The 229,986-nt window shown below is 48.2% G+C and overlaps 1 protein-coding gene across 1 annotated transcript; it reads right to left on the bottom strand.

Annotated features, from left to right (window-relative positions):
• Positions 1-10,376: 10,376 nt before the first annotated feature.
• Positions 10,377-219,927, bottom strand: GRIK4 (glutamate ionotropic receptor kainate type subunit 4). Its single transcript, XM_074848837.1, is given in 21 exon segments — positions 10,377-11,916; positions 11,919-12,147; positions 12,688-12,806; positions 15,587-15,715; positions 17,139-17,364; positions 19,722-19,887; positions 20,037-20,210; positions 22,221-22,330; positions 30,169-30,282; positions 38,911-39,114; positions 40,099-40,206; positions 48,461-48,565; positions 49,938-50,090; positions 57,080-57,241; positions 69,080-69,133; positions 72,368-72,546; positions 78,570-78,735; positions 82,108-82,205; positions 89,260-89,424; positions 147,615-147,746; positions 219,899-219,927. Coding segments are annotated over 20 exon segments (3,276 nt in total). The 5' UTR covers positions 147,697-147,746; positions 219,899-219,927; the 3' UTR covers positions 10,377-11,383.
• Positions 219,928-229,986: the final 10,059 nt, after the last annotated feature.

The raw sequence follows: 229,986 nt of genomic DNA, 5'->3' as shown, positions 1-229,986 counted from the left end.
ACGTCCTGCATCGAGGCGCCCGGCAGCTCTGCCCCTTCGCTGGCAGCGCGCGGCCGTGCTTCACCAGTTTGCCTGTTTTGATCCTGCTCAGTGGTGGCACCATCTTTTCTGCAGGGGCTGGTCGTGACCTCAGAAGGAAGGATGATAAATCATGCGGGAGAAAGGCCGTGGGCAGATGAATCTGCCTAGCGACAAGCCTGTCTCGTTCCCTATCTCCGTTCTTGCCGGGATTACATGATAAGAATCAGAAACTGCCTGAAACGTGGCCTCTCCTCCCTGCCGCAGGTAGGGAAGTTTGGAGCAGAGCTGCGTTAGTCATGGCTGAATTGCTGCAGCACATCCACACGCTCTCCCCAGCCTGTAACATCATCAGGACAACTTGATCGTGTTACTTACCCCGATTCATTCACACTCCACTGAGGCATCGGAGTACAATGGCAGCATTGTGGGTGCTACCCAGGTGGAAGGCAAGAAAATGTGTTCAGCATCAGCCCAGGGCGGGGAGAGACTGGTTTAACTCCTGCTCTGCCATGTATTTCCTGCCTCACTTTGGACTGAGGGCGTAGGCTTGCACCCACAGAATCACAGTCGAGAGACTAAAGTGGGACACAGACAACTCACACCAGCCAAGGAGGCAATTCTGGGACCTCCAGAGCTAAACCAGTTTGACTAAGGATCTCTCAGCAGAAAATATCCATCCCAAGAAGAAAAGCGAGCCATCAGCTGAGTGAGAGCCATCAGCACATTACCACATTAGCCCCAACTGCAAAGTTAAAAGCTGCATGAGGCTTAATCAAAGGTGCCTCAACCTATTACTGCTCCTAAAATTCAGCTGCTCTGTCTCCCATTCCCTGCTTCTCCCTGGTGCTGGGACTCAGTTCACACACAGTAGATTTTTAAATAAAGGGTTGGATATGTATCTTCAAGACACTGGTGGAGAAAGACTGACCGACTTCCCAACCTTAGCTGATGCAGGATTATGAAAGATTCACGTTACTGCTCTAGATTCTGGGGCAAATTCTACCATTGCCACTATGTGAAAGGGTTCAGGGTTTTCAGGTGGCACGATCCAAATCCCATGCACTATCTCCTTGTAATTCTGCTGTGTGTCACCCTGTCATCCCTGGACTCTCTACAGCAGAGCACTGGCAGCCCAAACTGTCAGCGCTGAAATATATGCCTGGCTTTCACGGGCCTGATTTCCCTTTAACAGGGAGAAAAACACTGTGATGTTCTTTCTTATTACCCTGTTGACACAACATTGGTTTTATTTTGTTCCTGTGCGGGCCAGCACAGATGAACATTACCTTGCTAACGTCCCATAAAAAAACATCTACCCGCATGCTCTGAATGGCTTATTTGGTTCTTTTAATACATTCCGGCGAGAGCTTTGTCTCCACTTGGTTTTCCTTCCCCCTCTACTCCTCGTATCTGTTTCAGTGAGATAAAGAACTCCATTGCATTCAGAGGCTACACTCTTTCACTAACAAGCCTCATGTTTTTTGCACAGCTTACCTGCGCTATTTAGTTGCTAGAAGGCAGACAGCATGCTTTAACTGGTAACTGGCACCAGCAGGCTACATTTTGATTTGAAATACATTTCAGTTGCTGCTTTCTATAGTTACAGATCAACTGGATATAGCAGATGTCCGTGTTAACCTCTGCTGGGTCAGTGCTGCAAGTGTGAGAAAGTGACCGTGTATCCCCTGGCCTACATTAAAGACCATTTCGATGGAGACGGACAAGTCAGGGAATTGTTAACACCCTATAGTCTTTCACCTCCAGGGGCCAGTTTGAATTCAGCCCAAGCTAGCGCTGATTGAATGTGCTTATCATCTGTTGGCCGTCTCATTGTTCAAGCGAAATAAGTTTGATGGGTCTCAATCTACTCCTCCCTGGCAGACAAGTATCCGCTTGCCAAAGGTTCTGCTACCATTGGCCGTCCAGGGTGACCCCTCCCTGGCAGGCTCCCCTCTTTCCCACCGCCGCTTTCCCCCGGGATTAAACAGGCCATGGGAACTGGAGTCACCTCTCGACTTGCTTCCTCCCTGTCTGGTCGCAGAGGGGCTACCAACAGTACCCATCCATGCTGGAGCTAGTTCCCACACACGGAACAAGTGCCACGTAAGAGGCATTCACCCCAGCAACGTGTCCATGACAGAGCAACCCAAATCCAAGTTCATTATTTTCATACTTTTAGAGCCAGACCAGATCAACCTCAGCAAGAAAAACACCCACAATACCTGAAAAAATTCCAGTCACAATCCTTCCCTCATTACTCACACTTCTAATGTGCCACAAATAAATGTCACCTACTGCCAAGGGGGGCACTTACCAGGGTCTGAGCAGGTTCAGGGGTTTGTACATTCTGAGGCCAGAAGGGAACCACTGTTAACATCCAGAATACAAGTCACAGACTCCCCTAATTTCACTCCCACCTGATCTGGAGCAGTTCTTTCAGGAAAAACAATGCATGTACGCTTGTAAAATTACCTGAGGTGGAGAATCAAACACAGAATGTGAAAAATCAATCAGTTAATTACTCACTATGTTAATCCAAAAAAAAAAAAAAAAAGCAGACCTCATTCTAGTCGGAGCCACCTAAACCCAAACAGATCTCGCTGCGCCCAGGGAAGTGGCGTCACTGTCACACTTGGGGACACAGACCCACTGAGATCACAGAATTTCTCTGGGTTGCACACAGAGATAATGGCAGCAGCGGAGGAAGGAGCATCTAAGTAGACTGATGCTTATGAGAATAATTTTCCCCATATTTATATCACCAGAGGTTTTAGGGGGAGGGTCGGGGAGAGGATTTGAAACATACGCAATTTTCTACTTCTTTTCTGTAGCTTTTTGATCCTTTTGCTTCTGGGTTTGGCAATCGCAACTTTCTTCATCCATGGAGATTATTCTTCAATTCCTCAAAGAGACTTCAATTTTCTCACAAATCTCTCTTCCTTTCACTTAATTTAAACATTTTTGGCCATTTTCATGATTTAATAATGAGAAATAAAATTGGAGATTTACTAAGTGTTGAGCGAAGACCTTTCCTTTCATCTGGGGATTAAGAAGGGAGTTAAAGGTGTGAATCCTGTTAGCCGTGCTGGCCTAACCTGAGCTCCAGAGTGCTAAAGAGCCCAATCCTGCGAGATGCTGAGTGCTCTCTGCTCCCATCGAAGCCAAGGAAGTCCTGTGGACTCAGAGTACATTGCAGATTTGGGCCCCTTAAGACACAACGCTAGCGTATAAATCCATAGCAGTGTTGTCTCATAGATATTTTGCTAATAACTTTAAAGCCTGACTTCATTTAGTACTACCGCCAGCTGATCAACTCCAAGCAGCTTCTCACTACACCATTAATTTAAGGTAACAATTCACTAAGATCTTTGGTTCCACATAAGCGCTTCCCAAATCACTTCTTCGGCCTCTGTCAATTATCTGAGACTAATGCACCTTGAAGTTACCTTTTAGAGCAAACATTACTCCACGGTCATAATTCTAAAATATTATCAGTAGCCAAAAGATAGGAACAATGCAGCTTTCAACTTCAGAAATTCAGACTGTGCACTCAAACGTAGAAATAAAAAATAAATCAGTACTGGTGCAGTCTGAAGATCTATTGGATTTTCATAATTTGGCAATTGCTAGGCATGTGCACAGGATGAAATGGACCTTGAGCCTTTTATTAATTTGATTTCATTTTCTGGATGGCTACTATTAGATAAAGGCAGCTTTGTCAGGTGCCACTGCAAATGGTACTGGCCATCCAGTTAGGACTGGTGAATCCAGTCTCACAGACTCGGGGCTGGACTCACTCAGCTGGCTGCTGTCTCACCCTCTCCATGATGCGGATTCTCTCCCAAACTTGGGCACACGATGCAGGATGCAGCTGACCAGGCTCGCTTTTCTTCAGCTGACCTGCCACACTCACAGAACTCTCCAAACCCACGTGTGAGCTGCTGTGACAGCCCCTGTCCTCTCCTCTGATCCCCCAGCGTGACATCTCACACGCTGGGAAGTGCTGCAGCATGGCCAGGTGCTCGCTGACTCAGCCTGGGCAGCAAGAAGGGCAAACCTGGGCACGGATTATGCCCAGTGCCCTTCTCCAGTCAACTCTGGATCTGTCCCTGCCACGCAGCACAACACGGCACCCATCTGCCGCCCCGTTCGGGACACATCTCATTTCGGACCGCGATTTCCATTCTGTTCACTCAGACAAAAAGGGCACCAGCAGACAGAAATGAGTCCAGACATGAAAATGGCTAGGTCTTCCTCTGCCAAATGCTCTGGATTCATAACTAGTTGTTACGATGAGACAGAAAAGTGCCTCTGCTGTCTGATTTTGGAATGGGACTTTGGCTGGGAGAACAGGACAAAACAGAGTGAGAAGCTGTCTTTTCCTGTCTTGTGTGTGCAACAACTCCATTACAGGTCTGAATCTCACTTGGAGAGCAATGCTGGCTGAGTATGTAGGCTGCCAGCATTCGTAATAATTAACCATTAATGTTAGCAAACACTTGGCAAATCTCCACCCGCTTTCATCCGGAGCTCGCAGAGTCCTTTGCAAACATGAACAGATTAAACCTTGCCAGACCCCCTCCAGTCCTACACGTTAATCCAAAGAATTTCCTCCACGTCTATTCTCTGACAGGCTATTTAGCAAACACGGTGAGGTTGTGAAATACTCAGGTGATCCCCATTTTACAAGGCAGAGTGGAGGCCCAGAGTGGTGAGAGTGACATTCCCAAAGCCCTGGCGAGCGCTGCCAGTGCAGCAATAGTGAGCAGTTGTGGTCTCCCACCCTGCAGTCAGCGCCTCGAGCCCTGCACCATCCTTCCTCTGCCTGGCAGGTCTTCATCCCTATCTCACTGTCAGGAAAGCCCAAACAGGAAAGGGATGCAGGCTTAGCCCAAAGTCAGACGTGATCAGCAAGCCGGTAGAGCAACAGCTTTGCTGCTGTTCTCGCTGCTGGGACACAACAGCCACCACAGACAGAAATAACCGTGAGCCAGCCACAGCACAGCATCCTCTAAGAGCATCTCCCATTGTGCCTGCCACGGCTTGGTGGCAGTTTTGCCATCCAGTTCTGCCATCCTTGCTGCTGCTTTCTAACAGCTCCTTGTGGACAGGATTTTGTCCACAAATAAACCAAAAAAAAAAAAAAAGAGGGGGCTTCATTCCAGAATAATGATGCCCCCTTGAAAAGTCCACCTGGAGCAATCATAAAGAAACAGCTTGGCCAGAGTACCTATTACGTCTGCTAAACCAGCAGACTCCCTCCACAAAGACACTCCCTTACGAAACTTCATTTTTACATTCAAGGTCTAGCTTCAAAAAGAAATATCTATCCATTTGACCCAGTCACATGGCCAGCAGCGTGTCAGGGCCATTTGAAACGGCCAGCAAACAACCCTTCCTTGCAGAAGAGAGCAATCTGGCTCACGGGACCTCAGAGCGCGGACACTTGGTAGCCTCCTGCTAACGTCTGGCTCCCTGCCATGTTGTGACCTCCATTTCAGCTGTCTGAGGGCTAAAGATGTTGTGGCTGATCAGTGGCTCGGGAATAAAACCAGAGGCTGTGTGTTCACCTTCTTGTCCCAGTTTAGTGCAGCAAGCAATAATCAGAGCATCCTCTACAGCTGTGCTCACTAACATGCAAGGGTATTTATTGTAGGCTCTGGAAGAACAATCAGTTTTAGGCAGGCAGATCAGACATCTTAGTGCTCACCTGGGAATAAGAGGTCTTTTTTCTTTTCCTCCCCTAGTTCTTTCCCCTCATTTGCATTCACTTTTGGCTTCAAAATAAATTGCTTTAAATCTCAGCTCAGCAAGAGCTAAGTCTGAAAAGCCAGAAGACTACATTCATGAACATTTCCTAGGAGTTCAGGCAAAAGCCAATCTGAGACCTTTTTTCTGAGACTGAGCAACACAAGGAGTAGTATTTGGGGGTTGAATAGGAAAGAGAAAGGTGCTTGGAAGGCAGAGATAGAGGAAGAGAAAAGACAGAAGATAACAAGTTTGAAAAAGCACGGGTCTCACCCATACTGCTCTAAATTGCCTTCTCACCAATGTCAGTGAAATTCCCCCTTACCTCAGTTAACATTTTGTCCCAAACAAAGCAGCAAGTCCTCTCTGCTCTCCATGCTGCACACCAATCGGGATTTTTAGCAGCCAGTTTGGACCAGCTCCCCAGCAGGCATAGGCCAGCACAGCTCCCGGTTGACTTAGAGGACCTGAGGATGCGACTCCACAGGAGTCCTGCCGGGCTGTGAGAAGAAACTCTTGTCTGCCAGGAACGGCCCTTCTCACTGCCTTTGCACTCCAACAGACATTTTCTCTCCCTTGCACCCTAAGCTCATACATGAGACACCGAAAACACAATCACCGCAGTAAAAACAACAGAAAGGATTAGTTGGTACAAATTGATCTAAGCACGAAAAATACTATTCCAAAACAGCCTAAGTCAAGAAACAAGAAATGTTAGGTCTTTCCATTGTAATAGACCCTTATTTATCACAATGGAAAGGGTACTTTTTAAAGGCAAATGGCCAGCTAGTCCCTTTGATACATGGAGATGCTTCAAGATAGGTATGATATAGAAAACCTAGGCAGAAGATATGTGCTGGCTAATCTGACAGTTATCTCTTTTACAGCCAACTACTGTCATTTCAGTCTTTGAGAACTGCCAGCTACACTGATAACTGCAGACCTAAACACAGCAGAGGAGAAAGCCTTTGTTAATTAAGCCAGCTTCCTTCATTTTCTTACTGATCTGGCCTCCGCAGAGCTTTCGGAGAGCCGCTGTTGTGTGGCCCTTTGTGCTGGTGATGGACTGCTGCATGTCCCCCCCCAGACAGCCGCATATTGGTGGCGAGGCAGGCAATCCTCATCTGCCGGCTGGATTGCTTTCTGCGATGAAATGTTGCAGTCCTGCCACAAATCAGACTATTAACTCCACTGGAGCACAGCAGATTCCCCCTTGGAGGGAAAAAAAATCTCCCTGAAGGATGCATAAACCTGCCCATTGTCCCATCCAGCTGATACAGGGCTGATTTTCCCAGTGTGGTATCAAGTTCCAGAGGAGCCTATTTATACTGAATTCATCAGTGCTACTTTGTACCCAGAAGAGTTCAGCTCTGTATTTTCAATCAGTTAGTGGCCATCAAACTCTAATGGGGTTTCTGGAACTGTGGGTGCTTTATCCTCTGTTCAGCAGGCGTTTCGGCACGCTGGGCCGTTGCTCCGCCAGCTCTGTTCAAGTTGCAGCTCCTCATTTCAGGCAGACGTGCTGTCCCCTCATGGTTAGACACTCAGCAAGGAGGGACAAAACTCAGCAGACTGGCAAGTGTCAAGTGTGAGCCCAGACTTACTTTTTACCACTTCTGATGGCAGTTTGCAGTTCTTTTTGCAGATCACTGCCCTGATTCTGCCTCCACTTATGCCTCTAGGTCACTGGGGCTATCTCCCCTGCTTTGGAGCAGTGCCTCACTGGCAGGCTCTCCTGATGGGCAGTGCTACTTTTTCCCCTCTAGTCAAAGCCATATAGTCAAAGCCACCACAAGAAATTTCATCACTTTCATTGGATACACAAGTGAAGTAGAAGAGAGAAACAGGTAGTTAATCTCAGAGCTAAATGAAACAAAAGTCAGTGGAGGGGACTTTGATCTCTCATGCCAGCCTTTTCATAGCCAAATCGCGACAGCTTCACTCCAAACCTAACACCAAAGCAGCCCATCTTTGTCTCTTTGCTCTTTCATAAGCTTAGAAACCAGTCACCATCCGGCCTCCACCGAGCAGACCTCGCCAACAGGTCCCTTCCTTTTCCCAAGGGATGTCTTCACCATTCAGTCATCACCCAAGAACCATCAAAACCAGTTACCCACGTTCCTGTGTCTAGCCCAGTTACCCTGTGCGCACAGCTGCAGTTACCAGTGCTGTAGGTATCTCCACCAGCTTACATATGACTGCTGGGACTCTCACCCCTTCCAGACCCTTTCTGTAACTCAGGATCTCTACAAAAAAAGCAAATCAAAACAATAACTCTTTCCTTTGCCTCTTCCTCCACCACCTTTTGGGTCACTTACCTGGTGAGGCACTTAGGGTTCAAGGAGAGAAGGCAGGGCAGAAGCAGGGAAGATTTCTGTGGATCTGAAATGGTTAAAGATTCCTGCCTCAGGACCACTAAGGTCCAAAGGGTTCAGTCTCTATTTTATAATTTATAGCTCTCTGTTTTTCTTCCCAAAGTCCTGTGGGCTCCTGTGGTTCACAGAGCAATCCTTTTCTATTTTACTTACGCCACTCAGTTCAGTAAATGCCCCCAGGCTAGTCCAAGCCTTGTTAATACCTTCACCCATGCAACCTCCGGGGAGAAAATAGCTTTTTATCATTAGGTGAAAATGGAACTGCCTGGAATAACAACACAAACATGGGCTTTAGCACACGAGGAAAGATCCCAGGCCTTTTAGTTAGGAACCTGCCAGACTGCTGTCGACCCAGCTGGGGTTGGAGAATTGGCTGTCACCGCAGGGAGAGATGTGAGCCCTTGGTCCCGCTGCTGGGCTCCCCAAACAAAGGGGGCAGCAGGAGGATCAAACAAAACAGTTAGAGGGGATAAAGCAAAGTATTACATTTTAATTGATCTAATCTTTGGCTCCCAGTGGAATTTGCAGAGATATCTTACTAGAATTACACAAGTTTTATCAGGAGACGGCAATACTGGGAAAGTGCCTTTTGGACGGCAAACCACTCCAGATCTTGAACTGCATTAGCATTGGGACTGGCTGAGCGAAAGAGCCTCCACAATAGTTTCAAAGATGAGAGCAAAAACTGGGGAGAGAGAGAACATACGAGATGTAAACCCATCTGGGCACACCAACGTGTATAAGAACAAACCCAGGCATATGCATAATGCTGTCTGCTGTGGGGTCCCTTCACTGTAAAACCTGTGGGTATTTACTGGTGAGCAGAAAATACAGGACCTACAGAGGCACTAGAAAAGGCATCCAAATGACATCAGCTTTTATCCATCCACTCCTCTTCGGAGGTCCATTTCTGCTCTGAGTGCAAACACTCTGAACATTTAAAAAAAAAAAACCAAAACCCCAAACAATTAAAAAAGAGAGACGTGAGAAAAATCTCCTTAAAATACAAACCTAGATGTAAAATACCATATGGGTGGAGCAAGCTAACGGGAGAGATAAAAAGCAAAGACAGTGATAAACCAGGTGGTTTATTCACAATTTTTTTCCTGACATTCTCTGTCTGAGCCGATGACTGCAAGATCTTTGGAGCAGCAGAGGAATAATGTCTGGGTCTGTCAAGATCCCTCTTTATTCACTGCGGTGAAGGGGTGAAAAAACATCAGGTCTAATAAATGATTCATGGCGCCTTTTCTTCTGCTAATCTGTAAATAAATTTTAAAAAGCAGCTTCTTTTTGATGAATATATTCTGCTGCTCGTAAAAACATGTCGGCCTTTAAACACAACACAGGCACACTCCGACGTCTCTAGTGTTGCTGTCAGTACTCTGAAAGCCCAAGCCCTGGTCCTTGCAGAGTGCAGGGATGGAGGTTTTGCTGACTTACCTCAGCTGAGGATCGGCCCCTCTGATCCCATGGCACTGGATTCCTGGGCTCCGGCAAAGCCTTACCTCATCTCATGCTTGCACCTTCACTGCTCTGTTCAGTCAGGGAGAGGGCAACATCCCGCAGATTTACAGATACGAAGGCCAGAAAGGACCTTTATGAACATCTCCTGTGACATCCTGCATAACAAGCTCTAAATGCTCTCCTCCTCGTTGCACAAGCACTCTCTGAGTGTGCACATTTTACTATCACTGTGTGGCAGACGCTGCTTTTCACACGCTGCTGGAAACAACAGAACAACCCTAACGTGCCCATCACCATGGCATCCATCCTGTTCCCTGCACATCCTCCTCAGAAACGTCTGCTGGCGACAGAACGTGATAACACGATGGACTTGACCCGCTGTACCTGACCTTCAGCCCCTGCTCAACCAGGCACCAACCAGCAGGTCTGGGAAGGCTGTAAGTGCTGTGGTCCACCTCGCATGGCAACCTGCCCCCCCTGGACAGACTGCACTGCTGCTAGTTATGGGCTCTTTCCCCCCTTACCACCACGTATCTTGGGCTTGCTTTTTTTGGCCTTTTCTTTTTTTCTCCCATTTCCATTCAGCTACAGATAATGGCAACACCATGGACACACTCAGGCAGCAGAGACCTGCAACAGGCAAAGCATCTCTTCCCGTTCAGCTGGGGAGCTGCTGGGTTTCTCCCTGAGCAGATGGGCCTTGAACTGACTCACAACTTTTGTGAGTGTGGACAGGGAAGGAAAGAGGAAAAAAAAAGCATGATTATACAAGGACATCTTTTATTTCAGTACATTCAAGACAAAAAGAAAAGAAAACAATTCAAGAACAGGATGTACCTTCACTCAAGGCTTTATCTCCCCTGCCCCTCTCCATTGTCGTCTCTTTCCTTTTACAATCAGAAATTGCATAGAATTTGTTTTTCAATCAGAAAATTAAACTCATCAGTGTAAAACCCATGTCTGTACCAAGCAGAGGGTGAGCTGCTGCTGTTGCTAGGGAAGTAAATATTTTCCTTACATCAGATCCCGGGCTAATGGTTTTCTCAAATGCTGTGCGGCATCGTCACTGCTAGACATGGGTTGTAAGTCACCCTCGAAGCTGAGGGTGCTCCGAGGGTCACGGACAAGGGGAGCTCACGAGCCTGGGGCAGAGCTCAGAGTCACTTGTTTGGGAGCGTGCAGAGCATGGGCTGCGGACGCTTTGAGGAGCCACAGTGGGCAGCAAATACCACCTCCCTCGGCTGGCAGGAAAGGGCAGCCTTCCCCAGGCCTCCCCGCTCACGCCTGCTCCCACCTCACCTTCCTCAAAAGGCTCCCTCACCTGCATCCCAAAAACAGCAAGGAAAAAAAGCAAAAGATAACCCCAGAAATAAACAAAAGACACAGAACCCCTGAAATTCCAGGCGTTTCAAGGCCTCTTTGAGTTCACTGTGTTTGTTGGTTGGTTTTTGGCATTTTTATATATATATATCTATGTATATATATATATTTTTATATATATCTATTTTAACAGCTCCTCAGATGGACTTTCAGCAAATGCTACGTCTCACGGGGAGCGTGTCCCATCCCATCCTTCCCTTCCTCCCTCAGTCCACCTGCCACACTCTGAAAAGGAAGAAGAGTTCAGCACCTGAAACCTGGTGCCTTGGAGACTAGGTCCTGACGTACCCAAAATAAACCAAAACAAAATAATGACTCCTCCCTTCCCATCCCTTATCCGCGTCAAATAAAAAGACCCTCCCCCCGCCCTCTGAGAACAGCCCCCGGTAAGTCTACACGATGGGGAGACGGTGCCAGCGTCCTTTCTCCTGGCCTGGGGTGGAGAAGTTCCAAGAACCGCTCTTGCCCCTGGGTGGGCGATATCTGCTACAACACCAGTTATCCCCCACGGCCCTCCTTCCTGCCTCGGAGCCGCACGGTGGCACGGAGACAGCAGCCGGAGGACCTCGCTCCTGCTGCGTCAGGCTTCGGCGAGACGCGCGTCCTCTCAGACACTGAAACCAAAGCCGTCCCTCCGGCCAGGCCTGTGCGTCAGCCCAAAGGTCCGCCTTGCTCTGGAGAAGCTGGGTAACTGCTTTTAATTTAAAAACAAGTTGACATTGTACAAGTCCATGTTCTGTAAAATGGAACAGGACCCTCTCGGCCCACCCCAATGCCCCCTGCCCCAGCGTTACTCGGGCTCGCTGCTGTTGGTCGTCTTCTCCCACTCCAAGCTCTCTTCGCTCTGCGCGGGCGAGCCCACAGATGGCCGTGCCCGGAGGCCCTGAAACCTGCGGCACTCGGGGCACACTCGGATGTGCGTGCACCCTCGGGCGACCAGGGCGGCTTCTTGTGCCAGTCTTTGTGCCAGGGGATCTGGCTCGCCCCCACTGCACAGCTTCCCGTTGCTGAGCGTGGTTGTGCTGCGGGCTCGGCGCTCCTCCGGGATAACGGGGCGAGTCCGTATCATTCCCCCTCGCCTCCGACGAGGGTGGAAACTGTCCTTGCAGAGAATGATGTTGCGCAGCTCCGTCACCATTTCTTGGCACACCGACACCTGGAAGGCAGACCCGAGACATACTGCTCACCTAAGCAAGCTGCGAGCCCAGCAGCTCTGCGTCTGCTCTGGATTCTGATGCCAAAGTGTTACGGACTCGGTCGTTAATCTGGCCACTGGCTTTCGACACCAATGCTCGGACATTTACGCTTGATTTAGCCCAACAGATTCCGCCTCTTGTCAGAGACCCTCCTGTGTTCTGGATCCCCAAATCAACACGAGACCCAAACCTATTGCAGGTAGAAATCCTCAGGTGAATCCCGTCTCCAGGAAAGGTACCTGGACGTCGTACACATCCTTGATCCCTTCAAAAGCCCTTGGAGCATCCCTACAGCCTCGATCTTAGTAGGAGTGCATGAGAAGCTCGAGCATTTTAGACCCTGCCCAATGCACCTAGCCTTCTCGTGCGTTTGAGGTCTCATTACTAGGAACGCTCATCTCAGCCTGGGTGCATTACTTGCTCCAGAGCACTGCACTGCTGAGCACCCCGCAGATAGCAATAATTACACACTATCCCCTCAGGACACTTTCAGGTCCTACCTCTGACTGTTCAGAGTGCCGAAGGCTCCACAAAAATTCCAGCATTGCCATAAAAATTGCTACGATTAAGCCACAGATGAGAACCACGAAGATTCCACCAATGTTCTCCATCCCCAGGCCTAAAATAAAGCAGAAGAGAACAATGCTGTGGAGAGGCAGACACAACACCAATTGCAAGCATCGCTGTACAGAAATCCCAGCTCTTTGCTGTTTAGCTGGCATTGCACACCTAGCCAGGGACCAAAAACACATAGCCAGCACTGTCCTATTAATAGCTAACCGCATGACTCAGATGGCAAACTGAATGACTTGCAATAACGGTGCGATCGAAGACACATTCTCAGAAATGATGATTTTGCAGATAAACAGCAAGTACATTGGAGGGAAGTACAAAGCAATTTGTGGACAAACTGAAAACAGGAGGAAAAAATGAGAGATCAATCGGGCACATTAATCCCTGCAAATTATTCACCCAGTTCTAGTTGCTTTGAACTTCGCAAAGGAAGATGAGCAATGTTGTTAAAGAAGCAGAGATGAAGAAGACAAGAAAGGGCTTTAAAGGAAGCTGGCATCAAGAAAAGCTCCTTTGATTGCATTACAAAGTGCTGGTGAAAAATGATTACAGCTGCTTGAATTGCAGTAGCAAGGAGAGGTTCCAAGCAAGACCAGCACCCAACACTGTTTCACACTACCTGGTGACCAAATGGGGTCCCCGCCACCCAGGGGTACCTGGTTACGGGTTGGGAACCCTCTGGCCCATGAGAAGGAAACAGCCCCTTCCATGGGGCGACTCCTCTCACCTCCCTTGGACGACTCGTTTACAACAGGATGACTACCATCTCTACAGATCGTAGGAGCCATTCAGCCACCTCGGGCCAAACGCCGCACGTGCAGACAGCTTTGCTTAGGGGAGGGACTAAATCACACACACGGCAGCTGCCAGCCCGGTCCTACAAAGCTTGCGCTCCAGAAAGCTCACCGGCTGGAAGGAAAATCCACCCCTCAAGAACCTGGCCTGAGCTTTCCATGTGCCGAGGCTGTCACCTCGCTTCCCACCGCGATCACTGTCCCCAAAACTGCAGCCTGTGCCTCTGGCCTTGCAGAATGGGACCCTGAGAGGAGCCAGGGAGCAGTGCTGGCCTCAGCACAGGCTGTCCGAGAAACAGACTTTCCTGTCTTTCCTCTTCTCCCCTGTGCTTGTTGGTTTTGGGTCTCAAGCAGACTGGGCCCTGATTGGATTGATTACTAAAAAGCATGCAGTGCTTTGCACTGAGGTGACTGTATGAGGCCATTACTCAACAAGAACATCTATAAAAATCTTCCTCTCCCCTCTGTAGCATTAAATCAAAGTGTAAGAATCAATGATTTATTGACTTAATCTCTGCATGGCTTTTAGACATAAAATCTCACCAAAATCCTTGTATATTGCTGACCTGTTTTGTTCTAAAACTTAGGAGGTCACGTTTTACCCTCCTCCTCCGTCATTCTTTTGGCATTGCCTCCAGAGCAATCTAGTGGCTCTCTAAATCAGTCCTTCGTAGAGATGTTTCCACTAAGACAGCAATTGCAGGACAGAAAACATAGCCCATAATCACAGCTTAGACCCGAGATAAAGGCCATCCTCTCCTCTCAGCACCTCTCAGATTGAATTTAGGGCCAATACCTCTCTCTATATCCTTCTGTCATTCTGCCTGGGTGCCACATCAGACACCCATTCCCAAGCTCACTCGAGAGGCATTTCCTTCCTCCATTTACACAGACCAGCAGGCTTCAGCCTTCCTCATTTTCCAAACTGAGAAAGTGAGCCACAACAGAGGGCACAAAACAGCAGAAAGACTTGTCCAGGGTCACAGAGCGCAGCAGGTAGTGCCAGGAACAGCCCAGGAGCCTGCTTGCCAGCCACCCCCATCCAAAGCCATCTCAAAACAGCCCACACACTAGATTCCACTTCAGAGCTGCTTTTTGCACAGTCCACGGAAGAAAAGACTCCCATGTGCCAGCTCGCTTTCAAAAGTAACTTCTTTAATAGTTTATCACCTTGCCCTGAGGCCTGATGTCTTACACTGGGCCAACACCTTCTGCCTCGAGATGATCAGCCCGGGCTGCCGGCGCAAGGTCCCCACGGGCTCTCATCCAGCCTAGCTCACGAACTGCACAGACACACACACCTACACCCGCTACAGTGGCAAGAAAACAAAAACAGCTACCATGGACCCGGCTTGGCTCTCCATCTCTGCACTCAGGAAGGTCAGAAGAGTGTCCTTTCAACTGGGAGACCTGCTGTCCTCCCAGAAAACACTCGCTGAGGAAAGGGTGACTGCCAAAACTAAAAGAAATGCAGAAACTGCGTTAAGCTGGCAACTGCTTTCACTCTGGGACATCAGCCTAATGTGGTAGCTTTTATGGCAATTTGCATAGCATTACCCAAAAGAATTTGCTCCTCAGTTTTCAGATGTACTAATAAAGTCCTCGTGTCCCTTCCCCTGGCTGTTTAAAAGGCACTTTCACTTGGAGCCATTAACCAGCGGGCCTGTGGTGGAGATCCATCTCCCTTGAAGGAACCCAGGATTTTGGTCCGATCCCTTTAGCCATCCATTTTCCCAGACATTCATTAGAAGCTAATTTACCCTCCATATGCCTCCAATATTTGTCATTTGGTTGTTCCCGCTATCTCTGCCCCAGGCAAAAACACACAGCATGAGGCACAGCAGAGCTGTTTGGATTTCTCCTTGAATTGTGAAGGAAGGAATCTCAGGTCAGAAGAAGGGGAAAAAGTAATTCTCAGGCAGAAAACCTGGCAGCGCTCATGTGCAGATGGACGTTCATCCTTGCGCTGTTGGCAAGGATGCTTTGACTGCCTGGTCCCTTCAGCACGCTACTGGAGAGCGGCGTGGCTTACCTTTGGCTCTGTGGTCCTCCTCTTTGGGACACTTGCCTCCTTCCCACCACTTCCGCTTCAGGATTTCCAGGCGGTTGTTCTCTTGCAACTGGAGAATGGCCAGGTCAAACTCGTCACGAAACACAGAGCCTGCAAAACCAAGAGGTACGTGGTAAGGCACCGCCTTGGCCAGCCTTCGTCCCCACCACGATGCCCTGCCAGTGTGCCCAGCTACAAAAGCTCATCTCTGAACCGTTTGGAAGGGACTTCAGGCCGTGTAAACCCTTGAAACCTGCAGCCTCCCTGCTGGGACTGTCAACTGGTTAATGTCGTCAGCAGGCGGTAATTTCGCCTGTCCACCAAGACCCATGTAGGCCATTTGAAGACATCCATTACAAGGAGGAGCTTTGGCTTCAGGGGCAGGGTCTGAACAGGCAGTTCAGTATCACATCACTGCTCCTCCAGACCACTGAGGTCCCTCTCCTGTCATTGTGCCTCCGACTTCAACCCTGCTCTAACACTCCTTCCCTCAAACTGGTGCACTGCAACAGCAGCAAGTTCAACCTCTACGCCAGCCCAAATGTTCACGGTAGAGGAGGCTCACTTCTGCGCTCGGGACCGAGCTCTACTGGAGTCCTGATGGTGTCTGCTACCAGAGATCCCAAAGAAGGGCCGTGGGAAAGACCACAGCTCTCCTGGTAACTCTGCACTATTGTCCCAGCGAGCAGCTTTCTGCTCTTCTTATCTGCTACAGTTTCACTGTTTAACAAGACAATGTCAGAACAAATTTAGTCCTGAAAGTACGGATTTGTACTCACGATCAGGTTACTGTGACTTTACAAGCTTATGCATGTTAGCTAAACTACAGTGACTGTTTGTGTGATGGTTCTTATGTAATTCACCTTAACTTTGTATTGCTAAGTGCAGGTGCTTAAAGGTCAGGAACAAGGCTTCCCGAGCCTGCAAGATGGGCTGAAAGATCAGATGGCTTGGAATAACAACTACTACATCCTTTTTCTGCGCTGCCCTGGGAGATGATGTTCTCTTGCTAGCTCTCATATTTGAAAGACAAAGACCCTGCATTTGTTAAACCCGATTATTAGCCGAGATAGTCACCGAATTGCCCAATTCTCTATCCTGGAGTTTTAAGGACCACCAGCTGTTAAGAAACTTGCACTAAAAACTAAAAGAGTTGCAACAGCATTACTTTTACAGCACTTCTGAGATAAAACAAGGAGCACAAAACGATTCAAAAACACTGGTTCAAAAGGGAAACAGCAAAGAGCATATATGCAGAAAATAAGCAGCAATTTTGAAACATCTTTCACATGAATTATTTAAAGAGCCGCAGTCGCGTGTCACATGGCTCTGGAGAAGAGCAGGGTCTCGTACATCTGGCTCTGAGCGTGCACCTTGGGCAATTGCAATGTATTTGATTTTCCTCCTGAGATAAAAAATGACCCTGGGCAGAGCCGTGAAACGTGACATTGGCTTCAGAGCCGGTTCAGCCTTTCAAACGCTCCGGTCCTCTGCCGACAGCTGAGAAGGACTAGAATTTTTCTTCACTGCCTACCGACGGGCATGCCAATCCCGTAGCCCTTGGTGTCCAGAAGGCCCCCGACCTGCGTGAGGTTGCAATTGCGCTGACGATAATACTCGTTCATGGTGGACTCCAGCAGGAAGGCGTAATTGGAGTTCAGCACGCGCGCAATCCCTTCCTCCGTGCTCTTCACAAAGACGCTTGGCTGCTTGGAGTACATGTAGTTCCACATCCGCTGGTACGTCTGGTAGCGGGAGTTCTGCAGGAGAAAGGAGGCAAGCCCAGCTAAGGGTAGGAGCAGCTGGATGTAACATAAACCCCAAATGAGACCCCGCTATGAAAAGGCCACAACGGGGAAAGGCGTCACAGCAGATTTGGTGCCAGATTCAAAAAGGATTTAGATCCTAACCTCCATTTATTTCAATGAGATTTAGAGACCCAAATCTCTTGGTGGATTTGAGACTTTGTTGGCAAAGCTGGGCATGAAATGCATCCCTAATTCCAATAGGTTCCAGCAAAGCTCTTTGCATAAATTCAATTTTAGAAAAATACGTAGTTTCCATAACAGTATATCAAAAACACACAAAAAAAGCCAGAAGAAATAGCTTGTGCTTGGCTGATTTAAACCACCTGGAGAGCTCCCTGGAGAGCTCACACCCCATTCTCTGTCACTGTAAACTTGTGCTTAACAGTTCACCAGCATCAGAGCCAGACACCATCACCCTGAGAAGGGCTGGGGGCAGCACTAAAGCTCTTGGGAGCTTGATGCTCCCTGAATCTGGATTTGGTTCACCCCCGTGTGAGGCAAATCAAAGTACCTCCTTAAGAGAACTGGAGTTTTCTCATTGACTGCAGTAACCTAAAGGTCAACCAGCCCCAGATCCTCACTTTGCTGGTGGTTGAATCCACCTTGGTTCGATCGAGAGGAAAAGCTGACTGTGGTTAATCTCTCTCCCAGGCTGAGCAAAGAGTGAAACCTGCTTGCACAAAGACTGAAGATAAACACACTCTGGCCTACAGGAGGGGTTTCTGAATTTGCCCCTTTCCCCTCAGCCTTGCATTTCTGCAGCACACAGAATCCCTTACACCACCTCCCCTCCCGGCCAAGGCAGCAGGTACGTGAGGTGCTGCCAGGCACCCCCTGCCATCACACTTTCAAGGGCTCATTTTCTGTGGCTGGTGAGCGATGCCGGAGAGCCTCAGGGAGTCTGCTGCTGACCTAGTTACTGCCCTTATCTGTCCAGCTCTGTCCTCTGGGTGCAGCCACTTGGGCAAGGGGCAGACAAACAGGGTGCGTGTTTGTTCCCAATTCACTGCACTTTTAAATCTTAATCCTGTGTGTTAGTGTCAGGGGAAACGGCTGCCAGGACAGGTTACAAGGCAAGGTGCTTCAGCGGTGGACACACACCTCACGCAGCCAGTAACGGGGCGGGTGGTGAAGAGCCTCAGCCATGCCTGCTTAATCCATCACCGCGGTTGACTCACCATCGTTACACCAGAGGCAAATGGATCCCAACACAGTTTAATGCGTTGCAAATGGTACAAGAACAGCTTTTGCTAATTTTTTCTCTGATACCAGCGACTCCAGCACCCACCAGGCAGCGCAGAGCCACAGTCAGGATTTTAAACTTGAAAGCCTTCCTGAAAAGAACTAAGCGAGTGCTTTGTATACAACCACCTTAGTCACTTGGGCTCTCTTCAGCTCATTTTAGATATAACGCTCTGCTTAAAAGTAGCTTTTTGCTAAACCCCTGAAGGGTGTAAAGTTGGGCTGAAAAGCTCAGGCTCACTCGAGAGATTTCTCAGGCTTCCCAATTCAGTTCAGACTCAGAGTGGGGAAAAAAAAGTGAGAAAAAGCTTCTTCTGCTCTCAGAATTTCAACGAGTAATAAATAAATAATCCTCAAGCAGTTCTTTGTGCATTCAGAGCACTGCAGAAGAGATTCACTCATTTATTTCCCTGCTGAATAGAGCAGGGAAGATAAAAATTAAATTGGGCTAAATGGCACGCATAAGTTTGCATACACTTGACTTACTTATTTTCAGTGCCACTGACCACATCCAGACTTTGACATATGCTAGCCTACCTGGGCTTTGCAAACGTTTTTTTGCTTACCCAACCTGAGACTCTCATATAAAAGCTAAGATCACATCAAAACTGCATAGAGACCCATGGAAATTTGACTGCAGATGCTCAGCTGCTGAAGACCACGTCATGTCATCACTGTGACACAGGGATGTGAACCACTTTCCCACCCACATGGTGACACTCCAAGCGTTAAGTTGCTTTCTAAGTCCAAGCAGGAAAATCTGCTGCTCCAGGGTCCAGCACAGATGTCCTGACCCTCGTCCTCCAGCATCCCAAGAGCATGCCAGCTGCTGTGTTACAAAATCCTGCCTTCCCTGTGCTCTGCCATGCCTCCCCCACCATTCACCCTGTCGTCACCCACTGTGGATCTACCCCAGTCCTGTGCCACCAAGCAGCCAGGGGGTCTCTCCAGAGGTCCCCTCTGTGCCAGAAACTGGAATGAAAGAGGCATGACAGGCTGGGGTGACACCCTGAGTAAAGGGTGCCCTCTGCACCCCCTGCCCTAGTTAGCAAAAGAATGGGGTTTACTTGGAAGAAGGTCATGCTGGAGCCGCCGTGAATGGTGCCGTACTCGATGGCTGTCTGGTCAGCCAGGTCATCTACAGATTCGATGGGGACGTCCATCCGCTGCACGGTGAGGAAGGCTGCCAGATTGGCCGTGTAGGAGGAGATGATGATCAAGGTGAATGCCCACCTAGGAAAAGGGGAAGCAAAGACTGTGACATGAGATTTCCCCCACGGACTGAATCTGATCTCCATCCCCACCCTCCGCCTCTCCAGCTGCTGCTGCCCAGAAGAGGCCCACAGAGAAGCCTTCCTTAAGAGGAGGGCTGACCTCCTTACCAGACTCCACTGACACAGCGCGTGGATAACGCCTGCGGGGCAATGGTGGAGCCTTGCTGCATGAATCCCCCGACTGGAAACCACAAGCTGTTGCCAAGAGAATACTGATTCACGAGAAGATTGCACCTGCCTTGCGAGCAGGGGTGGGGGCTGTACCACTCATACGGTGTCAATCTAAAATGACAAGAAACAGGTAGCTCAGGTAATTCACTGGGAAATGAGGCACTCTGGAGAAAAGAAACGAAAAAATAAAATCTGTGAAACCCTAACTCTCCTGGAGGCAGATTCTTCTGAGGAGGAAATTCTTTACCGTCAATTGATGCCCACGGCTCAGAGCTGTGTGAAATGCTTGCTCTAAGACTCAGAAGCCAGAGGCTTTCTTGTAAAGATTTGTAAAAGTTTTGAGAAGCTCTGCTGAAAATTTGGGCATGGGCTGTGGGGAGGCTGGAGTCCTGTGTGCAAATTCATACCACAGACAACCACAATAATTCCAGATGTGCACAGACTTGATATGAAATTGAAATAAGAAAAATAACTGTATTGGTCAAAATGGTTGCTCTGAGTCTGATTGCCCTGGCAAAGTCTAGGTCTCGGGTCTAGTTCGAAGCCAAGTGCTGGTGTTTCAAAGCATCACAACCTTTCAGTGCTCACGGGGACAGGGCAGAGGTGGGAATCTGAAATAAATGACAGCCTGTCACCGAAGTGACTGTAGCCTAGCTCTTTTTTGCCGTTTCCAATCCTCAATTCCCTGGTTGCTAAGAAAGTCTTCTAATTCCTATGCTGCAGTTCATTATATTGCTAATGGTTAACAAAGCTGGTGCCTGGGAGGGTTGTTTTGGGGATAGTGCCAATACAGCTGCAGGGCTCTGCCAGCTCACACAGCATTTGACCAAAATGAGGTGTGTATTTTCTTTTCTGCATCTCCTACCTCACTGTGATGCCAGGGAGGCGGAGGTTATTTCTTGAAGACTTTCTATGGTTGGATCAAGCACTGGCAGTATAAAACACTGCTCTGGGAGAGTCTTCTGCAATTCACAGGGTCAAAAGCTTCTTACTGCTGAGCAAGGCAGAGAGCAGCATCCAAACCTTCATCTCCAGTGGGAAGCCACGTAAAGGCACCTTTTTGGAGGATCATGTTTAAAACATGAGGAGGGGGCTAAAGAGGCACCAAATCTCAGTCTGCAGAGAGCATTGGACTGCATTATTCAATGGTTCCTTCAGAACTATGTTTCTGAGGCTGTAATGGCATTCGAAGAAACCATTAAAGCCCTGTCAGGATGACTTTAGCTATGCCAAGGGACTGAGTGACAGCACAGTTCCAATTTCCGTAATGAGAATTGAGTATTAACTGTGTCCCGAAAGAGCCATCAAGCCCAGAGCATGTTTTTGGTACACATTGCCAGGACACTGTTCAACTCCATCTGAAAAGGCCCATCTATGCCACCAACCATAAGCAGTTTGTTAGGAGGAGCACGGACCCTGGGCCTCGATGGGAGACATGCTGCAGGCAGGCACACGGTGATATATTTTAAGGCTGATTTCAATTAGTCATAGGGAAACGGAACTGAGAGCAGTCAAGTGAGGCTCTGCACATCAACCAAGAGGCTCTTGAAAGATATTAATGAACTTTCTTTTTCTGTACACACTGGGTTTTGCAGGGCCAGAGGAACCAAGCATCGCTGCTGGAATTTGCGTTAACAACTCTGAATGCATTTGCTGGTACCTGCAGCCTCCACCCTTCCTGTCCAAGACAAGTGGTTGGTTGCTCTGTTGCAGATCGAGCACCTACAGGGAGCAGCACCATTTCCACAGCACCAGCCCTACCCCCAAACCTCCTCCCATCCTTCCCACGCAGCTCTCGGCCCCGGCACCCACCGCTGCGGCCAAGCACGCTCCCGAATCGCGGCAAGCTGTCACAGCCATGCCAACGGCCACCCCGGGGCTGCCATATGCATCCGTGACGTGCCTGTGCGCAGACTCGACGGCAAAGCCCTGGTCCCCGGGTGGCGGAAGGCAGGGGGCTGGGACGCTTCTGCCCCCCTTACTGCCCTCTCCACGCTGGTGGCCGGGGGGGTATCCCTGTGTCCCCCTGCCCGGCCCCTCACCAGGCATCCCCCCATGGGTCTGGGAGCGTGACGCTAGATGGCATCGCGAGGACGGAAAAGGCACCGCCAGTCACATTACCGAGCCACCAAGAAGAGGACGCAGCTGACAGCCAGGTAGGCGAGCAGCATGAAGAGCCAGACACCAGGGGAAAAGGGATCCAGGAATGAGAAGTAGCCAGGTTTGCGGCCCTGGGAGGGAAACAAAAAGGAGTTTGACCTGCTTTTATTTCTACAAATTAAATAGGCCATTCTGAAAACAACCAAGAGACCCACCTGCCCCGATGCTGACAACGGCTGGGAGCACCAGAAGGGAAATAAAGGGGCCTTTGAGAAGCCTTGCAGGGGAAACAGGTGACAGCAAATGCAACAAATGACTGAATCCTGCAGCATCTCCCTGCAGGGATTCATCTCCTAAGAATATTTTTCTCCCCACCTCAACCCCTTTTGTTCCTCCAGGCAAAGAAAGAGGTGAATTGATAGAGAAAAAAAAAAGACAATCGCAGCGCTCTGTCCTCCCCATGGTAGGATGCGCTGCACCCCTTGCTGGCAGGGCCGCCGAGGGGGGGTCCCCATCTGACACCCTCGTCCACCCGAGCAGGCTCCACACCACGCTTGCTGGGCAGGAGAGCACCCCTGAGCTCGGAGGTGGGTGGGATCCTTTGCACGAAGCAGAGTGGGGAGAAAATATTTTTATGCAGAAAAAGAAGAAGAAAAAAAGAGACGTTTGCAATATTTCTAGTTTTCCTTCTTCAGCCTTGAAATGTTTCTGCTCTACAAAACTCAATAAAATTATTACTTTTATCTCAGGGAACATGATATTTTTATCTCCAGGATGCGTCAGAATTTCCTGTTTTTTCTCAGCAAACAACCTTTCCTTGAAAAGTAAGGCCTCACTGCTAGAAACAGCAGGTTGATCTTCTCTCAAAGCACCTTAAATTTTCACAAGGACGCTGCCACCACTGAAAATCTTCTCAGATGTAGCAAAATTTGTGCAAAGGGAGGATAGATTTCTAGGAGAAGTTTCTCAAAAGCTGAACACTTCCCATTTTGGCGAGTGTACTTCTCCTGCCACCACCAGCTCTGCGTACGCAGCTCCTGTGCAACACAGCCTCCTCCCAGGTGGAAAGAACAGCCACTAACCTCACAGAATCATCTAGGTTGGAAAAGACCTTGATCATCTAGTCCTACCGTTAACCTAGCACTGACCTTAACCTTACACTAACTTACCTCCGAGCACACTCAACGCCACCATGGGGGACAAGGGGAGAGGGGAGAATAGAGCACAAACCACAGGACTAAAGCAGTGGTCTTGCTCTCTGTGCAGTCTATAATATCCGTGTTTCGGCACTGAGCACCTCTGACACACCTCTCCCACGCTGAACGTTGCAAGCGTTCGGGCGATGCTCATCTACCTCAGGCATCTTCTTTCCTTACCGTCTCCTCCAAAGGACTCCCCAAAAAACCAATCAACTCCCAACGCAGGGCTAAAGGCTTGCATTAGCCCTTAGCTTCCAGGAGTCTGTATCTTCTGCCCCAAACCACAAAGTCAGTCCTGGCATCACAAAACCTCCAGCTCTACAGTTTCCCCAAACACCTGTAACTGGGAAGCTGCCTGCGAGCCAGAGCTCCTGCGAAGGCTTTTACTGTAAAGTCAGAGTGGAAACAGCCTTTTATCACATCTCGGCCAGGCTGTCAGCGTATTTCTTACTGGCACCTTGCTCTGTTGTGCGCTGAAAACATCTATCACTGTTTGCTCAATGCAGCTCGCTCCAGCAGCCGTTTCCCAGCACTTGCAGCACGGCAGCTGCTCCGCTGTAGGTTGCTCGCTTTACACAAAAGCTGCTGCCGGGGATCATCTTTGACACACAGAGGCCTCATTTTTCCCTAGTCCGCTGCCTTACCCTGCCCGTCTGTGACACCACATAAACTAATAATAGCTGGTAATAAATAACATGTAACCTCAATTGCCATAGCAAACCCAGAGCCAGCAAAGTCCAGAATCCTGATATTTTAGAGCTGTGCTTAATCCAAAGGCAGGGAATAATTTTCTGTTTTCACAAAAGTCCCCAGGAAATATAGCTGCTTTTTGCTTTTTTTTTTTTTTTTTTCCTTCCACAGACTCAGATCAGCACTTTAAATTCCATTTCCATTAAAAAAACACTGTTTTACTACTGAAGTATGCTTAATCTTATGCAAAACCTGAATTTCACAAGGTCTTGGCAGTTCTTCTGAAGACTAAGTTGTTGCTAGAAAAGGCAATAGTTGTTAGGCAATAGTTGTTGCACAAAAATCCTCCTTTACTAAAAATATCCAGGATGCTGTGATATTCTGAGTTCCAGTCACCAGCTAGGACCGAAACATCTCATAAACCTACGGCAAACTCTGCCCCGCATGAAGTAAAGAACCAAAAGTAAAGTATCCTTAAGGACAAGATGGGATCCACATTAGCATTTTTAGAGGATCTGGCTTATTAAGCCTTTTAACAAATAGATGAGTTAAGCATCAGTGGTTCAGACCATCCTGTGTCCATTTTCAGATTAATTTCAAGTCACATCCTAGGCAAAGGTTCAGGTTCTCCTGGGTATAATTCCAGAGTCTCTCTTTAAGACAAGGTCTCTCTTCCGTACTGGGTTATCTTACTGCGCTTGGTATAAGCAGGCGAGGTACGAACAGTGAAAGATATTACGTTCTTCTTTTGACCTTTCCCTTTTTTTATCAATTGCTGCTGTGTTCTGCTTTTCCTTATATTCTTCCCATAAGAGAGAGACAAATGACTTCTACAGCCAGCACCTGCACCCAAACCAAGGGCCTTCAGAGCCAAAGACACTACTGGAGACTACGCCCCCAGCATCTCGGAGGGACTCACATTTCCAGTCACATCCTTTGCTCACCTTGCTGGAGCTTCTCGCACTAGTTCAGAGAGGTGACACCATCTCACGAGTCTGCAGGCTCCAAGGTGCACTCCCTCTGCACCTCTCGCCGATCCCATCCAGAGGATCATGGGCTGCTCGAGGCCAAAGGTAGGCACCACCAAAGCTCTTCTCTCTAGTGACTACACGGCTTTCCTGGATGCCCCACAGGCCCCTGGTTCCCTTCTTCATCTTGAGCTAAACTGACTCAGCTGCCTCTTTTCTTCCACAGGTGTTTACACACTCAAGAATAAAATGAGGCAATGGGAACCTGCAAGGTGTGAAGGGCACTGCCTGCCCTCGGCTGAGCAAACTGGAGCTTCTCGAGCAGAAGATTGGGGTGGTTTATCCCTCCCCGGCATCCCAGAGCTGGCAAGAAACTCCCAGGCACTGGCTGCGCCTTGGCTGAGGCTCCATCGTGAGATGCTCCTGTAACAAAGTTCCTTTCTGTAATTAAGGCCTTGATGTCTTCTCTATGTTTCTGGGGCAGTTTGTCAATAAATTACGCTCATTAAGGAAATTGCGTTGGAAGCTTTAAGTCTCAGGCTTGGCAAAGACTCTCTCCTGTGACTTTACAGTAGTAGTAGTTCTGGTTCTTTTCCGCTACAGTCATTTTCAGGCTGCTGCTACATATTCTTTTCATTCACAGTTGTGGATAAGAATAAAGATATTCTGTTCCCACGGAGGGCACAAACTCTCTCTTATCTGTCTGTTTTGAAGATGGGAATGACAATATCTGGAGTCTGTCAGATATTTTTAGCCGGTCCCAATACAGCTTTGCTAATTGGAAGAGCTATTTTTCCTGGAATAGAAATGTTCAAAATGTCCAATAATTGATGAAGGCCTCCTGCAAATTCTCAGATGGAGGCAGGAGAGATTCATTTACCCTCCTCAGTCGTTCTTGGAAGTCTTTGTTTTCAGCTGATACTGTGACAGAAGAGCCTGAACGTGCAGGACGTCCGGGAAGAGGAGGAAGAGCAGAGCTATATGGCGTGGTCCTGGATTTCTCTGTGTTCAGGTCTGTAAGAGACCGTGTGACTCCCTGCCTGCCCTGCACACACACACACACGGAGTCTGAAGGGACCCCAGCGCTTGCCTGTTCTCTCTTGCAGAAACACTCAGCCCCTACCTGTGTCATTTCTCATAGACGTTTGTCCCTAAAAAAGGCAGGCAAGAGAACTCTCTTCTGTCTGTATGGCAGAAGGAAAGCAAGAAATCTCAGCCTGGAAAGGCAGAAACGCTGCTGCATGCTAGATATAACTGCAGCGCATTTGGTCTCACCAAAACAAAACGTGATTATTCTAGGATGACCACATCTAATCCAGATGCAGATCCAGATCCCTCCCTCTCCAGGGTCCTTTCTCTGGAGTCGATAAGCAAAAACCAAGCACAGGCTGCTGCAAATCCTGAGCCTAATGTGGCGTCACCAGATGGTCAACAACTGACAGACTGATGAGTACCATGGTCCTGGGCACGCCTGGGGCCAGCGGTTGCTCCCATTCCTGCTTCAGTGAAGCGGGAGGCTGGCTGGCAGAGCAGCACGGGTTGTCAGGAGGGGTGCTCAGCTCCTCAGCTCCGCTGCCTTGGCTGTCAAACCTCCTCTGGCTGGAATGAAGGAGCTATTCATTCGGTCCTTCTCATTTCGTGTCTTCTGCAGCAATCAAGTAGAAACACTTTAAGCCTCAGTTCACTTGGCCTAAACTCAGCTATTCCAGTGTACTCACCAAATCTACATTTTCTCAGCTTAAGGTAGAGCACAGCAAGGACTTTCAGGGCTGATGAGCCAAAATCATGTGCTAGCTAGTCCCTCATTCCCTGCTGTAGAGGCAGGTATGTGAGCAAAAGCATGTGTATGCTACAAATAAACCTGACTTTCAACATCCCTTTGTGCAGAAATGGCACTGGGCACCTGATTTCAGCCCTCTGCCAAGCAGAGCAACTGCTCAGGACTTGTCATCTATCTCCTGCCTTCCACAGGTCCCACCAGCTGGTCAGAATGGGAACATAATAAACAAAGCAAGCCTTTTCTCTTAGCAGCCTGCAAGTCAGGCAGCCTATTAGAGTCTCCATGTCAGAAATCCATACTTGATTATATCACAACAAGTGAAATTGAGAAAAATGACAACCCCATTTAAAGCTGCCATATTTGGTTATGTGCGATAAGAGACACACGCACCGTGGTGGATGGGTTGGCGGGGTGGGGAGAGATCACTTGCCACTGGAGGTACACGGAAATGAGAATAAAATGTCATCACGCTGGGAGGAGACCAGGGCGTGGAGGCAACTCCTCAGCAAGAGATTTATTTGTGATTATTTATTAGGCTACATCTGATCTGCACTGTGATTAACATACATCAGCTGTGATTTTTGACATTGCAGAGATGTTTGTTGGACTGAGGAAGAGAAGGGAGGGGAGGGGACAGGAGCAGATGGGGCTGTGGGGCTGCCTTCCACTGCTCTGCAAACCACATCCTTGAAGGAAAACCAGAGCAATTAGCTATCTTGCCTTTCCTTGTTGAATAAATATTTACCAGTTTAATAAGTTAATTGCCACACAGCGCTCAGACACCCTCCTCAAGCAAAGCAAGAAAGGTCTGGACAAAGAGGGGCCAAGTGCTGGAGAGGGAAGTGGGGGTCCAGGCTTCCCTGCTGGGGAGACCTCCCTGCTGGTGGGGAGGGCAGGAGCCCCGGCTGCCTCTGCCATCCTCCTCATCGCCTCCATGCAGCAAAGCCGGGCTTGCTGTGGGCGACCTGACCTGGGAGATGCCCTTGCAAGCCTGCCTGGGTCACTGGGCAGCTGCCCTACGCAAGGTCCTAATTGGTCCTTTGTTGGGCAGCGGAAGACCAAGTCCTGATGGACGGACTTTTTAAGACTGTGATTATGAATCCTGTTCAGTTTGGTAAATGCCTGAAGGGCAGGCTGGAACACGGCTGTGTTGCAGTACTCTGGTACCGGCACAAGCAGCAGATGGTCTCTGCCCTGAAGAACTTACACTCAAAGTAGATGTGTCAGACACATTTATAGCGAGCTCGCACAGAGGCAGCAGCAAATGCCTTGCACTTATTGAGCCGATCACATGCAAAGCCTGCACCGATATTCCTGTGTTTCCTCTGGAGGGAGCGACATCAGCCTCACGCTGTTCAGGGAACGATGCCTCGTTAAGGGACTTGCTGAAGGTTATGGCGTAAATCGGAGGCAGAGCACGCATGGCACTCAATCTCCAAACTTTAACGACGCATGCGAGAAAGCAAGAAACTCGATTATAATCCCAGCCAAGAGATGCTGGCAGAAACGCATCCTGGATCCACAGGGCAGCTGGTGGTGCGAAAAAGTGTAGTGGGGAAGGGACAAGTACATTTGATTTCTGAGAGCTTGAAGAGTCTGACCCTTTTTGATCAGTTAAGTCATTGATCCCAATCTCTGTACGTACCAGAGGAAACAGAATTTTAACTAGCTTTTAATTACTTGTTTGTTCTTGGCAGGAGCCACTCAGCACAGAGAGATGCATGCGCAGGTTTGTTTATGTTCGTACCAAACGCTGCATCCTTAACAGCCTTCCGAACGGAGAGGGGGGCTGCGAGAGGCAGCTTTCATTCTTTTATGCTTTTGGCTGTTATTCTTGAGCTGATGGGAAACCAAGACTGTAATTCGCATCACACTCGGCACTGTACAGAGCACATTTCCAAAATGCAGATTGGGAATAATGACATCCTGTCGCGAGGGACCTGGCTCACCCCGGGGAACTGGGGGCTTTGCCTGGCCCATATGAGTGTAGCTGGGGAAAATCTGCCCTCTCCTGAGCTTCAGGAAGAAGCTAGAACAACAGAAAATGAGAACGCAAGAGAACCTATGAGAATTTAAGACAACAAGTGTCGTCTGAGCAAAGACATGACACAACACCATGTACACGCTTGCACACGTGAATCCCCTGGGCAGATTCACAGCTGCTCTGCTCCGAGCGGTGCTGAACAGCCACCATGCAATGCCTGCCCTGCCTTTCGGGGCTGCTGCTGCCGCCGGAGTTGCAGAAGATTATTGAATGCAGTGGAGCGAGAACCAGAGCTAGTTGCTAAACAACGGCGTGCCTCCCTTCTTGCTCCTCCCTGGCCGATGCAGAATGAAAGGGGTCTGGGAGCACCCGTGCAAGGCAGGGAGCACCCTAGGAGCAAGGAGCCTTCCTGGGGCTGCAGGGCCCACTGATCTTTAGGGTGAACAACTGAGAGGAGGCAAATGAGAAGGGCTGAGAGCAGAGAAACTAAGCCCACGCAGGGCAAGGAGTTAATTGCCCACGGCAGAGCTCAGCCTGCCACACTGCCTGCTCGGGGGCAGCGCCCTGGGCCACTCGAGGAGTGCCATTTTGCCCTTTTCCTCCCTGTGATTAAGAAAGCAGAAGACTGATCTGTGTGTAGAGCATTTACAGGAGGTCACAGCAAAGAAAGTGATCCCAGATATCTTCCTGGCCTGACCTTATTCTCAGATGTGAGAATGCAGCAAGGCTGCACGCCGCAGAGGCTGGGAACACGGCTGAGATTAGGGCATTTGGGCCCCGACATCAACTTGGTGCAGCCGCAGGTGCCCTAGCTCAGCCTCCCAGGCGCTCTCCCCACTGTACGTGCAAAGAAACGGTGACTCCAAGCCAGATCTGCTGCAGTTGCAGAGCCACCCAGCCCTGCTGCTGAGCTGCTGCACCCGTCCAGCCCAGCCTGCCCTTAGCACACTTCACTGCAGTGGGCTCAAAGCCACGCTAAAGCCATCCCATGGCTTTCGCTGGGCCTGAGGGAGAACCAGAGAAGCTGAGATCTGCCCATGCTTCCCCTGGTAGCACCGATCCGGCAGGACTCTGCTCATGGCCCCTCACCATGCCAGGAAGCGTCGTGTGCCCAGGGAGGATGGGGAAGGGGAGTCAACAGGGCTGGGGGTTTGAACAAGAGGAACTGAATCCACCAAGCTGACACAAGGCAGAAAGACAGAGAAAAGAAGGAAATAAAGGTCGAGCATATTTGCGTTTAAATAAGAAACCAAAATATTTTTATGAGTCATTCAATTTTCTTCTATAACTAGGCACGTTTGCATGCAAATATGGAGGGACAAAACCAGTTATAAAATAAGTCTCTTACCATATGAACTCGGTAGAGAATGCTAATTCCCAAAGTCATGAACGGCTTAGAGAAATCAATCACCTTCTCCCGCTCCGCAGTAATTGTCAGCCCCGCCACGGCCAAATCGGCTTTCTGGAGAGAAAAGGACAGCAGAGAAGATCAGGACCCTGAGCCTGGGAAAGGTGCAGGGAAAGCAGCAGAGCCATGGGGCCACACACAGCACCCGCTCCTGGAGGAGGGATGTCCCATCTTTCTGTGACGGGGTGCATTTGCTGCAGGGCAAAGCCCAGGCTCTGTGGAAACCCCGGGAGTTTTGCTGGTGATGTGCAACTAGTTCAGACTGTGCTCCCGTTATCCTGCTCCCCGCTGGGTTTCACATAAGCCCTGCTCAAACACACACCAAAGTTTAACACACTCGTGTGCTCCAAACCATTCTTCCCATTGCAGATCAGTCTCCAAAAAAATTCAGAGGACTGGTATAAAAATTTCTAGATTGACTTGCAAAGCAAATGAGATTAGGGGGAAAAAATAAAAATAATTTCTTCCAATGGTAATACTCTTGTAATATAGATAAGGGATTTGAATTTTAAATATTATTTTTATTACTATAGCTCTTTTAATGCCTGTAATTGCTTTCTGTAAAAATGAAACCTCCTCCATTCCCTTACACATTTGTTCATCTGCGTTGCAAGATGATGATTATGCCAGTAGAAAAAGAGAAGGGGCAGAAAAGAAAAACTATTTGTACTTGTTGTCCCTAAGTTTTATAAGGTCTGTGCAGAAGCCAAGGCACCACCAGGCCCGAAGACCCAGTAAAATATGGAGTTTATCTTCCTGTATCCGTGCACTAGTTGAATGCACCACATCTGTGGGTGCATCACTCTTACCATGCTCTCTGACCCTGCTGCTCTTGCATCATTTGCCTTAAGAGAAAGGGGACTAATCACCTCCTGGCAGAGCTTTGCCGACGGGTCTTTCCCCCCGCTCTGCCCCCAGCAGACTTGCCCACTTAAAGGCAGGCAGGCAGGAAGGGCCAGTGGAAGGCTGGAGCTGCAAGAGGGAAGGGCAGCACTGCTGGAGCCCGCAGGACAGAGGAAAGGGAATAGCAAGGCAAGGGGATCTGCAAGACAGCCCAGGAAGGGGGGTCACGGAGAAGGTGATATTTCACAGTCCATGCAGGACTGCTTTATTGGACAAGCCCAGTACCAGATTTTTTAATTGTTTCCAAGCAGCTATTACAGATTTCTAGGACGTTCAGGCTGGAATGAATTATAAGCCAGAGAGAATTTCTGCCTAGCCAGACATTTACCCACAGGGTCTTTAAAAGGCACCAATAATCACAACATGGTGTGTGAGCAGTGGAACCCTGTGTAAACACCAGCAGATTACTAAGAGGGGATCAGTTCATCTGCGGAACATGGCATGGGAGGAATTTTTATCCACAAGAAAAGCCAAAAGCTTCCTAAACCTCTCTTGTCTATACTTAAAAGGGTTTGCAGGTACTATTGTCCTTGGGGAGAGCTCTCCCAGCAAAGCCCCTCTAACAACAGATTTCTTCTCCCAGTTCTCCAAACTGAATATAATTCTACCAGCAAAGTTGTAGACTAAATAGATGGTAAATATGCTTCATCAAAGGTGTTTCAGGGAAAAGCTCTAAGGACATTTCCATTCCCACCCAGGGGCCAATACAAAGGCACTGCTGAGAGGGGTGGTGCAGTCCCCAGGTTTACCCAGCCAAGTCACCACCCCTCGCCTGCCCCCACCTTCTCAGGGGTGGGACCTGGGTGCCATCAGGGAACTTTGTGCGCTCCGGTTATTCCCCCAACTATCGTCCTTTGGGACCCTTCCAGATCATGTAGGCTGCAACATCTTGAAAACTGCTCTTTCCTATGCAAAGTATAATGCAAATCCATCCCCCTCCCTTTACCTGAGGAGCAGAAACTTGGCACAGCAGAGCTGCCTTCCCCGGACACACAGGTTTTGTGCCCAAGGTCCCTCCTCTTGTCTCTGGAGGGTCCTACCATTCCGTCAGAGTTGATTTCCTTCCCCCCATTCCCTGCCTGGTCAACTTTTGGCCTTTCAGGAGTTTTGCCTGCATCAGAGCTGCCGTAGCTTGCATCCTGCTCCGGCCTGTGCCCATGCACATCTGCGTTCTCCTGTGTCAGAGCTCCCTGCAGCAGAGACTCGGCTCCTCGTGGCTTTAGCAGGGGCTGTGCTCTGCCAAAGACTCTCCCTCTCTCTCTCTGCAGGCTCCCAAGTCATGCAAGTGAAGAGCTAGTTTCTGACAGCAATAAACTTTGATCTGGGAATGGCATGCAATATATTCTCCGCCTGAATATCATCCATTTCATGCTTCCGACTTTGCTTCCTGATGTTCACAAAACTTCTTGTGATTCACTGAGGTCAGCGTATCTTAGTTACAGAGGAGCTCTGCAAACCTGAGCACTCTCCAGCCCTCCCCCCCCCGAACACGGGTAGGAGTTGGCATTTTATAGGCTAAACAACGCACTGGGGAAGAAATGGATTTTGGTTTGCGCTTCTGCACTCTGTCTGCAGCTGGGCCCTGAGGAAAGGGAAAACAGGAGGCAGAGGATGGGGGAAAGAGGGGGCAAACACTGCTTGATTTTCATCCTTCCAGCACAGTTGCAGCTATAAATGTCAGCGTGAAATAGGCTTAGAAAAAGACCGAGAGCATTTTGGGAGTAGAGACAGACACTTTTTTTAACAAAACACTGCTTAAACAAGGCCAAACTCTTGTTAGGCGAGAGGAAGCCCAGGTGGGCTGGTGTCTGAGATAAAAGCATGAGCTGCCACCACCATACCTGGCATTAACCGTAGGATCTGCCTGCATTAGCAGACAGGCTCATGCTGCCACTGGAAAGGATGTTAAACACGGGGGCTGAGCCGGGCTCCTGAAGAGGAACAACAATTAAGCAGCCTTAAGAAGCAAATTGCAGGGACTGCCAGTCCGGAGGAGGCGGCCGCCTCCTCGCTGTGGATGCTGACAAGGCTCATCTCGGCGCTAATGGTGATGAATGGGGCCTGACGTCAGCCCGGGCGAGAGGATCCCGCCAAAGCCTCCCACGGTGTGGGGTACCGGCCAGGACACCGGCCCTGCTCCGATCCACAACCTCCTGCAAAGCTACTGAAACAAAACACAGCGAGAAAGTCCAAGTGGTGTAAGGCTTTGGGCTGTCTCTGTGTCAAACACAGGGAAGATGAGCCTGAAGGACGGCTCTGGGAGCACAAGGCTGGGATTTCCTCCAGCAGCAGCAGTTCCTGACTCGAAGAACACCTTGGATGCTACATCCCCTGGGTGCACATGAGAGCACTGTCTCACCAGCACTGCCCACAGAGCAGTGACAGCATGGCCAAGGCCAGGGAAAGCTATTTCTCACCCTGCCCTCACACTTAGAGGGTCTTCTAGAAAGCTGAAATCAGTGTTCAACCTTCAGGACCCACCTGACCGCCAGCCCTTACCCCACTGCAGACCCGTCAGCATTAGCACTGCTGCTGCAGATGCCTGTCCCGCTGGAAACCTGTCCAGGTGTGGTACTGAGCACGCGGCTGGAGGCGACCCCACTTTGCCCAGGGCTTAGACTGGGTGATCTCCAGAGCTATTTGGTGCACCTCTGCAAACCAAGCAGCAGCCACTGCATGGCAGTTTGGGTGCAGCCTGCTCACTCGGGCTGTGGCTCCCACACCACCGCAGCAATGACAGAGCAGTCTCCCTGCATCTCCAGATCTGTCCTACGGCACCACAGGTACATCTCAGCCGCTGGATCAATGTACTGATTGCTTCTGCTCCAGCTGCCCATCTGATCTGACAGGAGCTATTTTGGGTTGTGCAGCTCCTCCTGATGGAGTGAGTGGCAGCCAGGTTGTGCGCTTGGATGCATATTCTTGCATTTAAAAGCAGGGCCAGATGAGGGTCACTCAAAACCAGTTTTGGGGTTTTTTTTAAGGACATGCATGAATTCTGCCATATGAAAAGTGACAGCCTGAAAACCCTGGAGGCTGCAGCCCTCCATTTAAGCCACAGTCAGGGATGGGATGACCAGCAATCAGTGCAGATGTTAGCCCCAAGTCTGCCTTCACCCATCTTCATCTGGACTACCTCTAGGGGTGGGAAGAAGAAGTCTGTGCCAGGTGTTCATCATGCCCATGGCAGAAGCCAGTTCAGGTGAAGCACCAGGAACAGGGACCCTAAGCCTGCAGGGAACAGCAGCAAGACCTAAGCAGCCCACACCACACCCACCATCTTGTGTGTGATTTTGGCAAAATCAGCAGCATGATGCAAACCCCTCTGCCCATACCTTTGCTGTGTTTGCTCAACAACTCACGCCTCCTCACTTCCCCACTCCCCCCTACTTCCCACCCTCTCGAGCCCCTCCATGTCACATTTGCCAGTGCAATCGCGTGCAAACAGACTCCCCCTCTATCCCTTCACCCACGCACAGCTTTTCTCACTGAACACCAACACCCACTGCTGAGTGGAGAGTGGGACTCTGCCAATTTTGAAATATCTTCCCCCTCCTTTCCTCTTCCTGCCATTCCCCATCTTTGGAGCAGTTGAAGGGAGAGGGCCTCTGATTGTAAAGCAGCACCTGGCCATCAGCAAGGAAGCTGTAAAAACCATCACCTCAAAGCTTTAAGGTTCTTTCGGTTCTTAGTGTTGCTGCTCTTGAGGCCAGACCCTTACATGAGACAGAGATCGTCATTGCCCTCACTTTAAAAAGAGCTTTGATCACCACTGATCACAGCCAGATTCAAACGACTGACACAGACGCCAAAGGTCTAGCGTTATTCCACAATATCTCACTCCCCAACCGATCCTGAGGAGAAGGAGAGAGCAGGAGCTTGCTGTCCCCAGTCACCCCCTCCTCACTCCATGCACCCTAAAGCACCTTCTACAGCAGCACCAGCCTCGCCCAAAGACGCCTGCCTTGGAAACACTCACAGATCTGCTGTGTTACCATCACCAAATGGGATATGTTATTTCAACAATGCTGAAGGAAGCCTGGGTAGCTGACACAGGCTGCACAAAACACACGGCCAATCTGCACGAAGTGTGCTCCTGCCGGGGCTGCTTTGTCCTCCCCGTCCCCTGCACCCTGCCGCAGGTGAGCGGGACATGTCCTCTGCGGAGGGGACCCTCCCCTAGCGCTGGTACCCAGCCAGATCCCAGCTGCATCAGAGGGAGGTTTCTGGGAAGTCTTTTAGCAAAACTGCAGCATCGGATTCCTGCCAAAGCAGCTTCCTGGCAAAACCAAACCACACCATCTCCTGTTAGCTCAGCTCTATTCTCCTGGGGCATTCCCGAGATGGGTAAATTCAGAAACTGTTGCTGAGGGATCTCTCAGGCACAAGCCCATCTCCTCAGGGAGGAGCAAGGGAGCTGAGCGCCAATGGCTTGCTGTGAGCCGATGTACAGGCACTGAGCACAGCCGCCACGGCACTACGCTACCAAGGCAGCAAATGCAGGCGTGGAGGAACAGGGAGAAGGCTGTCACGTTGCTGTGAAAATACATTCGTTGGCTTGTATAGACTAGCGAATTCCTTTCAGCTCAAGGATGTGCTGGGGAGAGAGAGAATGGGAAGACCAAACAACCATCAGGGACTCTGAGCCAGAGACTATACTGTAGCGGGAAGGAGCAAGACGTAATTCTTCCAGCCCTATTGTCCCCTAAGGCTCTGATGCCAAAAAATAAGAGATGGGAAGATTTGCTGTTCCCACTTGGTTGCTTGTTACGGATAGCACACGTGTACGGTGTCAGCTGAACTGCTGGAGACTGCAGTTGTTGGTGCCAGAGCCAGCCAGGCTAATAGGGGAAATCTGCCCCGGCTGGAGCGCGGCTTTACTCCCCTGCTCACTCAAGGAACGAGCAGGGTGTTCAGCCTCCCTGCCCTGTACGCACAGAGGGACCAATTAGCTCAGCGTTTTCTGAGTTTGTGACATCTTTGACTAAAGAATGGGCTCGAGTCCTTCCAAGCGATTTCTCCCAAGCCAAACCTCCATCGGCTGATCACAAAGTGTACGGGTTTCCTGCTCTGATGACGAGTCAGAACTGCTGACCTAGACACAAGCATCTCTGCAGCTCTCCCACTAATCTCCCAAGCCATCCTGGTCCCCCTCTTCCTTAGCTCTTGATTAGTTTTGTGAGCAGGTCCATAAATATGTACTGGTGAATTCGGGTCAACAAATTTATGTTTATATAGCATCCTTCTCAATCATATCATAGTGCACAATTAGCTGTAATAGAATTTTCAGCACTTAAGGATAAATCAATAGCTGTTTAATTTAGAAGCAATACAATGAAACACTTTTCCCACATAGCCTATAGTTGCTGAGGAGATGCAGTACCACAGGCGGATTACAGAGGGAAAAAAAAAAAAAAAACCTGGAAAGGTATTGCATGGAGCTGGATAATTTTCTGACCTTCTGGTCCTGCACACTAACTGCACATGAGTCCAACCTTGCTTTCTGACAGCTGATCAGGGTCAAGGAGGAATCACTTTCCTACAATAACACAGCACTGCACAAAGAGACAGGTGCAGAGCTTTTATTTCATGTAGGATTGGGGAAGTTTGTGTCCCAACTGATGCCCCTCTCTGTGCTAAAGGCTGTATGGAGAAAAGTGCCCAAGGGATAAATCCACTGAAAGAGGAATGTGTGCGTCCAACATAGGATCTGCTGGCTCTTCTGCTTCAAGAGGTCCTGAAGTGGGATAAGGGATGAACAAGGGGCCGGAACTGAGGACAAAGCCCCTTGGGGACTGTCTGTCAAGGAAGGAGAGGAACCCCTTGGGTGGTGAAATGACTCCAAAAGCAATGTCCCAAGCAGCCCTGAATAAACACAACAGCAGGCACACGGGCAGCTCTGCCCTGGCTGACCTGATCCAAAGTGCCAGTCCCTGGGACTGATCAAAAACTCGCTGAAACCATTATAAAGACTCTAAAGGGCCTGGGAAGAACAAAGCAGAGAAAGCTTTTTCTCTTCTCCATTTTTTGATTTAGCCTCATACAGGCTTTGCCAGCTCTGCCCTGCTGAAGCAGAAGTAAAAATCCTCCTAAATAAGGCTCGAGCTGCAGAAGAAACAAATGGTTTCTATGTGAAGATGAAGTTAAAACACTTACCACTAAAGAAAAACAACCCTCCAGAAGCTCCCATTTAATGGAGAGGAACTGCCAAGGTTAGTAGGCCAAAAATTTGATGGCTGTTGCCTTCCTTTGTTTGCACAGATCACATGCTGCTCTCTGCACCTTCCTTCTTGCCTCCCAAAAGAAATGTTGCAGAACTGTAATTGTGTGTGTGTGTGTGTGTATATATATACACAGAGAGAGACATGTATAAAAACTATGCCAATAGCCCAGAGCATTTGCAAACAACCCTACAGAAGGCTCTTTATAAGAAGCAGACGGAGGTGGGATCTCAGCTGGCATCAAGATCGATCGCTCCGCTGGTGAAGGGTGAGCCAGGAGCCAGGGCGTTGGTTCAGGAGGGATCTCCAGCCCATACCGCGCCCTGTCCCTGACCCTCAGCAAGTCTTTTAGACCTGGAGTTGTCCCTGACTTTAGACACTCAGTTGACACTCCTAAGGTAGGATGAGCATCAACCAGAGCCCCTCCGCCCTCTGGGGATGAAGCAGACAGACGCTGGTGGGCATCTTCTAGAGATGCTCGCTTGTCTCCCGCAGCCAGGAGGAAAGCTGCTGCAGGAGCCCCAGACCGCTGCCCGGAGCCACAGGGGACAGATTCGGGCCCTCGTTCCTCTGCTTTACAGAAGGATGCACCACTGCTGTGAGGATAATGATGGGGTGGCTCAGGGGCTCCACTCACACGGTAGTGTGGATTATCATAAATACACCTCACTGCAGATTTGCCACCAGCTGAGAAACTGTCACTGGGTTCTCGCAGACACTTCGGTAATAACAAGGCAGGGTAGAAATCGGTGAGCGAGGAAGTACTGGTTTAAATAACATCAATCTTAATGTTAGCTTTGGCTAAGCCTATTTTACTAAGGATCTCAGAGCATTTCATGAACTGTGTTTAAGCTTCATGATCCCTGGGGAAGGACTACCTTTAGCTGCGGAGGAAAACAAAGAGCAGAGAGGGAGGTACAGGCTGACTGAGCACACATGTGCGCGGAATTGTTGTCAAACCCAGCAAACGCATTCAGCTTTCAGTCTAGCTGCCGTGCAGCGATACCGCAAAGCAGAGCTGTGAAAAGATCTCAGTCCACACGCTTCAAGCTAACAAAAAATAGTCTTCTCCAAAAACAATACTCTAAGTTGAGGAGTTGAAATGAATCTGCCAAAACTTTTCTGGGTAGAAATGCGATTCGTACGCGCTTCCCTCCCAAACAGTGTGGTTTTGTAAGTTTTCTTCAGCTTCTACCAACCCCTGCATACTTTCCTGTTTCAAGTTTTCATTAATTTTTCCACTGGGAAAAAAGAATAATCCATTCTGTATCGAGCTCTTACAGAGGGACCCTGGAGTCCAGGCCTCCCTTCCAAAGCAAGCACCCCTGAGAGCACCCAGGGGCCCTGACTCCCGCTCCGACTACTTCGCACGCCATCACAAACAAATATATTTGCCACTGGGAGAACACATTAAACGGAGATCCTCTGGTCAAAGTCTCACAAATGGACTAAAAGCCCCATCCATCCTTATCATCCTGGAGCACTTAATAAAGCATCAGGGCTTTTCATTGTCAAGTCCCACTAGAGCACAGTTAAAAAGAGCAGCTAACTCACTTACCCGAGCAATCAGCTCCCCGACCATCCCTGTCCACGTGCCGTTTGCCTCGGGGACTCCATACACACCATCCCCAACGAGGTGGATCTTATAGTTGAACCGCAGGATCTCTGCCAGCTCCTTCAGCATGTCCACGCAGAAACCCTCGTACCGGTCGTTGCCTTCCAGTTCCTGATGGTTCCACTTCAGCATTAAGTAAGGGTTTTCCTGCATTGAAACTGGGCAGCTGTCATTCCCATCTTAGCCGAGGCGTCCCACCAGCACGGCGCACAGAGGGCAGGGGGCTCCCTGGCAGCGCCAGCACGGCAGAAGTTCATGTAAGGGGCTCCCAGGCCAACCTCCCATCCTGATATATCCCTCTCGACCAGGGTATAAGAGATACGGAAAGCTGGTCTGATCACTTGGGAAGCCAGGTGCCCAGCCCCTGCTGTGCCAGGGATGTGCTGGAGGTGCAGCAGATTCATGCCAGTTTAGGACATGACGCATGTCATCATATTTAGGGGTCTGTTTCCAACTGGCATATGCCAGAGCAGCCCAGTGACTGCTCTGAGTTATGGCAGGACATACAGATCCCAGCCTCCCTTGGCATATAACCGCTTCTCCAGTTTGTCCCCCTTTTCAGCAAACTTTGTGGGACATGAGGAAACAGTGCCCAGAGTTCTTCAGGATTTTAAGTGTCTTTAAGGAAGGAGTAGAGGCACTGGAAAAAAGATCATGGGACAGGCAACACCTGGAAGGGGAATTTGTTGAATAAGGACAGTGGTGCCTCTAGATGTGAAGTCTTGGTTCATAAAAGTTGTACCCATCTTGGCCAATTTCAGTAATTTTATGGGTAGAAGGGACAACTGTCCCTTCCAACTTACCAGCTGCACACAAAACAGGAACATCATTCAGAGATGAATGTAAAATGGCAACTTATCCCCATCCCAGCCCTCTCCCCAGCTGCTTCTGAACTCATCAAATATCATTTCCATACGAAACATCAACTTGAGTTTAATTACACTGTCATGAATTGTCCTCAGTGCTGTAATTAGAGATTTGATCGTCTGTTCTTTATGAAATCAGTGTGCAATGCTGCATGCTGGGGGCCAAGGGGGGTGGGAAAAGGGAATATTATTGTAGCTGATTGACACCCCTAAGCGTTGGGCTGGTGAAGAGCTAATGGGAACTGTAGGTGACCCCCTCACTTACCAGGATGGTGGTGACAATGAGTGTGGTGTTGAACAGACTGTCTGATATGTTGGAGGAGAAGATCCTGTTGTCCATGCTGAGTCCTTCAGAAACGTGCCAGTGGCCGATCTGCAGAGATAAACAGCACAATAAGGGAATTTACGGGGCAAATTACTGTATGCACCCACCATATGGCTCCAGTGACTGACAACCATCAAGCTGGCCCTGGAAGAGGTGTTTATGAATGCTCCATTACCTTTACAACGCACCCCCACAACAGGCCGGCAGAGAGATTAACCTGCTGGTGCACGGCTCCGGCACAGCCCTGCCTGCACGACAACGTCAAAAACCTGTCCTTGCTCACGGCGGGCGCTGCCTTCCCTCGCATCCTCCCTGCGGCCACAGCAAAGCCCCGCACCAGGAGAAAGCCGTGCGGTGGGCAGCTACCTGGGGCTTGCAGCAGCCAAGCAGCCCTTCTGCCTTGTCCCCAGATGCCACCAAGATGGGTCCATCTTACCCAGCATCCCCAACCAACAAGCTCGTGTGGCTGGGACCCTCTGCCATCCCTCACGCTGAGGCATGGCAGCTAGGTCATGGCCGCAGGATGAAGACTCGGTCATCGCTCTCAACCTGGTGCATTTTGGCTGACCACTTCACCTCCTCAGTTCTCTGGAGGTCAGCTCCTAAAGGGGACAGGGGACAGAGGCGCTTCACGGGAGGCTGCCAGGGTTTGGCTCGGCTGTGCCATCCCCCAGTGAGACCCAACCACCAGCATGCACTGTGGGGTCAGCGCTACGCCTAGGCTTGATGTCGCTGAGCACTTCACACGGGTGCCGTGTGTTACAGACACTGCTTGGAAGAACTTCAGGAAGTGCTGAAGTCTCATGGTTTCACAGTGAAAGCCTGGAAATGGGGAGGTGGGGTTCCTGCCTTCAACTCCTATCCTGCCTTATGCTGTCTCTGTAACTATGAGCAAAAGTTTCACCTGCCTGAAAGCAAGCAAAACCTCCTGCTGTCCTCCTGCGAGCGTCACTGTCATTACTTAAAGGCTGGTATAGGCACTGTGAGCTCCTCGAGGAAAATGCCACCTCACAGGGAGTATGACAGCATCACAACTTCCGTGGCAATCCTGGAGCAGCAGTGCTGACGTGGGGCAGATGCCTTCCAGCCCTGACCAGCAGCTCCACCTTGGTGCCAGGTGGTGAAACGAAGCCACGTTCTCAGCGGTGCCGCACCGTGACTCATCCCCTCTATCTGCTATAACGGATGCCAACTACTATGATTAAGTACCTCCAAACCCCTTTGATTCAGGCTCATCCCACCCAACAGCTCCATGGACAGCCTAATTCACCCATCCAAGCATCAGTGTCGCTGCAGCAAACCTAATTCCCACCACCGGTGGTGGGGAGGACAGTCTCCCAGCGCTTGGGAGGACGTCGTGACTCAGCTGTGACGCAACACAACCAGCCGCTGCCTTCAGCCAGGGGGAGGAATATTCAACAAAACCTAATTTTAACTTGAAGAGCCTAATCTCCCTCCCTCAGAGCTCTGGGCAGGGAGATCAGCACCTCCAGCAGCTCTTTCAGAGCATGCAAATTAGGCTATCTCTCTCTTATGCTCCCTAAAAGAGCTTCTGTTTTTTCTCATGGACAGATCGGGGGCTGAGGGAGGCCAGCTCCCTCTGAGACCCCTTCTCTCTCCTCTTTCTCCTGCAAAGCCTCTCTGCCCTGTCAGGTCCCAGCCCTCTGCATGCTGGATTGCTGGCCACAGCTTAAGTCCTCTGACACCACTGAAGTGAGCTGCTGCAGGTGACCCCAACATGCAGGGGTGTCTTCACGGCTCCTCCGTAGCCATGGTGCCAGCGCAAATCCATTCCCGGTTCCCTCTCGCTGGCACGAGCCGTCTCAGGCGCTGCCGGTCTGAGGCAGGTTATCCTTTTGCTGTGCCACGGTTGTCAGGGTGGTAGGAACAAATTGATTTCTCTTCCGTCAAAGAGTAATCTTATTATGTTCAAAGAGGTGGGTGGAAGGCGACACAGAGCTACGGGCCAGGCGGGTGCACCGCCATGGAAATGAATGGGAGGCACGCTGATTTACACCGCCCCAGGATTGACTCCATGCACTCAGTCACTTTTCTTGGCAGTGCTTTGCCACTGGCATGACTGATGGCTCGAGGACTTCAGAGTCACTTCCCAGCTCGTGCATCCGAGCCAAACGCAACCTGAAACTGCAGCCATGCTGCTACGCAGTCAGCAGACTGAATCGCTCCGAACGCCGAAGAAAGGGCCAAGTCCTTTCTCCTCCTGGCTGTCGGTGCAAATCTGGCCCAAGCGACTGACAAGGCATTACAAAAGTGGCTGTCTGTGAGGAGCCCCACATCCAGTCCCCTCATCTCTAGGCCCAAGGAGCAGGGGGAAGTGCAAACAGGACCGCTGACACTCAACGGCTCTGCAGAAGGAAGGCGGGCAGGGAAAGCAAACGTGCATGTCTGCTCTCCTCCCCGGCTGGAGTCGAGGCACCGGGATGCAGCAGCACAGGCAGAGCCAGCTGAGTCCCTGGGGGGGGCTTGTTTACTCTGCAGATAACACAACAGAGATTATTCCTCCGAGCTGTCAGCCCAGCCCCTTCGCCAACATTAATAACACTGCTAAAAGCACCTGTCATGGCAAGGACCTCTGAATGTGTTGGAAGCATTAACCCTCAGAGGCCCCCACCAACAGGAGAGGCACTGGGGGGTTATTGGCCTCACCTGACGGATGGGGAGATGGAGGCACAGTGACGGAGTCTCTGAGCAGGCTGGAAGCAGATCTTGGGCATCCTGTTCTCTTGACTGCTTGTTCCAGCTTAACTACCATCATGCTCGAAGCATCACGATGACACTCTAGTGCAGGACTCATCTCTGGGAGCAGCCCCAGATTGGGAGATTTACCATGTACTTCATGGACAGGGAGTCCTTGAAGCGCAGCTTTAACCGGCCTGCGCAGGGTCTGCATCGGTGCGGCGGGATGGATTTATCCCGGCTCTATTCCCCATCTCTGCACAAAGGTGCTTGCCTCTTGCTGTGATTGCTAAACAACAGACCCTCTGCAGCAATTGCCTCTCTGAGCGAGTGATCAGTCATAAACATTGCCTAATTTTTTTTCTCCCAGATTTCACAAGCAGAGATTAGTGACAGATTAACTTTAATTTTAACAGCCCTCACTGTTCTCAAATTTGTCCCTCCCCTGCTGGCATACTGAGACTAATTGACTGCCTCCTCCTCTGACAGCGCAGTGGGTTTGACCTTGCTTTTAACACAGCACCAAAGCCAAACACCTCCCATGTGCTGGGATACTTCCACCCCATCCCGGCTGGTTTCAGCTCACCACTGTCCCCCTTGCAGTATGATAAAGCCACTAATTGACTCCTCATGCTGTTCATTCTTTCTGAAGTGTAATGTGTCAGAAGCTGTCTGGGACTGTCAGATCTCTCCCTCTCTTGCAAGATGGATGTCAAGGTGATTTTAATCATCTCTATCTACATATAAAGAGCCTCTGAAAAACAGGAAACATTCATCTGCAAAATGTGGTAGAAAACAATCAAATGCTCTACACAGACATGGATAAGACAAACCTGTTGTTAAGGCTCTGGACTAGGACTTAAGAGTTTCTAGGACTCGGGATTTTTTAGTAACAGATATGATTGGTCTGTATAAATACACCAGGTGGAGGAGGTCTATAGCAAAGAGGTAGAACAGCTTTTGAAGCTAAAATGATAGCGTTGGCACAAAAATAAATAGATATAAACCAGCCAGAAATAAACAGGCTGAAAATTAGAAGAGGGTTTCTAAGATCAGCAGAGCCAAAGTGATGGCATACCTCTCCCAGAAGAGCAGTGAGGACAACACAACCACCTGGTTGCAGACTGGAGCTCGATACCTTTGCGAGAGGGATTATACGACCTGGTGACAGGTAACACCCCGTGGCCTGGATGAAGAAAGCTCCCTCTGTGTCCCCAGGCTGTGTGGTCGCACTGCAGACCCCCGCGGCGTCCTCGCTGCCCTTCCCGGTGCCTCCCCGTGCTCAGCCCTCTGCCTCCGCTCTATGGAGAGCCAACCCCGCTCTGCCCAACGCCTGCAAGCGCCTCGGGGCAGGAGGTCTGTGTGTTGTATGTCCGTGTTACATGCAGGGAGCAAACACACCGTTTCAGTGCAAACCAGCCCCAAGAGCCTCGAGCCTGCAATAAGCAAGGGAGTGCTGTTGCTTGTGACACTGCTCCATCCCCACAGGCACGCAAGGTCCCTCAAATTAGCTGCTCTGCAAAAGGCGTTATTTGGATCAGTGACACTTATAGATTTCTCATCTCCGTAGTAAATCCTGATGCAAGTGGGACATTCCCAGCTCGCTCCTCCAGTCCTTCAGCTCCTCTGTTCAGACACGTTAACGATGCCTGGGCTTTCAAGCTCTTTGTGGTGTGAGATGACAAAATACCGCTGAAGCTAATGATTTTAATGAAGTCTTCAACCCAGTGCCCCGCAGGCCTGAATGGCGGCTGGTGGCAGGGAGCGATGACATAGCAAGACCCCTCTATAAGCTTCAGAGGCACCACAGGTACTTACCACCCCCAGTCCCCAACTAAAAATTAAGTTTAAGTCAGCTCTGAATAGAGGTGTCTTAAAACAGGCAGGGGACCGCCACGGCAACGCTGGATACCTTCTGGGCTCTGATTAGCAAGCACTGTCCTACAGCTTGCATTCGTCACCTCCCCTTCCTCTGTGTCCCCAGGAAAAGGAGGGAGTGCAAAATGCTATTATCTCTCATCATGTGCGTGTTTGGAGAGCCTTGCTGGCCCTAATGGGAAAGACGCTGTGCCAGGAGGAGATACAATTAAGTAGGTACTTGATACATGGCGCCTTCATTGGCCCAGAGGGGAGGGAATTTGGGGGTGTCTGGGATGGGAAAAGGGAATAAAACAAACAAATGAAGGTAATCCCTCAGAGGACGCTGCACAGGTCGGCCACAGGGCTGGCACTCCTGAAGGACACTACTGCAGGACTGATGCCAGCAAGGCAAGTGGGCAAAAGCTTCCTCCACAGAAGTTAGCACGGGACAGAGAGAGCGCCAGCTATTAAAACCTGTACAACCACGAGACACGCACACAACCCACCCCTGAGGCCACGCAGCAACCCCTGCGATCCCCTTCCTCCGCAGACGTCCCTTCAGATGACATGACTGACACCTGGCACAGCTCAGGCAGGACCTGATGGTGGCACGCACCGAGTTCGCCAGGTCCTGGGGGGCAAAAGACATCCAGCTCTTGGCAGGATCTGTCCCTGAACTCTTGCTGAGGGTAACAGCTAAAGAGGAACAAGTCCCGTCGAGACTGATTAGCCACTTCTAAGTTAAAAAGGTTTGATGTGGCAGGGATTGCGGAGGGTCTCAGAGCTATCAGCTGGTAACTCATCTGTAGCTCATCAACGCACCAATTAGACACCCCCATCACTTCCACTGCTCTGTCTCAGGACATCAGCAGAGCCTTTAGCTAAACTGCAACTAATCGGCCACACCTAGGACTGGGCGAGAGCACAGGGTCACCGGCAGAGCTGGGAACAACGTGCCCGTGGCAGGGCTCCAGCCCCGACAGCAGCTTCCCCTGCCTCTCCTCTGCACGCCTGCCTTCCCCGGGGCCGTATAAATCACAGCCCCTCTTCATTCCCTTCTCCTGTTAAGCTGCCAAACTCCAGCTCTTGGTTTACTGCAAATCACTACGCTGAAACCAGAGGGGTGTGCTGCAATGTTTTTTAAAGGGGCAAAGAAAGGGGAAAAATAAAAAGATGACATTTACAAACTCAGTCCTTGTCAGATCTATGGATCACCAACACATTAATGAGTCTGTGCTTTATCGCACATCCTATGAACAGAGAGCAGCTCTCATATGGCTGGGGAAAAATTCCCACAAGTTAAGCTAAATCAGGAAAAGACACGTTTGGTGTGTTACATAAATGTATTAAAAATTGGATGTCAAAAAGCCCTGCCTCTCCTTGCCCAAAAGCAACAGCAAGTTAGAAACTCTAAGTGCCTCTAATTTGTTTGCTGACTGGATCAGCTTCAAAATTCGGTGGATTCTCTATGAAAGCTGATGAGCTGGAAGTCCCAACGGCTTTGATAGATGGAAGGAGAGCGAGGGTGAGAGAGAAAGAGAGAGAAGGAGAGAGAGAAATGGTCAGAGAGGGTGAGCTTGATTAAAACTAAGGAGGGAATAGAAGGGTTTCAAACAAGAGCCTGAGCAAATCAGTTAATATAACCCCTGGGAACAAGATTGTCTCCAGGATGTAGATGTCTGTTCCTTACCCCGTCCCCTCGCAGTGGGTTTAATTAAATGATTTCTAATGATTTATTTAGTAATTTTTACTACAAGAAGCTGGGCTGGCGAGAAGAAAATAACCATCTATTGAATAGCAGAGTGGCCTTTGGCTTCCCTTTGCAGTGACCAGAGGGGAGGGCAGGACCAGGCAGGACACTGCCCAGGTTTCACAGCTCTGTCCCGGGATGCCCCTCCCATCCCAGGAACATCACTACAAACTCTTGCAGCCTGTGAAGGGCCCTAACACCCCTCCAGGCATTGCTGTCGCTCAGGCAAGACCCCTGAGAGGGGGCTGCAGAAAGGCTGCCTCAGGCATACGGAGCAGTTTTATGAAGACTAAATCCTCCCTGGTGGGTCTCTGACAGGAGAGGGCTCGAAGCCACCACAGGCTCTCACACCGAGGGACTGCCCCGTCCTTCCAGCACCTTGTTACTGAGCCTGGAAGTGACTGGAAGTGATTTCTCACCACTGCGCTCTGATGGGAAACTTGAAAAGCTTAGTCCCAGTGCAGCTTTCTCGGGTACCTCTGAAACACGAAGCTGCTTATTTACCGAGCTGTTGCAATAGGTCAAAAAAAGGTTTTCTCCTGTCAAACTGGGTTTGTGGAGGAGAAGAGCTGAGACTTTTGTTTCAGGGCACATTAGGCTGCAGTCAGAGCTCTCTGTGGAGCTCTGGGAGAAGCACTGCTCCAAGAGGACCTGTGTGTTTAATGTGAACTCCTTGCCACATTTAAACACATCAAAAACATAGCTGTCACAGCGAGGTTTATAGCATTTGCTGCCTTTGCTCCAGCTGAATGCATGCTCTTATTAATGCAGATGGGCTTAGATCTGTCACTTTTGCTCAGAGTATGATGGGTTTGGGAAATGATTAAAAGGGCATTGGTGCTATGAGAGAGCTTACTGTGGGGAAAATGCCATCCTGATCCCCCGCTCGCTCAGCTAAAGGTAGCATCAAAGCTGAGCTGTCATATGACAGGTAAGAACTGGCAGGCAACATCCTTGCCAAGGCTAAAATTCACTGCTGCCAGACCAGGGGAGATTTCCTAATGCCAAAATGCTCTGTCGGTGTGGGGCAAGATACAACAGCTTTTGTTCCCTGCCAGTGCCTAGGAGAGGTGGCAATCTCTGAGAAAAGGGCAGGTGTGGAGCTGTCAGCAGGGAAATAAGACAGATGAAAACCCTTTTTCTGGGTCTTCCTTTTTGTTCCTGAATGAGGTCTGGATTCAGCAGTAAAACCCTAATTCCTTGGGCTCGTGTCACGTAATCTTACCAGTTTGACATCTGTGGCCCCACACGGTTATCCTTAACCTTAGCTGAAGCCAGAAAATATCCCTTGGACAGAAAGAGGGTAACAAGCAGAAAAAGGACAAACGCTGGGAGGAATCTACAAGCACTGAGACAAAAAGCAAATGAGAGTCTGAGCTAAACAAACCCATTACAGACGAACGTGCACCATAACCCGAGAGGTAAATTACCTTGTGCTCCCTCCTGCACACCACGCTGGGGGGCTCCTGACACAGGATTGCCCCCTTCGCTTTCCCTCCCAGAAGCAGCTGTTGGGAGAGGTTCATAGTACCCTTTTTTGCCCATTTCATGGGAAATTCTCCCATTTTTCCCCATCCAAATAATTTTGAGTACATGTGTCTCCACAAGCTTCGGAACAAAAGTGTCTCGAGCGTGAGCTTGTATCTGGCACACACTTTATGCCCTGAATTATCTCCTGCATAGGGGGGTTACTGTGACAGGACAGATATTGGCTCTAACATCACCACCTCAGGGGCCTGACACGTTAAGACAAATCTAAATTATCTCGAGACACGTTCTTGATGAAGTGAAACACGGTGTGTTTGCCAACCCAGGCCCGGCGAGAGCTGCTGTGACATCCGCGCCGTGCTGTTGCTTGTTGAACACCTAATCTTGCAAAGGGGGGTGTCTGCAGCCCCCCTCAGCCCCCGCAGCAGCAGCCTGAGCCAAGCCCTTGCCAGGCTACACACAGACCATCCCCGGGCACCGTCCCCAGGGCAGCGTGGCTGCTCGTACCTGCCGGAAGCCACTGCGCGTGTGCTGCAGGATCTTCAGGGCGTAGTTGGATCGCTGGCCTTTGCTGTTGAATTCGATGTGGCCGGTGAGACCTTCCAATTCTACCTGTCCAAGAGAGAATGAGTTACAGCGCCCACCGAGGTGGCTGACCCCACCACCCGCAGCAGAGCCGGGGGTGACGGCCGCTCGCCCCACACACCAGCCATCCACCCTCCCGGCAGGTACAGCGATGCAATCCTCGTGTCTCAATCCTAATTACAGAATCACAGAATCGTCTAGGTTGGAAAAGACCTTGAAGATCATCCAGTCCAACCATTAGCCTAACATTGACAGTTCCCAACTACACCATATCCCTCAGCGCTATGTCAACTCGACTCTTAAATACCTCCAGGGATGGGGACTCCACCACCTCCCTGGGAAAATTGCTTTTGGAGTCTGGCTAGGCTAGCAGAGAGATGTGGAGGGGAGCAGGAGAATCAACAACGTGAGGTGCAGGGCTCCCCAAATTTCTTTGCTCCAGCTGACATGAATTTCTTAGTTTCCCAAATTTCTTTGCTCTGTGGCAGGCACGAGCTCTTTGCTGTGTCACACCAAATCACTAGCTGGGGATTCCTCCACAAACCATTACGTGCTGTTTCAACAGCGTTAAGCCGGTGTTTTAACACAAGAGCATGTTGCAATGGAGCCAGGATGAGTGTCTAGCCTCACTGTGCAGATTAACCACTGCTCACTTGCTGCTGGAGCACCTCTTCAGTAATCAGGGAAAGCTACTAGGCCTCCTAGCAGCAGAGCCAAGGGAACCTGAAGGATTTTGTTGTCTCTGACTAAGGGTGAGGTTTAAAGCAGGGATCACATGCATGGACCAAAGTGGTACAAGGTTCAGGTTCAGCTGAGCCTTCCTTTGGGGGAGAAAAAAGTCTCCTGACACTTCAGTTGCACCCCAGGCTCAGAAAACACGCTCCTTCTGCGTGGTCAAGCTCAGCTCTGAGGAATCACATCAACAAACTCCAACCAGTTCACCACGCTGAAATTTCAGGGTCTGTTCTCGTGCCAGAACTAGGCTTGATCGGTTCCAGCAACCACTCTTTGGGGTTCAGTGGAGCCTAAACCCCTTCACAAGGAAACTCACATCTTGCTACTGAGCTCTAAACAACTGTAGTGCGTGAGCTTATATCAACTCAAGTTCACTCAAAACAGAGCTCAAATCACTTAGAAACATTCATACTTTAAAAAAACCCCACCGAATTCCAGTTTTTCTGCAGCAAAGCCTGAAAAACGGAGTTTCATGTCGTTCCAAGGCCAGTGACAAACCAGCCCTCAGATCTCCTCTCTTTTCATTCCCATTGCTACCTTCAAACAGATCCACACTCTGTGCTTGAGAACTGTGCCAGCACCAGCATGTACATACACATCGCTTGCTTCTGGCTGTGACGAGCACTAGCTCCTACCACTCCAGCAAACTTCAGTCCCTTCTCACCATTCTCAGGTAGTTCATCAGGCTGGTGCCGTGCTGCCAGATCTGGGCAGACCCACAGGACAGGGGCTTCACTCCGATCTCCTGGCTCCGGTTCAGCTCCTGCACGGCAGTCACCACAGCATACACAGCATCGAACAGCAGGGCGGAAGACAGCTGTGGGGATAAGGAAGAAAAACATTGAGAAGGGGAGATGAGAATCGAGCCTTCTGCTGCACCTTCAGGACCTTGCAGCAAGCAGGAGACAGCTCTATCCAGAACCTCAGCGGAAGACAGAAAGGCACCAAATCCTCGGCCTCCTCCGTGCAGACAGCAAGCACTGCTTGCCTACCATTCTGCTCCAGCAACACCCTGCACCCATCCGAGGACAGGGAGACAAAGCAATGGTGCCCCTGAACTGCTGTGACTGTGTAGGCATCACTGGGACAAGTGTAATCCCATTGCCAGCCCCAGTCCCACTCCCAGTCTGTTACATTTCTCCTTCTCTTCTTGCTTGCTTCCTTACCCTTTATGTCTGTGCTTGCTTGTTCCTCAGGGTTTCTTCCATCACTATCATCTTTCTATCTCTATTTGTCCCTTCCCATTTTTTTCTATCTCAGTTTCCTAAAGTAACTAACCCTTTCTAATCAAGGTGTGGGGTTTTTGGTGCTTTGGTGACCTCTGATCAATCTGTTGGCCAGGGGGAACACTCCTGAGAGCATCAGGTTTGTGAAGTTCTTAAAACAGGCAGCTGGGGAGAATAAAGATCCTGTTCCAGCGCCCACAGAAAGAAAGATGACTGTGCTGCTTCAGCCTTCATTAGTCACCGGAGAGTCCTCCTTTGACAACTGCTTTGAAAGGCAGATCCACAAGAAATGAGGTTTTGCTAGATCTGCTTCTCAAGCAAATGAGTCCTGGCTTTCAGACCCGTAGAGACCATCTAGTCCCTTGCTACAGCCTCCAGTTTCCTGCTGGCTGTTACCTGCTCTGTAATGGCATTGCTGAAGCAATGTCCAGAATCACAGAGCTCATCACCTCTCTTTTCATCTTTGCTTTGTTTGCCTTTAATCAGATTTCTTTGTCCATCAGGCCTCACAAACCGTGATTTTTGCCCAGGCTCAACCGTTTCAATGTTTTTGATCTAGTTAATAATCAGCCATTTGCTCTCTCATGTTCACTGTTGTGACTAAGATTTCACTTTTAATTATTGTCACCTCCTGACTCTGCTGGAATTGAGCTGTTGCAGCTCATTACTATCAAGGCTACATCCTCATATATACATATATCCTCATGACTATATCCTCATATAAATCCTCATGGCTACTTCCGAGAGCATCCTCTTACCATCCCAGCTCCTGGCAACGGGTTTGGTCTCTAGCCTGGGGCTCCTCTCCCCCCCTTACCCTGTTTGTGACTTACAGCACTTCAGGGGTATCTGCATCCTCTATTTCTCCCAAAGCCTGATTAGTTTTTTTCACTTCTGCCAGTGGCCCTACAGAGAGTCTCGCCCGGTTCAATCATCCCAACGAACCTTTGGCTTCAACTGCATTACTAATTTGAACAGAGTGAGCCAGATTTAACCCTGCTCGACCTTACTCGGATCAGTGGTAAGACCTCGTTGACCACAATGGCCCAGGATTAGGCAGTTAACAAGCAGCACAAAACCTTAAAATGTCCAAGCCCACCTAAATTAAAAGGTATGATTCCAGCCTAATGCTAGCAAAACCCCAAACAGTGGCTCTAATGGCACCAGTAACCACCTCTCCCTTTTCCAGCCCTGGTACAGACTCACATTTGCTCTGTCACATTCCTCCTGCATGTACCAGTTTAATCTGTTTTACACAAACAGCATCCGGGGGCTCTCCAGTGACCACTGAGCGGCTTGACTGGCATCTGTCAGTCTTGTATCTGACCTGTCTCCCATGCAACGGGCAGCACCTTTGGTCACACATGTTGAGAGCTTTCTGCTAATAATAAGGATTGCCTGGCTCCAGAGCTATAAAGTTTTAGTACAGCTATTTTGCAGGAGGTAAACTGTAACACCAGAGGAGCTGAGCAGCCTGAGGACACACAAGGAATTGATGGCAGACTGGGACCAAGAAATCGAACACCCTGTTTCCTATCCTGTCTCAGCTGTGAGATACCACAGGTCCCTGTGCAATGGCAGCAAGCCTCCCTCCTGCACTCCTTCCCTTCTGTTCGGGGGTAAGTCTGCTAAGGTTTTTTGCTCAGTATTCACATCTGACCTTAACAATCCCCTCCTGGGAAGCATTTTCCAGAGCTTCTTAAAGGAGCTGATATATCCTTCTCCCTACCTTTCTTTTTTACCTTCAATACAAGTTCTTCTCCTCGTAGGACCTCTCCAGCCTGCCCTGTCCTCAGCCCCTGTTCCGTGGGGCTCTTTGGCATATACTCAATTTTAACTGTGGACCGAATTCCATTCAGGTCACAGGATACCACACACAATTAGCAATTGCTTTCCTGAATCAGGAGCCATATTAATACCCATTAGCCTAACAAAACTGTTATGAGAGAAAGCGCAGCCCCTGTGACCCCAAAGTTTCACCATCTTGTACCAAAGCAGAATACTGGCCCAGTATTTTTAATTGTCTGCTGTTGGGTTTTCGTTTCCATTCTCCCCGAGCAGTTAATGATCTCTTATTAGCTGGTGAGCAAGAGACTTGTAGATCTTAGTGAAGCATTTGACATTATTGATTGGAATATTTTACTCCTTAGCCTCAAATAATTTGTTAGGATTTCTGGCAGCCCCCTTATGATTTCAAGCAATTTAGGGACTGGGGAGGGGGTTGTGATACACAGGATCAAGTCCTCTCGGTAGGAATGGGAATCCCTCCCATGCCCTCAACACACCTCTTTCCTTTTTTTGAAGAAAAATCACAGCTTTCCTCAGAAGCACCACATTTCCATTCCTGATGCTGCTTATCATTTATGCCAGCCATTCCCTGCCCCACTGGGCTCGAAATCAGGCTCCTTTGCCAGCCTCTCAATTTTGTGGGCCCTGGAGCATGGCACCTGGATGGCATGGGAGTCTGGCAACACAGCAAGGCGCAAGTAAACGGACCCGTGCACCTCCTTTGAACACCCACCTCGATTCCCTCTTCAGTATCTCTTGAACAGCCACCAGGACTCAGACCTAGGGAGGTTCACGGCCTTCACTCTTCCCTTCTCTCTTCTCTGGTATGAAAATCCTCTAAGACACTCCAGGTAAGATATGGAGCCCTGCTCCACCGCCACCCACAACCCTGCCAGCAGCGCTGCCGCTCTCCCGTTTGCCTCACCCAAGGCAACGTTTTCTCTGTTGCCCTGCACCCTCTGCCACTATTCACTTGGTAACTCACAGAAAATACATGATATTCAACACAGCAAGGTAATTTGGGATGCAGGCTGTGTGGAGGAAACCATTTACAATTACACCGCATTAGAGTGCGGCAGCTCTTCTGGGTTCTTTGGTCTCTCTGGCTTTTGTAGGTGGGCAAGAGTCTTCTCTCAAGGTTAACTGGGGTTAAACAAGGTTAACACAAGCTCGTTGCTTCCAGCTATCCCCTGCAGCCCAGAAAATTCAGATGAGGACTGGGTCATTTCAGCACATCCAATCCACTTCCCTGCAGGCTCACCTAAGTTAGCCGTGCGGTAAGTGAAGCTGCTTGACTTTGTGCTGGAAGAGATGCAGAGCAGCCACAGGGTCCCTTGTGCCTTGGGGCCATAACCTTCAGCAGAGGAGTGGAGAGAGCTGGAGGCAGCACCCTTTTAACTTCCTCTAGGAAGATGCAGTCCAGGGGATCTGTCACTGCTCTTGTGTACATCACCTCAACTTTCTTCACGTTGCCTATAAAATCTCTCACTACTTTTATGCTCTCATTTTAAACCACAGTTTTGTCACTCTGTCACAAAAAGCCAATTTGCCTGTTAACAAATTGATTCTCCTCCTTGCGTGCATCGTCTGATTTGTGCAGATCCCTGTTGTTTTTGTACTGCCTCTGTAATGTAAGAGCTCTGTGACAGGCTGCACGTGAAAGACTTGGTAAGCTCAGCGGTGGTCCTCTACTCGCAGGTTCATGGGTCTCAGGGGACTTCCCTCTATCCCTAAAGCTTAATTCTTGACAGTGAAAGTTGCTGATAAAAATTGCCACTTTGATGGATGCCTCGTCAGAACAAGGCTCCAGAAAAGGGAGTAGATGGTGGGCTGGGCAGAGAGGCTTGCTGCTCCATTCCCCTCAGCATGCTGCTCAGCTGCACGACGAGAGGCTGTACCCAGAACTAAGGGGGTGTTGCAGGGTACAGCTGCGACACAAAGCCCTGGGAACAACTCACCACCTAGAAAAGGTCAAGAAACAGATCTCCAGCCCTTGCACGCATCAGCTGGCAGGACCATTCCCACCAGTGGCTTTAAGACAGCCAACGCTATCGGATGCCCTGTGCCTCGGGAGCAGGGATGGTGCCTGAGCTCTACCCTGGCACGCTGCAGCTCCTTGCTGGGTGCAGCACACCTTCCTCCCAACACCACATCTGCCTCTCTAGAAACTAACAGCAGGTTAGCGGAATGGAAGATCCCGCTTTATTTTTCATTTATGGAAATCTCCCATGTAAAGGCCGTGTTTAAACATAAACTGATATCCAGGGAAATATGAACAGGTTTGGCTACTCTGGGTTATGCCATGTGGTTTTTTTTTCTTTTCTTCCTAAAACATTATCATCTGTATCTTTGCCCCCAAACATAACACAGAGAATTAAAACCATTAAAATCCTGTGAAATAGACTTTACAATCTGGATTTTATTCAATGACATAAACACTTAATTACAAACATCTGTTTTAGCCTAAATTCTAATTACCTAATCTAGCCATCTGTAATTTGAATGATTTTCTCTGATTTCCTTTCTTTGCAATGTGATTAATGAGAATGGCATTAGAGTAAGCAGCTCCCTCCTCCTTCCTCAGATGCTTTCTCAGCTCTAGCAAGAAAGCCCTGGGATTTTGCAGCTCACAGGAAACCTCCCTCCTGTCACTTCCAGCTGTTGAGCTGCTTTTTCTCTTTTTAGTATGAGCTATCCCACAAAATATCTGCTTCCCAGGACTAGAAGGGGAAGTTCTTACACAGAGAGATGCTCTCTGGGACAGAGATTTCCTGCCAGATTTCCCGTGGCAGAGACAATGCACAGCAAAATGGCACTGGATTTCCCTTACAGACACAGGAGAGGAAAAACATGCCCTCCCTGGGAATATTTCACTTCATCTCTGCTCTGTACCTCAACCACCCAGGGCAAGGCACTTTTCTCATCACCTGGGACATGGCGTATCGGTGATGGGAGCCCTGCTACAGAGTGAACCTGAGCATCATCAGAGAGAAATCATCTTTTTTGGTTTAAGACTCTACACTAGGGTTTGGGAGGACCAAACCCCTTTTACAATTGTGCTGTAGATTCCCCCATTCATACATCGAGAACAACCGTCTGTCCTGAGCAGCTGACCACCACCTAGCACAGGGGCAGCTACCAGCACACGGCGGGTGCTTGGGAAGCCACTGCAGCCCCCTGGAAGGTCCCCTAATGCTGGAGCAGTTTAGATCAGGGCGATGCAGCATGGCCAAGCCCCCTTCCTCCAGACGTGTCCTCCCTGGCCCAGGAGGAAGCCTGCTTATATGGCTGATTACGCTTTATGAATTAAGTCAGCATCCAGCTGATTACAGCTGAATATTACACTGATGGGTGATATAGACTCAGGCTTCCAAATCAAACAGCTCCGTTCAGCTCCGAACTCCTTCACTCTTTCCAAAAGAAGTGCTGCAATGGGGCGTAATCCTGCATCCTTCCACCTACAGATTTTGCTGGTTGTTCAAGGCAACACAGGGTAAGAAGGTGCAATGAGATCAGTTATTTCCCCATCACACCTGCTACGCTCCTGTTCCTACTGTCTTCTGTTTGTACTATTAGAAGGAAATTTATTTTTAATGCCTCCAAACAGTCCCTGCAACTGTCATCCAAATGGGAAGCTTCCTGGGAGCAATCCTATAGAGATTTATCAGAGCAGACAGCAAGCTCACTGCAGCCACCCCCACCCCAGAGGGCTGGGAGGAGGGAGAGCAGGATGGTCCCAGGCACATACTAACCATGGCCTGGGCTCCATGGCAAGCCAATAGCATGTGGAGACAAAGGGCAGAAAGCTCCTTATTTCGCCTGCTTAAAATCACTTTGTAGTGATAATAAGGAGGTTTTCAGCAGTACACAGCTGCCTCAGCTTGTCAAGGGGACTCTGAGTGCATTAAAAAAGATGCAAAGGGTTCCACTGATGGCATTTGCTCTCTCTCCCCTCCCCCAGCTCCAGCCACGGCCCCCTGCATCCCCAATTTGGCAGATTTGCTTTGCAAACCTTCCCAGTTATGAAAAGTCCCTAGGGAAGGTTTCGGTGCTGATCTGCACACTCATCAGGGAGATGTTAGATCATGCAATTAACACAGCCCCTTGGCATCTGCCTAAGCCCAGCCCTTTCTGTGCTATTTGCATCCAGACTCCCTCTTCCACAAGCCATTTTCCTAGAGGTAAAATACACAGGGACAAATTTCACCAGGGAAACACTGAATCAGGGCTGCATCATCCCCTGCACTCACATAGAAATATAATTCAAATTAAGATTAGGCTTGAATTTAAAGCTGTACAGCCATTCAAGCACAGACAAGCCCTCTAAAGCTCTACACCCACATGCCCCCCACCCAGGGTTCCTTTGGGTCACTGCAGGCTTTCAGGATTGCTTTAGTATTCTCCAGATCAGGAAGCTCCCCTGTAAGTCACAGCTTGACACCCCAAGTCCTCTCCTACCTACTTAACTCAACTAAGCTGCTCTGGCTGGTTCATCCTTCCCATTCCTGGACCATCATCTCCCCAAGACCAACAGCCATGAAAGCCAATCCAAGCAACAGCAGTACAACAGCAGCCTGGTGATGTGCTCAGGGGTTACCTGGATTAAATAATCAGTCAACACCACGTACCCATACATTTGAGACCAGAGTTTCTACCTCTGCATGATGTTCACACTGCATTGCCAGTGTCTACTCAGAACCAGCCTGCAGCTCTTTTCACAAGGTTTTTCTGGTGGTCTGTAGCACCTTCTGGCTCAGGGAGGCTGTGGGCATTGGGAATGGATTTTACTTACTGCTGGCCCAGTAAAAGGAGCGTGATCGCAGTTCTCCTGCCAGGACTGGTTGAGGCTCTGGACAAACTCTTGGAAGAAAGCATGAGACTGGTTGAAAATGGAAAATCCCAGGATGTTGACTCGGTCGTCCAGCAGGCTGTCCAAGCGCTGCAGGGAAAACTCCTGAAGCAGCACAGAACAGAAAACAGGATTAGGGAAGAAAACACGCACCAAAAGCTTCAAAACCACTCAATACCCTTGAAGGAAAGATGGGACCACACAGCTACGAGAACCTGCATGTGAAACCTACTACCTCCAAGCTGGGGCTGAAACCCACCCACCGGCTGGTAAGGAAGAGCCTGGGTGCTAACCATGGTTTGACTCAGTGTGCTGCCCATCTCATGCTGTTAATGAAGTTGTCAGCCAAGTCCAGTACTTTATTGGCCAACTTCCACAAAAAGACCAAAACCCCTCCAAAGCAGGTTCTGGGAACTATTAATTTCTGAGTCATGGTCCCTGCCCATCGTGCCTGAGTGTGGTGTTATTCTTCGCAGCTTATAAACCAACTCTTCTGACATGAGGTTCACTGTAACACAGAGGTTACAGCACAGGCAGGGAGCTGGATGATAGTTTTCAGATGAAGCCAGTAACCTGCTATAACTGGCCAGAGAAGGTCAGGTCTGTTGTGGGAGGTTCAGACCACAGAGCTCCTTAGCAGATTTATACTCCCCAAGCAACGCTCTCTCCAAGGCACTCCCGGAAAAGATCCCTGCTGTCTTCACCATGAAAACACTGCTGTGCCCGGGTATCGCTACGGCCAAGAGCCCTGACGGTGCGAGCACACGGGCAGTGGTTGTCCATCCAAACCCGGGGCAGGAGGGATGCCCAGGCCAGGACTGTGGAGACGCATGTCTGGAGAGAAACTAACGTCCTTTCTTTACTCTTCTTAATTTCCCCTGAAAGCACACTGAACTGGACCGCAGCCTGGGCCGCAAACATCATCTGCTGAGTGAAGCTGCTCTACCACCACCATATGCAATTCAGTGACACCGAGTTTAAACTGTTAAATTAAATCAGTTCCTCCCCACGGGGCAGTCCTGCACCGGTCCTTTCTGCCATCAGGTACCAGGAGACGCCACTCATGGGCTATCCTAATGCCCTGTGGAGGGTGCGAAGGTGTTTTGACTGTGGGCTTTGGAGTAGGGCCCATCCTCTTGCATTTCTGAAGAGCAAAGTGGTAAGATGTATTAAAAAAAAAAAAAAAAAAAAAAGAAAAAAAGGGAGAGCTCTATTTTGCTACTCAGGTCAATGGAAGCAGTTACACGACAAAGCCAGTTTCCTGGAGAAGAGTCCAGCCCTCCTTGTCCTATTAGCAGGAAATAATGGTGCCTTCCTCACTAATTTCTCTTTTGCTAATTGCTAAAATGGAGTGAGAAGGTGGGAGTAATAGTTTCAGAAACTGCTGGATACCCATTCTCTTCCATCACCAATATGAATGTCTTTTGGCTCCGTGGGCTATGAGATTTCAGCAAGTCAAGTCATTTTTTATCTTTCCTGCGTATGCGTGCACGTAGGAACAATGTCTGTAAATCTCCGAAACATGGAGTTACAAGACTATTCCAGCACAGCAAACTCCCACGAGAATGTGATCAGACACAGGATTAAATGCATTTTGGACACAACCGCATTAATGTTAGGTAACATGAAATTGCCTGTGAACTATTGATTCATCTGAATGATATTATCCTCCTGCCTTCCTGACAGGTTATCCATTTACCCACGGCATCTTGTCAACCTGTGCAACGAGGGCAGATGGCTAATGAGGACCTGGGCCCAAGGAGATCCTGGATGCAAGCAGAGCAGCAGGAGATATGTTGAGCCCCTGCAAAATACTACCTCCCCCCAGCCAGAGCTGGGAGGAAATTTGTGTGGGGCACAACATGAGCAGCTGCCCGACTGCCCTCTTGGCTTCGTTATACACAGAAGGAAAATGAGATGTGAGATACCAAAACACCCACACAGTCCCAGGCTTCGGTCTCAGGCCAGATCGCCCCAATCTCAAGGCAGCTGAAATTAGTGCCTTTATTTATTATGCCTTTTCTCCCCTGAAAACATTTCTAAGCTTTTGAGGTTGCTCAGGCCCTGGCAGGTTTGTTACTCTACTCCTTACACTCTACTCCTTAAATTAGCAATTACTGGGTGAGGGAATGAGCCCCACTGGTCTCACTTCACATGGGGGAAACTGAGGCAGAGGTGCGATTCGCCCTGGTCACGCAGCAGTCGCAAGGCTGAACCCGCAGGTCCAAGTCTGCTCAGGCTGGCTGAACGACGGGGCCAGTCCCAGCCCCCGGCTCGGCTCCCTGCGCAGCTTTCGGGAGGGACCTGAACGTTCAAATGTTAACAGCAGCTTTTTCCCAGCTCCCGTTAGTGGTGGCTGGTCATTGCAAGCTTTGGTCTTTTTCTAGGCAAGCCTCCGGCTGCAGAAAAGCCCATTTCTGTTGTCATGCTCATAAAGCAGCCGCCTCTGTAGCACACGGGGATCGCATGGGCTGTACGTGACCCTTTCCCTGCCCCTTCCCTCCACCCCAGCTCCAACCCTCTGCCTTTAAATGTTTTTTCCATCAGACATGCACAAGAGCATTCTGTGGACCCAGGTCAGAAACAAGCAAATGAGCCATGAGCTGCCTATGCAATGAGATGGAGATAAACCATCCTCGGGGAACACACTTCATTTGCAATGGGATAAGAGAGATTTGGTAAGGTCAGGCTTACTACGGAGGGCAAAGGGGTGAGAGCATCCGGACACTCCAGTAGCTGCCTCCTCAGCTTCGGTCCCTATTTGTTTTTTTCCTTTCCTACACGGTCATTCACCACGCTTGACATTTCCAAACGCACACTTTGCAAACACAAACTCATTTGCCATTCAAGGCCTGCACCACTCAGCTGATTTCCAGAGCATGACGCCCCATCCTTCAGTCCTGCTCCTACCTCCCGCCCTGCCCTCCCGCTGCAAGAGGCGAGCGCAGGCAGGAGAAGGGGTGGGAGCCCTGCTCTTGGAGATGATCTCAGATGGCTCCTCTCCCCGTGCATTTGCATGCAAGCGTTAACACATTTACCTTTCCAAAGATCGGATTGAGGTAGAGAAATACTGTTCACATCTGAGAAGCAAGGCTCAGACACGTGAATGGCTCTGTAGCGGGTGCACAGGGATTTGGTGTCAGATCCAAGGATTTCTCATTGAGACGCACTGAAGCTGACTTTTGCCTAAGCTAGGGAAAATTTTAACCAGTCCGAGCACAACTATGGTATACATACATACCTGACCTTGCCTCGACTGCTGGACAAAGCTGGTGGGCCTAGTGCTTACACAGAATAGTTTCACAGCTGCCTTTCCTCCCCTCCTGTGGTTACTCTTTGTTATCTGCAGTGCTGGCTCGTGCTTTCGCAGGTTTTCCAATGCAATAAGAGCAAGGAGCCATTAGGAAAATAACTCACACCTGTCAGCAGATTCTGTTTAAAGGGGGACTCCAAGCCCTGGTGCACCTTGTCCTAGCCTCCTCCGCCTGAGCAAATACAGCTTTGTAACCACATGCTTTCAGGCAAGATCAGGGTACCTGATGAACACAAAAGGGTGTGAATCAAAGAGATGGGTGCAAACAGCAGCTCCCTCATTACTCCCTATTCCACTGCCAATGATTTTTTTCCCCTCCTTACACTGGAACAATTGCAGTAGTTGAGCAGCACTTTGCCCTCTGCCTCAGTCCAGCTCCTTTATGCCAACCGGTGCAACCTGAGGCACAGAGAAGACCATCAAAAAAAATTCATGTCAAGGCTAATTTCAGGTACACCAACCCTGGCTGCCTGAATTCTTCCCCCTTTTTTGGTCTGGCTTTTAAAGCACTCACCAGAAGTCAATATTCTGTTTCATGAGGTCTCAGAAAAAAGTGGGCCCTGAGGGTCTGCAGCCAATATTAATGAACTTTTACAGAAGAAAAATCCCCAGGCTTTGCTCAAATCACAGCAAATTCTGCAGCAGCACCAGGCAATTACAGTGTAGATTTTCTGACTTCTACTACAGGGCTGCAACCACTAAATATGTGCTGTTAAATAACAACACTTAGCAATTCTATGGCACTCTATATTTTCAAAGTGCTAGGCACACATTAGCTAATTGAATACAAAGGGGTTCCCTGGGAGACAGCACTGGAGGAGTTATTAGAGGATGAAGTCACTCTTGGGTTTCTGTGCTTCCTGCGGCACTCGACCTGCATTCTCACTTTACAGCAGCAGACAAAACCTAAGGAGTGACCCGAACATTTAGATCATTGGAGGAACCTGGCTAATAAAAGCCACACAGCCAAGCTCTGTAATTCATGATTTTTAAAGCCATGAGCTTGGATTTTCTGGCGTCGCTAGCTCTGAGTTACGATCAGGAGATTTACAGGCTATAGTCTCCATTCCATTAGAAACATAAACCCATAAGGTACAAGCGTATTACTCAGTGCAAGTCTCTCGACTGGCACGTTTGGATTGTGTGTGCCAGATGATCCCAACCGGGACTCAGCACCCACAAGTCATCTCCCACCTCAGCCTGCACCGGTGACGGGGCTCCCATGACACGCCGGTGGGTTTCTGATGGAAATCCCCCTCCTGCCCTGCCCGTTTCACTCTGGCTCTGTAACCCATCACGCTGCTCCTCACATCGTCACAGCACAGTGCCGGGTGAAGGTACAAAACCACTGCTGCCTCACCCCGTGGGGACTCCTGCCAGGACGTTATTGTGCCCACAAGACAGAGAAGGAAACTGAGGCACAGCGCAAACAATTGCAAGTGATTAAAAACCTGATAGTGCGATTCAGCCCAGGAGAGACGTGGCTGAACAACATGCCTTACAATGCAAAACATCAACGCCAGCATTTGCATTTAAGCATATAATTAATGAAGTATCCTCCCAAATCTGCACTAAGTGATCCACTCCCAGACTAAAGTAGACTCCACAAATGATGACCAGGTCTTCCCTCGCTACTGGCCCCTCTGCCACCGATCACACCCTCCCTCCCCAGTCCGGGAAGAGGCTGGAGACTTCTGCGTGGAAAGGGCCAGACAAGCAGGGGACTATTAGTGTCATAGCAGTCTGCCTGATAAGCAAATGGTTTTTAAAGCGTGGAGCTGCGAACCCTCGAGACTCCCCGGCACTGCCACGCTGTGGTCTCACTTCAGCGAGTGGCTCCTGGTAATTGCTCACTCTGCAGCAGCGAGGCGGCCAGTTTGCTATTCAGTGCCCTGCATCAGCTATTGAGCTCCTTCCAGCTTTATCGATTTAGCTGGTGATATTGTTCTACATCCCATTTGTGTGCGCAGAACCTCGCTTCCTGGCTCGATTCTTATCACATTTTTAATAACCTAGATCACCCGGGAAGCGGGGAGACAGCAACTACTACCTGCACACTGAAGACAAGTATAAAGACGGCCCTGTTTCATTTTCAGTGACTCCAAGAACTTCCCACACACTCTGCTCAACCTCAGCCCATCCCAAGCCCCTGGAAGGAACAGGATTTGCTCTATTCAACCTACACCGACAGTAAGATGTCCCCCCCTCTGTGTCTTGCTCACACACACACGTGGTTATCTTCCTCTTAATTACTGCGGGAACTTTACTGGATTTTTGGATCTGCTGATGAGCAGCCTCCAAAACACCCTCTGACGCTGTCATTGCCCAGTGCTCAGCAGGAGAAACTCCTGGTGCTGTAAGCTCAGCAGGCTGCACTGACCTCATTCCCCTCGGTCCCAGCCAAGGATCCAGCCCTCTGAGGGCAGCGAAGGCTGATTTACACCAGGCACAGGCTGGCTGTGGGTCCAGAACACACTGTACTGCTCCTTCTCTATTTTCACGTGGAATGAGAAGGAGAATACTCAGCCAAGGCTTCCATTTCTCTATTAAGCCCTCACTTTGGCAAAACTTCCATTTTAAGAGTATCTGGTGCTTAGAAAAGCTGTCACCCTCCAAACACAGACTTTCAGTTCCCATACTGAGATTGCCTGGCAGCTTTTAATCAAGAGCCAAACCTTCAGCTAGTGCAAAGTCAGCACAGTTCTAGTGACTTCACTGCTGACATCACTGGTGCATCATTATTCACCATTTTAGGGTTAACTGGAGGAGATAAAGTATCTCAGCTCTTGGTTCTTATGGCAAACAAGACTCTTTTCAGGGAGTCTCTCCCCAGGCCATGGGTGGCAGGACTGCTAAGCTTAGTCCAAAGGGGCAGAAGATACCATCCTGGTCCTATTGACACTGAACAGATCTGGTGCAACTGCTCTGCAGTTACTCCAGGTTTTCACAGTTTGGGCACGAACCACATGCTGAGTCCAGAGCAAGACTTGCTGACAGAGAGGGGAGCAGAAGGACTACTCTTCCTCCAGGGACACCCAAACAAATGGCTAAAACATGGATTCCTCACAAGAAGCTTGAAAAGACTTTAGGCTCCTGTGTCACTGAGGTCCCCTACAGTGCTCTCGTATTGATGGTGGTTGTTAACAGCACCAAGAGTACAAGAAAGAAGAAAAATGTGCAAATCAACAAAGGACACAAAACACAGATTACAGTGAATGACTTTCCCAGGGTGGTACCTCCCATCCTCCTCCATAAGAGAGGCACGCCAGGGACCACGACCCGAGAATCACTACCGGCCTTGTGCATGGCTGCGTGCTGGTCACCCGACTGGGACATTTGGCCCCTGCAATGGTCAGTTCTTCACAGTCTGGCACCAGTGACTGATTTCTCCCCTGAGATCATCAGACCTCCTCTGTTAGATGTGGCAGTGGAGAAAATACTGGCCTTTGCCTCTCTGGATCCTGTTGCCCTCAGGGCTGAGTTGCCTAGTCTGTTAATCATTCCTAAGCTCCTCTAAGAACACATTTATTTATTTACTCAAGTGGACAATATTATGTTAAGTGCTTTATGGTTTTCTTGAAAGGCTCAGTTTATTTATAAACTATTGACAGAGTCAATAAGTTTATAATGGGCCACATGTAAAAATCAATTTCTCTGGAAGAAAAAAAAGTCATCACAGCAACAAATTGTGGCCTTTTGAGTAGGTAAGTGAATGTGGGAGATCTACCCAAGGCGCTGTTATTCAGTCGTTCAAGAGGAACTGTGATCTCCACCAACTCAGGGACAATTTAGGGTATCCATCCATATATACTCTGGTTGCTCTTACAAAGCTGATGTATCACAAAAGCATTGGTGTGTCCTATGCTGGTAAGGATGGGTCTTTTACCTCCTCATGCAAGGGGAGCTATTACATTTTGGAGGCTGTTCTTCAAACAAGAGCACTTTAGGAAAATACATTGCCCACAGCCTTAGTGAGAGGAATTTACTTCAACTTCTCTGCAGGGAGCCTAAGGTTTGAAGAGTGACAAATCCTCAAGGAGCAAACAGGTCAAGTGCTAATGTTGGGACCTGAAAAGCACAGCTCTTGGAAAACAGGGGGTAGAAAGTCTGAAAGACAAATAGGACAAGACAGCGTGAGGGCAGAGGAAAAGAGAGAGGTTTGCTCTCACATCAGAGGGCCTGGGCTGTATCTTAAGGAATGATTTACTCAACAGCTGGGAATCAAGCACAGGATGGACTCTGTACAACGCATAAAGAAGACCCAGACAGGTAAGTTAGCACAGGCAGCAAAATGCAGGGAGGTACAGTTATTGCTTCGTCTAAATCCTCCTTTTCTCATGCTAACTAGAATGAGGAGAAATTGCTTTGGCATCCTTGCAAAAACCTGATTTGTTTGTCCTGCTACCACATGCCACTGAAAATACAAACCATAAATCCAGGGAATGATCGGGGCTCTACAAAAAGGTTTGCATCAGCTACTGGGAATCTGGAAGGCTGACTGGACTGAAAGGTAAAATTTGTCAAAGCATAACAAGAGAGTCCGCCTTCTTCGCTTGCACAAGGGAGAGCGAGGGTGCCTGCGGCCAGCAGACCTGGTGCAGCGAGGCCAAACACCACGGCCCGTGCTGGAGCTCACGCCGCAGAACCAGCCACAAAAAGAGAAGGTCATTTCACCAAGAGGCAGTAATTTCACAAAGCAGGACTAAAAGCCTAAGCTCCACAGCCCTGGTCAAATATTAAGCTGTAGTTCACTTTCCCTCTGCTCTACTTTCAATCACTACTTCCCTCCTTCCAAAGGATGTTACCATAATGACAAGGCTCTGCTGAAATGTGCGATGTTGTCTGGGTGATTTGGACAGTAATTTCCCCTCCAGTTCCAACAGAGCATCCAGAACAACAATTCACCTTTGAAAACCTCATCCTATATGAAGACCAACCTCTTTAAAAATCACTAAACAAAGAAGAAAAAACAGAAAACAAAAAAAAAAAACCCAAACCAAAACTGATTTATCTGGTCTCTGGAAATTGAATACGGCAGCTGTTTTATCAGCAACAACACCTCCGCACAATATTGGAGAACAAAACTGCGTCCAACGAATAGACTGTCTGACTCAAGGCACTAGTAAAACTTCTTTACACCTTTCTTCTTACAGTAATAATTTTAATTGTTTCAATTATTTCCATCTAGTCTCCTTGATAAATGTTTTAAAATTTAAACCCAGCCTGAGGTCCGTATGTTATAGTAAAAAAAAAAAGACAACAAAAACAACAGGGGGAAAAAAAAAAAAAAAAGGCAAAACCAACAAGAAGCTACATGTAATTAACAAGATAAAAGAATTAATTGTAGCACAGGATTTTGGAGGTATCCAACACACCTCCTGCTCTGTGCTGCTGATTTCAAGGATTTCCAGCACTAGGATGGACATTTTTTTCAATGCACAACAGCCTGATTGCAATGATATTATTATTATTACTATTATTATGGAGCACACCGCCACCCCCTCACACGGTCACAAGCTGTGTGGATACACAGAAGCCCTGTGCTCTGCTGGGGCGTGGGGAAAGGCCGATGAGCAGCTCTGAGCTCATCTCAGCACCGCACAAACCGAGGCGCGGGGAGCAGCTGGCCACTGGGCCAGTGTTTGCCGTTCACCAGCAGGAACTTTCAGCCCTCCCAGAAGAGTAAATCCCAGACCAAGGGAGTTTGTCACTGCCTGGAGACGCCATGAAGAAACTTTGGTCAAATGGAGATTTTCTGCAAGGGGACTGAGGACAGAAGGGTGCTCAGTTGCCACGAGTACGCCGTACGCAGATGATGGACGTGGGGAAGAAAAATGCAACAGACCTGCTCTGTTCTGCGAGTTTCATTAGGACTCCTGGAAAATTTGTTGAGCGTCTGTTGCTGACAAAAAGGGTCCCCTGAGCTGGCTGAAGGAGGCTGATAATGAATTTGCACGCAGTAAATTAGCCTGTGGATATTTTTACATCAGACTGCTCGCCTCGGCTCCGATGGAAATGCACTGGGGGCCAAGGACTTCCTCCTCATTTGCTCCCGCCATCTCCTGCCAAAGGCTGGCATCTGCTTTCACGCGCCACTCTGCCTCCCCATTGAACGGCGAGGAGAGCAGCACTGACGCTATCTGCAGTCATCAGGCTGGCTACGGAGGAGCCGTCACCCCCAAACTGCTCTCCCGTGGACCGGCGCCGGCCGACTTGCAGCAACTTGCCTCCATCTAACGCTCCGCAGAGAGAGGAGCTGCGGCACACAACTAGCTGTCGGCTGGGATGTGCTTATTAAATAAAATTAATGCTAGAAGACAGAAACAGAATTCCCCTCTAGTGCCGCAGGGCAGGTGTTTAATTCAGCATTTTATCCCCTTTCCTCTTCTTTTTTTGCCTGAAATATTTTTCCATCTCCAAGCAGCTTAATGCTATACAGACTGTCTATTCCTCTTCTGATGGGTTCTCCCTCCATTTAAAGCCATCTTTTAGCTTGCTCCCCTTGACAGCAGTTCACTATGATTTTATCTTTTCTATTAGGCAGTGATTGCAAAACCTCAGAGGGTTCATTAGGAGCTTGATAATCCCTCCAGATTTATTAGTCTAAATTGCTCACTCCCATCTCTCATCCCCATTTAAATATTACTAATTTCCTTAAACATCTCTTCCATCTGCCCAGTTTTTGCCCGATGTCACCTTTCTTTAATGGTCCCTGCCAAAAATCCAGTCAGTTCTGCTGAGGGCTGGTCTTTTGGACAAAGTGGTAAAATAACCTGGGTAAACAGATTAATATCCTGTGAGAGTGAATGGCAACAAAATTCATTTCTTTCTCACCTGCCATAACTGCATTGCACTAGATGAATGGGTTTCAAAGGCAAATCTCACCTCTCTGACCTCCAGCAAACGCTTAATCACACCCACACTCAAAACCAGTCTGGTGGTGGTGGTGGCAGTGGGGAGCTTAATTTTTATAGTCATTTCTGTTGTCCAAGCACCATCCAGGAACACGGACTCCACCATGCTGGTGATGTGCAAACAGAAATCCCTTACTATGCGCATAGTCCCGGTCCATGGGGTGCATGTGACTGCCAGGACTGGGGAGGGCAAGTGGAACAAGAAACAGTTGTTGGGACTGGAGGGCAACAGGAAAACTACTTGCTGGGACTGGGAAATGACTGGAGTGGTTTGGTGCTGCGAGCAGGATCTGATGGGGACGGCCACTGACTCTTACCAGCTCCACCAGCAGCACCAGCACAGCTACGCTCTGACTCGGGGCTGGCACTGGGGGTGAGGAATCACAAAGCAGCAGCCACCACCTTAAAACAAGTGGCCTTCACCTCCTGAGGGGGCAGCTCTTCCCTCAGCTCCATCACTGGGTGATCCCTTCCGGGTACACCCCCTCCCTTCCCTTTCCTGCCCAGCAAGGTTAGGACCCATGGATCAAGTGCTAAGCAGGAAACAGAATCCTATTAATTCAGGTAGGAAGCTTGGGGCTTTTGCTTGTTTTTTGCATTTTTCTCTTTTCTGACATCTCCTTCCCCTATCCCTTTTTCATTCTCCATCCCAATTGCTCTCTTGGCTTTCAACCCCTCCACTTCACTCCTTCCCCCTCCTCCTCTCCGCTCCAGCTCTCCTGCCTACACATTTGGCTCCATCCGTTCCCGTCTGTCTCCCACCCAAACACAAAGCGTGATTCAGCTCTCGGCTTTCCTGGCACACACACACCCTGGCATAAATATTAATAGAAATTAGAGAATATGAGTATCATTTGGGGTTGGAAGGCACCTCCACTTAATCATCCAGCCCATCCTGCTGCACTCAGGTTTCCATCATCCCCGCACCAGCATTAATAGGTAGGTATCTGGTCTCCCTGGCAGCAGCATTTCCCCCACGCCACTTGGCAGCCTGTTGAAGAGCCTTGTAGCTGCTGCAGCAAGAGAAGTTTCTCTGATGTTTATTTTGGGTTTCCCCCTGCTGCTGCCTAAGCCCATTACTCCTTGTTTAGCACAGTACTCTGGGATTTAACCGCACGATCCCCCCATTAATGTTATTAGTAGCTATAAAGCCAAATCACCAGGGGCCGTGCTGAAGATATACCCCGCTCTGCCTCTCAACATTTATGGCATCATCCTTGCTTTGTCTTACACAGCTGCTCTCAGAGGCACAGCAGAAAAGCACAGGGCTGTGGTGCCCTCGGCACGCCCAGCCCAGCACAGCCACCCCTCCTCCCGACGTGGGAGCGGGCTCCGGGGCTGACCCCTCCAGTGTAACCCTCCTCAGCCCTCAGGTCAGGAACCACCCGGCTGCTGGTGCTTCCCAAAGACCCGCACATCTCATCGCACCGGCTCTGCCACGATGTCGACAAATCCTGCCTTTGGCAGCTGCACGGGATCGATCGGCGCCGCTGAGCGTCCGTCAGCTTTCACCTCCCGAAGGCTGGGGCAAGACTCTCCCGGACTGATGATCAGATTTGCAGGGGGACACCCCTCCTTGCCTCCCTCCCTCTCCACCGTGAATCCCCAGCTCCTCAAGCACATGGCTCTTCCCAATGCTCCCACGGGCTGGGGAGATCAGCTCCCATTAACATGACTCTACACGCACGCGGGAGAAAAGCCGAGAAAAAGTCTTACCAGATTAGTGAAGATATACGTGTAATAGGCAGACGCCATTCCCAGTTCAGCTGCCTGTGAAGGAGAGGAAAGGAGATTAGACCAGAACCTGACAATCTTCAATCTCCACTCCGGCAAGGCAGAGACTGGGCCACATTTGCTTTTTCATCCTTATCGCTCCGTGCAAGCGCGGCTGTCTTCCTGCAGGCAGGGAACGGCGGGACACAGCAACACAATTTGACCTGTGAAATTAAAGTCTGAGGAAGCAATTTTTCAGCAGGGTTGAGCCTACCTCTGAGGTCTCCTCTCCGCAACAGGACTGACAAAGCACCTGCACGGGGGCTGCCTGGCAGAGAGAAACCACCCAGCACTGCACGAGACGCTGCTCTGGACCCCTGTGACCGTCTCTGCTCCCTCTGTGGCACGGTGCAAGATGGCATTTGGGGATCTCTGCATGTGGCCCCATCCCGTGGGTGCATCCAGCCAAGGACCACCTGGAAGGAAGATGCCCACTGAAACCAAAAGCTGTTGCACCCCGCAACAGCAACGGCCCGTACAGACCCTGGCAAGGCGAGGTGGGGTCCTGCAGCCCCAGCCCCAGCCCCTTGGGATGAGGAGTTCCTCGGGTGTACTGTGTGTTTGGAGGTTGGCTGAGGTTTGCTGCTTTGGAAATGGATGCTGCTTTTCTCCTGTTCAACTACCAACATCTTTTTGAACATAATGAGGGAAAGTAGCAGTTGAGAGAGCTCAGGGCTTGTCCCTTTCACCACAAACACCGTGATGCAGACAGCAAGGCAGGAAAAGCTCTTCTGGAGTTACAGACAAAGGACAGCCATCCCAGGGGTGGTTTTCCCACATGTATCAGTCAGATTTGGGCTTCAGTCCCACAGATTAATTAGCATGAATGAAATGTGGTAACTCAGCCTGTTCTCCAGAATTTAGACAGGGTCCCGATGGCCACAGAAATAGAAAGAAGAGGGTGAAAGCATATGGAGATGCAGAAAAGAGGACACAGGTTTTTCCAGGGGATGATCTGTTCTAGAGATCACAAACCAGATCATTGAAGTCCTTTTCCAAAATTCAAAATTCTCAGTAAACAAGAAGTTGGTTGTGGGAACAGATGCTCAGAAAAGTGGTGGATTACTCTGCAGATCCTCCTGAAAGCCTGTGTTTCACTGCCAAGCACAGCTGGTCTCAAATCGTGCTTCTGGACCTTGGCAAAGAGGTTTTCCCATCACCCCAGACCACCCAGAGGAGCTGGAGGCTGGGAGGGAAGGATGAAGGGCAGCACCTCCTTACTTGGTTTTAGTCCCTTTCCATCTTCCCCAGAAGCTGGAGGATAGTGACAACAGAAAATGAGCAAAGGGAAGATACGAGGAGGCAGCTCAGATTGTACCTCTCCCTACTCCTGCCTGTTCTTTACCTATTTCTGCACAAAACCGAGTTTGTCACCGTTGCAGTGGAAGCAGACGCGGGCAGCAGGGAAAGCTTTGGGTGCCCACAGAGGACTGACGGTGGCTTAAGTCTGGCTGTGTCCAGCCCTTGGGTTGCACATCATCACCCTGTCCCCTGCACAGGTGGCAAAATGGACACAGCAATGTCATTTGACCGAAAGAGCACCACGGCTCCAGAGGAAGCTCCCGACCTGCCTTTCAGCCAGCTCTCCAGACAGCTGCCTTATTTTTAAGCCCCTACACAATAAAACCTGGCACCCATTTCCCTCCCTTTTCCCTTTCTGGGGACAGTGATAATGTCAGTTCTTCTTCTGACCCACTTTGAAGTCAGTGCATTTGATTTCAAGGGCAGAAAATCAAAGCAAGCAACAAAGTGCTTCCTGTGAGCATTGCTCCCATCCATTTAACGTGCCTGCCGGCAGGTGGGCACCCGGGACAGGCTGGTAATCAAGGAAGCAACCATGTGTCTCCAGACCATATGTGGAGGGTAAAGGATGAGAAATTGCAATTTCTCTCAATGTCCGAGGCCAGGACTGGTCTCCTGGGACAGGTCTGACACAAGGCACTTTCAAACCAAGTGCATTTTTCTTGCTTTTGGTGACTTGTGGGCAGGGGCCAAGGATGTACCTAGTTGCTCACCACAGCCTCACTCCCTACTCTGGTTGCACCTCTATAAAGAAAATACTTTCCAGCTTCCCAAGGTGCAAGGAGTTGCCAGATCAGAAGCCCGTTATTTATTACCTTCCATTCCTCTAGCTGGGAAGACTACATTAGGTTTTACTGAACTGCTGAAAAATCGTGGCAATCTCTGACATCTTTATCAGTCATGGCAGAAGGATGCTCGAGCCAGGAAGGGAGGCTGCGGGTGCCTAAAGAGTGCTGCTGTGTGCCTGTGGGAAGTCACTATAGCAACAGAGGGGGACAGCCCTCAGCAGCCAGGCAGCACACAACAGGGACCAGGAGAAAAAAAAGAAAAAAAAAAAGAAAAAAACCCCAAAAACCCCCACAACCGCCCTGCATAGAAGGGACCCAAAACCCCCACAAACCTCCCTATTTAGAAATGCAAAATTGCAAGCAGTGGAATAAAAATCTTTGGGGAGGGTGGGGAGGGAATAATAAAAACAATTCTAATGGTTTCTGCAGGCTGTCACCAGGGATAAATCTGATACAGTCAAGGCCTTTGAATAACTGACTCCCTGATACCACAGCCAGGACTCCGTGTGTAATGCCTGCACCAGCAGCCAAGGGGGGACCTCATTGCTTGGATCCTGCCTCCATTCAGGAAAGTACTTCTTGTTCCTTCCAGGATGTGGGAAACTCTATACAACTTTAGGCTCCATCTGGAGCCACTGCTCAATTTTGAAGTAGACTATCAAAACAAATGCTAAAAACTGCAGCAAGAGACCATTTAAAAATAAACATGATTAAAATAAAATCTCGGTTAATAAGACAATAAAAAAGGAAGCAAAAAGTTAGAAATGTACTTGGAGAAAAAAAGAAAAAACTATTGCAGTGATTGACTAATTTCAGAGCGCTCAGCAGCCCTCCATGGCTGTCTGATGGCAACAGAGCCACAAACACACACCACTTCTAGAAAGCAAACACATCAGCTCAGAGCAATTAAGCCACTGCTTCTACAGATACAGTCCTGGAAAGAGAGAACAAATTCTTTTCCCCATAAACTCCACCAGTGGCAATTCCCCCTCTCAGCAGAGACCATTTCCAGTGTTGCTGCAGGAATTTTTACACTCCATTATCATACAACACCTGCACGTGCGTGCTCATGCACTGCATGCGGTACCTCGTTCAATGGAAGCAGCAGCGTTTACAACTGTGACACTCAACAGACACTTACCTTCTGCAAAATGGTATGAGACATGGAAGCATTGGCATGTACAATGATGGTAGCTGTTTTGTCATCTCGGATCTCTTTTAGGAGAGGGGTAGGATCCCGGCTGTCATCTAGCATCCGGACTGAGAGAGTGTCCTTGGAAATGAGGAACTGCCGAAGCAACTTCTCTAGGTTTAAAAGGCCTTCAAAGAAAAGGGAGAAACAAACAACAGATGCCTTTAGATTTTATGCTTGGTTCAAAAAGCACTTCTCCCATGGCCCACAGTCATCCCCCGTAGGACGCAGTCCCACAGTTCCGTGTCTATACGCTGCAAAGGAAAGGGTCTGGGGCCGCAGCGGAGGCTCGCTGCTTGGGCCAGCAGGGAATGGGAAATGATGGAGCTACGCCAGCTGTTCTCCCAACAAAAAGTGGCCCCAAAGGCCTTTTGGGAAGAGATAAGACTGCTGATACAAATTCACTCGGGTCCCCAGAGCCCAGACAAGTTCTCCATTATCCTCCTGCGTGCAGCATTGTTCTGGTTATCACTGGTTGCTGGAGATGATTCCTCCTCGTAAGCCTTTGCATTAGAGGTTCCCAAACTAACTGCCCTGCAAGGCACAGCTTGATACACTCTGGAGATCTTGGAGCACTCTGATGGGGAGCTGCTGTCTTCCAAGAGCATGCGTCCCTGGGGATGGAAAGCTCTGCTGAGAGCTAGACAAAGCAGAGATCACTGCAAAAATACAACAGGGCATCTACATTAAAAAATTGTGAAAAAAATGGTGAGTATGGTCCTAGCGCAGTGCAGAATTACTTGTGGACTGGGGATACCTAGAGCAACACAGAAGCCAAACAAACAAACCAAACAGCATATTTGGTGCTTTATGGAGAAATTGGAGAGTAGAGTAGGATGGTGTTTGCAGTCCAGCAGCCCCATCACTAGGCAAGGTCTCTGGAGACCCACCTTCCACCTCCATGTCAAAGCTGCCCTCCCTCTTTCTTTCCATCCACCTTTCTGCCTCCCCGCCACTGAGCCCTCGAGTGCCCCAGCACAGCGCAGCCCTCCACCTCCTCGGGCAGCGTCTGCACGTGACCAGCCACGGGCAAGAGCCAGGACTCTGGCCACCCTGGCACTCCCCACAGAGTCCGCAGGACCGGGCTCTCCCTTCAGACAGGAGCTGAAGAAAAGAATTAGCGAGCACCCACATGGATGAGTCCCGACTTCCCTGGACTTGTGCCATATTGCCTCCGGCACTTCTGAGTGAAGTTTCTTCCTGCAGCTGGGTCATTGCAAGGGCTCATTGCAAGGGCTCCTTCCAGCGTGGCTTCCTTGATATCGAATAAGACATCAGAGCTCCTGCTGCAGCTTTTCTTAGTCAAGAAAGTATATTTGATAGAGTCTGTCTCTTCTATCCAGCTGCTGAGTTTCATTAGGAAATAACCTCCTGTCAAGTTTGATTGACCGGAGAGACCACCAGATGTAATCATTAGCAAGACACAGACAGCTAGCACGGTCACACATCCCGTCCCTACAGAAAGACAATCTGAAAAGAAGGGGGAAAAGCTGAACTGAAGGAAACTGAAAAGAGCAGAACTAGCAGAAGAATCACATCCCAGTTGGCAGAGGGGCAAAACCCATCCTCAAGTCAGAGCTCTACTCTTAACCTGACCGTACTTTTGACTGCATGAAACCGCTCATTCAGAAGGTCAGGGGCCAGGGGAGTGATATAATGCGATGTGATTAGCGTTGTGAGAGCGCTGCTTTCAGGGACTCCCAGCGCTTCACAAAGGTAACAAAGCAGTGCATTAAAAGGGATACATCCAAGATGAGGAGCCTCTCATTCACAGCGAGAATTTTTCAGCACGCTAAGTTTGCGCTGAGCTCTTTACAATGCATTTACCTCTTACTTTTTTTCCCCTGAGTACAGGCAGGGACTCAGCAATGGACTACAAAAACAGTCAGGGCCAGGACTCCTCTGGATCACACTAGCTTCTTTTTCTTTCTCGCTAGCCAGTGAATTCACTCTGTGTACAGGACACATGGACTAGACCTCACCTGAACACTTTTTTGTATGCTAGCTCAAGTGAACAGTAAATTTTACCTAAGCCCTCCATTTGATGCTTGCGAGGTTTATTTTCACCTTATTCCAATTTGGAAGGGACCAGACAAGTTGCTGTAAATAACAGCCCTGAGAATACCAAGTTTATTTGCTCATCCCAGCAAAATCTTCTGCTGCAAAACTGAGGAAGATTTTAAGAGCACTTCACTAACTTTATAAAAGCCTTGCAAAAAAAAAAAAAAAAAAAGACATGGGAACTTACCCTTTTTTTCCCTAATGATTTCCGTTTCATGGCTGAAAGAAGTGGATGCTGAGGAGAAAGGGAGGCAGCACTAGATGCAGCTCCCCAAGCATTCACTACCAAACCCACACCCAATTTAAGTCAGTGACAAGGACTGAGCACACTGGCACTACAGCCCACGGACCGAAGTCCCCAGGACCATCACTGAACATAAACCACTTCTGCCCTTGGAGAGCGTTCCCAGGCAAACATCACGGCAAAGCCAGGGCTGGCAGCAGGGAGTGCTTGCACCGCAGTCGGTACCGAGGGCTGCCAGAGATCGCAGCCCCATGGTGCTCGGCTTTGGATGGACGTGAAGAAAAAGGGAAAGCTGTGCTACTCTGCACGGTGCGAGAAGCCCAGATTTACACCATGACGTGACTTTCAAGGGGACAGAAATTCACGGAAAGGTGTGGGTGTCTGGAGGAAAATCTTCAGCCATTCCCTTTGGAAATGCATATTTTCTATTTAATTTCCTGCAGAAATAAAATTAGATCCTGCTCCTTAATGCCGAAGGTTGCCTATCTCAGCTGTAAGTTAATCTTGCGAACCAGAGAGCATCCCTCTGCCAACTGCTATGAGTTTGTGATTCACGTCGGACCCTCACCTTCCTCTTCATTTTTCTCTTTGCTGACTACATCTGCACCTCTGCCGCCTTCTCCTCCAGCCCACAGCTCCCCAGGGCACGAGCCCAGGTAACAGAGCCACCCTGGCCTCTGCCGTGAGGAAGGCAGAGCCCAGCTGCTGAGTTTCTAAAGCACATCAGCCACAGAGAGGAGGAAGTGGGACCAGGGAAAAAGGAAGCGTTTGATCTCCTCCTCTGGCTCAAGTAAATTATCATTTCCAGCACGTTAGATCCTACCTGCAGCCTCATCAGGCCTCCTGCTTGCGGCTCCTCTTGCCGTGTGGAGGGAAGTCTCTATTATCTGCAGAGATTCCCCTTTGTTTGATGACAAGAGGACGCGAGATGCTGCTGCTGACAGACTGGCACTTCAAAAGGGTGCTCCGCGAGCCGAATGGGAGCAAGGGCTTGTAGACACTTCCTGGCAACTTTTGAAGTACTAAAGCGAGGACCACCGCGCGCAGAGAGGTTGTTTGAACAGTCCTATGGGGACCACAGGCACGCACTGAGGCAGGTCAGTGGTTTGAGCCGGCCAGTGGGAAGTCCTGACTTTGCTTATTTTATTTTTCCTTTTCTTACGCAAACATTTGGAGCTGGCAGGAGTAGCCCACCCTGAAGCTCTCCACAGATCTGGCCTCCCCCACCAGGGGACCTGGCCCACCTTGCAGCCCACTGCCTGGGAACGCCCCTGAGAAGCAGGAAAGGCAGGATCTGGAGACTCCCGTGGAGTCCCACATCCCTGTTTATTGCTCTTGCCCGCGAGAGGCTGCTGGAGAGAAGGAGACAGGCTTCTCCTCTCCAAACTCTGCTGACCAAGGCCCGGAGGACCAGAAGTTCTGTTTCTGGTTGCACTGGGTTTGTGCTGGTACAATCCTTGACTCTGACTGTTGGCAAGAGGAATGGTGATTCCCATCATCCAGCCTCGCTCTTACACCCAACAGCATTGCTTCAGACATCTCCCTGTGGCCCTAAGGCATATGCATGCTTTTTGACCTCACTGCCTGGTCTCCCTTCGTAAGCACTCGGTGTTATCTCCTCCTCTCTGACAATCAGAGCTTAAATAGTAGCTCCTATGAAGCTGATGCATCCCTGTATTTGTCTGTGGTTGCCTTTTTGGGTCAAGGTTTCTGTGGAATCACACAAAGCCTTCCACATCAGGACTTCAGAGCTATTCACAAACTAGCTAATTATTCCACACTGCAGGGAAACTGAGTCACATAATCTTATTCTATTCACCATTGCATTACACTTAGGCTGGCCTAAGTTCATTGACTTTGAGGGTCATTTTCTGCTTCTGCCAGAAGAAACTACAATCAGTCCCCAGAGGAAGGATGTGGCTCCTTACAGTGCTAGTATGAGCGTGACGGGATAGGACCCAGGGGTCCCATCACACAGCCTTGTACTTAAACCAAAACAGCGATGACTTTCCCTCCTGGGATCTAAATAATAACATCCCTCAAAACAACATTTCCTCACTGATGAGCAGACAGCTCGTATGCTCTCCTTATTTGCCCCCAGGGAACCTTCCAAAAGCCCAAAGTGTCTCGAGATAGTTGTTTAAGGACTGTGCTTAGGAGCCCTGCTTGTCCTAAGGGAAAATGAGGGCTTGTGCTACTACATGAAGCTGGATTATGACTTTTCTGCACTCCATTATAGCCAGAGCGTGTTGTGCTTCAAGCCTAGCTCAGATAAGGTCCTTAGTGAGCACAAAGAGCAGGATGCATGAAAGACACCCATCCCCCTGCTTCCCTGGGTCTGGGAAGGACTCGGGTTGCACAGCACATCCCAAATAGTGAGTTACCCAGGAATACCAGAGTGAAATAAACTGGATCAATTCAATTAAAAGGGAGTTATTTTAATGTGAGCTATTTGGTTCCCAAGGTTTTCCCAGTTAAATGAAGAATCATATTAATACCAGGCTGCATTCAAGGGGAGGCACCCCCTGGCACGTAACTGGGGAGAAGGGCAGGGGGGTAGGGCGGTGTGCTGGTGTGTATGCATGCTCCGTGCCTGGCAGCAGCGTGAGGACAGGTCTGGGAGCATGCTGCCTGGCAGGTGAGAAAACCCAATTATGTTTTCTTCCTTTTTTTTTTTTTTGCGTAAGGCTAGACAATGAAAAATTCCAGCACTAGAAGTAATGTAGGAGACCATCTGCATTATTTTAATTGCATAATTTCGGGTCAAGTCCTCTGCTGGGGTAAATCTGAGCATGCTTATTGAAAGCAATTTACTGACTGACATCAGCTGAGGATGTGGTCTCCTCGGGGTACATAAAGCAAAAAGAAAGTGCAAAGACACTCTTATTCCTTCTGTCCTGGTGCAGGTGTCTGCCACAACACTGCTGGTGGTGTGAAGCTTGCCCAGGGCTAGCTGGAAAGGATGCTGCCTTTCCTTTGTACCTGGCCCCACAGAATCTGCTCAGCTCTTGCCAGTATCCCCAAAGCTCTCACTGGATCCATGTGCCTTTTCAAAGCCCCTCTTCTAGGCTTGTTTGTATGGTCAACTCTAATGCTAACGAGTCTGGCTACCGGATAATAAAAGCAAAATCAGTGTGGCTACTACACACCAGCTACCTACCTACATGCTGACCTTAAAAAGCACCGGACACACGTTACTCTAACCACTGTGATGCAGAGCCTGCTCCTGCCATGTCAGAAGACTTATGCAGAGATGAATATGGTCTTGCTGAGGTGAATGTTCCAGCATCCAGATGCACAATTACCAGCAGATGTATGGTTGCAGAGCCCAAGAGGGTGTGCAGTGTATAGACTATTAATCAAGTCCTGCTTTTAGGCCACAAACTGCACGTGGGTTTGGGAAAGACATATTTCAAAAAGCTTTACTTGCCTAAAATAATCTCCAGAAACAAGCCTAAGCCTTTTTTTTTTTTTCATTTCAAAAACCCATCTGTGCAAGCAAAACACTCTTCAGATTGTCAAACAGAAGGCAGGCAAGTCTCTCCCCATACCCTTTCCTCCTCTCACAAGCACCGCAAACACCTCCACGGGGCAACGAGGGTGGAAAAGCAGCCCCGCAGGTCTCCACTGTTTCGGGCTGCTCTGCCCGAGTGCCCGTCTGCTGCCAACAGAAGAGACCCTGCCACCACAACCAGCCGAGACAAACACCCTGGGACGCAACAGCGAGGCAGCTCTCGCGCGCTGCCTCGGGGACCTTCTCCAACAGGCACCAGACACGCAGAAGGAGATAGAACAGAAGGCACCGGCAGCAGAGGGGCCGCCAAACCCAGCCTGGCAATGACTTACATTCAGCTTTGGCACAGATGAGGCAGGCAGTGGTGCAGTTAAAGAAATTCAGGATTCCTGCCACGGCTACGCTGATATCGGTGTTGCTGGGATGGAGGTTGAGGGTGGTGAACCGCTGGAGCTGCAGCTTCAGGAACTCCTCTGGCGCCACTTTGAAGTGGGGAACCTAAGTGGGGAGGAGGGGAAAGAAAACATAATTAAAGAGGAAAAAAGAAATAAAAACAAGTAAATCTACCATAAAGGACCTTTGGTGTGAAATGCACAGCAGGCAGAAAGTGAAATATCCCAATAAAACTGCAGAAGCGTCACTGGAGTGAAGAGAGGGTGGGATTTGTGCAATAGCAGAGGAAAATAATTATCACAGCAACAAGAAGCCACGGGAAGGAGTGGATCAGGAAAAGTCTTGCTGAGCCACTCAGAGAAAGGCAACAGGGGCTGTGATTACAGCACAGGAAACCATTCCGGATGAGTTCAACCTAATTAGCTTGGGCACTAATTGTAACTGGGCCCACACTTCATCTGGGGCTGGCTGCCTGGGTAAAGACGGAGGATGCTTGGCAGGCAGGCAGGGAGTTACACAGCCCATGCTGGAGACCCCCAGACCTTTGCTGTGTGCTAGATGGATGAAGTGCTGCAAATCCACCTCTGCCTGCAGTGCCGATGTGTCGTCAGGTAATTAGGAGAGATGAAGGGAAGAACAAGATGACCCTGCGCTGGCAAGGCTCAGGAGAGAGAGAAACAGATGCAGCAGCCAGAAGCTTTGGGCTTTTTTTGATCAGCGGAGAGGTAACAGGTAGCCATACGGCGGGCAAGCTCCAACGGGACTGTAACCACGAGTCCTAATAATGCTGCGCTTGCCATTAATACAGCGGAGCAGGAGGCGGGGGTGGGATGCTGCTTCCTGGGGAATTCAGGGAAGCAGGAGCAGGGAAGCTACATGGGGGGACAGCCCGAGGGCTCCCTGCGAGGCAGCTCTGCTGCACACCTTGTGGCTTTGTGCAGAGGCAGACAGATCAAGCTCAGACACCGGGGGTTCAGCCAAATATTGTTTTCCTTTTGCTGAGTGAATTATTTGGAAGAAATAGAAGGCAGAGAAAGGGAAACATCTGCTTTGGCTTCATTAGAGGAGTGTCAAGTCCTCTTTTCCTCCATTATTAGTCCTTCTGGAAGCTATCATCCTATGCCTCCCATCTCCCTCCTCTTGGGAAAGGCTATTAGTAGGTTGTGATGGCTGCTTTATTGACAGCATAAGCTGTTTGGTTAGCAATAGGAAAGTTAAAGAGTAATAAGCTTTTATCTGCCTTGATTTCACTCTGCAGCCCTCATCGCAGGCTCTGCTAACAGGGAGAGAAGCAGATTGCAAGCGAAAGGCAAATTCCTTTAACCAGAGCAGACAGGGCAGCTCCAGTACAAGCATGCTGATCACTGTCAGGAGCCAGATGAAGGCTGAGACTTGCAGCAACAACAGCTACCAGAGAGGAGAGAGATGCCGAGGTGAAGGCAGCCACCACCACTGCAGCTCCTGCAAGCACCCAGAGCTGATCACAGCCCTGGTTCAGACCTCACCTTCAGTCCCGGAGCCCTCCTCTCCTTTCCAAGAGCTCTGCCCCAGTGCAACATCCCTTTCTAGGCAGGAGATGTTTGGGCCAAAGGCACTAGAGGGGTAACACAGAGGAGAAAGGTTCATCCCCCAGTTTTACTGCAGGCTCCTGATGAACATCAGGCCAGTCACTCCATCTGGTGCCTGCGTGGGAAAATGGGGACACCTTTTACCTGACGGATGGCTGTAAGTACAATGGCTCTGGCTGGGTTGCTGTATCATGTTTAACACAGCGGCACCAACTGATGTTACTGTGATATAAATCACAGGGAGTTACTGCAGGTTTACATCACTAGGAGGGCAGCTGAGATCAAGCTTCAGAATCAAATACCTTAGAAGTGCGCTAGCACTCACCTCTCATTTTTGGAAAAAAAAAAAAATGAAGAGACTTAGATCAGAGACTCAGACTGAATATGAATTTCAGGGGAAAACCACTTGCAATCTGTTACTGCAGAGCTGCCTTTGCCTGGGATGGAGCACATGTCTGGGACATTTAACTGGAGAAAGCACTACAAAATGCTCTCAAGAGACCCATCCTGCTGCAGCCCAAAGCACTAGGTCTAAAAAGATCTCTTCCATCTCTTCAACACTTCTGATTCTCAGGGAACAAAGAGCAGCAGTCATTTGTGAATGCAAGCTATTTACAGTGCTCAGTTCCAGGCACTCCCCTCCTTGGAGGCTGGGCTCCAGAGAGAGACCACTAAATGGCTGAGAGATGTTATCTGGCTTTAAAGGGATGAACTGTGAGAAGAGAACTCAATTTCTTTTCCCGTGAGCAGAGCCAGATCAGTGTAAGATGGTTCAAGACTTATAAAATATTAAATCAGGCACACAGTCTGAACACAGATAAAAGGGTTTGCATTGATGGAACAGCAGCTTTCCAAGTACGTGCACAAAGTCATGTCACACCCAGGAACTTTGGTCAGGAGGTGCACCTGCTAGGGCAAGCCGAGGTTTCTGCACCCCTCAATCAGTGGGGACATGGTTCACAACGGCGTTACACGTGAAGGGAGCTTAAGTAAAAGGTGATACAGATGAGAACAAGGACAAGGTAGGCAGAAAAGAGAGAGAAAATGGAAAAGGAGTAAGCTGGAGGAACATGTGCTTTAGGAGATGGGGTGACAAACCAAGCTGTCAACTCTGGTCGCTAGAAGCCATGGCAGAGCAGGGGAAGGACGATATAGCAGGTAAGATGACTACAGCACGTCATCTTTGCCAAGGATGGCCTGGAGTACCATGGGCAGGTACCTCACTGCCCCTGTCTTGCTCTGCCTTGCAGCTGGGACATGAGGACAGAACACACTGGGGATGAGGTGGCACGTGGACATCAGCTGGAGAGGGCCCGGGGAGCCGGGTGGAAAGGAGAGGTGTGCACACACAGAAATGATGACTGAAACAGAGCACCAGACTTGCAAAAGGAACTGCAAGAGGCAGACCCAGGCGAGGGAGAAGGCAGCGCAGGGCAGAGCTGGAAGCTGCAGCGAGCTGTGCGGCTGCAGCGGGGACCTGGCGTGGATGTGACAGTCTCAAACTAAACCCTTCAAGGCTGCAGAAAGCCCTTCTGCATGGGACCTGCACAGGAGGCATCGCTGCTCGGTATGGTGGTAAATTAAAAACCTAATCCACACTTACTAAATCACCACCAAAGTGCTGTGTTCCCAGGGAGCCCAGGCGCGGGGTAGCAGCCAGTGGGAAGCACTGCTGTGACCAGAGCCCACCGAGAGACCTTCGGTTTGAAGGACAGCATGCAGAAGGTGGGGGCTGGGGAATGGCTCAGGATCTCTGCCCCACGCCTGCCACAAAACACCAGGAGGAAGGAAGCCGGGGCTCCTGTGTTACCCTCCCAGCCCTGGGCAGCTGCCGGGCACGAGGGCACTGGAGCCAAGTCAGTCAGCACAAGGGCACAGACTTACTCCAACAAGGGACGTTTCCACTTACCTCTTTCTCCCCACAGATATTGCTGATAATGGAGCTCGAGGCTGGGCTTGAGGAAGGTCCCAGGACGCCTACGACTCCTTTTGGGAGAATCTGGCACACTGCGGGCACCAGAGAGAGGAAACATGCGTTAGACTTCATCCTCAATTTCCTGCTGAAGTCATGCTCACAACACCTGCTGCACCTTACTAAGGACACAGTAACATCTTCTTCACACAACACACCCCCTGCCATTTACGTCCCCCCAAAATCCCTCCATTCCCCTCTGAAGCACCGTCACCCTGCCTGCGACACCCTCCTCTCTGTCCTTCCTCAGCCTTTCTAAATCCCACATGAACTCTCCCCAGAGACCCAATATCCTCATCTCCGACTCAGAACTGGGGTGTCTCTCTTGTAACATCCGTTTTTGGCCCCATCTGATAGTCTCCAAGATAAAATATTAACTAAAGTTTATGGAAGATACTAAACACAGCAGTGACCTGGCTTCAAAGCATCATCTAGCAGCAAACAAACTTGTATGAATTTCTTCCCTCATTCTCTGCAGAGCTCACTGGTAATAATAAGGATCATATTACTGTTTTTCATTTGTGTTTTTTTTTTTTTTTTTTTTCTGGCAGTAGTTAATCTTCTGGCTCCATGCCACCAAGGTTAGCAGAACAATAAAAAGACCCTGACAAAATGAAGAAGTTAAATCTCTTCCCTCAAGCTTCCCGGGTTAAACTGCAACCTTTTGTCCTTTTAATTCACAGCACAAATTTAGCTGAATGGCACTCCAAGGACTACCCCAGCTGGTGTCACCTCCCTGCTGTCATCCCAATCAACCACGTCGCTCAGAAACGCTCCTCCAGAGCAGCTTGTGCAGGCAAAGCCTCGCGAACAGAAGGCAAGAGCCCGTCGCACCTGAATCCCTGGACTCCGAAAGGCTGCTCTGAACATGTGCTGGCCACAGCTCATTCTGAAATACCAGACCTGCCTCAGCACCACCACGCACTCGGCTCCTTTCTCCCTGGACAGACAAAGCCACATTTGCTCAACTGGTGTCAAGTGACTGCTTTCTGAAGAAAGAGGATACCACAGGGGAGAAAAGAGGCACCGCCACTCCTTATCAGTTCTGGCGAGAGCAAGCTCACAACATTTTCATATGTAAAAACTAAACCACCATATCACAAAGCTGAGATTTTAACGATAGTGCCTCTTCAGTATCAAATGGCTGGTCTGTTATAGAGCACCATCCTCACCGCAGGTCCCTGGCTTACAAGTCAGACAAGCTTTTGTGAGGGTTGCAAAAAGTTATCTAGATTCAGTGGCTGGAAAAAGAGCTAGAAAAATTCAAACCGGAATATATTTTTTTTAGTGAAGGCAGTTCATCATCAAAACTGTCGTACTACAGATCAGAGCAGGTTTTCTATCAACTTCAAGTCTTTAAATCAAGACATGAAATGAGAGCCTATACTGTGATTGGGGTTTCTGTGGAGCTATGGGGCTGAGTGTAGCGTTCAGCAAGTGAACTTCTACTGTCTCTTTTCTGCAGAAGATAAGATCAGCTAATCAAGGCGGTCATCTCTGGCCTTAGACTTCATAAGTCTCCATAGCCTCATGCCTGGAATATGAGGCCGAAAGCTGAGGACTTAGTCTGGCACTTTGGGGAACTGGTTTTACTTCTCTCTAAGTGCTACTTGAAGGAAGAACTCCATATACTACTAGGTCCCTATACATATTGATTGCGCTGACAGAAAGTGCCGATGATATGCGAACATCTTCTCTTGGGTTTTCTTTCCATGCTCTCTCACCCTCCACCATTCTCAGTCTGCTACAGAACGAGTGATATTTTTCTGCTGCATCTTCAAAGGAATCCAGTACTTGCTTTCTCTCTGTGCTTAAAAATTTACAGGCACTTACACCTCTTCAGAAGATCCTTTTAAATAAGAACACCAACAACTTGAAAATCCCGAATGCTATCTCTGCAGCACTCATCAGTCCCTCTTAGCTGCAGCAGACCCTTCGGGTGCTCTGCAATTCAGCATCTAGGAGGAAGGAGCTGCTCCAAGTCCTCTTTATCCACAGGTCATTATGGCAGAAGTCCTGGAGGGAATTTCGTTGTGCACGCAGGGGAAAGTTTGGTGAACACTTTTCTTCTCATCTCTGGTATTGAGAACAAAAAGTGGGTTAAGTAGTCATGGCAACAGAGTTGCAACAACTGTCAGAAGAAAAAGACCTGGCTTATCACTCCAAGGGTGAAACATCCAGTAAAATTAAGGAAAATGAATGGAAACAAAGTGGAGGTGCCTGAGGCAAAGGTTTCGACCAGGTTTGGAAAGCTGCTTCTCTTTGTAACCCAAACACATTTCCTATTGCAGAACATTACCCGATGCTGTTAGTCTCTACAGGGTGAAAAGGCTCAACCCTGCTACCCTAGTGGGCACTGCGGATTCAGACAAGCACTCGCAGGGATGTAGAAATGTCGGCTCCGTACCAAAAATTCATCCCTGGTAACCATACGGACTATAACCACAGACGCTGGCGTAGCCCCTGCCACTCAAGTCTCTTCATACTCCATCATAGGGGTGCCACATAAGCTGTACACTGTGCAAGACATATTTTTGATTGGTGCAAACCCAGTTACCTCTGCCCAAGGTCATGCCCAATTTTTATGGGTTTTTTTTAAGATTCAGTACCTGAAGAAATACAAGACATTGAAGTGACATCACATTAAAAACCTCTTTATCATGAGATGGGACATGGGTACTACTGATCATCCTTGATCTGAAGGCCTGAGATGTCCCAAACCTCCTATTTCAGCCATTTTTATTGGCTGCCTGCACTCAGCTGTTTTAAGTTAACATTCTGGAAGGACGGTGGGACAGAAAAAACAGAAACAGGTTTAACAAACAGATTTCTTAACAACACTCTCAAAATACATACATCCTTGTAAACAAAACATCCTCAGGTAAACCCTTCTCTGCTGAGACCTGCACTGGGTTAGGCAGGACAGGATCCCTCCTGCCATCCCTCGGGGGCAGCTCCTTGGAGGTGTGAACTGATGATTGCTGCCTTTCTACTTCTGTGTGGACCTCTCTGTCTGCGCTGCTTGCACAGCTCAGGTGTCCCATCACGGTTCCTCCTTCTGCACAGTTATGGGCTTTGCCCAGAAGCAGGAGTGGGGTCAGAGTCTCCTGTCCCCCTCCCAGCACAGGCTACGGTCTGGAGTTGGGAGGTGGCCCTCACGCAAGCTCAGGTGTGTGTTCAACGTGCAATGCAAAATGGTGACCCTCCTTTCACACTAGCCAGCCTGTCCTGCCACGTGAGCGAGGAAGGGCTGTGTTCAATAGCTTCCACCAGCATATGTGGGAATTCAGTACAGGTCTGGACACTCAGGAAGCAGCAAGCTATGTGTTAAAGGAAGATGGAAATAGGTGCTTATTTTTGAACATGAAAAAGCACAACAACAGATGAGCAGCTCTCGCATTATATACTATGTACATCCACTTAGTCACGGTCAGGTAGTGCCTTTCACCTCCTGGAGCTCACGGCACTTGGCAAGCATTTCCATGAACTCTCCCCGCTCAAAGCACGGCTGAAAGCGCTCGGGTGAGAGCATCCACCCACGGTACAGAACACAGCATCTCTTTCACTGCATACAGATACCTGATACAAGGGTTTCAAACTGCATGCAAAGAAGATTCCTGCCTCTAATTGAAAATAAATGAGCAGGGAAGGTATGCAATTACCTCAACATTTCCATGATTGCAAAACATATCAGAAGATCTTGAATGACAGGGACTGGTCAGGACAAGATTCTCATGCAGAAAGCACCAAGCGCATAAACAGGCGGTGTGATGGAGAGTGCATCCTGCACCGTGGCTCCGAGGCTGCTCCCTGCAGCATCCTTTATGCTTCTTAACAGGAACCCGTTTAAATGTGAAATTCAACAGGGTCACAAAAATGGTGGGACAGTTAAGAGCACATTTGAGGCAATGTCACTGAATGGATGAATCAGACACTTCGAAATATTGGTGCGAATAAATAAAAATTAAAAATCCTTCAGTTGCTCGCTCACTCTGACTGCTGACCTGCCCTGAGATGTTTGGCTTAACGACAAAAAGATGCTTAAAAGACTGATGAGGCAATAGGGGACAGGGTGACAAGTAGAAAATCTGTCCTTCCCTGGACATCAAAAGGAATAAGGTGTTTTAGATAAAGGCATGATTAAACAAGTCATTTTGGATCTCCATAAAGGGAGTTGAAACATCAAACACAAAGAGAGAACAGGCTTTACTTATAATGGCAAAAAAAAAAAAAATCTCTATCCAAAACCTTTCACTGCAAGCTCATTTCAAAACACAGGATTTCACAGATGTTGCATCCAGGAAAAGTCAGTGTTTGTCTTCATTCATATATAAAGCTGAAATAGCAAACTATGCATGAATGTGATTAAGACTGACTCATATTTTACCTGCTATAGCAATTGTGAGTTTGTGGCCCCCTAACAGTGAGATGCCTGAGTCAGTCAGGAGGAAAAAAGAAAGAAAAACAGCTCAACACTAAAATAAAAACTAACTCTCAAAAAGTCTTTCTTCTCTTGAAGCACTAATTGTACACAGAATATCACTGATGGGATGTCATCACAGCGGTCCTAGATCAGTCGGCTAAGCGTGCTAGCTGTGATATTTAAGGGTGATTCAAAGGGCATGAAATTTGAGAACAGTATTAAACAGATGTATAACAGCTTTGCAGTCATAGGTTAAAACATCTAAACTGCTTTTATTAATATTACGTGTGATAACAAATATCAGTGGCGTATTAAAGCTGAGAAGTCAGACATCTGAAACGCCATAAAAGCCTTGAAATTTAAGTTAAAGGATCTGATTCTCCTCTGCTACCGGTATAAATCAAGAATAACTTCAGTGACATTAATAGTGGATCCATGCAGAATCCAGATTTTTCCTTTTGTAAGAAATGCTTCAAGACATATTTCACTCTGAAGAAAAGGCAAGTAACATATTGCAAAATTATGTGAATACCCACCTCACCAAAAGCAAATCAGCTTGCTCCAATTTCTACTTTTTACATTCTATAGGTCAAAGCAAAGAAAACAAAGAAAATCACCCTGAGGTGAAAATTCGAAATGGAAGATTGCCTCTTCCTCACTTATCCCATTTCCATGTTCTCCCCAAACACCGTGTTTGCTGAAATCAACAATTTCTCGCGCAATGCTTCATTCTCAGCAAATTAGTATTCTTCTGCTTGAAAATCGTTCCAACGGAATAATTTCCGAGCACTGTTACAGAGGTGCAAGTGAGAAAGAAATCTCGCTGGCGATCTTTACCGCAGCTCTGGGGTCACTTGTCAATCGAGCCTGTTTCCTGAGCAAAGTTAAATAACAGAAACACTGCTACATACAGAAGATTATGAGAAACGGAAAAGAATGGAACTAAAAATGCTGCTGGTTCTTTCAAAGACACAGAAGGCTTAGGCAAGCAAGCAATTTTCTCATTTCCCAGGAGGCTTGCTGGGACATTTGGGACACTTTCAGGGGCAAACTGGGAAACTCAGGCAGTTCCCTTCTGCGTGGCCTGGCCAGTGAGACTGGATTTGCCCTACAGCTGTGCCAAGTGAGGGTAAAGCAGGATGCCACAATCCTGAACAGATGGGAGAGACCAAGAAAAAGTTAAAAGACATGAAGGATCCAAAAAGGTGAACTGCTGTTTTAAACAGTCCCTGTGATGCTGCATGTGATGATCTTAATCTAGACTGCCTCATGGGTGACAGGCTCTATAAATAGACATACAGGTACTTGCTGAAATGCACTTTATTAACTGAACGCTTCCATAAATAATGCAAACGCTAATTCAGGAAATGAAGGAGCGATCTGCTGATCTCGCAGGCCTACTGAGCCCGTTCTGCCTGTTACCCAGAGACCTGCTCCTGAGCGGCTCCACGGGGCTCCCAGGCACGGGGCTGCTCCGTGCTGCGCAGAACAAACACCGAAGCTGTCTGAAAAACCAGCCCGCTCTAGACCACAACATACTACCACCACTTTTGGGGATACCCTGCAGATTACACAGGCTTGGAACAGAGAACCATTGGGAAACAAGCCTAAAATCCCTATTATTTAAAGTCATTTCTCCAGCTTTTTCAAGCCAACTTGAAATAAAAAAATTTAGAGTCCTCCCTTGAACTCTAAAGGTTGTCTTAAAAATGATTCTAAAGGGAAGCTATCCCGTTCCAAAGGATTTTCCCCTCTTACAGGAAAAAGCTATTATAGATCTTGTTGGTTTCTTTCACTCAGGCTCCTGAGAGGTCCGTGGGACACTGACCATCAATCTCTCTTTTATTCATCAGCGTAGAGCTGACATGTTGGACATCTAGAAAAACAACTAGAGTAGAGACCTATAGGCATTAAGGGACTTTAAAGCAATGTGGGAAGTATACTGCTCTTTCAAAATTAGCTCTTTTTAATCCACATCATTTCAAACATCACTTGAAAACGTGACTTTGTGTAAACAAATCCACTGCCAATCGAAAGCACTGGAAGAGCTATCACGTTTGCTGACACACAGCGTTGCGTGTAACTCAATTGCACTGAACTTGCCCAGAGTCTCTTATTTGCACACCATTAAGTACTTTACAAAGGAGCATCACCTCCTGTATCATTACATCTGTTTATTGATGCACAGATTAAAAAAAATCATTTGTCCCAAGCCGCTGAGCTGAATGGTGGCAAAGCTTATTGGGCACCCAGATCCTCTCAGTCCACGCCAGGGCTCACCTCACAACACCACGCTAAACCCTCAGATGAAAACTGGTCTCAGCACTCGCTGTCTGAGTCTAACCTCTCCTTACGTGCCGCTGTGCCCCCACGGTGGATGCACCCAGGCCCCTCCAAACACGTGGTTGGCGCCCGCGCCCAGACCGTACCAAACGCCTGCACCAAGCCTGACTGTGTCTGGGCAGCTAGGGCAGGCCTGGGGCTTTGCAGAGACCCACTTCCATGCTAGCATGCGCTGATAGAGGAGCAGAGAAGTGCTTTTTACCCTGTGTACCCCCCTTGACTATCACACAATTATCCTTCGCAGCACGCGCAGCGTGCCATTCACCTCCTGCGAGCCAGCAGAGAGAACTGGGGAAGGACCAGCTACACGGAGGGGTACTTACTGGTTTCTGCCGTCTCATACTCGCTGTCTCGCAGCAGCTCAAAAATGTCCACTTCCACTTTGGCTTTCCCGACCCGCTCAGGCGCACGGTTGATGCGGTTCTTGGCCAGGGTGATGGAGAGCCTCTCCCCTCTGCTGCACTCCATGGGGTCATCCAGGATGGCAGCTGCGGGAGCAAAGGCGTTGGCAGCGGTTAGGCTTGGCAGGGACCCAGCTCAGCTCCGTGCACCTCCCCGTCCCCCCCCCCGCTCCCAGCACCCCTTCGGGATATCTCCAGCGCCACGCAAGCAGCCACCGCGCTGGCGCTTCTGCTCCTGCCGCCGCTATTGTTAGCGCATCCCCCCTCCCTCGCACGGCCTTTCCCGCCACGTCGCCCACCTCCCAGGTCTTGCCAGACACGTGGGCAGCCCAGTCTCTGCAGCTGCGGCTGTGTTACCTGCCGGCACGCTGTAGCACGACACGGCTGCCTACGCCGCTGGGGTCCTGGCAGCGCCCAGCACCCACCGCAGCACAGGCGCCCGCCCGCTCGCCCTGGGTGCTCCCAGAGAGGGACATCCAGCTGGGCAGCCCCAAGCAGCCCAGACCCGGGCGCTGCGTCACATCCCAACAAAGGAAGAACGTCCCCAGATAGCCTTGGTTCGCTTGTTTGAGAAAGCATTGGTACGGTGCTGGTAGTTGGAATATTTCAGGAAGCACGTGGGCAGCCGTGGGTGGGAAGGGACAAATATTTTTCAAACAGAAAGCACTTGACTCTTGAACTCAGCTCCTGTGCCTGCCCACTCAAATCTGTGTTAGGCAGAGGGAGATAGTGTGGGGTATTATTTTTATTTTCTCGACGGAAGGCAAAAAGAAATTGGAGTCAAGTATTAATCACAGCATTTCATTATGAGCTGACACACCTTCTGCACCCCAGTGTGTTTATCCATGCTAATAAGAGGTCTCCTCCCAGAATGCAGCTATTCAGTTGTACCTGGGGAAGAGCACATTGTTTTTTTGTTGTGTATATTAGTAAGGCACCATTGTTTATCTTCCATTCCCCAAAATCACTCCAAAGGGACCAACGCCATTCAGAACTGATAGGGTGTAGACAGAGTCACAGCTCAGCGCTGAATCAGGCCTCGCACAGGTTATCAAAACAGGGATTAGTGGGGCTCTGCTGCTTTGTGTGTCAGGGAAACAGGGAACTAACTATAGCAGCTAGGTGCCTTGTTGAAGCTTTGAAATGTGTCATTGTTCTGCTGCAGGTTTGGTTTTGGTTGGTTTTTTTTTTTAGATAGAGAAAACTAGAGTGAAATCAGCTGGCAGCTGAAGTAAAGCACATTGGCTATAAATGCGAGGTATCCTGCCTTCCTAAGAGCAAGGGCTGGGAGCAGAGTCCAAGCATACACATATTTTGAAGACATAGCTAACCGGGACCACTGTCAGAGAAGCACGGTGATGTGCTGTAGGTGGAACTGAGAACATGTTCCTCAGAGGGCTGGGTTGTGCCTTGAAGGTCCTCACCGCTCCCCTGGTGGGCACTGATCACTCTTCATTGCCACCAACACACAGAGCCTCCAACAGCCCAGCCCAATGAAGAAACCTGTCTCAGGTTCAGGCTCCTTTTAATTTGGCTTTTCTGTCCCTGAGACTTGCTTTGAACCAACCCCAAAACTCAAAGCATAGCCCCCTTTCAACAACCAACTTGCAACGCATTTCAGGGCTCTTTCCTCAGCCTTGCTATCCCAGTGGGATCTCTTCTCTCATGACAAAACCGCAGAGCACTTCTGCTTCCCAGTCCTGCCCTAACAACAGCAGTGGAAGGTTACTAGATACTAAATCCACTGGTGAAGCAAAGGTGGCCCACGCTGGCCTGATTTACTTTGTATCCCAATGATACCCACTCAAGAACTCCTGCTCTTCCTACTTTTTCCCAACTGAACTAAGCGCTGATAAAGAAACACACAGCAATACTTCTTGTACAATATGCACAGATGTCTTGGCGAACATTCCCCGTCCTTCAGGTGACACCATCTCCTCTGCTCTGCTAACACGCAAGCACCATCATTACCTGCAAAGCTAGGGCAGTTAATCTTAATCTCATTATGCAAGAAAAAAGGTTTTGCTTTCCTCTAAGGCCAGGAGCATGGATCACAGGTTTTTTAAGACCTCGACAGGGCTGGTGACTGCTCTTAATTACAAAGAAGCTGGGAGACTAAAGTGCTCCAACAGCAGCTTGCTCAACTCCCCACTCCTCTAGGAAAGCAGCAGCAGACAGAAAAGAAAGTCCTCATACACAAAACTGTCTGTGTAAACTTTTCACAATGGCCCTGTTTCCAGGAAAGGTAAAGCAATGTACTGAATCTGATGAACATCACAAAATGCTGCTTACATTCCAGGTGCTGACATAGCAAAATTAAAGATCAGTGGTGAGGAGTGTATGTCAGCACTCTTAGATTCATTATTTTCTAATTTAAAGCTTCAAAATCACTAAATTGGACAACATTTTCAAGTATATTCTTCAATTGTCAGTTTTCAAACAAAATTCACTCCCACTCATGTATAGTTAAATACATTTTAAAAATAAAAGAGTTGAAACCAAAGCATTTCCAGTAATTTCCTCAGGCTACCTAGGCGCAAATGTTTGCACAAAGATTATTTGTTTTCTCTCTTCAGGATGGGATTTTCCATTCTTAGTTTTGGAAATCTTGAAAGCTTCCCTACAGCTGAAGAAAAAAACCCAAACAAACAACAAACCCTCTTCTCTACTCAGCTCTGACTGAATCTGAACTTTGCAGCCCACCTTTGGGAGCAAATACCCGAGAAAGAGGAAGGTGCTCACAGCACGTGGAAGGTTTTGGAAAAGAAGGGAACCCAGCTGGACAGCCTGGATCCCAAGTTCCTAGAGCCCAGCCACTAATCAAACTACATTACTGCTTCCTCTCTCCCTGCGGGGCCTTGTGATAGAAAACCAGCAAAATTTGTTCACTTGCATTTTGGGAGACTAGTTACTTTTACCAAATATTAAACCAACCCCCAGAACAGACTCAGTAATGAGGCTGAACTAATCTTTATTTATTAAAGCTAGTGGATCAAAAAGGTCATTTAATGTTTAAAAAAGGTTGGTTTTAAAACTTCATGTCTTGGGACACAGTGCCAAAGCTCATCTAATAGCAGCATCATTAAGTATGAACGAAAATCTTTATAGAAATTCCCTTTCATCTATTCCTGTCCATTAAATACAGGAAGATGCATCAAGTAAATCTTTAATCCTGAAAACTTACAGCAAAGTCTTTGAACTTTGTTGGCCTCAAAAATCACTTCTATCTTCCCCATCATAATAAATGTCTCCAATCTAGACTGCCTTCTCCATGAATTATGAGAAAAATATTTCAGAGGGACTCAGGAGCACCTGGGGCTGTGATGCCGATTCAGGGCTGCTTCAGATTTCACAGGGACTGAGTGAAACAACCTCAAGTGAAATAAGGAAGGACTGGCAGAGACTGAGCTTTTCTCAGGAAGAACTGGCTGGAAACATCTTTTCCCATGGGATGTTCCAATCCTGATAGATAAACATCTGTTATACAGTAATAATTCTTTTCTTATTCAATGTGCCCAGGTTTTCCTTACACTTAACATAAAACCCGCAAACCCAAGAGGCTACAAACCAGAAGAGTTTATCACTTTGGATACGCATTGAAAATAGCTGGGTTACAGCTCCTGAAGATTCAAGCAACAAGTGACTTCAATTGCAAATTTCCATCCAACGCAAATTTCAGACGGAACACTCAAAATTAGTGATTTAACAGCAAGAACCAGAAAAAAGGTACTACTGGTAGCCAAAGAAATGCAAGACGACGTGATGGTGCCCTCTGAGAAAAACAGATTTCAATAACTTTCCTACAGATGGTCCTCACCTCAGCGATTTTCCAGCCCTCAGAGGCGGGCAGGCACGGTGGGGGACGGGGAGGCAGGAATGGGTTCTCTGATGGGACACGTGTGTGTGTGTGCCTGTGCGCGAGCACGCACCTGGCCTAAGCCCTGTCCTACCGAGACCCAGCACGTAGATACCTGCGAGTGCCTCGTCCCGCCAGGAGCTGCACAAGGAGCTCCCCGGAGATGCGGCTCCCAAAGCACCATCAGCCTTGGCCACACAGCACACGGCCACGTGGCCGCCCCACGAGAGGGACAGCTGGGGCCATGGCATCTGCCCGCAGCGTGTTCCCTCCACTCAAGCAGAGCAGTATGAAAGGCAGATGCTCACACTCTTCTGCTTTTTCTCCTCCTACCCTGCAGAAACTTCTCCAGGAGGAGGAAGGACATTCATTTCTCACCCCGAACAATTCACTCCTACTCCTTTTTGCCAAAACAGCGAACGGGGGGACAGGCAGTGCTGTCAGCTTGTGTGCTTTCAGTGGTGGAGACAGCTGTCTTCCTGGAGCTGGGCTGAGACGCAGCAATTCATCCTATTATGAGCACCAGCCAGTTTACAGACAACACTGGAATTTAATCCTTTCCACCCTCAGTTGGGTTTCAACCAGTGCTAAAAAAGCAGAAAGCCTCCGTTGTCCCATTCCCCCAAGCCATGTGGCTCCCCAGAGTGCTACCCGCCACCAGCCAGATTCACAACATATGCACTCTGACAAGCCTAATACGATTGCAAGTTTTACTACATATCACTACTTAATTCATGATCCTACCAAGATCTAATGAAATAGCATTTTTATAACCATAACAGGGAACAGATGTTACCGGGAGGTTTATACACTGCTACAACAAACAGTGTTCAGCTGACCTTTCCCTGTTAACTTTATTAAGTATTGCTACATTTTCTCAGGTGCTTTTCTTACCGCCAAGATGTAAAGCCATACTCAGAAACACAACTGCAATCTCAAGTCATCTCTTGAATATGTAGATTTAGCAAGGCACTAGCTTAGTAAACATATTTTACTGTTCATAACCTGTCCCTCCAAGTTAAAAAGATATAAAGACATCTGCAGTATTTCTCAGCTGTCTCCTCTGACAGGTTAAGATCACACCTACAACCTCTTCTGATTTATACTGTAAACACAGTCCTCAAATCCTCTATGTTCCCGTTATAAATGGACTCTCAAATTAAGAACTGTAACCTCAGTTCAGCCAGGCTTAGACACCTAGAAGATCCCATACCTACCACTGGAGCTGATCGCTCCTTAGCCTCAAATCCAGGAACCCTTCAGAGCACAGACATGCCAGAAAAACACACCATCCTTCAAAGCACCAACATCCTGCTGGGGAACACCAGCCTCAGGAGATGCCCTGGGATGTGGGGGAATCACCTCAGACCCCCACATCTCCCCAACCTTATCATCAGAGACCCACCTGCAGCTGCTCCTGACGGCATTAACCCCAAACTAGCTCCAAACCCACAAAACTGCAGATGCATTTGAGGGTCAGCTGCTTAAAAATGGTTGCAGGATTGCCTTATTTTCCACATTTCCCCTCTGCTGAATATGGTATCAACCCTTCAGGCTGTCAATACAGTAAAATATACAAAATTTGCAGACTTCCTCATTACAGGGCTGTCAAGTATAGCTCCAGTGGAGAAACAGGTGGGATTGTGTTTCCATTATAATCTCTGAAGTGCTGCTTTAAAATAAAAAGTCGTCAAAATGCTATTACTTTGAGAGGAAAGAGGGTCTCATCAAGGAAAAAGAAAATCTAAAAACATAAACTCTCCTTCACAAAGAGAGTTGATAATGTTTGTCTGATCAGCGTAGCAGAGGGCTATTTATTGCTCTTGGCCAACATTTGAAATCTGCATTTAAATGGAGCTTCCCTCTCATTTCTGCTACCCAGAGAGAGCGAATTCAGGAGAGAGAGAGAAGGGGAGACATGATAAAAATGGCTAAGGGCTTTAGTTTCCACTGCTTGAAACACCACCTCTCTTTCTCTTCTTTAATAATTACTTTGTGTATATAAAATCAGAATAACATTCTCTGCGACCGGGAGTTTTCAGGAAGATAGAGAATGCTGTCACACTTCTCTGCTGACCTCCCCGAGCCTGGCAGTCTCGCTGGACCTGCCACAGTGCTGGGATGCAAAGCCTCGGCGGGGGCACTTTATCTTTGTGCCCCAGCAAACGTTGTCCCTCCGGTCCAGGCAGGTAAAAGCACTGCCTGACTCCTCTTTGCCTCCTCCATACACACCTACGTGAAACAGAGATGGCTGTTCGTATCCAAAAAGGGGCGGGAGGGGGGGGAAAACACACTTGAGCTGGCATTCTGAAAGCAGGCATCTGCAAGACAGGTCTCATCTCGCCTCTCACTCCTTTGCTTCATGTGCGGGGAGGAAAACACACTAATGAGACAAGGTCCTGCTCTTCCAATAAAGATCACCTGCTTTTCCGAATACAAATCTTGCTATGAGGCAGTCAGCAAACACCCTCAGCACGAAGACAGAAGCAAAAGAGGACAAAGGGATAAGAAAGGGGTCTGAAATGGAAATGCCCTGTCCAGAGCTGGCTAATGTAATCTTAAGCCATCCTCTCGTACAAAAGCAGGGCAGCAAACCAAGGTCCTTTAAAGCCAACAGGGAAACGCCTACGGGTTTCCACAGCCGCAGACTTGAGGCATGCTGCAGCTATGGATAAAGTCCTGATCTGTGAATTCAAATAGTGTGTTTGCAACCAGATAAGTCCTACTTAATCCCCTGAAAAGGGTGCCAAGAGACTTCCCAAAAACGAGGAGACAAAAGCAGGGAGAAGGAGGAATGACTGTTTTACACCTCAGGAAGGTTAAGGTCAAGGCTGAGGCAGGGAATAAATTGTTATGGCTCTGAAAGAAAGGGATGCGTGAGGCCTCCAGCTGGAAGAATGAACAAGAAGCGCTTTCCATCTCATGTGGGCAGGGTTTTGCAGACAGAAAGGAAAGGAGGTGAAGGTCTAATGCTAAAAATGGAACAACAGGAAGACACGGTGGGACACCTTTCACTTGAGGCATCCCAAGAGCCACGGATGCTGTCCAGGGACGTTGCTACCAAAAGCGCACGGAAGCAAATGGGCACCAGGAGGGAAGAGCCTCCTGGGGGTGTCAGACATCTTCCAGCAAGAAAACAGGCAAGTCCAGCCACCAAGAGCCTGCTCCTGCACCTCATACGTGGTATGGTGGGAAGCCTTTTTGTTTCCCTGAAGCTTTGCTCACAGCAGGAGATATTCATAACAGCGCTCTTGAGTACACGTTTTCTGCATCTCTGAAAAGCCAATCTGTCAAACTGGACTGCGGTTTGCTACAAAATTCAAGCTACTGGCTAGACACTTACACATATCCACACAAGGTCAGTCTAAGTGCCTAAATCTTACTTTCTTAGGAAACCAGCCTAAAAACACTGACCGAGGTTGGGAACATCATTTTCCTGTCTGTCTTTTGTATCAATAATGTCAAGTTGAGTTTCATAAGGAAGTTTTCCTGCCCGTTTTCATGGTCTCAGGTGACTGACAGCAGCTGTGGCTTTTAGGAGGAGAGCACTGGGAAACCCTTTTGGGGCCAGTAAACTTGGCAAGATCAGGAAACAAGCAAGAGCTTAATTAAGTCAGTGGAGAGTATAAATACAAGAAAAATAACCACACAAACCCCAAGTGCCACTTCCAAGCAAACAAAAAGAATGAGGAAGGAAGAAACAATGTGTAAAATTCTAAGCTAAAAAAAAAAAAAAAAATCCAAAAAACAAATGGGGAAAGTCCGCTAGGATTTATAGTTACAATCATAGATTTGAGAGATGGCAATGAACAACGCAGCAGAGGGACTCTGCATCTGAGAGCAGGCAGCAGCCACTGGTGTGGGAAAGAGCCTGCCACAGGGTGGGGAGGCAGGAGAGGAAACCGCTGCAGAGCCCCAGCCGACACAGGACACTTTCCTGGTCACACACCCACCATAAGCACGTTCTGTACCTACAAGACAGATGACCACAAAAGCCCAGAGCTCCGTCTCCAGAGGGGGCTGTATTTCAGTGGCAGCCAAGGTTATTCGGGCATACACACAAGTCTCTGCAGTACTTTGGGGTTTACTGATTGACAGTGAGGTAAGCAGAGCAACATTTCCAAAACTGACACTTTGCCTCTTGCAGAGGGAACAATTTCTTGAACTTCCAGTATGTTTCAGAATTAAAGGAATTTGGGGCCCCTCTAAAGCTGGTGGATTTCCCTTTATGTAAAGTGGGGCCTTTAGTGACCATTTTCCTCTTAATCCTCCCTGGGATCTTAGTATTTACAGTGCATTTGCTCTTCTTCCAGCCTCTCCCTATCTGAAGGATGCTGGGGCTTTGGCACCACTTGCTGATCCTTCCCAGGTTGGCAAACACCAGTGCACTGCAGAGGATGCACAGTTTAGACCAAATGATGGAGTATGTAAGTGCCAGGCCCCAGTTCCAGGCTTCCCCCAGCCAGCTGAATAATTGCATACACAGAGATAGCAAATAGCCTTGGATGCATCCCCAGTGTCAAGGTGAGAAGGGGAAAAAAACTGCTGTAGCGACAGGATCTAGGGTTTTGCTTTCACTAATATGGAGAGCTTACAGATATTTTGCACCAGTTCTATTCTTGTTACAAATCATTAGCCATGGCTACTATTACAAATCTCTAAAAGATGGGTCCAAGGACAAGGACCTATCGTGCTGGATGTAGATACCAGATATGACAATTCCTTTAAAGATACGAGACAGACAAATGATAGGGGGAATGACTTTCATTCTCTTATGATGGATAAAGAAGAGAGGCACAAACAGATAAAGCTTCTCCTCAAGGTTTTGCAAGACCAAAATAAACTGAGATGCCAAGAGACTTCAAAACCCCTTGTTTAGCACCTTGGCCTTTTTACTTACTGCTGCCAAAACCTGACACTTCTGCTTCAATCTACAGGCATCCAAGTGCATCACAAAATCCAAGCGAGCACTCTTAACAGAGCTTTAGGGAGATGGGAACCTCCAGAAGCAACAGCATATTAAAAGAAACATGTATGTAGATAAATGAAGAGCAGGGCCAATGCTGCAAGGCTGAGCACAGCCTGGATGGAAGATTCAAACTGTGTTTGGAGCCTTTATAGTCAGGGTCAGGACCTACAGAGGGCAATTCAGAGCACCTAAACCAGGTAATAATTTGTCCCTAACGAGCTGGCCTTTAGACTCTCTGCTCTCTATGCAGCTGCTCCATAGGAAACCTCACTGCCTACCTACCACCGCCTCCCTGCCCCTGCACTGCCCAGATTTTGGTGCACAGATGTGCAAGGGAAGAGAGTGTGGCCCGAGAGTAGGAGGTTATCACAGAGAAGCTGAGTAGAAGACGGGAAAAGGTGATATCGGAAACCTCACCCTATCGCAGAAGAACCAGATGTATTAAACTGCATGAAAGAGTTTGATCCAATTATAAAACAATGACACGCGAGCCCTTCACTGACGTGCCTCAGGATTGTTTTCATCTCTTTGCTTTACTGTTAGAACAAACAACTTTTCCTGCTGAGTCACACTGAAATGAGATGCTAAAGAGCTGCCACACCAGATGTGGAGGCCCTTCAGATCCAATATCCATCAATCTACACAGCCTCTATTTATTTATTTTTTGCCACTCAGCCTGCAGCAATTTAATAGGTTACTTTAATGTCTTCCTGCCTTTCTTCTTTAGCATGCTCTGCTCACTGCAGTTTTTTCCCCTGATGACTTCTTCCCCTGGCTTCTGGATAGGAAAACAAAACAGGAATTTTCTTTTCCCTGGACTCTGACATGGTTTTCCTTCCCTTTCCATCCCAGCCATTTTAGCAGCAAACTCCTAATTCATCTAATCCCAGTTTGTAGACATGTTTGCTAAGAAAATGATGATGCATTACCTGACAAGGTACTGACAAGAACTGCTTTTTCCTTCTTTGCCTGTGTGCAGAGTGGCTCCTGTTCAACCCCAAATAAGCAGAACTTCAGTGCCCAAGCCAAATGGTCACTTCCGAGACTTAACCAGCTCAGCCACACCACTGAGATTTCCGGATGTTCATCTGCCTTGAGCACTGAGCCTTCTGGCACCTCCTGCAAAGTTCACCGTCTCTAACACAACCTGGGAGCTTCCGAAATATTCATCCTCATGATACCTCCATGAAGCAAAGAAACATTACCACGTCCATTTTGAAGCGGTCAAGAACATGCAGATACTCAGGAAAGTTGAAATTAATTAAGATCCAAAGGTACTGTGTATCAGTTACAGTACATTAAACTCTCATGTGGATGCTCTCAGTTGGAAAATAAAGCACCCCTCCTTTGTTGTTAGATTACTTTGAGAGAAGGGATCTACAGAGACCTATGTGACTGAAGTGATGCACAGTAACATCCCTGCTCAAGGTGATTTGTCTTAGCATCCTCTGCAGACCATTCCTATGTGGGGTGACAAACATTGCCTGGAGAGTCCTTGGCACAACAGAAAATAATCACAAAATCCTTAAAAGCCATTCCAACTTTTACCAAAGAATCCCTGAGGTTTCTAGTACAGTGCTCTTCAATGCAGGTAAAGAACAACTTTTAGGCAAACAGCTTTTGCTTTCAGCTTGGGAGCTCATTACACATTCCCATACATCTGTGCAATGTGGAAAAATTTTAAACATGCTACACAGAAACAGGACAGGGCAAGTGAAGAGGAAGAAAAGAAAGCAAAAGGCAAGGATAAAGCTGCCTAAACTAAATTAAATCAGACACAAAAATTCTTAGTGAACAAGGTGAAAGAAACCCAAAGGGAAAGCTATTCCAGACTTGCAGATGCTAGGCGTGATGGAAGAAGCAGTACGCTAACGCAGGAGCAGCTGGTGGGATCGGAATCGGTACCAACACTGGGTCACAACAAGATGTACCAGAACCAGCCACACTTGTAAAGCAGAGGACGAGTGGAGTGAATTACACCCTCTGTAGTTCGTTACGATGCTTCACAGAGAGGATAGTGCATTAGTTACATTACTGCAGCAAGGAACTGGATCAGGTTCACAGCGATAAGCTTAATTAAACAACAGAGTTATCCATAGGCTGTGGTTTATGTTATAAATAAGCAACATTTATGCTGATTAATTAAAAGTCATGGTTCAGATCATTAAATCCTCCTACTTTCAGCCACCTTAATGAGGATACCTGCAAGAGCTGAATCCAGCCACAGACATTTTGACACTCACGAGCCCGAGCACACACCGGAGGGGAGGGTGGGAGGACAGGGGATCTTGCCGAGGCACCCTCCCACTGCGAGAAGGCTGGGACCAGATTGCATTTCAGTGGGTGGTCCAAGGCTTCTCCACTGGGGGTTTGCTCTTGCTGCTGTCACATGAAGAGTTAGGGTTGCTAGCCGCAGGCACCTAGTTCTCAAAGGCTGTAAAAGGCATCTTAACAAAACACTGAAAACATCTTCAAGACAGCAAGCTGTGTCAGCTGCCCTTGCAGATCCAATTCTTTTTCATTATCCCAGCTAGGAGAACTTGCCTGGAGAAACAGGACTGCTTTATCAACCTCCCCAGCTCTCTTCCCACTTGAGAGATGTCCAGGACCACCTCCAGGACAGCAAACTGCTATCAAACACCCTGTCCCCCCCTCCCATCAGCCTGACTTCGTGCATCACAGTCCCAGTCTCCATGCTCAAGCTAACGCCATGCATGCAGAGATAACGGGGAAAAACAAACCCTGGCCCTTATGAAAGGCTTCACTCCATGAGACGAGCTTTAAAGATAAAATTTCCATTCAAGTACTGCTCTGAACTGGGATGAATTGAGATTCATGTCTAACACTTATTCTAATCGGAATTAGTATGAAAACTGGAAAGACCCTTTCTCCCTTCTTTTTCAACTGCTCCTTCCTCCCACAGCCTGAGAGGTTTCACACAGCTCTAGTATTTCAGACTGGCCTAGTTGCTCTGAAGTGAAAAGCCAGCTTGGGAGGCTGTGGTCTGCTCAAGCTCATCTATCACATTTGCTCACAAACCCAGTGGTTATTAAAAATTAGAGCTGGTCAAATTATTGTTATATTTTGACCACATGGAAAATATTATTATCATCCTTCCCTGCTACCTCCAACCTCTCCTCATGAATCATTCATGAATCTGCCCCGATTCCTGCAGAAGAGCTGGGCTCACGCTTTGTGTAAAACAGATTTTCTGCCTGTGGAGCACAGCCACAGCCTGCTCACCTTAGCTAGACCCAAACGGCCTCTTGGCTTGAGCTGACCTGCCGGGACAATTCCTGTAGTGCATGGCCCATTACCCTCTTGCGTGAGCACGCCTGGACAGCCATATGGGTGGAGTGTGCGTGGCTTCTCCTGCCAAAGGCCACTTGCAAATCCTGGGATGGGCATGTGTGTGATTTGGTTATATGATGTGCACTCAGCTAACATCAGGAGAGAGACAGTCACTGAGTAACAGCCGTCATTATCCTCTTGGCTTGCACTATTAATTCTGTACTTGCAACAACACTGCGGTCACCGCCGTCCACCAGTGTAAACGATGTTCTCATGAGACCCCATCTGCAGTGCTGTGTCCAGCTTTGGGGGCACCAACATCAGAAGGACACAGCCCTATCAGAGTGAGTCCAGAGGAGGCCACGAAGTAATGCTCAGGGGGCTGGAGCACCTCCCTTGTGAGGACAGGTCGAGATAGTTGGGGGCATTCAGCTGGAGAAGAGAAGGCTCCGGGGAGACCTTAGAGCGACCTCCCAGGACTTAAAGGGGCTACAGGAAAGGGGGGAAGGACTCTTTATCAGGGGGTGTGGGGATAGGGCGAGGGTAACGCTTTTAAACTGACAGAGGGGAGATTTAGATTAGATATTGGGAAGAAATTCTTCCCTGTGAGGGTGGGGAGACACTGGCCCAGGTTGCCCAGAGAAGCTGTGGCTGCCCCCTCCCTGGAAGGGTTCAAGGCCAGGTTGGACGGGGCTTTGGGCAACCTGGGCTAGTGGAAGGTGTCCCTGCCTATGGCAGGGGGGTGGAACTAGACAGTCTTTAAGGTTCCTTCCAACCCAACCATCCTTTAAGGTTCCTTCCAACTCCCAACCCTGGAGGGAGCCAAGACAAGGCCCTAAGTCACTAATGAGCCCATCAAATGGTCCCAACAAATTCTTCAAGGATGATTATCAGCTCTTTAATCTCTTCCAGTCTTTTCCCTTTTTCTTAACATAATCTTACCAGATTGGAAACTGACTAATAACAACAGTAATAAAATAAACCTCATTTATGATCAGTTGCAGGATTGGGGCTATTTCCTCCATCTATTCACCATCACAGAAATTGCTTTTTAAATGGATAACAATGATTGTGAGGGTCCAGTTATTATCTTGAAACCTCACATGTTGATACATCCAATGTTGCTCTCTTTTATAAATAACAGTTATTACTGTAAAGTGATTTTCCCCCTTCTGTACTTCCAAAGAGTTCCTGCAGGAGATGGCAAAGAAAATGGGTTCCATTAATACTACACTTAGGCCCTGTTGCTTTCGTACTTTAACTCCCATCGTTAATCTTCTAATGTGTCTTTAAACAAATGTCATTTATTCCACAACTCTCTGGCAGATATTCTTCCCTGTCTTCTCCACTCCTTTTCCCCCAATACCCTCTACCTTGAAGTAGGAGCTCTTCCTTCCCTGACTCATCAGTGGGTGTTGTGCTCCTGCCAGTCAGGGAGAAGCATTTCAGCTCTTGTTCAGGCAGTTTCCTGGTAATTACAAGAAAAATATGAGAGCCCACAATCAGGAAACACACATCAGAAGGCCTGTGATGGGAGGATTTCTGTCCTCCCTGAAACCTTGCAGTAAGGATCACGGGATGACTTTGCTGAAGAGGTTATTCTAAACTAATTCTAGGGTGACAGTCACCTCAACAGAGCTGGGTCCTTGTGCAGGCTCTTAGCACAGGGAAAATGTTGCTTCTGGCACACAGCATCCTCTTCTGAGCACACTACAAATGCAACTGCCAGATGCCACTTTTAACTGATTTGATGACGATAAACAAGGCTGTTCTTTTCCTTACACAATCACGGGGCAACTGAGTCTGCAACTATCAGCTGTTTGCACAGGACTCTTTGAAACAGCCTATACCCCCTGGTGCGATGCTTTGGGCAAGCCCCTCTGCTGCCATTTCTCAGCAGTGAGAGGAGAAGTGCTGTCACCTCCGTTTCATGGGGAACAGAGGGAGAGAACAGATACAGCCCAATTCTGCAGTGGCATTTAGACACCAGTCCTGCCCCTGAGGGGGTAAAATCCCACCTATTTCAAGGAGCTAGTCCCTGTGCCGGAGTTTTATCATAATGGGAGTCATGCACTTAAAAAGCCTCAAGGGTCTAAAGGACCTGCCTGTCACCTGGGAGAGGGAACTGAACATGCACCTTCCAAGCCCCAGAGCCCTGCAGCAGCCCTCCTCCCACGCCGCAGCGCACCGGCCCGCACCGCTCTGCCGGCATCACTGAGTCCTGCTCATGCTGCCAAGAGCACCAGGCCAGAACATCCGTCCAGCAAGGGCAGGACGTGCTGACCTTCTAGCAAAGGCAAAAAAAAAAAAAAGTTTTCCAGACTAATTAAGATAATTAGGGCTAATTACACAATAGCCATGAGGCTCATGGGCACAGAACTGATGCTGTATTCTGCTTACAAGCTCTGTGCTTGAAGACACAGTGCCCACGAAGCCATCCCCCTTTTCCCATCCCTGCTTGCCAGGAATAATTGGTAACTCAGTCCCTCAGGCGAGCAGTTCCCCCATACAACGTGCAGGTACATTATCTATGACATTCTCAACAGAGGAGGAAAAAAAAAAAATTCGTAAATGGGTTAACAGCAAGACCAAGCCATGAATGTAAACTTGAGATAAAGAAAACAACCTTCGCAGGCTACCCACCTTAGAAGTACTGATTTTCCCCTGCATCTACCACCTCTGGCACCAGAAGCAGCAAAGATTAATATTTTGAGTTACCTCATGTAACTTCTGGACATCAGGACTTTCCTGTTTTCTCCTCCTCTCCCAAGAGTTACGGCATTCCCTCTACCCTTTCTCAGTTACAGCTTCTTCTTCATTATCATCTGTCAAGTCCAATTAACATGTGCACTGACACCAGTGAAGATTATTTCTGAAGGCTCCTGTGAGAGCCAGTTGACGGGAGCCTCCACCCTTGAGCAGTAAGCTCCCCAGCAGATTGCCATCGCTCTTCACATGATCCTCCCCAGGGAGCCCCAGCACAAACAACACCCATCTTGCAGCATTTGCTTTCGGTGGCAATGGAGGACATTTTGCATGCTGGAGAACATCCACCTGTGACTGCTTTTTGACCCTAGAAGCCCAGGATCTCTGAGATATACTGACTAGACACCTACCAGTCGATCTGTTTTTCAGCAATCTTGAGGGTTATTGGGTGTGGAAGGAGCAAGATGTCCTGCAATGCCCCATAGCTCCATGCTGGATTAGCCCCTACGCAGAGAGGTCAATGTGACATCTGTGCGTCACTCTAGCTCTTCAAATAGGGCTTAATGGGAGCAAGTTCTGCAGAGGCCTGATGCAAAGCACTGGGTACCAGAACTATTTTCTGTTTAAGCAGTCGCCCCCGTTCCTGTTCCCGTTGGCTGCTGGCAGTATACCTCTGCTTCACCCCGACACTTCCCAAGGGCAGTGGGGGCTGCGGTGCTCCTCGCAGACCCGCAGGGACTGACCCCAGCAGTACCAGCGAGCCTGGGCCTTGCTCACACCAACATCACCAAACCTCACGAGCCAGACGCTCCCCCCATTCTTTGGTTTCCCCCAGCTCCTGCTGTTCCGATGGCCAAAAGGAGGCCATCAGTTTCCCAGGTGAGAAGAACTCTCTGTCCTGCTTTCAGCTGGGATAGAGTTAATTTTCTTCCTAGTAGCTGGTACAGTGCTGTGTTTTGGATTTACTCTGAGAATAACACTGATAACACACTGATGGTTTAGTTGTTGCTAAGTAGCGTTTATCCTAAGTTAAGGATTTTTCAGTTCCCGTGCTCTGCCAGCGAACAGGTGCACAAGAAGCTGGGAGGGATCATGGCCAGGAGCGCTGACCAGAACTAGCCAAAGAGCTCTTCCATACCATGCTCAGTCATGCTCAGTACAGAAACCAGAGGGAGTTGCCTGGGGGGTGGATCGCTGCTCAGACATCAGTCAGCGGGTGGTGAGCAATTGCATTGTGCATTACTTCTTCAAGGTCCCTTCCAACCTAGATGATTACAGAATCACAGAATCAACTAGGTTGGAAAGGACCTTGAAGATCCTCCAGTCCAACCATTAACCTAACACTGCCAGTTCCCATCTACACCATATCTCTCAGCGCTATGTCGACCCTACTCTTAAACACCTCCAGGGATGGGGACTCCACCACCTCCCTGGGCAATCCATTCCACTGCCTAATAACCCCTTCTGTAAAGAAATACTTCCTGACATCTAGTCTAAACCTTCCCTGACACAACTTGAGGCCATTCCCTCTTGTCCTATCGCTTGTTACTTGGTTAAAGAGGCTCATCCCCAGCTCTCTGCAACCTCCCTTCAGGTAGTTGTAGAGGGTGATGAGGTCTCCCCTCAGCCTCCTCTTCTCCAGACTAAACCCCCCCCAGTTCCCTCAGCCGCTCCTCGTATGACATGTGCTCCAGACCCTTCACCAGCTTCTGTGATACTTGTCTTTTCTTGGGGTTTATTTATCTTACTTTTTAAAAAAATATATTCATTTTCATTACTATTATCATTATATTTTTATTATTATATTTTATTTTAGTTTAGTTATTAAACCATTCTTCTGTTGACCCATGAGTTTTACTTTTTTTCCAACTCTCCTCCCCATCCCACTGGGAGGGAGGAGCAGCAAGTGAGAGGCTACGTGGTGCTTAGCTGCTGCCTGGGGTTAAACCACAAGACTTTCCTACCTTTTACCAAAGTCCCACCCCTGCTTCTGCAGAACCAAGACCTTCTCCCCTTTCCCAATCAGCTGCCTACTGGGATAAAAATATTTCAGGCCAATAATTCGGTTGTTTGCAGGTGCCTCCTCTGAGCTGTTTTACTCCCTCCAAATTCAACGTGCCTTTCACAAAATACACTTGGCTGTGTTTCCCATGTTCCTGATTAAACAGTTAATGAGGAATCTGGATAGAGCAAAATCAACAGGAAATTAAGGCAACATGAGCCACTTCATCCCTCCTATTTTAAACATGAGAAAGCACAGGAAAAAAAATCCAAAATATTTCCCTCAAGAAGAGTGGCAAAAAGCTACAGGGGAAGAGGTAAAGGACACTGCTTATCCTGGGGACACGTACTGCAGATGTTACACTACTACGTAACCTTAACACAATGAAGCGTGTTAATGATCAGGAATATTACCTGGTGCTAAGTAATAGGCTGAGGTCATCTAGGAATAGTTTCTAATACAACTGGTTCTGACCATATAACTTCTGCAAGAGGGCACTTTCTGTTATTTCTGTAGGTGGAAAACTTTGCCACAAGGTTGTGTTTTTTCTTTTTTGTTGTTTTTGTTTGCTTACTAGAAAAAGGTCATATAAGGAAAACAAACAAACAACTTTTGTATAAAATCAACTGACAACCTTATGAAGCTCCAGCCCTACCAAGAGCATCAAAGTTCTGTCCTTCTGCTTATGGGACCTTCCTTTTGCAACTACCTCAAGAGCAGAGCACACACCCCCCAGTTTCCTTGCCTCAGACAGACATTAAAATCCACCACGTACCTAGACTGAAAAGGTTGGCAATACCCACGGCTCAACATTGAGAGCTTCAATTAAATCAATTAGCGTCCCCATACATGGCTAATACTGGAGACATAGGAGAGGTTTTATTATCCAAATAGAAAATCAGTTTGTGTGTCCAGATGGTCACTGGAGGCGCTGTAATTACCATACTATCACTGTAACTCTGCGTGTTTGGGCCTGTTTCAATGGCACCAGCCCTGTTTATCTGCTTGGAGGAGAGCCTGGGCCATCTGGGCAAGACGAGGTTCATTGTCTGCCTGGCATCCACGGGATAAACACAGCTCCCCCACTCACTCAACTGTCATTTATTAATATTGACTCTGAAAAGGGATGAGAGTGACAGGAACAGACTTCTCACTGAAAAGCAGTTTAAGAAACCTCTTGGGGCAGAAGGATGCCCCAGGGAGGTGCTGGACCAGGCTGTGCCACACACCGACGAGGGGCTCTGCACCACAGGGCCAGCTCCCCACACTTGCTGCCCTCCTGGCCCCAAAGGGATGCCCTGGGGCTCTCAGGAGATGACAGGGGCAAGGTATGGAGGGAACCCTGGCCCCAAACCCTCTCGTTTTCTGCTCCTCGTCAAGAGCTGGAAAGCACTGAGGAGCCAGGAGGGTTTCATCCGCACACCACCAGCATCGCTGATCTGTTCTTCAGGCAAGTTCACTAGTCTCAAAAAACTAGTTATTTTTTAAAGGCATGAGGCAGGAGACAGACTGCTGAGCTCCTGGCTGCCTGTCCTCTTCCTTAGATGACACAGCCCCTGAACGGGAGCCTCTACGGCAGCTCAATTAACTAGCTATGCTCCCTGTATTACAAATGCACTTAAAAACGACGGAGGTCCAGCCCCAGCCATCAGGTGAGCAGAACGCAGCAGGACAGGCTCAGCCATAACTGCTGAATGCACACCAGCTCCCTACCTCGGGTTATAATGACAGGAAGGAAACGCTCACAGCCCGTTAAGTCTCTAACTACTGTTAAAAACCTCCCATTAGTCTCCTCATGTCATCTCCCTGTCTGAAAAAGCAGGGGAATAATCCTTCTGTTCTCACACACTTTATCTAGTCCAACCTGTGAGCAGCAGAGATTTTCCCTCATTACGCATCTAAGAATTAAACGCACATGGTTACACAGAGGCCAGTTACCGCGACACAGCTACTGAAACCAAAACAAGTGACAACACAAAAAGATTTGTCTGTGTATGAATAAAAAATATTATGAAAGGAGCTTATTATTAGAAAGATGACGGGGAAAATCTCGCAAGACATGAAGGCCAATGTAATTCTGCTAAGAGTGAAACAGGTTACAGAAGTGAGCCTGTGAAAATGGATGTATCATTCTCTCCTGACATGACATTGCCTCAGTTAAGTTTTCTTACTGAGGTAACCCAAAGGCAGCACAGTGAGGTAACAGATGGGAAAGACTGCCTGTGAGGGTAAGTGCAGGGTTTCCCTGTCTGGAGTTACATAAAGCAATTTATTGTTCTTTTTTTCTCTTGCATTCAGTGTTTCTGACGAGGTCAAGAGGGAAGGAGCAGAGAAAGCCTGGATTCAGATTCAGATTTCACACATCAGAGGGGAAACAGTCAAATTGAAAAAGCTATGGGAGCAGTAACTGAGAAATTATATATGTGCTTTTTCTCACCTCCAGCCCTATTTCTTTATTTTCTTTAAAACTGTCACATTAACGTAGTTTTCAAGAAAAAACATAAAGCTCTTCTACATTTCCCAGGGCTGTGCTCTGATGGTTTGCACCAATAAAGCAATCTTCCCAGCCACTGCCAGGGGTTTACCCACTCTCCACAACATCAGGATGCCCGTGGGCACCCAGAGCTCTCCCGTGGGAGCAAGGGTCCCTGTGGTGGGCTGGGCACAGCCATGTGATGGGGGCACAGTTGGGCAACAAGCCCAGAGACGAGAGTTTTCAGAAGATAAGCAACGGCAGGGTTGGAAGCATCAACCTTGTGACCCCCAAGACAGCGGGCAGCCAGCACGCACTTCAGGGTCCTTCCTTGCTCCTCCTTTCTCATGTAGCACCAGCTGCCTGAGGTGCTTTTTCAGTAGCTGGCCAGAAAGCTGCCAGTTTTCCACTCTTATATAGACCTCACAGAGCTTGCTCATCTCCCTGTCGCCTTCAGGCTACTGCAGTGGGCTTTCTTTAGAGACAACCCTGAAATCACTCCAGAACTCCCTCCCATCCCCACTCTTTGTATTTCACATCAAATTAATCAACAGCAATAGAAACTTGAATCCCTGCCTTTAAGTTTCTGAGCTCGTTCACTCTTAGGATTCTCCTTTCCAAAAAAGCTTATTTAACCTGATGTTCTTAATTCCTCCCACCCCAGGAGACAAAGTCTGAGATTTGCACAGCTCTGGCACAGATTTGCCAGGGCCCCAAGTGGTCTGTCTGCGGGGGAAGCCGGCAAAACCCACCGCTCTCCCGTGGAGAGGCTGGCGGACTCATAGCCTGTTTGGGATTTCATCTCTTCCCTCTGCACCCTGGCCCTTCTCTGGCAGCTGAAGCACATCGACTCACTATCAGGGGACCAGCAGGGACACCCCTCTATTAACAGCCTGTCAGCTTACATGGGCCAACAGTAGCATCAGCTGCTCTTCTGGAAAGCTTTTGAGGAGGTTTATCCCTTGCTGCAGCTAATCCATCGGCCACATAGAGCCTTTGGCAGGGTGAGGGGGGGCTTCCTCGACAGTCTTCCTGGTGATGAACCTACATGCAGGGCTGGGTGTGTGTCCAGCTGTTCCAGATGTTCAGAAAACCCCAGGGGATGGAGCACAGCCTGAACACAGCCAATATGCAAGCACCTTCAGAGGCTCTCCTTGGCCTTGTTTAGTCATCCCTTCTTCTCCTCTCTTATTTTTGTGGCTGCTGCTAATTCTGTGCCCCCACCTCAGACCCTCTGGAGATAAGAGCAGGACCCCTTCCTCTATTATCAGGGACGGAAATAGTTTCCCCACCAAGCAGAAGCAATGCTAGCAATTTCATTTCCTGCGTATCTTTAATTTTAGTCTTGAATATATATTGCTTACTTAAAGGGGGGAAAAAAAAAAAAAAAGAATCACATGCCCTACAAAGCTTCAAGTGCAGCATCAACTCTCCAGCAGGGACAGGTAAAAGTTTGCAAGAGACAGACGTACGCCAGGGACAGAAACACAAGGAAGGGCTCTCACGGCCCAGGGAAGCGGGAGGCGATTCCCGGGCACAGGGGACAGCACAGGGTGATGGTTCCTGATCCCTCCCAGGTTCCTCCACTCCGTGCCTGCCCTGAGAGCGGGTCAATGGGACATCGCCCCGACAGTGTGGCCTGGCACTGCCCCTGGGGAGCGGACAGGGCAGAGACACAGCCACCCGCTGGTAACGACCCGGTCGGGTGTTTTGATTGTAAAAGGGCAAAAATCTTCACGATGGTGGTGAACAGACTTTGCCCCCATATATGAAAATGCACCAAGCTGGCTGGTGGTTACAGGTGCAAAAACCCATCCACGGCAGAGCACTAGTAGGTGCCGCTGCGGCTCTGCGCTCCTGGTGTTGGACAGCCTCTCAGCCCCCCGCACAGCCCGGCACCAGGAGCTAGCAGAGCAGGGTTTGCAATACTTGAGTCGATAAGGTTAATTTAAAAATATGAAAACACAGAGACAGAAGGGAAAAAAAAAAAAAAAGGAGAACACTACATTTCTTGCTCACCATGTTATCTCACTAAAGAGATCCAGATAACAGAAAACACGACGAGCAGAAATATAGATTTGTTATTACTATTATTTGTTGCAGCGCCAAGGGAAGACTGTAGAAATGCACTGTCTCTCAAGTACAGCCAAACAAAGCTTCATTCTTTATTGACTTCTGGAGCGGGACTACAATTGACAAATGTAATTAGCCCAGCAACGACAAAAGGAAAATACTTTTCCTTATAGGTGCAATTATGGACACCGCTCTGTACTTGACCTGGACCGGATCTCCACCTCTGCAGCCCAACCTGCCAAAGCACAGTGCAGACCCTAGGACTTCACTAGGGAAGCGGTCTCAGGCTTATGCGCACGTTAAGATTTATGTGGGACTAACAACCGAGCTGGAGGTGCTGTCACTAGAGGATTAATGTTACCCTTATCCTCACATCCACTGTTGACACCACTGAAATCTTTTTCTCACTGTCAAAAGCCACCCTGGCTTCCTTTAAAAACAACTCTTGAAAGCAAAGACTGAGGGCAGGCAGGCGGTGAATTTAAACCCATGATTTTTCCAAGGTCAGCTGAGCCATCTAACACAGGACAAGATGCCTGCAAAAAAGGACCCTACAGCAGAGCTGAGGCTTTCTGTGTACAAACAGCACCTAGTCCCCGGCTGCATCCCGCTCTGCCTGAAGAAACCAGGGCATCAGGTGCACCCCTTGGGCTTAAGCAGGACTTGGGTAATGCCACGCATGTGTCCTCTGTGTGGGAACAAACCACCTTTCTGTAAGAGCTCAGGCACTGTCAACTCATGCCTTACTCTCCCCTGTGTCTGAGAAAGGACCTAATGCAGAGAACAGATGCACAAAACTATGGCTGAGGCAAAAAAATTGATATATACATTATATATCATACCATGCCACTGTGGAGCAAAGAACTGTCTGAGGCTACCACACGAGTAACATCACCTAAAATCTCTTTTATTACTCCTTTTTTAAAGCAAAAAATATATGACATCTCTTTCATCTCTGCTACCAGGTAGCCTGTCTACACAGATGCTTGAAATAAATACATTTAATTTCATTTGAGGCTTCCCATTACAAAGTACTGCAAAATCTATAGCCTGGTTTCAGCCTGGGATAGATCCAAAGACGAGCACACAGTGTTATCAACTATAAATAAATGTGGAGGGGAACAGGGGAGAACTCCTGGTTTTCTCCATGAGATATATTTCGTTTGGGGGCTATTCTTTGAAGCATTTCAACCTAGGAAGCTGCATGGCAATTACTTCCTCTTTTACATTCTGGGGTACAAATATTAGGGACTCACATGCTATAGATAAGGAGCCCAGATCTTCTGTCTCTGAGGCCTTTTTAAGGCCACCCCTCTTTTTACAAATGCCCCGCTTTCATCCAAAGTCACCTCTTAGATTGAGCCTGGGCCAGCCGCTCGCACTGCCACTAGTTTCCACTGGAGGCAGGACAAGATGCACAAACTCAGGAGCAAAGGTTGACTCTCATTCAGTGTGAATCAAACCACGTGTATGTGAGGGAACTTTCTGGATGCCACTTTCAAAAAGAACACTCCAAACAAGGAAATTATTTCCCACTTAAAAGAACTCCATCACAACAGGTCTGCCAATGGTCTATTCTAAAGCGTGGGAGTTCAACGTGCACCTTAAAGTTGGGTTAAATAAAGAAAAAAAAAAACAAAATGAAGGCTCTGGGGAAAGGCAGTCCCCCTGGGGTGTTACAAGAGCACGGCACCGCTTACCAAGCAGCTCAGAAAGATGCGGATGGGCCGCCTCTGGTCCTGCGTGACAGGAGTTCTGAGCAGCACACCAGCGACTAACAAACGAGCGGCAGGAGGCTGGGTGTTCAGATAGCTCCAGACGTCAGCTCACCTCACCCCCAGCCAGGGCAAAACCCCAGCACAAACCCGAGTGACCCGCTGCATCGCTGCCAGCTGAGCACCAGGGCTAGCCCAGGCGCCGGCGCGAGGTCCCCGCAGTGTCACCTCCCTGCGTCCCGTGCGGAGGCACCGCCGGGGCAGAGCAGCCGGGCTGGCACGGCCCCAAAGGCATTGCTTCGGTACAGGAGATCAGGCGGCATCAGTAGGGGCCTGGCTGCCCCCCACACCAGAGCCATTGCTCCCTGACTGCGTGCCACATTTTTAATTTCCTCTGCTGCTGGATAGCACTCGACTGCTGCTCCATACGCTCTGGGCCCTGGCACAGGAAGAGCCCGTTTGCAGGCAGCTTTCCGACAGCGCTCACCGCTCCCTGGCTGGCTGCAAAGCAGAGCGGGGAGGACAGCTGGGGCTTCCAGCTCTCCATCTCACTGAAAACCTGCTCCTCCCTCTCACCCACCAGGCACGGCACAGTCAGCCCAGCGAGCCTGGGGGCGACGGAGGCTGGGCAGCAGTGACCCTACCTCTTGGCATCACCGACGGAACAAAGCCGCTTGGCAGATGCCAACGCTTAGCCCTGCCTCTCGGTCCCCTCCTCCTCCACACCTCACCTGCTGCCTCTCAGTACAGCTCCAGCAGGACCAAGGAGCTGCCAGAAGCCCCTCAGATGAGGAGGGTGAAAAAGGAAGGTTGGCAAGGGCAGGGCAGAGGCTCACGGGCTGCTCACAGGAGCCTGTGGAAGACAGGGATTAAGCCCATCAGTTGGCACTCAAGACAGGGCACAAGGGCTGCTGGCCCTACACAGGCCGGGTGCCCGCCTGCTCTGTGCGCCCTGCAGGAACTGGACAGCGGTCCAAGACTCTGGGTGACAGCAATTTGATTTGGGCACACATCCGTGGGGCCCGGGATGAGCCCGAGGACTTGTCCTGGCCGCTTCGAGGAGGCAGCACTGCCATTTCCCCCGCGCTCTGCCAGCCAGCACGGACGACGCCGTCTACCAGCGGCTCACAGCGTGCAGGGAGGCAGCTCAGCGGGGAAGGGCAAGGGGGGGACCGTGACCTCCCGGCGGGCAGAGACAGGTTATTCCAGCTGCATGGAGAAGGAACCCTGGAAGAAGCATTGCTACAGATCCGACAACCACGGTGTCCCTCCCGCATGACCCCCTTCTCAGGCAGGGCCGATTTAGTCATTTTTTCATAAAACCTGTTTCTGTTTTGTTTCCAGCTCTTTTCACACAAACTTTATGATCCCTTCAGCAAAGCTCTGCACCGGGTTATATTTTGCAATAACCTAGACAAATGGTATTACAATAATTCAGACTCCAGGCATGGCTATCGTTAATGTTCTTGTTTTTACTGCAAGCGTGCAACATTCACACAATGATTTTTAAAAAAACTGCTCTGTCAGCTGATGGAGACTTCCTGACTTTGATCCCTGAGAGGGAAAGGGGAGAAGAACGGAGGTTTTTCTAGCCCAGGTTTTTCCTTGTTCCACTGCCTCAATTACATGTGGATTGATCACAAAACACCCAGAGAGAGTTTCTGGTCTCTTGAATCTAATTTTTTCATCAATTTCCTGTTTACAAATTTTCACTCTGGACTACTTCTTTCTCCTTTGAGTCCTCTGGGCCACAAAAAAAAAAAACCCTGTTCAATTTTTGTGCTCAGATTTATTGCTCAGTGGCATCACCATCAGCCTTGCAGGAGGAAGAAGAGGGAGGGGGCTGCCCTGGGCACAGCAGCTGTCCCACCACCTTCCTGAGGCCGAGCAGAGCAGAGCCCAACCTCCACAGCTCCCTGGCAGCATGGGGCACCCGAGTCGCAGCCAGAGCTCACCCCTGATCGGGTGGATATGCTGTGGGGGGCATCGATAGCTGAGCACCAAATAGAACAGGTTGGGTTGATGAAGCGCCTAGAAAGGCAAATGAAAGCACAAGGGAGCCTGGAAATGCCAATGACTCCTTCAGCTCCGTGGGCAGAGGGCTCTGCCCGTACAACTCCGCTGTAATGGCCAGAGTCAAAACAAACAGCTCAAGCCATGAGCTAGTGGGAATGCTCTACCCCATCTGACTCTCACGGGGTTGGTTTATTTTGGTGCCTCACAGTTTGACATTAAGAACTTCCATTTCCCTCCCTGCCTGGATTTGTACAGCACCTTACAGTAAATGGGGCTATTCACGTGTTACCACAGTGGCTATAAAGAGCAGCAATTTACCAACGGATTCAAACAAGGGTGAAATGGATTTATAAAAATCAATCGTTAAACCAGTACAACATCTGTTGCCTATGCAGGATTTTGGCTGAAATACACTTCCAAGAGATTCACAGCCTTCTCCCTCTGACTCCACACTGCTGAACTCCCATCATGATGTTCACAATAGCTCCATCCATCTCCCAACCATGCCACCAAAAGCCATCCTGGAAGAAATAATGATAGCAAGTCTTGGTGCATTGAAAGCAAGCATTAGCCATACACTTTGCTCCATATTTTTCATCCCCTTTTAAGCTGTCTCATTCAAGAAAAGACAGTAAGTTTTATACTGTGCAGGAGGAGGTGGTTACGTGTCTCTCTGGGGTGGAGACACGTGTGCCGCACAGGCGACCTCCAGATGTTTCTGCCAGTATCGCAGGGAGCAAGGGAAAAAATGAGTCAGATATTTAACAGCAGCAGCCTGCTTGTACCCTTCATTCCCCCACCACCACCCCCCAAAATATCCTTCAAAATTTCTTCAAGAAACTGCTGCAGCAATCTCAATTACCTTTAAAGTGCCACTGCCATAAATCATGTTAAGACAAACTACATTCAAGTGTTCTAACCAGAAAAGATGACAGGGGCCTTGTACCATTGCCAATTATCACAGAAGAGTGAATTAATAACATAAATATAAGTGACGAGGGCCATTTTCTAAGCATGCCATCAAATTCTGTAAAACACTCGTCTCTCTTCATCAGTTGTAAAGTGGGGCTCCATGAGCTGCAGTGGTGTGCATGGAAACGTGCAGAAACTACCAGGGCCAAGAACAGCTCAGGCAGGAAGGACAGTCAGACAACTGCCACACAACCAGGGCCACAGCAGTGCATGGACCTGGGGAGCTCGCTGCCTCCCAGCTTTGCGTTGCCATCACCTAACGCAGCCTAGCTTTCTCCGGTTGCAAGCGACGTGACTGAACCGTCAGCAATTAACGGCAGAGCTTTAACCCAACCAGGCAAACAGGAAGCGTGTCTATCTGATGGAAAAATGGTTGTTGCTATAGTCTGACCATGGACCAGTCCTAAGAGTCACACCTCTTGGGTCTACATACCTACATGCAGTAGGCCAGAAGCAGCAAACTATGAGAGATCCCACCAGCTTGTCACATTGTATGCGCAGGAAACCCAACATCCCACGATCCACTAAGAGAGACCTTCCAGAAAGGAACCAACTCTTGATCTGAGGACGTGGAAAGACGGAGACTACACAGGCTCCAATGTTCCAATGGCCAAAGCTGTCCTCAGCAAGGGCCGAGCATGCAGAGGGACTCTATTTCAAACCAACTACTAGCTCCATCAAGCAGAAGATGAAGCATTGCGTCACTCAGCTAATTACTGAAGCTTTTCTAAAAGTGCTAGATACCTAGGGTAAGATTCATCAATACGGATTATCAACCACATGTAAAAAAGAGCTAGGAAGTATCCTTCATATTCTGTGTAAATACCAAGGTCAATAAAAGATAGATACAGGCTTTGAAGACAGATAATCTATTATGACAGAGTTCTGCAGGTTACTTTTAAGCATGGTTTTATTAGCAATGTGTTTATAGCCACTTACCGTATCGACTACCCAGGTAGGTAACTAGTCCCATTAATTTATTCTCCAGGAGGGTGTAGACATTTCGCCAGGGCTTTAGCATGTGGTGACACCCAGTGGAGCACTATAAGGAGTGTGTGTACCAGGACTAATTAGATCTTGAACCAAAAAGCTCAGTATCTTCTTTTCACCATCTGTTAATGCTTGAAAAGGTCTGAACAAATACCACCTTAATATATTGAGTCTGGCCATGCTAAAATCCAATGATTAAAGTATGCGTTTGTCCCAATGGTATTAAAAAAGGAAACTTAATATAATTCTCTTACAAGGGGAGCAAATTTTTAAACAAAGATTTATTTGCCTGATTTTTTTCCTATTAAACGTTTAGATTCCCAGTCTGATTTTCCTTGCTGCTGCATACATTATTAAGAGGGGATTTTAAACCCCACTGGTCAGCTTTTGGATGGCAGAGCAGTGCTCATTTTATTGCTCTTTTCCCTCTGCAGCCATTGGTTGCGTTTTGTTTTCTTTTACATTAATTATTATTATTTTTGCTCTGCATGCCAACAGCTGGTCAGCTCCAGGGTTCTGCTTCACTGGAGTTTCCCAAGTCAACAAGTGAGATGATCACGTCATTGCCCAGGTGGTTTCACACAATCAGTGCTTCATCATCTTCCTTTGCAGGAGGAGCTGGAACTCTCCCCTCCAACCTCACATTCTTCAACAGAAGCGTTTCTAGACCTGCTTGTTCAAAAAGGCACCTTAAGGATTTTACAGACTGGCAGGCTGACCCAAAGGCTGATGCACCTCTGATCGCCCTATATATTCCAGGTCCTAGTGGTCCTCCCTAAATAATGGGGTACAGCCAAAAGTGCACCCAAAACCACAAACCACCAAAATGCAGCTGCTTCCAGTGTGACACGTCAGCCAGCAACAGTCTCCACTGTTCCCACCCCTTGGGAAAAAGAATCCATTATAAATTACAGTAGAAAAGTTGGTATGACATGTTATAAATGATTGCACTTTGAATTCAGTCAATAACACTTTGCATTACTAAAATATGGGTTTACAATCGCTTCTCATCTGAAAGCTGCTTAATCTAAGTAATAAACAGAATGCTTGTTACTGCTTCTCAGTTTGCACTGGAAATATTTAGTGTTTTTCCTATATGCCCAGCTCCTGGAGTTATGTGATGACTGTCCAGCCCACGCAGCTAATATTATCACAAAAGCCTCAGACATTTCCAGCATTAAGTGGTAAGATTTAAACATGCAAAACCCTGTCCAATTTGTAAACTACCACTATGCGTCAGGAGGTTTTTCAAATAAATAAGGTGGTCTGTGCTGCAAGGACACTTGGTCGTAGATGCCCTGTAGAGAGACCTGAACACCTACAGCTCCAGCAACACAGAATTTCCCAGCAGCAGCTGAGACCAGCCCACGGCAGGTCTCGTCCCACCAAAGCATCCCCGCCACCTCCAGCAGCGCTGGGCTGTCCTCCCCACCCTGACACACTGGGAGGATCCAGCCTGGATAGTTTATAGTGACCTGGCAGGATACATGGCTCAAGATATCGGTCTGATTTTTGAAGGTAAGTTTGCAGTCATCTAGGAACTTGTAGAACAAACTCCTGAACAGGCCAGATGCACTGAAGTAGAATGAGAAGACACAATGCACAGACGTAGCCGCTGGGGAAGCTCAGACCGAGAAAGAGCACTGGTGTCAGGTTAAAGACCTTGCCACTTTGCAGCGGGGGCCTGATCGTGGGTAGGAAGGTTTCTTCTGCAGGGCAGAGCTGGGCAAACAGTCAGGAACATTAAAGACAGGTGGAAATCCAGGGATTTAAATGCAGCACCAGCCTTTGGCCCATGTTCCCGAGCTGGCTGTAACACGAGTTTGCCAGAGTTAACACTGATGCCCTCAAAATGAACAGTTTATAACTCGCTCTTGTTTATCTGTGTCTCTATTGCTGCTATTAATATTTAATGTCTCTGGAGTAAAGGTTCCTCTCCAGCATAACGAGCCCTGCTGCAGCATTAATCAGAGCGTCAGCAGCCCGGAGCTCAGCTCTGCGCTCGCGGGCTCCCATGACACACTGCTAACCTGTGGGCTGCCAAAGGCAGAGGGGGACGGGCATCCTGCCAGCTCCTCTGCACTGGAAATGCTGTCCTTCCCGCTGCGGGAGAAAGGGACAGAGGGTGCAAAGAGAGTGTGCCTGGAATGGAAACCATCGTCCACTTCCCCTCTTGTCCTGCCAGCTTCTGCGTACCCAAGGCACCCCCCTGAGCTCTTGGCATCAGACCCCCAATGGTTTTGACCTTTGCAGGGCTGGCAGGAGACAGCCCCATCCCCAGTCCAGCCGTAACATAAGCCTGAGGCACAGCTGGGACCTGAACCTGAGGGTCCACATCCAGACCTGTGTCTTCAACATTAAACCGCTCTCTTGATCATGACCAGAGGAGTCTGGGAAGAAATAAGGAAGAAAAGAGTGACCCCTGCCCATCTGGAAGCCACAAGCAGCTCCACAGACCTGTGTAAAAGCTCCAGATGGCAGCTTATTAGAACACGGATTGCCTTTGCTCTGCTCCCATTAACGAACCCCTTCTGCACCCATCCACACACGTAATGGGTGAAACCCTTCAAGAACAAGGGTCAGAAGCTGATGTTTGATGGCATCCCATCTGCCCTGGTCTTAAGTATCTTGAGGTCACAAACCCACTAAGATAACCAGAGCTTTGCACTTTGATTTAACTCAGTGGAAAAGGTACTGCTGAAGAAGAGCAGAAAGATCATGAGATGGACAAAGGGAGCAGGAAAATGGGATCATTAGTTTACACAAACATGCTCTTCTAGACAGCCTCAAATCCCAGTTAAGGACTACAATAAAGCCAGCCCATCACAAAGAGATTTCTACCTTGCTCTGGCTACCCAACGCCCGCGAAGGAAATGAACTAATCCCAGCTCGCAGGGAAGCATCCACTGCTCAGAAAAGCTGCCAGTGCTGCCACCACGCACACAGCGAGCTCCAGGAAACCCTGCATAAGCAGTCTCACACCAGCACTTACACCAGAGATTGCCCAAGGAGTGAATTAGTTAATGTTTGTAAGAGCACAAAAAGGGGGGCTGAAATTATAATTCTATGGGATTACATCCGCAGGGACGCAGAAGGTCCCCTTTAGCTCTGCAGGGCTCAGTTTGCTGGCCAGGGCTCGTTGCCATGAGCAGCCTAGGTGAGGTGACACTTGTTCTCTTTGTTCTATGGATTAAAGATTTTTTCAGTCCAGCCCTTCTTGTTGGTATTCAATTAAGTGAAATGCAGTTTGACAAATTATTTTCTTTCCTTAAAATACATAAAACAACCCCCACCCTCCCTTCTTCAATCTCAGCTGCCAAATCTTGGCCCTGAACTTCAGCGCCAATTTCTCCTTTATTTACTGAAAGCTCACTCTAAATCTTTTCATACTAGAAATGCCAGTCCTCCAAACAATTACTCTGGCTGCAACACCAGTCATTTGCTACGTTTTCCATCAGCATTACTCATTTGATGGCATATCATCTTTACTATAATGGCATCTGGGCCACCCCTTTTCTCTACTGTCCTCTTTGGTGCTTTTCTATCCATGGCCTCACAGATTTCATCTCCTGGCCAGGGGGCATCAGCCATTGCATTTCTCTCTTCCCAACCACCAGAAAAAAATCAATCTGTGCGTGGCTTCAGCCAGTGCTGGTCTCCTGGAGATACCAGGGGATTAATAGCAGAAACACCAATCTACTTTGTAGTTTCTTGCAGAAGACCAACAGTGCAAAGGAATTTTTAAGGCTGGAAATCTCTTAATTAACATCCCAGGGACAGTGGGAAGTCCCTGTGAATCACTTCATAACCAACAGTGAGATTAGAGCCAGGAGGCAAAGAAACCAGACTGGAGCTGAGCGCCAGCTTTGAGCCCTCTCCCTAGAAGGGACAAGGCACACGTTCTGCATCTCTTATCGAGTGCCGATAACAAGGAGACCATCTGCACTGGAGGAAACCATCTCTACAACTCAGACTCCTTGTTCCAGCGTGGTCAAGGACTGGAGTTATACCAAGACATACCCCCTATCTCCCCAAAACCTGAAACCTCAAAGACAGGAACATCAGACCTCAGCATGTGGCTTGTCCTGCACATGCCACCAACTCAGGAGCTTCCACCAAAACTAAAACTTACCATTAATAGTATGTGACTTGGGACACCCTGAATGCACGAGCCTGTAGCCAGAAGCCACCTTCACTAGTGGACTCTCCTTCCTCCTTGACCGCCTCACAGACCAGGACAGGACTAGACAGCTTATCTTTCCACAGCTGGAATTTGCAGTCTATACCTGGCGTCACAGGAGCCACCACATGGCAGATGTCTGCACAAAACCGTGGTCTCAGATCAAGTCCGGGTTTTGCACACAAGCCCTGCTATAAACAACATGTTCAGGCATTTTTATCCAAGGGTTTTTTTTCCCCTTCCTCATTAAATTCTTTGATAGAAAACTTAAGACTAAAAATGGAGATTTCCATTTTTTGCAGCACCAGAAAAAAATAAACCAGTGCTCTCTTTCTGCATACATATGTTTGATGTCAAAAAGACAGAGCAGGTCATTCTTAAAAAAGGCACTTCAAATACCAATACTCCCTGTCATCTCAGTTTTCCATCAGAAAATGACAGTCTCCTACTTCAAAACAAGATCTAATGAAACTACATTTATCCCCATCTTGCTGTAATCACATTAGACAGTTCTACCAATTTAACTTTATTGGTTTCTTAACTGTCTGAAAAAACACATACAGACCAACCCTACATGTTTTACTACACAGAAACAGCCACCTGCAGTATCCTTTCGAAAACAGCATCCGATGGTCAATAAAGAGCCTTCTGTTTGGTTTTAGACTTCCTGCTAAGATCTCATTTTCTTTAAGAGATTTGGCCAGCTTTTGAACACATCAGATTTCGCTTAAGCAAAAATTTGCAACATGTGCTTGGCCATTAGAGCCACAACCGATAATATTCTCATCAGTGTATGAATGCTTACCCATAGGAGAGCTTGGGTATGAACACGTATGAGGCCATTGTTGTAAACTGCTGCCTGGGCATCTAAATGATGTGCCCGCTTACCCCCGCAGAGAGGGAGAGGCAGGAACATGCACACGTCTAGGGCAGAGGCTATTGCAACACCAGGGATTCATTTTGCAGTAATTTTTCATCCCAAAATGCTGGTTTTCAGTAGCGCATCAGCCAAATGCAATTAACCTTTGCAACATCCCGCTACTTACTACAACCATAAGCCAATCTTGTTCCCTAGGTCCCCTTGGAGATTTCCCTGGAGGAGCAATAGGTGTCTCCCAGAGAAAGGAAAAGAAAGTTGGCCCTATTCCAGGTAACGCCAATTTAGAAAAGAGAATAGCAACAGCAGCTAATTTATTTTCTGCCTAGGTGGAAACCTCCACCAGACCCCGTTGAATTTCTGTGCCCTTTCCCCACGGCTGATGTTTGTGCTAGAAGATGTGTGTGCAGACAGGACACGCGTTGGTGGCATTTGCAAGTGGACATGAAACAATCTGTTGGTGGGGGAGTAAACTTTCCTCGGTGCTCTGAGGTCCGGTCTTACCCCTCTAGCATCGAACCACAGCGACCATTTTCCATCCTGGAGGGAAACCAGCAGCTTGTCACCTCCTAAGAAAAACTGGTCCACCTTTCTCCACAAGCAAGCCTCTAATAAAGTCTATTTTCAAAATCAATTCAGTGTTGGTGGAAAGGCACCAAGGTGTCAGCCCCAGGCATGGAAGCGTTACTTAGACGCCCAGACCTGCAAGCTGTACGCGGTGCACAGCCGGCTCTTGTCCAGATGCTGGATCCAGATGCACACAAACTGTTCAGTCAATTCTATCTCTGTGCCGTACCCAACACACCCCAACAGCTGTGAATGAAAACGCTGGGAGGGCTAGAGGCAACGGCTGCCCAGTTACAGCCACCCTTCCAGGGTGGTCCCCTCAAGCGCACGGCCTTATCTCCTGGTGATGGGATGCCACCATCCCCTCTCTGTCTACTGATTAGAAGTGGCAGTGACCCAGAACTGCTGTGCGTTTGCTGCCCAAGCACGAGCGCCAGCGTCCTGCCATGCTCCCATCCTCACTCTGCCACCGCAGTCCCCTACCACACACAGTGAGCCACTTCCAACCCCAGCTCCCCCTGGAGAACATTATCCTTCCTGCCCCCAAAACCTCTCCAATGTTGCCTGCAAACACAGGTCACCAAAATAAATAAAACCACAAGCCAAAAAGAGAAAAGCAGGCCGCGATGTTACCCCTGCACACTGCTGTTTGTGGGCTGCTGAAGTCCGGGGAACCAGCAAGACACTTGCTGCCTTTACAGCTGGAGATGGTACATCCTATTTTCTGTTGGGTTGACAATTAATAATAACAAGTCCTACCTCCACAAACGTATTAGCCGAAACGCACACATATAGACACCTCCTGCTCTTGATGGGGTGTTTGAACACACGCAACACTGCACAGCAGGCAAAAGCTAGCAGGGGAAGTGTATCTAATTATCCAGAACATGGATCGGAAAGCTCCAAGTGCCTCTGTTTTCATACCACCAAATTAGACTCATCAGGTTACCCGCTATGGGCAGGATGATTTTTTAAGTGTTCCTTTGAGGCAGATAAAAGGTAACAGAAATTATTTCAGCAAAGTACTTCAGGCTACGTGGCTAAAGAAAGCTTTTGTCTCCTTTGTACCCGAGTCAGGATGGAAAGCAGCCTCCGAATCCCCTCTGGGGATTCTGGGTTGTGGTGGGGCTCAGCACACCCCCACGCTGTAGGGCTGGTCCCTGTCCCCGAGCGGCTGCAGCGCGTCTCAGCGCCCAGCACACTGCCTGTCTCTTGTGAACAGGAACTCCAGCTCAGGCCAGGTCGCTTCCAGATCAGCAAGTGCATAAACTAGAGACCATCAGTGGGAGTCTCATGACCCAGACAGGCTAAAAGATGGTTAGAGACAGGTTTAAAGAAGCTAATTGGTTTTGTCTATACTGCTGAGGTCAGCACTAGATCTTCTTTCCATCTGCTTCCTGAACACAGCAAGAGAGAAATGTCCTTGGGGACCATCAGGAAATGAGGACAGCAAGTCTTTCCTTCTTCTCAGCTTTGTTTTCCATGGAAAACTACAGTGAGAACTGTACTATTAGCAGTATACCAGTCTCATTTCTTCCACTGGAACAGGCCAAACCATGGGTGTGCTATGGTACTGCAGACCCTACAGTCCCAGTTCCCTTCTCTACTCTGCAAAAAGCCAAGCAGAAGATGAACAATATCAACCTTGCTGCTCCTCCAAGTCCATGAGCTGAGCCCTACTGCCAAACTTGTCTCCTGCTTGGACTGAACTCACTAGAGTACAGAACGGCCACAGTTCAGAGCAGCAAAAAAGTAGAAATCCAAAATAATAAAATCAGTGGGAGGAAGAGGAACAAAAGAAAGACCAGCATCACAACAGCAACACACAAAGCCAGCCTCATGCAATAAAGATTCGGAAAGCAGTACACACCGATGTATGCCACACGGCCCACATTATGCAGACACTGCTGGGTCCCAATTCCTAGTGAAATCCACCCAATCCCATTTTTTGTCTGCACACTCCTAGCAGAAAAATAGACTATGAAAATAGCTTTCTTTGAAACATTAAATATCTCCATTTTCTTTTAATAAGAAGGCACTGGCATCAACTAGAGGACAAAACCATTAGACACAATTTGTTTATTCAAAGTAGTGACAAGTCTGTGTCAAAACACGGGCTCCCCACGGCCCTGATCTCACAAGAAGTTTTGAGGCAGAATGATTGATTGAGCCGCCCACAGTCCCCTGTTGACTTCAAGAGGCTTTGGACTGCGTTGCTCAAGAAATGATCTCCGCTTTCCAAGGCCCGTCTCCTGTCGGAGCAGACCTGTCTCCCCACGGGTCCCCAGCTGTGTGACTCTCCTCCGGCTGCTCCACAGCTGAGCCTTGGGGCTGATGCACTGCTTGTCACCGTGTACCTGGTTTAACTGAGCACCAGCCTTAACCACAGCCCTCCGCATCCTCCTACCGCCCGCATGCGACGGTAACACATGGCAACACACCAGAATAAGGCTTCTCCGCGGATCTGTCCCACCTGATACAGCTTTTAGTTCTGCAGAGCTAAGCAGATATTAAAAAAAAAAAAAAAAAAAGCTGCCTGAGATGTTTCATCTCACTAGGGCCCCTCTGATCACCATTGGGTTTCAGCAAGATCTGTGCTGGGTGTGCCCACACTAGTCAGCCACTAATCCAGTCTCCAGTCTGCTACAAAAGCAAGTGAATGCTTAACTTAATGCATGCCTGAAATATCCCGAGCTATTTCAAAAGGATTTTGGTAAGACCTCCACCTCTCCTTTTCCTTACCCATTTATGAAAGGCTCAAGCACACATCACTGCACAGTGATACAGTGTCACGCTCCTGGTGCCCAGGGTTAATTGGCCCTTCACATCTCTGGGACTGCTTCCTCCTTTAATAGCCAATTAGACCTTATTAGCTACGTTGTCATTTACATCCAAGGCTCCCAGCAGCAGTCTGGAAGCTACAAATTTGCCTTAGTAGCTCTTCTCACAAGGCCGCGTGGCCTTTTCCATCACAAGCTGACCTTTCTGCTTCGCTTGAGGCCTCTTTGCTCCAGTGCACCCCTTGGGCAGCCACTCCCCAGTGTGCTGGTGTGCGGACTCACCTGCAGGCAGCCCAGCTGGGAGACCCAAGGAAGGTGTCACCCATCAGGAGGAGACCAGTCTGTTCAGTGTGTCTTCTAACAGGCCTCAGCAGAACAGCACGTGGACATATTAAGCAGACCACTGTCCTCATAGCCACCTGCCAGAACGTGTTGACATACTGTACCACGGATCAATAGAAAGAGAGCTAGATAATGGCGATTGATTTTATACATGTAATGAAGTTGTGGAGTCTCTGATTCAGCCATTAGTAAGTGTTCATTTTATTGACCTGAAGGACAAGGGGACTGAGATGTTTTGTTCTTTCCTTTTACAAAGCAAGCATCATTTGCTAATGAGAGATAGCCTGGTTCCCTCCTCATTATCTCTCTGCTTCACCCTTCCCTACTCTGCTTTGTCCAGCCACAGCTGAAACCCACAGACAGCAGCCTGACCCGTTTCACACTGCCATCACAATGCCAGTCACGCACACTCTCAGATCCACACACTTCTCTTGCCGCAGAAGATTTCCTAACCACTCGCAGGAGGTCTCCCTCCCTTGACCAGATGGACTTGCCTCCTTGCAGAAACCTGCTGCAAAATCCTTCTTTAAAAAAGTGAACTTACACAAGCATTAGGTGCTTCCCCCATCCCTCTTTGGTTACTTTAAACACACAGCAGTCACTCAGATCCAGCTCGTTTCAACAAGGCCAGAGACAGATGCTACCCAGGATTTTTGCAGGAGTATTGGTTTTGCATGGCAAACGTCCACATCCCACCCCAGCTGACCTCACACAGCACGTCACGTTGGACAAGACCACAGCCTGAGGCCATGCAGCTTTAGGCATCGCCATCAGAAGACTCCTGGTTTGAAAAACAAGGCCGAAGAAAAGATGTATGAGAGACTGAATTAGAAAAGGACTTGCAGTATGGAAAGATTCAAAGGCATATCACAGATAAGATTAGGCGAGGTTATAAGTCCTCCTAATGGAGTCTCGACGATGTTGTGCTCACAGCTCTGTGTATATACAGAGAGATAAAGCACAGCACCCAAACCTATAAAACCAAAGATGTTTAAATTAGAAGGGATCCAGGGGATGCTAATAAAATGCTGGAAAGAATTATGTATCAACATCTACATAGAGTTTTCCTAGAAAAGTGGCAACTAAAACTGATGCATGGAGTGGGTAGGAGAGATTGGGAGAGCAAGATAGCTCCACCATAAAGTGCAAGAGAGAATCACTTAGAGATGAAGAAGATATTTAAGGATGGCATTAAAAAGAAGCAATGACCATGCAGCTACAGAAATGGGAGAAGGGTGTTTTGTTTCATGTAAGAAAAAACAAACTTCGGTTTAAACTAATTCTGCTTCCACAAAACCAGGGAATGATTTTAAGCAGCAGCTTCCAGTGCTAGGCTTGTGCAAATATCTCCTCCAAAAGGCTTTTGGATCAGTTTGCAGCAGCCGATGTGGCCCAGAGAAGTCGCTGTGGCTCTGTGGCCGCTGACGGAGGTGCAGCGTGTTCTGGCTGAGCCTTGGTGGCATATGGACTCTCTGGTTCATCCCAACCATGAGATCCCAAGGGGTCTTGGGCCCTGCTTGCACCAAGCCATACCCCAGCAGCGCAGTCCCCTGGCAATTCCGCGCTGCTGGTTCTTGTTGGCACACCCCAGTGTCTGGCTCCTGTGAGCAAGCAGCCACCAGTCCCGCTCCTCCTCCACGTCTCCGCGCTGCCTGCCTGCTCCGACACAGTTTATTTCACACATGGACAGCCAGCGCCGTCTCACTGCTACCCTGCACACACGGCTGCGTAACCTGGTCTTCGTCACGCTGATGCGCTCTCAGGGCTCTACTCCATTCACACACACTTGCCCTCTGGCATCCCCCCCCGGCTTGGAAGGCAATTTCATGCTCACATAGTGTGTGTGCATGCATATTGGAGGCTCTCACGCAATTACCATCAGATGCTCGGAGGGGCAATGGCTCAGCACAGATACCATCAACATTATCTGCACACAGCAAACTGCCCACCCCTTTCCACTTACTGCCCCAAAACCTACCCCCGTCCCCTGATACCTGCTGCTTGGCCCTTTGCACCTGCCTTCAGTGCCACCACAAGTTTCCCCTGTGTGTTGCTAACAGCCCAGCCGCATTTCCACACCTTTCAGTCTTGATGACACGCTAGACCGGGACTTGGGAGATGTAGGTGCTAATTTGAGAGCTTGCTACAGGCAATTCCTTTCATTCTCTCTGTGCCTCTGCTTCATATCTAGATCGTAAGAACAAATGTTACTGTCAAACCAAAAGTCCATCCAATAATTCCTACTAATGGCCTCCCAGCCTTCAGCTACTCTCAGGTTAGGAAACTTCTAAAACTGATGTTGTTTATATATTTAATAACTCTTAAGTGCTTTTCTCTTCCTTCTGCTTGCCCAGTTTCCCCTTAAATCTGTGAAAACTTCCTGTACTCACAACATCCTTTGAGCCCAACATATCAATCACCCGTTGCACAAACCCGACATCCCGCTGTTTGTTCTGAACTTGCCTCTTACTGGCCTCATTCAGCATCCTCTAGTTCTCCTACCAGGAGAGACACCGAGCAACTGATCCTCTCCACCGTCTCCATTCTGCTCATGATCTGCCTTCCTGTAAACTCTCCGGTACAGACGTTGCCTCTTGCTATAAGTAACAGTGTACAGCAAGGGGCACTGAGGGTGCTCTATCCCAGCTGGAAATCCTGGGCATCACCAGAAGCCAAACCAGGTTACCTGTGTGCACTTGTACAGCTGTCCTGTGCAGGCACACGCTGCTCTGTACACCCAGGGCTTGCAGGGGATTGCTCCAGGCACAGGGTCCCTTCTGCACCGCAGCTGAATCCAGCCCTGCTTCAAATCTGCAGGCCCCATTAGGAGCTGATGAATTGTTTTCTGCTCTCATGCTTGACTCCATATTGGGTTATCTATGCGGAAACGTAATTTGTTTGCTGATACCAAAATGCTGCCGCTCACCTGAGGGATTAACGCCGTGACAAAATCATTAGAAACCTGATGGAGTCCTGGAGGCCTTCTGAGTTTACAGAAAATTCATTCTTCAGCCTAATGAATGTCTTTTTCCAAACAACTGCAACAGCAACACCCCCGTTTCTCAGTTCCCGCTAGACCAGCCAGAAACACATGCACACGCTTAAGGGCTCAGCTTACTCTTAGACCAGCTAAAGGGACAAACAACGCCTGAAGCTCCTGAGAAGCGCAGAGGCCCAGCAGCAATGCCGCAGCACAGGGCTCACCTACAGACACCGACGTGGCGTGGGGAACCAACCCCACCACCGTGTCTTAATCCCACCTCCGAGAGGAAGGAGTCCCACCATTGCATCGCAACTCCTGGGCCCCGGGAAGCCCCCGGGTAAGCAGCGCTGGGTGCTGAGCCTTCCCCTGCCGCCCTGCTTCCATGTCTTCCCCTTGCTCATCCTGTTTCCCCCAGGCGCTCTTCACAAGAGACAAACCACTCCTCTTGTAAACTCCCCACTGCTCCCTGCGAGTTGCTACTCCTGCATGACGTTATGGACTGGCAATGAGTCACTGTCGCTCCTGGGGAAGGGGGAGAAAAGCGACCTTCGTTTTGCTGATTCACTGCCAAAACCCCCACGTAATGCAAGCTGTCTGCTCCACGTTAAAGCCTCCTTCCACAGCATGCTGGAGAGGATTTTGCTATTGCCCTGCCACCAAGGTGACACAATCAAATATTTTTTCCAAACAGTGCTCTAAGCGACACTGAAATCTGCATTTCAATTTGAATTCATTCTTATGGTTCAAATGAACTTCTAAAATACCTCTTCGCGTGTGGTTAAGAAGCACGCTCTCTCGCTCTACTGATATACATACGTATGTATTTTTAGCCTTGATCCTACATTAGAGAAAAGTCACCCTTTTAAAAGAGCGGTTTTATTGCCAAGTGAGATTAGCACAATGAAGAAAATCGCTCCTAATTTTTATAAATTATCTCATCATCTGCAACTAATTAGCAGCTGCCGAAAGCTGGGAAATTGCTCTTCACCCTAGAGAGACTAGCTCCAAGCTATGCTGAACTCAAACCTCTCTGATGGTCAAGGAATTCATGAGAAGCCTCCAGCTGGCTCCGGCACAGGTCCCACTGGCTGTCCCATCAGGTGAGAAGTTGTGCAACCCCATCACCCCCAGCATCTCCACTGTGAGGAATAGTTGTGATGCAGCTTAGCTGGAAACTTTATTAAAATCCAATCTAATCAAGCTGTTGCGACTCTCCATTCTCCTTACCCTTGCTCCTAGGCGCTTGTGCCTCTGTCTGTGCCGCTGTAAATGTGTCTATAAAAGTAAAATGAGCAAGCAGCCAACGGCTACATGGCACTTAATCAGAAGAAAATGTATACCCTGGTGGATAGCAAACTGCTATTAAGTGTGTGTGTGTGGGGGGGGCAGACAGAAGAAAATAATAAGCTATAAATGGACACCAAATAAATCTCCTGCCGTACCAAGTGAGAGCACATCTGGTTAGATGCCACCTCCAATGAGTTGTGAGCAAAATATTTATTTGCCGCCAAGTACCTGGCAGCAGGAATGGGAAGGGATTACAGCTTGGAGAGCAGCACCGCTTTCCCTGCCTCCCTGCCTGCCCCGGGAGGCAGCAGCACATCAGGTGCCTGCCCTCTTCAGCTGCAGCAAAATCCGATCTGAGAACATCCGACCTCTGTAGCTGGCAACCTGGTGGGCCCCAGGCATCGCTGACCAGGCTGGGACACTGCCCATGGCTGGTGGGGCAGCTCCAGCTCGCTCTCTCTGCTGAAGGACACGGGCTCAAGCTCGAAAAGCCATCTCCTCTCTAAGTCTGCATCCCTACCACGAGCCCTGAGAGGGTCAATAAGGTAACAGATGATACGCCAGAAACTCCAAAGCTATAAATACTGGAGGACTTGCACACCTCTGATCCTTGAGAGCGCCTTAATTTAATACAGAGCACTTCGGAATTAGGAGAAAATGTGATTTGGGACTTGGAAGTCCCTGAGGGAAGAGCTCCTCCGAGAGAGGCACTATTGCAAAGGGGATTATCACCATAATCACGAGATTAGTTGAATAATCCCAGCCTGAAAGAGAGTTTTTGTTGTCTGCAAGATGCTCAGCACCCTCCCGCATTCATGGACAAAAGCAAAGCAGGGTCAGATTGACTTTGAGGAACAATGTGGGGTAAAAGGAACCCGATTCAGCAAACGCTGCCTTACAGTCCCATCCAAACCCGTCAGTGAGTTGCTGCTTTGCTGAGTGAAGGCTGGTTTGCTCACCTGCCTCAGTCAGGGCTGGCCAGCTCCCGTCTCCCTGCACGGGTGATACAGCACATACACATCGACTAACGTGTTCCTTCACCAAACCTCTCTGCTTCAGACCAAGGGATTTTGCTGTTTTACAGATTTAATGCAGTAACAGGGTTCAGGCCTCCTACAAATTGCAAAAACAAGAAGTCCAGTCCTATCGAATTAAAAGACAACGTGACAGGGAAAACAAAATAAAATAAACCTCCTCTACTAATCACCTAGCCTGTCTCTTCTAAGGAAGCACTTGCTCAGTTGAATTGCACAAAGTAAACAAATAATTACTGGCTATTTTCTTCTATAGGTCAGACAGCAGATTAGGTAGCTGAGACTGAAATCTAAAGCATGTGTGTGTCGTGCCCAGGTTTACAAAAAGAAGAAAAAAAATAATCCAGCCAGGAGCAGAACCCTGTACCACAACCGCAGCTATCGGACCCTGCTGCTCTCCAAGAGACAGACTCTTCTGTGCAACAACAAATCCACTTGGTCTCACCACTCAGGCATTGACATCCTGGCTAGAAAAATATGTAACGCCAATGTTAATGTTTTTACATTTCCAGATTTTCAGCCTTTAACTGAATACATTCAGATTTACTACCCAGGGAGACATTTTCTGAGAATGGAAAGCTAGAGTTTGGTATTTCTCCTGGAGATGGCTATATCTTACAGACAACCCAGATGTCTCAAAACCCACTTGGTTGAAGTTGCCAGAATCAGAAGGGAAAGAGAGAAGAGGTGCAAGAAAAAGTAATGCCTGCATTTAGTTTCACTGTGTTTTCCATTTCCGCAACTGAAAGCAGGGTTCGCCCCCTCAAGCCCACTGCAAAACTGGGAAGGATGTTGCTGGTGGTTAGAAACTTCTGGTCAGGAAGCTAGTGACACTTTTCCCTACAGCACTGGGGAATCTGCTTAATTCAGCTCTAGTAGAGAGGTCTATAAAACCAGCAGAGAAGCAGTGATTTTGGTTTGGGTGCCTCAATGTAAGAAGGACATCAGACTATTGGAGTGTGTCCAGGGGAGGGTGACCAAGATGGTGAAAGGCTTTGAGGGCCAGGATTATGAGGAGCTTGCTGAGGTCACTTGGTTTGGTCAGCCTGGAGAAGAGAAGGCTGAAGGGTGACCTCATGGCAGTCTGCAACTTTCTCAAGGGCGGCAGCAGAGGCAGGGTGCTGATCTCTCTCTGGTGACCAGCGATAGGACACCAGGAAACTGAATGAAGCTGCATCAGGGAGAGTCCAGATGGGACATAAGAAAAAGGTTCTTCACTGAGAGAGTGGTCGGTCACTGGAACAGGTTCCCCAGGACAGTGGTCACAGCACCAAGCCTGTCAGAGTTCAAGGAGCATCTGGATGATGCTCTTAGTCATATGGTTTAGTTTTAGGTAGTCCTGCAAGGAGCAGGGAGTTGGACTCGATGATCCTTATTGGGTCCCTTCCAACTTGAGATATTCTGTGATTCTATGATATTCCAAGTACCAAGAGTGAACTACCATGAACTATCACGTTTCAGAGCGGAGCCTGCACTCTGGCAGCTCCCAGAAGAGCAGCGAGCTTTAGCCCTGGAAGGTTGCACTGACCTGTGCGAGCGGAGCAGGCGAGGATGCACATCCCCACAGCACACACGCCTCTACACAGATTGCTCTGCTCTCCTGTCAGAAGGCAGCAAAAAAAGCAAGCAGACAGTAACCTGTTGCACAGTTCCCTGCAGGTGCTGGCTGTAGCTCGGGCGGCTCAGCACAGAGAGCCAGTTCTGCCTTTTCAAGCACGAATAATGCTGGATTGTTTCCAGATGGAAGGGTGGGGAAGAGTAAAGAATAGAGCCAGGACATTTAAAACAAAAGTGTACAGCTACATTCAGCAAATGACTGGTTTTCAGAAGGGCCTTGGGTGTTAATCGCACAGATGCTCTTTCTTGCATTTCTTCCGGAGCCTTGCTGTGGGGTTTTTTAAATTTTATTTTTGTTCTCACTTCACCTTTCGGTGTTAGAAAGCATCCATGCTTCATGCTACAGGTGGCTTGTTTTAGTAGCAAGAGAGGAAACTCTCAAAGCCAGTGTTCTTCTAAACCAAGCCACCAAATCTTTTGAAGGTTAATTGATTCCCTAAGCATCAGGACACATCTTTCAAAAGCATGCTTAGTGGCACGAACTTCTGCTCAAAGACTCTCTGTGCTGCTAGCCAATGCCTGAAACCGCTTCCCATTTCCTTGCAATAAAATCCCAGGACAACAAACAGCCACCAACCCGTTGCAGTTTGCCATCCAAAAGGGCAGGAGCCAGGCAACGAGAAGGAGGAGAAGCAACGGCAGCAGAGGGGCCATAACCATCTCTAGCAACGCACAGCTGCCCCCAGCGCCATGGTAAATGTCTTCCTCCTCAAAGGCTCCTGTCACAGTGCAGAGCTTGGGGGACTGAAAGCATCTGCCAAGAGACCTCTGTGTGAGGGGCTTACCGAGCCCTCCTTGCAGCTGCACTTGTCAGAGGCGCTTAACTCTGATGCCAAAAAGCTCCTGTGGACCATGTCAGCTGGCTGACATGACCAAGAGGCTCTTATTTGATAAACAGTGACTGCTCCCCCAGAGCAATTACAGGCTATTAAGTAAATGAGACATGTTATGGGGGAAAAAAAAAAAAAAAAAAGAAGAGCCTGTATTTACACAGGAGCCTGTAATGACTCCATCGTTGTGTCAGCTTCACAAGCTTGACAAGACAGACAGCAGCGAACTTTTCAGTCTCCTGCCTTCACTTCATTTCCTTTTCATAAAGCCAAGTACAGTGGCCACAGATTAATTTTTCTCTCTCCTTTTTCTTCCTGGGCTTACCTTGAGATGCCCTGATATCACTCAAGCAGAGGGTGAGGCTGGGGTTGCCTCCACGTCAATCTAGAAATATCCCACACAGCACTGTGCAGCAGCAGAGCCTCAACTATTGGGGTTAGCTACGCAGCCGAGGTGTGCACCACCCTCACGCTCACACCCCACGTCTTGCTTTATTTTTCCGAGCTGTTTTTTTCCTTCTCCCTCTAACCATCCAGCATCTGGCTGGATGCTGTTTTAAATTTATTTTGGTTTTCGCTGGCCTTTCTGCTTACAGTTTATAGCTCATTTTCTATCACCTGTGGAGAACTTGCAAAGTCCAGAGATGAAAGACAACCAGCCGTGCAGCTTACCAGAGATGCCAGCACAGACAGGCAGAGAGGACGGCTCCAAGAGGTCGTGCTGCTCTCCCTGTGGCCATTCCTGCCCCAAATATGCAGCAGTGAAGCATTCAGAGACAGAACTTCCCATAGATGTTCCCGCATCAATCTGTGACTTCTGTACACCATTTCCCATGGAAACGGCTGTGCCTGGGTCCTGCTCAGGGCCGCTCACGATGCGCTGCAGGCACCTTGTATCCCCTTCTCCAAGCACAGCTGCATGTTCCCGACCTATGCACACCCAGTCTCTTCCATTCATTTTGTTCCCAGTATCAACAATTTTACCAGCAGTATTTGCAGGGCTGTAGGGACTGAAAACACGCAGAAATAGAAAATAGTAACCTAGAGACGGGGAAGGGAGGGAGTTCAAAGCGCTTTCCTGCTAAATGGCAACTCAAGCTGCCTGCAAATAAAACTCTGGAGCTCATCAAGTAACTCTGACCACTGAGGGTGCTTAATAAAGATTACTTTTCTATAGCTCCACTTGCCTGAGGCATCATTTGTTCCTAACGAGAAGCTCCATGGGATTTAAACGCATGAGAGAAGAACAGGCTTTTCAGCTACAGCCATTACAATGAAAACAAGCTTTCTGCTCCAAAACCCAAGTGCTTAGACCCCTGTCCTACCCTGGTAATGCTTCTCAGCCATGCCAAGCTGGACAACCACAGTGCTTGCTTTCTGCCAGACCCAGTAGGCAGCTATCCCATAGCACTGCCTCTCAAAGACTGGTCATGCTGGGGACTTTGAGGCAAGCTCTGCTGAGACCTGCCATGCTCAGGGCACTGCTTGCTGCCTGGACAAAGCCACTGCAGCCTCACCTGGGCCCAAAAGCCCAACACCAGCTTCCGCAGTGAAGCAGCACAACTGGGACTAGTGAGGCATCTGGAGTGGCTATCGCATGGGACACCTAAGACTTTGCAGAAGTACTGCAAGATATTTCATTGCAAACTCAACTGTTTTTTTGCTTTGTCTTGTGTGATCGTGGTATTTCTGAGCATGCCTGGAATAATAAAGTACTTCTTCTCACCATACTAGGGCCCCCAATGAAACAAGCATCCCAAAACATTCCACATGCCACTGAAATGGATAGAAACACAAAAGATAATAAATGCTAAAGGTCTGCAACTGCCAAGCTATCTCTTGTGCAAGGGATGTGGAACAAAACGTTCTGAAGTGCCAAAGCCAAACAGCAGAATGCACTTCTGCTGCTGGTCAAATGGGAAAACGTGTGGGGCAGCTGAACATGACCAGAACACCACTCTGCAGGGTGAACGAAGGAGTATGATTAGGGGTATCCTGCCATGGTAAAATTAGATGTCTGTGAATCAGATCTGATACAAGGTGGTGTTCAATAGCACATTCGATAGCCTCCATGGTGTACCCACACATGTATCTCTAAGCACAAATTCTGTAAGATGCTGACAACTACAAAACCCTCTAGCAGTGAGATGGGACAGCTGATCCGATCAGATACAGGTTAGTGGATTCTTCTTGCCAAGCAGAACCACCACAGATCAGGGTTGGGAAGGGGGTGGAATCTGTAATGAACGTGGAGATCCTCAGACAAACCCAAGCTGACACCACCACATTATGACTTTTCAGACTTCATTATCTATTGGACTTGGCAAGAAGATCACAGAAGTCTTAAGCTCACATGGGATGAGCCTCAGGCTAGATCTCAGGCATTCATCCTGACCTGCACCTCTATGATATGAAGCCAAGAATAATCCCAGAGGACACAGCACATTCAGACTAGCTCCAGTGAGTCTGCTCTGTGCTACAACATGGGGTGGTGAACAGCAATCTCCCCAGCAACAGAAAAATATATGGGCAAATAAGAGCCCCTTCCTTGCCTTCTTCCTGCTATCCCAGCTCTAACTTCATCCCTGAACACAATTTTAGCAGCATGAGATACAAGAACTTTCAGAATTTATAGAGAACAGGTTTCCAGGACAATCCCAGGAAGAGGCAAAAATACAGGATGGGAAGGCTCTGGCAGGCAGTGGCTCAGCTCTGCCTGTTAACCAGTTTCATTAGCTTTCCTGACAACAAGGGCTACCAAAAGTGTAATATTTACAGAAGACAGTCTGCTTTAAACGGATAGAAGCATAACTCAGACAGGATATCCAGGGACTCCTACAAGGGCTGGAGTTTGATCCCAGATGAGCTTCCCATTTGAGACTCTTAACCCCCCAATGACTTTGGAGCTGATTTCTCTGTCAAAACTGCCTGAAAAGAGCTTGAAAATTCTTGAATTTTCCAAGTACAGAACATGAGATATTCTGAAACCTCAGAGTTACATGACTGAGAAGCCCCATCCCTCCTTATGCATTAGCCTTTTGTACCTCACATTCAGACCCTTCCCTCCAAGCCAGGTGCACCTCCTGCATGTCATAAGCTCCCGGGCTCAGGTACCAGCTCCAGCAGCCAAGAGCAGAGTCCTACAGTGCTGAAAAATGTCTGCTCAGCACTAAGATCAGGTCCTTCCCTCCGTGGACAATTTTAAAAGCACCTGGAGCTGTTATGCTTTCATGACTATCACTAAAGAGAGACGGGTCAGAAACACATGTCAGATGACAGGTGACATCTGCTTTAAGTCAGGTGGGCAGCTAAAGTTAGCTAAGAATACCTGGTTGCTCTTCTGCAACAGATCTGCTCTTGAAGAAGCAGATAATCAGTGCCCATTAATAATTACTAACTCTCTCTTTGCAATGAAATTGCAGCCTTCAAGATTTCCAGCACACTGTCTTTCCCTCCTCAATACAGCTAGAGTTCATTCCCTTGCAGCACTCCTTTCCAGTACTCAAGGAGAGGGCTGACTACGTTTACCCCAGGAAGCATGAAGTGCTGCATGCGCCAGCGCTAGAAATGCTCCCCAGGACACGTGGTACCTAGAGCAGATATCACCTAACCAGAAGAAGCAGCCTCCTATTCTGCCAGTGAAAGAGAAGAACGACCCAAGAAGCTTGAACAAATATCAAACCGCTCACTGAGCAGCAAACGAGATCCTTATGAAAGTACAAAGCACTCATGGGCAAACTGTTACCTCCCCTTTACTCTTGTGGCTCCATTCTGGAGGATGATGGCGCAGCCAGTCCTTCCCCTTCATTGCATACATGTACCCCTGTAGGCTAAGCTTCTCCTTCAGGAATCCCTGCAGCAGATTAAAACTCAGTTTATTAAATAAGGCAGTACTCTAACAAGGGTAATCCACAGATAATTTCACTCATTTAAACCCTATTTCATCTCAACCAAGTAGACTTATTTCCATTTAACAATCTTAATTCTTTTAGCACTTTCTGGCTCTCAAATTGGCTTCAACAGCAGAATTGACATTCAGCCATCATTTTCACATAAAGTTCCATTTAGTCTCTCCAAACCCCTACAGTGTCTGGAGGTACAAGAGGAATTCATTAGCGGTGTCTTTGGGAAAATGAGCCATCCCTCCCCGCAGCCCTCTTCCATTCACAGTCGTTATTTGGCAGGGGTCGAGGCAGAGCTGGCAACCACCGGGCTAAGCTGCTCCTCCACTGCAGATCCCCCCTACTGCTCCCCTCTAACTCCATGCTCAAGTCCACCTCTGTGCCGACACATGAGCATCTGCATTCTTTGCTTCTCTGCCCACTGAGCTTAGCATTTTTAATTTATCTATGGGCCACAGAGCTCCCCTCACTCCCCCAGCCCTCTGAGCACCAGGTCTGCACGTCCCTCCCCGCAGGGAAGTCCCTGCCAGCCCCGAGAGCCCTGTGGTCCATGCCCTGCCACTGCGCCAGGTCACCACTCTTGGGCACAACCGGTTATGAGCACCCATCTCTGTGCATCTCCCAGGTCTTCCTCATTTCAGGAGCTCTCCTCCAGCCAGGACCTTCACCTGCTTCTCAGGCCTCCCACACTCATCTCCTCTCCAGAGATAACACCCCAAAGAAGGGCTCTGGGGAGTGATGCTACCCTAAACTTAACATCATCCACTTGGATGACAACAGACAAAAAGCAGGCTGAGGGCACCCATTTGTTCTGACTGCTCACGGCTATTTTATGTGTGGATTGTGCCCTGGGGGTTGCCCCTGTCTCTCCCACACGCACGTTGCTTCCCCTGCCCATCTGCACAGCCTACAGCTCTGTGCTTTTCATAGCCAACATCCTACAGAAAAGCAAAATTCATTCTTTCAAGTTCTTCCATGCTTCCCTTTTTCCTCAGCATTTTTTTCAGCAGTCTCAGCCAGTAGCTTCGGTCTCATCACAGCGAGGCCTTCGTGAGGGAGAACAAAAGATGGGAGCAAGGCTTTGAGGGGAAGGGCAGGATCCACCCCTCGCGGAGGCCGGAGCCCTGTGTAGGGCCCAGCAGCACGCAGGGAGCCAGGATCTGTCTCGCCTGCTTTGTCAACAGGTTGTTGTCTACTTCTGGGATTGGGACTTTTTCAAATGCTATAGGTTCAAAACACCTGAATATCAAGAGCTAGAGCTTCTGAATCCAAGCCAAGACAATTTAGGCTTTTAGCTTTACAGTGGTGTGTTTATCTTAAACTGAGCCACGAGCAATAGCTGCAGAGGGGCACTTGAGCTAAGTGCCCTTTCAGGTCAAAAGCACCTTTTCTGGGAAGGTTGCCCAACAGCCCTGTAGTGCCTAATGCTAGCAAGAGGGTGTTAACACCTCACCGAGCGCTGCACACCTTGCATCCAGGAGAGCTTGCAGTCCACCCATCTACAGAGCAAGGACAAGTGAACTTGCCAAGAGTTACACAGCAGGAGAATGAGGAATAAACCTCTGAGCACAAGGCGTATTGCTTCAAACAGAAAGACACTCACAGTGTGAGGATCTCAGCTCTGCTCCAACAGACTGTTACAAGCTGGAGTTGCCTTGCTGTCTTCCTCCTCCCATCTGCCATCCTCCAGCTTGCCTTCTCAGAAAGGTTAGAATAGCTCACAGGTAACGACTTTGGCTTTCTCTCAACTCACCTTTAGAGACTTGGGCCACTGCCTTAATCTGCAAGGCTATCCTCCACCTCATGTCCTGAAAATGACCTTCAGATCACTAGTTATAGTCACTACAGATACGCATCTCCCTAAAAGTAAGCAACTATGTTCTTCAGCCACGTCTCCAGTGCCCCATCCTCAGTAGCCAGCCGTCTAACTGCTCCCTGCCCTCCCTCACCAGCAGCTGCTGCCTGGACAGAGGGCTTCTCCTTCGTGCTTATTCAAATTTTGTAACCCACCCCAGCTCCTGTCCACATTCAAAAAATCTCCTGCTCAGTTCAGGTGGTTCTTTAAATGCAAGTTAATTGGTCCGTGGGGAGGAAGAAATTTGAAGCTCAAAGTATTGCTGACGCTGGCACTAAGTTTTCAGGTGCTCTGAGCTGCCAAGACAGCTGCTCTCTATCAAGCGAGCACTGCTTTGCAGTGTGGTGGCACTCCAGCAAGGGTCCGCTAAGGATATTTAATTCAGCCTTATTCTGCAGTGAAGTCAAGCTCATCACAGAGTGTGTGAAATCCATCCTTCCTCAGCTGCCCACACGGATAGCCAAGGGCGAGGGGCTGGGCAGCAGTAATCTGTAATGCAGACTAATGCACAAGCCTATCTCATGCCGCACTGGAGCTTTCTGCAGAAATTCCAGCTTTGCCGAGTTTGGCTCAGAGCTGGAATTAATTTTGGCAGCTGTTTAGGCACGGAACCAAGCATCTTTCATTCATGTAATTGACTTTTTTATTCATATATATATGAAAAAATAATGAAAGAAATGACAGAGTAGCTCTCGCTATGACTAGCTTTCACTCTACAAAACAAAAAGATCTGTATTAAACATGGCTCAGCAGCTAAATACACAAAGTGTTGCCCAGGGGCAGTAACAGTATTTAGATATAAAACAGGTTATATGGCTCTCAGATCCTGATCCTTGGCTCAGGGAGAATATTCGATGCTCAGAAACAAAAGTAAAAAAATCAGACCTCTGAAGCAAAACCCATGTCTGCTCTCTGTCGCTCCCCCTGCGACTGCACAGGGCTGTGCCTGTAAGAGAGAGAGATGTGACCTTTTTGGTGACCAGCCCCTCTCTCCCTGGCTCCTCTCCTTAAAGCAAATTTTCCTCTTCCTGCTGAATTAGCACCTAGTTCGAACCCAGTCACCTTCCAGATCTACAGAGCAGTAAGCACAGGGCAGCAGCTGGCTGCTGTGCCCAGGTGCACCACAGCTTTGCCTGTGCTGGTGAGCAAATAACTTCCATTAAACAAATAAATGAAAAAAAATAGAGGTCTATGCTGATTTGCTACTTGAGCAACATGGCTCTTTTCCATAACTACCAGCTGACTTTCCCATACAGATGCTCTGCACACAGAGATCTATACCTATATAATATGTATGTGGATATATAATGAATCAAAACAAAGCTTGAGGCCTCTTGGGATGTATAATGTAGCCTGCCTCTCAGACATTAATGAACAGGAACAGATCAGTAAAAATAACTCTGCCACAGAGGTGCAAAACACGTAAAGAGATGGTCTGTCTCGCTGAATCCACACCCCTCCTCACTCCATGCCCTGTAGCATTGATTTGAGATATAAATCTCCTTATTATTTATTATTCATATTATCGCAGTGCTGGATTCCTTAGCTGTAGACCAGGAGCTCATTATGTTTTATGTGGCAAAACCACAGCCTGGAGAGACACCTCCCCTCCCACATGGATCTCGCGGGCGAGGCAAGGGGCGCTGCTGGCCCTGGGGAGCGGGGCAGCCTCGCCAGCACTGGGCACATGCCACGGACACCCTTCCCCTCCAGAGCCACCAACAGCAGAGCAGGTCACCCCACTTTGCACCAAGCCCCTCTTTCTTCCCTGAAGGCTCCCCGGAGCGTGCGGCTCAGTCGATTTTAAGCCAAATGCATTCAACCCTGATCCCATGCAATTCATGTAGAGACCTCTACGGTGGGGGAAAACATCAATCCCTCCCTCTTTAGTATCCAGTCCTCAGTCATAAGCCAAATAGGTCCCTCACTGTTTAAAATAAACGCAGAACGAAGCAGGGATGGAGGACTTCTACAGCCCTCAAGTACTGCTCAAGCACTCGCCTGCAGCTCAACCCGATTCCCACTCGCTTTCTCCCAGAGCTCCTCACTTTCCTCCCGCAGTTTTCGCTCACACTTCGATGGTGCTAATGAGCCTCCTGCCTCTGCAGGCAGCGAAGCTGCTCAGCACATCCCCAGGAAAACTCACGTTGGCAGAGTCAGTGGGAAGAGTGTGCAATCCCCTGCCCGTGCACGGTGACCACCCAGAGGCCACGTTCTCCTCAGATACCAACCTCAGCACACGCGCAGGGAGCCCGAATGCTCTGCCCCAGCATCCAACATCAAAAGCATTCCAGAAAACAACTTTTCACCTGATCATTTCAGAGAACAGGTTAGATAAGAGACCGTAACAGTCACCAGCAGCATGCAGCCCCTCTTTGAATAGCTTCGGTTGCCTTTTGCTGAAAAAAAAAAAAAAAAAAGGCTCCTTTTATCCTGGAAGTAGCCTCTGTGGATCAGTTGCCTTTACAAGACCACTCACGGCAGGGAAGGTATGGCTAGGAGGTGGGCCACCATTAGCCACTCTTCCTAGCACTGTAACACAGCAGTGCCTGGGGACAACTGCAAAGAGTCCAAGGGCAAGTCTTAGACAAGGCATTGCTGAAAGGGCCTGGCATTTATATGGGTGACGACTTTAAAAATAAAGATTTATGCACATAACTCAGAAAACATAAATAAAACATCACTCCTAGAAGAATAATGAAAACAAAATTAAAAGGACAAATAGTTAACAAATGAATATTGTATTTTTCTCTACCTCTCACCACTCTTCAGCAGCTCCAAGGGCCGGGTGTGCTGGTGGGCCACATCCCAGGGCAGGTCTCCAGGAGATAGACAACTACCGTGTGGGTTTGAGGGGAGCCATGGGGCACCCCTGGGCAAGCCTCTACCTTGAGCTCCTAGGGACTAGGACCCCAACATACACATGGGAAGCATCTACCTGCATTTATTGTCAACCTAGCTGCAGCCCACACCTGCTCCTGTCACCGCAGCATGGGGGCAGCCCTCTGTTCACACCTTGTTTTTCCAGACAGAACTTGGCAAACATTTTGCAAACAGTTAACTCCTCCACCGTCCCTTGTGCCCAGAAGGTACCCCTCAACCTGACCCCCAGAGCAGCTACACCCTCCTCCTACCCCACTCCTCAAGCCAGGCTGGTGTTATCAGTCCAAACACCACAGGACTTGAAAGCGTATGTCCAACAAGTGCTGCTCCCCCGAGGCGTGTGGGCACAGCCTCGGGCACTGGCGCCCTGCAGCTCACAATGGTTTCTTTTTAAGGATTTTTAAGGATTATTTTTAATCCTTTAAAAACAGTTAGGTCTACGCATAAAGAAGCCAGCTAATCACACATGTCTCAGCAATCCGCTTTGTTTCCAGCCCAGTTCCTCCCCTCCAGTCTGCTGCCTTCTGGCGAGGAGCCGTTAGCTGTAACCCCAGTGCCTAACGCCTCTGCTCCCACTGCTGCTGGGACAGCTGGCCAGAGAGTCACCTAACCCCTACCAGAAGCTTTGTTTTCTTAAACGCTCCTCGTAATTACAAGTGGAAAGGTTTTCCAGCAACAGCACCACCATGTGAGACTTGGAGATTGTTTCTCTGCTTTAAACGGATCGCAGCAGCCTGGCTGGGTTCAAAGCCTGGGTAAGGGAATAGCGAATTGGTGGACAGCAGTTTATTGCAGTGGCATTGGTATCATCTGCAAAGGCTGTGGATATGCCAGAAAGCAGCACGGCGTAAGGAAAGGAGTTTGTGCCTTGTCTGTGTTAAACGCACTCCTCTGCCTCTGCACAGGCGAGAGAAGTGGAGTTTCAAGCCATGTCAGGTAGCTGCAATCAGGACAGGGGGGTACTGGGGCTGGCACAGGCCAACCCACACAAAGCCACAGCTCTCCCCGCCAGCCGTAAAGGGCACAGTCATGTTTCTCCCCATCTCAGACCGTGCCCCTGGGAGGAAGCATTTGTACCTGCCCACAGCAGCTGACATCGCCGTTTTTCTTTTAGAGCATCCAGGGAACTGACTGCACCTTCATCACCAGTGGCACCATCACCCTTTAAAATGTTAATGCTACATAACATGCTGCCTTTTGGGATCTTCTCTGTGGTGCCTTTAGGAGAATTATGTATATCCTCTGGGAGTTGGGGAAGCTGAATTAAATGGTCCACAGTTCTGTTCATTGCCATTATCGCTCATTTTTGCCTTACACATCTTTAATGCTCAGTGCTTCTTCCGTGCTTCAGCCCTCCGGTGTACAAACTGCATCGGACAGGGCAGAAGCACACTGTGCAGCTACAGGGACTTCAGCTCACTACACAAGCAGCTCAGTACCATAAACACCTCAGGAGGGTAAAAACACAGGGATGCAAGGCCACATAAATGATGTTCCACTACACGGGTCTGTGACAGGGTGATAGGTAGGAAATAGAGGGGCATTATACCATTGCAGTGATGCGGAAAAAGATGGATGCACGTCTCCAATCTGCCTCTCCCCACATACTTCAGCATGCACAGCTAAATGCCAGTGCTTTCCCACGACTCCACATGCTCTGGGGCATCCCAAGAACATTTTCTTGACGTTATAGTTCCACAATCACAGCAGATGTAGGAGATTCACAGCCCTTTAGGTATTCCGGATTTTTGGAAACAAGCCTAGAAACAAGGACAAATGTCCCAGGCTGGCACTTCTAGTGACACTCCACCATCAGTTTGGATTCGTGGACTTTGACCACACATTGCTTCTCTGGTGGATGAAACCCTACCACAAGCACTGGGACAGCAGTGCAGATTGCTTCAGTTATCAACCGAGCAAGTGGTGGATGTATTTTCACTGGGTATGGGGTAGAAGAACACTAGTTTCACCGAACAAAATGTCCTAAATGTCAGAGCTGCATCTTGCTTTTTGTATAAAGTTTTGCAAATGGTAGAGGGAGGGAAGGTACTTGGACAGACCAAGGCAGTTACAGGAAAGAGGACTTTAAAGAGCTTCAGGGCTGAAGTAGGCCTTGCAAGGATTTTGTCAGTAGATTGTATGTCAGTGCTACTGAGCCTACTGCTAGTTAGGGCAATGCCATGTATAAACTACAACTTTGGCTTGTATATGAATTTTAAATGAGCTGTTAGTACACCCAATGAATCTAGCAAGAGAATACCAATTTAGGGCTCTGACGGTCTGCTCTATAAGACCCAAGTAAATAATTCATTAAATAACTCAAGTAAATTTCCTGACACTTTATTGAGCATGAGTGAACAAACAAAAAAATTGCTTCTACCGCCAGCATATGCCGCAGGAAACCAGAGCTAGGGGAGATGCTGGCCCACAGCACACTGCACCAGCCATTCTCCTTGCCTGCCACTGCAAGACAGCTGATGCCTTTCGTGCTTTTGGTGCGGATGGATGCAGCGAGCACGTGTTGGGCAAGCACCAACTATTGGGTTTTTCTCTCCTGGGACAATTTGTTAGGACATACATCGGCTCTTTCAAGGGCTACAAGATGTCTCGAAGCAATTCCTTGCATATCTCCTGGAGCTCTGGAAAACTTCTGAGAACATGCCCATTCCTGCCTGCTTCTTCATCCCCTGATCACAACCAACTGTTGAGCATCACCAAGACAGACCAGGTGAGCTGACTGATAAACAGTCTTAGGAAAAGACTGATAAGATGCTCTTCGGAAAAAAACCCTATTTGGATAAAGCATGCGGGTCAGTGTTCTTCCCCACAAAGGTCTCCAGAACAATGTGAGCTAGGAGACTTTCTCCAGGATGGGATCAGAAGGGAATACACACAGTTTAAGGCTGAAAAAAAGGTTTGCACTAATGTTTTTTCCTGCGTATCAAGGAGAGAAATAGAGCATACGATAGTCTACAGATTGTTCCTACGTATGCCAAAGGCACAAGGAAGGTCACCCTGTAGCCTATATTCTGCTCACTTTTTTGCATAGATGATGCCTCCAAAGCTCTCTGCAATGCAACACTCACTGCTGGTCCTGTCCAGGCTAGCAAAACTTCCTGCCACCGTGTACAAAAAGCTTAAGCAATCTGCTGCCTAGAAACTCCACTGAGAAATATCAGGGCCAAAATCCAACCGAAACCCCAAGAAAGCAGCAGCGGGGAAGCTCAGTGCTTAGTTTAAGAGCCAAGCCAAGTGCCCCTGACTCAGCACCACTGTGCCTCCTTCTACCCTGGAAGCCAAGCACAGCAGGCAATAATCTCTTCTAGCAACTTGGTGAAGAACCCAGACACGACATTGCCTATGTTCACCTCACATTACTAATCATAAAACTGTGCACTTGAGTGGTCCATTACCAGATGGCTTTCAGAATTATTTTAAATGTTAGCTTGCATTTTCGTTGAATATTTAAATGTTCATGCTGGTCTGTTTTCTTTTTCTATGCAGTGCATTGATTTATGTTGCTAGATAACATATCTTCCTGCCTTGCCAAAAGCATGCATTTGGGAATGATTTCAGAGCTGCTAGTAATATTTTTTCTCTCCTTTTATTTTGCACTTTATTTTTATTAACTTTTTTGCTGCAGATATTGTTAAAATAAAACTCTGTCTTGAAGAAACAAAACCAAAACCCCAAACCCCTCCTCAGCTCTTTGCCCATCTGCTTCAGACACCATTTCAGAGAAGTCAGCTCTGAGACCATGAGCAAAGCAAGAGCAGTGGGTATGTACTAAACTGAGCCTCCCCTCCCTCAGTAAATTCTTGCTTGGCTCATGTCTGGGAATCAGCTGAGTCCAAGGTCACGACTGCTGGTGTCCCATTCTCAGGAGGTGGCTGGAGACACGTGTGACTTGACTGCAGGGTCTCCGGCCACTCGTAGATTTAACACTATCTGGCACAGAAGCCTGACCTCCAGTGCCTTTTAGAAGGATTGGCAAAGTTCCTTCCCATTCCCTCACCAACATTAGTCCTTCTTTAAAATCTTGACTTCTGCACTGCCTTTGCAACATCCTAATACAAGTTCTTCAGTCCTAGGAGGATTCAACAAACAGATTTCCACTGCCTTGCCCTGTGCAGGCTAAGGAAATCCAGCATTTCCATCCTGGACTGGGCAGCCGTGGGGTAAGTTTTATGAGCAATTGTGTCTGGAGCAGCTCAATCATTTTTGCAACAGGAAGTCAAAAGGAAAGAATTCCTAAATGCATAAAGATTTTAAACTGGAGAGACGGGTCCAAGAGAGCATGACCTCAGTGTGAGAGAGTTGAAAACCACTGGTCTCTGGGATGGAAACCAAAGCCCTAGCAGAGTGTTGCTGGGTAACCCTGCACAGCAGCCTAACCACCAGCCCTGCAGCCCTCGGCAGGCACACGGTGCCAAGGAGGAGAGCTGCACGTTCAACCAGCACGTGCTCAGCTATCCACCACCGTGCGTCCCTGCACAAGGCAGTGGGACTGGGACATGCGAACCATGCCTGTGTGTGAGGAATTTCTATTACGGAGGTGTCCTCAGGCCCCAGTAGCATGTCAAGATCTCCTTCGCCCAGCCGTGGAAGACAAAACTAGTACTGGACAGATGGAGGGAGACAGATTTTCCACCACCACCGCAGTTGCTCATGTGTCCCCTGAACACACAGACACCCCGGCTTCTTCTTGCCTGCCCTCAGGGGTCAGTACTGATGTGGCCTCACAGCAGTCACCATCAACTCCACTTCAGGAGCCCCTGAGCATGCACTGAGCTGAGACCTGGGAGGCAACAGCTAATCCAACCTGGTAGTTTCCCCCAGCACGGTGCAGCACAGATTTTCATTTCCAGTCCTCAGCCAGGAGCACAAAAGCACAGCCCCATCCGCCTCAAACACCTTCCCATCTCACTGTGGGTTGCACTGTGGAGGTAGTGGACAACCCACCTGGTTTGCAGCCCAGTGCTGCTACATGCACTGCTGGGGGAACTCCCCTTCCCTCCACACTCCCAAGCACCCACAGGACTTTCCCCAAAGGAGGAGATGGCTGGGGCAAAAAGCATAATGAAGGCTCTTTCACCTTCAGCAACCTCATAATACACCATCCTTCCCCATCCCCATCTGCTGGCTGAAGTGGAGGATCTGCCGATCAACATGAAATGCAGTCTGCGGAGCTGAGACTATGCAGCATGAGTGCTCCACATGAATCACAGATGCTGGGGATATAAAACACCCAGCTACCCTTCCCAGACTCCTGCCAGCACAGACCCTCCCTTGCTATATTTCTGAGCTGCTCCATTCTCCACTAGAAGAGGGGAGAAGTAATTTTACTTCAAAGTGTCACCTGTGAAAGTTGCAAAGGGGGACAGGAATAGATTAGCTTGTTATCTGCAACAAATAGTTAATAAAACCAGCTAGTAGCTCCAGAGACAACAGTCTGGTAAAGCAGTTTCCTTTCTAAACAACAGAGCAAAGTGTCAATACTATGGAGCAAGTTCCATTACAAGGTTTCTGGATGCATTTCTTTTCCCTAATCCGCACAGGCAGCGAACGAAGATGACAGTGCCTCGTCCTGAACACTTTAATAAAGCCCAAAGGAGACCAGATGCATAGGACTCTCTTACAAATGGAGCATTCTGGAGTTATTAATGTTCTCGTAGCACTGCTTAACTAAGGTCAGTTTGGGCTCAAACATTCCTTGCTCAACAGTGTAGGGACAAATAAATTTGTGACAAAAAACCATTTCCTTTTGGGTGAAGCTCAGGAGAGCATCAAGGGGGGTAGGGCGTAAGGGGGGGAGCGAGTTTTATTCCTCAGTGCCTCTTTGAGGAGTGGCTTTCACTTCAAATTTATACAGAAAGAGATTGCCATCAGATAACATTACCACCATAAAAATCAACGCAAACACGTACACTCAATATAAACTGCATTTCATTTACAAGACGAAGCCCAGCCACCCCAGGCAAGCTTGGCTTCCCTTGTTCGAGCACATCCACGCAGAGTGGCCCAAACTATGAGTGGAAGGATGGTTAAATGCAGGGCAGAGCAAGCTTTGTACTCACCGATCCTCAGGGAATGGGGGCTGGCAGCGATCTTCATTAGCCACAGCAGAAGGAGCACCAGAGGCGCCAAGACACGGGGCATCTTCTATAAATCCTCATGGAGCCCTTTGGTGGTCTGGGCATGACATAACTCTGCAGAGAGAGAACACACGGCACCGTGAGCACCTCGGCTCTCGAACCAGCGACTCAGCAGGATGACACTGCTTCGAGCTTGCCAAGCCCTTGGGACAAAGAGTCTATTTACCAAAGGAGGAGGAGGAGGAAGCTATTTACAGACTATGAATTATTCAGGAATTGGAGTCAAACTGGGCAAAGAGCTTCTAACAAAAAATGGAAAAGAAACACAAGGAAAAGTCCAAATATTTCATCTTGGCATTTTTAGCATTTCCACAAAAACAAGTGGAAATCAATACTGAGTCACATCTCTAATTTCCCCCCCCCCCCCTTTTTTTTTTTTTTACTTAAAGCAGCTTGCAACTTAAAATATAATACTGACTTCTGGTTTTAGGAAAGGACAAAACAATTTCATACCACAACATAATTTGAGGGATGGGATTCAGAGACAGACTGTCGCTTTGGCCACCAAATAGAGAACAGTTCTTTGTACTGCTCCAGCCCCAATGACAGTCACCAGCTCCTTCCCTCCCTGTCATGCACGAGAGCATTCAGGACAAGACCAAGAGCAGGACCATTTTTTTTTCCCTCTTACAACTTTCCACTTCCAACACACAGGTCTAACTTTCAAAGCCCAAATACTGTCAAAATAAAGAGCAGTGAGTGGAGAATCCACAAACCTGTCATTAGTACAGGTACTGACACCAGTTGCCCCACAGCAGACTCCCACAGCACACTTAAGTTTGTAACGAATACCATTTTAAACAGCTACGTAGAGGGTAAATTCTGCTTTATAGGAGAAATGGTTGTCCCTCAAGATGATAAAATTATCTCCACAGGCAGCAATGTCCTTAAATGCTGACTTTGAGTATTTAATCTGTTACCTTATCTCTCCCTTCTCCAATTTTCTGGCAAACATTCTCCCACTATTCCATTTGTCTAATTCTTGGGCCAAATATTGAAGTCCTGACACAGGCAAATTCTTTAATCTGCCTTTGAAGTTACCAGGAGTTTTGTTCGAGAAAGACGTAGCTTTTAACTTGCAATTTTTCAGTTCAGCTATTTTTAGATTACATTTAGACTTCTGCCATCTCATCTCAGCACTCCCCAGAGGGGTTATCCCCTTTTTACAGACAGCGAAAAGAAATATTGAGATGTGGCCATAGAAACGAAGGCAACGCAGGGGCTGAGCAGGGAGCCCCTGCATATCTCCAGCTCCTGTGGCTTGTTGTTTCTGGATCACAACTCCCTCAGGAAGCTCCCACCAGCAGCCCTGTCTTCCGAGTCCAAATTCTCTCTGTTCAAGAAAATTGAGGGACCCCATGTTCACGTGTCCATTGGCCATCTGAAGAGCATCCCGATTTCAGAAGTTGTGTGCTCAACACATTTTTAAAAAGCATAAGCTGCCAAAAACCACCTGGAAATCATTAGCCACCTCTGAGAAGGGCAGTGGCAATTTTCTCTTTTTTTTTTTTTTTAGTGGGAGTTACAGAGTAACGCCTAGGGAGGAAAAGCCCTAAAATGTTAAAGCGCATGGTAAATTGGTTACTTAGAAGCGTTGGCAGCAGCAGAGACAGATTGTGGAGCAACGTATCATTTGAGCACTTTGAAGCAGTTATTTCAAAACTTTCCAAGTTATTCACAAAACAGCAGGATCACGCCAAATTCACTCACACGGGTATTACAGCCCAGGCTGTGGAACTGGCGCTTGCAGCGCTGAGGTCACACACACACACACATCCCCTCTCAACCCTTCCCTGCAGAGCCAGAGGAGGAGCCGGGGGAACCTCAAATCGAGCTCGAGGTCTGCACCCCAAGGAGCTGCGTGGCGCTCAGGATCGGGTCCAAAGCCTCTTCCAAAGCCTCACAGTCTTGGTTTCCTCTTTTAGGTCCCACTTCTTGCACTTCGGCGTAAAAAACGTCCTGAGCAGCCCTTGCCAGCCAGCGGCGATTAACAACTACATCTCGACTAGCAAAGCATCTGATCTAGAACCTCACATGTGTTTTGCCTACTTTCTCCTTCACTGCCCTCTCCTGCCTGGCCAAGGCAGTCTAGAAGAGGCTGCTAGAGCCATCAGAGGGAGAGGGGCAGAGAAAGGCTCCAAACACAACTTGAGACTCGATGGAGAAGACCAGCCATTGCTCGTCCCTGCTCTTTCCCCACCACAGCCCCGCTGCAGTCTGCCAGCCACTGACATGGCCCCTCTTTGCTTGAAAGAGCAACTCATCAGAAGGTGTTTGTACCAGAAAATAGCTGAAACCTTTGGTGCTCTGCACAGCATCGTCATCCTTAGCAGGGTGCCCGCTCCCCATCTTTGTCCCTTCCCTGGGCAGACCCTTCCCTGCCAATGAGGGCGTAGGGAATGGCACCACATGGGGTACAGCTTGGTCCCAGGGAAAGGCGGGGCACACACTCAGATTTCTCACACAACATGAGAAGGAATAAGAGAAGCAACCACACACAGAGGTCAGAGATGCAAGAAGACGCCTGAGAAGATGTCAGTGCTAAAGTAGGTTTCCCTGCCACAGTGCTGAGCTCGTTCCTCTGGGAGGGATGGAGAGATGACGGCCTTTGGCTACACTCCCCGCCAGCCTCCTCCTCCACCAGCATGCACTCCTCCTCCATAACATCGGTCACATCCATCTAATATCATCTGGCAAGGAGTTTTAAGATCATGTCTTTGTTCAGATAAATACAGCAATCCCACCTGCATCACTTTGTATCTGCACACTTTGTATCTCCACACTTTGTATCTGCATCTAAACGGCAGCCACTGCGAGGGAAAAGCAGGGCAGAGCCTAACTGTGCCTCTGGACTCGGGCAAGGAAATTCAGATTATAAAAAAAAACCCAGTTTCCAGCCAAAGCAGTGGAGGGAAATGTCTGCCTGCCATTTGAGGATGCTGAAGTTAACATCCCCGTTGGTCTCTGCCAAAGTGCTACGGGATCACCACACTGAAATGGGTGATTCTCATGTTAGACTCTGCAAAGAAACTGCACAAGGGCAACCACGCCAGGCAAACTGCGAACAGCCGAGGTCTGGGAAAGGGTCCCGTGACTTCCAGCTCCGAGGGACAGACCTCAAGGCCACCTCTCCTGTTTGCAGCCTGGTTTCGTGAAGAGGCGAATTACGAGATTCCCAGAGAAGCAGCTGCCTTTGCATCACCAGCTTAGAGTTAATAGCAAAGCTAAATAATAAATACAGGGCACCCGCTGTGCTCTACTACGTGAGCGGCAGGGTTGTAATTACCTAGAACATGGAGCACAGAGGGATGCTGCGTTCACCTAACGCATTACCCACTGCTAAGAACGGCTTCCCAGTACTTTGATTTTTGAGCACGAACCCAGGGAACAGCTGTCAGCAATAGAACTACACCTTGGGGTTCACCAACAGCAGAACTACACAGGCTCCTACGACCCATACCCATAGACCATCTGGTTGATGGAGGTACTTGCAAAATATCCAGGGAGCACAACACAAGGCCACTTCCCCACCATCCCACCTGCACCACCGAGCAGTGGGAACAGACAGTGGAAATCAAGATGCAGGATGAGAGGATTTTTCTTCCTAGCCTGACATCAAGGTTTCTACTCTCAAAGGAACAAAGAGGTATTTCAGTCCTCAAGGCTGTCTTCACCTCCCCAGTCCCCAAGTTCCTCCTGCCTCCTACTCTCTAAATTCAGGCACAAAAGGGTAGTAAACACAGTTCAAACCTCGTCACTGTAAAGTAATTTTTGCCTTGCTGAGCTAGCTATCCTCCCAACAGCTTTTGCCTCCTTACAGCTGCAAGGTGCACCTGTCCGTCTCTCATCTCCCCATGAGAAGTTGCAAAACATGCCTTCTGCCCAGGTGTGGCAATGAATCATAGGTACGACTGGGGCATCGGCTTCAGTGCAGCTTGAAATTCCACCCAGAAAGGGAAGGAGGCAACATTCTTCTTTCACACAACACAAAGCAGAAAGCCTTAGAAGCCAAGAAAACACTTAAGAGAACAAGGATATTTAGCGACTTGCCGCACTAATTCTTGTGCATGTGAAGATGACTTATCCCAGACTCATCCTCACCACAGTTTGCTGGAAATAAATCAAACCGACTTCCTTTACTAAAGGTTCCATCAAGAACATGTCAGCCTGTGCATTTACAGCTCTTGCCTTAATGGTTCCTCTTTATTGTGCTGACAGTGTGCTATGATAGCAAGTGAGGCTGTTTGACAGACAGCTGTTTATAAAGCAGTCTGAATCTGCTACCCCCAAAAGGAGCAGGCTGGCTAGAAAAAGAGTTTCTTAGGTCCTTCAGGGTGGTATGTGAATTGCTGAATAGCTGGTGGATCGTGAGCTGGCCCCTGGCTTCTCTCTGCACAGCACAAGCATGTAATTCTTTTTCTGTTAAGCCCTTTTTCATCTTTAGCTCTGAAAATTCAAGAGAAAAAAAATAAATCAAAACTATACTGAATAGTTTTGAGTTCTCTCTGGAGATAAAAGTCTCTAAATACCAAGCAGAATTATAGACGATTTGCTTCTCAGAGGAAGCAACTTGCTTCTGAAACAACTTATACATTTTTAATGACCGTGTGAGATGGTACTCTTCTTTGTTGCTATTGCCACATCTTCCTGATATTTTGAGATTTTTGCAGAAAAATTCTTAGACAACACAGCAAAAGCCAAAAGACAGAATAAATGTTAAATCACAGAATAAAACTCTCCTGAAGTTGCCACACCAATAAGGAAGATATCCCTGAACACCAGCCACGTCTCTCCCTCCCCTCTTGTTCCCTCTGCCCAACCTGCCAAGGGCACTCAAGAAATCCAGGTGCATTGCTACTTCTGTTCACAATTCCAAAGATACTTCCACCCTGCAAAATCTGTTTCCACCTGCCCTGCAACATCTGGCCCCAGCGAGTTGGGGAGCCCTGGAGATGGGCTGCATCCCAGCAAGACAGGGCACAGCATCTCCAGCTGCACTGGCACTTCGCTCCACACTCTGGGAAGGCAGTGCCAGGACCAGGCTTTCAAAAACCCCAACGTGTGCTTTATCCTGGTGCAACCTCCATTTACTTTTACTGCAAAACCCCTACGCCATCGTCTGCAAGCTCACTGAGAAACCACAAACACCCTTTAAAAATTGGCAGCAACTTCAATCTTATCCAGGCAATGGGGAGGCAGACTTTTACCCAAATGCTAGTTTGGAGGTGGCTTTGGTGTTGATGGATCTTTCTGTGCATCACCAGAAGCTTGATGAATGGTGAGAAAATGCAGCTCAAGCAAAGCTAGAGTAATCCTCACAGCTGAAACAACAAATTTAACAGCTGCAGAACAGCGAGGAATTCTGAAAAACTGTCAGAAAATATCAACAAACAACTTAACAGAGCCTTTTTCATTCTTTCGACAAGCAAAGAGAGCTATTTCCTTTTGCAAAGCTTCATCTGCAGAGAGGCTCAAATTTAAATGGAACTGACACGAGGGAAGGAACCTGAAAAACATTTCAACAAGTGACTGTTGCTGGGCTTGAGAAAATGCCTGTGTGTCTCAGGGGGAGGGGAGGAACTAAATTGCAAGCCTGCCCCAGGGATACAAAGATGTAAGTTCAATTAAACTGAAAAATCACTCCATTTAAAGCTATGAACAATATGTTTTCCTCTGCAAAATGCATAATTAGCATGGGTAAATCATTACCACTAGGTATTGTTGCAGTCAAAACCTCAGTAAGATTGAGAGAAGGATCAGACATTTATAAAGAGAATGAATACTGAGAATTACAATACTAAAGTTGTTTTTTTTTAAAAAAAGAAAGATAAAATAAGATTTTGGATGGCATGTAAACCCTTCATGCTGCAAGGCACTGGCTAACTCCCTGGGTCTGAGGGTCAGAAGAATCACCCCTTGGGGCAAGCCTCCTCACACTGCTTCTGGAGGCAGCTAGTACTAAAAAAGGATAGTTAACAATATGAAGCACAGCTCTGTTCCAGTCTAGCAATTTCTATGTTCCTATAAAAACTATGTCTCCTTTTAGATTTCATCAGCATTAAAGAGCCTGCTTTAGTTTCAGCCACCATGTCTTTCCTCTTCTCGCACTGTCCTCACAATATTCGCGCTGTAGCTTGCCAGGGATGAACTCATCTGAGGTGAGAGACGGACCACTGGTATCTCTCTTCCCCACGAATCAGGGGGATAAAAGGACCTCCGACCCTCCATCACACCACAGTGACAGCACAGCTCCGTGACGGTCATTCAGTTAGCACCAGAGTAGGTGATATGCAAGGAAAGGTGATATTAGTGATAAACACCTGCTCAGCTGATACATAAAATGGATTTTTTTTATTCTCCTAGCAGTGTTCTTTTATCTCTTTCTTCTTTTTTTCCTCCCCCCTTCGTGACTTCCAGAAAAAGAAGCAAGAAACTTCAAGGAGAAAAGAATTCTGGAGGCAGTGAAGCAGAAGGGCAAATGTATTCCTGACATTTCTCATTCCTGTGGATTATTTTCTTTAACTTTCTCTCTCCACAATCCTGAGTTCTCTCTTGTCTCACCCTTCTCAATCCTCCCTGGCATTAGCAAAGCCTGATCAACTTTTTCTATCATTGCTTAGAGATAAAAGCAATACGTACCCATCCTAATTCCTCATACAGCTGCATATAGACTCAGCTATCTCAAAGTTAGATTTTCCCCAGCACTATCAACCACACACCTGTGAACACAGGGAGACTTCAGCAGTTACACTTCCAAGCTGAGTCACAGGACATCTCCATTCAATTATCCGCTCCTCTGCAGGCTTGTCACACCACCCATCAGGCCCCCCAGGGTCGGTCAATACTTGAAAGCTTTATTGGCACAGCCAAGTGAATTACGAGTGTGAAAACCCCACCTGCCCCCTCAGAGCCATGTTTACAAAAGTCCCATTACAGACATCAACTCGATAGCATTAAAACTCATTTGTTGGGGCAGCTTATTTTATTCTAGGAATGAGTTTAAGCTGATTCTCTACTAGGAAATTTTGGCCAGTACAATCACACTGGAAAACCCCTTCAGGCACCCAAAAGGATGCAGTCTGTGTGCTGATGTCCCCTGTCTTTCTGTCCTGCTTCACAGGACGCTGGAAGGCACAGAAAAGCCTCTGTCCCCTCCAGTTCACACCCTAGCATCAAAGCTTATAAGCAACGATTTACGCCATGCACAGAGTGGCCGAGCCAAGGAGATGGGGGACACACAGACGAGGGGATTACAGGACCAGTACCCTTCCAAACCATCCCAGCACGACCCCCCTGAACTCATCTGCCAAAAGCCTCGCTGGCTGTGACAATTCACTTCTCACTGGGAAAACAACGACAAAAAGAGAAAACTAAGCTCATGTGGGATTTGCTCCCTCCCTGGTGCCCACAATTTATTTTTATTAACAAACAATAGCAGTTAAAAGCGCTGTGGTCTCACACAGCGATGTCTGCTCTACCCACTTCAGACACTCTTAATTGGCTTGAAGCTGTTATCTTAAAGGAAAAATCACGACAAGCCTGGGGAAAGGGGAGTGTCTGTAGGTGGAAGGAGAAAGGCAGATTTTCTTCCAGCTGAGAAGGACAGCAAGCTGCCATTAAACAGGGGCCAGAGTTGTGCACACCAGCACTGCTCCCCTGATCTAAGAGCCGTGTATCGTGACATCACCTCAATCTTCCAACCACTTTAAGCATACTGATAATGATAGTTACAAGGCTGAGAGCTGTTTTCCTTGGATAAAGTTTCTGGACAGGTTTGACTCCAAATCATTTAAAAAGAAGCAAGAAAAGGTTTGTTTACCTGCCCACACCTGGCACTCATAAAAGCCTCAGTGTACAGCCATACGCCAGCCATTTCTCCTGTACAAAGCGGCCAGGGCTCTCGTATCAAACATTATGCCACATTTATTCAGCAGAAGACTCCTACCCACTCTGTGGGCCATCGCTTCCATTAAACCACCTCTGGTGCGGGAGAGAGCGGCTAGTTTGCACTGCATGCAGTACGCAGCCATGTAAAAGAGAGTGTTTTTGGAAGGGGAAATACAAATTGATCTCTCCAGCTGAGGTGGCCCAGGGAAACTCCTAGGTGAGCAGAATCTCAATTGCTCAACCACTCTCTTCTTGCAAGGAGGTCTGTGGGACCCTGAATGAATAAAAACAGTCAGAGCACTGGCTTCATAAAAAGCTTAACCAGGAAAAAGAAAAAGCCTTTAAACCAACAACTGTTTTACATTACGAAATAGATAAAAATAGAGTTCTGAATTTTCAGTTTTGTTCTGATAGAGAACAAACCCAACACAAACATGTGAACCAGGAACAAGCCACTGTATTAAACTGTGGACATCAGCTCTTTTGCAGAAAATATCCCTCGGCAACACTCCCGTCACGCAGCAAACATGGCAATGCAAAGCAAAGAAGCTCCTTTCACTAGAGGGTACACGCAGCCCCAGGTCAAACCGTTCCTCGAAAGCAGGTGGCAGGATGCAAGCTCAGCCCAAATACTGCTTTCTCTTGGGTCTTGTGTATGGGGGTGAGAAGAGCCAAGAGTAAAATAAGACTGAGGAGCCAGAGCAAGTGCAAAAGCAACCCTGGTGCCATTTCCTACTGTGCCACTGGCTCTCTTCCTGGTTTGAGGCGAGGCAGCCTCTGTCCAAGCTCTACCAAGGTCAAACATTGACCTTACAGGGCAGGCCAGAGACATAGAATTCATCTGGCAAACGGCTGGAGATCACTAGGCAGCCAGATCGGAGAAAGGGCAAGCCAGGCATCTATATTTTCCCAGTGCTATGCCAGGAGAGGACACGTACACACCACACAATGTATCAATACTCTCTTTCCCTGGGCAGCGCAAGACCCAAGAACCTGGATGGCATTAAACCTTCAGGTCTTCAAACTTGCTTGCCTGTTTCTCACTAAGCTGTGATGCGAGTGCACACGCTGTGAAGAAAAAACCAATCACCAGGCCCCCAGCTTTATAATGTGCCAAGGACTGTGTTCGGAATGAACAGCTTTAAGAAACCCTTTCCATGAGACCTCCTCACACTCAGTGTATAGCCTTTCACTGCAGAAAACAGAGCTGCTCAGAAATCCATTTTCCCCTCCTCAAAACCAATGATTTTTCCAGTTCTGCCACACTTTTTCACAGTTCTGTTTTGATAAGTATATATACTTTTGGAAATCTGCTTTCAGCAGTTTGGCTCACAGCAATTGAACCTTCCTGAAGACACATGGTCTTGCAAAATACCAACTTTTTCTTTTGAAGGTCTTCAGATTTTGGGTGTTCCCCCCTCTCCCCCAAAGACTGATATTTTTCCACAAAATTTCCTTTTATCAAAAATGCTTTGATGGAAAATTTTCAGCTCTCTCAGAAGAAAAGAAATCCAACAAGCACTAACTCCTATTTTCTGTTAGTGAAGAATTACTGCTACCATTGAGTCTCTTTACACATGAAGGAAGTTCTAAAATACGAATCGGATCTGTGAACATATCAGAAGTCTAGGGGGAGAAAAAGCTCTTAAATGCATCAGCCTGATCTCTGGGCTACAGAAAGAAGATTAATCTATTTATTTCACTTTAAGTCTCTGGCAGATTCAAGACGAAAAAGAAAGGAAAACAAAGAAGCCTCTACCAAATCAACCCGCAAGAAGTGGTTTATGGTCAAAAAGCTAGTTTTGCTTCTTTTTATAGCTGCCAAAATTGTAAGTGAAATGGATAGATTAATCTCCCATCTATCACCCAAAGAACATTTTGATACATACAAGCTCAAAAAGCCTGTACTTTGAGGCTAGAAGAAGGTAATCCGTGAGTGGCTGAAAACGATATTTGTAAGACTTGGTTCGTATATTTTAATGGAGCAAGAATTTTGGGGTGTCATTTGGAAGACAATAAGCATATGCATTTGAAAGGAGGTGGGAAAGGAGACAGATGCCAAGCTAAGAATATGCACAAGAAAGCATAAGGGTGATAGGCTTGAGAGCAGACAGAGGAGGGGCAGAGGAGAAAAGTCTGCCCAGGAGAGCAGGGAAACCTGCAAAACTAAAGGTACGCAAGGAAAACACAGGAGTTAGGAGATGCACATACGTGCAACAGTAGAGCTGCACACAACCACCAGATGCAAAAGAGAGGTGCTGGAGTAACGGAGTGACTTGTAGCAGTAAATAGTCTTTCACAGGAAAGCACAACCAAAGTCCAAACTGGTAAGCGATGTTGCATTTAAAAGGCACTAATCTGCATGAGAGAAGCTTTTAATCTTGCTTGTAGCATAAGTGACACAAAAAAGATTTCCAACCAGAAACCTATGCGGTTGATTAACAGTTTAACACCAAAGAGCATCCAATTAGAGGTGTGGTGTTATTGTGTTACCAAGATGAAACATCCACGTTCCAAAGGGATGGAGGAGAATGGGCAGCTCTGGCATTTTTCCCCTGCTTGTTGCAAAAACACACCAAACCCCAGACCAAGCAGCAGCAGAGAAGCGAGGGGAGTCCTGGCCACATGAGAAATACCGCCCAGCTGAGTGCAAGTAGACAATGCTGGGGGCGGGGAGGGGCACAGAATTGACTGACCTCCCTCACTGGGTCACTGCAGAGAATGTGAGCCTGAGGGCATTGGCTTTTCATTTAATCCAATAGAGATTTTTAAAAAGAGCTCACCGGGGAATGAGCCCTCACCTTTCTGGCTCAGCAGGAGGAGCACCCTTGTAGCGGGGATGGTGAAAGGACAGAAGAGAGGTGATGTTTGCCGACTAAAGAAAATTTCTTATTAGGCCTGTCAATACCTCACTGGGCAAAAGACCGGAGAAATCTTCACACACACATCCTTGTGCTGCTCAGCTTTTCCCCTCATGACAACACAGAAAATTCAGTATGAGACATGACTTCTCTCCACAGTCTTGGATCTGGCATCTCGCAATTTCTCACCATCCTCTTCTCTCTGTCTCATGGCCTTTAATGTATTTATTCTAAGGCTTGGAGAGTCTTTTGCATAATGGGGAATATGGGCACAGAGCAGCTTGCCTGATGATACAAGAAGTGCTTTTGAACAAAGCACCACTCAGGTTTCATAAGCCTCAAGATAACCGCTCTGTGTCCACCTTATCCTTTGTTTCTGAAATATCTGGCCACCTTCCTTCAGATACGGCCATAACACATAGAATTCCTGGACAGCTCCAGACTTCACATATGGTTTTGCCTGAGTTATTTACCTTTAGCAAGCCAAATGCCATCAGCCCTCTCACTTGCAGGGACCCTGCCCAGACAGAGTCACTCCTGCAAGAGATCTAAGCTCTCCTACACTAAAGGCCAGGAGAGATCTCTGACAATGCTGATGGGACTTGCACTCCTGAACTGCCAGGAAAACTAGCCTTAGGAAAGCCCTGAGTAAAAGCCCACACCCAGCAAAGAATTTCACCATTGATACAAAGGGAGGCTGCATTTTAGCATCACTGTGAAGAGTTAAGCATGGGATAAATCTCACAGACACTTAACAGGCCTTTACTCCATTCTTACCCAAGTGCAAAAATTCCCTTTCTGTGTGATATAAGCAGAAGAATGACGCCACAGTTGCAGACTTTATCCGGGGGGGTTCAACGTACAGCAAGCAAAGATCACTTGGCTTCATTAACAAAGCATAACACACAAGCCTGCAAAGGCACAGGGCACTGCTTCAGTGTGAAAAACAAATTTGTTCACAGAACAAATTCATTCTGACCACCTTGCCTTGCTGTTGCTCCAAGTTAGCTATAATCAGGCTGTCTCTGCTCCTGACTTAGCAGCATTCTCAAAACTGCTCCCAGAGCACTCATCCTCATCAGCGATATCCAATTTCCAAACTGAGCAAGGAACAACCCTTTCCAGAGTTGGCTTTTCAGTTGTTCTCATCACTGGCTTAACATCAATTCCAGTTAAATGAGGAAAGTACAAAGGGACTAAGTTATGCCCACGCTGAGCACTCTGAAAACCCTGATAACATCATTCTCTTCCGGCTATAAGCATAAATTGTCCTCATTAACCAGCCTTAGCCCAACTTTAATGCTTGCATCTTGACCTATAATCCATCCAAAATCCAGCACCATATTCTAATGCAGCTGTTACCCTTAAGCCCAAATTCAGAGCCTGTCTGGCCAGATGAGCCAAGAGGACTCAGACATCTGGCATCCTGAATTTTCTTTTTCTGATCCAGACACTTCTGGTTTGGTCACAATACCAGAGAAACTGAGGCTTACACAGTTGTGCTTTCAATACCCATTGATGTGCCCATGCCTAATCAACCTGGAATACGATGGCCAGTTTCCAACCAAATTTCATGGGGATGCAGACTCCCAAAACTATCAGTTTCTAAGAGTTTCATGAAATAATAGTCTAGTAGAGGAGAGAAAGATTTCTCCACAGAGGGAAGGACTGCAAGTTTAGCTCAACTCCCATTAGGCACCAAGGAATCCACAAGGGAAAGATGTTATGCATGCCCCAAATATTGGGAAAATCATCAGTTAGAACTCAGCCACGAGGCATAAACTGTACGCCAGGCTGCCTTAACTCCCCAGCTCACAGGAACCTCTTGGGTTTTCTCCCCCACCCTCTGGGATTCACTTCAGCTCAGATACACTCCAAGCAGAGGAAGTTTTGAGCGGTTGTGATTCAGCGCAACTCATTTTGAACCAGTTTTGAACCCAGCAGGCTTCCAGCTATTCCAGCTGCCCAGTAGCCATCAGCCCAGCTGATTGCTAACTGCTGTCAAATGGCAGCCTGGCAGCCTCTGCATCTTCTCCTGCCCCCAAAAGAAAAGCTATTAATGCTTAACTCCACATTACTCCTTTCCAAAAGTAGCTTAGATACGGCTGGTGGGAGAGGGACAAACACCCAGAGGGACAGATAACCAGAGGGACAGATAACACTGAGCATTTTGAAGGTGAACGAAGGAGGCGTCACTCGTCAGACCTCCAGCCCGAGCTCTTCCCCCAGCCCCACGTGGGGCAGCTCTTCCTCCCCTCCATCGCTCAGCCTCCTTTGCCAGGAGTTAAATCACTAACATTAGGGGGCCGTTTTCTGTCTGCCACCCCCAACAAATGCTGTTGCTTAAACAAAAAATCCTCAAAGAGTGCAGTGAGATGGTGACCCCAGTGTGCAGATGCCGTTATTAACAGAACAAGGACAGCCTGGTGTGTGCAAATAGACCCTTAAATTAAAAACAAAACCAACTGCCATCCCCTCGGTTGCTTCCTGTGATACGAATAGCCCCTGCCCTGCAGACACGTTGTTTCGGAAGCTGTCTGCATCCACCACTCTGCTGTTCTACCAGCTATTCTACCAAAGCAGCTCTTCTGCTGAGCCGACACGCATCTCAGGAAGGCTATTTCACACCTGGATTTCAGCCACTGATCTGAACGTCGTCTGCAGGGGCCCACGGGGTTCATGAGGGACTCTAATTTCACCCAGTGACGCAAGCGTGCGTCAGCACGAGCGCCTGCAGAGCACAGGAGATGCGATGTGGGAGGAAGGTGGTTAGATACTGACACAACAGAAATGGTTAACCGCACAGCCCAAACTTCTGCAGTGACACCATGCAGGAGCCTGGCCAAGTGCACAAGACAAACTCCTTTTCCTTCAAGAGCAGCTTTAGGGAGAAAATGCAGCAAAGAACGATCAGTGCATAAAGCCTTTGACATACCAAGGAAAAAACCCAACATTCACAGCAATAAACAGGGCATAATTTCCTATTACTGAAGTGCTGGATTAACTCTGGCCCCTGGACAGCCTCAGAGGTACCAGCCCACGGGACCTCTCCTGACAGCACTTCCAGGGAGCTGCTCATTAGGGCTGAATGCACGCGATGCCCCTTCAGATCAAGCTTCTCTCTGAAGTTGCAGCGCCTTCTCCCTCTCCTCGCAAGCAGGCTGTATGACTCTGCAGTCACTGGAGCCTCCTAAAACCAGAGTTCATTTCTCTAGATAGTTGGCGTGGATGTTTATCCCAACGGCTCCCTCTTTGGGACCATTTCACCCACGAGCCGTGCAAGCTCAATGGCTCCCCAGGCCTGGCAGCAATCACTCAGGACAACAGGCTGCTGAAAATGAAGGCAGCTCATCTGCCTGGTCTGCCTGGTGCAGCCGGTTAGATGTGTGCCTGTCCTTTTTGCCCTGGCTCCTATCTGCAACTGAGCATCCCCCTTCTCCCACCCCCATGGCTACCAACGCTGCCTTTTTGCCAGTTATCTGCCAAAATAACACGCAGGAGAAATGAGCACCTGCCCTCTACTGCTAGATAATGCAGTCCCTGGGAATGGATCCCACTGTTCTCCCCATCTCACCTATTTATCCAAGTTGGTTATGTTTTTCCAACGCCTTTGCTATGAACTTCCTCGGCCGCTTTTATCCTCAGATCATCCCTGCAGAGGAGGGCAGTGCTATTATCTGACATACAGGCTGCGTGCCAGAGGGGACACGGCGAGGCTCTGGTGGGGCACACACAGCCCCCACAAAGCCCCACGCAGTCAAATCAACATCAGGACCACTTGCACCCTCAGAGGGGATGGTGAGAACAGATCTGGCAAGGAAAGGCATCCTGAGGTTTAATGGGAAATACTCGGTGCTACGCAACCCTTGTGCTGTAGCAAATCAGGCAAGACTCCCAGTTCCACTGAACCGCTGCCGTTTCTGACTGCCATCCTCCACCACAGCCCAGGAGCACAGCACATGTCTGCAGGAGTGAGAGCAGCTCTGGACAGCAACCCCAAATCTCTGTCTTTCAGGGCATTTTAACTCAGGCCACTCTGTTCAGCCAAAACCATTCCTTGATGTACCCTTGACCACCCTCCTCCAGTCTCTGCCCAGCAGAAGCTCAGCGAGCAGCAGCCATACACACAGGCAGGGCCCACTGGCTCAGTGGTGAGGACCATGGCTGGGGGCACGGTCCTGCCCCCACGCTGCCTGTAACACCATCAGGCCACCCTCCTGGAGAGGTGCACATGTAGACAGAGAGGACTATCTCAAAACGGCACGTCTGGGGAAGAGAAAGAGTTGAAAACACTGAGAAATCAGAGCCTGAAGAGGCCACATTTCTGCCTGAAAGCGAGCAGGCTGGAGACAGCAGAAAAGCATCCAAGTCCCAGGGAAAGAATGGACAGTCTCCAGATACTTGAATTTATGTCAACCTGGACACTAGACAAAGACCCATTAATTCCTGGGCTGTCCAAGCAAGAATTGGATGAGTGACAACTTTAGCATTATGACTTCAATGGACCATCTCCCCAGGGTGCCAGGGGGAAGATGCTCTTTCTGGATCTACTGTCCAAAACGCCAAGAGAGATCCAAATCAACCACAGCCCGCCGTCCTCACGTTAACGGCCAGGAGCCCTCTTCATCCTATGTGCCTTGGGAAGGCTGATAAAGAGAGCTGCTTGGCGGCACTGAAGTCTTTGCTCTTCCTTCACCCGCCTTCTCGCAGCTCCCTGGCCTTCTCTTATGAGACTGACTGCCACTCAGGCAGGAATTGGTCTCTGGGGAGGATGGGGGGCACAGGATTTTCAAATCCCTCTTCTTGAGCTGACAGCAGTCTTTCAGCCCAACAACAGCTCAAAACGCTTGTGAAGAGAGATATTTTTATGAGAGCTCACCCCCCTCGAAATCTTTACAAGCTCCTTTTCTTAGGCACTTTGAAATAATTAAAGTCTTCCATCAAATTATACTGAAGATCTCTATGAAAAGCCTTTAATTTCCATTCGCTTAATGTAACTCCATCCACCAGATGAACTCTGTGGGGGGCTTTTTTGTTTTGGGTTTTTCTTTTTCCGCCTCTTTTCTATTTTTTTTCCCCCTCCTAAAATATCATGCTGGGAAACTTTAATTTGATTTTAGCCTGACTAGAATTTTGGGCTGTGCCACATCCTGTCAGCCGATCACAGCTGCAGTGGTAATCTCAAGCTCTCTTTAACTTTGATGCGTCGCATTTAATCAGCTCGTGGTCGGCAGCAGCAATCTCTGCACGTACGGTAGGCATGTGAGTAAAGCCTCCAAGTTAGCAAGAAACCTGAAGAGCACCAGTCTCCCTGATCCATTATTCCCTCCTACAGGCACACTGAAATACTAAAAAGTGGTCTAGCAAGCGTAGGCTTACAGCAGAGAAGGGAAGGTTTCATATTTTATCTAAATAGGGGAGATTGCCAAGTTGACCTTTAGCTCACAAAATAAACGGCAGGGATTTTCCGCAGGCCAGAAATAGCTCTTTCCGCCCCAGTGACTTTTTCAACTGATAAACTCCTTAATGAACAAGAAGTTGCCCAATAGAGAGCCAATATCCCCTTCCAAGTGACTATCAGCAGACGTCGGACAAACCACGACACGGTGCCACAGTTCAGAGCAAAGCCGCAGGAGCCGCTGCAGTCAGAGGCAGCTCAGGATGCCACCGGGGAAGTGCAAACGTGCCGAGGATTTCCTCGCGTGTGCCAAAGCCTCTAGCTGCAACCGAAGGAACCGAGCCTAAGAACAAACCCCCCCAAAAAATCTGAATTCCCCTGTCACTATTGCTGTAGCAGTTTAGTCACTTCAAAGCCTATTTGCCTTTACACAAATGAAGAGAGTCTGCTCCCCAAACTGTTCAGGCCATCTGTGCGCCGCACGTTAACATCTCGGGAGGGTGAGCTCACCGCCGCTAAACGCGGGGAGCCCCAGAGTGCAAAGGAGGGATGCAGAGCCCGCTGCTCGCTCCCCCGCGCCTCCGGCTCTGCGCTCCGGCAGCGGCAAGAGGCAGCCACCTACACACCCGGGCTCTCCGCAGCGGTGGCAGACGGCCTGCGCAGCCGAGAGACGCAACTCCTCCCCGGGGTGAGGAAGAAGCTGAGGGAGCAGAGCCAACACCTTTGAATTGCACCAGGCACTCGAGGGGACGCCAAGGAAAAGAGCAGATCAGGAGGGGCTGCTCCCGGAGGGGACTCTGCTGGCAGGGCAGCACCAGCTCCGGTCCAATGCACACGGACTTTTCCAATTTTTTTTGGTCTTCTGCAGGGTTCTGCTCCCACTGGTGCTGATCCATCTCTCCTTGTTGGGTACCCAGCTGCCTCATGGCCAAAAACATTCACCCTGGCACTAGAGTAGAAGCAGTGGTGTTATATAAAGCAGAGAAACCATGGCTCGAATCAAACCGAGCGAGATGCCCACAGCCAGCCTGCACAGTGCACGGCAGAGGGCTGAGAGAACCAAACCCAGCCTGGGGGATGAGAAAAATGCCCACAGTTCCACACACATCTTTGAGTGAGGGTGGCACAGCGTTAGCCGCAGCCAAAGAGTGGGGAGATAGCCAGGTATACCCTTGGCAGATATCTGGGTTGGTGCAAAATAGCTTAGTGGGATCCATGCAAAGGAGGAAAAAAAAAAAAAAAAAGAAAAAATAGAAAAAGAAAACAACACACAAGCTGCAAGAAACAGGCTTCAACTGCTAATAGCTGAGAACCACAGGGCAGGGAACAGAAAAAAGGCAGAGGGACACAAAGCTGCTCTGCACCCTGCAAGAGAAACCAGAGAGGGAGAAAGGAATACAGATGCATTTCGGGAGCAGCCAGGGTGTTGGACTCTCTCACAGGTATAATCCAGCCCTTAAACTTGGTTTGACCATACTAATTTGAGGATTATACCCCAGATTACCCAAGAACCAGAAGTAAGACAAGGGATGCCTGTGTGCCTGCAGTCACTTCCTAGCAAAGAATGGGACCAGGCAGCACTGCCCACAGAGGTGGGACCCTACAGGCAGCACGGGGCCAGGTCCCAAAACAGCCACAAGGCTCACGCTTTTCCAGGGCTTTTTACAGTGCTGCAGAAGCTCTCACATCCCCCCCAAAAAGGCCCTAAAAAATCTGCAACACCTCTGCCCTGGCTTTGTGAGCAATTTATGAGAGTTAAAGCACCGGCACGTGGTATTCACAGCAGCTGCTCAGCAGAAGGAAGAAGACGATGATAAACTTGTGTTTGATTTTGTCATTGTAAGCACACAGCAGATTCTGGGAGACAGGGTTCAAAGTGCCTTATGGGGTCTCACGGAAGCTAAGAGACAAGCAAACAAGTATGCACGAACAAGAGGTATAAACTTGCAGACCTTCCAAAACAGCAGGGCTTGACTCAGTAATCAAAGCACCAGCGAAGTCCAAGAGCCAGAAAAGCCAACGGCTCCTATGAGCCCTGTTTCAGGACACCAAGATTTCATGCCCAGTTCTGCTGCTTGGCTAAGCTACTTTCTCTCTTAACACATTAATTTTACCACCTGTATCTAGTGAGAATAATGTTGCGGACCTCCTCAGTGAAGGGCTTTGAGGTCTCAGGATGAAGAGTGTTCTGTAAGACTCATATATCATCATTAGCTCTGGCCAGGAATAACCTGGAGGCTGGAAACTTGGAGCAGCATTTTTCCAGCTGCATTTGGAATGTACTTCCCTTCCTCCGACCCCAGTAAACCCACATCCTGATCCTCTGCCCAGCTGGACTTTGTTGTTGATTTGAACTACAGCAGCATTCCAAATTAAATCCTTGAGGGTCCAGATAAAATCCTTGTCCCCAGGATTATGGTCCTGTCATCCAAACCAGGACAAGCCCTGCTCTGCACAGCAAACCAAAGTCATGAGGGGAACCCGAAATACAGCCAGCGCTCACAGAAAAGACTAATATTTAGCAAAATGAGAAGATAACTTCTTTTAACAACATCCTCATCGCCACTGAAGTTCATAGGGCTTTTTGTCCTGTGGTGCAGTCACAGCTCAGCCATTCCTATTCCCCTCCACAGTGGGACAGGACATATGAAAGTCACTCCCATAGCTCATTGTAAACACAAACTACATGGGTTATGCAAGACAACTTTCTGCTATAGAGATGCTCTCTCACACCAAACAAAAGCAGTCGCCAGTGATTTACCAGTTCAAGCGATTCTAATAATTCTCCCACTGACAGCTCAGGACAAGCGACACAGTGCTGGTACTGTCAGGTCACTGTTCTGCCTCAGAGCATCGTCCAGAACAGTGCTGGGATGAAGGTAATTAACGATGTGGTAACTAATCTGTTTAGTCATCCGCTGTGTCTACAATTCATTTCTGTCATGTGTAAATAGAGTATCAAAGCTCGGTGGTAACAGCTGTCAAGTAGCGTGCTATCCCACAGCAGATTTCCTGGGGTTTGGAGAGGAGTCTAAGTAGCCCTCTCTAAACAGCCACATCCAAATAAACCCGACAGCTGCCGCCAGCAAGAGTCAGAAGGTGACAGATATAAGGACACCTTCTCAGCCCAGCTTCACACACCGCTTCTCCTCACAACCCTCAGTACAGTTATTCATCCTCACTTTGCAGAAGGGAAAACCGAGACGGAACCTGTCCAGAATCACCAAGGGAGCCCAGACATTGAGCTGAGATCACTGGGTAACACTGCAAGCCCTGCAGCATCCCATCCTCCACTACAACAAACAAATAAAAACCACTACAGACAAGATTTTATGAAATACAGCTAGCAAACTTCTTTCTGGTTTGGACCTCCTAGTATCTAGACTCTGTAGGAGTCCAGAAGGTCCAAGAAAGGAAAGGAAAAAAAAAAAAAAAAAAAAAAAATCAAAGCATTGCCAGTGCATTCAGACATAATTTGGGTTTGGCAGTACCGGATGCACCTGCCAACAAGGCAGGTTTGGGCAAGTACAGATTGGATCTAGTCTCATCTGCGTGCTCCAGATGCCCCAGCAAAATGTGACCCAGGTTTTTGCACGCCTATGGGGAAGAGGCACGAGTTTCATGGTTTCGTTCCCATTTGGGGCTCTGTATGGGACCGGAAGGGATAAATCACAGCTCAACTGTCTGCGGGGGAATCCACTTCCCAGGAAATCCACCACTAGAAATAACAGATGCTTCTCCAAGGGTTCCCAGCTCAGTTGGGTAGACCCAAGGGGCGGACGTTCTTAGACTAACAGCCAGGGAAATTTTGGCAATGCCTCTAAAATTGCCTCATGGAGTTTTCAGGGTTCACCCATCAGCAATGTCTGACACAGCAACTGAGATTAAGACTGTGTGGGTGGGTACATGTTTGTGCCTGCTAGTGAGCCTGTAAAACATAACACACACAGCGTGATAGTTTGGTCTATTGAATTGGGACTCCAGAAATCCATTTTTAGCTCCACAATTGCCCTGTTCCCTATCCTTAAATAACTGTCTCTTCTTCCCACTGTTTCCCCCTCTGTAAAACTGGAAGTATTCCCCACTAGGTCTTCTTGCCTTGGTACTGCATGGATCAACCCAATGAGCTTCAAAAATGTCATTTCAGTTATGTCATACGCTTGCCTGGAAGTCCCAACATGGATTCAAAGGTTGGTTGGAATGCCTCCTCACCAGCAGCATGAAGAGAAGATGCCTTCAACTCTTTCTCAGAGGGCACAGCAACATATGCACATGCTGTCAAGGTCATACCTCCCTTTGTAAGGAGATTGGGGAGCCAGAGCCAAGGAGCACCACAGAAAAATGAAATATCACTATTAAAAAAAAGTAAGCTTCTCATATATACATGCACACCAAGCTCAGCTTCAAGGTGGAAAACCTATTTCTTTTGCAGAACATAAGCTTCTAGAAGCTTGATTTGACAAGAGGCAAGGCACACTGGACCTGCTCCAGCAAAACATTTGGGCATGCGCTCGCCCTCAGAAAGCTCACTTCTGTGCCTGCCTTTTAAGCCCAGACAACTCTTATTTCGAAAGGTGGGGAGCACCCAAGCATTTGCCTGGGTGGGAATCACAGGGCTTGACACCAAAACATGCCAAAACCCCGACACTGGATTGACGTCAGCCTGCACAGGCCTTTGCAACACACAGGCAGAAAACTTGAGAACAGCCAAAAATGCCCTGGGAAGTTACTCATCTCCTGCGACTAAATTCAGATGCTCTCTTCTTCCCTGTCCACCTCCATTTCTATCACCACTTTATTGTGAACATTTGTGGTTTAATTTCTGCCTCTCCCCCACCTTTTTTTCTTTTCCATCCCCACTAAAACCTGGCAGGTTTTAAAATCCCTGTGTATCTTGATGAGAGGAGGGCCGGAACAACTCCTTTGGGAAAAATGGATTAGATTCTACTGCAGTGTGCCTACAAAGTCAAAACCAAATTCTTCCTTTTTATAGGAATTCATTCAAAGCTTATTGATCTGAGCCTTCGTCTTGGTCTTAACTGTCTCTGAGCCTGAATTTTTTTGATCGAGGTTTCTAAAATGACATTCTGGTCTCTGCCCTTATCTGCTCAGTCTGCCAGCCCAGCCCCCTTTGCCTCCTCCTTGCCCCAGTGCTGTTTCCCACACACTGTCCCCGACTCCATGACAAAACCCACATACTTCTCCATCTCCTCAAATGCTGCCCCCCCCCCCCGCCCCACCCCCAATTTGTACCTTTGATCCCCACCAACACCACTGCATTCAACTTTTCAAGAAGGAACACGACTGCTCATGATACAGGTGTGGTTCCTCACAGACACTACTTTAGAAGGTGGGTATGGCTAAGAGGGTTATGGAGGCTGAAATCACTCCCTGGGAGTCATTACAAGCTATTACTAAGCTGAACCTAGGGACTCCTTATTACCTGAGTTATTGTTCTGGAAGCAGCTCTTGCAGTCTGCTAAAGAGCTTGTACACGAGGACTCATGCTTATGGATTATGACAGTTTGGATTTACTCTGCGCTACCGCATCAAGGTATGAAAGAGAAACTTCTGTACATGAATAGTTATAAGAGCAGTCACTTACGGCTCCCGCCTGATGTTGTGGTTTAACCCCAGCTGGCAATTAAGCACCACACAGCCACTCGCTCACTCCCCCACCCCCAGTGGGATGGGGGAGAGAATCAGGGGGAAATAAAACTTGTGGGCTGAGATAAAGACAGTTTAATAGGACAGAAAAGGAAGGAATAATAATAATAATAGAATACACAAAACAAGTGATGCCCAATACAATTGCTCACCACCCGCTGACTGATGCCCAGCCAATCCCCAAGCTGTGTTGTCCACCCGCCAACTCCCCCCAGTTTATATACTGGGCATGACGTCATATGGTATGGAATAGCCCTTTGGCCCCTTTGGGTCATCTGTGCTTGCTGTGCCCCCTCCCAGCTTCTTGTACACTCCCAGCCTCCGCTGGCAGGGCAGTATGAGAAGCTGAAAAATCCTTGACTTAGGATAAATGCTGCTTAGCAACAACTAAACCATCAGTGTCTTATCAACACTATTCTCATCCTAAAGCCAAAACACAGCACTATACCAGGTACTAAGAAGAAAATTAACTTTATTCCAGCCAAAACCAGGACACCTGACCATTCCAGCACAGTTGAACTGCTGATGTAGTCATCAGATCATCCCATCTGATCCCAAGATCACTGAGCAATGCCATCAGCAATCCTTACAGGCTTTTGAGAGCCAGCAACCAGGCCAGGCACTTCCAGAGCAGAGAAGGATGGCCACCAATTGTGCCAAAGGAAGAGTGTTGGGAAATCTTTGACCGTGAGCAGCTGAGCAATTCAGGACCTTACATCTCCTTTAAAATGGTTTTCCTTCTAGGAAATAATCATTAACTTCAAGGAGATAGATGGTACCCAAGCCTTGGCAGCTCCCGCACTATCTCCTGGAGCTTCCTGCACCATCTCCTTTTTCCAGCCCACTGTAACCCAGCCCCAGCCAGTTACCCCTTGTCCATGTTCCCAGATCCAGAAGTTTTGCTCAGGCCACAGCAGGTTACACACCAGATATGCTGCCCAAACTGTGGAAGTATAACCCTCCCTCTCATTTGTCTCTCCATCACCCTGCAAGCTGCAGATAAGCAAGGACACAGCCCCATGACCCCCCAAAAATTGGGATCTGAGCACAAGAGGAGAGGCAGGCAGACAGACAGATATGCAACAGCGAGCACAAGGCAGCAGTGAGATCACCAGCATGACTGGGAGAAGCAATAGCCCCAGATTTATGTCCAGGTTCGAACGTCTGCTAGAGCAGAAGGTCAGGGGAACAACCCTGCCTGCCAGAGAAGAGCAGCAGTAAATCCTGCCTCCTACCACAACTGGCCTGAAAATTACAGAAGAAGGATAAAATTGTTCTATTACACAATCCTGAAAGATGACATGTTTTTTCTCTAAATTTCAGATTTTCTATATGGGACTACTGAAATAGCTGCATCTCTTGGGCTGTGTTACTAATGGAAGATTAATTAGACCCAGACAAGAAAGCCATTTAAGATACAGTCAAGCCACAGTAGGTTAAGACCATATACACAGTCACAGGATACTGCTCCTAAGGCAGGGAGACAGAGCCAAGCAAATCAGGTAGAACGTGCCATTAAGAAGCTCAAGGGCCTTAATTTGAGCCTACTATCATTTCAGACAAAACAGAGAGAGGGAGCTGCAAACACATGGCTTCATGGCAGATAAAAAGGGTTAGAGGGCAGCAAGAACAGGAAAAATATGTCAAGTTCTGAAGAAAAAAGGCATTTTATGTGTTTTAATAAATAAAGTACATTTCCATTCATCACCATTCAGAAAGCTGATAAATACTGAACTTGCAAAGTAGTAATTACTATGGGTTGATTCCTCCCTCCCCCCTTTTGAAAAACACATCAGAATTGGGGTCCTTTATCCCCAAACCAGTGGGAATAGCAGTGCCAGGTGCTATTAATAAGAGGCTGCCTACAGCCCGGAGGAACTCAGCCATTCTCACCGGGACTTTCTACTCATTCTTAGACTTTAATTTTCATTCATCAAAAAATAATTTAAAAAGGTTTGAAACACACAGAGTGGATTGATACACACACGTTTCCCGCCTCCCCCCTCCCCGCCTTCCCCTTTAATGACTTTGCCAAAGGAGAAAAATAATTCAGTTGTGGCCAAGAACGGCATTTAAAAGTGTTTGTTGTTTTATAGCCATTCATTGTACTTAATTATAGACGTGTTACAGCTCGCGTGATCTCCTTCCCTTCCTGGAGTGAGTTACATAATCAGCCACCACCACATGCTTCCACCTACAACAACAATATTACAGCATAAGGGCCAGATTGTGCTAAACAGTCATTTCCCAGAGCTTATTATTGTGAGCAGCCTAAAGGATGCAAATATGCAGATGCTCGTCACCTTCCGTGGTCCTCTGGAAGTTCATGAGACCATGGGAAGAGGTAAACCCCTGCTCAGAGACAGTGGCTGGAGTGATCTGCACGAGCTGTGAGGCTCCGCTTCCTGGGCTAGTCAGAAGGGCTGAGAGATGTCAGACACAGCTTCAGCTGCCAGCTGGTGCTAAGGTTTTTATCCATCATCTGGTTGCGGACCCGCTGACTTCTCTTGCAACGTCTGATACTCAAGTCATGCAACACCAGCGTCCTGCCTTCCCACCTGAAGGGCTTAAGAGGCTTTCTCAGGTTACAACTTCACTGGCCCTACAGATTTATGAGAAGTTCAACAGATGCCACATTTCCCTGTGGGCACATTTAGGCACTGACCTAGACATATACTTTATTTCAAAGAAATCACATGTCTTTCCATCATAAACAACCCCAGCCAAAACCACAAGTAGAGTAAACATTTCCAATGTCGCTACATAAAATCACACTAGAAGTAACAATCCTCCAAACCCATATTATATGGAGTAACATATGAATACCAATATATCTGGCATTCTTAATTTCCTTCTGGTTTCTGACCATGCTCGTGGTGTCACAAACAAGAGACTTACTATGGTTTAGAAAAGGAAAGCAGAAGTTGCATGGAAGATGCAGGACACCAGGTACTGCAACTTGCAAAATTACAAGCCCGTTCAAACCTCTGCAACAAAATCAGGAAACCTGGTGACTTTTGAACTCTTCTAGAGCGCCCAGGATATCGCTGCTTGCCCACAGCTCAGCTAAACCTCCACCAGGGCTGCAAGCAGGTTCTAAATCAGGTGCTCAGAGCAGCTACGCTGGCGCTGGTCACTACTGTGCCAAAAACGGGACACTCAGAGAGCAAGGCTGGGGCCACAACAGACCCAGCTTAACTCTGGCAGGAGCCCTGCCTTTGGAGGGAGACGGGCATGCACAAGGAAGCATGTGCAGGGCTGCTCCACAAGTCACGGCTCACAGCAGCCCAGTTAAGACAGCAGTTTCCATTCCGGTACCAACCGGGGACAGAGGAGACTGATCTCGGCTTGTCACATGGATGCACTCAGTGCATCCAACTGCCTTACAGATTAATCAAAAACTTCAGCCTCCAGTCATGCCAGAGCCTTCACAAGAGCAATTCATCACAATAATTAAAAAAAGCATTACAAGGATACTGGAGGTAGACATCGGTCAAGGAGCAGAGGAGGGGAAAAAGCTTTCCCTGGACTCTAACAGGTTACCCTTTGCTAGTCTTCTCCCCAGTAAGAGATCATTTCCACCAATATTAAGAGGAGACAGCTTCAGGAACCTGCCACATCACTGGACTTTCACATCATCCTCTTAGCTTTTCCTTCCTCTTCCTGCCTTCCTCACATCTCCATTCACTTTGTGCATTTTGTTTCAGCTATCCGATCAAAAGGGGAAGGAAAAAAGGATTAAGACATAAAAGTTTATTGATTGATTTAAAATTATGCTTTGAAACAAAACCCTCTGAATTGGAAAGCTTGTATTTCAATGTGAAAAGGGATGGTGGAACACAGGAAACACACCACGAAATAAACAACCTCGTCTCAGAGCATATATTTTGTCTTCATTATGCCCCTGAGAAGGTGTTAATATACAACGTACAATGTATTAATCACCCCTCTAACTTCCAAATGCGAAATGCATCATTAACATTCATGTTGTTTTCAATTAGTTTGCTGTATGGGAAGGAGGGGAACAAAGACAGGTTCTCTCACTAAATTTTGTTTCATTTGCAAAGCATGGGGATCATAAAAAGCAGCCTGGGTGAAACTCCTGCGCTCCCTACCATACACAAGAGCCTGCTGACAGCAAGATGCAGAAAGGCTTTTAATTGATGTGGCTATTAGAAAAAGGCAATACTATGGGTAGTGTTTTCAGGCAACCAGGTAATTTAGGAGTGTAAGTTCAATTTTCAGGAGTGATTTGAGTACTTTGGGACAGATTTTCAAAGGATATCAGCCACCAAAAGAGGTAGATAAGCACCTAGTGGGATTTTTAAGAGCCCCTAAACTAATAAGGCCCCTGATTCCTATTGATACTTCCATTTAAAAAGAAGGGCTTTGAAGCTTTTTTGATCCAAAGTCTTAGAAGTTCCCCAGTACAGATACAAGCTCTCCTATGGAGAAAATCTCTTTGTTTATCATTTGTGAAACTCTCATCTTTCACAAACTCCTTTGCCAATGGACCAAAGGTTCAAAGTCACTCATCTAGGGCACCATGCCTTGGTGATGACCTGTCCCCAAAGGCAACTAAGTGCCTGCCCATCAGGAGACGTTACCACTTAAACCTGAAAGGGTTTAGTTTCTGGGTGCTGACCGTTTCTGAAAGATGTGCACTCTTGAGAACTGGAAGGGCACCACCACCAATAGGTCAGCTGTAAAATTCTCCACCCAGCCAAACTCTTCCAAGTCTCGTGGCCATTCTTTCAGGAAGTTGGCTTCAGTGGCAAAGCTGGAGCAGTTCAGAAGAGCTTGTTGAAAAAAAAAAAAAATCTGTGAAAACTGGACTCTTTTGCTAAACCAGCTCCCACTTACAGATCAGCAAGGACCCCTGTGGTTGTCCAGGCCCCCTTCCAAAACAACCAGCCATGGGCCTTCTTGAGCTCGTTCCAATTTCAACTAAAGCACGTCTTTCAGGAAAAGCATCCAATCACAACGTAAAGTTGCCATTCATGGATAATTGACCACAAGCCTTAGGGGAGATATTACAGTTTCTAATTACTCTCTCTGTTCAAAAACGTCTGTCTTACTTCTAGGCAGAGCTTCTTGAGCTCCAGTTACTTGCAAATGGCTCTTGATGTACTTTCTTAGACAAAAAAACTGGAGTCACCTTGCCTGTAGGAAGACAAAATAGGATTTTGTAAAGAGAAAGTCAGGCACCCTGAGCCGAGAAAGATGACTCACATCAGATATCACCTTCAGAGGAAACACAGTCCAATTCCTCTACATTGACTTAAGAAGCAGATGAGACACCTCAGTGAAGGTAAGTGAGATGGATCCAGGGAGAGGTATGCGTATGAGAATTGAGCTCTCCCCGCAAAAATCTAACCCCTAGCCAACACAGACATGTCACCACTCAGCCTCCACAGAGCCCACCTGTTAAAGTAGTCCCATAGAAACTCCTTGGCTTAACATGGGAATTTAAAAGGATGCACCCGAGGTCCGACAACTGAAACAGGATGGAGCCCATGTTCCGATTACGAAGGTGCAGCACTGGCTCTGCTGCATCCCCAGCTGTCATCCCTCCCTGCAGAAGCACCGTGTACTGGTGACTCGATACAGAAGGCAACAGGATTCAGCTGTTGTTCCCCAATGTGAGAAGCAATAATCAAAAAACTCCCATACAGATCAAGGCAAAGACAAATACTGAGCCCTTCCTAATTAACAGGAGTTATGTGCATCTTCCTTTAACTGTGGCAGCAAATTCCACTTAAGCCCCCTCATTATATCATGTGAGCTGTTAAACAAAATAGCCTTTTGTTTAAAAGTGACACTGCTGGTGACAGACAGAGCTGCCTGCCTCAGTCACAAAACCATCTCTCACCCATTCCTTACTAACCATGATCCTGTAGATGGTTACTGCACAGCAGCCCATGGGGGATACACCAAGCCAAAAAGTTCCCACGTGCTGCAGACCTGAAACCACCCAGAGGAATAGGTTGCTATGGTTGCCAAGATTTAATCCAAATTGATACAGGTAAAAAAAGAAAAACGTAGCGATTAAAAATAAATAAATAGACAAATCTGGGCCTTGTGCCATGAAAAATGTGAAGTTGTCCTTGACTCCAGTAGCAAATGAGGCATGAAATGTATCAAAAAGTGATATTGAATATAAGGATGTATTTAATATTTTACAACACTGGAAATCTTGTTACAAAAGAGTTAGATCATAAATCAAGCTGAGAGAGGCCAGTTCTTCCCTTCTCTCCCCTCTCTTTATCTCTAATTGTTAGAAAAGTTTGAGCAGCTGAATCATTTACCAGAGAAAAGAAAGCTGAACGTCACTCACAAGAAAACTGGAGGTGCTTCATTTGTCCATCAAGAGCAATAAATTCTCATTAATCATCTATTCTGCTTGAAAGTCACTGCTGATTTCTGAAGATGTCTATCCACCACAGCTATTCCCTGCAAGCCTCAGAAAGACTTGAGGCAAACCTCTCCATAAAGGAGATCTTTGCCATCAGTTAATTTAAGCAGTTGTGTTAATTGCCTATCTGGCCTACCAGTTATCAGCTTATCACTTGTTACCTGTAGAGAAAGATTTGTCACTCAGCTCTCCCATACTGATTTTCCCCCTGATTTTCACGTATTTGTTGGATGCTGAACATCAAAGCTGGAGAACGCCAGCACCATCCCATTGGCTTTAGAGCCAGGGGAATTCATCTGGGAAACCACAGGTTCCGCAGATGGGAACTTGTCTGTACGGCTCCTGGGCGAGAGATGAAATATTTCACTCCTCTTCCTTCTTATTGCCCAGACACTCATACACTTTTCATTACTGCTTTTGTTTAAGCACACCCCTGCAAATGACTAACACCGAAAAGGTAAAGTGATTTTAGGAAGATTCCGTCTACAGTGGAGATATGGATCATTTTTTAATATACTGCATGCCATTTAACTAACCCTCTGGTAATTGTAGATATGGCACTCACCGAACACAAGAACCGACGGATTTAAATCCCATCCACCGGTGATGCTAAACTAGCAGTTTTAATTTAAGTGCCACGCTTACCCACCCTGCATGCCAAGTCCTGTTTGTCACCATGTTAATGGACATGTTCATTCACGCACTTCCAAAGGACACCAACTCCCAAGGGGAAAAAAAATGCTCCTCCCTCCTCGCAGAGCCCAGAAACGCTGTCACTGACTCCACCAGGGTCACATCAAATGCACGTCTTCCAAATTGTTCTTTACCCACCTATATTTCTAACCTGCTTTCCTATGGAAACAAGCTCCCCTGAGCAGCTGTCTGTCAGCCTCCTGCAACCATAAATGAACCCACTAGCCACCTGCAGCCACAATTGACAGAGCCAGCTCCCTCAAATACTTCAAGTTTCACAAAAATAGCTGACGGACAATAGCCAGTCTCTCAGCATCCTCACGGACAGGCAGGATGCAATGCAAGCTCACTTCTTATTAGAGAATTTACACACAATACAGCTTTTCTGAAGCTTTTTCTGTGGCCGGAGCATTCAGTCAAAGCTCGCACTTATTTAGTTATCAAAGAATCCAACCATGAGAAAGAAATCCATAGGAAACCAGGCTTCATTACTTCCACTGCTGATGATACTACCTTGAAGACCGAGAGAAAAAAGAAAAACATTGGTACTTCAAGTGATGGAGCTTCCAACACTTACCTTGAAATTTATTGCCCAGAGTAATTGAATTGCTGGATTGCAAACTAACACCTGCTCAAGGCTTTAAAAAGTTCAGCAAAGACAGAGAGAGCAGCTTTGCTCAAATCACCACCACTGCACGCCAACAAACCCCTGTGTGCCTTTTCCACCAGAGAGCAGCACGAGGAGTCTTCCCCGGGGAGCCCCTCCAGCCTCACAGAGTGCTCACCAGCTATTGGGGAAAATACAGAATTGTTTGTTTCAGGCTGAATAAAATGCTTTGTTCCAATTTCAATATTTATAACCTTAATAAAAAGATGAAACACATTTCAAAACAAAATCGTTTCTTAATGGAAAACAATCAAAGTATGCTTTTTATAAGATGCCAAACTAGCATGTTTACTCTTTTCTAGAATTTTATCTTTAACTAAGCATTTTTCTAAGCATTTGTTTTGTGATGAATTCACTGAAAACTTCTGACACGAAGTTGCTCGATTCATCACATCTCAAACAGCGCCTGTGGAGCCCCTCTGCCTTGCAATCCCTAAGCCAGAACCCCAGAGTGGTTTACATAGTTCACTCCCGCTATAAGCAACGACAGTTAGGTATGGAGGTGTCTGGGCTTCTTTCCATTTGTTTCCTTCCTCGGAAACAAACCCTGAGCTTCCCGGGAGGAGGCCGAGATCCGAGGCGAAGCAGCCACACGCTGCCACGCAGGTGCTGGTGCCTTCGCCGTGACTCACCTTCCTCCCCACCCACTGTTTTGCAGAACTGCTGCACCTTCACTTGGCTGCCACCCACCACAGCCTGCAACAGGCTCCCTTCAGCAACCGTTCTAAAGCTCCTTGCGATTTCCTGATTTCAGTAACACCTCTGTAAACCTAAACCCAACTTCAGGCATGGGAAGGTTCCACGTTTGCTTGCTCTTCCTTAAACCTCTGTCCTGCAATCCTTCTGCCAGCAACAGGCTCCTCTGCCCGGCATCACTCATTCCGCCCTGGCTGGACACAGCTGCTGCAGCAACCACCGCCCTTTTTTACTTAAATCAGGCAGAGAAGCCACTGTGCAAGAAAGCTGTAATCTGCAGGGGAGAGGGAACCGTTTGCTGTCTGGCTTCACAGCAGACCCATTCGGCTGCCCGCAGTCTCAATGTGATCATCCGCAAGTCCCAGTTCGTCACGGATTTGTCCTCTCTAAGGAACAGCATCCTCTCCCCAGAGACCCAGAAGATGCCACATATCAGCTCTACCATTGCTTCTGATCCGGTGCTCATGCAGCTCTTGCTGGAATAAAAACAACCCTCCTTTCCTGAAATTCAAAGCGCCATCTGACATCTTCATTTCTGTTTTTTTATTTCCTTCCCATCTCCAGAAGACATTTCCACCCAACATTCTCTGCCTCAGCAACTCTAAGTAAAACATATGAAACAGTGTCTTTATTCACTTCTCCAAGAAGTAATTAGAAGCAAGAACAGAGTCAAGAATGTAGACGTTATCCTTCCTAAAGGAAAGCAGATTTCTAATTAGTGAAGGAAGCAGCTTCTGTGGGATTCTTTCTCCAAACAGCTGTTGCTGAGGGATCATCTGTCTTTCTTCTTTTCCCCTTTTGCAGTAAAAAGTTCATTTATTTTAACATATATAACTGTTGCAGTACCCAATTAAGGCAGACATAGCAAGACTAGAATCAAGGGACACCGTAGCAGAATAAAGATGACAATGAACCATTGCAGGAAGAAGGCAGGCAGCGCCCTGATCTCTGCAGGCAGCCACGTAAAGCCAAAGGGCAGTCTCTGCCTCTCCCCTCCGCACGAAGTGGCTCCTGCTAGTCCTGCTCAGCCCTCCACCAGCTGATTTCTATAGCTGGCCCCCGACCTCACACACACACACCACTTAAACCATCCTATTTTTCCTGTCCTCCACTAAATGAATACAAGAGATGGGAAAACAGTGCAAGGACTGGCTCAGCTCAGAAGAAACTAAGGGACGAAAGTACTCACAGTGTTGTGGCAAGGGATTTTTTTCATCCATTACTGAGCAAATGCTGATACTGGCATTAATCATACACAGTTAAAATAACTATATAAAAATACACATACAACCACGACATCAAAAAAACCCAAACCACCAGACTGACGCTGTCTCCACGCTGAATGCAGCACAGCCAGGACAGGTGCTCACTCTGGCCACCCTTTGCCATGCCCTAGGGGCCGGACCACACTGCTGCTTACTGAAGATGTTTTATGAAAGCATTCAAATGAAAAAGACTCTCAAATATCAGATATAGGAAGATGACATTTTTCCAGCCATCTTTTTTTAGGCCTCAGTTTAAAAGCTGCAGCCAGGTGCATGAAGTGCATGACTGACTGTCCCACCTCTGAGAGAGGTCAGACAACTTCCATCCAAAGCAGCAGACATGATTCTTTCTCTTTACTGGTATTTCCTTTCCTCACTTCGAGGACATGAAAAAGCTGGTTGCTTTTAAACCATGCAAAAATCAAAGCTGTGATACTACTTCACACACACACAAGCTTGTCACATCAAAAAAGACATTTTCCATTAAAGAACGTTTTTCACAAGATACCTCTTCTTATCAATTGTATTTGTTTTTCTTCATTATCATTTTAACCTGGGAAAGTTTGACAAGTTGTTCTGAAGTGGGACTCTGTGGAAATGTAAATCATCCCCTGCAAAGCTGCAGTGGCAAGGGCACCTTTTTTACTTCGTGCTGAAAGGGACTGTCAAGAAAAACCTAACCCAAGTAAGCTTGCACACGCATGCTTCTGCAATGAGCACGTTACTGCACAATTACAGACGAAGATTAGTTCAGTGGACAACTCCTCTATATTCCTATTTATGTCCAAGGATAATAATGACACAAAATCTAATGGGGCTAAGCAAGTTCTGGATTAATTAAGCCTGGCATTCTGAAGGTGTTCCCATCCATTAGAGCAGCAAGGATCTAGAATAGACTTCCCACAAACTAACAAAGGGAAAAAAATATTAGTAGCTTTGACATGGTGCTTGCTAAGTTTTACCAAGGCAGGTACCTGTGATTGCAGGGACTATATGTCTCATAAGGTCCCCGTCCGGGCGTACATCCAATATTCCTTCAACACATCACACAGAGAGAACAGAGCAACGCGTACATATGTGCCACACACACAGTGTTTTCAGCCAAGCCCTCCACTTCTTCAAGATGAAGGTGGCTGTGGCATACACAGACATATTGTGCACCTAAGATACCATATAAACAAACACACCTACAAAGGCATTTCATGCTGAACTGGTTTCTCTCCAATCTGTATGCCACAGCTTCCTAAAGAAGCCTTAAAGAACCAGAACAAACAACCCAGCATGAAGTGTTGAAATTTAAATGATCATGTAATAATTCAGTCAAATTCAAGCTGCTTCACTTCCATCTGGACAAACCATTCCCTCGCTCTTCGTAAGGCTCGGGTCCCTTCCCAGACTGCATTTCCTTGCCTGGGAAGGCACGTAAGGGAGCTTGCAAGTGTGAAACAGGAGAAACAGAGTCCCCCGAAGGACACTTGCCATTGCCAATGCAATGCAGGCCTGCCAAAATAAGCCCCTTTCGCCAGCCCAAAGCTAGGGATTGAGTCAGACGCACACCTGAGAGAGCTCTCATATCTGGCTGCTGGAAAAGGTTACACAAACCATATTCAGTGGCTGACCTCAGAAAGTCCATACATGCCTAAAGGCATCCAAGCTCCATCACACACACGTTCCTGTTGGCAGAGAAATGCTCATGTGCCCACTTGGAGCAGGGGAGGAAAGAAAAAAAAAAAAAGAAAGAAAAAAGAAATCTGTAAGAGTAAATGCAGTCAAGAGATAATTCCCAAACAGTTACAAATGAGCTAGTACAAACACACAAATAAAAAGAAGAGATCTGTATCAATGCTGTGGTGTCACGGGTACCACCTAGAAACTGATAAAGCCAAACAAGGGGGAGGGCAGAGAAAGCCACAAAACAAGACGACTTACGTGCCAAAGGCAGAGCAGCCTAAGCTGCTGCATCAGAGATGTCCCTCCTCTGCACAGACATACACGCACCAGAGATGTCTCCTGCCTTAGCCTCAGAGAAACACTCACACTCTGCAATCATGCAGTACCATTGGCAGAAAGGGTCAAGAGACAGATGCAGCTACAAATTTTCCAATAGCTGAAATGGTGTTTGATCAAAGAAATGTCTTAGAAATCGCTGGTGCATTGCTGGGAGGGAGCATAGGAGCAGACATTTCAAAAGGAATCCTTCGCTCACATCACACATCTCCTGCAAGAAGCCAGCACCCGGCCTCCCTCCCTCCCCTCCTTGTGTTCATGGGCTGCCTCGACTCCAGTCCTTGTTATTCAGAATATTTACATCAGGTTTCCTTTGCAGTTCACATTATACCATCTCAATCCAGCGTTATAAGCCAGTCCATCATAAACATCAGCTTGATTACAGGGACTGCTGCATGTAATAAATGTGTATAATGTATACGTAGGAAGCAAAAGACACCTCTATATTTTTGCTTTTGTAAAGACAAATAGCCTCAATTGTTTAATCAATAAAAATGCCTCTCCAACTCCTACTGTTATTACAAAGCTATTTCAGACAGAGTGAAAAAGAACCATTGCATCTATATTCCTGTCAAAGACGACAGTGGCTGGTTGGCCAGCGAATGAACTACCTGGACACATCCTTTGTGCTACTCTCAAACCCAAATCCTAGCGCTAAGCAAGCTGAACCTCCACTGCATCCCAGCCTCTCCCTAGGACCATGGCTTCATCCAGTCTAAAGCATCCTCTTAACCTAAATGGGGATTCTTCCAGGAAAGGACATGGCACCTAAGCCAAAAATACAGAATCCGTGTATCATTCAGCAAATGGCAGTTACGGCAAAGGGGGACATGTTGGCTTGGAAGGGTTGTATATGTCGACATCAACAGAAGGGCAGCCAGTGGTCCCAGCGAGCTGGGAGATGGGGAGCTAAGGAGGTGGGAAGCGATTCTGCACAGGCTGCGCAGCCTCCGCAGCAGGTCCTGAGAAGAGGGAGGCTGGAACAGGAGCCGCTCCAGCAGGGAGCACTGGTCCTGCAGCAGAAACCACAGAGACCCAGCTGCCAGGAAGCCTTTTGAGAGGCAGGCAGTGCTGGAGCAGTTGTTCCTAATTGCCAGCAATGCTTCCTGGTAGGAACAGCAGGGACCAGCGGGATGCGAGGTGTGTCACCATATGCCTCACAACTTGCTCACTCCAACAGCTCCAGCTCAGAGTTGCAGGGAACTCGAAGGACAAAGAAAGAGCATTTCTTACACCTTGCTCTTCCCTTCCCCTTTGGCACATCTTGTCTTTAGGCTTCTTGCTTCTGGGGACAGATGCCACCTTCAGGAAGAACGCAAGGTTTTCCATCACTGGATAGACAAGATCTATTTTATCCATCAAAACCTCAACTTGATGCACAGGTTAAGTCAACCTTAGCTCTGAGGTAAGCAAGCACAACTCCCAGTGGTTCCTCGAGGAACAGACCCTGGAGTGTTATTTGGGCAAAGGCTCAGCAAATCCAGAAACTCTGTGTTACAGGAAGGCAGCAGGAGAAAATGGCAGCAGGCAAAGCCCGAAGCCAGACCAGAGGGCAAAGTGCTGTCCCTCGCAGGGGAAGCAGCAGACACACAAACAAGAAACCACACTTCCCCACACGTACACGTGGACACGCTTTGATCTCAGTGGGCAGGTGCCCATTGCGGGGGGATGACCCCCTACAAATGCAATCTGTAGCAAAAACAGAGACCCCAAGTCCCAGCTTTGCACTGTAACTGCGAATAGCCTCCTGTTCAGGGTCCAGCTTCAGCACTTGTATTTCTTCCATCATCTTTGCCTAACCTAGAACCTCCCTGTGGTGGCAGGGGAGAGCTCCCAGACAAGAGTTTCCCTCAGATCCTCAGGAAGATGCAATTTGCATTGAGTAGGACACCTAAAACTACTGCAGGAGAAAACCTACGAGTCAGGAAGATGCCACATATTTCCACATCACCATCAACTCTCTTCCATATCACTTGCTTCTTTGCAACAAAGACATTTTTTTTCCCTTTTCTTTTCCCTTTCCTCTCCTGGAGACTGTAAATTAACTGTCAGTTCCCTGGTATTTCGTACACTGTTCTTTCTGGCTCTTTTCCAGATCTCCAGGGTGCCATTCTTTTTTTCTCCTCCTTGCTGCTCTCTTTTCTTCACCTCTTTCTCCCCTGAGGTTTCTTTATCTCCACAGCTCCTGGCTGATGGACTCACGACCACCAATGCCCAGCAAGGCTGATCTCACCCATGCCCCTGTCAGGTCAGTGTCTCCTTCCCCTTGCTCTTTGCACCCTGGGAATGGAGCTCAGTTGCCCTTTCTTCTGCAGGTGGCAAACTCCCAGAGGAAGGGAGGGGGAAAGAGGGAAATATATCAACACAGCCCACAATATCCCAAAGATCCCCTGTCAATCACAGCCTGAGCAAAACTGCCCTTCAGCCCTGTCCAAGTTGAGCTGTTGCTGGCTGGGGAAAAGAAGAACTCATTTTACTTATCAGTGTGGGAAGAGAGATTAGAGATGCTCTGGAGTCTGAAGAGAGAAATCAGTGAATGGAGAAAGAAAAGGTACTTGCAGAGAGAGGAGACATTTGCTTGTCAGGTACAAGTAGAAGCTAAGGGGAGAAAATGGGCTGAGAAGTGAAGGGGACAGGAGAAGGGGGAAGCCAGACTACAGAGAGAAGATACTGCAAACTATTCTGCCTTGTACTTCAAACTGATTTTGAGTAAAGAGAAGAAAACGATGCCACAAGCTTCCTCCTTCTGATGCAAGCAAACAGAGCTTGAAGCACTCTGACATCAAAAGCAGAGGATTTTCCCTATCATTTGCACCCCCCACTGCTGCGTCCTCACACCAACCATCCACCGCAGCCCACCTCCATCTCCCCGTATACACACACACAGGCACAGACTTTCTCCCAGGCTCCTGGACCACAGTTCAGGCTCAGGAGACTTTGCAGCTTGCCAAGATGTTGAGGAAGTGACAGACCTGACAGGGACAAGCCTGCCCAAACCCACCCACCCTGCTTTTGAACAACCTCCTCTCCATGCCATCCTTCCCAAAGGCTCCCCAGAGTCCCGCTAGCACTCAGCCCTTCCCTCTCCTCTCCCAAGAAACCTGCAGGGACACACGGAGATTTCTACCCCATTCCTGCCCTTAATATTACCCCCTCCTCCTCCGCCCACAGACTCACCTCCTCCTAGCTCCCACACCCCAAAAGCAGCCAGCCTCCTCCCCTTTCACAAGGGATGCTCGCTGCCCTGGGTCACGGGTACCGGCTGCTTTACTCTGGGCACACCGGCCTTTCACGAGCTCCCCTCCATTTAAGATGGCCCTGGAAATTCCCACGGAGGAGCTACCAGGGAGGAAGGGAGCCTACCTCAAAGTACTTGCAGTCAACGCAGAAAACTCACATAAAGGGAGAGAGGAAAACAGAGAGATTGGTAGCAAGCCCTGAAAGGGGAGAAAGTAAGCAACGTGGTAGATCCAAGCCACACTATTTCTGCAGGGGGGAGGGGAAAAAAAAAAATAATCTAACCTCATGCCTCTAAAAAGGAAGGAGTGGAGAACACTCAGCTTATGAAGACTTTTCCCTCTGAAAAATTAATCCTGACAATACAAAGACATACACAAGAAAGGAACAACTCTCTGCAGAGCACCCATGAAAGAGGAAGCCAAGTTTGGTCAGGAAAGATGATTACTTTAACATAATAATGCCCCCCATGTATTTTGAGAAAACCTGGTTTTTTCGTTTTCTTCTACTGCAAGGCTGTAATATCCCCACAAATACTCAGTCAGCTACAATAAAAGCCACATCACAATAAACCAGCTGAAAGACCATTATATGAAACACATTTTCAATAAAATAAAAGGAGAGAGAAAAAACAATAAAGCCAACATTTTCTGAGCAAAACCTCAATGCCTTTTGCCCATCACTTTCATGGACACACTTGCAAATTGCCTCAGTTTTTAAAGCCTTCTCTGTTTTTCACTTCAGGAATAGTTTTTTGCAGGTCATTAGCATCCCTAAGGGAAATGCGCTTTCCCACAAGCCTGCATTCCCAGGCAGCACGTCTGGACGATGGCAGGAAAGGGCAAGACCTTATTTTCTTGACCAATATACCGACATGGATGCAAACCAGCCTTAACCAGCAGAGCAACGAGAATGGACCACGCGATTTTCCTGATTCTTCCTCAGTTGTACAAAACCATCACAGCGGGATGCCTTGAAAGGCAGCACCTTCCAGGGTGGAGAGCCAGCAGATGATTAAGCTGAGCATAGCGCTTCCCAACACAGACCCAGCCTCCCTGGGGACAGGCTAGTGGTCTCTGTGGGCTGGCTGTCAGGGCCTGACAGCAGCCAGCACCGAGTACTTGAGAAGAAAGTGCAAAGGCAGAGGAGACACAGCTTGTCCTGAGGTTAAGTTTCTGCTCAGCTCACATTAAGCAGAAGTTAGGTCATATCCTGAAGCATAAGAATTTATAACTTTCTATTCATTTATGCTTTTACACTTACAACTCCGTAAAAAGTCTGATAAGTCACATAAATATCTACTCTCAGCTTCAATTACACTGTGTGACAATGAATACCACAGGCTATTTTTCCACGATACTTAGGAATTAACCCACGTCAGCAACTCAAGTTTGACTTTAAATTACCTTGTCTTCCCTGATGGTTTTGCCTGAATGATCCATCCACACATTTTTGTCTGCTCATCATAGAGGAAACCTTGCACATCAAATGCAGCAGAAGGAAATTTTTTTTTGTGAACTTGTCTTATCATGTAGGGTTTGGTCTCCAGATCCCATTAGCAAACCTCCTCAGATGCTAACACAGTCACCCTGCACAAGAAGGGCAAGCACTGTGCCGCTGCACGCTGTTTCAGCATGTGCCTCCTGCGCACCTGGCTAGCTGCAGATGGGCTAGCGAGCCCAGGGGAGTTTGGTCCACAGCAGACAGGAGCTTCTGCAGTCTCGTACCCCCTGGCACCACACAGAGCAAAGTCACGCAGCAACCGGGTCGCCTCCTGCACCAGCACCATCCACCGCAGCATCACTCTCCTGCGCTAGGTTTCCTTGCCCAGCGCCTGACCTTCCCCAGGTCCAACACAGCCGTGGAGGAGAGGGAACGCGTGATGAAGTGAAGATGAGCGCTGCACGCTGGCAAGCAAGGGATGCACGCTGCGCTCCTCCCTCGGTGCTGCAGGACTCCTCTCTCCCGTGTCATCCCAATGGCGAGCTCTGCTCCGGCACCTGATGCTGAGCCCACTGTGGCTATTGCTATTCCAGGCACACCTGATCGTATGGCTGCGGAGTGGCAGAGCTGCTCCGTCTCTCCCACAACACTACTCCGGTGCTGTCCCCAGCAAGGCTAGAAACTTCACTGTAAACACCTCATCTTCCCAAACACGGAAGGGCAGTGGAGGAGGAACGAGGGGATGGGGGAACCACAGTTCCCTCCGTGTGTCAGGAAAAGAGCCCATTATGGCCTTTTATTATACCTTCACTTTAAAAGTTATTGTCACAAGTTCTTAAGACGTCAACAATGAAGAATCCCATTGTTCTCCTAATTAATTCGGCAATCTCAGTGAAATAATACAAGCTGCAATTGTAATTCCAAGCTCACCCCTCGACCACTGGAATCAACTAATTAAATAACAATCAGCACTACCGTTTGCATTTAGAAGATGGACTATTCCTTTTTATTGCTGCAATTAGGGAACGCACTCAATAATCGGAATGAAATACAAATTTACCCAGGAGCCCACTAAATTATGACCATTCATACTTTGTTTTCTTTTCATCCTAGCAAAAAGATGGCAATTTTCCCCCTTCCCTGCTTCCTCAGAAAGGGCACTCTGGAGATGGAAGGCGGGTTACCAGCTGCAGACAGCCCTGCTGTGCAGGCGCCATCTTTTCTTCCTCCCAGTTAGGATAACCTCTGTCTTTTTGATCAAGGTCCCTCATAATCATCTCGGACTGAATCCTTTATTGAATAAATCAGCATGGGGCCGCAGACACATTCAGACAGAGGTTCGGCTGCGTAGGGAACTCTCCTGGTGTTAGCGGCAGCATGCAGCACACGTGCTGCCCTGCTGCAATCGCCCGAGCTCAGATCTCGGTAGAGGCAAGGCAAGGCAATGACAGAGATCACTGGTACAGTGACAACGGGCTGGAGAGACAGCAGCCCTGGATGCTCACCCAGGGTGCCTCTCCATCCCCGGAGGTGTCACCCTCTACGCCACTGTGTCCGCAGCAGCAAATTACAAATCCTTGTGGTCCTCTCCAGAATCTTACCTCTAAGTGATGGCCAGATCACATTATTCCATGCAAGTGCTAAATATTATGCACAGAGCAAAAGCAGTACTTAGAAAAATACCTGGGGGATACAGTTATCCATTTTAAAAGGGGATGCTTTGAGTCTTTTTCCTTCTTCTATACTACAGCTGTACCTCGAGGTCAATAGTTATGAGGTCCTGCACATTTGCTCAGAGCAGTGTCAACACTTCCCTCCCATTTCTTCTAGCCTTGTTCCAGCTAAGTTGGAAAAATCCTCTGTGGAGACAAGGCAGAGTCCTACAGAAGTTACTGCATCCTCTCTAGCGTGGCACTGGACACCAAACTGAAAGGGAATAGGTCCTTCATCTGGTGAGGAGCACCCTGTTTGTTATTAACCTCCGGCTGAGGATTTCTGAGCACCTAACAAAGGGGCTGCTCCTCACTAGGTGCGGTGGTGCACAACCTGCTGCCCCTCTGGGCCTTGCTATTCACACTCTGCCTTCACAGCCCTGTTTAAAAGGTAACAGCAGTCTGAAAAATGGCATGGCCGAGCAAGCATCCCTGTTGGCACATTAGTTACTCTGATCAATCTGAGCCCAGATTTCTCTGTTAAGAGCACATCATTCTCTCTCTCTCTCCTCTTCTTAACTGCCAGTCCTGCGAACTCAGGATGGGAGCTGAAGATTCATGCTGGGTCCTTCCCTTTTTGGCCATTATGAGTCATAAAGATCACGCAAGTCAAACGCAGCCTGCGAGGCCACTGGGCCCAGGAGAATCTGGCTCTGTTTTGGGGGATACAGAGTGCAAGTGCCTGGCCCTTCAGCTGAGACTTCATTAGCACTTCTGGTGATGCTCGAGCCAGAGCAGATGATGACTTGTCCTCCAGCTGCTGTGCTGTCTCTGCAGGGCTAGCAGGAGCAAGGAGGAGAATGAACACAGAGAGGTCTGACGAAGAGCAGACAGGTGCCTTAAGGATGAAACCATACTCCAGTGACTATGAGATGGTCGTGCCATCGTGGTTGAAATGGAAATGGCTGTGCCCCACTAAGAAAACCCATGCTAACCACTCTCCCCACATTCACAATTAAAGCTTCAAAGGGAGCTGTTAAAGATGTCTTAGCAATAAAGTTTCTTCTCCTTCCCAAACAGGGTAACTGGTACCCAGACTGATGCCTTTGCAGCAGCAGCTGCACCCAACAGTGACCACTAGCCAAGTCTGCAGAGGTGGAGGAGGAACATGCCATTCTCTCCACTGTTCTGGTATGGCAATAACACACAGATGACCAAACTAACCAAGGGACTTGTTTATATTGAAATCAACATGACTTCAGAACAAATTTGAAGTTAACCTTATGCTTTAGCACTGACTTGATGGGGATCTGAGGTGTTTTACCCCAGGACAGAGGGAAGCTGCAGCAGAGTCAGCTCTGGGACCAGATCTGCTGGGCTCATGGAAGCCAGTTCGGGATGGGATGGGAATCTTCAAGGCAATCACTCCAATAAAGGAGACATCCACTGCATAACCACAGAGATAACTGGCAAGAACAGCAGCAGCAGGAGGAGGTGTGAAAATTAAATTGGATAAAAGGCAGGTGTTCAGGGAAGAGTGGAGGCTGAGGGGAGGGGGAAGGCAGGAGAGGTAGAGTAAGCAACTAAATAGAACGGTACCGGTATTGTACTGCTGTCACTGGCACTTCAAAACATTTGCAAAATGCTCGTGTCTGCTTCAAGGAGAAGAAATAGAAGGAGCTTTAAACTGCATAATCAACCCATCACCAAGAGTCAGAGAAAAACTGCGTCTTCACTCTGCTCTGGCCCTACTGCAGAGGTCAGGCGAGCTGCACTGCCAGACAGGCAGAGGTGCCTTCCGTTGGGTTCGGGGGACCCAAGGACAGGCAGGAGCACAGCAGAAGCCGGAGGCCTTTCTGGGACAGAAGGAGGTGACAGCAGGAAAAGGGGCAGAGAGGAGGGAGGCAGGAACACTCCTGCTTCAAAGCAACAGGGCAGAACCACATGCCTTAAACTTTTTTCCTTTGATCAGCTTCTAAACCTTCCAAGAGCTTCATACGAGAAGGAAAGAAGATGGCAGCAAGGTGGGGAAAGAGTAGCCATGCTCTGCAATAGAGCCAGGTCCAACCAGAACTCCTTGTTGATCAAAGCACAAGCTCAATGCCACGCTGCTCTGGCCAGCCCGGGCTCTGCTACGCCACGATGCAGCTATGACCAAGGGGGTTTGACAGCATCCCCGTGTCCCTGAAATCTCGCAAAGCCTGATCTCCACCAGGCAAAGCATGCCACATTTTATTGAGCCATCAGATTGTTCTCAGAGCCAAGATGCCCAGGACAGAGGGGAGCCATCGCATCTTGCCAGCAGGGTCAGAAGGGGAGAGCAGGTCTCTGCTGCTGCTTGACTGAGGCATAATTGTTCCTTGTGTGAGGAATATTTCAGATGAGGCAGCATCCGTGCTTCAGAAATAATGAACTGTGATTACACAGGATGGTGGCCAAAACACATTATAGCTAGAGCCGGGGAGAAGTTCTCAAATAGCTTTTGTCAAAAGAATGGCCTTCTTCCAGAAATTGATAGCTTTTGCAATTCAGCCCCCTCACCAAGAAGTTTCCAATTTTTCCTCACAAGCCCCTCAAGTAACACGCTCCATTTCTGTCTCCTTTATTAGGGGTTACTGGAGAAAAAAGCTCTTACCAAAGGGGAAAAAAAGGAAAAAAAAAAAAAAGAGAGAGCAGAAGGGAAAAAAGGCCATGAGAAAGAGGAATGTGACTTTTGTTTTTCATCTCCAAAACTGCAACTATTTTCCCATGTATGTATTTTTGCCATTTTGGAGCCTCCTCCCACTCTCACGGGTTTACTCGAGCCTACACAGAGCAGGAGGCAGATGGGATAATTCGGGTTCCTCTGTGTCACGTTTTCTCTCCGGCTGGGTCAGCCCTGGGCTGAGGCAGAAGCAGTTCCTCTGCCCACAGGGACGAGACCACAGGGTGATGGGGATATACATTTCCAGCACGGCAAGACAGGAGAGCCCCTTCTGAGGAAAGCGTTGAACATGCTCACGGTCAGCAGCTATCCCTGCCCTATATTTGCACACGAATTGACAGAGCAGACGGAGAGGGAGGAGGCTGACAAGCAGCGGGGACATGACCCGCATTCGCCTCCTCTCCCCAGTGCAATTGTTCCCATGACCTAGAAGGTAAGTGCCTCAATTCAGAGACACAGCAGTACTTCTGGCCTGCTAATATGAGCTAATACTCCAGTCGATTATATTATTCATATATTTTTTACATATAAAATTTTACTGCTTTCCCTTCCACTTTAATGGCTTGAAGAAGTTTACTGTCATAACTGCTCAGAACCTCTCTCCTCTGCCTGGATGCTGATGCCCAGCCTGGCCCTTCTTTGCGACTGGACTACACTCCTCCACATTTTCACCCAGAAGAGGTGTCAAGGGACAGACTCAGGTTTATTCCAGATGCTGTCAGTGACTTGCTATGTCTTCCTTAGGATATTTCCATTCCTCTGTTATCTATTTACTACCGGCAAAAGGTGCAGCAAACAGCAGAACTGCAAGAAAAAGCCCAGTGCTGTGCAAGAAGCAGCCCATCAAGGGTGCTGTGTATGTATATATGGATGGATGGATGGATGGATGGATTCTCCTCAGACTGCTGCTTCCCTCCTCCAACCCAAGGCTCACACACCAGTCACCCTCCCGCTGCTCCAGGCGCTGGGAGCCCAGGCAGATGTACCCTTCCTCCAGCTTCAGCACCAGTTTCAACTCACGCAGTCATCGCCAGGACCGAGGCAGTGCCACAAGCACAGGCTGCCTCCAGCTCCGCCCCACTGGCCTCTGCACGAGCATGGACAGTTTCTTCCTTTGGTTTGTGTGCCCTGTTATGCAGAAAGACTCACAACCTACCCCTGCTCCCTGCCTGACAGCTCTGAGCTTCAGTAGATTTGAAAGAGCATCTATTAATTACCCAACCATAATGAACTAAAGCAGTTCATAGCAAAAATGTTATGTTCAAGCCAGGAGACTTTTATCTTACGAATCAGTGACCTGAACGTTTTGGCATAGAGCACAAAAAATCCAAGGGACGCAAGGCTGGTATTGTGCTCCCAGCGATCCCTCTGCCTATGAAAGAGCCTTCAGATAAATGGGACTTCACCTGTTCACATCATCTTGCTTTTAACAGTAAAGCCACCCAGAAACGGCTGGGGGCTTTTCCCATAAAAGGAGAACAAGCAGTTAGTCTAATTGGAGGCAATTCATCCACAACACACAGTTTGTTGTAAAGCTGGTTTATAGCTACCAAAGCTGGAAAGGATTTTAAGATTGTTTCCTTTGCCTGCTGCTTATATGAAGTCTAGCGGTCCATGAGTTTCCTGGATCTTAGTTTCTAGAAGCCAAGAGATCACCATCAAAATGTTTAAATTGCTCCACAAGATTAGTGCTGCCATGACCAAACCAGATTTGGAAGAAGCTGCAAGGAAAAACAGATTAACCTGTCCTGAAGGAGCATTATGCCTATGTCCAGCATCGGAAAGATTTCTCTCCTTTAAAAAAAAAAAAAAAAAAATCCTGACTGCATATACTTGCTGTTCTGAGTTTTGATTCTCCTGTTATCCCTGCGAGTGCCCAATCTGAATGACTTTGAACTCAAGGATATCTTGTAGCAAACAGGTCTGCAGGCACACACTGCATTACATGGAAAAAGAGGAATTCATTGCTCGTGTGGAGACTCAGCAACAGAGCAGAGGCCCTGGGGCCAGGAGACCCCAACCAAAATCCTCCGCCAGGACAAGAGGGGGATGCCAGCGCTGCTCACCCTGCCCTGCTCCTGCAGAGGATATGTAAACCCTGGCATGTCAGCCCTACACGTTTCCTCACTGCAAACAGCAGTTTCAACTAATTAAAGTGGAAATTAAGAGAAACTCTCAATTCATCTCCAAAATTAGCAAAGACAATACAATTTAGATCAGAATAAGGTTCTTCAGGCCTACAGCAGGACAGGGAAAAAACAAAAGCAAACCTTCAACAATCGTTCAAACTGTTTCATCCAAACTGAGGGAAAAAAGAAGCATCATGATTTCCTCTTTTTGTGTTTTTTTCCAGAGGAGAAAGACGGGACTTTTTTTTTTTTTTTTTTTCCCCCCTATTAAAAGGATTGAAAACCAAGGGAATGTCTTAAAAAAAAATAAATTCATTCTCAGAGGAAGGAAAGCAGGGTGCCCCTACAAGGAGAAGAAAAAGGAAACTAGAAGCACAAACCCTAGGAAAGATACTTCTGTCATCAATGTATTGAAAGCTCTAATCACAACCCCACAAAACCGTTAACTTGATTAGCCAAGCATGATTTAGGCAGGGTTCCCCCACTGCTGTTCCTTGTTTCCCTGACAGGGTTTGATCTGTCAAATGCTTGACATTCCCTGTGCCAGGAGAGGGTATTTCAGCCAGGCTGGGGTCGTTACAAATTCTGGAGATGCTCCACACCACTCGTTCTCATGTTTCACTCACCCGCTCTCCCTAATGAAGTTTGCCATGCTATTACAACACCAGTTTTTAGCAGTTTCTTTCCCCATATGCCCCCACTTCTGCAGTTGGTACGACTTGTTCCCATTCCTGCCTGTTAATTAGAGTCTGTAAATGATGAGGGAGATGTTCTCTTTGGGTGCAGCATCAAAATCTTTGCAGCAACTGTGGCATTACTGTAACCCCCATGCCATAAACCACACTATTCCAGCCCTAAGAAAGGCATATATTTATGCTGCTAAAAACAAGCAAGCAAAACCCAAAAAAACAAAGGTCACCCCAGGCACTGGGACAACCCGTTTCCAGCCAAGCCCGACACCAGGGACGGCGCTACAACCGCCGGCAGGTGAGAAGCGGGCTGGAGCTGCCAACAAGCCCCAAATCCTGTTTGCTGGGTGTATTCACAGGGACACGTTTGCAACAAGTTTCTTTCCGTGTCTACAACATTTCACCTGGAGGATGGACGTTCTGATGATACACACTGAGCTGTCAGGAAATACCGGCTTCTCGCCTAACTTTTAACACATCTCCTGGGATGCTGACGCTGGAGGACAACATCCTCCAAGTCTTGCTGGAGGGACCGACACCAGCACAGGGCCATAACTTGCTGCAAATCCACACCAGTACTTCGCTCTTAAGTCAGACTAACTGCACAATGCAGGACGGGCCAGAGGTGCCCAAGCAAGCTCTGCGTTGAGCTGCTTTGCCTACAGCCATGCCCTCCACTTTGTATTTTATATGCCTTTGGTATCATGTTCTTGGGCCATCAACTGGGAGGCTACTGCTGTAGGAAGTGACCAGCATTTCTTCAACACAAAGCGAAGAACAGCCCACACAGAATGAAACCTGCAGAGCTCGCTGCCACAAGAAACCAGCAAATGGCAAGAATCAAAAAGACCGACACGTTGCACAGGAAAGACGCAGATATTTGAAAGGACTGGTTAGCAAGTGTGGGAGAAGCACACGTCTTCGCTCTTTAACCAAACTCTACCAGGCAGGAGCAAAATAAGCATTTTGATCACCTATTAGAGACAACTTGAAATAGATCTGACAGCCCCAGAGTATAGGTAACAATCTAAAAAATGCATCAGTTGCATCCAGTACTGCAACAACCGTATTTTTTTTCAGTCCTCTCACACATTTGGTGAGAAACTACCCCTTTACATGCACAAAGGGGATGTTCTGCAGAGACAAAATGGAATATACACACAAGAAAGGAGGTATATTGAAATCCTGGCCTTTTTGCTCTCCCGTCCATCTTTTGGCTATCCTCACAGCCATCACTGGACACCTGCATCATATGCAGCTATCAAGATTATTAATTTTTTTGAAGTCTCATTTATTTTAGCTGCTTCCCTGAAAGCCAGACCCAACTTGGAGCCCTTCTGCTGACACAAGGCCTTTAAAAAAAAAAAGTGCCTTATTGTTGCTGTCGACGTTTACAAATTCTGCTGTATCCATCTGTCCAGTTAATTACTTTGTGCGGTAGCCTGTTAGCTTCTTTAAAAAAATTAAAAAGGACCCAATTATCATTCTGGGCAGCTCCCTCGATCCCAGAGAAGCAGCACATCCCCAGTGCCACAAATGCCTTTGTTACCGTTGTAAGCTGACAAACAGGCAGAGAGAAAAAGTCTTTGCAAGACTTTCTTTATTCTGGCAGGATGAGGGCAGAATTTCCATCTCCTGCTTACGTCGAGCGCCCTGTCTCGGTGACAGTTCCCAGTGATGGCAGCAGGTCTCCCTGCTCCTATCAGCCCAGCAGCTCCCCCCTCTATCCATCCCCAGTGTCTCCTGCACTCTCGCCTGCCCAAGCCTTCCACGTCCCCTGGGCCTCGGCCACCTCTAATTACCAGGGACACGGCACGGGGCGAGCGACTTGGTGGCCCTGATTAGGATGCGGCTGTGCCCACCGCTCCCTCTCTGCGGGGCACCTCCTCCCGCGCTCCCCACCACACACGCACTAACTAATAAGTGCACGAATGGATGTTGGTGTCATTCAGCAAAATAAAGGCAGGAGGGTTTTGCTCCGACTCAGCTTCAATGAGAGCATTTTTCCTGGAACAAGGGGCTGAATTCAGCTGCTTGGTGCTGTCTGATCGCAGTTTGTTGCCAGAGTAACGGAGGCACTGGAGCTGCCAGGGCCACGCTTCAGGGGAAGGAAAGGGCTGCTGCCTGGCACCCCGCTTGCCACCACCCTGCGGAGGGCTGGGGACATGGGTAAGGGGTCCCCCAGTCCCTCTGTGGGGTGAGCTCAGCCCCCAAAGCTCCTGCCAAGCGAGAAAAGGGAGAGGCCCCTGGAGATGCTGAGTCAGCTCCTGGCATCTGCTGGAGATGTCCTCAGGGGACTCTGGACCAGCCACTCTATTCCCCTGTGAAATGGGGATACCATGCCACCGCTCTGCCACCCCGCCCCAAGGCCACCCTTAGGACCCAGCCAGAGCTTCACGTCTCAGACCAGAGTCTCTGACCTGACCAAATCACTTACCTACCCCTCGCTGCAGTCCCAGAGATTATAATCCAGGTTTTCCAGAGGTTTTTTTCCAATTGAGGGCCTGGACATACAATGAACACGATCGCAGTAAGGATGCTTGACAGGTTAATGCGTCAGCTATCTCTCCGAGAATGTACTTCAATCTGAAATAAAACACAACCATGTCTTCTGCTTTATATAGCAAAACCTGGCCTTAGGGATCCAGCAGACCAGCAAAGTCTGAACAGAAGTGGTTTTCTTAGACAGGGAGGACATAATTTGTGCTTTGTACATTGAGAGTGCTAACACAGCCCTCTAAGACAGAGAATGCAGTCTCTCCAGATCAAATAAAACACCCTGTGATTTTCCTTTTAAAGGGAGGACAAGTCAGAAGTTACCCCATCATACATCTGATCCTTAAGCTCTACAGTATACTCCAGCGCTTCGCAGATCACCAGGCGACCCATGCATTTCTCTCCTTTCCCTCTCCCCATGCTTATATATTTGTAAATTGGTTTTTCATCTGTAACCTACTATTCAACTCGCTCCACAATTTATCTTTGTAGATTAAAACAGACAGTGAAAGGACATAAATATATGCCCCCCAGTCTTCTCAGAACTCTCATATCACAGCACTACAAAGACAAGGGAAAACACTCATAAGTAAGTCAAATAACTATAGACACAAGCAGGCTCAGCATTCCACGGTCGGAGCTTGCTGTTATCCCTCACATGCAAACGAAGACCACAGCCGTGCCATACCGGGGCTCTTAGACTTCTCTGAATATGAACGAGCTCTGTCTCTCTGCTGATTCCCCCACACGGTCTCGCTGAAGTCAGGAGACCCAGCCAACCCTGCCACGCACACTGACTTGCTCCCTTGCTGCCTGTTTTGCAATTTTAATTTCTCACCTTCCTAAACAGCAAAAGATTTATCATTCTCTAGTCAGAAATATTTAATTTTCCAAATGTATTTTCTTCCCTTCCGGGGCCCTGAAAGTCTTGAGGTATAACGTTTCCGTATAACGCCCATCCCAATTTCCATAAAGCCTGCTTGAAAAGAAAGCACTGCACATCACAGGGAGCAGAATGACTCCCAGCATGTAAAAGAAGGGGTGCAGAGGTGTTGATACAGTGCAAAACCAGTTTATTACCGTAAAGTTCGGTCCTGCTTTTGTTCTCAGGAATCATGGGATACAAGTCAAGATCTTTTCCACTTTATCACCACTATCTCAATCATCCACAGACTGTAAAAGGACATAACTCATCTCGAGTCCCTAACACAGATGCCTCTGCTTGTTGCTTAAAGTTTGGCCCGTGTTCAAGAGGTTAATATGACTCGCCCAAGGTTCCATGGGAGGTCTCCGACAGAGCTATGAATTAAACCTAAGTTTGAAGTAGCCCAGGGCTGCCGCTCATGTATTATTGTCAATACCCAGCACGAACTCCTCAGTGGTCAGAGGGCTAAAAATAAGGTACTAAGAAAGAGCAAGGTAAATTCCAAATTCCCTGCCTCCAGGGCCTGCATGCCCCGGAATTGGAGCGTGCCAAGCAGAGGTTAAGTTAAGCGCTTTCTGTTCAGCCTCACCAGGAGAAGCACAGCCGCTGCCCTGCCCGCTGCTGGGGCAGTTCAGGCTGCCACGACACTGCTGAAAGACCCGTGGGAAACGGGGAGTAAATGAAGAGCTCTGTTAGTCCCCCTGTCTATCCAACAAGCTCAATCCTTCCAAGCCATTTGTCTAATCCGTTCTTTAAAATCTCCAGTGACAGATACTCTGCAAACTCCCTTAGCAATCTATTTTAGTGCTTCACTATTTTTACTGTTCAACAATGTTTCCTGATGTCCAGCCTCAATTTTTCTTGCTGCAATTTATGCTGTTGAGAAGAGTTCATTCCCTTTCTTTGAGATTGTTTCTCTTTGATTCCTGTGGGCATGTGTTCAGTGCCGAGATGGCTGCAGGTTTCCATGCTTTAATAAATCAAACATTACAGAACAGAATTGATGGGCCGTCTTACTTGAACTGCCCTCTGCAAGCCCAGCTCAGAAATTTGCTGTCATTGTATCACCATCCAAGCCTATGCATATGGCACAGCTAAAGCAACAGCACAAACAGGAGCTCTGTGTATTAGAGTCTCAAACTGGCAACCAAAATTGAAACAGTTAGAAACAGCCACTCTCTAAAGGCACTGGCCTGATTTTCCCTTACACACCGGCCACAGAGAAGGCAGACCTCAGTACTCAGATTTGGGCACCCAAAGAATCAGTTTCTGTTTCAGACAAGCTAATTATCTTCAGAGATGCAACAGTTGAAGGGTTATTTTTGTGCCTAAACTGCGGATGCTGGAGTTCAGCCTTAAGCTCCCAACTTTGAAACATTGGCTTGTGGCCTTGGGAAACCAGAAGGAGAGGAAAGCAGTGCTGTGCCAGATAGCTGGGACCTAGCAACCGCCAATCAGGGCCAAGGCAACACAAGCTAGTTTTTAAACAAAGTAATAGATAGAAAAAAATCAGAGCATGCTGGGAAGCAAACGAAAGAGAAGCAAAGCTCTCAGAGTAACCACAATGCAACCGAGATGGGCACAATCTCACACCTGTTGCTGAAGCAGAATTGTGGAGCAGTCTCTCTGCTCCCACCTCCTCCTCACACACGGAGACTTTCCTTGTTGATCCTGCTCCATGCTCCCTTCCTTCCACGCGCTCAGCTCTGAAAGGGATGCGACTCTGTACCCCAGCCCCACAGCCAGAGCCGACTTCGACAGTTTTGAGTGTCATCCTGCACTGAACCCACTCCTTTCTGCCATCCTTTCTATTTTACCGCAGACCACAAAACAAGCATTGTGCAACAAAGGGAGGTGTCTGCATCTCATCCGTGAAGAAAAGCTACTGCTTTGCTGACCCCGTCGTACCCAGCCACCCGAAGGCAGCCTGTGGTCCTTCCCCTTGCCCATCAGCCCCTGCTGAAGATGGTTGAGGTCACCGTGTGCTCCAACGCAGGGCAGAGCTGTGGTCCCCACCCTTGGCTGGCCCGTAACACCAAGCGACTGTGTGTCCTGCGATTTCTTTGTTGGTCTCCAGGCCCCAGCAGAGCATCCCACAGCAGGTCAGTGCAACTCCAGGGCTGCACAGACAGCCCAGCCCGCACCCAGCTGCACCACACAACTCGTGCCACCCTGTATTTGCTGTTCATGCAGCCCTCACCAGCACTCTTCTGCTTAATGACATCTTTGCACAAGCCTTTAGGACAGCTCTAGCAATTCAGCTTGTCCTGCTCATTTGTAGCATCCTCCCAGCAAGCACTCCTGAGCCATGCTCTAAGGACAGGGAGGACACCCCCCAGCTCCCTGCAGCAGTCACCAGGCACTGTACTTTGGGAAGGTATCTCCATACTGCCCCTAAACCAGTCAGCCCTGCCTTCTGCTGCCTGGCTCTCCTATGCCCAGCACTGCAAGGACGACAGGACTCAAAAGCTTATAATCTTCACAGACAGACGGGAAAACAAAACAAGGCAGCAAACTGTCCTCCCCGTTTTATGTGCCAGAGGCTTGCTTTCACACACATACACTAAACATCTCGCCAATAACTGCTTGACTGCAGATAGCTAGAATCCAGATAGATGCCTCCATTAGCATACTTTCCTCCTCTTTTTCATTCTTCCAGACTACACTATAATGCTGTTCCACCCTTTGTGTTGCTTAGTTATCTCTCTTTAGTTCGTACAAGCTTCTTTTTCCTTCTTGCAGGCACTTTGCCCAAGAAGGATGGGACAGCAGGCCCTAACTAATCACCTGAGACATTAAAAACTGCATATGCAATTATTTGCAAGCCCTGTTTCCCTGATGAATTCCATCCTGTGCCTCTGCAGGCTGTATCCATTTTTTCCCTGCCTTTTGCTCCCAGATCCCATAAAGAACTTTTCCCTGTCATCATTAGGGCTGATGCCTTTTTGTATTCACTGACTAACTGCTCCCGGCGGCTCCATGTTACTCTGTGCCTTTTAAAAAAATTCCATGTTACTTCATTTCAGTTGCAAAACAACAATACTCCAAATACAAACCAATTCTGAGCTCTCTCGGACAGGAGTGGATACGCGACATGAAAACCTACATACACACAAGTACACCTCATTCTGCTAGACTAGACTGGTAATGCAGACACACCAATCAAGCCACGCTTACATGCTCCCTGTTGTTTAAATTAAGTAGACACATCACACCTAGGGAAAAAAAAAAAAAAGCCAACACATACATAGCAGCTGGCTTGATAAAGCTCATCCACTGAAAGCCATTTCTCCAATAATTAGAGGTTTTAGATGCTCTAACAAGGCTAACAGTAGTTCCACCCACAGGGCAAAGTTCAGTTAGAGAATCTGGAAAAAAGTGAACAAAAAATGTGCAGTGAATTAAAACTCAAAAGCTAGTCATCTCAGTGGGAACATCCAAATACACAAGTCAACAGTTTCCTTCAATTAAAAAAACCTCATCTCAATCTGTTTTCTACTGCTTTTTTTTTTTTCTTTTTAAGGATATTTGAAATTTTTAACAGAAATTAAGTGAGAGTTGCTTGTCCAAAGCTACGCATTTCCACATCCCAAATTATTCAGTTAAGAAGGGTGACATAGGGTCATATGGATCCAAATTCTCACACAGAAAACATCCATTATGAATATATACATCCATTGCTCTTTGAAGATGGAGTGAAAGACCACTCAAACTGTATCCACTTGCATCACTTGCTGTTCCTAACACTGTCAAGATTCTAAACTGCCATGAGCCCAAAGCATACCACAAGTGTTAGTGAACCCAGCTTGTCTATCATTATAAAACTTAACTTCATAGATGCTTCTTAAAACCGAATTCATTTTTTTCCCAACCATTTAAGCTTTGGTTGCATGGGATCCCAATAGGAGAGTCCCTCGCTGGTGCTCAGAGCTCTCTGGATGTAGGTGCTCTACAGGTACAGGACAGCTGCTGCCCAGAAAAGCTCATGGATTCATGTCCCAGTTCAAAGGAGCTTCCCTGTTCAGAAGAGATACTGAAAGCATAGCACTTGAACTCACCTGCTCAGGCACTTTTCTGAATCGGGACTTCAGGGACTGCTTGCACAAACAGGTGAGCAAGAAGCAGGGCTGGGTTTCTTTGCCAAGGACCAGATTAGGACCTTACAGACGTTCAGCAGGGTTCAGAGGCCCCCAGGGCCCAGCCACGCACGCTTGGCCTCCACCTCTAACCAAGCTGATGCTATGGCAGAATTGAAGTGGGGTAGGGGATCCTCCCAGTCTCCACCAAAGGCTTTATGGAGAGAGACTCTGGCTTTGCTCACCCCTGTACTGTCGTAGCCCATCTCACCCAGGGTTAGGCCATTCAATCTGGCTGCTAGAGCTGGTGTGCATGAGGCAGCTAGTGAGACAGACAACAAGCAGCCAGAAGGCATTTACACTTGGCTGAGAAGGTCACTCCTGTCCAGCAAGCTCCTTTTGGGATGTCACTTCTCTACCTAGATCCAGGATTTCACAATGATACCCAGGAATTAGCCTTTGTACACAACCAAGCCCTGCCTGCAGATACTCCTTCTTTTTCCCACCCCCAAGCCTCTTCACTCTGGACATTTGGCTCCGTATTTATCAGCATGCCTTGGCCTTGAAAAGCAGCAGAGCTCCTGCTCTCTGCGATGCTTGTGACAACCCTCCTAATTACAAGAAAGTTTAAAAAGCCAGAATACAGAATGGATGCACACGGGGCCACCCGGGGTGACCATGCTACACAGGCACAGCAGTAATCACAGCCCTCCTAGGCACAGTTTATCACCTGATCTCGTGGGGGCCTCCTACACTCACCTGCGCTACAGGAGGCTCTTGGAGATTAGATATGAGCCTGGTATCTTCTTTGTCCCTTTGCAAGCTCCTCTGCTTTGTCTCGCCATTCCTCCTCTGCACTTTTAAGTTTGCATCACTGAGTGGCCTTTAAAAGTCTATTACGCAGTTCTTGTTAGACAGGCTATAAGTGACAGAGAGAGAAGTAAGTACAGGGGAAAAAAAAAAAAAAAGTGAAATAAAATTAGCCAAAAGCTGGCAGGAGAAACATACACAAAAATTTAATTTCAGAGCAGTGATTTCATGTTTACAGCAGGGGGTTGGGAGTTAGCATTGCAGGTTTGTGGGATGAGCAGGGCTAATTTTGTCAGGTCAGGAGATGCGTGTTCAACTCTCAGTTCTGCCCCAGGGTATTTCATTTTGTCCCAGGCAGATCACTTCATCCTGCTGCCACACCTTTGTGAAGAAAAGGGGTAAGGACAATCTTCTCATCTAAAGGCAGTACACTTCTCGCAGCTCTGCACAGTGGCCCGTGCTGTGGCACCAGCCCCATTCCAAACCTCTGCATCTTCTGCTTGATCACCTTCCCCAGCCCATGGGCATCAACACTAAGCAAACAACAGTCCATCTTTTTCTGCTTCTCCAATGTCTCCATTGTAAACTCAATGTCTTCCAGCTGGGACAAAACGCCCATATTTTAGTCCAGGGCCTACTGCTCAAGGTACCAGTAGTACAAAATGTTCTACTCTGTCATCTGAAGGCACACTACCTTCAGTAAAAAAACAGCTGCTGCTGCTTTCTTTCTGCTCAACCAGCTCAATAGATTGTGGTTCCGGGTCACTGCGAAGCACCTTTGCTCCCATCAGACCAAAAGGGGCTTCCTGCAGAAACAATATCCCCATGACAGGCAAGGCAGAGCTGGCCAGGCAAAGGAGCTGTGTTTTAGGAGCAGGGGAGAATTACTCATATCTAAAGTACTGTTAACTTCCCTCCTCATTTCTGTTGCTCACATCCTATCTCCCTCCCCGGGAGCATTCCCTGGGTTGACTGACTTCTGAAATACCTGGTGCCAAGAAAGCATCAGTTCAACCAGCAAGAGTTGGGGGCACAGGGACATGACCCAAATAGATGGCATAACAGACTCCAGGTCACCTGCTGAGCTTCTCAGTGTGGACAACAAAGCCTTGCATAAGAGAGGCAGAGAAAGATAAAAATTATGGCACCAACTCAGCAATGAAGCAGAAATAACCCGGCTGTCTCCTGCACAGGTGTAGGTTCCTGCATTTGACCTTTCCAAAACGTTCAGGGCCAGTGCTCATGACTGTGGCCATCGCTAAACAAAAAATAGCAACAGTGTTTGCATTAAATGATCCCAAATAGGTGATCAGCGATGCTGGGAACAGGGAGAACATGCAGTGACACCAAAGGCATCTCAGCGGCGATAGCTTGGGAGATAATAACCCTCATGCTGCAAAGCCAGTCAGTTGCTGACAGGTTCGATGGTTCAGATTTTCACTTGGAAAAAGGTTCATCCCTTCACCAAGGAAGAGACTGATTTCTTTACCAGATTGGAGCTCTTCATTAAAACACAAACACCCCAGTAATGGAAATAAAATTAACGAGAAACCTTATTGCCACTGCTCCAGGAAAACGTAGCACAATTTCTTAAACCCCTGCCATCCATCACGAGTCCTAACAGTCCTATAAAACACAGCTCTCACTCGGTCAGGATGCACTAGTCTGACTAGAAAGACCAGCCCACAGCACGCCACATCCAACTGGAGACACCACACCAGCACTCCTGGGCTGGGTGTGGGGGGGGAAAAAGGGGTCACAACTACTCAGCTTGCAGCTTCCCACTGAAACTACCAACTCTTCAGTACCAAATTCTGGTGGTGGGAAAGAAAAAAAGAAAAAAAAGAAAAAAGCCCCCCCTTAATCCAGCTTGAGTCTCCACTCTGTAAAAGGGCTGCAGCAAAACTCTTCATTAGTCATGGCTGGCGAACTCGAAAGGAATAAAAGGAACCAATGAGTAACGCAACACTATAAAAACATAACAACCTCAATAATGGGAAAATCAAAACCCAGCACAAAACCTCCACGTAAACAAAGCTACAGGAACAGGAGCGCTTGAGCCAAGGTATATAGCTGAAAAATTCCATCTGTATAACTGCATTTTGAGCGTTTCCTCTGAAGCGCTGCTACACACACCAGCTTGGAAATGGTGGGTTTCTAGTCCTGACATATGCACAAATGCATAGATACAACCATCATCTCCATCGGCTTGGGAATCCCTTCTAAACAGTGCCATTCCAAGAAGAAGCAGGTGAGGGGTAGTGGCTCTATCTAGCATATGCAACAGCTTTAAAAGCTGCATTTATGCAAGCAAATGGAGCATATCAGCTGCACTGTATTAACACCAATGTCTGCAAACGGGACTCGGATATTTTTGTTGCTGTGACTGGAAATTTGCTCAACATACAGTCAAGGAGAAAACTGCTTTGAGTTGTACTTTCAGAACAGCATTTCCACCTCCTGTAGCATCAACCCATTTTAATCTGCCCCATTCCAGGAGCCAAGCCTTGTCCATGCTTTGCATGCAGAGAGAAGCAAGGAGAGGCTTTCCAGTGCAGTGCCCCCCACCAAACAACCAGCAAGTCTACCAGCACAGAGAGCAGAACAACTCAAACTGCTGTAATTCACAGCAGGATGAACCCTGCAGATCACTGCTAGCAATGCACACATTCCATCAATTACCTCAGCTGAGGGCTGGAAAGAGTTTTAAGCCAAAGCTGATTTGATCATTCAACTCATGATTTCTGATATATTGTTAAAAGCCCTGGATCCCCGGCTCAAGAGTTTGAAAGAGAATCTCCACCCTCATTTTAAGAGGCTGATGGAAAGCAAATTTCTGGTTCTTGTGGCCCTGAAGAAAAGTTTAAAGCTGCACACCACCGAAAGCTGAGCAGGCAAAATGACCAATAAAAAATAAAACAATAAAAAAAGACAGCACTGTTTTGTCTTTGAAGCTTTAACCTCTCTGCCACAGGTTTCATCCCAGTCTTGCCACGCTCGCCGTGCACGCACACTGCCACATCTGCCTGCCCCACTGCACCTTCCGGAGCGAGGCTGGTGTGGGGACACAACCCCGGCGCCGAATACATCCTGGGTGTGAAAGATAAACACGGCCGAATTCATTGCTTGTTTCTAAGCTGATTTGCTTTTTCAGGGCCTTTTTAGGAAGTGGCAGCACTCACATTCTGCAGTCCAGGTAATCTCATACAAGTTGCTGTTCTCAGAGGACACCAATCAATATTTGGACTGACCGAGCTCATCATCATGCAACAGTGAAAGACAGTGATGCGAATGCCCCACCTGAACAGTCACTTTGCATCATTGTCCGGCATCTCTCCCTGCCCTGACAGCCTCTGGAGGAAGAGCACAAAGAGGGAGCCAAAAAGTTCAGTTCAATGGAAAGAGAAGCTGAAGAAACATCACTGTGATGAGGGACTGAGGAGCCTACGGTCCTGTGAGGAGTCCCCTTGTCTTGCTGGTGTCTTCAGAACGGCTGAAAGAAGATGTCAGCAAGATGCACAGAGCCCCTCGGAGCACCGCGCTCAGACATGTGGGCGAAGCTCTGCAAGCCCTGACACGCTGCAAGGGGGAAAGTCACCGGCACCCCAGCTTTGGAGCTGGGAAGGGAGGGAGAGCAATCAGCGAGGACACAGGGACTCTCAGGGCCACTTAGCAGCAAACCAACCTTTGCTCAGAGCCTATGACAAAGTCCCCAGCAGCCCAGGGTGGCCAGAGCCATCACTGCTATCAGGGAGATGACATTAATAGTGCAATAATAAATCGGCAGAGAGGCTGACCAGGTAATCCCCAGTCCCTCTAAGATTTTGTCTGCATAACTATACTCATGAAATTAAAGCAGGCTAAACCAAAAGAAGTATTTGAGGACAAATTTGCTTCCCCACGACAGCTTCTCCATAGAACTTAATGGGCTCTAACTTGTGCTATCCTCCCAACTTCGTAACAGCTGGAATAAACCCTGCAGGGTTTTCCTCTTGACACGATGATATTTCCAGAGACCCAAGAGCTATAGAGTGAATTCTTATACAATATGATAACTGACTCAGTCTCCAAAGGCTAAACATGTCAAGATACAAAAATCATTTTTTTCTTACCAATGCAATAAAGATGTGATTGAAAATGTCGTGCTCTGGGTTTATGAGCAAGATTCTCATAACTCATCATCTAAAATAAATTGTTCTATCATTTGTACTAGTTAGAAGATATTCAAAGTCAGACAAGCTGAAAGCAGAAGTTTAAACATACTCAGCATGGCAGAAAGAATATTAATTTCCCTCCCCCTATATAAATGTTAAATCCTAGTCTCTCACCTAGGGTTAATTAATCTTTCAAAAGTGCTCGAGTCCACCAAACACACAGAAGAAAAATCTTAAAGACCAGCCCATGGCTTCAGGAAAGCCCACTACAAATCTTAAAGATTTCCTGCAAAATCTGGCAGAGAAGAAATAATTGAATATGCAAAACCACACCATGTTATGCCACAAGTCTCATTATCCGAGAAAAAAAATGCAATTACTTCGGACACGTTGGATCACACAGTGGATACAGAAGAGGAGCATCATTTAGTGCAGGGGATTACCGGAATGTGCTGCCAGCTCCTCCTCGCCTTGTGTTATAAAAGTACTTGGAGGACTCAAGGACTTGTGGATCTGGGTGTGATCTCAAACCCTCCTGTTCTCGTGGCTGCTGCACCCACCCAGCCCTGCTGCCCACGCGCAGTGCAAGGGCCCAGCCAACCTGCTGCACCAGCCCTTGCCTCTGCTCCATAGCCTGCGTGTCCTGCACAGGCACCTTTCCACACCCGCACCCTCACAACCTCCCCAGGGAGCCTGAAGAGCTTCACTGAAGCACTGGAAAAGGCTTTGGCAAGTCTGCAGTGAAAAGCGTTACATGAGCACACACATAGACCCATTGCTACAGAATCACAGAATCGTCTAGGTTGGAAAAGACCTTGAAGATCATCCAGTCCAACCATTAACCTAACACTGACAGTTCCCAACTACACCATATCCCTCAGCGCTAAGTCAACCCGACTCTTAAACACCTCCAGGGATGGGGACTCCACCACCTCCCTGGGCAGCCCATTCCAACACCCAACAACTCCTTCTGGAAAGAAATGCTTCCTAATATCCAGTCTAAACCTTCCCTGGCGCAACTTGAGGCCATTCCCTCTTGTTCTATCGCTTATTGTTTAAAGAGGCTCATCCCCCCCTCTCTGCACCCTCCTTTCAGGGAGTTGTAGAGGGCAATGAGGTCTCCCCTCAGCCTCCTCTTCTCCAGACTAAACCCCCCCAGTTCCCTCAGCCGCTCCCCATCAGACCTGTGCTCCAGACCCTGCACCAGCTCTGTCGCCCTTCTCTGGACACGCTCAAATGATTCAATGTCCTTTTTGTAGTGAGGGGCCCAAAACTGAACAACAACTACATACCAGTTACCCTGAGCAGCTTGGCCACGATTACCTGGCTGTGGAGACATTTCTGTGAAAGACGCCGTAAAAGAGCTACGTTTTGGTTTTTCTTTCCCCTCCCCGTTCCATAAAACACTATTCACCTCCATAATTGAACCTTCAGCAACAAAGAACCACTCACAAACGAAGCAATTTCTGGGGAAACTCGGACCCTAAATCCACGCAGACAACAGCTCTTGGACTGAGTTCAAACGCATCCCCTGCTTAAATTCTTGTCTCAGGCCACTTAAAAACCCTGCAGTATTAGGTGCGTTCGAGGTACTTGGGAGAGAACAAGGATGGCATGCAGGCTGAGATCACTCCAAAGAGGAGGGAATGATGCTAATTATACCGCTGGTGAAATGGAATCACTGAGGGGAAGAAAACGAACAATCAAGACAGTTAACTGGTGCAAGAGCAGCTCCACTATTTAATCAGTGGTGGGCCATCTGCCTGAAAGGAGAATAACAGATTACGTCAAGGTAGTGACAGACAATCAATGAACACTCAATTAACAGTTACAATATTACTAACTTAAGCAAAACGTGGTTTTGCAAATGGTAATCTCTCCCTCGTACTGATACAACCCTAATTCAATTTTCTTCAGTGCACCAACATCAAACATTGAAAGAAGAAAGATTCAGATGCCACCATCTGAAAGGAAATATCCTTCGATTCTGCAAAGAGCCGAGTCAAAGGGGTGGAAGGAGACAAGACAAGGCTGCAGGATGTCCACCCAGCAACACCTTCCACTTAGAAGGGGGAGGCAGCACAGGCTCAACAGCAGACTCGACTGCCCCCCCCCGCCCCAATCACTTGTGAAACACGTTTTGTTTCAAGGCGCAACTTGTCACTGCATTTTCTTGCCATTGCTCCTTTCCCGCTTCTGCCTTGCTTTGCAGCTTTAAGGTTGGCGAGGAGCTGGGTATTAGGTGAAAGTAACCTTCCTGAGTCCACCATGTGCCCTAATTAACAGGCCAGCCACCAACTGAATGGTAATGATGCCTCTTAATCTCTCTCCCTGAGTTTGCTGAACAAATCTCAGGTGGTGGCATAAGGGATTTGTGGTTGCAGCATCCTTTGTTTCTGTGCAGGCACATGCCGGAGGCTTTGAAGGTTGGTGTGTCTCATGGAAGAGCGAGAGGAAAGCGGGTCTGATGAAAGCAGAGCCTTCAGCTACCCTGAGCGTGTCCAAACACCAGCTTTCTCCAACAGAAGAAAATGAGGGGAAGGGCAGGGGAAGAGGGAGGAAGCTTGCTGGAGAAGTCAGTCGGGGAAGGAAGACAGGCGATCCAGGGGTGAAAGAACTGTATTGAAATTCAGTGCACAGGAAACTCTGGGACTCTGCTCTACATCACTGTCCAAAGGAACAGAGCCTCCCCGGCTCATTCCGTCAGTACATGACTCCATTCAGCCCGAGTGCCCCGCGGTGGTAACTGCAGATTTCTAGCCACCTTCTGCCCTCCATAGGGAGCAATTCCAGCCAAGACATTTCAAGTCCCAGCTGTAAAGTCACGCTAGAAGCAGGTCAGTTTTTGGACAAAGCTTATTGCTGCCTGTTCCTAACAGCAGTGGGAAGAGGGGATTCTTTAATTGTTGTTCAAACGAAGGATTCGTCCTCACAAGCCAAAACTCAGCAAGGGTGACAGTTCAGCACACACAGCACTGTGCCATTATGGCCTGAGCCTCTGGCCAAGACCTAGGAATGGGCTCAGCTGATACCAGCCCAATCCTTTCTAAACTACAGCCCAAAGCCCTGCTGGATTTTGTGTGTGCTCCCCCTCTTCAAAAAAAAAGAAAAAAAAAAAGATTCATGACATAACTGAAAAGTTTGAAGGACAATAATGACCATTTTAAAAATCTTGGTTTACTTGTTATTGACTCATGCTGAGTTTTCCCACACCAAACCTCCACAGTTAGTTGACCTACAAGACTCCTCAAGATATACCATTTCAATTTAAAAACAGCAAATGTACCAAGTCCTGGGTAATTTGCTCCTGTGCTTAAATGTAAATCTGTACAAGAATAAAACAAGCCTTTTTATCATCTGAATTTATCTAGCTTGAGCATCCAGCCACAGAACCATGTCCCGCCTTCATACCTTTGGCTAGCAGAATTCTCTTCCCCTGGTTAAGTGCTTAGAGACAATAATGAAATCACCCTGTAACCTTCTCTTTGTTAGAAGAAACAGATCGAGCTCCAGTCTCCCTCTCCAGCATGCTTTACGGACCTCACATCATCCTTGTAGCTCTTCTCTTATCTCTCACCAGTTTGCCAACATCATTTTTAAGGAATAGATACCATGACTGCACACAATGCTCTTTCTGCTTGTATTCATTATTTCTTTGCTTAGACAGCCAAAGATAGCATTAACACTCCTGAGAATTCACAACCCAGCACAAGACCAGCTAGTTATTGATAAGATAATGAAATTAAGCTCCAGTTTCTCACCTTGACTCCCAGGGGTTGCTGTCTCAAAGTGTGGGTTTTACTCCCTGCTCTCGTTAATGTGGATTAGTAAGTTATCACATGCCAGCCACGCTACGGGAGCTGTCCGTACATTTACCCTTTTCCCACTATAAATACAAGATAACTTGACTGAACTTCACTCCCGTTCTCAGACCCTCACATTTGTCACCGTACGGGAACACAGGTTACCTTGGCTCAGATGACACGGGTAGCTGGTTATGCTGCAGACACCCCAAAACCAGAGCCTGGTCCACCATCCACGAGCGAAGCTGCCTGCTGTCAGGATCCCAGGCAGAAACAGGACGTTCATTGCCCAGCCCCAGCCGCAGGTCCCAAGCCGTGCTCTGTGCTACTGCGGTAAAGCCAGCTCCCAGGAGCCAAACAAGCTCGATCAGTCAAAGCCAAGCAGTGCCTGCGCTCCAGGCTCCTGCCATAATAAATCTACCAACAAGGGCTACAGCATTTCACACCCTTTCCAACAGAGCTGCCCCTGCAACACGGCGCTCGTTCAGGTGTCGCTCAAGACGTACCTCAGATCCTCCTTCCAGAGACATGCTCCTGCTTCTCCAACACCCACAGAACAAGGAGCCGGGGCCTTTCGAGAGCCAGCAAAGCCCCTCTCCCCACACCCCCCAGCCACCAGGTGCGTTTGGGCAACGCTGCCAGCACGTTGCAGACTCGCGCCACGGCGCTGGCATCGGATGCCAGATGGAAACTGCAAACTCATCTGGCGTTTGAAGGGATCTGGACCCAGGGGTTTGCTTTAAGGAGCTTTCTCTCTCCCTATCCCCAGCCCTACCAGTTGGAAGCTAATACGTCTGGATTTTTCACCAACAGTCAGAAAAAAAATTTGTCACAGAAAATGTGCAAGCACTGACATCTTAAGACAAAAAAGATGCAGATTTCTCAACTGTTCACAGCACATTATGAAAATACATTCTTAGGGACTATTAAATATGGGGATTATCGACTAGATGAGCAACAGCTCAATGGACTAGCTTGCAAATATGTCTTTAGACAATTCTTAAAATGCAGATTAATTATCTAACAGACCAGAACATTTTTTTTCCGACAGATTTTCTAATGATCTCTTACATAAACAAACATCCAGACAGTTTGTTTGCATTTCTGTTGGCTGTGATGTTCTTCAACTAAATAGTGGCTGAGGAGACTTAAATCTTATTTAACACTCAGCAGGAACAGAACAAAAGCCATGTCAGTCCAAATCACTGAAAGACATGTATCCTTAAAGACCCTTGGGAAGTCCAACTACCGTAATACCAAGAGGTCCCGTTTCCCAAACAGAAAGCTTCAGATATACCACGTGGCATTAAATTCTTGTCATGTTTATGCCATTAGCTTTCATTAAAGAAACTACATTTAATGACTAGTATTCCCACCAACCCCCTTTTAAATGAGCAAGGCATAGTACACTACAGAGGTATTGTTCAGGGCTCTCTGCAGACTCAGGAAAATATCTCTGTTGCCCAGCCACGCTGGAGTCGTGTTTGGAAGATCTGAACGGCACGAGAAGGTTGAAGTTGGGGGAACCATTGCACTGAGCTCCGCTGCTGCCCTCGCCTACTAATTCCCACGTGATGATTTGAACTCTTAAGTTACAATTTAAAAATCCCAGCTTGATTTTAAATCTGCCATTAATACAGGATCAAGCACAGTGGTCATTTTCTCAGTAAGGGTAATTAAGATGTTATTTGTAGACTGTGCTTTCAGCTTCCAACGACTCCATTTCTTTGTGCCTTTTCTGATAGGTTAAAATGCTGTTGGATATCAAAACCAATGCAAAGCAAGTGTGAAACATTATTATTCCAGCTTCACACCCACTTTACCTTGGTGTGAACAATAATGCAAACTGCAAGACAGTGATGAATTGGACCTGGAGAGGACCAGATGCTCTGTGAACATTAGCACAGTCTCTGCCCCAAACATTTTTCAGTCTAAAAAGAGATGTGATAGCCCGCTTTCAGAGCTATGTTTCAAAGCTATGATTGTATGTGTATGCACACATGCAATCTTTTAACACCAGATGTTACCAGATCACACACAAGGCGGAGCAAAACTGGAAAATAAGCAGAGACCAAACAAGAAAACAATGAGGGCAAACAATGAGTGCGGGTAGAGTAAAACATATTTTCATCAACCTGTTTGGGGTGAAAAAAGCAGTTTTGGCACATGTAAGAGTTTGCAGATCAGCACTGGTTTCACTGAACTGCGTACTAGCGGTACTATACTGCACTAGTGTGTTTGCAGCCAGGCTCTGCCCGGGGCTCGGTCACTTCCCAGCCGTAACACTTCACCCGAGCCACGTTAAGAGCAACTCTATCAGACACAGCAATTTGCTGCTTCATCACAGTCCACAAAGAGAAAGCACAGGGCTGATGCCCAACATGAATCCCACTACAGACAGCAGTGACAGCTAGCCTTGCAATCCCTCTGTCTCTGAGCCATTAAAAAAACCCTCAGCATCAAAATGCAACACATTCTTCAGAAAAATGTCAACTTCTGTCATTGAACCAAAAACTCTCTGGTTTTCAGCAAAAAGTTAAAAAAAAATGTTAAGGCTGAACAAAATGTTGCAGGGATTTTTAACAATCCATCCCCTCCTGATCAGGCCCAGACTGTCTTTGATATCAGATTCAGATGTCCGTGTAGGAAGGGGAGAGAGGGTGCAGAGCCACTACCATGTAGAAAGAGCGGGTTTTCTGCTGAAACAGCTGAGGTGCGATCACACAGTTCATCAGCCTGCAATGTTAATGACGTAAACCGCTTCAGCTAGAGCCACGGGAGGGACCCACAGTGACTCTCCCAAGGGAGGCAATGCAGGGGAACTGGCGTTACGCTGCACAGAAAGAGTGCCACCAGCCTTCCTCCTCCCCCCCCCAACACACACACACACACATTATGACAGTCCCGGAAAGGGAAAACCTGCTTTTTAAAAATAGTGAAGTCTGTAAGGAGCTGAGCACATGCCTGAGTGGGTGGGAAATTAGTATTATTATTACTTTGTGCTCACAGGGTCTAAGACCTCAGATGACTTGTTTGTGCCCAGAATGAATTTTTGCAGACTCATTATAAACCCTTGCAAAGCGGGTTTATAAGGTCAGAGAAGAATTTCCATTAACTGTAGCCTAGCTAGGGATTGCCAGTATGATCTATTTCTCTCATTTATGCATATGCAATAAGGCCAAGACGAAGCTCCTTTGCTTTATTTCCACATCATTGTGCTGATGCTGAGCTAACCAAGTAAACAAACTGAAAAGCAAATGGGGAAGGGGGTTGGAACAGAGAGACTGAGGAAAAAAATGTATGCCTGGCTCTCTCCCTCATGAAGGATGCAAATAAATTCTGCAGACTTTGAAGCCAGGAGATCTCAGCAGAGATGAAAATCCCCTTGTGCTGGATGGCTCACCGGGTGCTCAGTTGAGACATCGCTTGGGTATTGCGTTATGCAGCTGCTTCCATGCAAAGGATGGTCAGAATAAATGTTGTTACCCTGCCACCTGACTGAGACCTGGCTCAGGGATTTGCAATCAAGCAGAAGCACGAACCCTCTGGGCTCTCTAATCTTCCTCCCACCACTGTGAGGCCACAGCCTCTTCAAAAACTGCACTTCACACGCTTAACAGTAACACTCCCCTTCAAACACTGTAAACACTTCCCAAGTCCCTGGGTAAGAGGCACTGCGGATCTGGGTAGGAAACCACCCGTGTACATGGACAGCTTACATCTTGGCTCCTTCTTCCCTGATAAATCGGCACCATGGTATCCATCCCCTTGGAAAAGCCAGGGGAAGGTCCCACCAGATGGTCAAGGAGGAGTTCACCAGGACTCCGCAAAGTTCCCCTTGATTCATTTTAAAGCCAGCCAGTCCCGCTGGACGCTGGCACAGCCTGGATGCTCACAGCCCCTGTTCCAGCAGCAGCGAGTCCCTGATCTGACATGAGAGGCTCTGGGAAGATCTGTCACTGCTCTGTCACTGTAGAGCCCCCGGACCACACAGTGCCCGAGATGGAGAGCGCTGTGCCACACCAGAGCATCTCCTGGGGCTCCCCTTCACCTGCAGCGTGCCCACAGCCACGGGGCCTCGCCAGCTGCGCACACAAACACCACGTACCACTTCACATCCTCCTGGTAGGATCCCACAGAGCACCCTGGCTACATCATCAGGGAAAGATCTGCTCAGGTTCTTCCCTTTTTCACGTGCTTGTAACACTCAAACCTGAGTTACCCCCTGACTGCTGCTACTGCGGCCGAACCACCGGCACGCTCAAATCCAGCAGCCTTGTCTCTTAATTCTTCCAAATGTTTAGCAGCAAAAGCAAACCCCTTCTGTTGGCATGCTCGCTCTCTCTAACCCAGCTCTGATCCATTTCCACCTCCAAATCATTAAAGATAATAAATAAGCCTAGCCTCAGTGTGAGGAACCTTCACATAATCACCTATCTGTGCTCCGATCAGCACTCCTCCATTACATTTCTATTTTCTACAGCTTAACTAGGAAAGCCGGCACCGAACTCTGCCCCTTACCCTACAGCTATTTATTGCCCACACTCCTCTATTTATTTCCTAAAATAGTCTCTTTTGGATGGATCTAATGAAAAATCCAAATAAATTAGGTCCATTGGTACATTTTCAGTTCCTATTTTATTAGCCTTCCAAACTGCAAGCAGCGTTAGGAAGGTAGCCTTCCCCACTGCGCACCCATCCTCTTCACACAAGCCTCGGTGATTTGACCCTCAAGGTTAGACAGTGCTTTGACCCTCCATCCAAATATTTGAGCGATAATTAGGCCCTCCCAGCTGGCACAGAACAGAAGCAGAATTCACCGGCCCGATATCCTATAGCTCTTCCTCAGGTTTGATTTCTGTAAAGGCATCGCGTGGCAAAACTACTCCTGCTGGATCTGGCAGTTCCCTTTGACTGCTTGGGTTCCTGCCTTGGTAACTTCCCAGCCAGGAGGAAAAGTCATCCCCTTCATGTTAACACCTGCTGCTATTTCACACTTTATTTACTTCAGGGCCCTCGGATGAACCATCCCCAGTCCTACTGATTTACAACACCCAGGTTTCTTCCTTTGGTCCATTACTTCCTCTTTAAACAATTCAATCACTGCTAATTTACTGCAAATGGGGATTTCCTCAACATCCTGGTGCAGGGAAATGACTCCACTTTTCCCCCAGCCAACTTTTCCCTCTGCCACAGCACCTCATACCTCCTGGGGCTCATGGAGCCTCCATCCACCCCTGCTGCCCTTGGAGGCATTTCAGCATCCTGCAGTTGCTTAACAGCCTTGGATGCTGCTTGTGCCACGCTGCACCCAGGAACACAAGGAGCCTTTTCCCAGCCCCAGCAGGGTCTCCCACAGAGGCAGAGCAATGAGTGAACAAAGCAGAGGACAACATTACAGCTGACAGGTCCCGTGTCCAGCTCGCCTCATTTGGCACAGTCATAGGGAAGCTGGTGTCGAGAGCGATGCGTAAATCACAGCTAGGCCTCCTTCCCCATCTCTCCGGTAAGGCACCTGCAGACGCGTGGCTGAAAAGTACCCCAGGAGTCCCTTGCTCCCTTCTTTATTTACATTAGCTCCTACTGACACTAGTTGACCATTTTAAGGTGCAGGAAACATTTATGGTTTTACTGCCTTGATAGCTTTTGAATGGCTTGAAGCTTGCCAGCAACGTTCTGCCCATCAGTCACTCACTCTTGACCCTGTTCAAGCTGGTCCTCACTACGTTTTCCTCCACCTTCATTAAAAGTAACTGCCACAGCCACCCCCATCTACTGTAGCACACTGTCTTCCACAGGCACCGGAGCAAACAACACAAAAAGCACTGTCACATTAACACCACAAATTGTCCTTCCAAGCCAAGTCCCACAGATCAGATCAAAAGTTATTATGGGGATCCTTAAACCTGCTCCATTACCTCCTCACAGGTTTTACAACTTCTTTTATCCCTCCAAGTCCCCCATTTTTCTTGTCAGAGAACCCACGACAGTGTTAATAGTTCCCGTGAGAGGGTACAGCCTGACAAACTGGAGTTTGTAGTCTCCTGCGCACAGGCACGACTCTGCAGTAGCACCACAGCCTCCTTCCTCTACAAAGCTGAAAGCAAAGTTTTCCATTCCTGTACAAAGCTTTCATCATGGAGTCACTAATATCCCACTGATTTATCCAGATCATTCGCTCAAGTCTGAGATACCCTTCAAGCTGTTCTCATCTTGTTAGACCACAATTTCAGCGTGTTCTGCCTATTCACACACAGCAAGCGGTTCCTTGTATTAACAGATACCTCAGCCTTGTATATGCTGCCTTGGAAGCCTCTTGCCTAGAGCAGAAAACATTTCTGAGAAGACTTGCAAAACTTATGTCTCACCTTCTGCCTGGCTGCCTGGAAGCATGAAAAATAAATAAAGTCTGACCCTAACAAGTGCTGCGTATGAAGTTTCTCCAGCATACTTGTGGTAGGAAGGCTCTACAGAGGGATCTGGACAGGCTGGATCGATGGGCTGAGGCCAATTGAATGAGGTTCAGCAAAGCTCAGTGCTGGGTCCCTGCACTTGGGTCACAACAACGCCCTGCAACACTACAGGCGTGGGGCAGAGTGGCTGGAACACTGCCTGGCGGAAGAGGACCTGAATATAGCCGGCAGTGTGCCCAGGTGGCCAAGAAGGCCAATAGCATCCTGGCTTGTAGCAGAAATAGTGTGGCCAGCAGGGACAGGGAAGTGATTGTCCCCCTGTACTCGGCACTGGGGAGATCTCACCTCAAACACTGGGTTCAGTTTTGGCCCACTACAAGACAGACACTGAGGTGCTGGAGCATGTCCAGAGAAGGACAATGAAGCTGGTGAAGGTTCCAGAGCACAAGCCCTGTGAGGAGTGGCTGAGGGAACTGGGGGTGTTTAATCTGGAGAAAAGGAGGCTGAACAACTACTGAAAGGAGATTGTAGCGAGGCAGGCGTTGGACTCTTCACCCAAGTGACAAGCAATAGAACGAGAGGAAATGGCCTCAGGTTGCACCAGGGGAGGTTTAGATTGGATATTAGGAAAAATTTCTTCACCGAAAGGGTTGTCAAGCTCTGGAACAGGCTGCCCAGGGAAGTGGTTGAGTCACCATCTCTGGAGGTATTTAAAAGACATGTAGATGTGGCACTTAGGGACATGGTTTAGTGGTGGACTTGGCAGTGCTGGGTTAACAGTTGGACTCTCTTAAAGGTCTTTTCCAACCTAAACAATTCTGTGATTCTAAGATCTCCCCCCAAAGTCAGAGAGAAGCAATATCTGCATCCCAGGCACATCAGCGAGCCTTTAAAAAGGGCAAGACACTGACCATCTGCACATGCTTAGTCCTGAACGAATACAGAGTAAAGCTTAAACCATCTTCAAAGAGAATGAAGTTTCTTGGACGAGGGAGTTCTCCTCCGTCCATATGGCCCAGCAGTGTCCGATTCTAAGCGTGCATCTGCTCCTTCCCAGCCCTTCATCACTTGTGTCACCCCGCGCTCCTCCTCTCTCCTGCTCTTCCCTCCTTCCTCCACTGGCACAAAAGCCCACCCTTCCCCCTACCCATGCAGGCACTCGCTCCCCACACAGGCTCAAGCATCACCCGCTCTGCACGCGCACCCAGTAAAAACACCGAGCTTCTCTTCCAGCCAAAGGGGCCCAAGACCTTTCCTGGGTCTCCTCTGACCCCATCACACGTGCAAAACCAGCTGCTTCTCCCAGAGAAAGAGGAATCTAAACCCACATGCTCAAAGCAGCTGCTGTGGCAGAAAGCAGAGATCCCACACTGCAGTCAGACGCTTTCCCACCAGAACTCGTACAGTCAGCCAACACCTAGCTGAGGATCTTCCCCAAGTCCTGGGTGAGTTTTAAGTTCACTCGCTGCTTTTCCATCAAGCAAAGAAATCAGCGTGAGCACACGCACGCGGTGGAGATGGGCTTTCCTGGCACACTGGCTTTCAGAAGAGGTAGTTTGGAGGCAGCACTGCACGTACCTGCCTTGCTGTTCCTTTGATGAGCTCACTGAAGACCAGCTCCCTCAAATCATTTGCCATTCACCCACAGATTGCTGCATGCTCCTTGGCATCTGGGTATTTAGGCCTTTGCCAGCCCACATGACTCCTTGGCTTATTTTCCTTGCACAGCTTGCAAAAGAAATCTCCAGCAAGAAACTTGCAGGCAGGAGCACTGTCTCTGTCTCCCTCAGAGCTGCAGGCAGCTGCTCTAAACCCCCCCATTTAGAGCCAACCTTTCCCAGGTGATTCTTCTCAGGGAGATGTTGATGCCTTTACCTTCCTCTCTCCCCTTCCCACTCCCCCAGGCAGGACACTGGGAGCCACACCGGCCTGCCCCCACCCGCAGCCCTTCATTTTGGGGTTCACCTTCCTCAGGCACCCTGTTCCTGCCACCAAGAGCAGAGGCACCATGCCCACAGGGCCCAGCTCACAGAGGGTTAAGAGAAATGGATGTTTAAAGGAAAAAAAAAAAAAAAAAGAGCATTTTGGTTTGCTGTGCCCTCTTTCTGCTCAGCACAGGCTGTCAGCTCCCTCTTCCCCACATCCCAGGTACAGGTCTCTCGTCTGTGGGCATTAATTTGTGCCAGACATGGGGACAGAAGCACCTGCAAACCAGAAGGAGCCACACGGCAACTTTCCCAACTTCTGGCTCTGCTAATCAGGCCCAACCCTGAAATGGAAACCAACGGGGAAAGGTTCAGCCGCTTACCATCTATTTCTCTACCCAGATGGTTCCCTTCAAATACACAGCCTAATATGCATAAATACTAAAGCAGACTTCCATCAAGACACTTCAGAAATGCCTTGGCACGGTGGGAGCCTCACTGCAGCTTGCTTTCCGAGAGCTCGCTCCTACCCCGACGCGAAAGGAAGACTGAAGCATGGCAGAAAAGCACCGAGCACAGTTAACATCCACCTCCTACCTGTGAGCACACACATCCTACCACCCGGGAACTGGTCGCAGGAGCAGGCGCTGGCTGCAGCCGGCAGCTCCACGGGAGCGCTGGTGACTCCAGGGGGATGCTCCTCGCTCCCCGATGCCGTAGACCCTCGACTCCCTGCCCAGGGAAGGCTCTGCCCTCGGCTACCTCGGTCACATCCAGCCGGGATGTGGCTGCTGAACGTCTTCTCAGAGAAAAGGCTGTCTCGCCTCGGAGAGACAAAGGAACTGGCTCCTGCTGGGGACAAGCAGGGGAATCTCCCGCCTGCGGCGTGGGGCAGCCGGTGCTGGCCACCGTTCCGGCAGGACCACTGCCCAGGACGCGGTGGCCGAGCAAGCCGGCCCTCGGCATCTCCCACGAGCCGGAGGCCCCCGAGGGAGGCAGGGCACAGCCCTGGGTCCCCCCGCAAGCAGCACCTCGCCGCAAAGGGGGCACGAGCAGGAGACGAAGCCAACCCGACGCGTGTTAGGTTAACTTCCCCAAGGGTCACAACCTTGAGGTCTCAAGCCGAGCGGGCTGGGGAAGACAGAAACGGGGTGGATGATGAGAGCTGAATAGCACCTGCAGCATCTCTCACCTATGCAGAGCTCCCAGTCAGAGCTGCAGGCTATGCCAGAGTTTATGTGTAAATAACACTGAATAAAGTTGGGCCTAGGAAGAGGTTTCTGCATGGAGTTTTCCCCCCCACTGCCCAGAATCAACACGGCTTGTTCGTTAAAGGAGCGTCCGTGTCAGCATCCAACCTGCACGTCTGCGCACACAACGAGTACCTCGTGTATTCTAAGACAAATTATTCACGAGCACAACTCCACTGAAACGCGTTCCAGAACAATGAACCTTTTCTTTCCAATCCAAAGCCTGAGAAAAATATCCGTTCAACAGCGTTTTCCTCCCCGCCTCTGACCGTAGCAGGCAGGCTGGGAATTCAGCAGCACCCCGGTACCCGGGGAGCGCCCATCGCAGCCAGCCCCGCTCCCCCCCCCCGCGCGGATGCCCACCACACTCTTCCTCACGCCCCACACACCGCGGGGACGGTCCCCAGATTATCCACAGGAGTTGCAGCCGCACAGACCCCCCCCCCCGCTCCCCGTACTCTTTGAACTTCAGCTCTCCCGAAAGCCGGAGTGTGACATTTTGTAACTCTCGCCACGTTACAAACACTGCGGCCGCCACCGCCCCCCCCCCCGCGCCCCCCCCGGCACAGGAAAGTCCTTTCGCAAGTGCTGCCGTTAAACCGGGCGGCCGGGGCTGGCTGCTGCCGGCAGCCCCCACCGAGAGGGAGCCCGGCGGCTTTCGGCTCCGGGTCGCGTCTCGCTCCCGGCGGTCGAGGCTGTGCGGGGGCTCCCGGCCCCCCCCCCCGGCCCCGGCGGCTCCGCAGAGGCTCTCCCGGGGGGCGCATCCCGCGGGGGGACCCCGGCCGGCGCTCCCGCCCCCGGGAAGGGGAGAGGTGGGGGGGAAGGATGCTGCCTGCGAGCGGCGGGGCTCCGAACCCCTCCGCTCCCTCCGCTCCCTCCGCCAGGACGCGGGGAGACCCGACCCCCCTCCCCGCTCCCCGCGGCGACCCCCGGGCGGCTCCTACCTGGGCTGGGCGGCGCGGCTCTGCCCGCGGCGGCTCCGGCCCCGCTCCGGCAGCGGCGGCGGCGGCGGCGGGTCCCCGGCGGCGGGCGGGGGAACTGCAGGGGGCGGGGGGCGGCTGCCGGGGCCCCCCCGCGGGTGTGCGGGGCAGCGCCGGGGCGGGAGGCGGCGGCGGAGGGGGGCAGGGGCAAGGAGGATGCAGGGAGGGCAGAGGGAGGGAAGGAGCGGGGTGGAGCTGGGGAATGGAGAGGGGAAGGAGGGCAGGGGGAAGATGGCAGGAGGGCGGGAGACTGGGGATGGAGGGGGGCAGAGGCTGGAGGGAGCACAGGGAGCTGGGATGGAGGGAGGGATGCAGGGAGGGATGCAGGGCAGGGAACAGGGGGGCACTGGAACTATTGCTCCCGAAGGTGACCGGTTTTCCTAAACCCAGACTGGACACTCCTGGGAGGGACATTTGATTTTGGAAAGGCCGTGCCTTCTCCCCACACATCCCAAAACCTGAACCGCTTTGGGCCTCCCCGCTGTTAGCCAAGGCCCTGACTTTTCCCCCTGTGTCCTCTCCTACACTGCCTGAGAAGGACACAGGGTGAGATACTTCTGCCCACAGCTCCTAAAATCTTCATATTAAACGTTAACCTCCTCCTTGTGCCCTGAACATTCATGTATGCTGGGCAAGAGACACCATCTAGCACCGGGAAACTGGCAGGAGTGGGACAAACTGGACCTGTCCTATAGCGCAAGGCTGAGAACTGCAGCACCAGACGGTCAGTTTTCTAAGCCGTGTCCCTGTAGGCTGTAATGCTCCAGTCTTCTCTGCTACACTGCAGTTTTGTTTTCCTGGTGGTTTGTTTGTTTGTTTTCAGTAGCGAGAAAAGTAAAGCTTTTAAACCATGAATTAATTGGACTCTTGCATTAGGAGCAATGAACTATTATTTGACAGAAATTCATCTTGCCCTCCTGCTGAGAAGAAATAAGCTGGAGGAAAAGAATCAGCTTCACAGGAGAAAAAAAAAAAAAAAAAAAAAACACGCCTCTGCTTCACAGACAAATTACTCATAAGATACACAGGTAACAGACACAGGGTGCTTTGAGCTCATCCCTTTTACACATCATTTCCCTTAGGACAACAGCTACAAGTCAATTGCTTTGTGAATGATCCCCCTGCCTTTGCACCAGTGACCCTGCCCAACAGGCCATTCCAAGCATTTATTATTCTCAGAATAGAAGAGCATTTCCCTACCTCTGGGCTGCATTTGCTTTTAGCTTATGATTGTGGCCCTCAAGGTCCAGATTCACAAGTGTCTGGGCTGCAGGGCAGTCCTGCACGGAGCAAAGCTTTCTGCTCCCGTCTGAGCCCGGGCAGAGCTGGTGGCAGTGGGGTCTGGGGGCCAGGAACACACAGGTTGGGCTGACAGAGCTGGGATTGCCAGGCAGAGCTTCCTCTGGACGCCCCTTGCAGGCACGATCCCCCCTGATGCTGCATCCTCCTGACTCCTGCCCTGCGAGGGGTTCGCTTGTGCGACCCCACCGCTTGCTCATAGGCATTTTTTGCATAGTTCAGGTACAACTCTGCCTAGCCCTAAGTCTTTCTTGGAATTATTAGAGCCTCAGCCTTGCTGTTGTACTCTTAGAAGGTAAGTTAAGACCTGGAAAACTAACACAAGGCCTTCACCTCAAAAGCTCCATGAGCCATCTTCTGGCACAGTATAAATCAGTGCAGAATCACAACGGTTAGAGCATCCTTGTCAGCCCACAGCAGGTGAGAGCTAGCTCAAAAAGAGCAATCTGGAGGAAACAGCTACCCAGGTAGTGTCTGCGGTCACCAGGGGCCTGGTAAGCAGAAGGCAGATGTGCTGCCTGGCCCTGCTGCCCAGGTGGGCAGCACAAAGCTTTCCTGTCACCTCGCCCGCGATGGTCCCAGCACCGGTCCCGTCCCGTGGGTCTCGCAAGAGAGAGGAGGACAGCATGGCTGAGCTCAGTCCTGCTCCCCTTCCCCCCCTGCTCTTGAAAAGCTCAGGCTCTCCTGCCACAAATCTCACCACGAATTTGGAGCAAAGATAACTGGATTCCAATTACGTCCAACTTCATTTGCTCTCTCCAGTTTCTGAGTCAGTTGTGGTTTATTTAAGACCTTTTGGGATCTTTGTGCTTAAGATAATTCAGCAAGGGAACAAACGGGGTATAAAAAAAATAAAAGAGATTCTAACCCTAAGAGAGAGGTCTCAAAACTGCCTTCTGACACAAAGTGTTACGTGGGGAGAGGAGGGGGAGGGAAGCCATCCAACTGGTTTATTAAATAGAGTTTGGTCATTTTATGAATGAGGTTATCTGACACAGTTGCCTGCAAAATCAAGGGAGTTTGGTGACCTAGAAAATTCTGTTTGTGGAAGGAGCTAGTGTTGTTGTACGACTATAAATCCAAAGATTACAGAGGGTTTGGGATCCTGCTTACGCTCAGGGGCACAGAAAGACAGGGAAGAGACACTGATACTGCAGAAAGCCAGAGAGACACCGTCTGTCCTAAGGGCTGAGACCCCTCCAGGGTGTTCAGGGCAGAGCACTGGTCCCCACTGCACCAGGCAGCCCTGAAAGCTCCTTCTCGGGGAGTCACTGCTAAGATGCTCCCTAAGGTCAGCAAGACACAGGTGGGAAATCAAATGGTGTTAGGAAATGAGTTAATCATCCAAAAGAGGAGAAACAATAGTTGTACTATTGCAGGTTCAGCTCAATCCAGACCAAAACAGGCTTTCCCCAGCAGTAGCTTTACCAGCTGTGCCCACGCAGGGTGTAAGAAAGCCTGCAGTGATGCATATGGATCAGCCTGCCCCTATTTTCCCAAACAACAGGCTGTTTGTTCCATGGAATAATCTAACATCTACAGATCCAAACATCTGGGGGAAATAGCCACCATCAGTAATCACACAGCTTACCTCATGGCATATTATATATCTAAGCAATTAAATTATCTTTTCCCTCTCAGTTGCACTAAGAGGGGCTCTGATCTCAAATTGACGTGAAGTTGAGTCGTGAATCATTTAAACAACTGCTACATTTATCTTCATAGGTGGCTATATTTCAGCAGAAGAGTAAATAACAGTACCACTGTAAAAGAGTCAGTCAAATGCATGAAGTACTGAGAGATTTCTGGGGATAAAAGACATTGACGGAAGGCAAGATTTCTCATTTGACTGAAATACAAAAAATAAATCTATTATATATGTGCCAGATTTTTTCTTCAAGGTTCATAACAACTTTCTATTGGTAATAGAACATGTCCAAATTAGATAATTTTATAGATAAGAACAGCTTTGAGGGAACCGGTTAGCGGAGTAAGTATCTTGTGGTAGTTACATAAAAAAGCCCATCTAATTATATATATATATTTAGACGGCTCAAAGAAGTTAGTAGGATGAGTTAGATAAATAAGGAACATTTTGTGGAACAGTTTGTTTGCTTTCTTTTTTATGCAAAAGAAAATGTGTGTGAATTTAAAAGAGCTAAAGTCAGAAATGGCATCTGCGATCCTGATGCAAAATTTGGGGGGATAACTAGTAATCCCACTTGAGGAGGCTGCTCCACACCCTCTGTTGTATAACGCTCCCCAACACGCACCCCCGAGGCACTGGAAGGTCCGAAGCGTTTCTGTGGGTGAGGCCGTGCCCCTGCCAGACCCCCCACGGCACTAAAACGCAGCAGGTGTGGACGTGGCTGCAGGATCCAGGCTGGATGACACAAGGAACGTGGAGGCCACCACCAGCATTTCGTTGGTTCATTGTTCTGCAGCCAGGAACGCAGATTCCCCCGGCACTCCGGGTGGGAGATGACTTGCCTTACAGGTTTCCCAGGGATGTGGGAGCCCTGCTCCCACGCTGGCATTTCTAACCTTTAAACAGCCACTGCCACAATCGCAGGGATCATTTTTGCTTGAAATGCAGTGATATGCCCCCGTTCACTCCAACTCCTGCCAAGCACCCTTAGGCTCCAAGCAACAGCTGGGCACTCAGCCTCAGGTCCTTTCTAGGCCACATCTCACCTATTAACAGCCTCCATCCTTACACTTCTGCTTATTCCCAATTTTGAAAGCAATCCATTCCTTTAACTACCATTGAATCTCATAAATATATACCTATATATATGTATGTGGTCAGTCCCTAAGGATTCCAAAAGAGATTATTACATACCTTATTGGTACTGGACACAGAGAGACAATCCTGGAAGATGAGAGCGTTTAAATAAGGTTTAAAAAAGCATGTGTGGTGCCTTATCATTTAGGGATGGGAAACGGGGGGCTGGAGCAACAACACGATTTCAGTAAGGTCACACAAGCTCGCGTAGCGAATCTCAGAACTACGCCCAGACCTCCTACACTTAGTCACAGCCCTCTGCTTTCTCAAGATCTATCGCTTCAGACAATAATAAATATTGGACTGATCATTTGCAAAGTGTTTATCGTCACTTGCATCTTAGTTTTCTTTGCTTTTTGGTGTTCTCTTCCTTATAATTACTGCCATCAAAGGATGTTTTCTCCTGCATGTATTCTATTCACGCACCAAAGAAAAATAAAAGCAGTCAGTTAAAAAGCAAAGAAAAAAACCCCCAGCACAACCAAAAAAGAAAACCCACATAAACCACCTCTCTTTGAAATATGGTGAAAGCAAAAGATTAAGAGACTTTCAGGTGAGAAATAATTAAGAAAAGGGAGTAATGAAGAATGAAACTGACTTCAGAGATCTCATCAGCAGGTTGGTCCGAGGACCGAGGACGCAGCCCTGAGAGGAGATGCTGGTTTAGCTGCTCTGGGCTCTGACACGGACTGAGCCACCCGGGAGGAGCATCGCACCTTCCCCAGCTCTGCAATGGGCTCAGGGGACTCCAGCCCTGGAGCCTCTGCTCTGGCTGGGACTCACGCTGGGGCAAATCAGTCTGCCCTTGAATCTCCACCAATTTGTAAAGCCTCCGGTCTTCAGGGAACGAGCGTGCAGAGATGCAGTCACCTTTCATTTCTCCAGTTTCCAAAGGGACTGTAGATGCTCCTGACCCGCTTGTCTCTCAGGGTTGGCCAGTCCACACACCAAGCTGTCTCGAGCCAGCAAATGCTTTTCTGAGTTGAGCTCTGAGCACCCCGTTCTGGTTTCTCTCATCGGCACAGCGCATGGCATTTCCCAGCACTAATACTTCTATGGAGAGTTAAGTAAAGCAGAGAAAACGAAGGCTCAGGCCTAGGATGGCGTGCATCAGCATCATCACCTGAACGGATTTAGATCTGCTGAGAATCCAGCCCCTGAGTCTCTTAAGCATATTCCAAGGAGAAAGAGAGCAGAGTCCCAGTGGAGCAGCTGGAGCGGGGCAGCCCCCCCAGCACACACCTCCGGTGCAGACATTGGGCAGGAACGCGTCCCCTCGGAGGATTGTGTTTACTGAGAAGAAAGAGAAGCCAAGAGCGGAGCCTTTCCCCACTCCTTTGCTAATACTGGCAAAGCTACTGTGAGCTCTCCTCCGTCTGTGACTGACACGGACATCCACGGCCGCTGCCATTGCGGGGGGGCTGCAGCTGCCACCTGCAACAGCATTAGCACCACGGAAAAAATACTTTTTTGGGGTTTTTTTTGTTTCTAAGGTGGACTGATACTGTCGGACCTCAGACAAGCATTTTCTTTTTGCCAACTCCAGACCAGATGAGGAGCCCATCTTATAGAGAGAGACAGATGAGCAATAGCTCAGCAGTGACAGGGGTAGTTTTATTATAGCAGAATAAAGAAATTGCAGAGGAAAAAAGATGAGTTCAATATAAGATACAATTGAGGCTATTTGACTTCTGCTGCATGCATCCACTAAAACGATGATGACGAATGGGTCAGAGGGGCTTTCAAAACATTGTGAACCTCTTTCTTCCAGGACAGAAGTTACAAAAAAAAAAAAAAAGCTAAAAAAATATCACTATTTGGAGGTGAAATGCTAGGTAAAGGGCATGCACAGCAGAACACAGAACAGGCAGTTCTATAATCAAGTTGTTGTATTGAATAGTAAACAAAAACCAGAACTGCTGGAGAAAAGGGAGGGCATCTCTTCTGCTCAGCGCTATCTAATTACACTTCAGAGTTTTAAAAGAAGATGGGAGAAGGAGAAGGAGCAGAAACCTCCAGCGGGATTTAAAAATGAAGACCCACAGAGAAGGGTTTAATCTCCTTCTCCTCACAAAGGTCAGATGGAAACCGATGGAGTTCTATGAAATACATCTTTATAAAACTAAAGAGAAAGCATTCTTTCAAACTGGAGCGGACAAGAGGCGAACACAAAGCTTTCTCCTTTCTGTGCTAACTCAGAACTGAGATGTTGTTTTAGCACCAGAAGTGGGATATGAATTGAAGCTTCAAGAGACAGGAGGAAGGAAGATGTGCTCATTAATATCCTAGTATAACAATAACCTCAGATAAGATGAATTATTGCAAAACCTCCAGAGAGCTGATAGAAATGTAGATTTACTCTCCCATCCATGGAGCTCCACTTAACACAGTTTATTCAGCGGCACTGAGTAAATATCAACAAGAAGGTTAAAATATTGATCAGGGAAAATACTTCACATAGAATAAGCTGCAGACATCTGGAAACAAACTGGTGCAAGAAAGCAGCAGAGATTATTCTGGGCATTTTATTCTGCCAAAAGCCCAACTGATGATTTGCAGCTGTAATCTCCCATCTGGGGAGAAATAGATGCTTCCTGGCTGAAGAAGGAAGCCCTGCCATTTTTTTGGTTTGTGGTATGGAGAAAGGCAGGAGGGATCTTCACAGCCATCTCAAGCAAGGAACGTGCTTCTCCCAGATCTATTTTCCAAGGAGTCAAATCAGTTAATGGGGCTGGAAACCAATCTGCAACACTTGCAGCTCTGCAGTCTCTTGCCCAGCAGCAGCCGTATTTTCCTACTTTCTTGCATCTCTCGCTGTCTGGGCAGCACTGCTCCGAGCTTTCCAGTGAAGAGCTGAAAGTCGTATCAAAGCTTTTAGCTGCCTAAGCCTCTCCTTCAGAAGCTACCCTGACCCTGCTTTTGAAATAACAGGTGTCTAAAAAGTTCTGAAGATTTGTTAAGCCAACATCTTAACACAGACATATGCTAGGTATCCATCCCATGCTGTAGCATTACACTCACGTGCTTATTATCTAAATGTTGGATCCCACTTCAAGCAAACACATCCAAGCTTTCATTTTGTGTGAGCTGTGTCCTGCCTGAGTCCTTTTCTCTAGTGATACATTTACCCTCACGATAATCAGACCAACTGGCAAAGAATACATGCCAGGGACTGGACAACTTCCATTTTACACCAACCCTCATAAATATTTTGTGAGAAGAAAACCAACAACAACAATCTAAAATCTATTGACTAGTTGATAAAATGAAGGGTAATTTATAGACATTCTTCAGCAAATCCCAAGGCGACCCTTGCCAAAAGTTGCTTCCTGGAACAAAATGGAATAAATAGTTGTCTTTTGCCATTTGGAGGGGTGGTGGTGGGTGGATAGAACCACCATCCTAATCACTCAGAAAGACCCTGGAACCACTGGGTGTGTGAGTAACAGTGGCAAATACCTCTAGGCGAATAGCCCTAGACCTAGGTGAAGACTAGGAGAGCATCTTCACAAAAAGGCCTGGGAGGTGAATGGCCCAGCAGATGCATTTCAAAGTTAGCACTGCCTGCATCTCAGGATCCCAAAACATGCTGCAACTTCACTTCCACCCCAAGCTCTCTGGCCCAGAAATTGCTCTTGTGAAGTTCGTGGCACAGTGAAGTCCTCAGCCCCAGCTAGAACTGTCAGGCTCTACCACACGAGATACACTCGCGGGTATTACCAAACACGCCAACGTTTCTGGGAGCTACGCTGCATGACCACAACCCTTGAAATAACATAACCCAGAAATGACACAAACCCACCTGAAATAAGACACTTTGAATCCTCTCCTGTGTCTTTCTTCCCTAGCTATGGCTGGCAGCAAGGAGAGATTAATTTCATGACTGTGTATGTGAAAGAGCCCTAAAAGATGCAGCAAAGCTCTCTCCCATCCCTAGCTGGGATTCAAGGGCATAGGCTGCAGAAGACACAAAGCTCAGATTTTTCTGAGCTGTTTATTTTGAATCATTTATTTACAGCAGTGCAGTAAAGGGAATATATAAAATAACATTTAAATAGGCAAAACACGAACAGCATCATTAGGAAAGCATAATAGAGCTCAGATTACCAATTATAATAAAGTAATCTCTCAAGGAGCTTCACATACATACTGCAGAAGGGGGAAAAAAAAAAAAAAGAGGACTCTAAACATTCAGAAATATCCCTGATTTACTGTTTTCTGGTTTAGTGCTTGTTTTTTACTCATTTATTTTTATCAGCTTGTCTATCAGAAATGTGACTGCATCACTTTCCAGAGAAGTCAAAAGCTAAAGATAGGAATATCACTAAATGATAGGGATTTATGTAAAGCATCCTCTGCAGATAATACAACAAAACAGAGGCCTTGGCACAAAACTCTCAGCACAGATGTTCCCTATTAAAAAATTTGCAAGTTCCCTCAACAGCAAGTTTCAATTTCACTTCTCTTTCAAATTTCTATTTGATCCTAGTGGAGGGAAAAATATCCAGCAAAAGAATGGAAATGAAAAGCCTCAAGTGCTCCCATGCAGTAGTATGCAGAGCAGTATAATACAGCTTCTGCTACGTGACTGTCCCCAGCAGCTCTCCATCCCACATCTTGTAAAGAGGAGGCAAGGGCTGCCAAGCACAAGGGTGAAGTTTCGCCTTCTAGAAACTCTAACTTGGTACAACAGAGCAGTCTAGAGAGCAAAAACAAGAGTCTTGTTCTGCTGCACACATCACTTCACGCATGGGCACCATCTCTGCGAGCACTCCGGAGAAGGCAGCGTCGAAAAGAACTTGCTGGAAGAAACCAAACTTATTCAAAGGTATAAAGTTTACAACCAAAGGAGATACATAAGGAAGAAGAGTCACTCTACGGAACACAAACAACCATTTAAGCCCAGTGGACTCTGGTTAACATTTGATATAAAGCTGCAGCCTTTTAGCTGAAGAGCAAATGCATGCAGTTATGCTTCAGGGGAAAAATTAGTCAAGCAAGACTCAAATGATAAAAATTTGCAAGATACCAAGCTGTACTATCATGTTGAAAGGCCACATACTGGCAGCTTCTAACCATCAAAACAGATTCCATTTTAACATTAAGCTTGTAAGTTAATAAAATCAACTTACTTCATTGGATAATGGTCCTGGAAACTCACTATAAAGGGCAAAATTCCACTTCCAAATCACACCTAGCAATTGCAGAAACAAACCAAATGGCCACAGGTGCACTACAAGCTGTGCAAAATACAACCAAGGCATCACTTACCGTGGGGAACATCCTGAAGTATCATTCGTAGCTTAGAGCAAGTGGCAGATTTGTTTGTTTTCTTGCAGGTGTTTTGTGCTCATTCTTCGTTACTGGTCAACACCGAAAGGAAGGCACGGGGATGTTCTTCCCCATGCAACAGAGACTGCATTTGGCAAGGAACCAAACACCACCGTCCTTTAAAAGGCAGGTCCCAAACAAGCACTCTTCTGCTGTTATTTTACTTCATGAGTTTCTTTTGCCCTGGTTTAACACGATACTCAGTATCGCCACACGCAGACCCCCGTTACGTTACAGCCTTCGTGTAAGACTGCCGTTGGCACCAACGCAGAGGAGCAAAGAAGTACAAATCCAGAATGTGCTGGGCGCAGAAGCATGGATTACTTACTGATCTGGAACTTCAGTGCTTTCAGAATAAGACAAAATATTCACTAACTCGCTCTGACCAGCAGAAATTTGGTCAAGGTGCTTAAGCATCTGTGAAAGTCTGAACCCGGTGCCTTCAGTGTCAGAATTTCTAAGACTTGATTAAAATCTCTTGAGATTCAGTACATTTTTTTTTTCCCCCCTGTGGTTGCTTTTCATTTTTAAAGGATCATCTTGGGCACTGAGCTTTGGAGAAGACACACAAAATGAGATACACTGCTAGAAAAAGCTCTTTTAAGCAGAGACTGCTGAGTTCAGAAACATCCGTTTC

This window comes from Strix aluco, chromosome 23, assembly GCF_031877795.1.
Source record: "Strix aluco isolate bStrAlu1 chromosome 23, bStrAlu1.hap1, whole genome shotgun sequence".
NCBI classification, from domain to species: Eukaryota; Metazoa; Chordata; class Aves; order Strigiformes; family Strigidae; genus Strix; species Strix aluco.
Note: the sequence above shows the minus strand (reverse complement) of the source record. Positions and strands in the feature narration are given on the sequence as shown.